This window comes from Callorhinchus milii, unplaced genomic scaffold, assembly GCF_018977255.1.
Source record: "Callorhinchus milii isolate IMCB2004 unplaced genomic scaffold, IMCB_Cmil_1.0 Scaffold2, whole genome shotgun sequence".
Lineage (NCBI taxonomy): Eukaryota > Metazoa > Chordata > Chondrichthyes > Chimaeriformes > Callorhinchidae > Callorhinchus > Callorhinchus milii.
This window is the reverse complement of record NW_024704743.1, coordinates 114,060,231-114,348,588: the sequence shown is the minus strand read 5'-3', so window position 1 is coordinate 114,348,588 and position 288,358 is coordinate 114,060,231. Positions and strand designations below refer to the sequence as shown.

General features: G+C 42.6%; 2 protein-coding genes across 5 annotated transcripts; one reads left to right on the top strand and one right to left on the bottom strand.

The window, feature by feature from the left end:
• Positions 1-62,638: 62,638 nt before the first annotated feature.
• On the top strand, positions 62,639-191,716 carry LOC103174504 (extracellular sulfatase Sulf-1). 4 transcript variants are annotated; one of them, XM_007886922.2, is made up of 21 exons: positions 62,639-62,699; positions 99,106-99,204; positions 137,177-137,412; positions 142,711-142,950; positions 147,472-147,623; positions 149,920-150,089; positions 158,770-158,920; positions 160,557-160,732; positions 163,138-163,266; positions 163,976-164,032; positions 166,233-166,362; positions 173,986-174,196; positions 175,634-175,874; positions 176,431-176,527; positions 177,559-177,653; positions 179,404-179,478; positions 180,124-180,296; positions 180,930-181,072; positions 182,117-182,240; positions 186,303-186,336; positions 190,456-190,622. In XM_007886922.2, exons 3-21 carry the CDS (start codon positions 137,250-137,252, stop codon positions 190,484-190,486), a joined length of 2,592 nt encoding a protein of 863 aa, XP_007885113.1. In that variant the 5' UTR covers positions 62,639-62,699; positions 99,106-99,204; positions 137,177-137,249; the 3' UTR covers positions 190,487-190,622. The 4 variants fall into 4 exon arrangements, with proteins under 4 accessions (XP_007885113.1, XP_007885099.1, XP_007885106.1 ...); XM_007886908.2 differs by lacking the exon at positions 186,303-186,336 and having other exon boundaries at positions 62,651-62,699; positions 190,456-191,716; XM_007886915.2 differs by lacking the exons at positions 62,639-62,699; positions 186,303-186,336 and adding an exon at positions 86,417-86,519 and having other exon boundaries at positions 190,456-191,716.
• A 3,685-nt stretch (positions 191,717-195,401) lies between these two features.
• Positions 195,402-267,054, bottom strand: LOC103174781 (solute carrier organic anion transporter family member 5A1). Its single transcript, XM_042332319.1, has 9 exons — positions 266,433-267,054; positions 216,061-216,193; positions 214,765-214,988; positions 209,395-209,559; positions 207,485-207,683; positions 205,903-206,062; positions 201,769-202,010; positions 200,804-200,868; positions 195,402-199,306 (listed from the first exon to the last, which is right to left on the bottom strand). Exons 1-9 carry the CDS (start codon positions 267,031-267,033, stop codon positions 198,864-198,866), a joined length of 2,232 nt encoding a protein of 743 aa, XP_042188253.1. The 5' UTR covers positions 267,034-267,054; the 3' UTR covers positions 195,402-198,863.
• Positions 267,055-288,358: the final 21,304 nt, after the last annotated feature.

The following is a 288,358-nucleotide window of genomic DNA, read 5'->3' as shown; positions in this document are numbered from 1 at the left end:
TTTCTTATTCTGATTCTGTTCGAGTTCAAGATTCTCGTCCTCACCTTTAAGGCCATCCATGGCCTTGCCCCCTCCTACCTCTCTGACTTGCTGACTTCCTACCAACCTGCCCACTCCCTCCGCTCATCAGGGCCTGATCCATGTCTCCCGCCTGACCCGCCCTACCATCGATGGCCAGGCTTTCAGCCTCTCTGCCCCCACACTCTGGAACTCCATCCCACCGTCCCTTCACCTCGCTTCCTCCCTTGCTTCCTTCAAGTCCGGTCTCAAGACCCTTCTCTTCGACCATGCCTTTGGTCTCCCTCCCACTTCTCTGCCTTCCCTCACCCCTACATCACCCCTCCCCCATGCTCGGGCCCCGACATTTGACTGTTCAGCGCTTTGGGACGTCCTCCCGACGTGAAAGGCGCTCTATAAATGTAATTTTGTTGTTGTTGTTATCTTATCTTAGGGGCTATCTTATAGTTACGGACGCACCAATTGCAAACACCTCCATCAGATCTCTCACTGGCTGTTTGTGGCATCTGACAAAAAATGTATAATTTATGAATGAAAAGTGGAGCTTTTCATAAGATTTAATAAGATAATCAACACATCAGATATGTTCATAAAATCTTCACCGTCAGATCTAGACGAAAAGTTTGTATTAGTCCAGTTCAGGTACATGAAATGAAAACAAAAGCTTGGCCCAGGTTTGACTTTTATATTGCATTTGGATGTGAGCAATATCCGTTTTAACAAAGAAACAGGCTTCTGTTCTGTAAATATCTATAATTTTAACAGGACAAACAGCTTCATGTGTGTCTCCAGCAATGAGATCATGATGATGGTGTTCTGAGACCACAGTTGCAAGGGGCGTTTGTATTTGCTCCCTGCTAATGTGAAGTGTCTACAGTGTGTCACCCCTGCCAAGCTAATGTGGGTGATGCAGAATTGTGCTAGTATTTTCCAGTCGATCCCTGACAGCCTGAAGTCTAGATAGGGTTGAGAATGTATCAGTCCCTTGAAGGATAAGAAAACGCTACAAGGACACCCAGGTCATACTGCAGGCTGCTTCTTTGGTATTAATATTCTTCAATACTCGTTGAGAATATCAGCGCCTTGGGACGTCCTCCTGACGTGAAAGGCGCTTTATAAATGGAATCTTGTTGTTGTTGTTGTTGTTGAGAGATGGATTAGTCTAAGATTATTTTTGTAATTCTTTCTGCCTTTTAGTGTTGGGTACAGCCAGATTGAATTGCAATGGTCTCCTGCAATCCTGCCCATTCCTATGTTCCTACAGACAAGATTTTCTGGTTGTGTAACAGACAAACAAGGTCATGTTACACTGCGAAAGGAAATAACAAACATGTTCCATTAAGGTGTGGCTTGTGGAAGGAAAAGGTTCGTATCTGACCTGATCCTTCATTTTGAATAATTTCTTCGAATTTCGAGGTTGTTTGGACTTGGAAGGGCAGATCAATCACTGGGGGCAGGGAATCATCCCACTCAGCTCCTGCAACCCTATAAGCCAAAGCCCTAATGGGTAGGGTGGTCCTATCTGTACAAGCAGCGGGAAAGCTCATCCAGTCTCCTGTGCGATGGGTACTGGCAAGCTATGCGGTTTTAGCTGATTAAACTCCAGCAGTAACCCAATGCACACTATGGGGTCCCCAAGCCTTGGCTCTTGCCAACCTGCACCAAAGTTTCCAGAATTAGATGAGCAGGATGCATCCCTCCAGGGAGTGCAAATTCAATTCCAACAAATATCTGTGGAATTTCCACATGTGGGTGGGATGCATGGAATTCGCAGCTTGGTTTGGATTCTCTTAAGCATGGTGATGGGTTTCAGACCAAAAGAAAGTTCTCTGATGGGTATTCTGAGGCTGTGGCTGTATATAAATCGCATGTGCAATAAGGAAGACTGGGATGCATTAAGGATATATGTGGCGTAGGTTGTGGTATTTGTTAACAGATGTCTTAATCTGAAATGTGCAATGATTGAATTTCTGAAACACAAAATGTGCTGAAGAAATAACCACAAATTAGCTAATCTTATCATCTGCTGAAAGGCAAGTTGCTGGTGAAGTTGACTTTCTGTGTTCATCCCTTTGAGATATCACTCTATGAAAATACACCCAGGAGAGCTCTCAAAGTCTTTGGCATCGGTACAATGAGAGGAGAGAGGGGATAAGTCCTGTAAAATGAATCTGCCATGAATCTTGTGACACAGAGCTTATATAAAGCTGTAATATGATGTTGGGAAGGGGAGCAGTGGGGTATAAACTGAGTCAGCGAAAGACCAACCCAAAACTTAGTCAGAAAAGCAGAGTGCTTCATGGCATGTAGCCAGTTATAATGCACACGTGTTTTCTATCATGAAACATGTGTGCAACTTATCTTCTAATGGTTTATTCGTTTTAGCAATTTAATTTGTATAACCTTTAAGTCAAATGGCGAGACCTGCAACAACTATCAATTGCTAATGGGAGAGTAGAAATTCCATGGGAGACACTATCCTCTTAAATGGGAAACATTTTAGCTGCGGAAATACTTAGTATTATATTTTGTTCCGTTAAAAAGTTACTGTTGGTCATTGGGTGTAGAAAAGATCTTAACACATTTTTTCAATCTGGAATTGATTATGAAATACCAATGTCATTCCAATTGTGCTCCAGACTGCACAATTGTTTGGCAATAACTTGACATTAATTAATTTCAGATTATATTTATTTTTAATATGTAAGATAAACCTAATGTAAATAACTGCAAAATTAATGTACAGTCCTTCGGGAAGTATACATCTTATCACAAAATGTTCTTTTGAATTCGAAATAGACGTTGATTAAATGTTTCCTTTTCATATGGTGAATTTGCTAAAATGTTGCTGGATTTGTTATATGTGCTTTGGAATATTTTAAAACCTAATTTGTTAATATCATTTCTACAGGTTGAGATAACAACAGCAAATGTCGAACACAAAGTTTTATAAATAAATTTGGGACATATTGAAAGAAAAGTATTTTAATGTTTTTTTTAAAAAAAGAAAAATAGGTGGAGAGTATGACAGGTGGCCAAATGTTATGAGATTCATTAAATCGAATCCAAAATAAAAGCCAGAAACAAGGGGTTATTATTTACTGTAAAGGAATAAAAGGCAAAGGGATTAACGATATCCTTTTGTGTGTGCTGGCACTGACGTAAAGCAGAGCTGCATGTGACATGTTTTGGAAGATTAATTCCAGTTGGTAGTGTAAATACGTATTAATTAATGGGTCTGCACACTGTCATTTTGATTATATAGGAGCTTTGTGGCTGCTGGCCCCAGCACAGGAAAATGTCTCAGCCGGTGGGGTGGGCTAGGGTGAAACTGCTGAATGCTGTCCCCAAATGTCCCCAAGTTAAATATAGGAAAGGAGAAGAGGATGTCATTTGTAGAATATTAAAGTCTTAGATGTTTTGTGTGTGTATCATGCTACAAGGCGTCAGTTGATTTAACTGATTTGTCTCAATAGCCACTTGTGGTTTCACATCCTTTGTTTAAAACTTTTATTCTAGTTTCCCCGTTCATTCTAAGCATAATGTAACCTGAAGCTCGTCCCAAAATTGTACCAGAATTGTTCCATAATGACAATTTATTTTGCCTTGTAATAACTCCAATGGTTTTACCTCCACTATTGCTCGTTAGAATGTCCAAAATATTTATACTTCTTTCAGCAAGGAAGGTTTTCCTGCATTGTGTTCCAAATATACTTATCACGAATCCCCAACTGTGTCCAACTTTCTCTGTTTAGCACTGAAATGGATTTAGATGGTTGTGACGAGTATTTTATAAGACAGATACTGGGAGGTATTTCTTTACACAGAGCTTAATGGACAGCCACAATGGATTGCCAGGTGGGGGAGTGGAGACCAAGACACTGGACTTATTTCAGAAACAGCTTAAAGGTGTAAAGGGAAGATGGTAGGATTGATAGTCTATAAGAATGAGACTGAATGGCTGGGGGGGTTTTCTTCATCTGAGCCTCTCTTATGTTGATGGAGTCAGAGAACCCTAGAGGCAAGCTGATTCCTTTTTAATGCTTATTTTCAATTGTTAAATTAGTTTTATATTCTCCATTCAACGGTCTCCCAATGTCACACTCCCTCCTGTCCAAAAGGTCAAGTTGCTTCGGCCGATGTTGGTCCTCAGATGGCCACAGGGAGGTGCATGTGAGCAATCCATTTTGCCGTCTATTTGGTAATATGACTGATTTCCAAACCCACTTTGAAGGATCCTCCGCACAAACTTATAATTGCGTAAATCATAAAACTGCACCATTTATCTCAATGGTTGCAATGATACACTCCAATTTCTTAGGAATTTGAGTGTAAATAATAAAATAAATAATAATCCTTGCATTTGACGTAGCGCCTTTCACATTGGGAAGATGTCTCAAAGCACTTCACAGGATTTACTTTGAAGTGCAGTGACTGTGTGTTTCTAGGTGAACAGTAAAGGAAGAACATGCATTTTTATAGCTTGTAACATCCAAATATCCCACCATAACTTCTCAAAGCACTTTATAGATAATTGCTGTCAAGTGTAGTGACTGTTTTTAATCACCAAACATAACAGCCAATCTGCGTCAGTAGGTTCTAACAAACCGGCATGAGGTGAATGACCAATTGATCTGGAGGAGTGTTGGCCAGAACATCAGGAGAATCTTCTTTCCCTTTCAAATAGTCTTTTCATTGAACACGAGCCTGACATTCCTGCTCAGATCCCTTCACTCCCTGGCACCTCCCTATCTCTCCGACCTCCTCACTCCCCAATCCACTACCTGGCACCTCCGCTTGACTGTTACTGGCCTCCTGCTTGTCCCTCACACCCTCCACCCCACCGTTGAAGGTCGCACTTTCAGCCACTATGCCCCGAAACTCTGGAACACTCTTCCTCAATCCATCCACTTTGCCCCCTCTCTCCCCTTTTCCAAGTCCCACCTGAAAAACTTCCTTTTTGACTGTGCTTATGATCACTTCCCCCCCACCCCCACGCTCGGAGTCAGGCTCCGCCACTGTTAAGTGCTCTGAGAAGCTACCCTGCGTGGAGGGTGCTATATAAGTGCAAGTTGTTGTTGTTGTCTAAGGACCTCAGTTTTACGGTGTCATCCGAAAGACAGCACCTCTAATAAAGAACTGGCCAGAGGAACAGGACTGGCTGGAGGAATTGGGACTAGACAGAAGCATTGTGACTGTCTGGATAGATGGATTGACATGAATAGCCTTTTCCGGTCCTGTGCATTCCTATAGGACTATTACATTTCAAGTGTGACCTTTCCTGAGCAGTGATGAAGAGTCACACCCGAAATGTTTACCTGTCTTACCCTTTTGGATGCAATTGACCAGCATTTTTTGGGTTTATATACAGTTCTTTCAGAGTAGGCTTTGTTCTGCCACACAATGAGGTGCTGTTCTGTCTCTTTTCACTCTGTTTGGAACTAACTCAACTGTTCAATGTGTTCTGGAGTGATCATCTTTGCCATTGAGTTTTTGAATGGTGTTGATGACAGCTCCCTGGATATCCCAGTTCTCAATGGTATTAGTCATAAGATAATGTGGTATAATAGTCAATGCTATTTGCAGCCACTGGGCCAGGCTGTGCAAACACTTTGGTTGGAAAAACACAGTGGCCTGAAAAATCTCAGCAAGCGTTACCCTGTATGACTACTTTGTCTTAAAGTGTACGATGGTGCAGAATTGTGGAAAATTTTTAACTTCAACCTTAATTTTGAAGCTGGTTCTTTTTGAGAACCAGCTTCCAATTTAATGACTGAAACTTAAAAGGTGCTGTTCATCAAAAATGTTCATCAATTCCCCATCTTAAATTTTAGTGCAATTTCCATTCTCAAGTGAAGACTGGATGGTATCTCAGAGTCCCTAGTGCTAGTTGAGGTAAGGAGTTCGGGCACATCTTTAGGGCAGTAAATGTGACCTGAGGCTGTCTCTGGGAACAGAGTGGAAACACTGACCTTTCATTCAGTCCTGTCACTCCTGCCTACTTCCACCCCGCTCTCCACCCCCAACACACATACCCTCCCCAGGAAGGAACCAATTACTCATTCATGGTCTGATGATTGCACTGTGTGCCGGTAAAATATACTATTCAGCATTTTAAATGAACAGCAGCTTCAATTTGAATTTATGTTTATCAAGAACTGTGCAATCCATGCATTTAAGTCAATTTTGGCAGTGTTTTTCAGACTTTAAATATGTTTTTTGCTTGATTCATTGTTGCTTAAGTCTCAAGAGTGTTACCAAGCCTCATTTAAAATACAGTTTATTCTGCCTTGCTTGGGAAACAATCCCAAGGTCTGAAATTCGGGTCAGTGTGACATGCAATGTCTCAGATGCAATTACAATGAGAAATCTTATCAGAACCCAACAACATCAATATTAGTGCATGCAAAGCGACCAGCATTTCAGCTGGCTCTGGTTTAACAGTGAAGGATAAAGCTTTCAGCAACAAAGTCTTCTTGTGTATTGCTGCTTCTGTCTGCTACACTGTGAAATGATGAGCCGTTGATTACACCCAAACTAAGTTCCCAATCACAAGTTTGTCATCATCAAAAGGCAGTACAAATAAGAACAATAACAACTTGCATTTATATGATCCCTTCACACAGGATAGTGTCTCAGAGTGCTTTGAAGAAACCCTGATGTACAATATTGCAATCCCTCCTAATCTTAGTCTGTGTTTTAACATTTGAGATTGTGCAAAATTCCAAAATTTAATCTTTACCTGGACATTGGTCCTTCACTACAATATTAAGAATATTCTTCACATTTGATATAATCTTTGCTCCCTTTCAAGTTGGGAGGATGTCTCAAAGCACTTCACAGTATTTAATAATAATACTTGTATTTGATATAGTGTCTTATCGGGTCAGAAGGACGTCTCAAAGTGCTTCACAGAAATTAGTGTGAAATGGAGTGACTGTATTTGTTGGCAAACACTGCAGAAAAATTGCACACAGCAACGTCCCACAGACAACCATAAAACGATGGACCAATTTTATTCGGGGGATTATTGAGCAGGACACTGGGAGAAATACCCTTCACTGTTTGAGCAGTGCCATGGGATCTTTAACGACCACCTGAACAGGCAGACAGGACCTCAATTTAACGTCTTATCCAAAGGACGGCACCTCCAACAATTCAACACACCCCAGCACCGTCAATTTAGTCTTTGTGAGTTCAGGTACTGAAGTGGGATATTATAAAGAGCAGTGAACAGTAGTTTAGGTGAACGTGCAGCTAATTTGTAAAAAGAAATGTCCCACAACAGTTATGAAGTGAATGACTAATTTTTTTTATTTGGCCTGCAAAGTTCGACATACCTCTCTATGACTCAATTTCACACTAACTGTGGCTTTGCCAACCATATTATTGAGTGCTTTGATGTATTCCTGTTGTGATAGCAATAACTAACTTACACCCACTATCTGGCAGATTGTTGGCCAGGTCACTGGGAGAAACTCCCTTTTTTTTATAACTAGTGCCATGAGATTTTTAATATCCACCCAAAGAGGCAGAAAGGACTTTGGTTTAATCTATTGTACAAATGTCAGCACCTCCATCAATGCAGCTTTCACTCATATTGTACTGACCTGTCAGCCTAGACTATGAGTTCAAAGTTCTGATGTGGGGCTTGAACCTCACAATCTTCTAACTCAGAGGTGAGAATGCTGCCTACCAAGTACTGTGTAATTTTGAAACTAAAATGCTCCAAACCATTCTCAAGCTCCAAAGGATAGGAGCATTAAGTTGAGGCAATAAAAACTTCCATTAAGCATTACAAAGCAAAGCTGTAAAGTGAATCACCAATAAAATATAAGGAGCAGATGTGTTGCACAATGGCTTGGGTCTTCATAAACAGAGAAAGAGAAGAGAGATAAAGTATAATTATTCTCTTCAGTTTTGGAGGAAAGCTTGCTATTTAGCAACAATTAAAACTGTTCTTGAGGTGGTGATCGAAGAAAAGCAGGAATGTGGTGAATCTACAACAACAACTTGCATTTGTACACCGCCCTTCACCCTGGACGGCATCTCGGAGCGCTTAAATTTAGGCATATGCCTTGACATAAGTATCTGTCCATCAGAGATCCTGAAAGGTAGCTGTGAATATCTGAGTGATCACAATAGATGCCATTATCACATGCAATATAAACTGCCCTTAGCTAATGTGAACTGGTTAATGGCTTCATAAGTTTTTTTGCTGTAATTTCTTTTATTCAAAACATCTGATTCCAATTTAATAAATATTTTTAAGAATGTTGAGATTGGCCTTTTAATGGTTTGAATAATAGTTGTCTTACTGGCGTTGAGTCCTTTCATTCCCTTGCTTTGCCCACTTCCTCATGTGGATGTGCTTGGATGCCCTCAGCAACACTTCACACTGGCAAGACTGCATTGCTAATTCACCATGAATAGAACTGTGTTAGTGAAGTTACCACCTTGGCACGTTAATAAATCCTTGCATTTGGTACAGCTCCTTCTACATCGGGAGGACATCTCAATGCGCTTCACAGCATCTTACTGTGAAGTGTTGTGACTTTACACTGCTCAGTGCACTGGAATAGAAGGAGAAAAGAGATGTTTCATAACAGGGTCCAGTCCTGTTGGAACCAAATCCCATCAATAGTCCATTGATTGTCTTCAGAAGATAAAGGGAGACAATTAGAGGTGAAAACTCTGATAGCATGGGGGTGGGGGGTAATTTATTGCACTTATAACAAGAGTCATAAATAATGACTCCAACTCCTGCCTGTAACCAGATGTGCACCACACTAAACCGTGGGAACTCCACTCCAGAAGGAGATGGCTTTGGAGTATGGTTCACACTGGAGTTCCCGTGCATTTGGGTGACACCACCTGTTTACAGGCAGGAGTCCTAGTCGCAAATCCTATTACGAATGCACGTTTTGAACCTAAAAGTATTTAAAGTCCCTTTTAAGACCTGATTGCTCCCTATTGCAGCAAAAACCTGAACATCCCGGCTTTGAGATTTCCTTGATCCTAAGAGCTGGTGAATAGTTCATGACGACCACAGCAATTCAGTGCATTTCAAGCAAAAGGTTTCTTTCTTAATCACACCATAGTCTGAAAATGGGTTCTCTGCATGAGAGCATTCACTCTGTGTAGTGAACGGGAGGCATGTTTCAAGACTGTTGCTCTCTGCAGTTCCTAGGCCATTTGCTAGGAAACTCAGAGAGTGTGTGGGAAGCAATATATTTCAGTTTTGAAACCCTTTCGGCAGATTACATCTGGTGTTTAAGATGTTAAAGATGCAGAACTTTATTCTTTTCAGAATCTTCAGTTGTTATTTAGGAATGTTCAGTTCAGTAGCACAATTAAGTTGCGTGTGTGAAGCAACTGAGTCAGTCGCTCGAACTACTCATCTTCTCTTTCATTCCAGTTTATCACACCACACCCAGGCCTCAAGTCCACAAAGGATGACCATCAGGTGCCGAACACAGTGTGAAATCATCACACTGCCCTTGATAGCTGCCAGATCCCTTGTTTCACTGCTTAAGGACTAGCACATTGTGAGAATGGCTGGTAATTAGCCTTTCAGTCAGGTCACTGGCTGGTTGTGTGAGGTTACCTACTCATGTGTAATGAACCTTCTGGCTATTGAGATTTTCCTCTTCGCCCCTTCTCTGTCTATCCTGTCCCATCAGTTTTAGAAACGTTAACCCATTTGCTCCTGAAATAAATTATCGAAACACACTGTCTTATTTTGCTGTCACTGAGGACAGTCCAGGTGATTACACTATTCCCATCTGCAAAGCTCCTGTTTTTTTCAGTTCCCTCTCATTTGTGAATAACCCCTTCACAACAACCTCCTTGGTCAGTATTGAAGTGGCTCAATCATATTTTGTAGATTAGCAGAATTCACTTCAGAAAAAAAATTGCTTTATAAAACCAAATAGGACAGCTGTAATGTAATGAGCAGTGGAAAGGAAAAACTGAGCTAAACTTTTGCTGACGCAGTTGTCTTTTGACATGATATCGATCAACTTCCCTTGTGTGAGTCGGAGACAGGCTTGCGAGAGTAGAAGGTTAATGGCCTAGGAGTAAAATATTTCCTTTCTGGCTTCTTAACGTTGATTGAAGTGGTGAAGAGTGAAATGCTGCTTTGATTCTGTTACCATAAACTCAATGCAGCAGTGTTTACATAGGGTGTCGTTTCAGTCTTGTCGTGCTTTATTTTTTCTCTTTAAAGAGGCTCAGAAATGGTTGATTGGCAGTCTAGCCCAGTGCATAAATAGCATCTGTCTTAAGTCGCTGCTGACTGCAAATCACTGTTTTTTTAAAAAAAACCTTGGCGAGAACCTCCAGCGATGAGCCGGAAGTTTATATTGCTGCGTTGATACTATTTGAGAAGACAGACCTGGGCTGTGTTCCTGCCAAGCATTTGTGCATAGACTTAAATGGAGAATAATGGGCACCTCTTGCTGAATTACAGAACAGTAATTTAATTGAGGAGGGGATTCAGAGACCAGAAACTTCATATGGTCTTAGCCTTCAAATCATTATCTCAAAGTGTAAGACTGTGTGACCTTTCAGGAAATGGTCTTAAATTCAGGACAAACTTAGAACTCATTTCTTTGCAGTTCTTTACAAACTTCATGTGATCTTTTGAGACTTGGACTGGAGCACAATAGACGAGCTGTACAAATACATAGAGGTTTATGAGAGTTCCCTTAAACGCTAAGATTGGATCACAGCCTTAACTTCACTGCAAGGTATCCCTGAGTCAGAAGCTTGTGGTTCAAGCCCTTAATTTGGACTTTGAGCTCATAAAGGAGACTGGCAAGCACTCTAGCGCAATTCTGGGGGAGCACTGCACAAATGGAGGTCCCGTGTTTCAGATGAGACTTAAACCGAGATGCCGTCTATGTGTTCAGGTGGACATTAAGGATTTCATGGCTCTATTCGAAAAGAGAAGGGAGTTTTCCCTTCTACAAATCTAAGGAAATGATTTCATTATTTGCTGTAGTGTTGCGTACATAAGACATGACTCAAGTATTAGCCTTTGTTTAGTTTTTCAGCAATAAGCTTAAGAGATGTCCTGGCCAACATTCCCCCAGATAAATTGATCATTCACTTCACAATTGTTTGTAGGACATTGCTACATGCAAATTGGCTGCCGTGTTCTCCTACAAAAGATATGTGATCATTGCCTTTTGGAAGTGCTTTGAGGCATCCTAACAATGTGAAATGAGTTACGTCTATTATTGTTACTTCTTTAGCTAGATATCAGGCTGTGAAATCTTCTTTACATTTCTTTTTGTTATGTCTGCAAAACTGCGTTTCACCGTAGGCTGTTAATTTAACATCTAAATATATCTTGACTTTGTGACATTAGTCCTGAAGGTTTATCAGATTGGTGACACAAGATCTGGGGCAGTATCAGGTCATATTTGTCTTGCAATAAATTACAGGAAAGTTCTCCATCTTGTGTATATTACACAGCTGTTGCCTCTCTTAGCAGGCTTCTGATATGAGACACTGCAATAAATCAACAGGTATTTTTAGAGCTATGATTATTGAGAGGGTGAGAGAAAAAATATGGTTAGTGATTTCTTTTACAATATAAACATTATTGCAAGAAAGCACTTTAAAAAGTCAATGTGAAGGTTGTGGAATTGCAGCCCTTTCCAATTTATAACAGTATTGAAATAGATATCTACTTTCAGTTCCCCATGCTAGAAAGCTAAGCTTCTTGCTGAAAAAATATACAAAGGCTAATACTTGAGTCATGTCTTATGTACGCAGCACTACAGCAAATAATTAAATCATTTCCTTGGATTTGGAAACTGTACTGTTTGAAGTATCTTTAATCTGTGAATATTTTGTGCATTTGTCCATTTCACCTACAAATACAGTATAAATTCCTGCAAAGCACTTTCAGACGTTTTGACTAATTGATAAGGCGCTATATTAATTGCATATTTAGTAAAAAATGCTACATCAAAGGAGATTTATTATCATTATTATTATTTTTGTACCTTGCAATTTGACTTTGATAAACCCATTTATTTGAAAATCTCTCTCTGATGTATTTCACTAGTAAGATACCATCCTGAGCTATGGAACCTATGGAATCATGTTAAAGTGACTGTTCGTTCCTCTTTTATATTAATTTCAATTCCCATAGCTCCAAAAATACCCAACAAAGGTTGTCGGGATATTTCCATTGGTCAGCCAGCAGACCTGCTCACATCTGTTCCACTCTGTAGCAGGTGAAATATTTCATCCACCATCTTGTGTGGCTCATAGCTGTCTCTTTAGTAACATTTTATGCTGAAGCTGTATTTTCACGCATGGTGCTTACTGCTCACAATGTGTGTGAGTGGCTGTGATTGTGTCCAGATTAAATGGTCATTGACCTCATGGCTGCTTCTGGAACTTTGCTGTGTGCTTGCCTACATAAAACAGTTACTACACTTCAAGGTAGTTACCTGTGAAGTTTTGGAGATATTCTGCTCTGCTCAAGCACTATAAAATGCAAGTTTGTTCTTTTTCTCTCTCTGTTTCTTGTTTTCTTTCTTTCCGTGTTGCGCTGATCCACCCAGTACATCACAGTACTGCTTTATTGCTTCTGTAAAGGACAGGAAACAAGTATAGAATAACTCGCAAACTCCAGCCTGAAGCCACAAACCACGCTTAGCCTGTACAATAGGCATGTGTCCACATCTCTCAATTCCACATTTATTACGAAAGTACATAGTGCTGAAGGCAAGACGAAAATTGTTGTTAATTTAGTCCAATTCTACATCACTCCAGCATGAAACAGCCTCAACTGTAATATAAATTTCTGCATTGAACTGAATGCTTGGTATTTCTGTATGCAATATGCTGTGATGAATAGGCAGTCTTTAATTGCCAAACCTAAGCACAATATGCACTGTGTTTTTCCAAAGGAAAATGCTTAATATGTTCAACAATGTATCTTTTTTTGGTGCTGGGTCCAGTTGTTACCTTCCAGCGTTTAGTGTAATCATGAGTCATTAGTCATAATGAAGAAAAGTATCTGAACTCTGAGGATAAGTCAGTAATTGTTTAAGATAGGTTGTTCTGCTCGACTGTGAGGCTAGAGCAGCACCACAGTAATGTTCTCCATTTGGCAGCAAGTCATGTTAGAGTCAGTGGTGAGGAACGTCAGGAGTTTTTCAAGCTCGTACAACTGCCTGCACTGCTACCTCTGAAAGAGGGAGTGGGAAGGGATCACAAGACCACAAGATTAGTTCAGACCAAGAAAGCCCTTCAGACTATTTTATCTCATCCTTCTAGAATGCCCACCCTCCCATCACAGCATCAAACTGCTTTTTAAATGAGTTCAGTGTCCTGGTCTCGCCCACCCTTCCTGGTAAGCTGTTCCAGTCGTTAGTTGTTATCTGGGTAAAGAACAACTTCCTGGTACCTCTCCTGAAATTGCCCTTTATGATTATAAACCTCTGTCCTCTTGCTTTGATGCATTCTAAAGTATTATTCTGGGTTTACTTTTTCATTCCCATTTAAAATTTGATATACCTCCATAAGTCCTGTAATAATAATAATAATAATCCTTGCATTTGATATAGCGCTTTTCACGTCAGAAGGACGTCCCAAAGCGCTTCACAGAACACACTGTAAAATGAATTGACTGTATATTTGTGGGCGAACGCAGCAGCCAATTGCGCACAGCAATGTCCCACCAACAGTCGTAGATTGAAAATGACCAATTTATTATTGTTTTGAGTTTTTGGAGGGATTATTATTAGGTGTGTGGAGTAAGGAAACTTGCCCAAGGTTTCGCCCTCTGCCTGGAATTGAACTCAGGTCTCTCGCTTGCAAAGCGAGTGCTCTAACCACTGAGCTACAGTGTACAGTGTAGCTCAGTGGTTAGAGCACTCGCCTCACAAATGAGAGACCTGGGTTTGATTCCCGGCAGGGCGAAATGTTGGGCAAGTTTCCTAACTCCACACGCCTCTGTTTACCTAGTAGTAAGTAGGAACCTGGTTGTTAGTCGATTGGCGGATCACTTTTCCAGGGGTAATAATTCCTTCAAAAATAATAATAATATTTTAGTCACTCAATCCACGACTGTGGGACACTGCTGTGCGCAATTGGCTGCCGCTTTTCGCCCACAAAATATACAGTCAATTCCTTTACAGTATATTCTGTGAAGCGCTTTGAGACGTTTCAAAGACGTAATAAGCTGCTATATCAAATGCAAGGATTATTATTATTATTATAAGGTCCACCCTGAGTTGTCTTCTCTTAAGACTAAAGAGCCCCATTGTATCTAATTGTTACTCTGGCTCATTCCTCTAACACTGTGGGTCATTCTCATTGCTCTCCTCTGTACTTTCTGCCTTCTTGCTGGCCTGATTTCTATTCTTCTTGTGCAGCTGAAGTTAGTGTGAAAAGACTTTCGAATCTCAGTAATGACTCTGCTTGTAATACCCGATGCCAGTGTTTGCCTTCTCGAATTGAACTTCATGAATTGTGATGCTTAATTATTTTACATATACCTGAATATATACATATATATATGGCAAAATCGATTTCAAAATTATTGTTTTTAACAGGAAAGTAAATCATTACCACCCATCTTTTCAACTGATTGCTGTGCATGCTGTATGTGTTCCTCCATTGCGTATGCCTACTACACAGCCAGTCACTATACAGAAAACAGTGTGAAGCATTTTGAGACGTCCTCCCAAAGTGACAGGTGCTATATCAAATGTAAGTATTATCATTATTATGTGTATAATTTCTCTTTCAATGTGTGTGGTAGAAGAGGCTTCCAAATTAAGTGTCAATCTTAAGATTTGTTTCCACAATTCTATGCCATCTTACGGTTTAAGACAAAAGAATGATAAGATGCTGAGACTGGGTGGAACATCAGGGCCTCAGCTCTTTCAAAAGAAAGCACGCATGAAAGAACTCGCATTTTATAGAAGTGCCATATCATGCTCATCTTAAAGTGCTTTGCGAGCAATTTCTGTCGAGTGTGATGCCTTTTCTGTAGTAAAGTGCATGCATGTGTTGTCTTTCCACTGCATTGTTTCCACTTTGGTGTCTCAATTCACCAGAACGGGCTGTTATTAGAGGAAGAGTTCAAAGGATTTGTTTTTTTATTTATTTCAAACATATTGCCGTCTACGTGAGGCTGTTCTCTGAAACCCCCTGTGGTGCCTGGGACTGTGATACTGCTCTCTCTCCCCCTCCCCCCAGCCCAGTGCTTGCTCTAAGTCTTAACCCATGTGGCCTGTGCACCCCATGCTTATTGTGAAAGCAACTCATCTGTGCCTCACTGTGCAACCAATAGCATCTGTGCCTCTCTGATAACATCGAATCTGTCCACATCTGTTCAGCAGCTCCTAGTCATAACTTCGGAGCAGTGGCTCCTTTTTTATTACTTAGACTTGAAGAGCCATTCACTGCAGAGCACTTCTGTTGTCTAATTGTATCAATCTCTAGCAATAAAGTTGTGGTGCATTGAAAGTGGAAAGCAGCGACCAGCTGTGAAATACAGCTTTTATTTCAACAAGTGAGGCTGACCGGCCAGCTCGCAAGTGAGTCCTTCTTTATCATTGCCGCATGGTTCATTTCATTTTCATTTCTCTGACAAATACTGTAACTTTTCTTGTTTTCGGGACTGAGAAGGTGCTGAGCTATTTCTTATGGTCATGATTATGATACCCAGTCAGCTCTCTGCAAAACCCATCTGTTTTCTTAAGGGCAATGTAATAGAGTTCACATCAGTCCCTGGTGTTGGAGAGGACTTATTGTTGCTTGCATAGGCCTTGTGAAAGACATTGGCATTAACAGCAACCACAACAACAAATTACATTTGTATAGCCTTGTTCACGTCAGGAGGACGTCCCAAGGCTCTGGACAGTCAGGGAGCAGCACCCGAGCTGGTGCAGTGGCAGTAAAGGGTAGCTGATGTGGTAAGGTACTGTAGTAATGCAGTGTTTTAGTTGCACATTTGCCAGTCCACACAGGCATGATTAAGTGCTTCGTAATGTACATCTCAAGATCACAAGTTGCAATCTCCTGAGCAGCAAACCTGTACAATGAAGCTGACCCAGAACATACCACCAACAGAAAATGGATACCAGAAACAGAACATAGCAGAAATGTGGCTCCCTGGTATAAAACAACTATACAGACCTAGTGAGGGCTTAGATCTGTGATTTATCAGATGTCTAATTAGCAACTGGTGACTGCGTTCTTGGAGGGAGGTAAGCCTCTTTGGGGTTTAGTTAAGTCTAAGGTGCAAGCCTGGCAATGGAATATCAGAATTGAATTGATCTTCTCTGGGGGTCTTGAGCCAGGCAGATATGCCGATCTCCAATGCATGGTTGATGACGCACCAGCCACACAAGCAGGCAATGGAGGTGACATCAGCACCAACCAGACTGGCTGCCAGATCCATTATCATGCAAGGTCTCATTGTGTGGATACTAAATAACACATTCTAATGGGGTTTAAACTTGGCTCCATAAAATTAGAAGCTCGCTACAACGAGTCTACAAAATGGCTGCCAGTGCCACTCCAGGCGATGTAATTTCCAGTGAAGTTGCCACTGTGTCACTCCCTGCATGGACTGGCTCGGTTGACAAGTTTGTCATCAACAGAATTTTGTAAAATATTGGGCTTAATTGTGTCAGTTTTCTGCAGTTCTTGAGAGCAGCCACTGAAGTGAGGTTCTGTAAGACAGCAATGACTGAAAATAAACACTCTAGAATAGGAGACGCGCAACAAACATCCCGTTAAGGTTAACAAAATGGACAAATTCCTGAGTCAACAGAAATCATTGGAAAGTAGACTCTTGACGCATGTACACTTTGGTTTTACTGAGATGACACCAGTACAGTACTGTACACAAATTCAGTGGTGAAAGGCAGAGCAATGTGCAGTTATTGTTAACAGAGCAGGCCTGACTAATTTGGACTCACCAACCCAGCATGGATTTCTATTTGGCTCTGTGAAGAACTTTGAGATGTCCTCCCAATGTGAAATCCCAATGTGGAGTCCAGTGGTTAGCGCACACGCCTCGCAAGCGAGAGAGACCTGGGTTCGATTTCCAGCAGGGCGAAATGTTGGGCAAGTTTCTTTACTCGACACACCTCTGTTTACCTAGCAGTAAATAGTAACCCAGTTGTTAAGTCGATCGGCGGATTGCTTTTCAGGGGATAATAATCCCTCAAAAAAAATAATAATTTGGATACTCAAACCACAAGTGTTTGTAGGACACTGCTGAGCGCAATTGGCTGCTTAATGTACATCTCAAGATTCGCCCACAAATATACAGTCAATTCACTTTACTGTATATTCTGTGAAGCGCTTTGAGGCATCTAGAAGACATGAAAAGCGCTATATCAAATGCAAGGATTATTATTATTTAAATGTGTTGTGCATTTGTTGCTGAATGGTCTGATCTGTCCAGCCTTTAACCAAGCAGAGTTTCTCTGTCAAAGAGTCTGTCTGAATAAATTCTCAACCTTGGCAGTTCCCTTGGGGCTGTGAATCAGATTCATATCAAACTCTTACAATTAGCTGATATGAATCTAATGATCTTCTCCGTAGGGTAACTAAACACAGGCAGCATTTTGTGTTGGAGTGAGGCACGGGGAAAACTGATACTACCACAGTTTGATTCAGTGAACCTATGCAGCCCTGGGAGGGAAAAGTAGGAAGAATTAAGACTTATTTGGACTTTGAAGCCTTCTGACACCGAGGGGTAGAAGTGGGGATAGAGAGAGTGTCTGCAATACTCTGTGGTGACCAGCCTAGTGGTACTGACGAAGCCTGGGAGCACATCACCTGCCTATTTTTCTTCCTAGTACTGTCTTACAATTTAGCATTGAGAGGAAATTTGGCAAACGTTACATTTAGTTTTAATTTAGAAAGCGATTTCCAACAGTTTTATCACACACTCTTGCTGTTGAGGAGTTCTCACTAACTGTGTTTTTTCTCCCTTGCTCTCTTTACTTCCTCTCTTTTTTTCTTCTCTTTCTCGTTCTGTCTTTTCTTTTGGTCGATCCTCTGTGTCCTCTCTCTGTGTCTTCTCTCTCTCTTCTGTAATATAGATCAGCAGGTGCTCCTCTCTCTGGCTGCTCTTTCAGCCAATCTCTCTGGCTGGCTCTGCCCCTTCTCATCCCAACAATCGCATTCCCGCTCAGCCTCCAGGCTCCTTTTCCAGGCTTCCCCTGTTTCCTAGGAGACCAGGAAAAAAAACACAATTAGCAACTTGCGCTCCACCGCCCAAACACCGCCCAAACCAACACACTTGTGACTAGTGGCCTCAGTGGCTGTAAACCAGCCAGGTGGTGAGGAGAGCGCTCCCAAGAGTAGGGGTCAAAGTTCTGCAATTGGTTCCTTGGCCAGGAAAGCTATGTCGTGAATAGAAACTTTGGGGAAAGGGGGAGAGGGAGGGACGAGAGAAGTTTAAAATTAAAAAACAAATTTAGCAAACAATACTTATATTTCGTTAAAGCAATCAAATCATGGATCATGCAATACAAGAGAATCTACAAAGCAGGTTGACTTTCATTAATAATAATAAAAATCCTTGCATTTGATATAGCAGCTATCACGTCATTGAGATGCTTCAAAGCGCTTCATAGAATATACTATAAAGTGAATTGACTGTATATTTGTGGGCGAAACGCAGCAGCCAATGGCGCACAGCAGTGTCCCACAAACAGGATTTGTTGACCAGGACACTGGGAAAAACCCCAATAATAATGCTCCATGAGTTGCTTTTGGTGGGAGAAAAAGAATAGATATTCCATTGACAAAGTTCCTAATGAATTTTGATGTGCAAGAAGGTGTATCACAGCCTTTGTTAGGCTGAATAGTTAGCGAAGGAAATGGAGCATTAGGTCCAGAGTGTTACATCCATCAAAATAGTGCCTTAAAAATAATAATAATCCTTGCATTTGATATAGTCCCTTTTACATCAGGCGGATGTTTCAAAGAACTTCACAGGATTTACTGTAAAGTGTAGTGACTGTGTATTGTGTAGAGGATTACAGTAGCTAATTTGCGCAAATAGCCATGAAGTATAATTACCACGTTTATCTGAGAGAACTGTTTGGCAGGATACTGGGAAAAACTCCTTTCTTTTTTTGAGTCGTGCCATGCAATTTTTAATGTCCACTTGAACAGACAGACGTGATCTTGGTTTAATGTCTCATGCAAAGGAAGACACCTCCAACAATACAGCGCAACTCTAGCCCTGCATTGTTATGTCAGCCTATACTATCAGCTCAAAGTGCTGACAAGGGAACCAGCAATCTTTCTCACCAGGAAACGAGAGTGCAACCAACTGAGCCAGACTGACACCCAATTGTGCTTCTCATATCTATGAGAAGAGAGTTTTTCCCAATGTCCTGGCCAACAAATCCCCCCAAATAAAATTGGTCTCTCACTCCATGGCTGTTCGTGGGACATTGCTGGGTGCAAATTGGCTGCCACATTTGCCCACAAAATACACAGTCAATCCACTTTACAGTATATTCTGTGGAGCGCTTTGAAATGTCTTCCCGACATGAAAGACACTACACCAAATATAAGGACTATTATTATTAAAATTTTAATGGCCTGTTCATTGATATGAGGAATCCTGAGAATATCTGTAGGATGTAGAAAAATGGACCTTCCACAAGTGATAAATCATTCAAAGGTTTGGAGGTTTTTGAGGTCTGGCCTGAGGCAAACCTGAGGATATGCTGAACATTTGTTTAAGGTTCTTTTACTTCCTGCCTCTCCAGAAAGGGCTGGTTCATGCCGTGGTACAGGTCGCAAGTGATGGCCATCTTATTATTTAAATGAATTGGGAAGAGGAGGAGGCCTGTATAATGGTTCCTTTCTGCCTTTTCAGAACTTCATTCTGGAGGGAGGGAGGGCACCCCAAAGAGCGGCGGTAATTCTTGGCATGTTTATACAGCTCCCTCACCCTCCCTCACCTTCTCTTGATCTTGCCAACATCCCATTGGGTTCATGCTCCATTTTCCGCAATTGTGAGATGCCATAATCCCTCCTTATGAATTCAACAGCCACAACAACAAATTACAATTGTTGGAGGATTCAGTGGAGGAATTATTGTCGTTGTGTTATTTCTTGCTTTGCTGAGTGGATCAATTAACTTTGTTCAAATTACCACATTTGGTGCTGTGATATAATTGTTATAATTTAATGGGAAAGTGTATGTATTTTACTAAATCCTAAATGTTGCAAAAGGATGTATTTGGTACAAACACCCAGGTGTCAGCCTAGTCCAGTTGGTAGCACTCTCGCCTCGGTCATGTCCCATGTCTAACTTTGAGCTCATAGACAAGGCTGTCACTCCAGGGCAGTGCTGGGAAAACACTGCATTGTCAGAAGAGCAATTGGACCTTGTTTGGAGGTGGCAAATGGAGAGTGCTGGGGGAGTGACAAGCGGACAGCATTGAGGGGTTGGCAAGCAGGCAGTATTGGCAAGTGAGTAGTGTTTGGGGAGAGGGGCAGGATAATAATAATAATAATCCTTGCATTTGATATAATGCTTTTCATGTCTTTTAGACGTCCCACAGAATATACTGTAAAGTGAATTGACTATATATTTATGGGCGAATGCGGCAGCCAATTGCGCACAGCAGTGTCCCACAACAGTCATGGATTGAAAATGGCCAATTTATTATTCTTTTGTTTTTTTGGAGGGATTATTATTAGGCGTGTCGAGTAAGGAAACTTGCCCAAGGTTTCACCCTGCCTGGAATTGAACTCAGGTCTCTCACTTGCAAAGCGAGTGCTCTAACCACTGAGCTACAGGACTCCTATACAGGATATCATAGTTTGAATAACTTGAGAGATTTTGGATGTCATCACATCTGATCTGATTTTCACAAGGGACCTATCACCTCAAACCAGGACTGAGATCATATTAATGATTGTTTTTTCACTCTATTGTTGGCCTTTAATTGAATCTTTAAACTATAATTGAAATGAGGAAAGGGAGATCCATTACTCCACTACGTCTGACTCAGACTGGGAAACAGTCAATATCTAAAGGATGGTTAAAACCTTTTAATAATATTAGACATCTTGTGGACCCACTTGTTTATAAAATGGTAAAATTTATGAAATATAGCTAAAATCCTGCTTCTCAGACTTTGCTGTAAGGAAGTTCAGAGGGAACAATGTTATTCCTCTCATTTGTAGGTTCTTACAATAATATCCTTGGTGGCCATTACCTATACCCATGTGGCTGTTTGAAGGGCATTCACTGTGTGCAATTTAGCTACCCAGTTCACCTACAACTTCCCTTTTTGTTTCTATTTAGCCTATTACCTGTTACCTCCACATCTCCTGTTTTTGGATGAAGAGCCTGCATAGTTACAGAAGCAACTGTTCTAAATTTTTTTGCCCACAAGATGTACAATCAATTCATTTTACAGGATATTCTGTACCGTGCTTTGAGATGTCCTGAAAACGTGATAAAGCTCCATATCAAATGCAAGCATTATTATATCAAATGCAAGGATTATTATGATTTATTATTAAAACTGGGGCACAATTTTATCTCCTTATCTCTCTATCAAAAGGACGTATTCAAAAGGAAGTATTCAATTGACCTTCCGTTGGTATGAGGTGCAAATTCACTAAAAGTAGCAATGCAGGTTAATAAGGCCATAAAAAGGCAAACCAGGCGTTGAGGTTCATTTCTAGAGGGATAGAAATGAAAAGCAGGGAAGTTATGGTAAACTTCTACAGAACCTTGGTTAGACCACACTTAGAATACTGTGTGCAGCTCTGGTCCCCACATTATAGAAGGGAAGTAGAGGCACTGGAGAGGGTGCAAAGGAGATTCACAAAGATGATCCCAGAACTGAAAGGTTATACCTATCAGGAAAGGCTGAACATTGGACTCTTTTCTCTTGCAAAGAGGAGGGTAAGAGGTGACTTTATAAGAGGTCTTTAAAATGATGAATGGTTTTGATAGGGTAGACATAGGGAAGATGTTTTCACTTGTGGGGGAGACGAAAACCAGGGGCTATCAACATAAAATAATCACAAATAGATGAAATTGGGAATTTAGAAGAAATTTCTTCACATAGAGAGTAGTGGGAATGTGGAACATGCTACCACAAGGAGTTGATGAGGAAAATAGCATAGATGTATTTAAGGGAAAGCTAGATGGATATATGAGGGAGAAAGGAATAGAAGGTTATGCTTGAAGGCTTAGTTGAGAAAGAGTAGGAGGAGGCTCATGTGGAGCATAAACACCGGCATAGACCAGTTGGGCCGAATGGCCTGTTTCTGTGTTGTATATTCTAATGTATTCTAAATGGAAGCTGGCTTTGCACAGTTGTTAGGTCAAATGTTTATTCCTTTGATTTAAAAAAATGACAAATGATTTCAGTATTTGATAAACATTCCCTTATTGGTAGGGCCAGGATTACATTACAGTAATATTAAAGGTGGCAGTGCCACAAGATGCACGTTTCTTTCCAATACTAACCTTTTCCCTAAAGCAAGATCACTTTGTTGGTGAGTCCAAAATGAGGGGGCATAAATATAGAATAGCGAGTAGCACATCTAAAAGAGAGTTTAGCAGGAAATTCTTTATACAGAGGGTGGTGAGAATGAGGAACTCCCCACCGGAAGCTGTGGTTGAAGCATCAAGGTGTTTAAGAGGAAGCATGATGAATGCATGAGGGAGAAAGGAATAAAGGGGTATGGGAGAGGGAATTATGAGGGGCAAATGTTCATGTGGGAGTGTAAACACCAGTATAGATGAACGGGCCAAATGGCCTGTTTCTGAGCTGTAGCATTCTATGCAATTGTTTGCAACTTCATCATTAATTTACCTTAGAGCAATACTGAGTTGACTGGATAGGGATCACCAAACAAACATTATATTGTGGGTTTCTTTGAAAAAAGTTTAGATATATCTAATTTATTTGGCTTCACATACTTATTAAGAACTGTTCATGCCCTAAGTTATTCTGGAGCATTGGATGGTTTGCGATAATTATTTGATGCTATGATAAGAAATGTAAAATGTCCGGTTTGCAAGCCAATTTTGATTATGTAATGAAGCAGCAACAATAAAAAAGGTGACATAATAATTACAGTATTATTATAAGAAACATGTTAAAATGGTGAAGTTAGAATGTCTCGCTCTGATCCCAAGGCTGTTGTGTATTATCCGAGCTATCATTGCTCCTCTATATACAGTTATTGTGGAGTACTGTAGGAGGAGGGTCATTTGTTAAAAGCGAATCCTGCAGGTACCCCAATGTGCAACACATATGGATGCTGATCTCCATCAATCTCCTGCCGAGCATTGGGAACTTCCCTTGGCTACAGCCTGGCTTCAGGGAAACAGACTCTAAGGTTGGTGTCTGAGCAGGATTCTGAAGGGCCGGCCTGTGACATATCTGAAGGATTTGCTATTTGTGAATTTCACACGTTACCTCCCTCTGTTACTTTCAGGCTCACTTCTGCTGTTTACAATTTGGATACTGTTTGCTGTATGTGGACCATATTCCTTACAGCACAAAAGCAATTTCTTTTCTATCAGCTGTTAAGAGTGGGTATGTCCCTGGGTCTAACAATTTATCCATTTCAGCTGGCAGACACTTCACCTATTATTTCAGCTTAAAATAGAACTCATAATTGAGGGGGACGTTAAAGATCCCACGGCACTATTTGAAAAGAGAAGAGAGTTTCTCTTAGCTTTATCCGCTTGCTTCTCTATCAAAAGCATCAAGGTGTTTAAAAGGAAGCATGATGAATATACGAGGATGAATGTCCTGGTCAGCAATCCCTAAGATAAAATCAGTCACTTCATGGCAGTTTGTGCGACATTGCTGGGTGCAAAATTCGCTGCCCCCTACAAAATACACAGTCACTACACTTTACAGTGAATCCAGTGAAGTGTTTTAAGATGTTCTCCTTACATGAAAGAAGCTACAGTATGCCAAATTCAAGAATTATTATTAAATTAGGATTTTCTCCATTGCTTATTCTTACAATAAAACACTACAAAAGGATAATAATAATAATTATTATTTTAAACTAAATGTCACAATTTGGTTGTTTGTTAAGACATTAACAATTTGGATTTCTTTCCAACTTCCTCAGTGCTAGGTGCACATTAGATATTGAAAGTTGGAAACAGACCCTACTTTGTTTCCAGATTTTATTCCTTTTATTTAAGGTCAGTTTGTCTTGGAAAGCTTCAGTAGAAGTGTGGGCAAAGGACCTCAACATATACTTAACTCGAAACAGATGGCTAAAAATGTGTGCGATGACTGTCGACTCTACACTAAATGTCAGGTTAAAATGTATTCATTTTAAAGTAAAGCCAAGACACATTATAATCCGAGTAAATTGCACGATGCAGGCATTATGAAAGTTGGGCTGTGGTGCGGATATGAAAAAGAAGGCAAATCATTACATATGATTTAGGCATTGTAAGACATTGCGTGATGTTTAGAACCAGATGTTTAATATTTAAAACCTTGGGGTGAAAAATACGATGTGTGCTGTGGCAATTATCACCAGTGATGTATTTATCACGTTGTCAAAAATTGCTGTCAGATTTGACAATAACGAAATACTGGCTACAAATATGAAACAAACACCTTCCTCCCCCTTCCTCTCCCCTGACCATCATAATTGGTTTTGACTAAAGCGATTCTGAAACCACTGGCGACTGTCATTGGATAGCTAGCTGTGGAGGTTGGCATTTCCTGCTTTGCCAATTTAACTCAATCAATCTGAGTTAAATTTTTTTAGCTATCAATTGTTTTGGCAACAAATTTTTTTGGTCAAGAAGATCATTGTCATCAGTGCTGATCTTCACATCAGAAGACTCATTTTTCACCCTTTCCGTTTCTATCCTCTTCAGTGGGCCGTTAGTTGTAGGGAATCCTTTTTGGGTCCTCCCTCCACCACTCTCAGATGCCAAACCTAACATCAAATAACTTTAGCTACAAAGAAATATTACAGACAGCTGAAATTCCCAGAACACAAGATTGTGTCGGCCGTTGGCCGTTTGATCTCATCTTCTGCCCTGCAGTTCTCCCCTCACATCATCAAGCTGTTTTGTTTAAATGAGTCCAGGATCTTGGCTTCAACCACTCAGGCAGGGGTAAAGAGGGTGCTGAACATTGGGATCCACAAGCCAGCAGTCAAATATGTGACTGGGATTCATGGATTTTGACGCTGAGAGTGGTATTGGCAGTGGATCCATCTCGCTGTGCCTGCGGATAAGGTCAGAACTGATATGTTACAAATGACAAAATTCAAACCGCATGTGAGACCCCATGGTTAGTTGGAATCAATCAGGGTATTCGCTCAGCAGGCCCAGCAAGGAAGTAACTTTTGGCATTTAATGTTTAAGTAGTTATTTGCGAAGTTTAGCACAATTTACCACGATGGGTGACCAAGCTTATTAAATTTATTCAAACTGAGCAGGAATCAGTCAAAGCAACACAACACATCATTCTATTTGCCCAGATCCTGACAGCACATTGAGGTAGATCTGCCTGGCACCAGAGAACAGGGATGCACCAACAAATAACTAATTTGTAAGAATTTTGTGCTGGTAGATGGGGCTGAGGGAATGTGTTTGAGTCACCCTGCCCTAAGGGGTGGTGCTTAGAGTGAAGGAAACGGGAATCGTGGTGGGGCAAACAAAGATGTAAATTTTTTCTAAGGTATATGCTGTCTTAGGCTTGATGCCATGGTGAGATGTGACATTAGTCTGTACAGCTGAGCTCCCAGCTTGTTTGAGCTGCGATTTTGCACTGCGAAACCGTTCAGTTCCACTTCAGACTTAACAATATGGATATGGGGCTCTAATTTCTGTCCTTGCTTTTAAAATTTTCCATTTTGTTACACTTTGTGTACACATCATTCACTGTACGGAGTCCTGTAGCTCAGTGGTTAGTGCACTCGTCTTGCAAGCGAGACACTAGGGTTCAATTCCAGGCAGGGCGAAACCTTGGGCAAGTTTCCTTACTCCACACGACTAATAATAATCCCTCCGAAACAATAATAATAAATTGGTCATTTTCAATCCACGACTGTTTGTGGGACACTGCTGTGCGCAATTGACTGCCGCGTTTCACCCACAAATATACGGTCAATTCACTTTACAGCATATTCTGTGAAGCGCTTTGAGATGCCTAGAAGACGTGAAAAGTGCTATATCAAATGCAAAGATTATTATTATTATTATTACAGCTGGTTGATGGGACATTGTGGTGTGCAAATTGGCTGCTGTGTTTGCTCAAAAAAAATGCACCATCACTCCATACTGCAATAAATTCTGTGAAGCACTTTGAGACATCTTGACATGATAAGGCACTGCATCAAATGCAAGGATCTGCTGAAATGCTGACACTGACACCACCTAACCTCTTACAGACTGCCTTCAACATACCACCAGAAGACCTTGCACTTGCTTGTGTTTCATTCTCTTCAACAAAACAATGGCAATTTCCCTAAACATAGAAAGCACTGATAAGTTTCATAGTACTTTTCCAGCCAGGGTCTGTCTACCCATTTGCTTTTGCAAATCTAGAACAAGGAGGTACAGGTTCAAACTCCAAAGAGGGAAGGTGAACAGACAGTTCAAATTTAATTATGTTCCACAGAGAATGATGAATATGAGCGATGGCATATTCCCAGGAGGGTTAGCTGCAGATTGCGTCAACAAATTCTGGAGGGGATTACATAATCATTTATAATAATAGTAATCCTTCCATCTATATAATGCTTTTCACATTGGGAGAATGGCTCAAAGCGCTTCACAAAATTTACTGTAAAGTGTAGAGACCATGTATTTTGTAAGCAAAATTTGTTGACAAATTTAATACAAGGGTATGAAAACTAGACTGCTGTAGGATTATTTCGTTTTTTTTAAATGTATCTTCGGAGTTGGCCAGATGAACTGCAGTTAGTGTTTCCCCCCCCCGCCCCCCCCCCCTCATCCTATGTCTGCACCTCAAAGTTTCATTGATGACCCAGACAGATTGGTCAACCATTAACAATTGCCTTGGATTACTGCCGAGCTGTCTTGCTTCTCCAAGCGTGTCTCCTCGGAGCCATTTCAAAGCCAGGGTCCTCTGCGTCCCCCAATCCACTGGAGCGTCGTATAGAAATTAGTGACATCAGGCCCAGGGTTTCCCAAGGTGAAGTACATCAGTGCTGGGAAAAGCAAACTACGGAAGAGTCTCCATGCCCACCCATATATATTCTGTATGTGTGAGACTATACACAAACACACATACACACAAGCACCACAAACATATATACTCACACAAACATGCAGACACATATATACACACGTAAGCACAGGTATTCGCACACACACATATATTAATAATAATAATAATCCTTGCATTTGATATAGTGCCTAATTACATCTTTGAGATGCCTCAAAGCAATTCACAAGATATACTGTAAAGTGAATTGACTATATATTATGTTTTTGAATTAGACACAAAACCGCATACTCACACTGAAACATTGTGAATTTTACATTTCCCCACATGATCTGATGGCTTCTTTGGCTCAGAATGCCAATTAGTAGAGGATTGTGAGCCAGTCTTTGCTGTGGGTCTGTGCCCAATAACAATTGGGATCTTGCCCAGATTCAAACTCTGGGCTGTATTCAAACTCAGGTCCCAGAGGTGTCAACCTACTGCGCTTTCCAGTCTCTCTCATACATTATCTTAAAAACATAGGTAATGGCTATTATAAGAAGATAATTCTTTTTGCGGGGCTTAGTTTTCCTAATACGCTAATCTTTTTGGTGTACTAGCAAGATTTTATTGCCTTCAGCACTATTGCAAAACTGAGTTAGGTGCATGATGCATAACAAAGTGCCCCTTTGCAATTACACTTCTCGCCTTCTCCCCTTCACACATCAAGTGAAGGACAGGTGCGTGGCTTCTGCACAGCGTGGAGAAGCTGGGGACAAGGTAATGTGGAGAAGAAAGTGACACCAATGTTTCAGGATCCATTTGCACAGGACTTTAAATGCTCAGTGAATAAATCTTAGTGGAAGCCCTGCAACATCGCTCTTGCATTTCACTGACGCCAGTGAAAGTGAACCTAGAACCCAAAGTTGCCAAAAGTCCTTGCCTAGCTTTACGTCAGCCCCTTCTCACAGCGCACTGCCTCCGTATTGAACAGATTCTGTGCCATTTACACAAGTGCAGAAATGTATGGTCTCATCCAATAAGTCATGCAATCATGTTAGATAACATAATCCTTACATTTGATACAGCTTTCATGTTTCATGCCAGGAAGGCGTCTCAAATTGCTTCACAGGATTTACTGCAAAGTGGATTGGCTTTTTGGGGGATGAATGTGGCAACCAATTTGCGCACATCCAAAGCCCACAAACAGCCATGAAGTCAATATCAATTTTATTTGGGGGATTGATGTCCAAGGCACCTGTATCTCACCCCCAAACAGTAATAATCCTTGCATTTGATACAGCACTTTTCACATTGGGAGCGCGTCTCAAGGTGCTTCACAGGAAAAGGACAGTTGATGCATAGAGTCCTGCTTTTTTAAAAAAAAAACTTTTGATGCTGAGCTGTGAGGTTGGTAGGGTGGGCGTTCTGGAAGGATGAGATCAGATGGGCCTAAGGGCTTTCATCATTCAAACCAATGCTGTGTCTTGGATCTTGTGATTTACTGTGAAGTGTGGTGACTCTGTGTGGTTTGCAGGGGAATAATACCCCTTTATGGTGACCTCACTTGATGTGGCTTTTTAAATGTAGAACATTGGGGAACTATCATCTACAGTAATGAAAGATTATCTGATATCTGACTACTGGCCCATGGTCTGCTGGAGAGGAACCAGGTGACACCCTCCTATTAACTCTGAGAGGTCTGATGGGCTAATTCTGCTCAAGGAGTATTGACCTTCCTTCGAGTTAAATGAACAAATTTATTTATTTTTGTCAAGCTCAGCCCGAAAAGAAACTGAGTGAAATAAAACACTGAGAATTAGGGCCACACAGTAGCGTAGAGGTCAATAAGGTTTGCAAGGTTTTGAAAAGAAGCTTTCCTTTCTCTCTTTATCTCTCCCTCCCCCTTTTGCTATTAAAGTATTAAAGTTGCGGTGATCGTGACCCAAGTGAGAAAATTAATAACCAGAAATGATTGAATTCTAATCACTTTTAGTCTAACTGCCAGCAAAGTGGCTTATAATTGTATTACAGACCCTAAGGATGCCAGAGCACATTCATATTCCCAGCAGACACTCATGTTGTAGCAAAGGGTCAATCAGGACGCCACTGTGCCTTTGGGGCATGTGGATATGTGAAGACTGTTAACTTGAACATTTACCAGCCATTGTATTTAGCTCCAGGGATTGCAAACATGTATTTAATTAGATACAATAAAAATTGCAGAGACATGTGAAGAATACATTTGTTTTGGACACAAAAGATAATTGTTCAATATAGTACAACCAAGTCTGCACTGCCACTCCAGTGCAGCACTGGGAAAGCGCTGCATTATGAAAGGGGCCATCCTTCAGATGAGATGCAAAACCAAGATCTCGCCTGTCTCTTCAGATGGACATTTAAAAGTCCCATGGCACTCGTCAAAAAGAAAAGGCAATTTTTCCTTGTGCCTGGGCAACACTCCTCACAATAAATTGGGCATTAAGTTCACAGCTATTCGTAGGTTAATCCTATGTGCAATTTGGTAGCCACATCTGACTATAAATAGATAAGTACACAGCCATTATACTTCATAATAAAATCCTGTGAAACGCTCTATGATATCTTGATGACATGATAAAGGTGCTATATCAAATGCAAGGATCACAGCACTTGACAATTACCTGTGAGACCCCTTGAAATAATTTGAAGTTATAGATGGTGTATTAAATTCAAGGATTATTATTATTATGGGAGATGCTTTGAACAAATCGCATAGTGATTTGGGTCACGATCGGCGCAACCTATGGACCAGACAAGAGTAGTATATAATTGAAGAGGAATGTATTGGATCAGGGAATTGAAAATAAAAGACACAAGTGTAGCTCAGATGTTTAACTGTGTTCCACAGTTAAGCTTTATTTACATTGCTCCTAAAATCATTCCTCAGTCCAACATCCATGTAACAAATTCTACTAAAACAACATGACATTTGCGTTTCCCTATATAAGCCATCCTGTGACCTTTCTGCAAGAGATTAAGAATTACATGTGAAATTAAGGATGGTTTTGTGAATATATTGGAGCCCAGTAGTCTGCAGTTAACCTGTTTCATATTAAACCCTTAGGTTATCAAACCAAAGTTGTGAGAGTTTTGTTCACCCTTTCGGTCTCGGCTGACCCAAGGGATGAAAATCCAAACTCCAACCCACTCCACTGCCCAGGCTCCTCATGTACATTTGCTTTTACAATGTAACTTTTATTTTTGACATTTGTCTTTCCTTTTGTTTTTTAAAAAAATTGGCAATTTTGTATTGGTGACGTGTACCTCTGAATCTCCCTAGATGGTCCAAGCCTCCGTATCCACTTTACTCTAACTATTGTTGGCACCATTTGGACAAATTTTAGTTAAACCTTTAAGGCATAAAACAATATCGAAATCAGTCAACCAGTTTCTGATTCTTTAATGCAGCCCCTTCAAATGCCCTGTGTTCTATTCTTACTAATTGTTTCTAGATTGGATTAAAGATTAGACAACCATCCAAGGAGAACATGGAACCCAGAGTAGTCACTGTTGTGCTATGACCATGATTAATGCGTTGAAATGAAGAGCCACTTATTTTGCTGTTAGTGCTGAAAGTAGATAAGTGGTACACAGGGATTAAAAGGTTGTAACCTTGGGCTCAGTAGCATTTTATGGCTTACAATAGCAATGGCAGATGGAGACAACGGGGTCTGCAGGAGCAGGTTATCCTGTGTAATCCAGCAGTTTCTGCCTGTAGTTTATGTTTGGCCTGGCTACTCTTAAACATCCTCTGTTGGGATGGATGATGGGGCAGTCTTTTAACTGAGGCGAATTAAATGAGGTACCAAAAATGGTGTGTGTTCCCGGCTTTCGATTCTGCTCAGGACGAAGAATGACTTAAAGAAACAATGGGTGTAATTTCCAATCTTTCTTAACAGATTCAGCATCGAAGCTGTTAACAAGCATTGGATTTCCCGATCAATAACTAAAGTCGGGTTGGGAATGTGAACCCCACCACCATCACCGTACCTTCAGCACAGTGGTCAGATCCAAAGATTTCAGCACTACCATTGTTGTTGTTGTTGCCAGTCGTGATGCAGAGCATTTCAGTGACACTTCACTACATTACCCGTAGCTTTGGTCCAGACCTTTGCCCCGAAGTCGGGAATAGGGCCACTCACGTCCGAACCAGTCAAAAATTAAAGACTAGTTCGGACCCTTTAAGAAGGGGTTTCAGCTCATTTGAAATGCCTGTCACATTCCACACTTTCAGATAATGCTTATCTGTCCCATGTAATTAGTTTTGTTTCTCAGTTGGAACATGACTCAGGTACCAGGCTCTCCTTGTCTCATCTGCATCTAATTATGTTGTGCTTGAGCAGTGTGCTGTACATGGCTTGTTTTAGCCAAAGCCTGGGGAGGTAAACTAACAGAGGAGATAAATAGACCTTCACATGTAGTCATTCCGATCTCACTGAGTGCTCTGTACTAACAAAGATATTTCCTTTCTCTACCCATCATACACGTGAACACACACAAATTTTGTGAATATGCATTTTTTGACCTTGTGTTTCAGAATAAAATCCTTGCATTTGATACAGCGTCATCAGAACATCTCAAAACACTTCACAGGATTCACCGTAAAGTGCAGTAACTATGTATTTGCAGATGAATCCACAGTTCCTAATGCAGCTCCATCAATAGTTGTTAATCACATCTCAAAGCACATCAGAAGTAAATATTGTCAAGTGAAGTGACTGACTCCCTTCTCTTTTTAAACAGTGCCATGGCATCTTTAGCTCTCAAGTCTCACTATGGGCTTGGACCCAAAACCTTAGACCCAGAGGCAAGAGTGCTACCAACTGTACCAAATGAACACTCAAATACACCCTAAATTGTATGAGCACAGTAAATCTGTACTGTATTACCAGGTATTCAGTATCTCTCTGATCTGCTTCTCTAGCAAACTCTGGTCTATCTACACATTTTGTTAGATTGCAGGTTCCCATTCACCATTTCTCAGTATTAAGTGGTGTACAGTAGTGGTGCAGGCTGTCTCTATCTCTGTTTCTCCCCGCCTTCAAAGAAACCCCTCACCTTCTCCCCGCCTTCAAAGAAACCCCTCACTTGCTCCATGCACTCATCCCTCAAGCTTCTTCTTACCCCCATCGCCCCCCTCCCCCCCATCTCGGAATCCCACTTGAGACTGGGAACATACAGTGTGGAGAATTGTGGGAATAACCTACATCCTAGCACCATGAAACCAGCTGTATTTACAGGCATGGATAATACCATTAATATGTGGAATGTGATAGCTGCCATACAACACATACGGAGCTAATAAATCCTCCTCACATGTGGCTTGGACACTTTATCCATTCTGCAGCAGCCAGCGCTCTGGTTACAGCACAATCTCCTCTCTTCAGATAGGTGTTTGCAGGTATTAATTACGTTGATATTTTTCAATGTTTATAGATGCTGCTCGAGCTAACATCAAAGGTGTAATGACTGGCTCATGTAGTGAAGCTCATAACGGACAAGGTTTTTAACCGAATATGCTCCTGAGTAGATCACACACAATAAATCTGCTTACCATAAGGTCTTAATGCCAGGAGTCAGTTTGGCTCAGCTGTTGGCACTCTCGCCTCTGAGTCAGAAGGCTGTAGGTTCAAGCCCCACGTTGGGACTTTGAACTCACAGACTGGTCTGACTTCAAAACAGTGCTGAATTGTTGGAAGTGCCGTGCTTCACACATTAAACCAAGTTTCTGTCTACCTGTTCAGGTAGACAACAACAACAACAACAAATTACATATGCATAATGCCTTTCACATTAAAGATCCTATAACATTATTCATTCTAGAAACATAGAAACAGGAGTAGGCTATTCAGCCTCTCAAGCCAGTTCCGCCATTTTACAAGATCATGACTGATCAGAAAGGAAATCATGAGAAACAAACTGCAGGATAGGTGAAACTTTATTTTATTCCTCCTCTTTTAAAGGTCTTCTCTTGAACTTTAAGCCAACCTGCAGTTTCAAATTGTATTTTATTATTAGGAAGTAACACTACGGCAATGCATTGCAGGGTGCAAACTAGTATGGAGAAACCAGCTGGTAGTTTTACCTGCTGCTGGGTCACCAAAGATGGAGCAGTGCAGAAAGTAGATTTGGACTACAAGTGAGAGAGGCCAGACCAGTCCTGCTCACCTTTAGGGAGCACATTTTAGTTGGAAATAGGAAGCTCTGCAATTGGCGAAGGGCATAAACAGGACATGAGCAGCTGAGCCACATGCTGCTGGGACTGCTGTTACCCACTGCACTGAGAGGGAATATAGGCCAGTGGGAAGAAGATTTTAGCACTTTTGAGTTAGACGGATGGCAAAGAGAAATCCAAAAAATGCTTCTGAAAAGGAGGGGGAAGTGGGAGGAAGCTTAAACCTTCTGCATATTTTGCTATAGCAAAGAGCTTTGTGATTTCAAACCTTTCTCCATCGTATGACTCATTTTTGTGGATAACAGAATGAGGGTCAAATCCCGTCACACATTTTCTCACAATCGTGGCACACAAAGGGCAAAGAGGCAGTGGCTGGAACCCCAGCCACGAAGGTACATGCTTTGTAAAGATAACAAGTCCTACATAATAATAATAAGAGGAAGAATCCTAGCATTTAATTTAGCACGTTATCACTAGGCGTCCTGTAGCTCAGTGGTTAGAGCACTCGCCTCGCAAGCGAGAGATCTGGGTTCGATACTTGGCAGGGCAAAACCTTGGGTAGGTTTCCTTACTCCACACTCCTGATAATAATCCCTCAAGGAAAAAAAACAATAATAAATTGGTCACTCAATCTACGACTGGTTGTGGGACACTGCTGTGCGCAATTGGCTGCTGCGTTTCGCCCACAAATATACAGTCAATTCACTTTACAGTATATTCTGTGAAGAGCTTTGAGATGTCTAGAAGATGTGAAAAATGCTATATCAAACGCAAAGATTCTTCTTATTATCACATATTTGCGATGTCTCAAAGCGCTTTACAGAATATACTGTAAAGTGAATTGACTGTATATTTTGTGGATGAAATACATGTACCATACTAGACCAGGGCTTTGTTTACAGCACACTCTGAGAAAATGGAACATCTGAATCTTCTTTCTTATTTTGGATGTGTTGTAAAAAACACTACCATGTTCCAGAAAGGATAAATTACCACTGTTTTCATAGTAATCTACCCGATCTGCCCCAGCTGTTTTGAAAGCCAGTGCTTTGCATTACTTTTTTGCAAATATTGATTGCACCCTGGTAAACTTTACACTCTCAGTGGTGTCTTTAAATCTGCTCAACTGTATTGCTACAAATGAGATGCTAAGACTGCCCTGTGAACCCATAGACAAAGTGAGGAGGAGCTTTAGGGGCACAGAATCTAAACCCGCCTGTGGAGCTGGGGTCAGCGTGTAGCATCATGCTTCACTGGGCACATATGGGACATGTAGGTTACCCATAGTTTCCTCTTGTGTGCCAGTGAGAACAAGCTGCTTTGTACAAATCACACTCTTAAAGTCGGGATTTCTCTGAAGCTGCAGGAAGCTTGAACTGATCACAAATTCCATTAAATGTTCATCACTCTCATAACTGGTGTTTCGGGAAGCTTTCAAACACATCCATCGGCCTGCAGCACACGTCACTGACTAGCAAAGCTGTTAGGTTCCTCATTACAAACACACTGTGTAAAAGTTACAAATCCTGGAAAAATGTGATGCCATTTACTAGCTCTGAAGTGTGGCATTCATCCACTTGAGCTTTGCGGTCATTAGGGGTGAAAAATGTGACATTTCGTAACCGGTACTCAATGTGATAATTAACACAATAATGCATTATAAAACATTGCATTTTTCAATCCACAGAATTTTGCCAGATTCAGTGCGTTACCTCAGGTTGAGTTAAATCAACATCTCATGTTATCTCATCTGATCTATTTGTTGCGTCAGCCTGGTTCAGTTGATGGCACTCTTGTTTCTGAATCAGAAGGTTGTGGGTTCAAATCTCACGTTGGGACATTGAATTCAATGACGCAATGATTTGTCTTGAAGTCGGCTGAATATTTAATGCTGGTACTGAAATACTGTGTCCAACTTTACCAATAGTATTGACGCCCGCTTAGTGCCTATGACAATAAGATAATAACACATTGAATCTCTTAAGAAACATCATGATCTCCCCCCACATCGCAAATTTGTGAAAACACAATCAAATCATCTTCAAATGTGATCCAAACTCTTGATACTTGTGGGATTATCTGCTTCAAACCGCATTGGGGCCGTCTGTTCTTTGTAACAACAGACTTGTGTTCAGATGTAGGCTTAATACAGAATACAATTGTGGTTTCACAATTGCATGTTCTTTGAACCCTCTGTGTTCTGTGTTCACTGTCTGACCTGAGGCTTTGCTTAAACCAAACTGTCCAATACGCCCTGCTAGACGCCAAACTCACTCAGACTGGAAAAAATGTGCCACGTCCCAAGATTTCAGATTACAATCCCATTCGCTGAATGGCTTAGATAATAAAGCTATTGCTTTGTATAGAACTAAGCCATAGACGGCAACTAGGTCTTAGCTTCAACCCCGGTCTGTATCTAGTAGACAAGCTGATCTCACTCAGGATCTTAGGGGTGCTACGTGTTGAGTCCCAATGTGTCAGGGAGGGAAAAGATGCTGTCTGGGTTTCTACGAATGTTCCTGCCTGTTCAGTGCCCTCCCACCCACCTCCAGCCCTCTGCTTACTGCAAAATATCTCTGTGAATATTAACTATTAGCCAATAGTGAATATTGGCAGTAATATTCCCCATGGTTCATACAGCATCAAAATTAAGATAAGGTCTTGGAATGCTTTTCTTTGAACCCTGTATGTTTTGCATATTTGAGTGTCTGAAATGACACGCAAATCTACTTCTCCTCCAACTGCGACTCCCAGTCTGCTGAAGTCTTGTCAGCTTGTTTGACGGACATCAAGGTCCAGGTGAGCACAAATTTCCTGCAGCTTAATGTCGGCAAAACAGAAGCCATACTCATTGGCTCCCATCAACGTCTTCACTACTGTGGGTCTGAACTCAACCTCCACAGCTTTTCCCTCAGACTCATTAAAACTGTGCGCAATTTAGGCGTCAGATTCAATCCCCAGCTTTCCTTTCTATCCCACATCCGTTCCCTAACCAGGACCGCTTTTTCCACCTATATCACGTTCCCTGCCTCCATCCATACCTCACAACAAAAGCAGCCAAAACCCTTGTCCATGCCTTCGTCACTTCCCGGCTGGACTATTCCAATACCCTGCTCACTGGTCTCCCCAGCTCCACAATACACAAAATACAACTAATTCAGAACTTCCCCCAGTCAGATTCTCACCCTCACAAAACTCTGTACCCCCATCACACCAGTGCTTGGCAGGTTTCACTGGCTCCCAATTTCTGAACGGATCGATTTCATGATCTCACTCTTTTTCAAACCACTTCATTCCCTCGCACCCTTCTTCCCTATCCGATTTGCTTACCCTACCACTCCCCCACCCGCTGCCTCTGCTCGACTGGCTCCAGCCTCCTGTTCGTCCCTCGTCATCTCCTCTCCACCATCGGTTGCTATGCCTTCAGCCGCTATGCCCCGAAACTCTGAAACTCTCTCCCTCAATGCCTCCACCTTTCCCCCCTCCTCCCCACTTTTAAATCCCGCCTAAAGACTTTCCTTTTTGATCGTGCTTACGGTCACTTCCCCCTCTCTCTCTCCCTCTTCCCATGGATCGGGGTCAGACTCTGCCACTGTCAAGCATTCCTGGACGCTACCCCAAGTGAAGAGTGCTATATAATAATAATAATAATCCTTGCATTTGATATAGTGCTTTTCACATCTTCTAGACGTCTCAAAGTGCTTTACAGAATATACTGTAAAGTGAAATTGACTATATATTTGTGGACAAAACGCGGGAGCCAATTGCGCACAGCAGCGTCCCACAAACAGTTGTGGATTGAAAATGACTAATTTATTATTATTTATTTTTTATATATATATGCAAGTTGTAGTTGTTGCTTTACAGTGAAGTGTTAGGGCATTGAGCAAGGGGAAGGGGGGAAAAGAGGCGAGTTACTGAACTCATTACTCTGCAATGGGAGTCAATGTCTTAAGGAAACGGAGGGGAGAAAATGGAGTAGGAGGAATACAAAGAGCAATTGTTTCGGGGAAAAAAGCATCAGTTGCAAAAGTGATATAGAAGGGAAGGAAGTCTGGTTGTTTTCCAGGAAGTTGAGGTGGACATTAATTTATGTGCAACATGTTCCATCTGATAGCTACTGCTGAAACATTAGGAGTGGAATTCATTACCCATTCTGCCCAGCAAGTTTGCCAAAATTCATAAAAGTTTGGTTTTGACACAAAAGAAGATCCAGGAATCTTGGAGAACTTAATTGTATGACCTGTGTAAACTAGACATTCATCTTCTGTGATACATTTTCCCCAACGCAGCTTGTTCAATCCAGAAGCCTGGTGGATTGTAACTTAACTTAATTTGATCTGGAGAAATGTACTTTTTAATTTCTCCCCATAGATTTTTCCTTCCAGATTTAATTGGATCCAGATATCCAGGACAAATGTTGTATAGTAGTTACTTTGATCAGAGTTCCGTCCTTTCAGACAATAGATCTTTTTCAGGATTATCCTGTTATGTGAACCTTGTGACTGACCCATCTCGCAGTTTACATGAGAACCAAAGGAGCATAATTGGTGGTTTTATCTCAGCAGATGCCCCATTTTGATCAGGATTCCGTTTGTGTTGTTAAGTCTGCAGTAGCTTCCTCACATATCATTTCTGAGCCAGTGTTTAAAAACAAGAACTTTGCATACTTGTGAGCTGGAGTATACACTTTGTGCCAACATTCAGAATTGGTCTATTTGTTTCCAAACAGAATCATAAGCAACTCCAATGAGAGCAGCTCTTACTCATGCTCCTTAGCATAGGCACAAGTATTTATCGTGGAATAGGCAAGACTAAGTAGTTTAGCACTTTTTTAAAGTCAGATTTACTTTGTAACCTGCCAGATGGACTGCAATGTCTTTTTCCAAGTCTTGTATAACCTTATGTTCCTCTGTTGCCAGGATTTGGTATGTTGTTCGGCCTTTGATCTCCTTATTCAGTCGTTTTGATCGCTGTCTTGCCATGTTTCTCATTTTCCTTGTAGGAATCTATTTTCTTTCCAGCCCCATTAAAATAGTATTTAATTTGTTATATTTCCCACTATTTTACTTTCTAGTTTTACGTCTCATTTAATTTTCTCTAGAGCTCTTTTAGCAGATTCATGATTTACATTCCTAAAGCTAATACATGTATGATGTATATTAAATTCAGGGATCGTTATGACTACAGAGGAATCCTTGTATTGCGTTCCTCTCCCAGCACAGTGCTGCCTGTACAGTTCTAGTGCAATGTAAAACATTAAATGTAAAATAGTATCTGTTCAGTGCTCCGATTTGCACATTGTGCCAAGAAGCAGTGACTGATTGCCCCTCTGATGTTTCTTATAATGTCATCTCTCCCTTCTTGTTTTGACCACTTCACTTCTGGGAAATTGAAATCCTCGAAGATTATCACATAAAGATTTCCTGTAGCTCACTTGCTTGCCTAAACACCTCTATCTGCTTGATCAGTTGGCGATGATAATTATTTTCCTCCTCAAAGAAAGTCTCAGGTTTTGAGAGTTTTTATCCTGTGGTATGTTTTATCAGCCTCATATTAAGCTCTTCCAAATGCTTATATGTAAAACATCCAATCTCTGGCACTGCTTTCATTGTGATTTGACCCCGCTCTTGTTTTTTGCTCGATTTGGACATAGAGCCATAGAAATGTAGAGGACCAAAAATGTCTTACATTACCCCAGCTTTCATAGATTCACAGAACTTCACAGCACAGAAAATCTCAGAGCACCACTTGAAAACGCATGGTCTTCTCATGGAGACCTGACGGCTCCCCCCACCCCCCGCCCAAATAAATAATATATCAGTCATTCACATCATGGCTGTTTCTGATGCATTGTTATGTTTACTGGTGGCCATGTTCACCTCCAAAATACACATCCACAACACTTTACAGTAAATCATGTGAAGAACTTTGATCAAATGCAAGCATTATTATTATTTTATCATTTAGAAGTACCATAGAAGTGTGCTCAATGGAGAATCATAGAATATGATTCAGAAGGAGGCCACTAAGTCCATCGTGACTGTGCCAGCTCTTTGAAAGAGCTACCCAATCAGTCCCACTCCCCTGCTCTTTCCCCATATCCTTGCTAGTTTTTCCTTTTCAAGTACCTATCCAATTTCCTTTTGAAAGTTGTTATTGAATCTGCTTCCACCACCCTTTCAGGCAGGACATTCCAGACCGTAACAACTCCCCCAAGAACTTCATAAAGTGGAAGATATAAATGGTCCATTAAGCCCCTGTTCTTTGGAACGCTTTCTCAAAATACCTCCACCTCACACCCTTCATCTATGCGTTCAAAACCATTCAAAATCTCATACCTTCCATCTCTACGTTTAAAACCCTTCTAAACTATCATGGCAGATCAGCCATGATCTAATCAGATCAGCCATGATCTAATTGAATGGCGTAATAGGCTTGAAGGGCTGCATGTCTTACTCCTGTTACTCTGTTCTGTTCCTACGTTCTGATGTTCCTATTTCTTTGATTGTACCTTTGGTCACCTCACTCCTACCTTTCTGATCTCTCACCTCTCTCTGGCTCCCACTCTGTCACTGTAAAGTGCTTTCAATCATTAGCATATTCAAAGGTACTATTTAAGTGAAAGCTATTGTTTTTTGGATAAAACACAGAAAGTAAACTATCTTGCTGTTTTGATGGATAATAAAATCTCACATTATTTTCCTCAATTGCAATTTACTCAAAGAGAAGGGAGTTTCACCGAGTGTCCTGGCCAGCAATCCCCCAAAATAAAAATTGGTCACTCACTACATAGCTGTTTGTGGGACATTGCTGTGTGCAAATTGGCTGTCTCATTTGTGTACAAGTAAAATCCTGTGATGGTCTCAACAATCTGATAAGGTACTACATTAATTGCAAGGATCATTATAATTACCTGTGAAGCATTTAACAAGATTCAATGTTATAGACACTAAATTGAAATCAAAGATTATTTGTTATTTTTTGACAAAATACCTGATGAACAAAATACCAACTTCCTGGAAAAAGTAGTTATGTTAGGAAGCTCAACCGTATTAAGAAAAGTAACATTCATATGTTATTATCAATTAGTGACAACAAGAAATATTGTAACAATAATACCAAAAATTGCATACAGTTGGAGTGGAATTGGATTATTAGTTAAAAAAGTGGAGTCCTGTAGCTCAGTGGTTGAGCACTCGCTTTGCAAGCTAGAGACCTGAGTTCAATTCCAGGCAGGGCGAAACCTTGGGCAAGTTTCCTTACTCCACACGCCTAATAATAATCCCTCCAAAACCAAAACAATAATAAATTGGTCATTTTCAATCCACGACTGTTTGTGGGACATTGCTGTGCGCAATTGGCTGCCGCATTCGCCCACAAATATACATTGGGACGTCCTCCCGACGTGAAAAGCGCTATATCAAATGCAAGGATTATTATTATTATTATAAAAAATATTATGAGTAATGATAATAAACAATGATCCTTTCACATCAGAATGATGTCTCAAAGAGCTTCCTAGGGTTTGTTGTAAAGTGTAGTGACTGTGTACTATGTAGGCTTTACTACTTTACCAAAGAAAGAATTGAAATGGACAAATTCCAAATCACATGAACATGGCAAGCCTGGCTTTCAATACAAATTGAGTCTCTGGCTATGTTGGAAAGTTTTTTTTTGAAGTTATCACTACACCTCTGAGCAATTTGCATTCGCAGCAGTTTACACAGCGAGAGATGAGAGATTGTGGGACCCACCAGTACATCTGACAGAATTGATTCCAGTTGCTGAAAGTGACATTGAGCTTCATATGGTTTAAAAGCAAACTGTGAAATGAGAGAAAGGATCCCTGGAGTCTGACTGTTTGGTGGAGGCTTTCAGTTGATATTAACTAGGGGAAACACGTGAGTCGTCATCTGTTTTTACAAGTGAACGATGGTTTCAAATAACTGGCTGCTTATTCACTGGGAACAGCTATTCATTGTGGGGGAAACAAAAAGTCACCAGAGAAATGTTGCTAAACGCTGGTGTATGGACCGGTTTAGTTTTTACTCGGTGCCCAATTTCTCCTGTCAAAATAGAACAACTGATTCAAACTGAATACTGTAGCCCCTTTAACTTGTTTGTTTCGCTGCCCAGACTGAGTACACAAGGGTAGAAACTGAGCTCCTTACGATTTAAGAACATGAATCACCTGAGATTTGGTTAATCCACATTCGGCAGGGCAGGTCGAATGATAGAATGCATTGCCTACAATTCCCTACAAAAGTGGAGTCCTGTAGCTCAGTGGTTAGAGCACTCGCCTTGCAAGTGAGACACCTGGGTTCAATTCCAGGCAGAGGGCGAAACCTTGGGCAAGTTTCCTTACTCCACACAGAGCCTAATAATAATCCTTCCAAACAAAAATAATAAATTGGTCATTTTCAATCCATGACTGTTTGTGGGACACTGCTGTGCGTAATTGGCTGCCGCGTTTCACCGACAAATATACGGTCAATTCACTTTATAGCATATTCTGTGAAGAGCTTTGAGACGTCTAGAAGACAGGAAAAGCACTATATCAAATGCAAGGATTATTATTATATTATTATTACAAAATAGCACACAGAAACCTTAGCATCAGCTGAAGTTATTTCTTCATTTTCTTCCTAAGGGGTTGTGATTTATTTTTTCCACGATATGATTCATTTATAGTCATACATTCTGTAATCTGTTGTTGGAATATCCAAAGAAAAGATAATTGCTCCAAGCCTATCCCCAGTCCATTGTCACTTGTTTGTTCAGAGCCTGGGTCATTGCTGTGTTTTATGGGCGGTTCAGAGGGAAGTATAAGAGACACTGGCCAGGACTGTTGCTGCGGCTGCTGATATGAAAGGATTTATAGGCAGATAAAATCCCAAACTGTTCAGTTTCTTCAAAATTGTTTTGTTTATTCGGGGAAATTCTAAAACGGTGCAACTAATCTGATCAAAACCATCTCCGTGGAACTGGCCAGCATCAATGGCTCAAGCAATACCCTTTATCTGAGTTTAGATGCCCTGTAACATTATACATTTATTTTTAGATTCAAAACATCCTAGCATTCAGCCAGATTTGTCATTTTTATAAGAATCCGAATTTTCTTCTGTTACCTATTTGAATGGCCATTAAGGAACACCAACGATTAGTTACAGTGCACATTTCACACCAGCAGGACATATTGAGGTGCTTCAACAGTTGATTGGGCCCTTAGCGTGGGGGGAGTTGTGGGGAAGGTGGCCAATAGAGATAGGTCTTAAGGTGGGCCCTAAAGATGGGGAGGGAGGGAGAAGGACTTTGGGATGGAGTTCCAAAGAGCGGGACAGAATGGTTGAAGGCTCACCCATCAATTGTAGGGAAACAGTGTTCTCGAAAAGAATCATAATAATTATAATCAGCTTCCGCATTAAATCTGAGTTGAAGATGTTTTTTCACAGTTTGAAACAGTCTCACATTTTCAGGCGGAATGAACTTACGGACACAGACTATGTGAAATTTGAGGGCTCTGTATTTGAATTTGGGCCAGCCCAGATTTGATGTTTGTGCAATGAGGCACGTTTCCTTCCAAGAATGAATTGATTGACGTATTTAGCTCACTGTTACTTTTCATCCAGTTTTCCTCGTCTCCAGATGTTGGATGGCCCAAGGATCGCCCACACAGCGGAGAATCTGAAACTTTCTATTTCCTGTCATTCATGAGGATTTATTCATTCTTCCTCTCAAGTTTTCCACTGGCAACTCTAACAAGCTATCGTGGCGGTTTATTGAATCCTTCAGACTAGCACAAATGTAGAGGTACCCCCACCAATCTCAGCCTCGGAGAATCTCACCACATTTTAGTGTGACAGCCTGGTGCAGTAGGTGTACTAATCTGTTGGTACACTTATCCTCCGAGTCAGGCAGTTTCGGGTTCAAAACCCACGTCAGGACTTTGAACTCATTCTAGGGCTGAAACTCCAATGCTGCAGTGGGACAACGCTGGATTGTCAGAGATGCTGTCCTTCAGATGAGACTTTAAACTGAGGTCCGGTTCAGGTGGACATTAAAGATTCCATGCACCATTTGAAGAGAGAAGGGTATACCATATCTTTTGCTATTCTGGCTAAAAATCCCCCAAGTAAAAAAAAGGAATTGGTAATTCACTTCATTGCTGTTTGGTGGGACATTGCTGTGTGCAAATTTCTGTTGGGTTAGCTCACAAAATGTACTGTCACTGCTCCTTACAGTAAATCCTGTGAAGCACTTTAAGACATCCTCCTAACATGATAGGCAATAAATAAAATGTAAGGATTATTATTTTAATCTGAGTCAGGAAGATCTCGGAATTTGTCTCTGGAAACTGGCACTGCCTCAAAAGCAACTGACTGCATAGCTCCGCACACTGGGCACAATTGGAGGAAAAGATTAAATTACCTCATCACAGACCTCCTGCCAGTTATGTTCACTTTTTTCCCTTTGGACTGGATCATTCTGATGTTAACCAATTCTTAAACAATTTTTCATTTGAATTCTCAGTCTTTATCTTCGCTGGGTGTCTCTTCCCCATTTCCCCGAGACCTCCAGACAAAATACGCTCATAGGCATCTCAAAGCAACTACAATGGCATCTCCTAGCATTCCCGAGGGAGAAGGGACTAATGGAAGCTAATGTGGAGTACAAAGAGCAGCCCAGACTAGTTGGGCCAAATGGCCTGTTTCAGTGCTTTACAGTTCATATAATTCTGTGAAGCAAGTGACCTGAAGCTTTAAATGCTTCTTTGCACCACTTTCTCTTTAGTCAACAGCTATATTCTAATTTTTCTTTGCTATACTTTTTAGATGCCTTCAAGGCATTTGTTCTATGTGAAAGGAGCTAGTTAACTGCGCATTGCTGCTTGAACTGTAAAATTTTAATGCTGAAAATATGGCTGTCACTTGCCTATCTTTATCATTGGTTCACTGAATGGGAACCATTTATTGCCTTGTAAATGCAGCAAATCTGTCATTTGTCACTTAAATAGCCTGCCTCAAGTGACACATTTCGCACCCATAAAAAGCAGCCCATCAGTTCACTGTGAGAACATTATCAGGATCCCTTCTTCGAAGAATGCGAAAAGCAAAGATGAAAAATGATCCCTTCGTGAAAAATGGAGATTATGCATCATTTGTCTGGGCATTCTGACTGTTAATATATTGGGGTTGGGATACAATGGCAGCCCCACTGTAAATGGTAACAACAACAACAAGATTACATTTGTATAGCGCCTTTCACGTCGGAAGGACGTAATCTTGCTATGACCGCTATGCAGTGGTGGGTTCAGGTCCAGTGGACTTCATGCCCACTACTCCATGGAGCTAAGCAGGCACCACAGTTAATAGTGAGAAGCATCCCATATGCCACCCGGTCATATCTCTGCTCTCGCCCATGGAGGTTTCACGCTGAATCCACTTAGAAGTAGGACTGTAAAAAACAAAGGAAGTAAGATGAGCAGCTCAGTAAAGATACATCTGAAGATCCAACACTCCTCTACCTCTACTAGTGAGGTGGATAGGAGTATTGAATTGTTAGATGTATTTTTACCTTTATTTTTCTTTTAACAATTTAGATTCACATAAAATACCTTTCAAGTGAAATGTCTGTGTCAGCCTGGCTCAGTTGGTAGCACTCTCGCCTCTGAGTCAGAAGGTTGTGGGTTCATGACTTTAAATTCCCACAGTCTAGTGCAGTGACATCATTAGGTACGCTATGTACACTTGTCTCGGGCATGTGTCTAAAAGAGCTCAGGCGGAACCGCCAACTCAGCAACACTTGGTGAAGAACAAGCCAAGCAGCGCCCATCGTCCACTCCTCCAGGTGTGCACCGCACACCGTGTCACCACAGGTTCTGCCAACATTAGTCTTTACTTTGCTGATGACTGTGGGAAAAATTAAATGAGCTGCTTCCGGATTTCTGTTATTCCCTGTAATTCACTCTGTAAAGCTGCTCGGGGGATCATGCAGTCAGTCCTGCAACCTGATCCCATTGACACAATAGTGCACAGTGTCTCCTCGTGGGGGGTTTGCATTCCAACCAGTGCTGTCACAAACCTGATCTGGTAGCTGGACCGCTTATCTTGCCGTTTTACGAATGTGATATTCTAGTTTGTCTGAACTTGAGCAAGGCTAAGACTACATACGTCAAAAGCCCTTTTACACTCCTACCATCAACTTGATGGGATTTTCTCACCAATTTGATGGCTTTTTCTCACCGATTTGACAATGAAAGTGCAATATAAAAGCAGTTTCCAACACTATTAAATCAATTCCTCAAGGGACCCGTTACTCATGTGAGCAGAAGTTCGAGAATTGTATCAGTATTTGAAGAGGAATAATTTAACAGGGTTCAGAGAAAGAGCAGACCATTGGGATTAGAGAAAATTTTGCTCTAGTGGAGGGGAGGAGATAGCAATCCAGCACAGACTCCGAGGGCTGAAAGGCATCCTCCAATGCCATCATTTCTGATGCTTAACTTAAAGTATGTTCAACACAACATGGTTTTGCACTGTTTGAAGTTTCCAGGCTGCTTGTCAAACCAGCTGCTTGGCATGTTCACAAATACAAGTTGTTGCCTACCATTTTTTCCTCCCATTTCATCAGTGCTGCTGTCAATCAACATGCGACATTGCTCATCTCTCATTGCTGTCATCACTAAGAATTTGACAATGATCAATAATGCTCCCCGAAGGTTCTGACAGACTTGCATAACGATGTGTGTGGAGGGTGGGGAGGGTGTTCATCATTCACCAATTGATTTCAAAATAAAGTGAAAAAATTACTGCTCATAGCAATGTCCCTATGATAGACCCCAATATCAGTGCCCTTGATCCATGCAAAAACCACTGAACTGATTCTGAATTGAGTGGGTGGGAATTGTCAGTGCAAATTCAGTCTGCACGCTCTGACTTTTCTGCTATTCACCAAGTCCCGTTGCTTCCAAGTCCAAGTCCCACTGTATAAAAGAGCTACAGGGTTAGATGGAATTCAAATAATAGTTGCAGAGATTAAAAGTTGATCTTTGAGACATCCTCCCAACATGAAGGCACTGTATAACTGTAAATTGTTGTTGAGTGAAATAGATGCAAAGGCACACAGCAGAAAGCTACAAGACAGAAATGATAGCTCCTATTATGTTGATATTTTCTAGTATTGAAAATACTTACAGTGAAATACCATTTACATGGGGGGTAATCTGATGTGATATTATCATATGCTGCATTTTACTTCCACAGTATTTATGGTGGGATATTAGTTGTGGTTTTATATTGAGAATTCAATCATTTGGCATATGGAGGAGAAATCATTGGTACCTACAGTAACAGACAGCAGAGAAGGGACATGGCATCTGCTTGTGTAGCTTTATATATATATATATAGATATGCCTCTCCGACGTTTTGTACTTACTTTGCTGATGTTCATGATTAAAATTGGTAAATTGTTCCAGAAATTGGAGGACTTAGTACTTTGGCATTCTGCAGTTCTGTAATCTGATCTCATTTTCATAAGACTCTTCAGTATTGTGCAAGAACAGACCCAATACCACAAAGCACTCCTAATAGAGGAAAGGGAGGTGCCATTTCATCAGTCTAGTCACTAGACCACAGTCCTGCCTACATTGGGAAATTGTCATTAATTTGAAATGAAGGACTCATAATAAAATATCCTATCTATCAATGCATCACCCATAAATACACATATTCTCATCGCTTTACAGTATATATTGTGGCTTTGAAACCTCAACAATGTAATTTGGCACTATATCAAATGCAAGGATTATTATTATCTCTCTCTCTCTCTTGATGTCAGGAAGTTCCAATGCTAAATAATGAATAAATCAATTATTTTAATTGTTTAATTGAAATAAATTCTGGAATAAACAAAATTAACCATCATATGTGTAGACAAGAATGAGTAGATTCCTATTGATTTCCTTTAAATAGCCTCATTTGTATGACCTCTACCTGGAAGGCCTCGTTAAATTTGATTTCATTCATATTATTGAACGTCCAGTATATTGTCAGATCTGCCCTGAGGTCCCTAGGTGGCAGTTTATATCCCAGTGAACATTTTATGGGTTCATAGAAATTACAACAGTTGTTCAGCCCATAAAAAACTGGCTCCTCCACTGTTGAAAATTGAGCTATACCTAAATGCAAACCACTCCTTAAAACCACTAATATTTAAGGAACCGTACAGTGATTGCACTTAAAACAGGTCATTAAAACCTGACTTTAATTACACATTTGGGACTAAACCACACCAGCTCTCAATTTCTGGATAATGGTTCCTCCTGCAGCTTTTACACATTTCACAAGATTGGTTCAGATGAAGAAGGTCTTTCAGATAATTTGATCTAATTCTTCCAGAACACCTACCCTACCATCCATCAAGCTGTTTTTTATGAGTCTAATTTCCCAGTCTCAACCATGTTTCCTGGAGACCCGTTTCAACAACAACAAAATTACATTTGTATAGCGCTTTTCACATCAGGAGGACATCCCAAGGTGCTGGACAGACAGCGTTTCAGTCATTAATTACTTTTCGGGAAAATACATGTGGAGTCCTGTGGCTCAGTGGTTAGAGCACTCGCTTTGCAAGCGAGAGACCTGGGTTCATTTCCAGGCAGGGCGAAACCTTGGGCAAGTTTCCTTACTCCACACGCCTAATAATAATCCCTCCAAAAACCAAAAACAATAATAAATTGGTCATTTTCAATCTACGACTGTTGGTGGGACATTGCTGTGCGCAATTGGCTGCCGCGTTCGCCCACAAATATACAGTCAATTCACTTTACAGTGTGTTCTGTGAAGCGCTTTGGGACGTCCTCCTGACGTGAAAAGCGCTATATCAAATGCAAGAATTATTATTATTATTATTATTATGTTCCCTGGTTTCTGTCCTGAAGTTTCCCCTTTGCATTGATAAACCTATGTCCACTTGTTCTATTGTCATCCTAAAGTATTGACCTGGGTTTACATTTTCAATCCCATTTAAAAATGTATACATCTCTATGAGGTCCCCTCTGAGCCTTCTTTCAAAACTGAAGAACCCTAGCTTGTCAAATCTCAGAGCTCTTTCCTCTAACAATTGTTGCTCTCCTTTCCACTGTCTCTGGGTTGATATCATGGTGACCAGTCAAACGGAAGCCTATTTGGTACAATGCTTTTCACATTTGGGAGACCTCTCAGAGCGCTTCACAAGGTTTTAAAGTGCAATGACAGTGCTTTTTTGTAGGCAATCACCCACAAATATTTGTCTTGTTCCTTTGTTATGTTATAACAGATGCTACCTCAGCCATTGTTTTTTAAAAAATATTCCTTGCATTTCATAAAGCCTTGATATGACTTTCAGCACCATAGTAACTAAAGATCTTCTGTGCTGAACATTTCTGTGGTTTTATAGCCATCAGTTATGCATTATTTTTATTTATTATTCTTATGTAGTTATTTTGTGCAATGCTATCAAATTCAAGGAACAAGGGAACTGCTGGGTAATGGTTGTGACATCATGATACAACAACAACATGGTACCTGATGTCAGAGGTGCAGCATGCGGAGAAGGAATATTTCAGAGCTGGGAATGTGGAAGTTACAGAGACTGTGATTTCAGAGCACACAGGGAGATTAGCGGTGTGTGTATTACAGTACAAGTACAACTTTTCCCTGGAGGTGGAGAAATGATTGTTTGATACTTCAGCAACCTCTGTTTGTGCAGTAAGTCTAGACTGTGCGTCACACTTTGGAATGCCCCTTTAATCTCACTTCCTTTCTTATGTTTTGCTGATATATTGGTTCTGATGTATGAGTGATATCTTAATCTCTTCACTTTATCCTTGAATATTGCACAGGCCTTGTCGGTTTTGCAGTGCAGGCATGGATAGTTGCCATCAGTGCCCAACCCTTCACTGTTTCCACATCGCTGAGATAATAAGTGTTTTTTAACACTGTCTGCCTGTGAAAAAGGAACTTTACCTTTTGAATGGCGGCTAATCACAAAGATCAAATCTAATTCCTCTGAATCAATTTCAAATGGTCCACTATTGAGGCTGTACTATAATAAATATTTAAAAAAGTAAAGAGCTATTGTGACGTATTAATTATATGGCTCAACCCTAATGCAGATTCCTGTTATTATATTTGATATAATATTCAGTCTGCAGATTCAGCCTTAAGGTACATTAGCTACCACTTACCCAACATAAAGTCTCTCATGTATCCGGTAATAATGTATTTATTCAATGTGCATTCAGATTTCCTGTAAGACACAAATACACTTTGGGTGCCCGGGAGCTAAAAATGTGGCTTTGTACATTTCTGGTTAATGCTGAGAAGTTTTTGGCCATTATTCTGGCTAGCAAAACAAAGTCAGGCTGTCTCCTTTGTCTGAGAAATGTTAGTCTGGATTCCAGAGTTAGTGCAGTGGGCAGTAAAGTAAACTAACATACACAACAATTAAATATCTGTCTAGATAGAAGGAGTTCTGTTCATGGAAACTCACTAGACTTAAATTGGGCCAACATATCATGACTTTTTTTGTAAACTTACACAATGTACATTCAATCATAACTCAGAGTAACTTAAAGAGATTTTTCAAAATGTTATCTATCATATTGAAATCACACAGAATGGAAGGGATTAGGAGGGCTGGAGGCTCATGTAGATTATAAACATTGGCACAGGCTAGTTGAGCCCAATAGCCTATTTCTGTGCTGTATCATTTCATGAAATTGTATCAGTCATTTCTGAAATGCCACAATTTTGACTCAGTGCAACAAAGTGAGCAGATGTGAAAATCACACATTGCAGCAAAGCTGGACAAAATATCACGATTGTCTTGTTCATGTAGTTAAGAATATGAAATACTCTCCACACAAAGCTCTGTGAGCCTATTACCCCTTTCCTCGCTCGGCTCCACTGGCTCCCCATCGCCCAGAGGATCGAGCTTAAGATTTTTGTCTTCACTTTTAAAGCCCTCCACGGTCACTGCTAAAACCATACTAACCTGCCCACTCCCTCCGTTCTGCGGGCACTGACCTGCTCCATGTCCCCTGCCCTGTCTGCCCCACCATTGGTGGTTGATCAATTTTATTTGGGGATTGTTGATCAAGACACTGGGAGAAACTCCCTTCTCTTTTTCAAAACGTGCCCTTGGATCTTTTAACACTCACCTGAACAGGCAATGGGACCTTGTTTTCTCATCTGAAGAGCAAAGGTAATTCATATAAAGCGCGCACTATATGAAAAATGTGTTTGTATAGATTGGATTCCTTGATAGAATACCTTCTGTAATAATCAACAGCCTGGTATTGCATGTTAAATTGGCGCTCTTGTTTGTCGTTTTCTCCCTATTCCCTTCCCCATTGTGAATCATTAGCCCAATCACCTACTCCACTTCAGCCAGAAAGGACCAGGAAGTTGGCTAGTTTGTGGCCACCTGCTAATGATTCTCTGTTAAGTAGCTGAGACGGCACCAGCTAGATTTTGCCACTCCACAGAATGAACATGTGATGTTCCATTGCCACCCAGCTCAACCCTGAGCCAATATATCCATCCAAATCTGACTGACAATCAGCCTGGGCCTATGCGCCTTCTCAACACATGACCAGGCTGATTGTCTGGACATGATTTTTGGGCAACAACAACAACAATATTTGCATTTTTATGGAGCCCCACACACAGGGTAGCATCCCACAGCACTTGACAGTAGTGGAGTAAGACACCAAGCTGGGGGGAGGGCGGAGGTGACCATTGGCATGGTCGAAGAGGAACGTCTTCAGGCCTGACCTGAAGATGGGGAAGGAGAAATCTTCTACATAGGATTCAACATCAACAACAGTTTACATTTATATAAAGTCTTTCACGTCGGCAGGATGTCTCAATGTGATTCAAGTGGTCCAACCAGGCATCCACCATCTTAAAATTGTATCTTTGAACTACAGTAACATTTTTGTGATGGGAGGGAAGGAGAGATGAAGGTTCGAAATTGCTATGTTTTTCTCGTTGCAGATCAAACTCTGCACATGTGCCGACGAGTGATCTAAAGAGAATGGCAAAGAAACTAACAATGGTTCACTATAGAATTGTAAACATTTCAGCACTGAAGGAAGTCATTCATCCATCGAGCTATTCTGTGCTAGTTCCCTACTGAAGCTATGCACTCTAATCTCATTTCCCTTCTCTTTTCCCATACCCTTTTATAGCTTTATTCTTTCAGTGCTTATCTTATCTCCCCTTAAATGACGTAAGTGACTCAGCTTCAATAATGACTTGTGGTAACCCAACCCACAACCTAATAACTCTTTTCTGTTAAACAAAAATGTCTTCCAACCATCTCTCTTTGTACTTACATAGATTGATATAGAATATTGCAGCATGGAAAACAGTCAACTAAATCCAACAAGTGTTTATACGCCATACAAACTCCCACTGCTCCATTTCTAGTAATAATAACATGATCTCACAATAATAATGTAATCATGATGTTTACTCTGATATAGCGCCTTTCACGTTGGGAGGATGTCTCAAGCACTTCACAGGATATACTGTAGTGTAGTGACTACTTTGCAGGTGAATAATCTTCAGTTTATGTCCTTTTGTTGCCAATTTACTAACCAATGAAAATAATCCCTCATTATTTACTTTTTAAAGCTTTTCATAATTTTCAACTCTTCTATTAAGTGATCCTCTATGGATTTCACTTCAATGTAGGAAAAATTCCATCTGGGATTAGAATTACTCTATATGTGCAGTATTTCAGAGTGTCCAGAATTTGGAAAACTCTTTGCAGCCTTAATTATGGAGCCAATCTTTCCATAAAAGAACTAAAGAAAACTATCATTAAAGTTAGATTTAATGCAACAATTTGCTAATTCTAATTTGCTAATCATTCTGAAATACTCTATAAACATCTAACCTCTATGAGCATGTCTGAGTGATAAGCAGCCTTGAGGTTGATGTTTCAAGGAATCAGCATCTTTACCCTCCTCCTTTCACAATACAATTTACATTTACATAGCGTCTTTCACATCAGGAGGACGTCTCAATGGACCACAAGCGCCGACTGTTCACAAGGTCACAAGATTAGTTCAGATGAAGAAAGCTCTTCACCCATCTTATCCTTCCAGCATACCCACCCTACTGTCTTCTATCAATTTGTATTTGAATGACTCCTGTGTCCTGGCCTCCCTTCTAACTATCCTCACTTGTAATCTGCTCCAGTTGTTAATTACCCCCTGGGTAAAGAAAAAACAGGAAGTATTTCTTTACACAGAAGGTAATTAATGACTGGAACAGGTTACCAGGAAGGGTGGTTGGGGCCAGGATCGTGGCCTGATTTACAATAAACAGCTTGATACTGTGATGGGTAGATGATAGGGTGGGGATTCTGCAAGAATGAGATTAGATGGGCCGAAAGGTCTTCTTCATGCAAATCAATATTGCGATCTTGTGAAGAGCAAATGGTCTTTGTGAGGGACTCAGCTTCTGCCATCCCATCTCCAACCTACCCTTCTTGACCGTGTCTTTGGTCTCTCTCTGCCTTCCCTCACCCCTACACCACCCCTCCCCCATGTTGACTGTTCAGTGATTTGGGACACCCTCCTGACGTGAAAGGCGCCCTATAAATGTAATTTTGTTGTTGTTTGCCAAAGTCCTGGAATGCATTGTTGCAGGTCAACTTTGGTCACACCTCTCCCTCCACTCCCTCCTCGAGCCCCTAGAGTCTGATTTTCGCCCTGCCCACAGCTCAGAGACAGCGCTTGTTAAAGTCACAAATGACATTCTCTCTGTCTGTAACCAGGGCTTCTTCTGCCTCCGCGTCCTCCTGGATCTCTGTGCACGTTCAACACAGTCAACCACACCATCCTCCTCCATCGGCTCATCTACCTAGTGGGACCGCACTTGTATGGTTCGAGTCCTACTTAACCAACCACTTCCATTTCATCTCAGCAAATGGATTCTCCTCCCGCCCCCCGCTCGGTCACCTGTGGGGTATCCCAGCACTCCACCTTGGCCCTCTTCGTTTCCTTATCTATATACTCCCTCTGGGTGATCTGCAGTTACTGGGTAAACTTTTACATGTATGTGGATAACACACAAATCTACTTTGCCTCCTCCAGTATCGACTCCAGGTCTGCCGATGTTCTTTCAGTTTGTCTGGCAGACATCAGGGCCTGGCTGAGTGAGAACTTCCTGAAGCTGAATATAGACCACTGTTAAGCATTCTGAGATGCTTCCCTGTGTAGAGGGTGCTATATAAATGCAACTTGTTATTGTAAGACTAGGTGGAATTTCAGGCCAGCTGTGTTGCACATATGTTATGTATAGCATAACTAGGAAGATTATTAGAAAGTATGTGTACAGATTTGTTCTATATGTATTTCAAGAAGACGAAAGAGAGAAATATGATGGCAGTAGAGATAAGATGTTCTCTGTGACCTTGCTTGCTGACTGAAGGCACTGGATTGAAGCTTTTCACTCCTTTTCACACCTAAAGCTCAGAAAATGTACCTTTGGCATTTTGATGTATCTCCCAACACATCATCAATGCTGTAACCAGATTCTTCCTAAACCTATATGAGGACTGATTTTTTGTATTAGCAAATTGAAGATATTTTGTGCACATTCGATTCCCGGCAGGGCGAAACGTTGGGAAGGTATCCTTACTCCACACACCTCTATTTACCTAGCATTAAATAGGAACTCGGTTGTTAGTCGATTGGCGGATAATAATCCCTTCAAAAAAATTTTTTTTTTAAATCTGGTCACTCAATCCACGACTGTTTATGGGACACTGCTGTGTGCAATTGGCTGCCATGTTTTGCCCACAAAATATACAGTCAATTCACTTTACAGTATAAGCACTCTGAGACGTTATCCTGCATGGAGGACACTATATAATAATAATACTTACATTTGACATAGTGTTTTTCACGTCTTCAAGATGTCTCAAAGCGCTTCACAGAATAGACTGTAAAGTGAATTGACTGTATATTTGTTGGGGAAACACGGCAGCCAATTGCGCACAACAGTATTCCACAAACAGTCGTGGATTGAAGTGATCAATTTATTATTGTTTTGTTTCATGAGGGATTATTATCAGGCGTGTAGAGTAAGGAAACTTGCCAAAGGTTATGCCCTGCCGGGAATCAAACCCAGGTCTCTTGCTTGCAAGGCGAGTGCTCTAACCACTGAGCTACAGGACTCCATTCCAACAATCTATCTCTGGAAATCTCAGCGTTGGATATAAGTGCAAGTTGTATATTCTGTGAAGCACTTTGAGAAGTCTCGAAAACGTGGTAAGGCTTTATATCAAATGAAAGGATTATTATTATTATTTTCATCGTTATTTTGTTTTTTTTGGTCAGCCGTGTGGTCTGACACATGCGGAAACCCATCACCATAATTATCCAAACTAAGCTGAGATTCCCAGAGATAGCTTGTTGGAATGGAATTCTTTTTATTGTTATTATTGAGGCAAGAGTTATGAGCAATGGTGAATGGAACAATTTCCAATTCCAGGCCTTCATTATCTGCAAAGCTCCTAACTCTGGATCAACAAAGAGGATTTTCTCCTCTTTACATTCTATATAGCAAATGTATCAATGTTGGCTAAGTTCAAGTCTCCTCCATTCAATACGTTTTGTGAATTTATCCTTTATGAATAGCCCCAATACAACTTTAAGTTTTAAGTGTTTTAAGTTTTAAGTATAAATCACATTAATGTGCTGCACAAAGTGTATACATGGAGCAGACTAGACTCTAAAGAGCCTTAACCTCAACTGAAAGATCCTCTCCTTCACCAGAACACATTTTTTCCATCTCCCACACCAGCCAACCTTGTGGCCTCAATGAGTGAGATTGCCAATTCAGTGTCAATGATTGTTGCATTAGGGGCAGTTCTATGATGTGAGACCGAGCCAACCAGGAATGGAGATTCAGACTGCCTCAATGTCTGAAGATTTCTCACAGCCAGCAAAGAAAGCAAACTTTCATCCCATCGATCTGGACTGCATTTAAACTGAGATCCCAGAGTGAGCTAACTCTTAGCACTACCCAGCTTCCATCCTGGTACATTTAATACTTATCCACTAAGTTTAAATGATTTGCCTTAGACTTCATTCCATCTTTGAGTGCTTGCTTGCCCATCCGTTTTTGGTCTCATGCTTGCACTCCCAGCCATCAGTAAGCAGAACAATAACCCCTTTTATGATACAGTGGCCTTTTAAAAACAAAATAAGTATTTAAGAACTTAATAACCGACAACTAAGAGGTACATCACACTGACATACGGGAGCTCCACTGTGACATGATCCACAACCAGTCGACAAGAATTTTTATCTCAATCTTCCAGATTACTCACCCTACCATCCTTCCATTACAGAATTAAGCTATTTCTTAAATGAATCCAGAATTAGGACTCAACCTCCTTCCTGGTAACCCATTCAAGTTGTTAGTTACATTCTATGTAAGGAAATACTTTCTTGTCTCTGCCGTAAAATTTCCTTTTGCATCCCTGAACCTGCGTTCTCTTTCTCTGGTTTCTTGGCACATCTGAACATATTGTTCTGTGTTTACTTTCTCAATCTCATTTAGAATCTTACGTACCTTTGTAAGATCCCTTTTGAGAAACCTCTTTTCATGTATAATCACTGCCAATAGCTCATTCCTCTAACATTCGGGATCATTCTCTTTGCTCCGCTCTGCACTTAACTCCTGAGTAAGGAGAACGAGTGTAGGCAATGTGAAGATAAAGGCATATTTCAGAGCTTTCTCTGTATTGCCTTTGGATATCTGGACGTAATATTTTTCCGCAGTGAGGCAGTAAGTCGGAGTGATGGAGCAGGCGGTAGGGGGGTCCATGATAAGGGAGCATTTGTCCAGGTATCGAAGGAGCCTTTTGTGCTTATGTTCTTAATGCTAGCTCACCAGCTGTGAATCTCCACCTGTCTGCTCACATTACAGTTCGAACATTTGCAGCCTATCTTATTTCAGTAAAAATCACATCATAATAATCATCCTTGCAGAATTGGCTGAGACCCACCCAATTCGCAAAGAGGTCCACTTGTCAACCTCTGGGCTACCTTATACCTCCCATCCTCAGCACAGAGCAGAAGGTATGAGGCAGTCCAGAAAGCGATGGGAAGAGAGTTGGAGTGCGAAATATAACAGTGGGATAGCTCGAAATGGAAATTTGTTCATTGTGTGTACACATAAGTTGGTGCCCACCCAAATTTCCATTTCTAGCTACGCCACTGCTTCACAGAGTTTTACTGAAAATGTAGCAACTGTGTATTTGCAGACGAACAAACTTCAGATACTTTTGGACATCATCCCAAAGTTACAAGCTAAATCCAGCTCAGTGTTTAGTTTCAAACCTAAAAATCTTGTTCGTCTAGTAAAGAAAGGTTACAACTATTAGTCCCACACAGCAGTGATTAAAATAGCCATCTGTATCTCATTCTTGGACAGATATAATCATGTTGGGGCAAGATTAATTTATTGGTACTTGGACCTAAAACAAATGCGTCAGAACTGCAGCACTCAACTCAAGATCGTAACACAAGGAATGTATTTGAGGATTGAGAAGTTAATACCCGGACTGTGGTGAAATCCTGAATGTGCGTCAGTGCAGCATTCGCAATATAATTATTTATCACTCACCAGTCTCTTGTGGAATCGTGTGTTCCTCGGAAAACCAGTTTAGGTCTTAAAGCAAGTTTTAAAAGTGGGGAGAGAGGAGCGAGATCCAGAGAGCAAGGGCAGAATGGCTGACAGCTCCAACCACTGATGATGGGGCAGATTGGATAGGGGACATGAAGCAGTTCATTGTTAACTGTCTGGAGGGAGCAGCCAGGGTAATACAGCTGTAGATGGTTTCAGGGGTAGAGTGTGAGGTGATGAGGTTTCACTGTAGAGTGCAATAACTGTATTGTTTTAGCCATGCATTTCCTGGATTGTGTTACAGTTGGTAGAAGTTACAATGTTAGCATTCTCTTGTGGGCAAAACTAGATGTTATTGAATACCTGCCCCAAAGGAAACAGATTGGAGTGAATTCTCACCCTGTCAATTCAGATGTAATGTGGCAAACTGAGCGTCAGGCTCCGCTCTTAACAATGGCGGAGCCTGATTCCAGGCTGGTGAGGCGGGAGTTGATCGTAAGCACAATCAAAAAGGAAGGTCTTAAGGCTGGACTTGAAAAAGGGGAGAGAGGGGGCAAGGCAGAGGGATAGAGGGAGAGTGTTCCAAAGTTTTGAGGCTTAGTGGTTGAAAGCACTACATCCAATGGTGGAACGAGGGTGTGGGGGACATACAGGAGGCTGTTGTCAATTGAGTGGAGGCGCCGGGTGGTGGATTGGGGAGTGGGGCGGTCTGAAAGGTAGGGAGGTGCCAGGAGGTGAAGCAATTTGAACACGAGTGTGAGGATCTTGAAGTCGATCCGTTCGGTGATGGGGACCCAGTGGAGTCTGGCCAGAACTGGTGATATGGGGGTAGGAGTTTGTTAAAACAAAATTAGACAAAGGATTATCCTGGACTTTGAGTTAGCTGAACTCAAGTTAGGTTGCTTACAGTTAACTTCAATGCTCCTGGACTAGGGAGGGGGAGATGTCAGCCAGCATTGTTCTTCTGGTCACTCCTCAGTGACTCTTGCTGGAAATTGTGCATTTGAAGGCAGGATCAGATTTGACTAAGAACTCTGTTAAATCCCCTAGTCAAATAATATAGCTACTGGCACTCGGTGTGTGCGATTACACATAAAGAACGGTCACTGAGGTGAGATAACTGATGTGGTTGCTGCTTTGGGATCTATACCGACATGAATCAGTAGCTTCAGGAGAGATGGGGAGGAAATTGGAGTGAAATAAAATGGGAAACATGTATGGATTGATAATGGGTTTCAGCAATTTATTACCAACTCCTGATGTAACAGGGAGAACAGCACTGAAACTTGAAACCTGAAAATTCATAACCATACAAAATTCAAAACATCATTGAGCAATGCCTTGTGCTGCAGTATAGTTATTACTAATAGTAATAATTATATTTGTATTTGATATAGTGCCTTTTGTGTCGGGAGGACACTCAAAGTGCTTCACAGGATTTATTGTAAAGTGTAGTGACTGTATTTATGTAGGCGAACGTGGCAGCTAATTTATGCACAGCAATGTCCAACAATAAGCCATGAAGTGAGTGATCAATTTTATCTGGAGTATGGTAGGCCTTCTCCTTTTGAATAGTGCCAATGAGATCCACACAGGCAGCCAGGACCTTGGTTTAATGCCTTGTCCAAAGGACAACCACAACAACAACTTGGATTTATATAGCGCCCTCCACACCGGACGGCGTCTCAGAGCACTTCACAGTAACGGATCCCAGGGCCGAGCCAGGGTGAGGGGGAGGAAGGTGGCCAAAGGTGCGGTCGAATTGAAAGGTCTTCAGCAGAGACCTATGGCTGACCAACTGAGATTAACTCATCACAGGCTAACCTCATATTGTTCTGAAGTTAATTATAAAGAATCAGTTTTGGTGGCTGTTGGATAAACTGTAAGTCAGGATCCATGCACTAACGTCACCCTGCCAGGATAAGTATTGAAATACACAACAGCCAGGAGTTGTTAAACTAAAACTAAATTGCAGATAAAACTGTAGGAAAATATTAAATACCGAAACATACAATGAACTCCATGGAATTATATGTACAGAAAGCTTCCTAAGGTTCATTATTTCTCTCAAGGTGGAAAAAGCCAAGTGCATTTCCTGGCCTACCTGCAGGAAATCTTGTCCTGAGAGTCAGCTTTATATATGATAGCAAACCTTTATTTTACTCAACTAAAGAAAGAATAACAATACCTGGCAGTGATTAGAAGCTCCATCATAACCACAGGAGCGAAGCCCTGAGATAGGATCACAGCCCTGACATCTCTGCAGGAGAGCTGTTATTTAATCATGTACACTCTGAACTCTGGGACACATTTTCTTTGGTGACTAGGGCTTTTGGTGCAGAGGTGACACTATTTTATAAACTAACATAGCATCTTACACTACTCTTTTGAAACAGTAAATTCCGACATTGCTCAGTGTGCAACTGAACCATTTAGAGAGGTCGCAAGTTCAGTCACTGGCCTCTGTTATATTATTGCATAAATGAGGGAGACGGGAATATAGTTGTATTGGAGGAGGCTAGGGAGCGGGGCATTAGGAGGGGTAGAGGCTCATGTGGAGTATAAACACCGGCATAAACCAGTTGGGACGAATAGCCTGTTTTGGTGTGGTACAGCCTATGTAATCTATGCAATGTCATCTCAGCTGGGTCAGCATTGGGGTCAGTGCCCCTGGGCTATGGAGGGTAAAATTGTCAGGATTGCACACAGCAGTGTCCCTCAAACAGTTGTGGATTGAGTAACCAAATTATTATTTTTTTAGAAGGATTTATTACCCCCAGAAAAGCGATCCGCCAATCAACTAACAACTGGGTTCCTATACACTCGGGGTCTCACCGTCTCGGACCTCACCATCATCGACAAATCGATCTCAGACCATCACTTCATCTCCCTTAACTCCTGAATCCCTCTCCCAACCGCCACCCAACCCACCTCTATCTCCTACCGTCCCTGGAAAAGAATCTTCCCCGCCTCCCTCTCGGCTGCTTTGGAGTCATCTGAACTCCTTTCCCACTGGGTGTTCTCCCGCAATGACCTATTCTTCTCGGTCACTCTTCTACACAACTCCCTCTCCTCCACTCTCGATTTTCTCACTCCCCTCTCTTCCCGAACCATTTCCTATTCATGTAAATCACCTTGGTACACCAGCCACCTCCGCTTCCTTAAAGCACAGGCGCATTCCGCTGAGCGCACCTGGCTTAAATCAAACCTAACTGTCCATCGGCAGATCTGGCTGGACCTTATCAAATCCTACCACTCCGCCCTTGCCTCCACTAAATCGTCGTTCTAATCCAAGACAATTTTGGAGGCTAAGGACAACCCCAGGTTCCTCTTCTCCATCACAAACCAGCTCCTCTGCACACCCTCTCATGCCTCATCCATCCTCACCTCAAATGCCAACTGTGAGGTGATGCTGGACTTCCTTGAATCCAAAGTCGAGAGAATCCGCTCAGCTGCCTCTGCCTCTGCATCTGCTACCCCTTCTCCGTCTCCTCCTCCCACCCTGGCCCCTACCCATCCTTCCCTCCACATCTTTGAACCTGTCTCCCCCTCATCTCATCACCATCATAACCCGTATGAAACCGACCACCTGCTCCCTCGACCTCATCCCTACCCCTCTCCTTACCTCCCAGCTTCACCTCCTTGCTCCTCTACTCACTGACATCGTTAACCTCTCCCTGTCCTCCTCTTCGACCGTGCTTTTGATCCCCTTGCTTCCCACCCTGCCCTCCACCCTCTCCGACCCCGAACCCCAGCTCGGGTCTGTAACTCTGACTGTCCAGAGCCTTGGCCCTCCTGACGTGAAAGGCGCTTTACAAATGTAATTTTGTTGTTGTTGTTATCACATCGTTGAGATATCTCAAAATGCTTCACAGAATATATTGTAAAAATAATTGGAAGGGTCAAAATGCTGTGAAAGACAGTATAGAGCAAACATGCCCTGCGATCGAATGGTTAAAATGGTTTGTATCAGTGATTTCTGGTTTGTTTATGTTCATTGTTAATGGTACTGATTTGTTTAACAGTCCCTTATATTTCACTTAGGGTTTCCTTTGACTTGTATTGATCTGTTATGGCCTCTGAAGGTCATCAGCGGATATTAAAATTTAATATGGGACATGACCACTCAGAGGCCTCGTGTGTATTCATGGCCAGAGGCAGTTCTGAACTCTTCCAGTGTGCTTACAGGAGGCAAGGCTCGTCTGTTATCTGATGGAGTTTCGGTCAATTGAGAGCAGTCAATAGGCAAGTCTACATAGCAAACAGTGAACCTTTTCACTGTCTGTCTCTCTCTCTCCCTCTCTTTCTGTGTTTCTGTGTAATTTATCAAATTAAGGTGAACAAAAGCTGTTCTCATTACCAGGTGATGAAAGGTGTTGAGCTGATAAGAGGTGCCTTTATTAATGACACACGAACCGAAAGGATGTGCTTCCTGTAAACTCGCTAATTGCCCTATGTGTTTGTTCAGACCTCTCAGGGTAACTTCATAACTGGGATTTCACGGGGTATCAGTGTGGTGTGATCAGATAATATGTAACACATTTTTTGAATTCCATCGCTCTGTATTGCTTTCCTGCGTTGCTTTTTTTTGGACGCGGCACCTGAACAAAAACACCTAGTGTTTGTGACTGCCTCTGAAGCTCTCGTGCTGTGGGAAAGGCACTGTGTTAGTGTTAGACTGTTGTTGTAAGTATTTATGAATAAATAAGGGTGGCTCTTCCCCCTGGAACGATGAAGCGGTGGACCTTGACAACTGTACCAGTCTGACAGTCTGTGTAACACTCTGCAAAGCGTGTCACCGCATGTACCCAGGTTTATAAGCTGCCTTGTTCCCTCACTATGGACTGAACTAGCTAACATCTGTGCAGGAGAGAGAGAGAAATGGGAATTTACGTTTCATCCACAAAATATACAGTCAATTCACTTTACAGTGTATTCTGTGAAGCGCTTTGAGACGTCTCAAAGACATAATAAGGCATTGCATCAAATGCAAGGATTATTATTATCATTTAATATTGAGAGAACTTCATGAGAAAAATGATCCTGAACATCTGTGTGTTTTTTTACCTTGTATTTTGTAACCAGGAGGCGATCAAACAGCATATTAGCATCCCTGCCTGACCCCCTCCACACTACTGGAGTTTGTTGATTGATTCAGTTGCAAAGTTAGATTGCTGAAGTCTTCTGTGCCTTGGACTGGCAGATTGAGAACAATTGGCGCTAATTAAAGGACTTCTGAAAGAAAACAGCTCAAATCCAGCCACGAGTGCAGCCTAGCAGTGGGATAAAAGATGAGGAAAAAGGATGGCTTGCTTGTACTCTGTGTTCATGCATATGCAAGCACATCCTGAGTGAAGGAGGGCTGGCTGGGAGTCAGGAGAGCACTACAAAAGAGGCTTGCAGAAACAGCTGTATTTCAAGGCAGTCCAATACCGTTCGTCACAGGGCAGGCAGGCACACTGTGAGGAGCAGAACAGCACAGCCATGTTTGGCAGCATCTGAAGTATTCTTTTCAACAGCTAAAGTTTGCACTAGATGTTGTCTGGGGGCAGCTGAAAAAGGTAGGAGAGTTTCTCTGTTGTGCGGACTGTGTGTGTCTATCTATGCCTGTGAGGCTGCAGCTGTGAATCAAAGTGGAGCATTTCACTATGTAGTTGTTGGCAATGGGGGGAATCCTGTCAGCCTAGCTCTGCACTGTGGAATCACCATGCAACTGCCAACCGATGTCATGAAATGCTCCATTTCTTTTCAGAAGCTGTTTGTTTTTGTCTGGCTCCATGAACGCTAGTTGCTATTACTTTAAGGAGATAAATTGCAGCTTAATTACTTCCTAATTCACGATTTTCTTGTCCTCTGACCAGCACCCTCCCATTCTTTAATACTCTTATTCACCCTCTGGGTGAATTGGGTAGAGACGCTCATTCAAGTGAATTGTAAATATTTTAATACAAAAAAGTTCTGTTTATATATTTAAAAAATTGCACCAAAAAATCCTTCTAAATCATTCTCGAAACAACAGTTTCCAATTCTTTTTAAATGAGCCCAAAGTAAAGGATGAATAAGGATCAAATACAAGGTTTATTATTAAGTAACGGGAGAACTATGAACCTGAAAGTGTCTGTATTAGAGGTGCATTTTGTTTTAAGATGAATCCCGTCTGGATTCTGAGCCTGGATTCAGTACAATATTTGGCCAGCTAAATGCAGCTGAGAAGAGGACTTGAAACAACCTGAAATGCATCCAATTCTTGTTTGTTCCGAAGAATAAAATGTTAGTCCAGCAGAGAACTCAGAACATATTGTTCCTTTTCTTACACTTTTTAAAAAAGGTATTTTTTCAACAATTGAGAAATGTTCGCTTGACTCTATCAACCTGGTACCCACTTGGGAGTGAGCTGCGGTTCAGATGGTAAACATTACCTTGAATGACATCCTTTATTTTTACAGCCAACGCACTGCGGATACTTGTCTGATTGTATAAGCCTGGCCTGGCTGTATCTCTCGGCTCAGAACTGAATTATATTTTTTTATTAATGAAACATTCTTCAGCGGTAAAGTCAGTGCCAGTGCCTGGTTCTTGTGAATCCGGAGGAAATCTCCCAAGGTTTTTTACAATGTTAATACTGTTAAGCTGATCAAAACCAGGAGAATAAAAAAAAATCCCTATCAGTAAAGCACTGTGTGGTCTCTGACACTGTTTAGTTTAATTTTAAATGTGTATTGAATGACTTGTCTTTATTAGTAGTTTGTGGGAATATAGTTCATGAATACAAGCATTTCTTATGTAAACTGTGGTAACATTTTATTTAACCATATCTATTTGTTCCACTACCTCCAGGCATATGTTGTATGCAGTAACTTGACTCGTACTTAATAGCTGCTAAGCTTTGCTGACATTCACATTGTGCGAATTAAATCGGGCTCTGACATTGTAGCGCTGTTAATTAATGCATCAAATTCACAATAGTTGTAAAAAGGAGCGAGTGCCAGAAGAAAAGAGCCAAGACAATTCCTACCACTGATTTGAAGTACAGTGCAATTGTTCTGTGCAGTGAAAGACAAACAGGATAATAAGTTTACATACAACAACTTGTATTTGTAGAATAATAATAATCCTTGCATTGATATATAGCCTTATTCCATTGTTGAGACCTCTCAAACACTTCACAGAATATATTGTAAAGTAGATTGACTGTATTTTGTGGGCAGCACGAGGCAGTGTCCGACAAACAGTCATGAAGTGAATGAACACTATTTTTTCCGGTGGTGGGAGGTGGCATGGGGGAGAGATTATTGCCCCCAGAAAGCGATCCGCCAAACAACTGGGATCCTACGTACTATGAGGTAATCAGCGGCATGTAGAGTAAGGAAACTTGCCTAAGGTTTCGCCCTACCTGAGAATTGAACCCGGGTGCTCTTGCTTGCAAAGCGAGCATGCTAACCACTACACTACAGGACTCCTGTAGTGCCCTTCACAGCGCCCTTCAGGCAGGTCAGTGACTCGGAGCGCTTGATACACCTGGAATGAGGGATGTATTTAAATTTTGAAGAGGGGGCATGTAAAATCACTAATAAGTGAAATCAGAGCAGAGGAATGTTTTGCCTTTAGCTGCCGCATTTACTGGCTGTGCTGATAAGGGTCACAGACAGAATGGGCCAGAGCTCACCTACAACTCATTAGGGATGGGAGAAATTCCTCAGATAGCCATCTTCCACATTCGTCTCACGGGATGCCTGTGGATTATTATTCCGGGGCAATCCCATTCACAAAGGACATTTATTTTCTTGCTGACGACCTGCCACCTTTAAATCCCTATTAACAAGAAAAGTTGCCGGCGACAATCCAAATGGCATTGATTTGCCGTCTAAGAACTTTGTTTCAGGCTACTAAGAAGAAACGTGTGTCAAATTCCACAGCCATGAAGGTCCATTGTTCTTAAGGTTAGTTCTGAGCTGCTGTTGCTGAGTTCTGTAGCTGGGGAACGGCCATAAAATAGTAGGAGCAGAGTTTCCCAGTTGTTTACCAGTTATCTGTAGCTCCTCATAGATTTACCTTTCCTGTGCATTCCTGACTGGATGGGGAGATTTAGCTTGAATAACAAATGCGCAGGCTACACTGGATCCTCCTCGGAATTATTATATCAATGGCTGAATGTGCGCGACTAATAAAAAGCCACAATGCTTGACGAGGATTGTTTTGAACATGGGCAGCTTAATCAGATTGTACTAATGGTTTAGAAAAAGTGGACGGCATGATTTATGAACACTCTTTTTGGATTTTTCTTATCTTTTCCTTCTGAACAACAATAATTAGATACCAGAGATTGCCATTTTCTAGAGAACATCAATTAACAGCTGAAAGTAAGTTCACCACTATAATGTGTCAGCCTGGTTCAGTTAGTAGTACTCTAGCCTCTTGAGTTAAAAGGTTGTGCAATCAAGCCCCAAGTTGGACTTTGACACTCCAATGCAGTGCTGGGGAAGCGCTGATTTGTCGAAGGTGCTATCCTTTGGATGAGTTGTTAAACTGTGGTTCTATCTGCCTGCTCAGGTGGATGTTAAAGATCCTGTGGCACTGTTAGAAAAGAGATGGGTTGTTTCTCCCGGTGTCCTGGTCAATAACCCCCAAATATAATGGGCATCACTTTATGGCTGTTTGTGGATTTTGCTGTGGCAAATTGACTGCTGTGCTTGTAAACAAAATACAGTCACTACATTTTTCAGTATATCCCGTAAAGTGCTTTGAGATGTCCTCCTGTTGTAAAAGGTTCTGTACCAAATGCAGAGATTATTATTGTTTATTAATATTTGCTTCAGGATTTAGGCAGCACAGAAATCATTCTGTCAATGGCTGAACATACGGCTTGATAGTGAATTGCTCAGAGATGTTTGATGCCCAACATCATGAGTACAGCAGGACTGGTGAGTACTGCAAATGGGAGAAATAATTGGCGACCATTTATTTTATGGCAAGTTGTGTAAGATCAGGAATGTTAACTTTCTCATAGCAATTCTCCCAGTTATATTATGTTTGAATGTTAACCCGTCAAGAGCGGCACGGTAATGCCCGTCAGCTGCATCCTCCATAACAACAGTGACAGCATCCACACTAACAATGACAGACACTAACAGCAATGATGAAGACCACAAACTGGGATTATTTTGCTTATGGTCATTGGGCAAGATGCAGACTGGTCTCTCAGCAGAATAAGGCAGTGAAATTAAGCACTAAGTAAACCAAGAAGAATTCCACTGCCATCTCCACCTGCCTCTATTCAAAGCTAACATTTCCTGCTGCATTGTGTTCTGATGGTTTGACAATTTGTACTGCTATTGATCAAAGCACTCAAACATATTGATTTTTACACCTCCAATCCATCCTGTTAATCCTTAATGTTATCAATTTCTCTTATCAACACCCTTCGCAGCTTCTTCAAAATGAAAACAATAATGCCAGGTTTGGGCTTTTGTTTTCACAGGTGTGTGGAGTCAGCGGTAGTGGCATACTACTCAAACAATGTGTTCAGTTGTTGCCTTGCACGGGAAAATCCACAGTCAGTGTACCTTACAGTAAATCCTGTGACGTTCTTTGAAATGTCCTCCAGATGTGAAAAGCGCCATATTAAATGCAAGGATTATTATTTATTATCTATGTGTCAGTTGGTAGCATTCTCGCCTCCAAAGGATGTGGGTTCAAGCTCCGTGTCGGAATTTTGAACTCACAGTCCAGGTTGATACTCCAATACGGTGCTGGGAACAGCACTGTATTGTCAAAGGAGTTATACTTCAGGTCAGACCTTCAACCTTGGCATCTCTGCCTGTTCACTGCCTTGGCTGTTTGTCTGTCTGTTTGGATGGATCCCGTGCACTATTCAAAAAGTGAAGGGAGTTTCTACTGGGTGTCCTGGCCAACAATCCTCCAGTTAAAATTGTCATTCGCCAGTGGCTGTTTATGAACATTACCGTTGCACTTTGGCTGCTGCATTCACCTACAGAAAATATTCTCTACACTTCACAGTATATCCTGTGAAGCACTTTGATATCTATTGACTACATAGTAAGCACTATCAAATACAAAGATTATTATTGATCCTATTTGCTTATTTTAAATGCCGGTTAAATGCAGAGACTGAGCTGCAGACGCTCTATCAGATGGTAGTCAGTATCCTTCCTCTCCCACAACTATACACACACACACACACACACACGATGACAAGTGGGTCAATGCATGAATTTAAAAAGATTAATAAAAAGTCGAGCACCAACCTTTGTTACTTCCACCCACCCCCCCCCCAGATACCAGTGACTGGGCATGATGGATGTGGATCCTTTGGCAGGTCACCAATCAGACAAACTGTAGACAAATTCCCGTTTCATGGGAACACTTTCCAATGACTGGGCAGGAATTCCTGTATTTAAAAGGGTTACACACCTGAGTTCTAGGGACTGTCGGAAGAGGGTGGTGGGGTGCAGCGGGTGGGGTGGGGGCTGTCAGCGATGGGGTGATCTTGTCAGAGAATCACATTGTCACACAAGGTGAGACGCACATTTTCGTTGGCCAGCACACAGGCAGAAACTCCCTTTTCTTTTCAAATAATGCCATTAGATTTTAAACATCCACCTGAACAAGGCAGATAGGACCTCAGCTAATGCCTCATCTGAAACAAGGCCCCTCCAACTATGCAGTGCTCCCCAGACACCGTATGTCAACTGGGCTGTGAGCATAAAGTTTCAACATGGGTTGAACTCACAACTGTACCACCAACTCAGCCAAGTGGATGCCCGGTTTAATGCTGTAAAATAGAGTACATTTTGGGAAAAGTACAAACGAAGCACAGTTAAACTCCCGGGTTACCAGTCTCCAGGTATCTGGAATTCATACCTAGCCGGACCGGGATCGAAACAGAATTTTTTAAAAAAAATTCCCGCAGGCCACCCTCCTAGCACATGCTCTGCCTCACTGTCCTTCCTTTGCCTGCCAGGGATATCAACTTTGAGAAAAACAGTGCCGTTACCTGCATTTACTGCCATTTTTCAGCAATGATGCTGGCTTTGTAATTACACTTAGCCAGAAATTCCAGCTCGTTGGACCAGATTTCCCCCATCAGTCTGGCTAGCTGGAGTGTTAGTGTACACTCTAATGGTAAAATTATACTGATGGGTATACAGTATAAATATTCATATGTTCTGAAGTAGCTCTGGTTTACATCACCACCAGTTTGATACAGGGGATTATTTTAACTATCTTGGTCTTCAGAAGTCGCATTGTGGCTGATTCTTGGTTCCTCCTCGACTCAATGAATAAATGCATTGGACAGTGTGCAATTGAGCTAACAGCCAGCATAGCTCCTTGTCTACCTACAGAGCCTTGGGATGTCCTCCTGACATGAAAGGCGTAATACAGATGTAATTTAGTATTGTTTCGAGGCTTTTCTTTTGGTCAGCTGGGTGTCTGACACATGCAGAAACCCATCACCATGCTTAAGTGTATCCAAACCAGACTGAGAGTTCCATGCAGAACATCTACATGTTTGAAATTTTCCTACATCTGGAATGGAGTGCACTCTCTCTCCCCAGAGGGATGCATCCTGTTTACCTAATTTTGGAGAGGATTATGCCAGGTTGGCAAGAGCTAAGGCTTGGGGATCCCAGAATATGTTTTGGAGTACTGCTGGAGTTTAAACCAGGTCGAAGCTTATAGCTTGTTTTTGAGAGCATTGTCTGGCAAGCTTCCTGTGCTTGTCCTGCTAGGACCACCCTATCTGTTGGGGCTCCAGCGTGCAGTGTTAACAAGAGCTGAGTAGGAACAATACCTACTCCTAGCTCCTAAAAATCCTGCCAATGTGCCAGGCAGGCCAGGTTGGACCTGCTCATGGCTGCTGGAATGTGTGTGAATGGACATCTGGGTGAGGTCATCAAGCTCAGCCATCATGAACCATATCTACACAGTCTGCCAATACCCATGGTCTGTCTCTCACCCTTAAAACATGGACAGTTCAATGGACAATAAAACATGGGCGGGTACCAGCAGGCTACCAGAGCCCATAGATTGTACCCCAGTAAGAGTCCTTCAGCAGAGGGTGAACTCAAAGACTCATGGGACACAAAAACTGCAGTGAAAAATCAGCCAGTTATTGATACTATTATCTGATAAGGTTGAAACACATATTAACATTCAGTACGGAGTTTGTCAGGGGGAGAAAACTGATTTCTAGTGTTCCCGTTAAAGCAGCAGTGTCTGAAATTACAAAAAGTGCATTCTATAAAAAGGCCCTAAATTATGGCTGATGGATGTTACAGAGCACATTTGCAGCCACTCTTACTTTTGCTTCTATAGTTACAAATGAACTACCTGCCACTGCAGGCCAGCAGCACATTATGGGACTGTTGCCATGGCTTCTCTTTGCTTTCGTACAGGACTGTTGCCATGGCTTCCCTCTGGCATAGTCACCAGTCACATTAGTGTAGGGTGCAATGAGGAAGTTGATGGAGGTTTCTCCCTTACCCAGGTTAAAGGTCAGGTTATAATTGACAACATCTAGTTTAGGTCAGAACATCAAAAGACAACCTGGGCTGAAAAAAAACCTTGTCTTTAATACACTCCATGACCCTCTGTTTTATTTCCTCCTTGAAAGAAATGTTCTGCATCAATTTTAAAAAAGAATATTTTCCGCTCATCCTTTTTTTCTAGTGGCAAACATTTAATAAGATGCTAACATACAAATTTAGAATTATATAACACCTTTCGCATCTGGAGGATGTCCCAAAGTGCTTAACAATGTTGGCTGGGTGCCCGAGCTGGAGGTGGGAGCTCAGGAGGGTGGGTAGAGAGAGATGACCGAAAGCGTGGTCAAAGAAATGCATCTTGAGAGGGACCTTGAACAAGGCGAGGGAGGGATCAAGTTGGAGGGACTTTAGAATTGAGTACCAGAGAATGGAGGTTGAATAGCTGAAAGATGGTGGGTTGAATAGGAGGTGGGACACGAAGCAGGGTGAACCAGTGCTTGCTGAGCGAAGGGAGAGATTAAATAAACATACAGGTTAATAATTAATTAACATAAACATACTATTAATTAACATACAATTAAATGGAGATTCAAACTTCCATCACCACTGGAAAATATTGCAAATTTTACTTTGCAATAAATAAAACCCATCAGCAGTTCAGAAGAAATCATGTCCTTAGTATAACAAGTGAACTGAGCCAGGAATCTCAGCGTCAATGTTATTCTATCCTGCTGGGCCCGGGATATTCATGGTAATCTGTGTGTGATTACCGCTTCTGACCTCACAGCTAATCCACCGCATTGCGTAAACGAGCAACTAACTTTACAATGAAAAGCTCCACAAGTGTTGAGTGAATCATAAAATCAGCCTTTAAACTACTTGGACACGACTAAGACAAAATATTGATTAAAATTACAATCACTCTTTGAAATTCTGCTTTCCCCGCTCCCCATATTCTCTCTCGTGTATGTTGTGGGTGAAACACAGCAGCCAATTGCATATGGCAGTGTCCCAGAAACGGTCTTGGAGTAATAATATAATATTTAAGGGAAATGGGGGGACCTGTCCCTTTAATTAGATTAGTTAAGAAAATATTTGCAAATGATTCAGTTGCAGAAGCTGTTTGAATTTGCAACAAAATCTGGGCGCGTGGTTGCTTGATTGACAGGCAGTTAATGAGCAGGCCGTAAAGTCACGTGGACGCTCACGCGGGAAAAAAGTCCTCGCATTCGCCTCATATGGTGGGCGGAACCCCACGCCTCGCGTCATATGGTGGGCGGAACCGCACGCCTCGCGTCATATGGTGGGTGGAACCACACACATTTGCGTCACATGGGGTCAACTTCCATACGTATGCGGATGACACCCAACTCTATCTTTCTGCCTCCACTAAATGCAAGTTGTTGTTGTTGTCAGAAGGTCCACAGGCCCAGGCTGATTGTCAGTCAGATTTGCTTCCCTCAGTAGGATGAATATATTGGCTCAGGGTTGAGCTGGGTGGCAGGATGTGACCTTACGTGTTCGCTCTGTGGAGAGGCAAAATCTACTGGTCCCATCTCAGTTACTTAACAGAGAATCATTATTAATAATAATAGTCCTTGCATTTGATATAGCATTTTTCACATCTTCGAGACATCTCAAAGCGCTTCACAGAATATACTGTAAAGTGAATTGATGGTATATTTGTAGGTGAAACGCGGCAGCCAGTTGCACACAGCAGTGCCCCACAAACAGTCATGAATTGAGGGACCAAATTATTCTTGTTTATTATTATACCCCAGGCTTCTCTTTTCCACTACAAACCGTCTCCTCCATCCACATTTCGATGCCTCGCCCATCCTCTCCTCAAACTCCAACTGTGAGGAGATACTGGAGTCCTGTAGCTCAGTGGTTAGAGCACTCGCTTTGCAAGTGAGAGACCTGAGTTCAATTCCAGGCACAGGGCGAAACCTTGGGCAAGTTTCCTTACTCCACACAGAGCCTAATAATAATCCCTCCAAAACAAAACAATAATAAATTGGTCATTTTCAATCTACGACTGTTTGTGGGACATTGCTGTGCGCAATTGGCTGCCGCGTTCGCCCACAAATATACAGTCAATTCACTTTACAGTCTATTCTGTGAAGTGCTTTGGGACGTCCTCCCAACGCTATATCAAATGCAAGGATTATTATTATTATTATACTGGACTTCCTCGAATCCCAAATCGAGGGGATACGTTCAGCCACCTCTGCCTGTCCACCGCCACCCCCACATCACCTCTCCCTCATGACCCATCCCCACCATACTCTTTCGACCCTATCTCTCCCTCCTCCCTCACCGCCATTGTTCGTAAACTCAAACCTACCATCTGCTCCCTCGATCCCATCCCCACCTCTCTCCTCATCCCCCAGCTCCACCTTCTGGCCCCTCTCCTGTCCAACATCATCAACCTCTCCTTGTCCACCGGTTCTGTTCCCACCCCCCTAAAAACAGACACCATCACCCCCATCCTGAAAAAACCTTCCCTGGACCCATCTCTCTTCTTCAGCTACCGCCCCATCTCTAACCTCCCATTCCTCTCCAAGGTCCTGGAATAAGTCATCGCGTCCCAGCTCTCACCATTCCCTCTTTGAAACCCTCCAATCTGGCTTCCGCGCTGCCTATAGCACAGAAACAGCCCTGGTCAAAGTCACTAATGACATTCTGAACATCTGTGATCAGGGCTCCCTCTGCCTCCTTGTCCTCCTCGCCCTCTCTGCCGCCTTCAACACTGTCGACCATTCCATCCTCTCCTCTTTCTTTAATCTTTGCAGACCTGCCCTTGCCTGGATCGAATCCTCTCACTCTCACCGCCTCCACTTTGTTGCTTCTAACGGTTTCTCCTCCAGCCCCGCACTGTCACGTCTGGCATCCCCCAGGGGTCTGTCCATGGCCATCTCCTCATTAATATCTTCATCCTCCCCCTTGGTGACATTATCCACAGACATGGGGTCAACTTCCATATGTATGCGGATGACACCCAACTCTATCTTTCTGCCTCCACCCTCAACTCCAGGACCACTGCTGTCCTGACAGACTGCCTGTCGGACATCAAGTCCTGGATGAGGGCAAATTTCCTACAGTTGAATGTGAACAAGACTGAGGCCCTCCTGATTGGCTCACGCCATCGCCTCAGCACCTCAGGCTCTGGCAGCATCAACCTCCATGGTTGCATACTACAACTCACCAAGCCAGTCAGGAACCTAGGTGTCCTGTTCGACCCTCAACTGTCTTTTCTTCCCCACATTCAAGCCATGACCCGCTCTGCCTTCCCTCACCTCCGTAACATCGCCCGACTCCGCCACTTCCTCACTCCTCAGGCCGCTGAAACTCTTGTTCGTGCCTTCATCACCTCCAGGCTCGACTATGCAAATGCTCTACTTGTCGGCCTTCCCAACTCCTCCCTCCACAGGCTGCAGATAACCCAGAACTCTGCAGCCCATGTCTTCTCCCGCACCAAACTCCGTGACCCCATCTCCTCCACTCTCACCAACTCCATTGGCTCCCTATCCTTCAGAAGATCCAGTTCAAGATCCTGGTCCTCACCTACAAAGCGTTCCATGGTCTCGCACCACCCTACCTCTGCGACCTCCTAAACCCCAACCAACCCGCCCGCTCCCTCCGCTCAGCCGGCTCTGGCCTGCTCCAAGGCCCCCGACCCACCCGCCCCACCATTGGCGGGAGAGCCTTCAGCCACTCTGCGCCCAACCGCTGGAATTCTATCCCCCAGTCACTCCGCCTCGCCCCCTCTTTAGCCTCCTTCAAGTCCCACCTCAAGCCCCTCCTCTTCGACCATGCTATCGGCCACCCCCCCTCCCCACCCTTCTCCCTCCATGACCCCAGCTCAGGTCTGAAATGCCTTACACTGTCCAGCACCTTGGGACGTCCTCCCAACATGAAAGGCGCTATACAAATGTAATCCTGTTGTTGGTGTTGTTTTCTTGAGGGTTTATTATCAGGCATGTGGAGTAAGGAAACTTGCCCAAGGTTTTGCCCTGCTGGGAATCAAACCCAGGTCGCTTGTTAGATAAGTGCTCTAACCACTGAGCTACAGGACTCCACATTGGCAGGTGGCCACAAACTAGCCGACTTCCCGGTCCATTCTGGCTGAAGTGGAGTGGGTGGTTGGGCTAATGATTCACAATCGGGAAGAGAACAGGGAGAAAATGGTAAACATGAACACCAATTTAACATGCAATGCCAGGCTGTTTATTTTTATGAAGGCATTCTATCAAGGAATCCGATCTATAAAAGTACATTTTTCATATAGCATGCTCTCTACATAATCTATACTTGTTCTTCGGATGAAATGTTAAACCAAGGTTTTGTCTATTTGTTCAGATGGATGTTAAAAGTTCCCAATTGAATAGAGAAGGGAGTTTCTCTCGGTTCCCCAATAATCCGATTGGTCATTCACTTCATGGCTGTTTGTGGGACATTACTGTGTGCAAATTAGCTGCTGCAAAATACGCAGTAATGCATGTGAAGTACTTTAAGGCGTTCTCCTAATAGGAAGGGTGCTTTATCAAATGCAAGCATGTTTACCATTATTATTACACAACCATGTGCTGAATCGCTTTGCTTCATTTCGATCCATCATGAGCTTTTAAACAGAAAGCATTAATTTCATTGAGTGGAAGAAAGTTCACAGCATAGAAATGGGCCATTTAGCCCTCTGTGTCTGTGCTATTGCTAACTCCCCAATGAGAGCTATCTGCGCTACCTCTAATCCCATTCCCTTGCTCTTAACCTATCCCCTTTAATATTATTTGGCTTTGAGTATTTATACAATTCGCTATTACATGTTGTCATGGATTTGGCTCAAGCAACCAATTATGATAAAGTGTTTCACTTTCTGACTGAACTCTGTTTATTTTTTTAAAAATACCCTTTTATTGTATCCCTTAACCTTCCCCCCTTATAGATCCCCATAACCTTCTCTACTGCTATGAAAAAACTGCCAGCTTTTTTTTCTCTCCATTTATTGTCTCCTCCCCAGTCAATCTTCGACTTTGTCTCTGTGATGTGTTTGCAGATGTTGCCCTATGAGAAAGGCACTGTGTTGTTCATGTTGTTGACCTATTTCTTCGGTCAATTTACAGTCAACAGTCAACTCCCCCACCCCCTTGCCCCTGCTCGGTGTCTAATCCTGCTGCTATGCAGAAGACCGAGGGGTATCCTGAGTGAAGGGTTTTATATAAATGCAAGTTGTTGCCAAATCTTCTCAGTGCTCTTTCTATTTTGAAGTGTTTTTTTTTATTATGGAGACCCGTTGACAACAGTGATGGAGGGACCGCTGTGTGCCAGACAGAGCCCACAAACTGATATGAATATGATGTTTCCTTTTTTTAAAAAACCAGACAATTCCGACCTTTTCTGAGTTTTTTTCATCTGCGCTTATCAATGCAGCAGGTTTTGCAGAAAATCTTTCAGAACATCATATCCCAGAATCTTTGAAGATAACATTTGTAAAGATTTGTTAAGACAACAGTTCCGGTTACAGACAATCATTTGTGTGGGGTGAAGGAAAGCTGAATGAAATCAATATGCATAACCTCCTCCTTCTCTTGCCTGATCACTATGATATTAGACCCCGGGATCAGCGAGGTGACATTCGGATAATCCTGTTGAAAGTGAATCGGTCCTGATGCCAAGTGTGTAGTTGCAAAGCCCACTCCAGGGCTAAATCGGGAGGAGGCCAATTCACAGAGATGTGAAAGCTCAAGGTCACCAGTTTAACCCTTGCTTTGTACTTGCCCTCACTGGAGAAAGCAGGACAAACAATGCAGTTTAGAATCAGTGTACTGTATCGCTGCTGAAAAGATTTAAGCCGCATTTACACATGTTTGTACAAAGACCAAGTCCGGTGGTCAGATGTGGCCCGGGATCTCTGCAGTGTTTGCACTGCTGCAAGCTGCAAGCCAGGCTCCTTGGAATGGAGAGGGACAGAGGACAGTCCAGTAACATTGTGACATCTCTGCTGGTTGACACAGCAAAACACACACTCGTGTACTGATGTTCCACACCAATCAAAAAGCAGTCTCTGTCTCTCCCACAAAACACACAGTCACTACACTTTATAACATATTGTCTCTCACAGTCTCTGTCTCTCTCACAGTCTGTGCCTCTCTGTCTAGCTCCCACGACAACCAGAAGGAAATGCCATACATATAGATGCGTATCTCAGAAAGGTGTGTGCTTTCTGTTGCTTCGTAGTTGCAGAATACCATGCACACCTCATATTTTGAGGCTTAATTAAAGCATGTTTTAATATAGCTCATTAACGATAGGACATTCCCCCCCCCCACCCAAAAAAATGCCCATGACACTGCCAGATCAAGGCCTTTCCGATGAGGTATAAATCATGTCTATGTCAATTGGTTATTGCGAGAGTGTCAGATGCACTTGATTGTCAGATACATTGGCAGACACTTCCTCTTTATTACTGTAGATTACTATTGAAGAAGTTGGAACAGTTTGGGTTTTCCAAATTTGTTTGTGGTGACTTGTTCAGACTCGAATTCCAAGAACTCTTATAAACACAAGGAGAGACAGACATTGCACGCTCACCTGATAGCAACTGCCTGTATGCCAGCCCACTGCCTGCCTGCCCGCCTGCCTGTCTGCCTGGTGGCGTAGCCCTGGGAGATAGTTTCGGACAGATTGGAGCTACACTGGACCTCACCTCCAAATCAGTTCCAACACAAATTTTCTCTCCCTGGTATTTCTCTGTTCCAATTCCATTGTCACGTGGAAAAGCAATTTCACCATCAACTTTATTGAGGTTTTTGTTTTTAAAAAAAACGAAAGGGGTTGACACAGCGAAACACACGTTTGTGTATTGGTGTACCACGTCAATCAAAAGCAGAGACTTAAAGAAATAGTGTGCTATCATTGCTGATATCTGTCGATCGCACTCTCGCCACTGAGTCAAAAGGTTGTGGGTTCAAGCCCCATTTGGGACTTTGAATTCATATAATCTAGGTCTAGGCTAACACTTCACTACTCAAAAAGTAAAGGATTTTTTCTCCCAGTGTTCTGGCCAACAATCCCCCAGATAAAATGCGTTGTTCAGTTTAAGGCTGTTTGTGGGATATTGCTGTGTGCAAATTAACTGCCGAGTTCGCTGGCAAAATACAGTCACTGCACTTTACTGTAAAATCCAATAAAGCGCTTTGAGATGTCCTGCTGATGTGAAAGCAATACGGTATATCAAATGCAAGGAATGGTATTATTTGCTGAAGCCGTTTATACAGCCCCAGTGTCAACCTGGCTGAGATCAGCTAACAGAGCAGACCATGGGTTAAACTTGGTACTTTCCTGTTATATCTGGCTCAGTTCCACAATGAGCGGCAAATTTATCAACTGAGCTATTTTGTTCATTCTGTTGATATATGGCAAAGGACAGTGTAGGGGGGTGGAGGGAGGAAGATTAAGTTTGCGATATGCTCACATAACACGTTTTTCCTTTATAGTAAGCATGTAAAATTCTGTTCTCGCCAGTAGAAACCAGACGCAAATGTTTCATCATGGAATAAAATCCTGTCTTCCCACACAAGAGGTTGTGTGTATTGATTGTCATCCCCAGTCGAGGCTGCTCCATCTGTTTTAGTACATTGGTCAGTGAAAAAATTCAGTAATTTCAGCAGCAATATTAAAATTCACAAGTAGCGCAGCCACTGCTAATTTACAAACGTACCATATTAGACTCCATTGCCCACAAAATACAGTCACTGCACTTTACAGTGTATCCTGTGAAGCACTTTGAGACGTCTTGAAGATGTGATTAGGTGCTATGTCAAACTGTTGCTTCTCCTTGTTTCATCGGGATTGCAAATTATATAAATGTTTGTATGATGCGGTTAACTGGTGAACAGGAGGCTCTGGAATCAAAGTGATGGGAGTCCTGTAGCTCAGTGGTTAGAGCACACGCCTCGCAAGCGAGAGGATCTGGATTCAATTTCCACATATGGCAAAATGTTAGGCAAGTTTCCTTACTCCATACGCCTCTGTTTACCTAGTCAATTGGCAGGTCGCTTTTCCAGGGGTAACAATTCCTTTTTATAAAAATTGGTCACTTCAGTCCACGACTGTTTGTGGGACACTGCTGTGTGCAATTGGTTGCTGAGTTTGGCCACAAAATATACAGTCAATTCACTTTACAGTATATTCTGTAGCGTTTTGAGGCGTCTCAAAGATGTGATAAGGCACTATTTCTAAATGAAAGGATTATTATTATTAAATTCAAGGATTATTATTATTATCGTCTCTTCTCAAGATCACAAGATTGGTTTGGATGAAGAAGGCCCTCTGGCCCATTTGATCTATTCTTTACAGAATACCTGCTCTACTGTCCTCCCATCATAGCATTCAAAGCGATTTTTTAAAGGCATTTCAGCTTCCTGCCTATCAACCACCCTTCCGTTTTACTCGTTAATTTCCCTGTGGGTAACGATTCAGTGGAATTGTATGCACCGTTGTGAGATTTATCACCTGAAATGGAGGCTGTAATATCTTTCTCTTGCCCTTGTGGGTACTTGCTCATGGTTAAAGAGAAGGTTGTTTGCTCAGACTGTGACTGCATTTCAAAACATCCTGGATGTTAAAGTTGAAATCCCAGCACTCTCTCGACCTGGGTTTGATCCCTGGGTGGGGCGAAAACTTGGGCAAGTTTCCTTGCTCCACACGCCTCGGTTTACCAAGCAGTAAGTATGACTCAGTTGTCAGTTGTCCTCCAAAGGTAATAATCCCTCAAAAAAATGTTCGGTCACTCAATCCACAACTCTTTGTGGGACACTGCTGTTCAATTGCCTGCCATGTTTCGCCCACAAATTCCACTTTATAATATATTCTGTGAAGCACTTTGAGACGCCTCAATGATGTGATAAGAGGTTATATCAGATGCAATAATTATCATATATAGCTGACTCTGGAACCCCATGCAAACGTGTAGCGGAACATGCAAAAATACCATCTGAGTTCATAAAGACATAAATATAGAAAGTCCCTGAAGAATTTCAATGTGGTCCAGGGTTGGGGGGGGGCGTGTATAAAAAAATAGTTATTGTAATTGGTTACCTCTTGGGGCTTTATGTTGCTGCCTTGTATTATTTTGTAGAAGTGGAAGCAGCAAGGGACACATAGACCTTGAAATCACTAGAAAATAAAATGTTTCCACCAGCCCTGGAAATTAATTTATCCCAAGGCCGCGGCTTGAGCAAAGACATTGTTCTTTTTTCCGGGAAGAGATTTAGAAAGGAGCTGGAGTGAAAATAGCGTTCGGGTGGCTGGAGTGGAAAATCTTCAGGGAACTTCAGTGGGGGTGGGTGGGGGCTGCGTTGTATGTATGAGGCTTCAGCAGTCCTTAATGGGGGGGAAAAAAAGACAAAAGAAAGAAAACAGGAAAATATGTGCAAGATTGCACACAGTCTAGCTGAAAGTTCTGTAGCAGTGATAACCAGGCTGATAATAGGTTTAAGTGAATGTATTTTTCACAGTAAGAAATTGGATTAAAGTTCAAGACAGCCCCCCTTCCCCCTCCCAAAGAAAGCAGTTGCTGTGGCACATATTTAGATGTGATGTGCTATGCGATGCGTCTCACTAACACAGTTAGTGAGATAATAGCTCATCGGGTAGCGAAACTGCACACTGCCGTTTTCTCTGCTACATTAGTTTTCTATGGGCAGTGTTTGGGCTTTGACAAAACAGGACAGCAGAGGTCAGGCACTTGGAGCAGTTGGAGAAGGGGAAAGGGAGGGCTTAGCACAGTGACTGGGAAATGCGGGCCACCGGCTTTGAATGCACGCGGATGACATGTGTGAAATTGACAAGTAACAGGATGATTGCAGTCCAATTGACCGGAAGCCAATTCTTTGCCTTGTGGGCTTGAGGCAGAGAGAGAGAGAGAGAGAGAGAGAGAATGTCCTTGTGCTGCCTTAGCCACTCACTAAAGTGATGCTTCAGTCAATATGTTTTTTTTGGTCAGTCGGGTATCTGACACATGCGGAAACCCATCACCATGGTTAAGAGTATCCCAAATCAAACCAGGAATTCCATGCATCCCATCTAAACGTGGAAATTAAAGTCAATGGAAAGACAGACACATGCAAGTGAAGTTCAATTCTGTCCACTAATAAATACTCACAGAGCTGGTGTGACAGCAAAAAAAATTGCAGAGGAGGGTTAAAAAAAGTCTGTGCCTTCTTACCACCTACGTCTCTTGTGAAGACAGTTGATTGATTCAAAGGCAAGAGGATCAGATCCAGGCAGATGGTTTGAAGTTTAATTTTCAAATGTTTGTGGGAAACTTTTTATTCAGTAGTCATGAGGCTTTTCATCATGCAGCACTTTCCCACTTGGGTTGTCCAGGCAGGGTCAGAGGCAGGTCAGCTATAATACAGGATCTCCTCTCTCGCACCCCCGCCCCCAGAGCAAATGTGATTTTAGCACAAACTTCAGGAGATTAGAGTTCTACTCCTGACTGTGCCCGGGTGACTGACTGTCTCCGCCCCTCACCAGTCATCTCTGAGTGAGATTCCCAATTAGTGATGAATTCTGGGCCATGGATTAGAGGGTTTCCCACAGCTCCCTCCGCCTGACCATCTTCCACCCATAACGTCCAGATCAACTGGATTTTTAAAAATAAAAGAAACCCTGAATCAAATTACCGCAATTTATACCTTCTTGCCCGGGATTCTGTTTCTTAAAAATGGGGTTTCAATTGTTGAGCAATGTGTTCCCTCTCCTCTCGCTCTCTCCTATTATGCCACCTTTTCTGTGACTCTAGACGAGGAAGAGGTGACTAGATGGGTGGGGGGAGCTGAATTGGGTGATTGGATGGGTAGCTCTAGATAGGAGGGTAACTTCATGAACTCTGGATGGGGGGTGACTGGATGGAGGTGACTGAATGATAGGGGGGAGATTCAAGATTGGGAGACAATGATCAGATGATCACATTACTAACTGAATCGCTCGGTCGACACTGGCCTGCTCCATGACCCCCATCTCGTTCTCCCCTCCCCATCATCGGCATTCAGGCCACCAGCATTTCTGCCCTTTAGAACTCCATCCAAGAATCCTTCCGGCTCACCCCCTCCCTTGCCTCTTTCAAGGCCCATCTCAAGACCTTCCTCTTTGACCACGTCTTCCATGAACTCTCCTCTTGACTGAATTTACCTACCGAGGAACTCTCAGTCGTAAAGTTTATCAATCTGTGGAGCCAGAGCTTTTCCAGCACAGCGAGGCACTGGCTGTAGCATTGGCATTGCTCACTTTCTCTCTCTCTTTGTCTCTGAGTGTCTTTCTGTCTCTGTCTTGCTATGACCTCACTCTCACTTGCTCTGCTTCTGCATAGTCCAGTATAGCTTTTCCATGCAAATGGATCTCGCCCGACTGGGATAAATTACTTCAAAGGAAAGGCAACCTTGGGAATCAAACAATCGGCCTTCCAGTTACAAGTCAAGCATTCAACTGCTTGAACTGCTGGGCTGCCCATTGACATGTTTATTTTGAGGACAGTAGGCGGAGAGGAGCACCACAGGCATTTTATAAAACAAAGTAAGACAAAAGGGACCATTCATGACTAGCGTCGCGTTTTGGGAATAAAATAATTTCAAGTTGTCATTTCTCCTTTTACCCACCCCCTAATGAAACAAACCATTCTTTGCGTTAATCACATACGCCAGGTGTCTGCTAGTTACTTTATACACCAGCTTTACCAAATGATCAGTTTAAAGCGAGGAGTAACCATTTAAACAGCACTTAAAGGAACGGCAAATCCTTAGGTGAAATAGCTAGCATTTTGCACTGACATAAGGCCACTGCAGTTTTTTTTTCTCGTCGTGCTTGGGTAAGACAACACGTTTGTGGTAATACAATAAATGCCGAAGCCTGATTCTAATCCGCATATTGGGTGTGTTGAATGTCGAGCTTCAAATAACCTGTGACTCGAGGAACTATTAATTTAAATAAGCAGACGGGTTTAAAGTGAAACCGACCAGTAATTTCCTATTTATATTAAAAAGGAGGAGCAGGATTCTTTCAAGCCACAACTTTTATGTACCGTGTTCGGTGGAACTTTCGACATTTGAAAGTTCTGATCCAGTTACATAGTTGAAGTGTCAGCTGGTGCTGCAGCTGCTGCCCATCTGCTGCTAAGAAAGAACATTTCTGCTTTTGATTGCTGATTGCTGCCACCGGCTTCTTGTGCCAGTGAGAACCACAGCACCAGGTTTAAGACAGGCGGCGTGTGGTTAGACGATAGCTCAGGCTCACTTGCATAGCTCCCTTTCATCTGAGGCTAAGCTAATCACTGCTTGGGATCTACAGCAATGACAAGTTGGACACCTGGCAGATTCCTGAGGACTTCAGATGATTTTGTGGACTTTCTATCCTCCTGGGGATGGGGAGGGTGGGGTGTAGGCTCCACTGAAATGGAATTCTCAGTTTGGTTTGGATATTCTTAAGCATGCTGATGGGTTTTCGCATGTGTCAAGACACCCAGCTGACACCCCCCAAAAAATTGAGGACTTTAAATTGGAGCGAAACCTTTTCACTTGTTGTAGAGCACAAGGTGTGCTGCTCCAGGCAACACGTTCTCCGGGCTCAAAATAATGTGGGGCTCCCAAATAACTGTATAATTGGTTCACTATTAATAAATATCGATAATAATAATAATAATCCTTGCATTTGATATAGCGCTTTTCACGTCTTCTAGACGTCCCAAAGCACTTCACAGAATAGACTGTAAAGTGAATTGACTGTATATTTGTGGGCGAACGCGGCAGCCAATTGCGCACAACAACGTCCCACAAACAGTCGTGGATTGAAAATGACCAATTTTATTGTTGTTTTTTTTTGGAGGGATTATTATTAGGCTCTGTGTGGAGTAAGGAAACTTGCCCAAGGTTTCGCCCTGCCTGGAATTGAACTCAGGTCTCTCACTTGCAAAGCGAGTGCTCTAACCACTGAGCTACAGGACTCCAAGTATTGCCTTGTCTCCCTCCATGTCCTCCATCAAAAGATTTCTCCACACATTTCTTATTGCAGTGGATTATTTTTCACACACTTAAACTCGCATCGTGAGGTATAATTGCCGTGTTTCTTAATGGGATTCCTTCAGAAGGAATCTTTTCAGTCCACAGGAATTCAGTACCTGAATCCTTCTGCTCTGGATCCCTGGTTGATTTCTGTTTCTCTTCCTTGGCCAGAGATATTGAGGCTACCTGTAAAATGTCACTTGGCCACAAGATTGTGGTCTTAAGCTGCACATCTAGTCCTGAGCTTGCAGTCCAGGCTGATTTTCCAGTTCAGCACTGGAGAACTCTGCACCTTTGGAAATGCTGTTTTTCGCATAAGTCTTTAAACCAAGATCTCATCTGCCTGTTCAGGTGGATGTTAAAGATGCCATTGCACTACTCAAAAAGAGAAAGGTTTTATTTCTCGGTGTCCTAGCCAACAATTCCTCAGTTAAAATTGATCATTCACTTCATGGCTGTTTGTGGGATATTCACTCTGTGCAAATTGATTGCTAGATTGGTTTCTCCCGATGTGAAAGGCGTTATACAAATGTAATTTGTTATTATTGCCAGGTTCACCTGCACAATACACACTTTAGAATAAATCCTGTGCTTTGAGATGTCCTTGAGACGTGAAATGTGTTGTATCTAATGTGAGGATTATTGTTGTGCCCAACTTCCTCGTCATCAAGTTGCTGCTGATATCGCTGTCTACAAGCTTCACATACCACCTCCCCTGCGCCCTCCTCCCCCATCAAGAGTCACCCTATGGGCAGCTGAACAGGATGGAGGGAGGGTTGTGTGTGAAGGAAGATTAGATTTGCGACTTTGTTACAGGTGGCTGACCAGTTCAGATATCAATGTTTTGGTGGTGGGTGGGGGGGAGCTTGTATCTGTGTGTGTGTGTGTATTTGTGTGTGAGTGTGTGAGAGGGAGAGAGAGAAAGAACAGGTGACGGGAGTGTGAGCTGGTCAGTGCCAGGGTCTCAGTCTTTACAAGTGATTCTTTGTATTTTTAAAGTGGCAGGTATTGCAGATGGGCGTAATGCAGCCAGTCTAATGAAATCCAAAGCCTAGATAGGGATCGTCTACATCTACGGAAAATGTAACTTAACCTGCAAGGATTTCAGTGAAATCTGCGTCTAGCTGTGCTACTTGATGTCAGCCTGGCTCAGTTGGCAGCACTTTTGGCTCTGAATCAGAAGGTTGTGGTTTCAAGCCCCACATTGGGACTTTGAAACTCAGCCTCCATTTAATTTCAATGCTGCGGCTCTGCTCCATTGTTACAGGTGCCATCCTTCATACGACGTTAAACCGAGGTCCCATCTGCTTGTTCGGTAAAATGTCTCAAAGCACTTAACAGGATTTACTTTAAAATATAGTGATTGCATAATTTTGTAGACGACACAGCAAGGCATAGCAATGTCCCACAAACAGCCATGAAGTGAATGACCAATTTTATTTTGGGAATCGTTGGCCAGGACACCCGGAGAAACATCCTTTTCTTTTCAGATAGTGCCATGGGATCTTTATCATCAACCTGAACAGGCAGGTGGGAACTTGGCTTTAATGTCTCTAGAACACTTTTTCCTATCCCTCCGCCTTGTCCCTTCCATCCCCATCTTCAGGTCACGCCTGAAGACCTTCCTCTTCGATGGTACCTATGGTCACCTCTCTCTCCCCCTGGCTTGCCGTTGTTCTCTGCCACTGACAAGCGTCTCAGCCGAAAGACTGCTTTGGAGTGCCAGCCTAGACTGTATTAGCTCCAAGTAATTAAAACAAAGCGTACAAAGAAAAGTCAGCATGGACTCAAAACATACATAAGGTGAACTAACAGAGGGGACCAGGTTTATTTAATGGGGTACATAAACAGCCATTCCTAACTCCAGGAGCATTGCTGGACTGGTAAAATGGCTTGCAACATACAAGATTCACTTATGGGAACAAATATTTATGTTTTCTTCCCTCGCCTGTAAAAAAAATACCTTTTGACTTCTACATCCATTCTGGCTCCAGTATAGCTGCAGTGGTTAATGCTGTAATGTGCCACTAACCCGGGAAACGTCAACCAATAACTGTGAATTAGCATAGCATTAAGAGCAACAGCAGCAATTTATATTTATATAGTGCTTTTCACATGGGAAGGATGTCTCAAAGCACTTCACACAAAAACTGATTGTTGAGCTGGAGATGAGTAGAAAGGGTGCTGAAGGAGAGGGAGGAAGATGACCGATAGCGTGGTCGAAAAGGTTTTGAAGGCGCGGAGTTCCAGAGAAAAGGGGCCAGAAAATGCAGAATCAAATCTGCATTAAAGATATGGGGGTGCATACATGAAATGTAATTTGTTGTTGTTGTATCAGCAACGTACAGAGTAGGGCTGAGGGTGGTCCCAAGATTAATAGGTGGCTGGGAAGGCACTGTGTTGCTGAGATGCCAAGAAATGTGGGGACTTGTACAGGAGCTGTATTCAGTGGGGGGGGGTTCATTAATGATTAAGTAGGGGTGCATCTGAGCGGGTGTGCAGCCTTGGACTCCAGAAGTGGGGCTTGACTTGTTATATAAGGTAATCTGGGAAAGCAAAAGTGCTGCAGGGTGTCTGGGGGTCCTGGGCTGGGGCAGCTCTGCACAGCCACCGCTCTGTTGGAAGAGTTTTATCAGCAGATCAGATCGGATCTGCCTTCACCTCTGGAGCTGCGAAGGGAAACTGTTCTCCACGAACGTCTTCTGAATGTTACAAGTGGGACTCTGATGTGCTTCTGTTCACCCGACATTGAGGATCCCGGAGCAGGACGAGGGGGATGGGGTTAACTCCTTCGGGGGAGTTGCAAGAAACAACATAAACGAACGATTGGGAAAATAACTTCTTCTTCTCCCCCCCCTCTCCCCTTCCCCCCCACCCACTCCCACCCACTCTCCAACCAGGACCCCTTCCCCAGGTTTGCACCAGTCTCCTCCTTCACGTTGCTCTCAGGTTACTGGTGCTCCCGAGAGGTTTTAGGGAACTGGTTTGTATGTCCTCTGTCCCGGACAACCTCCTGCTTTTAGGAGCCACCCTTCTCCAGTGATTGGACTGGGTGGAGAGGCAGGGAGGGCAGGGCAGGGCAGGCAGGGCAGGGCAGGGGAGGGAGGGCAGGGAGGGCACTCCACACCCCCTGAGCTGAGTGGCTGAGGACGTGTTCCAGCAGATGGTTGGGGTTTAAGTGCGTGTCATCACATCTGAGTGGGGGTGAGAGAGGGAGAGGGCTGGAACACTGGGAAACCTGGTGGTCCTGCAGTGTGCGAGTGTGTGTCTGTAGTGTGTCTGTCTGTGCATTGAACGTGGAGAGCAGAACCTTTTTCAAGAAGATCTTGTTTGAAAAGCCATCACCATCACCCCCACCACCACCCAAAAAAAAAAACACCACCACCACCTCAGCAGGTTTCAGGTACAGCAAAAACATTTAATCTGTCTGGTTTTTTTTTTAAATTGAGAGGTGGGGGTGGGTTGGGGGGTGTTGGGGGGGGGGTTGGGGGGAGGTTGGAGAATTGCTGCAGTGTTAGCAATGAAATGTTAGTGCTGCTCATTTTACTGTGTCCGAAGCTCTCATCTCCTGTCGGTGTTGCTCTTCTCTGACTGAAAGATAACGAGTACTGTATGTCCATGAGATACATGAGCATTAATGACAGGAAGGGTTTGGGTGCATTGGATTATTTCTCTCTCTCTCTCTCTCTCTCTCTCTGTCTCTCAGGTTTCGAGCTGTGAAGTGAGGGTCAGATTCTCTTTGCTGTTAAAACACTTCACTTTCAGTGAGGAACAGCCTGGATTCAGCTGAGGGGGAGTCTTAAGAGTTCAGGAGGAGGTGAGGAGTTTCAGTCAGTGGGTTTCACCACTCTCCCAGTGAGAAAGTCAGCAAACTTTAAAGTAACTCCAGGGCTGAAATAAACTTATTAAAACTGCAGGCAAGTGAGCAGAGGCAGAACTTTGCCCTCTCTCCTCTAACAGCTGCAGTTCCATATCTGCACTGTTAAACTATATTTTAACAAATAACATCCCTTTATCATCATTTGGCTGTGAGAGAGGTCTGCATGTGCACATTCAACGTTATTTTTTTTTGGGTTGGGGGGGGAAATCGTTTTAATATCAGCCAGAAAGTTACCACACGAGCATCTGTCTCTTTTTTTTTAAAAAAAGCATCTTAATCCATGAATGTTATCGCTTGTACAAGATCTCGTGCAATCTACTTCACCATAAGAGCCTAATACAAATGCAAGGTAATAGTTACAGCTTTATGTGTTTCCAATTACAGTCACACAGGAAATAGATCTGGTATGTGTGTGTGTCTGTGTGTTTTTAAAAAGAACTATTTAACTCTTTGAAGACTGAAGTTGAATCTTGTCTAAGTTATTGTTATCAAATCAAAGAGTTTGTTCTGAGGGTGATGAAAACGTAGGCTTGTTGCTTAAATCTGTACGTTTATTCGCAGTTGATAAATATTGATGTATAAGGAATTTTTTTTTAATCAATTGTCATGGAATATAGTGTCATACTATATCATGCATTGGACTGCACAGCAGGTTTCACTTTGACCATGGGTTTAGATGGAATGTGTGTAGGCTGGAGTTGTGCGTACAGATGTAATGAACCTATATTTCTCTTTTACCTCAGTGCTTGCTAAATGCTAGTTCGCAGCAGCAAATGTAAGCGCAAGAAAGCGGGTTACTTACTGCAAAGGACTGTTATATAGGCTACATGCACCGGTGCTTGACAGCATCACAGCAACACATATACCAAGTGAAACTGCGATGCTGTAGCTCGTTTTACTCTCTGGCCTCTTTTATTTCGGATTGCAGCAGTTTTCAAAACCCTGACCCCAAATTTGAGCAGGATAGTTTGAGGAGGCTTGAATCAGCGCTTCTTCCCCGTTTTACACAGACTGTAGAGTCCCCAGTGTCGGTGAATTGAACCGGTTTGTGGGAGGGAGTGCACAAGAGAAGGAAAAGGTGATCAATTCAAGTGATTCATACAGAGTAAAGGAGGAATGAGAAACGGAGTTAAAATGATGTTGAAGAAGACAAGCCAATCTCCTTCAATGAAACACTCAGAGGCTTTCCTGCCCTCATGTCCTGATCCTCTGAACCTAAATAAAGAAAGCATTGGTGTCCTGGATACCAGTTTACCCCACACCATGTCACTTCATGGGTTGGTCACTTTTTTGTATATTTTGTAAAGTTTAGAAGGCCCCCAAGGCTTTTGCACTTAATTCCTAAACCTGGATTTCAGTAGCTCTTGGTGTAACTCGAGCATGCAAAATGAAGTTATATTGAGAATGTTTTCTCTATCTCGCTTTGCTGCTTCATCCATAGCACACGCACGTGTTAAAAGCGTCTGTTAAATGCATTCAACAGACTCAGCTCTTGGAGTGCTTCCGAAAAACTTTGAATGAACAAAGGCTTTCCAAGAATTTGATCCAGTTTTTCAGGTTTCTTGAGAATGTGTGTCATTGTGTGCTTAGGCTCACATGTGTACGAAGCATGATAAATGAATTGTGTAGACAGAGCACCGAACAACACATTGTGGGTCACCAGTGGACTGCTCCACTCTGCTTATGACTTGTTACTTAGGACAAAATCTTCAAAGGATTATCTTGACTCCAGGCTGAAAGAGTCAATTAACAGTCCACATCAAATTCAAGATGAAGAGGATTCCACTGCAGTGTAAACACTGATCTGCAGACCTCCCCCTCTGTGGTAACTTACTGTACACTTGCACACCCAGGAGTCCAATGATGGATTTGACTACAGAAATGATGAATCCTCTCCCATCTTTGGTACAGTAAATCTCGGCACTGTGAGTAATGGGAATAAGCTGCAGCCATCTGAACAGTGCACATGCGTTATAACAATTGGAAAAGACAAATTGAACCACTGAGTACTGTGTATATTTTTTCAGATAAATCCCTATGTCTCTTAAACAAAATGGAAATGTTTGTAAATGGAACACTTTCCAACATCGTGCATCAGAGAGAAATTCTCTGATCTGAGCTGATCACGGGAAAGTTCCATGTGCACATTGTGAAATTTGCTTCATTTAATAGCAAGAGAGAATCTCACCCGATCCAGTTCCAGGTGTCAGCCTGGCTCAGTTAGTGAAGGTTGTGGATTCAAGCCCCACGCTGGGACTGTGAACACACACCGTAGGTCTGACACTCCAGTACAGTGCTGGGAAGTGCTGTACTTTGAGCGATGCGTGAAAACTGAGGTCCCATCTGTGTGAAGGGTGATATATAAATGCAAGTTGTTGCTGAATATTTTTTCTTCACCCAGTGGGTAACTAACAACTGGCACAGCTTGTTGGGAGGATAGTAGTAATAATCCTTGCATTGATGTAGCACCTTTCACGTCATTGTAGACGTCTCAAACCGCTTCACAGAATATACAGAATACAGTCAATTCACTGTAAAGTGAATTGACTGTATATTTTGTGCGCAAGGGAGTGTCCTGGAAGGATGAGATCAAATGAGTCGTAGGACCTTCTTCAACCAATCTTGTGATCTCGTGAAAGGATGGGGTACTAAACAATGAACCACCTGAAAATTTATATGAAACAGCAACGCTTTAGTTTACAGAGATTACCCACAACTATGGAGTTTTATTTAAAAAAAGCCTGAAGAGAGGCAAGTAGTTCATTCACAATATTTTGGCTCTAACCTGAGATCGCCTCAGAGTCGAAATCTAACAAAATGTACTTCACAACTTGGGTGCTTTTCCTGGCAGTTGCAGTGTTCAAGTACACAATCACTACACTTTATAGCAAATTTAGCAAAACATTTTGACATGACCTCCTGACATGAAAGGCAGGCACTATATTAAATGTAAGAATTTATTATTATACATAATATTATTATTTCTCTTAATGTTTTTTCTTTCCCTTGAATCTTTGAGTTCTGTCACTTCAATTCTGAGTGATGTACAATACACGTCAGATTCCTATATCACTTTTCATATTGTGAGGATGTCTCAAACAGCCCTTAAATGTATCTGGGTGCAGTTGTAAATGTTGCTAACCTGAAATATTGTTACAGCATCGATGGGTAAAATCATTCTTGTTTCTGAGAGTACCTGATATTACAGCTGGAAGAATTCTTCACACAGTGTTTAGTGGCACAAGAGATTGTGTATGAGCCGTGGAGAATTCTATGAAGGTATTTTGAGTGGGCTGTCTGGTACTGCTGGTGAGAACGTTGCTCTTTCACTGTCTGGGTTTTGAGCTTGACTCTCATCCACAACTGCAGGGATTCAAATGTTAACTCTGCCAACTGCTGAGAGGGTTCACACTATCAGCTAACTCAACACAGAGTTCTGCATAGCACTGAGGCACATACAAACCCCTGCGCCCTGGAATTCTTAAGCCTGACCTGGATACAGAAAATGAATTCACATTCAAAAACACTGTCATCCTTCACCTTAACACTCACAAATAATTCTCTGAACATGACATGAAATAAAACAGGAATAGCATGTTAAAGAACTATCTTTTTGACAGTGTCTTTGGTCACCTTGTCTCCTGCCTCCATATCCCTCCCAGCGCAGGCTTCTAATCCATCATTGTAAAGTGCTTTGACACTTTTTACGCTCGCGTGAAAGGTGCTGTATAAGTGCAAATTGCAAATTGCTGTTGGGTGCAAAGTAATTCAATGCACTTTCTTACTTTATTTGTACAATTCACAAAAGGATTTGTAAAGAGTGAATTTTGCCGATAACCCGGTGTATCATCATTTTGACCTCCGGAACTCCTCTCAGATTTTTGATCTCAGTGCGAACTTTCTGAAGATTTATGGCCAAAAGACGCACCTGGGCCCTGCAGGGTACCAGTGTCAGGACAACGTGCCAGTTTCAGTCTGTCATATCCACTACCTGGAGGATTCTCTAGCTTTTATGATTCTTGCCAATTAGCCGACATTGTCTGAAAATTGGCTGCCGCCTACAAAACACACAGTCACTACATTTTACAGTAAAAATCCTATGAAGCGCTGAGAGACATCCTCCCGATGTGAATATATCAAATACAAGAATATTTATTATATCGCACACACTTCGCACTCACGTGTAATGACTGTTTTTGTAGGTAAACGTTGGTAGCCATATTGCACACAGCAAAATCCTACAAGCAGCCTTCAGGTGAAAGGCCAGTTAATCTGGAGGATCATTGGCCAAGACATTGGGGACGACTCCCTTTTTGTTTCAAATGCTTTCATGCAATCTTTAACATCCGTATGATGAGGTCGCAGTTTTAACATGTCATCTTAAAGGATGGCACCTCTGATGTTGCAGAGCTCCTGAGTATTGCATTACAATGTCAGAAAAGACCATAAGCTTAATGTCCCAACACAGGGCTGAGAACTCGCAACCTTCTGACTCAGAGGTGAGCGTTTTACCAAGTGAACCAGGCCAACAGCTGTTTTAGAACTGAGCGTGACTGCCAGCAGGCCTTTTTATATTTCCCTTGTTTTTTAATACACAAAAGGATTTGTAAAGAGTGAATTTTGCCGATAACCCGGTGTATCATCATTTTGACCTCCGGAACTCCTCTCAGATTTTTGATCTCAGCGTGACTGCCAGCAGGCCTTTTTATATTTCCCTTGTTTTTTAATTCACAAAAGGATTTGTAAAGAGTGAATTTTGCCGATAACCCGGTGTATCATCATTTTGACCTCCGGAACTCCTCTCAGATTTTTGATCTCAGTGCGAACTTTCTGAAGATTTATGGCCAAAAGACGCACCTGGGCCCTGCAGGGTACCAGTGTCAGGACAACGTGCCAGTTTCAGTCTGTCATATCCACTACCTGGAGGATTCTCTAGCTTTTATGATTCTTGCCAATTAGCCGACATTGTCTGAAAATTGGCTGCCGCCTACAAAACACACAGTCACTACATTTTACAGTAAAAATCCTATGAAGCGCTGAGAGACATCCTCCCGATGTGAATATATCAAATACAAGAATATTTATTATATCGCACACACTTCGCACTCACGTGTAATGACTGTTTTTGTAGGTAAACGTTGGTAGCCATATTGCACACAGCAAAATCCTACAAGCAGCCTTCAGGTGAAAGGCCAGTTAATCTGGAGGATCATTGGCCAAGACATTGGGGACGACTCCCTTTTTGTTTCAAATGCTTTCATGCAATCTTTAACATCCGTATGATGAGGTCGCAGTTTTAACATGTCATCTTAAAGGATGGCACCTCTGATGTTGCAGAGCTCCTGAGTATTGCATTACAATGTCAGAAAAGACCATAAGCTTAATGTCCCAACACAGGGCTGAGAACTCGCAACCTTCTGACTCAGAGGTGAGCGTTTTACCAAGTGAACCAGGCCAACAGCTGTTTTAGAACTGAGCGTGACTGCCAGCAGGCCTTTTTATATTTCCCTTGTTTTTTAATACAAGGGATGGTGCTGATCCTCACTCTATAAAACGTCCCACCCTCAGTTTTTATTGCGTGATCTGAGTAAGATTTCCAGATTGTATTGTGTGTGAATCTGGATCTTTGAACACAGGAAAACACGGCTTTGGATCCATTCTGCACTAGGACAGCCCCACCCACTGGCAGTCGCGATCAGTCCTTTTTATGTAGAACTGCCAAAACACCACAGTAATAGAATTAAGTTGTGGGTGTGCTTTTGGATAGAAATAATACTAATACTGTAGTATTACTGTATTTCAAGGAGTCCTGTAGCTCAGTAGTTAGAGCACTCACTTCGCAAGCGAAAGACCTGGGTTCGATTTCTGGCAGGGTGAAACGTTTGGGCAAGTTTCGTTACTTCATACGCCCTGATAATAATCCCTCAAGAAAAAAAACACAATAATAATTTGGTCACTGAATCCATGACTGTTTGTGGGACACTGCTGTGCGCAACTTGGCTGCTGTGTTTCACCCACAAATATACAGTCAATTCACTTTACAGAATATTCTGTGAAGCGCTTTAGACGGTTAGAAGACATGAAAAGCGCTATATCAAAGGCAAGGATTATTATTTATTATTATTAATATTGTTAGATGTATTGATCATTCAGTAACCTCACAAGTTTACAAAGTTACTTTTTTTTAGGCTGCGTTTCATTTGATGAGCAAAACCCAAGAAGATGTTTGAAGCACAATCTTTTTGTGATCGGGAGCTGGGAGCTCTATCCCTCCTATGAATTCTGCTTAAAGTTAAGTTGCTCTCTGGTCAGCTAACAGTGAGGCCCAGTCTGCCAGGTCACGGCAGGTTCTGCCAGTTTTTTTTTCCTCTCTGCTTCTGTCCTCCCCTCCAGATGGAATGTCGTGTTACTGCCAAAGATCAACCTAAGAACTCACCAAACTGAGACTGGCAGATCTGAGCGAGGGAGCACCTCTGGTCTTTAATAACAACAACAACTTTCATTTATGTAGCGCCCCTCACGTAGGATAGTGACCCAGAGGGCTTGATAGTTAGTGGTGGAGCACGATGCCGAGCCAGAGGGAGGGGTGGGGGTGACCACAGGCATGGTTGAATAGGAAGGTCTTCAGCATGACCTGAAGATGGGGAAGGAAGGTGCAAGGTGGAGGGCTAGAGGAAGAGATTTTAACAAACTTAAACTGCTTAGTTGGTTGTTTGGGAGTCATGGTGTCCATTGCATGAGTAACTATGCCATAATTAGTCACTTGCAGTTCTTGTGACCAGCCCGTCTCCAATGAACATCAGGGAAAAGCTTTATCAGTGCTGCTGACCACAATTCATCCTGTCTCAACAGGGCTTCTTAAGAAATACAGGAGTGAAACAATGTGACGGTTCATAAGAGATCTAATCCAGTCAAATCTGTTATGAAATGCCACAATTTTTTCCCGCATATAAACATCCTGCCTTCAGCCACAGAAATAAGAGTGTGGATAAAAGTTCATTGTGAAAATGATCTGAGCGATGTTAACAGTTAACCCCCGGTGGGGTTTCATTTGGTGCAGGTATAAATCCCTTCCGCATGCTTTTTCTAAACGTACAAGTTGATGAGATTTCCATGGACATGTTCCACAAGAGAAAAGTACCAGCTCAGGGGACTGATCAAGCTCGCACTGTTGAGGCTAACAGAACCCCCTTGGGCTAGAAAAAGTTAATCAACTAGCAAGGACAGCCTAGCCTTCGACTTGCTGAGATGGGGAGGATTAACTGTTTTACAGCATGCGTGTGGTAGGTTTGGCTGGGAATTCGCCCCATACCTAGCATTTTTGATTTGTTTAGTTTTTTTCACTCCCTTTGTCGCACAGGTTTTAAGGCTCTATTGTCTCGGACAAATAGATTCCAAGGTGTGATCAGAGAGCAGAGCGAGCGAAAGAGTGCTGGCTGATCCTTAAGTTTCTTTCAAAATGTCTGTGTACCTCTACCACGGAAGCCATTATTCACTTTTGATTAGTGGGGGTCTTGTCTCCTACTTAAGGCCCCCTCACTTTTTGAAAGCAGATTTATTTTTCTAGAAGAATTTAATCTCTTTGATGCAAATCAAAATGAATCGACCCTAGGCTTCAATATGCGGGGGAGAAAAACCTTGACTGGAACAACCTTGAGGAAATAGGAATGAAGCCTCCACTGTAATGAGTTCGGCACTGCAGAGAAGAGGTGAAAGGGGATTAAAAACAAGACATCTGATAAGCAGCGAAAGCAAGAAGAGAAGGATATGTTATCTGGGATTATTTTTCAAGCTTTCTCAGTTCTGTGGAGTTTCAGGGAATTTTAAAATATTGCATGTGTTTTGGGGTGACTTGGATGCTCCATTTGATGAGGTGAGTGTGTTCAATGTTAAAGCTGCTTTTAACTTCACTTGCTTGTTATCGGCAGCACTCTGCAATTTTTTCTGTAATATTACAGCCACATTGGTCCTAACTGGTTATAAATGAGCAAAGAGTAAGGCCAGTCATTGCTCGAGCTATGACCTTGCTATGCCCTGGAGTTTAGATGAGCCAAGTTTATCTACACAATGTATATTCAACAGGATATTCAAAAAAAGGTCTTGATTCGAAGAAGACTGACTGTGGGGCTTGCTGTTAACACAGTAACCACAAACCCATGAACCAGAGACTATCGGTTTACTTTTGCCTGCGTTTCTGACAACTGTAGGCAATTACCAAAGGCCCTGCCTTGTCTCGGAGAAATATTATTGCACAGCACATTGAGAGCGGGGTTCAAAAGGTGAAAGAGCAGGTGTTTAGGCTGCAGTTTCCAGTTGGCCTGGTTGAATCAGAATGATGCATTTTAGCTAGAATGTCAGTTTAACAGTACCTCCCGAAACAAAGGCTAAAGTCCCACCATCTGGGTCACTCATTTATTACAGTAATGTCAAGTCACATGTGTAATCACATCAGGCCTCAGAAATAGACTGGATTGGGGGAATGAAAGAATGTGAATCACATTTAGTAGCATTTTTGAAAAGGAATCTCAGAATGAAACTCCGAAGATGATCTTGGCTTATTTTGTAAAAGTAAGACCGGGATCTTGAACTGGATCCTCTGAAGGATAGTGGAGTCGGGCGAGAGTGGGGGAGATGGGGTCACGGAGTTTGGTGCGGGAGAGGACACGGGCTGCAGAGTTCTGAACTATCTGCAGCCTGTGGAGGGAGGAGTTGGGAAGGCCGACAAGCAGGGCGTTTGCATAGTCGAGCCTGGAGGTGATGAAGGTTAGCATCAATCATAGGATCAGAAGGGTGAAAATTGCACCACTTGATGTGTCTTCAATGTCAATCTGGCTCAGTTGCTGGGACTCTCGCTTTTGAGTCAGAAAGCTGTGGGTTCAAATACCATGGTGGGACATTGAGCTCAGTCTATCTAGGCAGACCTTTCAGTGCAGTGAGTGTGATGCAATGTCAGAGCTGCCATCCTTCAAATTAAGCATTGAACCAGAATCTTGTCTGCCTCTTCCAGAGGACGTTAAAGATCTCATGGCAGTGCTCACAAAGAGAAGGGTTTCTCCCGGTGTTCTGGTCAATCATACTCCAAATAAAATTGGTCACTCACTCGATGGCTGTTTGTGGTACCTTCCTATATCCAAACTGGCTGCCACATTTAATCCACAAAATACAGTCAATCCACTTTACAGTATACTGTATATCCCATGAAGCACTTTGAGATGTTTCGACGACATCATAAGGCACTATATCAAATGTAAGGATTATTATTATATTTGTAGGTAAACTTTATCATAAAGAGTGTAAGAGGTGAATGTGAGATGTATTCTATTTGAATATTGCAATGAGGAACTTGGGAAGAAGGGTTGGGCTGGATGTTTGACCTGTGAGGCAAGGAGATCTGAGGAAGGCAATAATAATAATATAATCATAATAATCCTCGCGTTTTATATTGCGCTTTTCACGTCTTTGAGACGTCTCAAAGGGCTTCACAGAATATACTGTAAAGTGAATTGACTGTATACTTGTGGGCGAAACTCGGCAGCCATTTGCGCATAGCAGTGTACCACAAACAGTCGTGGATTGAGGGACACTGCTAACAGGGATGGCCAACCTGTGACCTGCAAGTTGAAGCTTGAACCTACAACCTTCTGACTCTGAGGCAAGAAATCTACCAAATAAGTCAGGCTGACACCTTACCAATGCTGCTGCTTGCAAAGTCAGACCTGTTGAGAACAGAGGTATAAGTAAAACAGTTGGAGGACAGAGTGATCTTTATATAATACTGATAGCGCAGCACTTCCTCGACATTGTACTGGAGTGTCAGGCTAGAACAGGGATGGCCAACCTGCAACCCGCAAGTTGAAGCTTGAACCTACAACCTTCCCACTCGGAGTCAAGAAATCTATCAAATGAGCCAGACTGACACATTACCATCTAAGTATTTTTCAGAAATTTCTGCAAATGAGGCTTTTCAGCTCATTATACCTATACTGTGTGAGCTTCCCTTTGGGACTATCAACTCTATTATCACATTTCACTGTTTTATACCAACCTGGTTTATATCTTTAATTCTTGACGTGTTTGCCGAATTCCTTTTCAATGTCATAATTGACATGATTTTAGTAACCACTTGGGGTGACTCATTCTACATCCTAAGAACTTACTGTGTAATGAATATGCAATTATTGCCTGAGCATAAACTCCCATTCAATAGCCGTATCATCCAAAGGAGAATAGTTTGTACGGTGGCCAGTGCTACAGCCTTAGATCAGAGCCTGCTGAATTGGTTAATTAACTGATGTTGGAATCTAGTAATTTACCTTTCCCACTTCAGTTTTAGAATAAATACTAATAATCCTTGCATTTGATGTGGCGCCTTTCACATTGGGAGGACATCTCAATAGGCTTCACATGATTTACTGTAAAGTGTAGAGACTGTAGTTAAGCATGACAGCGGAAATTGGCTGCCTTGTTCACCCAAAAAAGTGCAAAGTTATATATATTTTGTTTCTTCTGTCACCAGATGCACTTTATCCATGCCCCTGTACTCAAGTCAGTGCTTTCCCAAGATTGTGGCGGGGGAGAGGGAAGGAGGTAGAGAGAAAATCCTCAGTAAAACTAAGACAATGGCAAATGGTATCAGCATTTATGCCTTGCAATGGCGTGAGCTGCCATGGCAACCTCGGCAGGCTGTTTAACCGGGGTTCAAAGACAGCGCGCTGCAGCTGAGCAATATGAATTGTTGCACATCGTTAGATTCTACTCAAAGCACCAGCAGCGGAAAGTACCAGCTGACTCCCGCGATTTCGGAGCTCGCACGTGTGGCAGTGGAGCTGTTTAAATAGCCTGAATCTTATTACCTGCAGATGGGTGCTTTTCCACTTACAAGTAGCTGTGCTTATATTGCTGCTCATTTCCTGCCTCATTACTGGAGCTGCAAGGCTTGGTGACATCTGTTTCTGGCATTGTTAGCTGTTACAAAAAGTTTATGAAAACTTTGGCGAAGCTTTGCAAGTGTACCAGAGGAGGCCATTCAGAAATGTTCAGGAAATATGTTTTCTTGAAACAGTAGACAAAGCGCATGCTATTTGTGAAAACGATGAGCGATTTCTGGGAGCAATAAGCAAACTATTTCCCCGTGACGATGAGCAGTGAGTGATGTTCTTTTGTATGCCATCTGCAAGTGGGGATGCACCAATTTACACTGACGGTTGGGGTTGTAATCTAACCAAGGAGGTTAGGTGATATCGTAAACCGCTCGAGTGATTTCTGTAGATGTTAATAGAGTCCAAATTGAAAGACGCTCGCTTTGTTAAAGAGGCTTTGGCAATCTTTTCACTTTGAACATTTGCCAAGCACTTCACTACAATGACACAATTCACCTCAAATCGCTGCTAATAATAATACTTGCGTTTGATATAGTGCCTTATCTCGTCATTGTGACGTTTCAAAGTGCTTCATAAGATCCACTATAAAGTTGTGTGACTGTATTTAATGGGAGTTTAGAGTCTGTTGCAGTCAAATTGCGTAACCACTGAGGACAGAAATGACTTGCGATATAACCTGAGTTCTCTGCAGGGAATTCTCAGTCTTATCACTCTGACTCACAAAACCTTGGAGACCCCTCAATTCCAAGAAAGTGTAGTCGAGGGCATAGGGAAAAAGCAGGGAATTGGGGTTAGGATGGACAGCTTGTTGGAGGAGCAAGTACCAACACAAAAATTGGCTGAACGTCTCCTACTGTGTTGTGCATTTCTAAGGTTCTGTCATCGCAGGAGAGTTGCACTATCATACAATTCCCAGGATTGTATAACCAGGAAATTGTTTGGCAATTTGGCAGCACCTCATATAATAATATATTAATCCGTTTTTTTTCCTTTATAATAGTCCAGAAAACCTTAACGATGACTTTTTTTTTTGGTCATCTGACATACGCGGACATCCTCACCGTGTTCAATGGTATCCAAGCTAGACTGAAAGTTCCACATATGTATGCCATGTATGCATGGAATTTCCCTGTGTTTGGAATGGAATGTGCACCCTGTCCTTGGAGGGATGTATCCTAATTACTTGAATATTAGGTGCAGGTTGGTAAGAGCTGAGGGTTGAGGACCCCAGAGTGTGTCTTGGAGTACGATTGGAGTTTAACTAGCTAAAGCTGCATAGCTTGCCATTGAGAGCATTGTCTGGTAAGATTCCTGCTGCTTGTCTAACAGAGATTATTGTGTCCATTAGGGCAAGGCTTGCAAGGTTAACAGGAACTGAGTGGAAAGAATCCATGTTCCTCCATTTCCCGTGGCTAAGAGGGCTGCTTAGCTCCAAGGAGATCCAACTAACCTCCCCCCGCAAGGAGAATAGTCTTAACAACAATAATGATAACAAATGATAAACTAACAAACGCTGCATTTCTCCCAACAGGAGTTTTGTTTCGTTCTGCAAACTAGATCTAGCTGTAACATATGCCAATAAAAGCATTCTGACTGTGAAGATAAGCTTCTTGTGGGTTTCCTAATTGTTTCTGTCATTACAGATCACCACGTTTAATGGCAGCCCAGGCATTTCAACGCTGATCACTCGCTGACTGACGCATGAAAGCATTAACAGACAGCACAGTTCTACAAGAATACAGGTACCAAGTATTGGAGTCTGCAACACAGCACAACAGCACCAGTGCAAAAAGGTCACAGAGCAATTCGGAACAACTTACAGGTGTACATTTGATCTTAATTTGGAAGCAGGATCCCTTAAGAAATGCAGCATAATAGTTTCCAAATTACGACTGAATTTCACATATGCTATATGCTCCCTCTTGGGAATGTCATCTGCAGACACTGGGTACATTTCCACATGTATGCGGACGACACCCAACTCTATTTTTCCACCTCACTTTGTGATCCCCAGTCCCCTGATGTTCTGTCAGCCTGCCTGTCAGACCTCAGGAGCTGGATGAGCGCAAATTTCCTTCAGCTGAACGTTGACAAGCCGGAAGCCATACTCTTTGGCTCTCGTCAACGTCTAAAATCACATGGTTCTTACCTCCTCCACCTACCCGACCTTCCCCTAAAACTCTCCGACCCGTACGCAACCTAGGCATCAGGTTCGACCCCCAGTTATCCTTCCTTCGCCACATCCGGTCCCTCACCAGCACCGCTTTCTTCCACCTCCGACGCATCACCCATCTCCGCCAATACCTCAATCCAAAAGCCACTGAAACCCTGGTCCATACCGTTATCACCTCTCGGCTGGACTGTTCAAATGCTCTCCTCGCCGGCCTCCCCTCCACTACCATCCACACAATCCAGGTCATACAAACTCTACCACCCGCATTCTTAGCCGCACCAAACTCTGCTCCCCGATTACCCCAGTCCTTGCCAGACTGCACTGGCTACCTGTCCCAGAGAGGATAGACTTCAAGATTCTCACCCTTGTCTTCAATTCCCTCCAATCCTCTGCACCCCCCTACCTCTCTGACCTCTCTCCTCACAACGGTGCCCATTGCCTTCATTCCACCGGGTCTGGCTTCCTCCTTGTCCGCCGAGTCCTCCACTCCACCCTCGGTGGCCTTGCCTTCAGCCACTATGCCCCGAGGCTCTAGAACTTGCTTCCTCACTCCCTTTGCCTCGCCCCCTCTCTTCCTATTTTCAGGTCTCTGCTGGAGCCCTTTCTTTTCGACCGGGCCTTTGGTCACCTTCCTCCCCCTCCCCCTGGCTCGGCCCCGGGATCCGTTACTGTGAAGTGCCCTGAGATGCCGTCCTGCGTGGAGGGCGCTAAAGAAATTCAAGTTGTTGTTGTTCATAATTTTCAGCAGTTCTTAGATTGGAGAAGTGAAAGGTATTGCGGGCTAAAACTGAGTGGAGTTTGGTATAGGATTGGTATCCTGGGAGGATGAGATCAAATAGGTTGAGATGCCTATGTTATCAGAAGCTCCCTCATGGTAATTCTCGGCTGCTGTTCCACAAAGGTTCTGGCTCGCTGAGCAACTGCTGAGCTAATTGGCTGGAATGTTCTGGAGTGAGTTGCTCTGCTGATCTGTGGGGTAAAAAAAGCGCTATTTCAAATGCAAGGATTATTATTATTATGTAAGTGTGATGGTCTGAAGGGTCAGGAGGCAGCTTGTGCTCTGCTCTCTGGAGGTTTATACGCAGTTTGGATTTTGGATGTTCTTTGCTAATCTTGGCATTCAGTACAGTCATAAAGAAAAGAGCTCACCAGGCTGGCATTGTTTCGTTCTTCTTCAGGATATAATAATATACAACAGAACTCTTCATAATTTTACGAGCTTCACATACATGGATAGCATTGTTGTCACGTGGGGTAATTGGGAGGAATCGAATGCGCACAGGCAGCAACGCTCTAATTATGAAGTTCTTTATGCCAGAATGTTGCCCTTTTTTTCCTTATAAAATTGATTTAAAGATGTTTGTGAAAGCTAAGGACAGAAAGTGCAAATAGTTTTGCACAGGAGGTGGTGCTAACATTTCCTTCAGAGGAGCACCAACGGGGCCTGGAAATATTGAAGTGGATTGCAGGCTGACTTGGTTGAAAATGCTGTCCTTTGGATGAGAATTTAAAACTGAGATCCTATCTCGTCTGCCTTTTCGGTGGATGTTAAAGATACAATACAAATTTACATTTATACAACGCCTTTTGTAGAGGGAGGACATCTCAAGACACTTAACGATATTGGCTTGGCAACAGATCTGGGGGAAATGCAAGGGGAAAGATGACTGAAAGTGCGGTCAACGAGGTAGGTCTTGAGACAGACCTTGAATGAAGTGAGGAAGAGGGTGAATCGGAGAGACTCCAGGATGGAGTTCCAGAGAATGGTGGGGGGGGGGGCAGAATGTCTGAAAGCACGCCCGCTGATGGTGATCTGATGACGTGACTCAAAAAAAGAGAGTTTCTCCCAGTGTTCTGGACAACAATCTTCCAGATAAAATTTGGTCGATAACTTCATGTGTTGCTGTGTGCAAATTGGCTTGCTGTGTGCAAATTAGCTGCTGGGTTTGCCTGCAAAGTGCTTTGAGACATGCTCCCAACGTAAAATGTAAGGATTATTATTAATTCCCACAATGGGAACTAATTTGCATGTTCTCTTAACAGGATTCCTTATTCCTGTAAGAATATCCACTGACTCACAGGAACTCTGGCAGAATGGAGTGACTTACTGGAAGGTTACTGGAAGAAGTCCCCATTTGTGAGACTCTCATTATTAAAGAATATTTTACAAATGAGACCCTTGATTCCAAGGTGTTTACATCTTGCCTCTGGGGACACCGATGACAGGATCAGTGAAGTGAACAGTTGTTGACTCATGTATTTTTTTAGTGGTGTTGAGCTGTCAGCCAGTCATGCCAGTGATTCCACTGCTGACCTGCATAGGTCTTCCTCATAAAACAGAGAAACCCTCACGACTTCTATTTGAACTGGCTCTGGAGTTTACCTGCAAGACAAAACAGGGCTCCAGTGACCGCTTCTCACCACACGTTTTACATAGAGCGAGATGAAGGCATTGACCACTTTGTGAACTCTGCACAGAGGACTGTAAACTCTGATAATGAATCAGAAGAATGTGTTCTTTGTTTCTAGCAGGGCTTCTCAGTTGTTGGGGCTTAGAGGGGCTGAAGCACAATTAAATAGAGCTGTGCAGATAGTTTAATTTCTTTGCTGAGTTGACAGGAAGTTCTGTAGTAAAGTGTAAGCTGCAGTTGATTGAGAAGCTGAGCAATTTAACAGGATTATCAAGCCTCTCGGCCCAGCTTCAGGTGAATTGCTGCCTTCAATGGGGTTTACAGTATCTTGTCAGTCTCTTATGATCTACTTTTCATAATCTTCCTGTTCACAGCGACATACAATACAGCATATACGGTCCTGGACATTGTCAATTAGGTGCCAAGGCTTGCCCACAAAATACACTCAATTCCCTTTACAGTAAAGTCTGTGAAGTGCCTTGAGATATCTCAATGACGTGATAAGGCGCTATATCAAATGCAAGGATTCTTATTATTGTCATGTTTTGATTCTTTAATTGTGGTAGCTTGAATATTGATCTTAGGCCAAAGTTTGAAAATTCTTAACTGGAATGTAAAATTGCTGCTTAATCATTTTTGGGAAGTATTTGTTGAGCCTCATTTAAGTTTAAGGGTTCCCATTATCAAAGCGTATGAACAGTCATGAAAAGGGTATAACGATGGTTTACTAGTAATGCTAGGCAGGAACTGTTAGTTCTTTTGAGAGGTTGAAAAGTTGGGACACTTTTACAATAATAATAATAAACAAGTCTTGCATTTGATACAGCACCTTATCACCTTGAGATGACTGAGGGCGCAGTTGAAGTGGGAGGTCTTGAGACAGGCTTTGAAGGAGGTAAGAGAGGAGGTGAGGCAGAGGAGCTCCAGGATGGAGTTCCCAAGAATGGGGACAGGCAGACAGGACTTCTGTTTAACATCCCATTAAAAGGATGGCACCTCCAACAACACACCGCTCACCCAACATTGTACTGAATTGTCTGTGTGAGTTCAAAGTACTATCGTGGGGTTTGAAGCTACAACTCTCTGACTCAGAGGTGAGAGTGCTATCAACTGAGCCAAGCTGACACTGGAATACCAATTTTTCGGTGACTCAGAGGAGATTAAGGGGGAGGAGGGGCAGATCCTAATAGATTTTTTCAGTGTTCTGAATGCTTTTGATGGAGGTAAATAGAGATGGTCTATTTCCACTGATCAGCAATACATGGTACTGAAGATCACTGAACCCCAATACATGGTATTGAAGATTATCACAAGAAGAAAAGACAGATACTTGTTATGGAATATGGAATGGTCCAGTGGGCTTTTGAAACCTAATAGATAACAACAGTTATAAGGGAATCGAGTCACGACTAGAGGAAAATCGTATTTAAAAAGACGGGGAAAGAGCAGGCAAATGGGATTAAAGTAAATAGTTCCAGTCAGGGAGCTGGCACCAACACGGACACAATGAATGGGCCAAATAGCCCCTTGTACTGTAAACATTCTTTGAGACGATAAATTTAAGGCAGCCCAAAGCCATCAAGCTTAAGTGCCTGAGCTTGACATTTCCAAATCCTCAAACCATGAAGAAAAGCTCCTGATGTTGCACTTATATGTCAATGTGATGCATAGTTAAATCAAATCACTACAGTTCTACAACCCCAGAGGGTGCTGTGGGATCTGCCACGGTTTATCTGTTGAGGTGGAATCACAAGACACTAACTGTACACATGCATGATTTCACGCCTTTAGGTTGTTTCTGAAGCTGTAAATTACATCCTCATGTCCTAGCTGCAGGGTGGTCTAGTCATGTGGGCAAAGCCCATGCAGTGGGCAATGTCTGATTGGCAGTGCTGCCATTGTAAGGGGATGGGGGGGAATCAACCTGCCGTCATCCTGAACCAAACAACAGTAGACAAGGGGGTTGAATTTGCAATATTCGCAAAAGGATGTATAAATGGCGAATCCTGCAGATACCTGGATGTGTCTCTGGTATTCAGATCTCTCTTGACTTCCACATTGTGGTCAAAGGAGGCTGCTGGCGTCAAACCATAATCCAAGTTCTAGATTGACTGGGTACTGGTATCCTGGCCAACAATCCCCCAAAATACAAAACACACAGTCACTGCATTTTATTGTATATCCTAAATCTGGCGCCCTTCAAAATGTCTCAGTGATGTGATAAGGCTCTTCATCAAGTGCAGGATTATTCTTTAAAGCTTCAAAAGCACACAGCTTCCCATTTAATGGTTCTCAGTCAGGGTGAAGAGGTCTATTTTAGATCAATTACTAAGAATAACTATTTTTTCTATTGTTGCATTTCTATTTTTAGCAATGTGTAAAATAAACCTTGAAGTTTGTGGAGGTTTTGCTAGAGTACATTTAATAGTGCAGTTTCAGACTGTGATTCTATATCATTTGGTGCTCCCCAGTCATCAGTTGAATATGTAACACTGGGAATGAAATTGTTCTTGTTAAGAAAAAAGCTGAAAAGGCAAACCGACTGACCAAATGTAGAAACAAGAACGTTTACAAAAAGTTTTAAAAAAATCTATTCCATGTACTTGATATTTCATCATATTATACACCACAGAAAGAAGCCATTCGGCCCATTGTGTCTGTGCTGGCTCTTTGAAAAGAGCTATCCAAATCAATCCCACTCCCCTGCTCTCTCCTCATAGCCCTGCAAACTTGTCTTCCCCAAACAATTATCTAATAATTATCTTGTTTCAAATCACTCCTCAGCCTCGCCCCATCCTACCTCCATGGCCTTCTGCAATCTTACTGCCACTCCCTCCACTCGAAGAACACCGGCTAGCTTCATGTCACCTGCCTGATCCACCTCACTGTTAATGGACAAGCTTTCAGCTCCAATACAACACCCTCCAGCTCTAAATTGGAGTGTCAGCCTAGACGATGTGATTCCAAGTCCCGACCTGGGGCTTGAACCCCCATGCTACCACTGTGCCAGGCAGATGCACATGGAAGGATTATTAATATTACGGCCACGCCAAAAGGCGCATTTATCAGCTGATTATCAGGAGCACTGCATCTCTGCTTTGTTTTTAAACAAGCAGGAGAAAGGTGTTGGCAAACCCTTTCTTTTAATGTGGATGACAAATAAAGAGTGATTTGACTGAGAGAGTTTCTGATCTTTCCCCTTGCAAGTTCTACACCAGAAAGAGCTGAACTATTCACAGTGTGAACGCAGAAACTTTGTGCGGAATTTTTATTTTACTTCATAGACAATAGAAAACCTGTGTTACAACCCCCCCACACACACATACACACCAAAATGCTGGTTGCAGGAATATAAGAGCATGGAATGCATTGTATCCGTATTAGATATTAAAAGTCACTGAACAAATAAGGGATTGAAAACATTTGCTTCGTTTTCGCTCAAATGAACTTCAAAGTAGTGTTAAGGTCAAACTCGTTCTCAGTGGGGGGAAAATGCATAGGCAGCTTTAATTTACTCTTCCTCATTTGTCCTATGATTCCATTTTCTTTGTATTTACTGCATGCACGCTTGATTCTGGCGATTACAGCACATGATGTTTTAATGACACCCAGTGAGTGCTTTGCGTTCTCTCTCCGTGTTTTTTTTTCTGGCAATTTATTTTTGTTCAGACAGTGAGGTGAGAGTAGCAGCGGGCGATGTAATGATTATCACGAGCGATAATAGACCCAGGAATATTAAGTCGGATCATGTCTTCTGTTGGATTGATAAGTAATTCTTTATATGGATAAGGCCCTGCAGAGGGCTGTCTTAGAACATGCAGGCCCCACAAAGCTCCATGTGAATACTGTACTTCCCATTGTCTGCCTCCTACCCACCCCACTGTTCGGTAAAACATTGTTTCACACCTAATCTTGTTCTTGAGAAACTGGCATCAGGTGATGGTCTTTGTGAGCAGCTCCATATAATGATGATCCATCTGCTGGATGCCACATTACGCTAAGGTAAGGCGACAAGGCACAAGGATGTATGGAATCTCCTTAACTTCACGTATCCATTATATCCATTAAAATAATAATAAATTGGTCACTTCAATCAATGACTGTTTGTGGGACACTGCTGTGCGCAATTGGCTGCCGCGTTTCGCCCACAAATATACAGTCAATTCACTTTACAGTATATTCTGTGAAGCTCTTTGAGACGTCTAGAAGACATGAAAAGCGCTATATCAAATGCAAGGATTATTATCTTCGGATGAGACATTAAAACAAGGTCCTGTCTGACTGTTCAGGTGGATGTTAAAGAAAAGGAAAGGAAGGCTCTCCCAGTGTCCTGACCAACAATTCCCAAAGTAAAATTGGTAGTTCACTCCATGGTTGTTTGTGGGACATTACTGTGTGTATGCTGGCTGCGTGGTTGCCCACAAAATAGACGCAGTCACACCACTTTACAGTCCATCTTGTAGAGCGCTTTGAATCATCTCGAAGATGTGATAAGACGCTCTATCAAACACTAAGATTATTATTATTTAACAAGATGATCTCCAAGATGCTTGGTTTACAGAGAGCCCGGGTGACAGACTCTTCCTGTTCCTGGGGCTCAAGAGGTTGTTGAACTATATAATTATTGCTTGTTAGGCTTCTCTGAACTCACACACTGATTGTCAGTCTCTGAACTCACACACTGATTGCTATCAGAGCTGTTACTTTCTATGTGCTCCTTTCCATAATTCAAGTCCCACACAGGATCGGTGTTGCACAACATTTAGTGCAAGAAAATCATTGACACCATTGCTCTTATTGCTAGCATAAAAGTACTGTAAATTTGACTCCCTCTCTCCCCGCGAAAAAAAAGGTTACGCTTAATGTACAATAAACCCCAGTATCAGAAGTTTTGCCATCGATAGGGTCACTGATTGTGAAGTGAGTTTACAATTTAATTTTGAGAGTATTTGGTGCTTCTTAAGTGAGCCATGGGATAAAATGCACAGTACTACACTTCAGATTTCAAGTGGGTACTCGGGCAAATAATGATAAAGCAAGATGATGAAATAAAAAATAAAGGAGCAATAAATCAGGGAAAATTACCATGAAATAAATAGAAAATAAACAAACCTGGACGATGGGTTGCATTTCACTGAATAGTAAAGGAGCTTTAATATTGAAGACAATCTGGTTTATAACTCCCATTATTTACTTATGTCTGCCTTTGACTGCAAATATCTAATTCAATATCTAATTCAATTTAAAGAGAAGGTTAACAGCATCTCCACAAGGCAGGCTGAAGGGATCTTAGACCATGAGTCGAGTTGAGGGCAGCAAAAGTCAGCTGCCAACATTTTGGCACTGGTGGTAAGTCATCTGTTGTTTCAAAGGGAGTACAAGTCAGTGTTGATATCAGGCTGACAGATGGCAGGAGCTTCCTCCAAAGGAGTAGTGTGAAAAGACGGATCATGGAGATATTAAACCACTGGGGAAAATAATCATTGTGCCTACTTATGGGGTAGGTCAGTTTACTTCCAGACACCCGTGAAACTATTCTGGCACCAATTCTTGCTGCGTTGGGGGAAAATGTGACTGCTCTCACAAAACAATTTATCCACGTCCACAACCTTTGTTATTGGGTTGAAATAATAATAATAATAGTCCTTGCATTTTATATAGCGCCTTTCGCATGAAGATGATGATGTCTCAAAGCGCTTCACAGGATTTACTCTTAAATGTAGTGACTGTATTTTTGTAGTCAAACGAGGTAGCCATTTTACGCACAGTAATTCTCGACAAACCACCATGGAGTGAGTGATCAATTTTATTTGGGGGACTGTCATCCAGGACACTGGGAGAAAATACCTTCTTTTGTCGAATAGTGCCATGGGATCTTCAACATCCACCTGAACAGGCAGCCGAGGAGCTCAGTTTAACTTCTCATCCGAAGAATAATACCTCCGATGATGCAGCACACACCCCAGCACTGCAAGGGAGTGTCTACCTAGACTATGTGAGTTCAGAGTCCCTTTGTGCAGCTTGAACTAAAATCCTTCTGACTCAGCGAGGCTGCTGGCAACTGAGTTAGGGTGACACCTATGATGCCGATAGTTGCACATGTGTGTAAGAAATGCCAAGCTGACCTGTTCGTACTGAGAAACATTTATTATTCCTATTATGGGTGTGTGAGTCACAAATGGTTTCACACACTTTTTGGAGACATTTCAAGCAAAATGATGGTACGTTTTAAAGAAACAGTGAAGGGAAATTCAGATCCCATGGGAGAAGTAGCAATCGAAGTGGTCGGTGAGGGACGAGGAGTAGTCAAAATGGGAGCCATTTCCCCAAGTGAGCCTTAAAAAAGAGCAGGGCCTGAATAATGCTAAACCACTTGAGAAAAGGGGCTTGGGAACACTGGCCTGGTCCTGAATCTTACGTACTGTGCTGTAAAAACTGGAAGAAAAGACTGCATCGCTACAGGTGGTATGCTTAGGTACACACTGCGTTTTAAGTATGATAAGATATGTTTTGCACCTGCCTGGTCTTACAGAATTATTGTATATGTGTAAGAGCCAGAGTGCAGCTTAAGAGCCTCATGAGGCAACCAAGAGGCAAGTACTTGGCCACATCCCAAAGCAAGGAGGTGGATAGCACGTTGATTTGCCACCATAAACAAGACGTAAAGCAGAGTGCTAATGAAACTCTTAACTAGTCTGCGTTTCCTTTTTGTGCTGTCAGCCCTGAGAGCTTTGAAAAAGTCCAGAGGGAGCCAATAGTTTTACTGTACTGGTGTCTCACAGAAGTCCCAGCATGTGTCTTTGTTAAATCAGTCATCTGAATGTGATAGCCAAATCATGGTTAAGAGCTTGAGAACACCAGCTGAAGTTTTAGACCACAAGTAATGTTAAAAAGCTGAGGAGATAAGAAAGAATTTTGTGCAGAAACATTCTGTAGTCCAGTGTAAACATGCACTCATATTCATATTACTATTATTAATAGTAACAAATAGTACCGCATCAAACTCCACTCCCCGATTACCCCAGTCCTTACCAGACTGCACTGGCTGCCTGTCCCAGAGAGGATAGACTTCAAGATCCTCACCCTTGTCTTCAAATCCCTCCACTCCTCTGCACCCCCCTATCTCTCTGACCTCTCTCCTCACAACAGTGCCCATTGCCTTCGCTCCACCGGGACTGTCCTCTTCCTTGTCCACCAAGTCCTCCGCTCCACCATCGACAGCCATGCCTTCAGTCACTACACCCCGAGGCTCTGGAACTCCCTTCCTCATTCCATTTGCCTCGCCCCCTCCCTTCCCACTTTCAGGTCTCAGCTGAAGATCTTTCTTTTTGACTGTACCTTTGGCCATCTTCCTCCCCCTCCCCCTGGCTCGGGGTGGAGGGCGCTATATAAATCCAAGTTGTTGTTGTTGTATTAATAATAATAATCCTTGCATTTTGATATAACGCCTTATCACTTTTTCTAGATTTTTCAAAGCACTTCATAGAATATACTGTAAAGTGAATTGACTGTATATTTTGTGGCGAAACACGACAGCCAATTGCACACAGCAGTGCCCCACAAACAGTTGTGGATTGAGAGACCAAATTATTATTAATAGTATCTTTTTTTAAGGGATTAATATCCCCGGAAAAGCGATACGCCAATCAACTAACAACCAGGTTCCTACTTCCTGCTAGGTAAACAGAGGCGTGTGGAGTAAGGAATCTTGCCCAACGTTTTGCCCTGCCCGGGAATTGAACGTAAGTCCTCTCGCTTGCGAGGCATGTGCTCTAACCTCTAAGCTACAGGACTCCTATTATATCACAGAACACAAATATAGAAATCCTCTGAAATAATCCTACGTATCTTATATCGCTCATAACATCTAAATATCTCAAAGGGCCTTATGGTAATTACTGTGAAGTGTGCAGACTGTGTATTGGGTGGAAGGATAATTTGTATATTTGTTTATTGGCAGTCACTGCAGCCAATTTGCAAACAACAAAGTCCCACAGACAGAAAGCAGGTGAATAACCAATTTAATGGGAGGATTGTTAGCCAGGACACCAACTCTTTTTGAAATTCTCTTTTCATACAATGTCCTGAGATCTTTAAGGTCCACTTGAACAGGCAGATGGGACATCGCCACCAAAGGATAGCACCTCCCACATTACAGCGTTCCCCTAGCATTGTATTGAAGTGCCAGCCAAGAGATGAGGTAAAAGCACCAGAGGCAGGATGTCCATAAAGGATGGGTTGAAAGGATCCATGTGTATACATGAACCCGTGCTCCAGTGAGAAGCTTGATAAGAGGGTTGCCTTGTAACTGCTTTATCTGTTGGGTCCTACTTTCATTAATATAATCTGGGCACACGGTGACTTAGAGCTGATTGTTGTAAATTAAGAGTGTACCCATGTGTCCGATGAGAGCACCGTTAGATTGTGATATATAATAGGATTGTTAGAACAATCAGAAAGATTTCTAAAGCCCATTCATATCCTTTCATGATGGATCACCCTGCACTAAGGTATAACACTCATAATGTATAGAAATTTCTTCCTAATATGTTTTCTCATACTCCAAAAAGGCACCAACATTGACTGAAGATCAAAGCCTGGTTTGTTGTCTGATTTATAGTGCAGGTGGCAGAAAGGCTTAGCAATAACAGAATGGTACCTAGCTTCAGTTAATTGGATCCAGCCCTGATAATTGGCTGGCTTGATGTTTCTGGCAATAAGCATTTAGCAGTGTGTTAAATGCATGTTAGAAATGCGGTACAGCATTAAAGCAATAAAACAATAAAAACAAACATTAACACTAGGGGGTCTACTCTCCTCGGGTGAAAAAAAATCCAACCCGTACAAAGAGTTCTGCACTATTTGTTGCAGGGCTGAGGGACACCAGTTGAGGAAAGTCTTCTCCTGGAGGGAAGATGGCGGGGGGAAATCTCCTGAGGTGAGGCTGACATGTGCGGCCAAACAGGAGCCAGACAAATGTGTCAATTTAGCTATCTTAATAACGTCTAGAAAATGTGAAAAGCGCTATATCAAATCCAAGGATTATTATTATGATTAATAACTCAACTTAACAGTCTTAATGCCTAGCAGCTTTTAAATAAATAACGTAAAAATATTGCTTTCCTTTAATATAACGGCTTTAAAGTCAACTGTATGTCACGGGAGACAACAGGAGATGATTGAATAATAATAATAATTATTACGCCTTATCACAACTTCGAGACATCTCAAAGCAATTCACAGGATACACTGTAAAGTGAATTCACTGCATATTTTTTTGTGGGTGAAACACGGCAGCCAATTGCACACAGCAGTGTCCCACAAATAAACAGTTGTAGACTGAGTGACCAAATTTTTTTTAATTTTTAAGGGTTTCTTACCCCAGAAAACGATCCACCAATCGACTAACAATTGGGGTCCTACTTACTGCCAGGTAAACAGAGGTAAGTGGAGTAAGAAACTTGCTTAAAATTTTGTTCTGCCTGGGAATCAATCCCAGGTCCTCTCACTTGCAAGGTGACTGCTCTAACCACTACTCTACAGGACTCCACAGTAGGGAACATGAACATCATTGCAGTGTTCAGGGAGAAAAACAGAGATGGGGCAACAATATTGCGACTGGTTAGAATGAGACATTCACTACAACAGACTCCTTTCAGCAGAGCACCATCAAATGACACCTGATATGAGTGGAGAAAGGCATGGCAGATTGGCGGTGGGGTGGGGGGGGAGAGTACCTTTAATATAAATTGTCAGTTGTGTCACTGCAAATATTTAAAGTGCTGTTACTGTCAGACCTGCAGAGTGATAACGTGCCTCAAAAGACAGAATGGTGGGAGGCCATAAAGGACGTATGTGAGCTGCTGGTGTGGCTTCTTTCAGGTAACAGAGTACATCAAGGATGGGTCTTGGGTTGAAGGGATGTCCACTCTGACACTACCTTAGAAGGAAGCCATATCGAGGATACTTGCCTCTGTGGTGTATGTGGCAGGACTCCCTCAAGACTTCTTCCGTCCTCCCTCCTGTTTTCAAATAGTAGCATGGAATCTTTTAACTTCTCACATCTCAATTGTAGGATAGCAATTTGTACCGACTGGTAATGTGTGAGTTTTAATATTGTTCTGTTGTTTGTGTGAATCTATAACATCTGTCTTGTGCTTGACCTGGAGACAGCACAGAGCTCAGTGGAGCCAGCTGGGTTCAGGGTGCACGGTTCCCACTATTAGAAAAATATAATTGCTGTTATTTACTTTACAATACCCTCAGGAGGAATGAAGTTAATTACAGACAGAGGCACAGCGTTTCCTGCTCTTGTTCAGTTTAAATGCCGCTGTGTTTATTTAGTATTAGTCTAATCTCATCACTCCAAGGCTGTTTTGTGGAACAAAACTGTCTGCTGCATTTGGCCCACAAAATACACAGTTACTCCACTTTACAAGAAATCCTGTGAGGCCCTCTGAGATGTCCCAATGATGTGATGAGGCACTATATCAAATGCAAGGATTATTATTAGTACCATTAGCAAATAGAAACACAATTTTCAATCTTAAATGGCACAATTATTCCCCCCCCGCATTGAGGTACCAAATCTATTATTATAACTAACACAGTTTGTCCTCCCCCTCCCCATTTTTCGGGTTCCCCCAATGCAAGGCACCACACCCCCATACCAGTGACTGAGAGGATAGGTCTAGATAACTGACTCCTAGAATCTGCCAGAACCACTCCCTGCGGTGAAATTTGCAGTATATCATAAAATGTTCCTTGTGTTAATTAACACTAAGGTTGCATTAAACAACTTAAACTTCGCACTTCTAAATCTGATGTTTAGGTTTAAATAAAATCCATTTTAAAATGTGTAACAAACTGGCCCATCATATCTCATACAAATGACCTCCCCTCTGCAATTGGGTTGAAAAAAGCAACAATAACTTGCATTTGTATATTGCCTTTCATGCGTGGTAGCAAACCAGAGCGCTTGACAGTGGCTGAGTCTGACACCGAGAGGGAGGGTGGAGGTGACCTTAAGCACAATAAAAATGAAAGGTTTTTAGGTGGGATTTGAAGGTGGGAAGGGAAGGGAAGAGGCAGAGGGGGTAACGCATAGCGCTTGAAAAAGCACTTGAACAGGAAAAATTGCTCAATGAATGTAGCAAGTATTGGAAAACCTACCTCTAAGACAGGTGCAGTGCCTTGATGTAGTGACCCAACGTACATTACACTGGCTCGTGAGAACTCTGCTGTGAGGATGTCAGATCAGAATTTGTCTAGAGCTCTAGCAAATTAGTGCCACAAATATGGGATTTATCTACAAAGTACACAGTCACTACACTTTTCACAAGCACTTTGAGGCTCTCTTTCCAATCAAAATTATTGTACATATTTTCAACGATGGGAGTAATCCTTGCATTTGATATAATACCTGTCGTGTTGGGGGAGCTGCCAAAGTCCTTCACAGGATTTGACTGTAGTGACCGTATATTTTGTAGGCGAACCCAGCAGCTAATTTGCACATCACAAAGCCTTACAAACAGCCAAGAAGTAAATTTTATCTGAGGGTGTGTTAGCCAGGACACCCGGAAAAAAAATCTGTTCTCTTTTTGATAACAAAAGGGGATCTTTTAACATCCACCTGAACAGGCAGACAAGCTCTCTGTTGAACATCTCATCCGAAAGATAGATATTATGTGATGATGTTGGTCTTACAAGGAGAATGCAGAGAATGTACAGCATAAAAACAGGCCACTTGACCCAGCCAGACCATAACAGTTTTTATACACCACACAAATTTCCACCCACTGCTTTCCTTAGGCAAGTTTCCTTACTCCACACGCCTGTTTACCTAGCAGTAAGTTGGAACCTAGTAGCTATCTTATATTTGTGTCCTCTGGTTATGGACTGCCCAACCTGTGCAAACAGGCTTGTCCCCTTGTAATGCTCATTCCATGCCTCCTCAGGTCCCTGTGATGCCACTCACCAACTCCCTGGTTGATTAGGGCAAAGAGTTGTGCATCACACATGCCTTGTGTGCTGCCTGAAGTGTTGACTGGTTGTTTATTTCCTGAATGAGTTAGACCTTGCTTTAGAAAGTAACAATATAACACAAACACAATATTAAAGAGCGGAAATTGCGAGACAATGAACTCCGGCTTCATCTGTTTTCGGTGGGAAATTTACGGAAGATTATAGACTGTAACAAGCTTAATATGTTTATAAAAAATGTCATGAAAATATATCATAATTCATCAGTGTTCATTCAGAACAAAAAATTATCCATTGCCACTTCACTTCTCCCCGCCCCACCTCATCCATGCTGTTCAGCTTCCCCCCCCACCTCCACACAGTGTGGGCTCCCAAGTTTCCTTACTCCACATGCATCTGTTTACCAAGCAGTAAGTAAACACAGTAAGCTGGGAATTGAACCCAGGTCTCTCGCTTGGAAGGTGAGTGCTCTAACCACTGAGTTACATTCCATTAGGCCACCACAGGTGTTTTAAGTGAATTTGCGCTATAGTGATGCTTGTTATAACAGGGCTGCACTGTCGTTGCTTTGAAAGTAAACTATTTTAGCATAAAATAAACTCTTGTCATCCTTGCTGTGTTTTTTCACTCTTTGCACCTTGTGGTTACATTTGAAAAGGCATAAGATGGAAGGGGCAGCACACTGCCTGGCAGAAGAATTACCTCTGGGTTTACACCTCATTCCACACATATTGACATCCTCATGTTCATCCATACCAATAACTCCTAGTTCGCCAGCAGCAAGTTCAGAGAGTGGCTCAGTCAGGATGCTGTAGTGCACCTCTCTGTGATCACATAAGAACAGAATTGCTCTCCCCAATCAGGCTAATAACCCAGCCGTCCCCTCTGTAATGGAACGGTCCAAAACAATTTACCAAAAATAATGCAATTGTAGCTTCATGGGAGCAGGGTTTATTTTGATTAACATGAGCTGTTTTTAATCTTTCAGTTGGATGTGAATAGCTTATTACTAATGTAGCACAATTGCGTTTAAATAGAAGATCACACGCTTCTCTGCTGCTGTGTGAACATGCTAGGGTTTGCTGATCTGGGGCAAACCTCAAGCTTTTATCAGTAGTAATTGTGCTCCAGAGCCACGCAAAAGTCGGCCTTTTTAAGTGCTCCGAGAAGCTACCCTGTGTGAAGGATGCAAGTTGTTGTTGTTGTTCTAGCATTTGCAAGCTGATTTGAGAGCTTTGATGTTATAAGTGGTAAGAGTACCTCGTGGAGTCCTGTAGCTCAGTGGTTAGAGCACCCGCCTTGCAAGCGAGACACCTGGGTTCAATTCCAGGCAGAGCGAAACCTTGGGCAAGTTTCCTTACTCCACACACCTAGTAATAATCCCTCCAATTGGTCGTTTTCAATCCACGACTGTTTGTGGGACACTGCTGCCGCATTTTGCCCACAAATATACAGTCAATTCACTTTACAGCATATTCTGTGAAGCGCTTTGAGACGTCTAGAAGACGTGAAAAGCACTATATCAAATGCAAGGATTATTATTGTTATTATTATTAAGGGGTTGTGGGCAGTGAGGATTTTAAAAAAGGCCTGAATATCAGAAGTAGATTAATGTGGGAGTTTAACCAGCATAAGGCCCTTGCACTGCCATGGGGTGACATTTTGTTTTATCCTGAAAAGGGCAATCCTTTCTTTCAACCCATTTCTTTGTGACTGGAGACTACCAGATCTTGGCACACATTTTCATATAACTATACTTGGAATATTTGGTGCCCATTACCTAAAGCCATTCCGAATACGTTCACCATTATAATAATAATACTTGCATTTGGCATAATACCTTATCGTGCCATCTCAAAGCATTTTACAGGATTCTGTTGTGAAGTTGAATTTTGTAGGTGAATACAACAGCCAATTTGCACACAGCAATGTCACACAAACAGCAATAAAGTGAGTGACCAATTTTATCTGGGGAACTGTTGGCCATGATACAGGGAGAAACTCGCTTCTCTTTTCGAATAGTGCCATGGGATCTTTAACACTCACCTGAACAGGGAAACCGTTTAACGTCTCACCTGAAAGAAGAACAAACTTTGCAGCTGTGCTGTAGTAGGATTGAAAAAACACTCATGTTGAAAGCAGCAGCATGAATAGTATAACCATTACACCACCACTAAATTCTCAGGCTGTAAAGTCTGGTGCTTAGAGGGAACCTCACATACTTCACGTCAATTCATGAGCATTCTGTTCCAAGATGATCATGGGTTGGGATCAGAGTTTCCTGAAAGAGATATTCTTTACATACCGAGGGTTGTTTTTACGCTGAGGTTTTGCTATTTGAACACTTTGTCAACTCCAGTCAGTTGGTCTTCACAGGCGAGTGTTTGATGCAGTGCCCAATCCATCCCCTACCTCTGTGATCTCCTACAATCTTACCACCCCGTCCATTCCCTCCGCTCAATAAATACTGTCCTGCTTCATGTCCTGCACTGATCCACCCCACCATCAGTGGGTAAGCTGTCAGCCTTTATGTCCCCGTTATGCAACTCCATCCAGGAGTTCCTGCATCTCACCCCTTCCTTCCCATCTTTAAAGCAGGCCTTAATAATAATAAGACAATTAGGAATAGAATGAAAACTAAATAAAATATTTCAACAGAAACATAGACACCACTTCTGTGCTGGTTGTTTAAAGCCAGTGATGGGCCACCAGTTGCTGTAACATGAGCTCATAGAGTTGAGGTACCGACATGAGGTTTCCTGCAAGAAACATGTCCTGAGGCTTTATCTGGCATTGAGACGATTGATGCCATCCATTCTCTCCATCTCCCGAGGGAGCGTTTCCCACATACAGGTTCCCCCTGAACCCCAGGTTACTCCAGAATATTCATTCATCCATCTCCCCCCAGCACTCTTCAGTGCTTTTCTCCATAGGTAACATATTGTTCACCCCCCCCACCTACCCCCCCTCCATCCAACTCTTCCATAACTGCACAGAAACCGTTGTGTCCATATAAAACAAAGAAAACCGAGACGTTCAAACATGTAATACAGTACTGTGAACTAGACATGAGAGTTCATCTCTAAAATGATCAAATTTGGATCGCTTCAGGATTTTAAGTCTTAAATAAATGTTGCATGGGGTTGGGGGGTGTTGTGCGGGGTGGGGGGGAGGAATGGGAGGAGCAGTGCCTAATAATCTGTTGTTCAATCAAAACACAAGCTATCATGTTGCTGAAAGTTTTTTTTATTTGTTACAACAACTTTTGTTCAGTTCAGTATCATTCACTTTCTCGTTTGCTAATCTGACCCATCACCTCCTCAGCCCGGTGGCATGCGAGCCATTTCCATTTCCTTGTGTACAGGAAGGAAAAGGATACTTAAGGAACAAGCTGCTGTAGCAGATCAGATAAACAGCATCGGATTTCAGAAGCACTTGCAGATAGATAGTGTAGACTTAACTGGGCGCAGACACTGCAGAATAGGATTGTGTTCGGGAAGGGCAGGTGCTGGGAAGCTTGGAGATGGCCACATTTTGCATGATGGCATCTGGCTCAGGCAGGAAATAATTGCAGCAGGGGCAATGTGGTTAAACTGCTGCTTTGATAAAGCAATGAGCACTAAATGCCAGTCTGGAGGACAGCGATGACAGCTAGATAGGAAAGCACAACATTATTAATGACCTTGTGGGCCACTTGCGGTTTGTGGAATATGAGAGGCATTCGCATTATTGGAGCCTAAGGAGAAAGAGATGTATTAAATGTCTCCTTCCTGCTTCTGCCCTCCTGCTTGCTGTAAGTACCCTGCCTGATGTTAACTGCTGCTTCAACTTCATGCTGTGTCACGGTTCCAGCTAACAGTCAATACCGTGGGATACCAATGACAACCTGTTGTGCTAGCTTTTGTATTCCAAATAATAAGCAATGCCTCTGCGGTCAGCGTTCAGCTTGGTAAGTACACTGTATATATTTTTTCGCACGACTTACAACGTTAGTCAGGTCACGGATTAGAGAATTAAAAGTGCAGAGACATTAAAACGACCATTTAAGACAATGTATTTAAACTTTAAAAACACAGCCAATTTGCGCACAGTAGTGTTCCATAAACTGCCAGCCTGATTTTATCTGGGGGACTGTTGGCCAAGACACCGGGAAAAACTGTCATATCGAATAGAGCCAAGGGAGCTTTAATTTAACCCCCCCACCAGAGACCATAGATAACTATTAACTACTCTTGACCGTCCCTTTGATTAATGTTCTAATTATCACAGATGTTATCACTGTCCAGTCTAGTCCTGTTCCATTGTCACAATCCTGAATCCTGATTTTATTGTTGTTTCTTTTTAATTTTGAAACCTGGAATGTTAATCTGTAAAAATCCATTGCATTATAGTCCTTATAGAAATAAACTCTCGACTGCCCGCCACCTTTGGATGTCCTCCCGACTTGAAAGGCCCTGTATAAATGCAACGCGTTATTGTTGCAGTGGTTTCTTTCAAATCAGTTATTCCTAGTAATAATTATAATAATTACCCGTGCATTTGATATGGCACCTTTCACATAGAATCTATGTACTATGTGTCTTAAAGCTCTTCACAGGATATACTGTAAAGTGTAGTGACTGTTTTTATAGGCGAGCATGGCAGCCGATTTTGGGCACAGCAATGTCCCACAAACGGCCGTAAAGTGAGTGACCAATACCTTGGCTAACATAATTATCCCATACTTCACTGGCTTCATTTTTGTGGCCTTGATTCTTATGGAAGGATCTTTACTTAGAACTGTTGCAATTTGTGGTTGATAAATGATTCTGCCAACTGCACTGACACAAACTAATGTGTCACAAATCTTAAGGAGCATAGGGACTCTTATTCCTCCATGGAGAGAGCAATGCCCAGGAATGACTTTCCCTCTGTTTCTTCTTGTCTGAACAGAACAGGGGCAGTAGTGACAAACTTCTTGTTAGCAACCTCTTTTGTCTGGTGATTTTATGCAAGGGGTTGCAAGGTTCCTTCAAATAAAAGCAGCCTCTGTAGTGCTCCAAGGCTATTGGTGTTTTGAATTCTCCTTTTTACAATGTGAGACAGAATCCCAAACAACTGGTGACACTGTGGCAACATCTGCAAATATGCAAACTCACACATATCGGGATCAAAAATGCAATATGGTAAACTCCTGATAACCCCCCACTCCAAGGGAAAAGAGCTCAGTGGTGAGTTATCAGGAGTGGCGGGTTAGCCATATGTATAAATACATAAATAAATGTGTCCTGGATATTGCCAGCAGGATGACTTAAGTAGTAGTGACAAGTTAGGCCAGAGTTGAGTTATCAGGAGTTTACTGTACCTCAACCATTTTACTGGCTCCCTGGCAGACAAATGCCCTGAATGTCTGCCTTGCTGACATTCTGCCAAACAGCAGGACAGGCAGCAAAATAGTGGCAGATCTTCTTTACTATTTATTCTATTTATAGGGCAACTTCCAAGCACGCTTTAGTTTCTTAATCTACTTTTCGGGAAGCATCCAATTTTCTGAATGTGACCCTTTTTTACCAGTCGCTAATGTATTTAGGTGGCACGAGCCTGGATGTCCCATAGGACAATTTGGTCTTGTTTTCGTGTAACTAATCGGAGACACGAGGAACATTGACGAAAACGCTCATGTCAAAATAAAACAACATCTTTGAACCCGAAACCCAACAACAAGCTGATCCACAATTCACGTGGGTGCCTCAAAGCTTTCTCTTCAAGTGTGACAGATGGTTGTAAATACTAGCTCATTAGTAAATGTCCTAACTTTCACAAGTTGTAAAGAATGACTTTGCGGCTGTGATTGCTGTGTGGAGGAATAGTAATCTCGCTGTAAGGCTGAGCAGCCCATTTGCTCTGTGTTAATTTTATTCAGATTTCACTGCACTGTTTAATTAGCCCATGCCCTTTTCAGTACTTTTTCACACTTGGTTACTTTCACATTCCGTGTTCCTGAATTCAGAGGAAATGCCAGGAACAATGAGAGCACCTGCGATGTGGGACTCTCACTATCTCCCCCCCCCCCCCCCCCCCACCCGAGCTGCCCAATGAACTCAGAGGTGATTCTCCACTGGTCAGATGAGTTTGTATCCTTAACTGTTTAATAAACGGCAGAGGACAATTGGGAGTCTTTGCATTCCGTATGGTGCTTCAGCAAGTAGCTGAGATGTGTCAAAACGCTCCAAAGGAATTACTATCAACAATAATAATCCTTGCATTATTTACATCATTGAGACATCTCAAAGCGCTTCACAGGAAAGTGGATTGACTCTGTATTTTGTGGATGAAACACAGTAGCCAGTTGTGCACAGCAGTGTCCCACAAACAGCCATGGAGTCACAATATTTATTTGGGGGATTGTTGGTCAGGATACCAGGAGACATTCCCTTCTCTTTTCAAATAATACCATGGGATTCTTAACGTCAACCTGAAAAGGCAGACAGGACCTCAGTTTAACGTCTCATCCGAAGCACGGCACCTATGACAATGCAACACACCCGCAACACTGCATAGGAATGTCAGCTTAGACTATATGATTCCAAGTCTTGAAGTGGGGTTTGAACCCACAACGTTCTGACTCAGACGCAAGAGTGCTACCACTGAGCCAGGCTGATACACATAAATAACACCACATTCACCCACTTCACACTCTCACTCTCACTTGTTTTCGATCAATGAGATGCTGGACAGCTTTCACGAGAGGATGTGTGAGAGTCTTTTCAAGTGCCCCTTTGCTGCACCAATTCAAACCCATTTGAAACCACAAAAGTTGAGGTGAAATTTCTTGGATAAACACGTGAACTTTTGGGGTCATAAAAAAAAACCTCACATGTGTAGTGCGAGGGAATGTGCTGCATGGTGAGGGGTGCCCTGCTTTGGATGAGACATTAAACAAATGTCCTGTCTACCCATTCAGGTGGATGTTAAAGATCCCATGGCACTATTTGAAAAGATAAGGGAGTTTCTTCTGATATCCTGGCCAGTAATCCCCCAGATAATATTGGTCATTCACTTTGTGGCTTTTGTGGGACATCGCCGTGAGCAAATTGGCTACACAATACAGTAAATCCTGTGAAGCACTGTGAGAGGTCTTCCCAGCATGAAAGGCGCTGTGTCAAATGCTAGGATTATTTTCATATGTATTTATTTATATTTTTGGTTCGTAATCGTGTATAATAGGCTGACGTTGTAACAAAAGCAAGCTGTTGTATTATGTAGTTCTGAGTTACTGTATTTATATATGGTTTTGCAGGGATGAGTAATGTAGCCAGAGGGAACCCAGCAGCAGTCTAACCCTCCGCCAACTAAAGTCAACAGCTTCAGGAAGGGCTGGAGGAGAGAGAGGGAATTGACATTAAAATGCATTGAAATATTGTTGAATTGATTTTTTGAATTAAATATAGTGTGCTGATTTAGCAACTTCTTCTAAATTCCTTTCAACGCAATGGGCAGGCAAGATCCCCAGGAGCTTTGGCTGGTGCCATCTTGTAGGAACATGGTTTTGTTTATCCACAAATATCTCTCATTTGCTGGTATTTATCCAGATTCAATAGCTGTCACTTTACTGTATGATTTCCATCAATAAATTATTGGCCCAATGGGACTGTGCACACAGGCTTTTAATTATTGTAGCCCCAGGACAAAAAATACACATGTCAACATATTCGGTTTCGAAAGGATTTCTCCTGTGTAAAAGTACAAAGGACTAATTGTGTTTGGAACCAGCTCCTTTGTTTGGTGGAAGGGATACCTGTGGGGACCTGCTACGTCTTCAGTGCATTGGTTTGCAGTGAGTGTCTTGAAGAACGAATGCCTGAGGGAAGAGCTGAGGAATGGGTCAACACTTGCAGCCACTGCACGGCTACCGTTATGTGGAATGCACTTTGGAACTTTCAGGCCAGCGATGCTTTGAGCCAGAGGCCCTAATGCAGTTTTTTTGAAAATCTGTGTTACCAGCAACAGGAACTCTGCAGTTACCAAGAGGGCTGCCTCCCCCCCCCACCCCCACCACCCCCAACCAAGTCAGGAGGGAATTTTGCTCAGCACTTTTTGGTTGCTCACGTGCTGATACGGATCTGCGACGCGCAGAATCCCATCAACAACAATAATTTGGATTTATATAGCGCCCTCCACGTCGGACGGCATCTCAGAGAGCTTTACAGTTTAGGATCCCGGGACCGAGGCAGGGGGAGGGGGAGGAAGGTGACCAAAGGCGCGGTCGAAAAGAAAGGTCTTCAGCAGAGACCTGAAAATGGGAAGGGAGGGAGCGAGATGAAGGGAGTGAGGAAGGCAGTTCCAGAGCCTCGGGGCATAGTGGCTGAAGGCAAGGCCACCGAGGGTGGAGTGGAGGACTCGGGGGACGAGGAGGAAGGCCATGCTTAAGGGCCTCCAAAACAAATTTGAGAGTTTGGCATATTTCTAATTGGCAGGTTGCCGGCCAGGACATTGGGCGAAACTCTTATCAAATAGTGCCGTTGAAGCTCTGAGCACTCTGGGACGCTACTTCACGTGAACAGTGCTATATAAATGCAAGTTGTTGTTGTTGAACAAGCTGATGGGACCCCGCTTAAATGTCTCATTTGAAAAACTGCACCTCTGATAATCCAGCACTCTCCCAGCACTGCACTGGAGTGTCAACTTCAAAGTTCTGACATGGCGCTGGAACCACAACTTTCTGACCCAGAGGTGAGAGTGCTACCAGTTGATCCAAGTTGACACCTATTAATACTAAACACTGCTAATTGAAACGATAAGTAACTCAGAGTGAATGTAACACTACTAATTAAGAAACACCGTATGTTTTACCTCATAGCGTCTAAACAATATGCAGAACATATATTCAAAGCACTGACGAAAACTGTGTTAGATAGGACATTGGAGAAATAGTGGGGCGAAAAATTGTTCGGGTGTGTGGCGTGACATTTATCACAAGTAATAAATAGGACACCATGCATTGCATTTTTCACCCAAATGTATGAAACAAAGTCACAAAAGTTTAAACTGGTGTCAGATATGCTGTGTGTGAGCTTGTGGAAGCTGGAAGGTTGCTGAGTTTAAAAGCGACACAAAGCCTGTGGTTGAAGACGGGTCAATATTGCTGAGTTTGGTTGTACTGAGGCTTAGAGCTGGTTGGGATTCCTCTGCAAACTGATATGTGCTTTAAACTAGTTTTGCATGTGTGTGGAAAGATCGAACGGCATGCTTGCAGAGCCCAGGGCTGGTAGCTGTTTGTCTCACAGTCCTTGTGTGACCTCCGGTCTGGATCAGGCTAGCACCCGGCATTAATGACAGCGTCTCACAGGAGTTAACATGCTACGGAATTCCTGTCAGCTCTGTGCTCTCGCAGAGTGCAGCTCAGCCCTCAGGAAGGAAAAGAGGTTCCTTTCTCAGCGTAGCAGTAAGTGTTATAAATCCTTTGTGGTATTTTTTAATCCCGATACAGTAATGTTATGGCCCGAGAGGAGCTTTTTTTCCTTATCTCTGCTGAATGCATTCACTCATGTAATACCACAGCTGTGTTTTTATAAAAAGGACTTAAGGGTTGGAAGGGGGGCCTGACTGGGTTTCCAGTGAATACCTCAGCTCAGTGAATACCTTTCTGGTTATCTGTGATAGTCACCAGCAGCCATTGAGGTGTTTTTGAAACGTTTGTCATTTTAGGACAATGTGACCCCTCGTAGCGAATCTCCGATCAAATTATAATAATAATAAGCCTTACATTTGGTGTTGTTCCTTTCACGTCAGGGGGATGTCTCAAAACTCTTCACCGTGAAATGGAGTGACTGGGTTTTGTGGGAGAATGTATCAGCCAAGTTGCACGCAGCAAATAGTTATAAAGTGAATTACCTTTTTTTTATTTCGGGAGATGGTTGACCAGGACACAGGAGAAAGCACCTTCGAATTTTTGAATAAAGCCACAGGATCTTTCTACCCCACATTCAAACCCTGACCAGGATCCATTTCCTCCACATCTACCATATTGCCCGCCTCCGATAATACCTCACAGACATCCTGCTGAAACCCTCATCCATGCTTTCATCATCTCCCAACTCAATTTCTCCCAATTCCCTCCTCGCCAGTCTCCTAGCTCCACCATTCACAAAGTTCAGCTGATTCAAAACATCACTGCCTGCATCCTCACCGTACTAAACTCCACACCACATCATCATTAAACTCCACACCATCAGCGACCGAGCCTTCAGCCCTGAACCTCTGGAACGCTCTACCTCAAACTGTCCACCTTGCCTCCTCTTTGTCAGTCTTCAGATCGCACCTGGAAGCTTTCCTCTTCGCCTTTGATCACCTCCCCCTCTCCCTGGCTCAGCATCAACCTACACCATTGTTCAGTGTTCCCCGTGAAGGGCGCTGTATAAATTCAAGTTGTTGGCACAGAATGCAACAGAGACTAACATAGCATGCACACACATAAAAACAACACACTAATAATACTTAGCCAAATTGGAAAATACAGCCTCAGCAAGCTCAGTCAGATCCCCTCTGTTGTTTTATATTGTTTGCCTTCAGTTATTTTTTATCCAATATTTGCAGAACTCCTCCAACATCCTTCCTTTTAGTCACTAAATAGTCTCAGTGCAATGCTTCATAGTGAAGCCCCCCCCCACTCACCTCACCTCAGTTTGCTGTTGGTGGGAGCTCTCTCTAGTGGCCAATACTTGCTTCTTTCTGTTCAGGCTCCACTGAGCAGTAGGTGTTTTAGATGCATGTTGATTCCACTGGGTACTGAAGGACACCAAGCCAATGAAAGCCTCTGGGGGACTGGGGACCTGACTCTGGCAATTTGACTGTGATTTGCTCGCTGTAAAGCATGTGCACCCATGTATTACAGAAGGATCTCTGAACATTGAAGGTCTTATTAATAATAATGCTATTAATTCTTGCACTTGATACAGTGCCTGTCACATCAGAAGGCTGTCTCAAAGCGATTCACAAGATATACTGAAGTGCGGTGACTTTGTAATTCGTACGTGAACACGGCACCTCATCCGAAAGATGGCACCTCTGATAACGCAGCATATCCCCATCACAGTGTCAGAGTGTCAGCATAGACTCTTGAGACCCGACTTTTCTCCTTCAAGGCCGGTCTCAAGACCTTTCTCTTTGACCGTGCCTTCAGCTCCCCTCTCAACTCTCTACCCCCTCCTCGCTCCATCCATTCCTTCCCCTCACCCTGACCATTTCCCCCCTGCTCGGGTCCTGACCCAACTGTCCAGCGCCTTGGGACGTCCTCCCGACGTGAAAGGCTCTCTATAAATGAAATCTTGTTGTTGTTGTTGTTGATAAGTTCAAAGTGCCAATGTAAACCTTAAATTCAAAATCTTGTGACTCACTGGCCCTAGTGCTATCAACAGAGCCGGGCTAACTCACAAGTGGGACAGACTGAGGATTGTACTGGTTTCTGTTGTACCACCCCTTCATCCATCATACTTAGGAACCATGCTTTTTAGAACAAATACTAATGTGTTTCAAAATGTAATACATATTAATGATAATTTTTGCAAGCACAGAGAGTGTTTCATTATCCTGCGTTATGTCCTATTAATTGTATTACATGATTGATTTATTAACATCATAGCACTCTCAGAGCTAAATATCAGTAGATTCATTAGGTGATCCAAGGAATTCGGGAGTATTTAGCTTAGTGGCTCGATAGGACCTGCACTGAACCTAATGGCAAAGAGTGTTGTAGATGCATTGTCCAAAGTGCTGCCCTTCAGATAAGACAGTAAATCAAGGTCCCGTCTGCCTGTTCAGGTGGATGTTAAAGATCCCACATCAGTATTTGAAAAGAGAAGGGAGTTTCTCTTGGTGTCCTGGCCAACAATCCCCCAGGTAAAATTGATCATTCGTTTCATGGCTCTCATGTGGGACATTGCTGTGTGGAAATTGGTTGCTGCTGCTTTCGCCCGAAAAACACAGTCGCTCCACTTTACAGTAAATACTGTGAAGCACTTTGGGACTTCTTCCTGATGTGAAAGGCATCCAAAGGGATTATTCGATTATCATTTATTTATCTTTAACGTCCACCAGAACAGGCAGATGGGAGATCAGTTTAACATCTCATCCGAGGAATGGCACCTCCGACAGTGCAGCATTCCCCCAGCACTGCACTGGAGTGTCAGCCTAGGAATTATTTGTGAGCCCAACCAGAAATGATCTCCCATTGTTTTCAACCAAACAGTGAATCGGGTTCAAATGCAGCTATTTCTGATCATTACATTTGGCAATGAAACCCATAATTCATGAGTGAAACCCCAACAGGGATCTCCCCAGGAGCACAGTACAGCTATCTTCTAATAGCCTCACTGCCTGAGAGCCTTAAGCACACTCATTTGAATAGTGATTAGTCTATATTAACAAGTGTTCATTTCAATAGCTTTGGTTAAACGATATGTACATGTGCCATCTAATGAGAAGCAAATTGCCTTGAAAAGCCACACAGGGAGTTTGTTCATTTCCGTTGCCTGGAGAGTGCGCTTTTAAGAACATTGGCTTGTATTCCAGACAGCACAGTGAGCAGGTGGGGTAGCCCCTGGTGTACTCAGCCATGGGTGTAGACGTGTGGAGAAGGAGCAGAGATAAACAATGGAGAGTCTCACTCCTTCGCTGGCATAAGTTGAGGAAGGTGGTAGGAGGAGGAAGAGGTGACCAAAACTGTGTTTGAAAAGAAAGATTTTAAGATAGACTTTAAAGATGGGGAGTGAGAGGTCAAGACGGAGAGATTCCAGGATGGAGTTCCAGAGATCAGAGGCAGAATGACTGAAAACTCAGCAAACGAAGGTGGTGGGCGAGGTGACATAAGGGAAGGGAGAGGCTGGAGCGGTGGGATTGCAGGAGACCAGGTGGGGAAAGGCCATGGAGGGATTTAAATACGAGGACAGGGATCTTGAATTTGACGCGCTGGGGGATGGGGAATTAGTGGAGCCAAACGAGGATGGAGTTCATAGCTCACAGCTCACAGACACACCATCCAAGTGCCTGCATTTCATAAGTGAGGCTGGCCATAGGGGCAAATGTTGAGCTCAATCCTGTCTCTGCCTGAGGTGTACATCAATGACCTGTATAACAGTCAACAACAGTAACCCTGGCTGATCTTTGAGCCTAAGGTTGAAGTTCAGACGTGAAGTTGAGTTGTTTGACGGAGTGGGTATCAAGAGTATTGAAGGAATGTATCGAACACAGATTATTCAAACAACAGAGAATCTGCAACTGCTGAAGCTGAGACTATGGGCTTTGGGCAGCCGTTGACCACGGGTTCAGAGCAGTAGACAGCTATGAAATGATTGGAAACTCACAGTCTCTTGCCGAGAGAGGTGCTTGAAAACAGCTTGTGCACCTGAGAATCATGTGCAGCAGAGCTAAGCGAAAAGCATAATGACAATCCTTGCATTTTGCTTCACATGATTTACTGGAGGATGTAGTGACTTGTAGTGAAATTGCGCACATTTAATAATAATAATAATAATCCTTGCATTTGATATAGCGCTTTTCACGTCAGGAGGACATCCCAAAGCGCTTCACAGAACACACTGTAAAGTGAATTGACTGTATATTTGTGGGCGAATGCAGCAGCCAATTGCGCACAACAATGTCCCACAAACAGTCGTAGATTGAAAATGACCAATTTATTATTGTTTTTGGTTTTGGAGGGATTATTATTAGGCGTGTGGAGTAAGGAAACTTGCCCAAGGTTTCGCCCTGCCTGGAATTGAACTTGGGTCTCTCGCTTGCAAAGCGAGTGCTCTAACCACTGAGCTACAGGACTCCACAAACAGCGATCGTTGCGACTGCAGCAATATCCGCTGAAGCTATCTAACTATGTCATTGAAGGCAAATAACATCATGAAAAGGTTCTGGATGGCTCTCAGAGGTTATTGTATATTAAAGCAATGCGGTGGGTGACTTGGGAAGAATGTTCAATAACGCTGGGATTGAGTGACTTTCTTGTTCCCTGTGAGTGTCGGCTGAAAACTACTTGTAACATGAATTCATCAGAAAAGAGGGATTTCGAGCTATTTACAATACACATTGTTAAAGCAGTCTCTGATAGACTGTGCTGTGAATAGGGGGTTTATTTCATTCAGTTTAATTGTATTCCATCTCCTTAATATGACAAGTACATTTCTGGCCCTCTGAAACATAATGTCCTGAGACAAAGTAATTACATGGTGTGAAAATTTGAATAAATTGAGAATAGGAGAACATTATAGAGAGGAATCAAATGAGGAATTTTAAATATGTGATTAATCCTTTGAGGAAGGTTTGGTTCCCAACAGCCAGATATAGGTTTTTCTTCTCAAGTGTAACGTTGTGTTCTGGGAGGAGTAGTGCGGAACAGAAGACAACAAAGCAAAGGCATAACAGCTAATGCACGTATCTGTATTGACGACGCATCTTGAAAGAAGTAGAACATTAGAATCTAGCTTTTGTGCTGAAGTGGAAATATACTGCAAATGTGTAATCAGAGAATGCAGCAAACAGGAATTGTAATTCCATTCACCTGCCAAATTAGCTCATTGCTAAAGATACTATTTCACCTTGTTTCACTGCACTCCCTGGTTCTGAAAAGACAACAAGATGATATCATTTTCCCAGTAGGTTGGAATATGTTCAGTCTGTGTCCCTTTTCTAAGTCTGGGATCTCTCACCCGAGTTGTGTAAACTGTGTCTAAATGCATGTTCAAAAGAACATGAAGTAGAGGAATTGAAATACATAACTAATAATCCTTGGATCTGATATAGCACCTCTTACATCATGAGGAATTAACGAAGAAAATAATAAATTCCAATTCTCCAAAGAGACGTCATTAAAGAAAAAGGTTAATCTGGGCTCCATACAGCACAAGTTCTCATTTTTAGTTGCTGTTGGTATGCTATCTTCATCACGGCCATGTGAAATAACGCCCTTGTGCGCTCTCGAGACTGTCCCTAACGACAGGTAACTTCATCACTTGTGCATTATCTTGTCTGTTTCACTTACGAAGACATTGATCGTATTGTCTTGTGCCCATTGTTTATGTAACGTGAGGGTCTTTTATCCTTCATATGTGTGGAGGGTAATAGAAAGTTTTTCAGTTCAGTTTCATTTTACTCTTATTGTTTTTGCTAGCCACAAATGTCTTCAAAAGTCAGGATGCTTTATCCAGCTGGTACCCAGTGACCTCTATTTCTTCCCCCCCCCCCCCCCCCCCCCCCCCCCCCACCACCACCACTGTGAAACAGCTAATTGTGACTTCTAAACACTCAACACTCAGATTATGAAGTGGTGATCTGCAGTTAAATGCAAGTAATTTTGCAGTCAGTGTGTTTAGTAGAGTTTTGTTTAGGTGAGATGGATGACGTTCTCCCAGAGGTTCTCAAGTACCAATAGCCTTTACATTCAATATTGCGCCTTATTTGTGGAGTCCTGTAGCTCAGTGGTTAGAGCACTCGCCTTGCAAGCGAGACACCTGGGTTCAATTCCAGGCAGGGTGAAACTTTGGGCAAGTTTCCTTACTCCACATGCCTAATAATAATCCCTCCAAAAAACAAAACAATAATAAATTGGTCATTTTCAATCCACGACTATTTGTGGGACACTGCTGTGCACAATTGGCTGCCGTGTTTCGCCCACAAATATACGGTCAATTCACTTTACAATATATTCTGTGAAGCACTTTGAGATGTCGAGAAGACGTGAAAAAGCGCTCTATCAAATGCAAGGATTATTATTATTACATCACGGAGCAACATCTCAAAAAGTGTAGTGACTGTGTATCTGTCGGCACAACAGGCAGCTAATTTGCACACAGCAAGATCCCACACACAGCTATGAAGTGAGTGACCAATTTTACCTGGGGATTGTTGGTCACGGCATCTGGAGAAATTAAAAATCTTCTCTCTTTGAATAATGCCATGGGATCTTTAACACCCACATGAACAGGCAATTTAATATATCATCTATAGACAGCATCTCTGACAATGCAATGCTTCACCAACACTCCCTCAAGAGTGTCAACCTAGACTATGAGTTCAAAATTCCAACATGCGGCTTCAACTCACAAGCTTCTATCTCACAAGCAAGAGTGCCACCAACTGAGTCAGACTGCACCTGAAGTAGAAACCCAATATACATAACATTGACATGCAGAAACAGAGCTCTGGATCTCATTGGAGCTGAATTCCCAGGTCGGCTTGATCGTAAATTGGCATTCCTTGCGAGATTCCCAGTTTTGTGGAGTCGTGCAGCTCAGTAGTTAGAGCACTTGCCTCGCAAGGGAGAGGCCTGAGTTTGATTCCCGCTATGGCGAAACCTTGGGCAAGTTTCCTTGCTCCACATGCCTGATAATAATCCCTCAAGAAAAAAAACAATAATAATTTGGTCACTGAATCCACGACTGTTTGTGGGACACTGCTGTGCGCAATTGGCTGCCGTGTTTCGCCCACAAATATACAGTCAATTCATTTTACAAAGACATGAAAAGCGCTATATCAAATGCAAGGATTATTATCATCATATTATTATTTTCCCAGCATTAAGGCTTCATTCTCGTGCTTTTTCCCGTGTGTAATTTGCTACCCCCGATCTCACACTCGAAGGCCACATTGAGTAATAGTGAAATGCCTGCTTGGAGTTAGGTCTGTACCTGTAATGCGAGACAGATACTTACCCGCCAGAGCAAAAGAAGAACCTCAGGCACAGAAAGATCTGTTAAATGTACACACTTTACCCCTAAAGCCAAGCGGGTCTTCCATGATAAGTGCTTTCCCTAACACACTGCAAATTATTTTTACTTTAATCCCAGAACGGATTTTATGTCAAAGTAAAGTGGCACAAACATAGTTTTGTACCGTTCCAAATAGATGAAATGGGTCCAGTGCGCGTGGCTTCTATGTATCCTGGCTACAGCCCAGTTTGTGAAATGCAGCCAATGTGTCATTCTGATGAAGGCGCGATTAAGATCTAATATCAACTGCTGGAAGTGCTGCGCAAGAAGTGGCTCCCTTGTGCATTTGCACTGGCCTAGTCCCAAGATGCCTTCATTTCAGGAATACTTGTTTGGCTATCTAGAGAGAGCTTAGGAAACATTTGCACTTCCTTTTATCCGGTGTCGGAGCGATGCGGCAGGGAGAATGCTCCTGAAGTGAATGACCTATTTTTATCTGTAGGACTGTTGGCCAGGACACAGGGAGAAACTCCCATTTCTTTTTGAATAGTGCCATGGGATCTTCAAATGTCCACCTGTGATATATATGTGATATATATGTGATATATTTGATATATTTGATATACATTAAATAGGCAGACGGCATTGCGATTTGATAGTTTAATGACTCATCCAAAGAACAGCACCTCCAACAGTGCAGCGCTCCCCCAGCACTGTATTGGAGTGTGGGTCTTATCCGATGTATCCGATGTGATGCTTGAATCTCAAGAAGCGAGTGTGCTACTGACTCATTCAATTCATTTTTTTTTGTGGGACTTTGCACAAAATTGGCTGCTGCTTTCATCTGCAAAATACGGTCACTATACTCTACAGTGAATCCTGTGAAGCACTTTGAGACGTTCCAATAATGTGGTAAAGGGGTTACATCAGAAGTAAGAAATATTACGAAGGAATGAAACAGATTCACAAAAGAATCCTGACACCACAGATCTCTCCCACATTACAGTGCAATTCACAGGGTTGTAACCAAACAGCACAACTAATCTTCCAGTCACTGTGCTGCCATGAGGAGCTCACAGCTTGCCCTGTTGCTGTGAATCCCCTTAGCTCTTCATCATCCTCCAGTTAACAAGTTGGGATCATCATTCAGAGTGCTCAGAGTTGCTCAGCTCCCCTGTAAAATATTCAGCATATCTCCATAGAAGTGTGCAAACTGTCTTAAGTAAAGGAGAATTATTTCACAGCAATTTTATTACAAACTGCTGCTTCTTGAGAATCTGACAGGAGGGACTAGCACTGATAGCCCAGAATCAAGCCTGGCTGTGGTCACCCTCTCATTTATTTTCACAATTGTGACAGGCAAATTGAAACTGACAATCAAACTGACTACACACTACCATTCCTCTGCCCTCTGTAACAATCAGTTTAAGTTTAAATTCCACCCACAAAATATTACAATCAATTCCCTTTACAGTATATTCTGTGAAGTGCTATGTGATAAGGCGCTATGTCAAATGCAAGGATTATTATTATATTACATTATAAGTTCCGGTATTACCCGAACCAGTACTAAAATGTCAGAGTCCACTCGGCAGCTTCCTCAGTGGTAGCAGTAAAGCAGCTTCGGACTAGAACATTTCCAGGAGCAGAATGTCCCACAATGTGACAGTTATCACCAGTAATAATCATCACATCACATCCATGTAAATATTAGTATAAGAAGTTTGCACATTAGCAAGAACTTTTTTTAACCAATTAGTGGGGAGAAATTGAACCTTGGTCAAGATTTACACTTTTAACTTATTTCAGAGGGTCCAGCATTTGGCAACTTATTCAGTTCAGTCTTAATTTTTGAGTTGTTTTCCTGTAGTTATTAAAAAATCAAAACCCACTTCAAAATTGAGGCTGTATTTAAGAATTTGCTAAATTCTGGGTGCTCTGCTATGCTATGTTAATAAGAGTACAATAAAATATAAATTTACATTTATGAAGCACCTTTGACATTGGGAAGACGTCTCAAAGCACTTGACAATGCTGGCAGAGCAACCAAGCTGGAAATGGGAGCCAAGGGATTTGGTATAGTATTTTATCATGTTGGAAGGACGTCTCACAGTGCTTCACAGGACTTATTACAAAATGGAGTGACTGTGGATTTGTAGGCAAACACAGCAGCACTATTGCACGCAGCAATGTCCCATAAACAGCCATGAAATGAATGACCAATTTTATTTGGGAGATTTTTGGCCAGGACATCGGGAGAAACTCCCTTCACTTTTCGAATAATGCCATGGTATCTTTAACATCCACCTGAACACGCAGACAGGACCTGAGCTTAACGTCTCATCCGAAAGACGACACGTCCAACAATGCAATATACCCCAACATTGCATTAGGGTGTCATCTTAGACTATTGTGAGTTTTAAGTCCTGACATGGGGCTTGAACCCACAACCTTCTGACTCCCGAGGCGAGAGTTCTACCACTGAGTCGGGTGACGCTGAGCCAAGATGTGCCTTGAACAAGGGAGAGAAGGAGAATAAAAGTAAATCTAGATAGACCTAGGTGGAATTTTCCCCTCAAAGGACTTGGGGGGCGAGGAGGGTAGGTGAAATCTCCGAATATTCTTTTAAGAAGACAATGTACCTCTAACGTAACTTACAGAAGATGAGTTCTGAGCACACAGAACTATACATCCATATATGAGCAGACTCGGGTTTGGTGTCACTGTGAATTAAACTTTTCTCACGGAATCCAGTTTTTTTCCCCAAACAATGTCATGCATAGGTAAGCTTTCAAGCACTGTAACTATGCAAAGCAAGATTGAAGTCATTTATTTTAAAGCTCATTGAAAGAGTTCAGTCGTGAGAAGTAGGAGTACATTACCCTGTAATTCATTGTACGTAAAGTAAACCAGGGCTTTGTGCTTGTTGCTAAGTTTTTCTGAATTGATTGTGTAACTAGGTATATTGTTGGCGTGAGACAGCAGTAAATAATAATAGTTGTAGGGATGGCGGGATGACCTCAAATTGCTGATGTACAGTTATCTGCCTATTACAGGCTTGGGCTCAGAGTACATTTCCAGCCACAGGGCCTGTGTTTGATGTGCCGTCAATATTTCTGCTCTTATCCGAGGGAATGGGTTTCAGAATCTCCTGAGGTGCCAGAAGGCTGTCTCGTAGCTTCCTGCACAAAAAAAAACCTCTGACATCCTTGTCTCTCAAGACAAGCGCACACTTTGCCAGAATTAATGCAGCAGCCTTGTCTCCTGCTGCACCAGGAAGGCAGCATGCACAGGGATGTCAGGTTTGAAAAGGTCAACACTGAATGGAAGATTGTCCATGCTTGAAGATGAGTGATACGGATCTTTGTCTATCACAGCTGAACAACTTCATCCCAGGTATCCCTCTGGCTCTCCTCCAGCTCGGAGCGACGATTTAGGCTAAAGAATAGCACGACTGAATTGGAAAGTCTGAAGCCAGTTGCTCTGGCAATGCTGCACATTTCATTCACATTGTCACTGAGGTATGATTGTCTGGCATTTGCAAGTGCAGAGTGTAGGGTTTATTTAAAGTCAGCGCTGCCAATGTTTACTCAATGCAGTCTGAATGACTGCAGTAGTTGAGTCAACAATGTCTGCAAAGTTTGCTGTACATCACTAAATGCAGGCAGTGAGGCTGGCTCATCAGACCCTGGGCTGTTTCATTTCTACACGCTTCGTTCATTTTCTTGACAGCAAGCGTTATGGAAGACTTTCAGACTTAGTTTTCCGAGCATCTTGGTCATTTGTGAGTACCATCGTTTACTGATGTGTTTACCATTCCCCCCCACACCCCCTTTCCCTCCGTCGGACAGTTTACTAAAAATGCTTTTTTGATTTACTGTGTATTAGGTGAGAGATTTCCGATGGACTTTCACATTAGTGAACTGTTAATCTTGTGTTGGGTGAGGCAGGGCACAGTGCTCACAGTGAAATCCTGTGCAGCAATAGTGTGTGAGTTCTGTTAAATAACCTCAAAAGCAGACGGCTGTATTACCAGGCAGTTTGTTAGTGGAACTCAGACTTTACAGAGAGAAACAGAACAGTCCGTTATGAGATGCCATTCTGGTGTTATTGATTTTAATTCCTCCCAGTATGTTTTCCAAGACTTGTAACACAGTCAGCTGCCATTCGGTGTTCTTGCCTCAACTGCTTTGACCGTCACCAGAGTGCAGCCACATTACACAAAGGCTATCGACATCAATCACTTGTCCGTTAAGTGCAGGACCGACTACTTGATCACTGAAGCTTGCAGAATGTGATGGTGATCAGCACATTAAAAACCACTGAGTACAGTGCTGCTGACTAATACAGCTGTAATGGCTTGTTGCAGATTTCATGAGATTTAAAAAAATATTTTGGTCAGCCGGGTATCCGACAAATGCAGAAACTCATCACCATGCTTCAGATTATCCAAACCAAGCTGAGATATCCAAGCGTCCCACTTAAACATGGAAATCCCAGAGATAGATTGTTGGAATGGGATGCGCAGTCTCTCCATCCTGCTTAACTAATTCTGGAAAGTATTAAGTTGGCAAGAGCCAAGGCTCGGGGACCCCAGAGCGTGCATTGGGGTACTGCTGGAGTTTTAACCAGCTAAAACCGCATAGCTTGTCATTGATATTGCAAGCTTTCCTGCTGCTTGCCCACGCTACTCGTTCGGGCTTTGGCTTGCAGGGTTAACAGGAGCTGAGTGGGATGACTCCCTGCCCCCACTCAGTATTACCAAACTCCCGTGGAAAGCTTTCGTGGGCCTTAAGTTGCATTAAAGGGAAATAACAACAAAAACAAATGGTATTTATATAGCACCTTTCATGTCGGGAGGATGTCCCCTGTAGTGGAAGAAAGCAGGCTGGTGGACGGTTGGTTGTTTCGCTTCAGTAAGGCGAGATCACTTTGAGTAATAGACACTGCAACAACCCCAAGTGTACTGCCTTCAAGTTTAATAATAAAAATAAATAGTAATAGTACTTGCATTTGGTATAACGACTTTTCATGTCAGGAGGATGTCCCAAAGCACTTCACAGGACATGCTGCAAAGTGGAATAGCTGTATGTTTTTGTGCGCAATTTTTTTAATAATGTTCCTTTTTGCATTTCTGTTTGATTGAAACAGCTTTGATCTTACGCTAATGGCTACCCTGATAACAGTGGGTATTCATACCAGAGAGCACAGGGGCAAAAGCATCAGGTGTGAGCACCTCTTGCTATGGTGAATTTCCCGAAATGTTCATTCAGGTTTAATGTTTCTTCAGACCCCTCGGCACTGACCCTCAGTGTTCCGTCTGCTGATCAACAACAACAAATTGCCATCTTTACAAATGTTAAATTATAATGAGCTCCTGCCCTTTGAGCGTGAGTGGCACAAATGTTTCTGGTTGACTCAAATGCCTCAATTAAATGGTCTTTTAGTAAGTCAGTAAGTCAGAACTGTACATGCATTCACATTTTAATCCAAGCGTATTCTTAAACATGTAAAAAGATGCCTGTGTGACAGCTGAATGCAATAAATGTCAAAGTGGAGTAAGTTACCTTTAGTCTTCAGGCTCCATCAATCATCCCAATAGCAGGTTGAGATGGATTGGTAGCAAAATTAACCCTTCTCTCCACCCACCTGCCCATCCCTACCCACACGCGCATGAAACTGAGGCTTAATATCTTGTATATTATCTGCGTGTGCACAGAGTCTGCACACAGCTGAAAGGGACAGGAGTTAAGCAGAAGTTCCCTCTACCAGAAGATGGTGTTGACTGGGTCAGTTTGATTCGTAATCTGGGTATTGCAGTTACGCTGTGTGTTTCTCTAGAAGGAGATGGGAGTCTCAGAATGTTTTCTGTCAGTTCAACGCAGGAAGGGGTTGCTTGGACTCCCGTTAAGATCACAAGGCTTCTGTCAATGTCACACTCAATATTTCAATAGGCAAGATCATAGCAGGGCTGGAGTCCAAAAAAAAAGCTTCTTTCTGAATGATATGGGCAAAATGGGAATTTTTTATTGGACTGTTTCAACTGATTTGACAAATGCAATTGTAACCTGATTGCTGGTTCCACTTTGATTTTGAGAAATTGCAAAGCATTTGTCCACTGTAAGTGGCAGGATCTGCATTTAACAGAATGGTTCTCTCAGTCTCACTGCAGACCTGTTGCAGATTCTCTGCAAAAGACATGTTACAATGTGCAGTTTCTATGTTGTGTCTGTTTGCACTGGTTTGATTTGTGCATCATTTAACGGCTGAGATCTCCCAAGTCCCCTACTGAAAATAAACCTTCCACTTTCGAGGGAAAATTCTTTGTGGTTAAAAAAAATGCTTTGCGATCCAGAAAATAACGTCTTAATTTTAGTGTGCTGTAACCTCCCTGCATTGTTCCGAGCTTGCATTGTGTTCATACTGACTGTTCTAATTTGTTCTGCTTTAATTACAGATCACTTGGCAAGAGGCGGTGAAACTAAAGTCCCCGTTGTTCCATTATTGTGGCCCTGAGACAAGCTGACATAATGAAACTTGTCCTGCTTTTAGTCCTGCTGAGTATTGAATTGATAGGAGCCTTTGGCTTGGGCTTGAAACCACAGCGGTTTAAAGGACGCGTGCAGCGTGACCGAAGAAACATCAGACCCAACATCATTCTGATCATCACAGATGACCAGGATGTGGAGCTTGGTAAGAAAGAAGTTTAGGAGTTATTTTACACTGTTTCATTCCCAAGTTAAATATAAATTAATCGATATTAGCCTGGTGAAGATGGTAGCGCTCTCGCCTCTGAGTCACGTACTCCCTCAGCCCCACCACCACCACCAACACCCTCCATGTAGGGGTTTTAAACTCCAGGTTGGCATTCCAGTGCAGTGCTGGGCAGCACCCCAGTATCTGCCTTTGGATGAAATGTTAAACCATGTCCCTTCAGGTGGATGTCTTGGATCCCATGGAACTATTCGAAAAGACAAAGATTTTCTCTCTCCCAGTGTTGTCAATAATCCTCCAGATAAAATTGCTCATTTATTTCATGCCTGTTTTGGGGATATTATTATGCATAAATTGGTTGCTGAATTTGCCTGCAAAATAATGGCACTACACTTTCCAGTGAATCCCGTGAAGCACTTTGAGACATTCTCCTGACGTGAAAGGCGCTATGTCATATGCAAGAATTATCATTATGCCTCTATCCCTCCGTCTCGCCTTCTCTGGCTGTCTTTAAATCTCTCCTTAAAACTTACCTCTTGCACCCCACCTATGGTCACCACCCTCTTCGTCCTTGCTCAGTGTCCAACCCCACCACTGTGAGACGCTACCCTACGTGAAGGGTATTAGAAATTGTTGTTGAATTTTTATCAGCTAACGCAGGACTATTTGGTAAAAAAGGGAACAACAAACAGAGCGAGGCCGGGAATAGCTGAATGTGTCACAAATTGTACAGAGATAAAGATAGCTATTTGATAAAGATATCAATTAAGGGCCACAGGACATAGTGGTGTAGAATTTTTATCTATTTTTACTTTGGCACTGGGTTCGACGGAATAAAATGTTTTTTCCAGTCCTGTAAATTCCTGCGATCCTACATCTAACACAATAAATACAGTGAAAGATGAGAGTCATGTCCTGACACACTTATGTGTCTTCTGTTTTAGCTCATCATAAGGATACCTGACGCGTGAGCCCATCGAGCCTGACACTGATCCGTCCATTTGTGTCATTTACACTATTCAAATAAGACATTCTGTCACGGCTCTTGACATTTTGATACTATTATCCCTGTCAGCACTGGGAATTTGATGCTGCACTCCTGGCACTGAAACTTTGTCAGCGTCGATTTCAGCTCAGAGAGATTGAATGTTTTTTTCCATACGTTGATATATAAAGATGAATGCTTGCTGACGGTTTAACTCATATAACCAAATAGCCTCTTCATGCATAGTGTGCGGATTCTGCTGAAGAATAAACTGGTGAGTATTGGAAGACACTTGTGATTGGGTACAAAGTAGAATACTTTAGGATAATGTATGTTCCGCCAATTTACCACAAAGGCATAAGTGACCCTGAGTTACTTTAGGATTACTAAGTGAAGTGACGCCAAGTACATTGTGGTAATCCATTCCTTAGCTTTGTTATTTTTTATAATCTCTTTGTCTTGCCTATTCCTCTCATGTATTAGCAATACTTTTTTTTCATATGGATACATAGAAAAAGCATATAATCTCTCATTCCACTTTACCAGTCACTGTTGGCTTTCGGGAGCTTTATAATTCATTAACCAAAATGCAAAGTGTGTCAGATAGGGACAAAGTCTATCATTAGCCTGGCTCAGTTGGTAGCCCCCTCGCCTTTGAGTCTGAAGGTTGTGGGTTCAAGCCCCACGTCAGGACTTTGAACCCACAGTTGAGTCTGGCCTTCCAATGCTGGGGGATGGAAGCGCTGCATTGTTGGAGGTTCCGTACTTTGGATATGTTAAACTGAGGTTTAGATGGACATTAAAGATCTCATGGCACTATTGGAAAACTGAGTGAAGTTTCTCTCAGTGTCCTGGCCAACAATCCCCCAGATAAATTTAGCCATTCTTTACTTCTTGGCTGTTGCTAACAAAGTCAGTTGGATCAGCTGTAATAAGAGGATTGTCCACTTAGATTGGTACCAGATGGTGATCAGCACTTGTGAGACTGCACCCAAGTGTGAGTCTGTGTATTTGGTAGAGACAGGAGAAAATTAAAGAGGGGGAAAAAAGGGAGTGAGCTTTGTTCACAACTGGTAATGTTTTAGCTATCTCAGTACATTATTATTATTATTATTATTTCTGGTAGCCAAAAACATTTAGTCGATTTTGCTGGCGTTAAGTTACCACAGGCAGGTTGGATTCTACTGTAACAGCTTTGAGGGTGGGACTGTAACAACAACAACAACAACTTGGACTTATATAGCGCCCTCCATGCCGGACGGCGTCTCAGAGCACTTTACAATAACGGATCCCGGGGCCAAGCCAGGGGGAGGGGGAGGAAGGTGACCAAAGGCGCAGTCGAAGAGAAAGGTCTTCAGCAGAGACCTGAAAATAGGAAGAGAAGGGAGCGAGACGAAGGGAGTGAGGAAGGAAATTTCAGAGCCTCGGGGCATAGTGCCTTCAGCCACAGCCGCTGAGGGTGGAGCGGAGGACTCAGGGGACGAGGAGGAGCCCAGACCCGGAGGAACAAAGGCAACGAGTACTGTTTTGAGGAGAGAGAAGGTCAGAGGGGTAGGGGGGTGCAGAGGAATGGAGGGATTTGAATACAAGGGTGAGGATCTTGAAGTCGATCCTCTCTGGGACAGGCAACCAGTGCAGTCTGGCAAGGACTGGGGTGATCGGGGAGCAGAGTTTGGTGCTAGTGAGAATGCGGGCGGCAGAGTTTTGAATGATTCTGACTGTACTGACTGTGTGAGAGAGAGAGAGAGAGAGAGAGAAGGGGTTGGGGGGCTGAGAGAGGCTGCTTCTCCCTAGTTGTCCCAAGTCTTTTCACTGGGGTAAAAGAGTCTGAATCACATGCGGTGTAACTCCATTGTCAGATGTCTTTGAGTTCCACTGATTATGCCAAAGGAAGGCATTAGGGATCTGATTAAAAATAGCTGTAATAGATGAGAAATCACTCAACACAGCAGGAGCCTCAGTAGGAACAGTAGTGAGGTGGCTGAGCTCTCAGCAGTTCCCATTTATCATTGCTATTTTTATCCCAGTCCCTGACGAAGTTCTTCACTGATCTAAAAGGAAGAGACATCAGAAAGTCTGGTTACCGCAAGGTAAATGATTCAGAAACGTGCTAAACACTTAGAGCAGACTTTCCCCTTCACCAGAGCCTGGGGGGACGGGAGCGGAGATGATTCTAAGATGGCCAGTAAGTGAACTGAGTGAAAGCATAGCACTTGCGCCCAGGTTATAAACTCGCATAGCCGAGTCCTGTAAATGTTACAAACCAGTAAGAGGCCCGAAACTTCATCTGGTCTTACCCTGCAAGACCATTTCATCTAAAACTTAAGATTGCACAGATATGAGGAACGATCATAAATCCAGTCTTACTGGGAAGCTGCTTTTCCACAGGTCTTAACAGGAACTGATTTCTAAGTTAAGACTGATTTTAAGAAGCTTCCACAATTGTGTGCCTTAAAGTTTAAGATAAAGGGATCTTGTGAAGAGGAGGGTGGGTGGAGGTGGGGGGGGATTGGTAAGGTCTTCAGGGGATTGTGTTAGAAGAAGACCAACCAGATCAGCCAAAAGTTAACATTTCCCATTTATGAGGACTGTTGGCCACAACATCAGTTAAAGGTTCCCTTCTCTATTTGGAGTAGTGTTGTCAAGTACAGTCTCAAAGCCTCCCTCTTCGACTGTACCTATGGTCTCATCTCCTTTCTCTCCTCCCATCATCGGTACCAACTCTGAAAATACAACACTCCCCCAGCATTGGAATGTCAGCCTTAACTATGAGCTTGAAGTAGGGCTTGAACCCACAGCCTTGTGACTCAGGTGAGAGTGCTACCAACTGAGTCTCGTTGACCCCTTATTATGGACAGTCATCCATCTCATGTTTTTTTACTGCATGGCGTAGTGTAAGGATGTGCTGATCCTAAGAATTGTATTGAGACTAGATTTACGGGGTTGGTAATACAGACTCATTGTGAGGAGCTCTTTGCAATGCCTTGATGCCACCTTCTGACCACTCTGAGCACGTATGTTTCTTATAGGCTTTCAGCCTGACATTGGGAGTTCAATGGCATTTACACAAGGAGCAGTCTGCAGTGTAGCATTAATAGAGCTTTCATGCTGGTAAACTCTGCCCAGTGTAAATGCAGCTATAGTCGCTAATAAAGCTCTGTAAACAGCTTGAATGGACCAAGAGAGAAAAAACAGAATAAATTGCATTTGAGATTAGTTTGTACTGTCTGCCTCTGCAGATGGTAAAACAGTCTGAAGTCGTTGCTGAGGTCTGAATGTCTTTTAAGAATTACACAGAACCAAAGGCGACTCTGAAAGGATTTGGTTTACTTTTCACATCATTCTTTCTCATTATCTAAAAGGAAGGATTGCCAGAGCGACTGCTTGTTATTCATAAAGAGGTGCCACACACGCTGCGAAGGCCAAGATTACAGGCTCATGTTTTACAATGAGTGCAGTGGCGGCCAGTAAATTTTAAACTGGTGTGAACAACACCAAGTTACTGAGCAAAAGAAAATAATGGTTCGCAGATGGCCTGGTTTACGCTAAATATTTATTGATTTAATATAATGAGAAAACCCCAGATTGACTGCGATGCGAAAGAATTGACTTCCTGCTCATCTGGAATACACTGTCCCTCCTGCTCTTACCACCACCTTTTTTATTCCGAAATGTGAGGTGGTGTACCTTCTGGGGTGCAGTTGTACGTTTTGCTCATCTGATACGGTACATTTCAGTGTCTGAAAAAGCCCTCGATAGGTATCACCGCTTTGCGTAGAAAGTGGAAGAGCACTTTTGACAAAGGCAGTGTATCTTCAGACAGTCCACTATCCTGCGCACTCAACAGTGCCTGTGTCGTAGACTGCGTTTCTACTAACAATACTCTGTACAGCACACAATCAACGGTGCCTGGGACATAGACAGTGTATCTCCAGACAATCCTCTGTAGAGCACAGAGTCACAAGGCTCCTGCTTTGACAAGAGTTCTGATCGGAGGCAGTCTCACAACTGTCGATGATGAACGGGATTCTTTGGAGAAAACACTGCTTACCTCCTTGTCTTGATGCCAGACAGCATCAACCAGCTCTGTGTGCCGGTGCAGCTTGGGTTAGGTGATCATTTTGTGGGCTGCCTAAACTGCAAGGTGTGCTTCCGCCTTCTCCTTGTTCCACTCTGCCATAATCCCCAGTAGGGCTGTGCTGTGATGCTTCATTCCAGAGATGCACAGTTGAGTGCGATACTAATGTTTGGTGCTGTCCATTGATGCTGCCCTAACCATATACACTTCTCAGGTTCACTGCAGGTGATGAACAAAACCAGGAACCTCATGGAGCAAGGGGGAGCTCACTTCACCAATGCCTTTGTAACAACTCCAATGTGCTGTCCTTCACGGTCTTCTATGCTCACTGGGAAATATGTCCACAATCACAACACGTACACCAACAATGAGAACTGCTCCTCGCCCTCCTGGCAGGCCACACACGAGCCCCGCACCTTCGCTGTCTATCTGAACAACACCGGCTACAGAACAGGTTAGTAATATTAGTCGATGCTCTTCCAGTGCCGGGCAGCTCTCGCTCTTAATGACTTAATCACAACTGGTGCTGAAAAGTACTGATGGACAGTGGGCATATTGGGTATGTCAATCTTGTTTTCGTGGAAATGAAATGGAATACACAGTGTTGTGCTTTACCTGCCATGTTGGGCAAGTGAAATTTCAGACTCAGCCAAACTGACAACAGATATTTCCTCTCAAGGAGGCAATTTTGTGTTTCGATGTTTCCCCTTGAATCTCCTGAAAGTGTGTATTTCTGCAGCGGGCAATGCCACAGGTACCGGTCGCCTTTTTCCACCTCAGTCCAACAGCCATTCTTTAAGGGGAGAAGCAAATTGCTGTGTGAAAATTTGCTGCTGCGTTTGCGTACAAAGATACACCCTCACTACACTTTACAGTGAATCCTGTGAAGTGCTTTGACATGTCCTGATGTGAAAGGCGCTGTATCAAATATAAAGATTATAGATGGTGAAAGCGAGTTTCTTGCTCTTCAGGGCCCTCTCCCACTCCCCTCTCATGAGCAGCTATATATGTAGTGTTGCATTGGAGCCTGGGAGGAGATCGCCTAACTACCTTTTCAGCAAAAGAACAATGTAAATGGGGATCTATAGAGTTACTGTACGTTCCATACTTCCTTATACAGAAGTAAAGGAGGAAATATAAGAATGTGTCTGATCAGAACTTTAGAGGCAGTTCACAAGAGGTCTGACTCACACAGACAAGTGTCAGAAAGGATTGTGATTCAGAGGCTGGAAATGTGAAGCCAGGAACCATTTGGTAGCATTATTTCCCATTGACTTAGAATTGGTGGGGGGTGGGGGGCTGAAGAATTACCCCCATTGACTTCCAATAGGGAACCGCTTTCCCTACAGAAGAATAGGAACTTTGTCTCTCGCAGACTATCGGTGGACAGAAGTGCTATGTGAACACCATGCTCATAATAAATCTGGTTTCTAAAGATTCATTCTTACACCTAAATACTTTTTCCTCATTCCTTTATTAAATTAATTATTCTTCCTTTTCGAATCACATCCTTGATGCTGTTTCGAGTGCTGCAAGATATGTTTTGAATTCTCTCAGTTCATTTTTTCCTCCTTTGTAATTATTTGATTCAAACACATTGCCTTCATATTAAAGGAGTAAGATACTCTACTGAATTGTGCTGCAAAGCTGAATATTAGACCATTTGTCACTTACGTATGTTGCTTGTCACAATGCCTTTGTTGGAGAGATTGAAATGGTGGAAGAAATGTGTATGTTCAAAATAATACATCTGACAGTTTTGCTAAAAGAATACCATTGCCCGTTCTATTTGAGCATTGAGTGACACATTTTAATGCAGGAGAGAACCACAAGAGTGCAAACCATAAAAGAACTAAAGGCATTTCTGCATGAATATTCAATAAAGAGCAGTAACATGGAGGCCATTAACTACTGTCCGGATTTAGGTGTTGAAGCAACGCACGGGTTGTCATAGAAAATTAATATTAGTGACATTGGACGTGAAGTTAATGGGGCTTTGGGATTTACACAAAGAAACATTTACCAGGCATCAACTGAAGTGAAGCAATTAGCATACTGCACACTGGTTAGAGCTCATTTAGAGTGCGCCAGCACAGACTGGGATCCGTGAAGGGCAGCACAAATATATTAACTTGACAATGTACAAAGGAGATTCATTGCAAGGGATTATTCGGGTTACAGTAGTGTCAGTGAAGCCTGATGGGAACCACTATGGGAAAAAAAAGTTAGCACTATATTCCAATTCTAAAGTACACTCAAACCAGTCAAGAACCATAGATCCCACAAAGTCCATATTAGAATTGGTGCATTCAGTGTAGGTTTTTTTTCCCAAGATTAGGGCCCAAGTGCAATACATTATCATGGGATGTGGTTTCAGGCAAATTCTTTTGAAGATTTCTAGTTAAAATCTCAGTGATTGTACAGTGAGCATTGAATGGTTCTGGCAGCTCAGTCTTGCCTGGCTCCTGTATTCATTCCCTTATGCTTGCTGTGAATGGCTTTGAGCCCCAGGAGCGAAGATGTCAGCAAAGGGTTGCTGTGATCACTTGTAGAATTGAGAGATGCAGAGACAAAATAAAGTCGCCACATGCATTAATCTGCTAGCAATACTTTACTTCAGTCAAAGATCTCACAGCATTTTCGCAGACACTAGTATGACATTATAATAACCGGATAACAGTGGAAAGTAACAACCTTCAAATTGGAGTCCTGTAGTTTAGTGATTAGAGAAATCGCCTCGCTAGCAAGAGGACCTGGGTTCGATTCGCGACAGGGCAAAACGTTGGGCAAGTTTCCTTACTCCACACGCCTCTGTTCACCTAGCAGTAAGTAGGAGCACAGGTGTTAGTCGATTGGCTGATCGCTTTTCCGGGGGTAATAATCCTTTCAATAAATAAATAATAATTTGGTCACTCAATCCGCAACTAATTGTGAGACACTGCTGTGCGCAATTGGCTGCTTTGTTTCGCCCACAAAATATGCAGTCAATTCACTTTACACTATATTCTGTGAAGCACTTAGAGATGTCTTGAAAATGTGATAAGGGGCTATATCAAATGCAAGAATTATTATTATTGATTCAAAGGGGTGAAACTTCCAACATTTTGTAATCATTCCTTGTGATAATTATCATAAGGCGTACATAATAAAACGTGTCAAATTTCAACCAAATAACAAACAAATAATAATAATTCCTTTGTTCCCTGTGACCCCCAATTTTATACCTGCCCTTTTCTCCTGAAGCAATCCTAAATGTTGGGGGTAAGCTTCCACCAGGAGTCCTTCACTACCTCTCAAGTCATCATTCTTCATGTAAGTTTTGACAGTGGATAACAGTAGGCGAATTGACCACACATACACATTCTCTGGGGGGAGCACTGGCTAGCAACCAGATCAGGAGCATTGGCTTATTTGTCTCTGTAGCCCATGGATATTGGGGGCAATTGTAGCACCCTCACTGAGGTCAGTTTTACGTGGATTTACATAGACAAGCAAACAGCTACTCAGCCCAACCAGTCCATGCCAGTGTTTGTACGCCAAATGAGTCTCCACCAATTCCTTACTCTCTCCTATTCCGTTCTATTCCCCTTTCCTTTATTTGAAGGACTAACTTCCTCTTGAATGCATCTATTCTTTCTGATTCAATCACAGCTTTGGGCAGTGAGTTGCACTCTCACTACCCTCTACGCGAAGTAATGACTGAACCTGGGACCCTCATGCTCTGTATAATCAGTACTACATCAGAGCTTCCATAAGTCAAGGAGCGAGTAACTTTTATTTCATTGATGTGTTGCTTTTAATAAGTATTTTGAGTTATTGCGTTTGTGTTTACTTGCTTCTCTATCATATATTGTAACATTTTAATTATATCCTCACTTAGATATTTGTTTGTTTTGTTTTAACATTGCTTTCTTGGTCAGTACTGCTGCCAGCCATTAGAGAGTGCAAAGGGGCAACCTCTGGATTGGTCTGTAGTATTTCTCCCTCCTTAGCTGCAAGGAAATGGCGAGCTTGGGGCCAGTGCCTGGCACTGAGAGTATCACTGTTTAAAACAAGAGGACAAAGGTTTAGAGATACAAAGGGAAATTTCAGGGGAATTAACAACTGGAACAGGTTGCCAGGAAGGGTGGCTGAGGCACTAAAAAATAGCTTAATGTGTGATTGGGAGACATTAGGGTGGGTTTGAAGGTTGAGATCTGATGGCCTTCTTCATCGAAACCAATCTTGTGATCCTGTGATGCTAGGAACTCCCATGGTGGGCAATTGCAGCACTCATCCATTACGTGAGATAGGGCTGTGGATTACTAATGCCAATCAATCCATCCGGTCTTTTAACACTTACAAAGAATTGCTCTGCAAAGTCTTAAAAAGTACTCCATCGCAATGAAGCATTGGATTCACAGCAAGAAGAATGATCTTTAAATCCCGGTCTTTAGCCTCTGGAATTCTATTCCCCAATCACTCCGCCTTGCCCCCTCCTTAGCCTCCTTCAAGTCCCGCCTCAAAACCCTCCTTATCGACCATACCATCGGTCACCCCTCTTCCCCTCCCCTCCCTTCTCCCTCCCTGACCCCAGCTCGGGTCTGAAATGCTGTACACTGTCCAGAGCCTTGGGACGTCCTCCCGCCTTGTTCTTGTTGTTGTTTACCATCCTCTAATTCGACCCACCTCCTTAAATGGATAAATTAAGCTGTTCTTGACTCAGCCGCTAGATGGAGTCTGTGACCTCTCAGGAGACCCATTTATTAGGTTCCTGCGAAACCCACCTTGTCTATGCTTTCGGTCACCTCAGCTCAGACTCCCATTCAGCTGTGGGAAGTGCGTTGAGATGTCCTTCGGACGTGAAAGTCGCTCCGTAAATGTAGATTGTTGTTCTTATTTTTCTGTGTATTCCCTGTGTTCTAGTTGTTGTAGGAGTGAATTTCACTTTAAACTGGTGCATTTGACATGACCTCTATTTTGCTTCCCTTCCCAGCGTTCTTTGGGAAGTACCTCAATGAATATAATGGCAGTTACATCCCCCCTGGATGGCGAGAGTGGGTCGGACTTATAAAAAATTCCCGGTTCTATAACTACACCCTCAGTAGGAATGGCTTGAAGGAGAAGCACGGGTTTGACTATTCCAAGGTATTGGTTTCATTTCTCTGATAAATGTTGCCTTTGTTAACATGTCAATGTTATTTGGACTAAATACAATGTGAAACCTTCCCTCTCACCACAAGCCAGCCATAAATTCCCATTGGAAATACCGTACATGGAAATCGTTGAATTTTCCAGGTTGGACAAAGGTTAAATTGAGGATCATCTAAACAGCCTATGAATAATGCAAGTGTGTGAGGGCTTCTTAACCATTATTAGAAAATGTTTTCGAAATGACAACCATTTTTGGAAAGCAATTAAGATTTAATTGAAACCATTTGTTTTGCTCCCGGTGGCTCTCTGCATTTGCCTTTGCTGTCAACGAGAGAAAGAGCTTCAATGTCTTTCAATGTGAGTCTCTAGTTTATAAGTGCTCCCAGAACAGCACTTCCACAAACAGGGGCTCTCTCTTCGTAGCGATTTCCATTTAGTTGTTGGGGAATTATTTTTTTTTGTTAGTTGTTGACTGCGGAGAGTCAGTTGCAATAGCCGTGTCGGACATATGGGACTGATACAGAGCTCACTTGGTTGCTTCCACAGGGCAAGGGTTCCTATCCGCAAAGGTGACCTCTTCCCTACAGAGAGCTGCTGTCCTCTGCAGAACAGCTAATACTAGCAATTCAAGGTCTCATCCATATTCAGCACACGTCCTCCAAACGTAATATTTGGGAAAGTTTAGGGTTTCATTTAAAATATTTTTCTTACATTGCAAGTAGCGTTTCCTGATGGCAATCAGGCGTACCAGACACCATCACCTCCTCTAGGATTGCCAGGGCCACGCATTAGACTGCTGTTTAGTGGCAAACTGGCTTAACATTGACTTTCTGCCTCTTCCCCAACAACAACAATTTACATTTATACAGCACCTTTCACATCAGGAGGCTGTCTCAAAGCGCTTCACACAACTGACTGGAAGCCTCATTTGGTGATGGGGGGAGCTGATAAAGGTGCAGGGATAAGGGGTCTGAAGGTGCAGTCAAAATGAAAGAGCTTCAGCTGGATTTTAAAGGGAGTGAGGTCGAGATAGAGCGACTCTGGGATGGAGTTCCAGAGAGCGGAGGTAGAATGGCTGGAAGACCGGCCACCGAAATAAAGGTGTAACTTTCCAACATTTATGAATTACATAATTAAAGGCACCTGCAATACCCTCTGCACACGTCTGATACCCATATGTTTAAACATAGCTTGCATATAGTGCACAATACACACTACTGTTTAAAGTGGACCCTCAAAAGATTCTAGAGTGCAGGAATAGTTGGAACACGCCATGTACTTGCACTTATATAAATCACTGGCTCAGTTGGTAGCACACTTGCCTTTGAGTTAGAAGGTTGTGGGTTCAAGCCCTACTTTGGAACTTTGAACTCATAGTCTTACCTGATATTCCAATTTATTATTGGAGGTGCCGTCCTTCAAATAAGATATTAAACCAGGGTCAGATCTGTCTGTTCAGGTGGATGTTAAAGATCCCAACTCACTATTCAAAAAGAGAAGGGAATTTCTCTAGGTGTCCTAACAAACATTCCACCAAATAAAATCAGTCACTCACTTCATGGCCGTTTGTGAGATATTGCTGTGTGCAAATACTAATTGCTGTATTTGCCTATAAAATCACTACACTACCACAGTCACTTCACTTTACTTTAAATCCTGTGAACCTCTTTGAGATGCTGCGACATGATAAGACACTATATCAAATGCATAGATTATTACCCCAGTGAGCTTGAACCATGCTTTGGAAGCAGCTGACATGTTTAAACCAAGATGCTATTCCAATACTTGCGTAGCTAAATGAAGCTCAAAGCCCCGAGGAAGAAAGCCCCTTTGGTTCTTGTCCTTAATGTTCCTCCAAACAATGGGCTTACATTGCTCTCTATTCAGGGTATAATTGCAGTATTAATTGCCAGATGCCCAGCGCCTGCTGAGATCTTGTGGAGGGAGAAAGGACACAGCTGGTTGGCTTGTACTAACATTGACGTGTGACCTGGAGCCCAGCCCTCTGGCAGTGCCTCTGTCGCTGTGGATGTAGAACGTGTGATTGGATATGCCCATGGTTGTCTTCCACTTGCACACATATGGGCAGTCACTACAGGAGAAGCTTTTTGAGACGTCCTCCCGATGCGAAAGTTGCTATATGTAATGTAAATTGGATCATATTCCTTCTATTCTGGGTATGATTCCCTGGTGCTTTAGCCCAGTGAAGCTGCTTTATTTGCTTAAAGCTGACAACGTGTTTCTCTGCCGGAATAGATGATTCAACACCTGTGTGATTTTCTTTTTTCAGGATTACTTCACAGACGTCATCACCAACGATAGTATCAGTTACTTCCGTATGTCCAAGAAGATCTATCCTCACAGGCCGGTACTCATGGTTATTTCCCACGCTGCGCCCCATGGACCCGAGGACTCTGCCCCCCAGTTTTCCGAACTCTTCCCCAATGCCTCACAGCACATGTGAGTAAAGCGCATTCCCTCTGGCGCTGCATTCTGAGGCATTAACTGCTGTAATTTTTGTGTTTCGCTCACAAAATCCACAGTTAATCCACTTGACAGTATATCCTGTGAAGCGCTTTGAGACGTCTCAACGATGTGATAAAGCGCTGTATCAAATGTAAGGATTATTCTTCTGATTTGCATGTGGTCACTCGTGATGTGACATTCATCCTGCAAGCAGTTAAATGTTAAAAATGTGCATACAAAACAGTCGCTACACTTTACAGTATATCCTGTGAAGGGCTTTGACATGAAAGCTGCTATACCAAATATAAGGATTATTATTATTATGTATCCTGTGCCAGTTTGTCAGTAAAGCCTTTTGGTCAAGTCAAGCCCCTGAGCCATTCAATAAAAGTTAATTTTTTCAGTCAAGGAGAGCACAGGGTGCCACCTGATGTTGTTCCTCAAATTATTTGTTAAATAAGTTAAGAAGCAGTTAAAGGAATACCGCATTTTTTACCCAAATTTACCCAATTGTTCCAATGTATTGTACCACCCAGTCCTCTTTATTTTGTGTTCTGAAACCCTACAGTTCAAACCAGCCAGCAAAAGTCTGTTTCTTCATGTGTGTGGGGGAGAGGAAAGGGTAATATTAGACTGAGATCCTTCAATCTTTCAATTATGTTTTGTCTAAATGCACATAGCTTGCAACGTCCGTTTACTTTCTAATTGAATAATAGAAAGAGAGCTAAACATTTGGCATTCTGCAACCCTTTCCGTAAGCAAGTATTTGCAATCGCTTCACTTTGAATCGAACAATATTGTCTCATCTTAGCTGAGTGTCTGCTGATGAACATGTGTGTGTGCTGACTTCTGAGGATGACAAAGGAATCTGAGGAGAGTCAGAGCATAGCTTCAAAATTCCACACATATCTGAGTCTTAATCCCGCCTTCATTCCCTAACACATCTCAATAGCTAACGATAGCTGGTATCTTTCATTTTAAATGAAAATAAAGCCAGCTGCAATTGTGCTGTCAAGTGTAGTGACTGTATTTCATAGGTGAATATGGCAGGCAAATTGCGTGTAGCAACGTCCCACAAACAGTTACGAAGCGGCTGTTAAACTGACATGTGGACGTCGAACTTCACCAGAATGCTACATAGAGACGTTATCGTTCACATCCTCGAAGCCCTTCTGGTTATACAATACACTACAATTCACATTTATATAGTGGCTTTTGCAAGACAGCTGGGAGTTGTGTTTCACCACATTGCCCTGTGAGCGGGAAGGATTCAGAGCCACAGTAGCAAAATAGAGAGGTCCACAGACAATGCTGGCTTGTGGTTTCCTATGCATTGTACAATGGTTAAACAATGCTGTGGCAGCCTCATGTGAATAAGGTACCTGAGGTTGGCCCTGGCCTTGAAGAGCAAAAGTGTAACAGGATTATCGGCAAATTCAATTTGAATCCTTCCGGAGTCATCTAACGATTCAAATTGCATTTGTGCTCCAGAGCTACGAGTCCAACATGGTAGACGTTGTGTGCATTTTATTATCTCTAGGGGACAAGTTAAATTGAGCACAGAAAGAGACAGCTGGGATACAATAGGGCAGAATACATCTGATAAGAATGGAAAGCTAATGGGAGTGCCTACAATCTGAAAATAATTTCTCCCTTCCCCCATGTATCCCATCAGACCTACTTTTTTTTCCTGTTTCCCGGAAAGCGGAGTCGAGACCTGTATCCCGCTTTCTTCCCACACGTTCTCTGTTACAGACTCTATTCACCGCGCTGACCCCAGAGTTTTTCCAACCTCAAAAGTCTCCTGCTTCTTCATAGAGCTGAGGTTTATTAAGTGTGGAATTTTAATGCAAGAATATGTAATTGATAGTGTTACCCCGAGTTTCCGAAAGGATCCAAAGTGCCTCCCTCAATATTCCTCTGAAACATGAACACTCCCCCGCCAAAATTCCATGGTTACCAGCCTTGCATCGCACAAATATTACCAATAATATATTGGCACTTTGTTTAAGCCTGTCAGATGTTTTATTAATGAGAAACCAGGGGTTACAGCTCAGGAGAGACTTCATGTCATGTCACCCAGGCGCACAATGCTACAACCCAAACCGCACAAAGAGTGACTGCAGGATCTAAAGAGCCCGCAGCACATCCCCCCTCGGTCCTCCCTGAGCTGAGTTGGAAGTCAAAAGCCTTTTCTATGGATCTGACAGGTCGGCATACACTGTTACACCAGGCGGACTGGTGCTGCTAAGCTCCTTTTACTCAAAGGGTATGAGGAGGTGTCAGGTAGGGCTCCTTTCTGGCCGATGTAGGTGACCCCAAAAATTCCGAGCATCTTTGTATCAAAATGTGCCTCGGTTTCACAATCGGGTTTGATGGGCTCTTTTGTGCCTAGTATTATACGAGGGGACTGCTTGGGTCAGGAGTTCAGTCCACTGACAAAGATGAAGATGGAACGAGGGCAAAAAGGAGTTTTGCTTCAATCAACTGTTGAATAGTTGGTTTCTATAGTAAAAAAAACATTACTGGTCTGTTAGGATTAGAGGAGTGCACTGCCTTAGCAAAATATTGGAAACAGCCTGTAAAAACATTGGCATCTCCGCTTTCTTGAGGTACAGTGACTTTAGCTTGGTTACCAAGGAGACCTCAGCTTTCCTTGGATAGTAGACTCTGAATGTGATTGTTAAACTGGGCAATGATTGTTGCACTGCGCCCACAAAGTAATACCAATCTGCAATTGTCAGCTTGGTTATAAACCGAGATCCTGTCTGCCTATTCAGGTGGATGTCAAAGGTCTATTGCCTATTTGAAAACACAGATGGTGAGTTTCTCCCAGTGCCCTGCCCAGGAATCCTCCAGGTTCATTGATTATTTGTGGCACATTTTGCAAGTCAAATAAATGGGTGCTGGGTTTGCCAACACTGACCGTTAGTAAATGAAAGAAAAACCAGAACAATGAATGAAACTTGCGGCAGGCAACAAGTGGGGTAGAATTTCATCCAGGTCTAGATTTACTCTTATTAACATAGTGTTAGGTCTAGATTTATTCTATTTCAGAGTGTGCAGAATTTGGCAAATTGCTGAATTCAGTTTTGACTTTGAAGCCCATTTTCCGGAGTTCTTAAAAGAAATTTACAGACAACCGGGTTCAAAATTCAAAGTATTTACGAATTTGACCAATTCTGGATGCTCTGAAATGCTACATTAATAGAGTCAATCTAGACCCCAAGGTAATTTCCACCCAAAGATCAGATCAATCAATACATATGATTTCCTAAAGTAGAAGAGAGTTTGACTGTACTGCTATAATTATAATCCTTTCATTTGATATTGTGCCCTTGATGTCAGTATGAGGTCTCAAAAGCAGCTCCGATAATTTACTGCAGTGAGTGTATTGTGTAGTGCAGTGTCTATATATTTTGTAGATAAACATGGCAGTCAATTTGCACTCAATGTCTCGCAAGTATTCATGAAGTGAAAGATCATTTTTTTTCCTCTGGGGGATTGAAGGACACAAGCAAAAACTTTCTCTTTTCAAATAGTGCCATTGTTTTTTTAACATCCACCTGAACAGACAGACAGGAACTTGGCTTAATGTCTCATCTAAAGGACGTCATCTCCAACAAATTCTACCCCACCCCCGCACTGAAATTGGAGTGTCAATCTTTGCAATGAGCTGAAAGTTCTAATGTGGGTCTTGAACCCACACAACCTTTTGACTCGGAGGTGAGAGTGCTATCTACTGAGCCAGGCTGACACCTGCTGTTTGTATAGTGCAACTCCTGCAAGTGAACTGTGTTGCCAGAGTGGAGGTACTGACAGTCAGGCTGCTTTCCCCATTTCTTCCACTTCCACTTTCGCAGAGCAATGCTCTGCAATTCCGACACACGCTCCACTTGAGTATAAGAAAGGATTGGATGAGCTGGGACTGTTTTCCCTAAAACAGAGTTAAGAGGTCACCAAATAGAAGCTTTTAAAAAGAATGAGAGATTTTGATATATTAAACAGGAAGAAATTATTGCCACTGGGCAGTGAGGCAGTAACTAAAGCACGTATTGCGGCTACAGTAATTTTACATTTATGCCCTGCCTTTCACGTCCGGCTAAACATAATAATAATAATAAATAATAATCCTTGCATTTGATATAGCACTTTTCACGTCTTCGAGACGTCTCAAAGTGCTTCACAGAATATACTGTAAAGTTAATTGACTGTATATTTGTGGGCGAAACGAGGCAGCCACTTGTGCAAAGCAGTGAATGTCCCACAAACAGTCGTGGATTGAGTGACCAAATTATTATTATATTTTAAGGATTATTATCCCCTTTGACATCTTTGACATCTCAAAGTGCTTCACAGAATCAGATGAGAGCCCGAGCTGGGGTGGGAGGAGGGGAGGGGTTGTTATTTACCAAAAGAACAAAGAGAGAGGCCAGAATGCTGTTGCAAAGAGAATTGTTGGAATGTCATATCCCGATCTGGAACCATAGTTGAGATAGAATCTTTATTCACTTTAAAGAGGGACCGAGGTAAATATTTGAAAACAAGAAATATAAAAAGAGTACATAGAGAAGACAGATGACTGGGATCAGCACAGTCACAAATTGCTGAATGGCCTCCTTCCGTGTGCTGTAGCTTTCTCTTATCCCTATGTGCATCTTGGGCACATAAGGCATAACATAAGTGGGTCACAAACGCACATGACCTTTAGAATTTCATTTATAATGGACCAATATCATTACTGCAACCCTGTAGGTATGAAAGCACTGCTTTATGTTTGACATTAAGAAATTGCTCTCCTTGAGTGTATCAAGTGCCAATCATTAACTTCCAACGAAATGTTTCTTTCCGTTATAAATGTCAAATCCCATTTATATTCCAGTTTTGGTGATTGGCATGAGAAAGAGAGAGCCCTCTGTGTGGAGTCACTGAAGTAGTTGAGGTAGATCATTGTCTCACTCCACATCGCATTATATAAAGTACCCGATCGTCAGAATACAAATCACAGATATGCATGGAGTGTCTTGTCACCTTTGGGCTTGTATGTGACCTTGTGGCTGTGTCTCTCAGGCTGACACTGGATTGTATAGACATCTAACCCTTCTTTTTAAGACCGTGCTCATGACAAAATGCTTATGTATGTCACAGAATGAAGGGAGCCTGGTGTTGGAAGGATTAATGGATTAGACAACTTTTCATGTGTTAAAGGCTGCAAGTAAAAATTGGTCAAATTAGGTTGCTAATGGGATTAAAATTCCTTTGCCTTTTATCAGGAAATATACTTTGGCTTCATGGATCCCCATTACAGTAGTCAGTAGTTACCAAAGCAGAGGCTTATACTTGTTGTGTAAAGTGGAAACAGTAAACATTCCACCCTGCATTTCTCCACTCCTCCTAACCACTTGAGGCGTACCAAATTATTCTACTGTGTGATCTTAAAGGCACCATGAAAGTAAGTAATTCTTTAAAGTGCTATTTAATTAACTTCACCAGGCTTAAATAACCAATGGGTGAAAACTCTGAGAAAGTGCTTTGAGATGTTTTGATGTGGTAAGGCGTTATAGCAAATGCAAGGACTATTATTATTATTATATCAAGGATTAATATAATAAGTACTCCCAAGATGTCCTCCCGATGTGAAAGCCACTATTTTAATATAAATTGTATTGTTGTATCAATTGCAAAGATTATTGTTATATGAAGGATGAAAGATCATATCAAACACAAGGATTATTGGGTGCCATAGTTTATGATTATATTCCTCCTTCAAAACTCAAAAAATCATGATGTCAATTCAATTCTTGTAGCTCAGTGGTTAGAGCACTTGCCTCGCAAATGAGAGAACCTGGGTTTGATTCCCGGTCAGGTTGAAACGTTGGCCAAGTTTCCCTACTGCACACACCTCTGTTTACCTAGCAGTAAGTAGGAACCCAGTTGTTAGTCAATTGGCGAATTGCTTTTCCGGGCGTAATAATTCCTTCCAAAAAAATAAATAATAATAAATTGGTCGCTAAAAAGTCACAAAAGTCACAAGTCGACGACTGTTTGTGAGATACAGCTGTGTCCAATTGGCTGCTGCATTTCGCTCACAAAGTATACAGTCAATTCACTTTACAGTATAATCTGTGAGGCGCTTTGAAACGCCTCGAAGATGAGATGTATCAAATGCAAGGATTATTATTATTATAATTCGAAAGGAGTCTATTTCCTGGAAGTGGGTGTGCTGCCACCCAGTGGTCATTATAACCAGTTTCAATTACATAGAATTACATAGAACATTACAACACACAAACAGGCCATTCATCCCAACTAGTCTGTACTGATGTTTATACTCTACACGAGCCTCCACCCCTCCTAATATTCCCTTTTCACTCGTTTGATTTAATCCCTCCTGAATACCTATACTACCGTCCTCCCATCACTGCATCAAGCTATTTTTAAGTGAATCCTGTGTCCTGGCTTCAACCACTCTTACCGGCAACCTGTTCCAATAGCTAAATACCTTCCAGGTAAAGGAAAAGTTTCCTTATGCCTGTCCTGAAATTGCTCTTTACATACTCATGTCTTCTTATTCTACTGTTTTACTGACTTAAAAATAAGCAAACTTTATCCCTGCATTGTAAGCCGTGTTGAGAAAATACTGAAATCATTTTGAACAAAATTTGGAAACAAGAAACATTTTGTAAAAAAAAACTGTAGAGAGATGCTCTTACCATTTCCATTAGTAAAACTGGCAGCCAGCAAAGAGCAGAACAAAATGTCCGCTGTGACCAGGTGCAGACCATCACGTTTTGTTGCTCTATTTATTTTGTGTTGTGTCTGATCCATTGGTTGCATTCTAAAACTCAGTTAAATGCATTGAGCCGAATCTCAGTGCTTGGTATAGAGTGTAAAAGGTGCCAACTCTGTCTTTCTGCCTCCACCCTCAACTGAAGGACCACTACTGTCCTGACAGACTGCCTGTTGGACATCAAGTCCTGGATGAGGGCAAATTTCCTACATTTGAATGTGAACAAGACTGAGGCCCTCCTGATTGGCTCACGCCATCGCCTCAGCACCTCAGGCTCTGGCAACATCAACCTCCATGGTTACACACTACAACTCACCAGCCAGTCAGGAACCTAGGTGTCTTGTCCGACTCTCAACTGTCTTTTCTCCCCCACATCCAAGCCATGACCCGCTCTGCCTTCCCTCACCTCTGTAACATCGCCCAACTCCCCCACTACCTCACCCCTCAGGCCGCTGAAACTCTTGTTCATCTTCAGGCTCGACTATGCAAACGCCCTGCTTGTCGGCCTTCCCAACTCCTCCCTCCACAGGCTGCAGATAATCTAGAACTCTGCAGTCCGTGTCCTCTCCCGCACCAAACTCCGTGACCCCATCTCCCCCACTCTTGCCTGACTCCACTGGCTCCCTATCCTTCAGAGGATCCAGTTCAAGATCCTGGTCCTCACCTACAAAGCCCTCCATGGCCTCGCCCCACCCTACCTTTGCGACCTCCTAACCCCCTACCAACCCGCCCGTTCCCTCTGCTCAGCCGGCTCTGGCCTGCTCCATGTCCCCCGACCCACCCGCCCCACCATTGGCAGGAGAGCCTTCAGCCACTCTGCTCCCAACCTCTGGAATTCCATCCCCCACTCACTCCGCCTCGACCCCTCCTTAGCCTCCTTCAAGTCCTGCCTCAAGACTCTCCTCTTCAACCATGCCATCAGCCACCCCCCTTCTCCTCCCCTCCCTTCTCCGCCCCTGAGCCCATCTCAGGTCTGAAATGCTGTTCTCTGTCCAGCGCCTTGGGACGTCCTCCCAACGTGAAAGACGCTATACAAATGTAATCTTGTTGTTGTTGTTATACTGCATGTCTTCCAAGCGCCCCAAGATGTTACTCCGCGTGAAGGGTGCTATATACATGCAAGTTGTTGTCGTTGTCTGAGTATATCATTAATCATACAATACAGTAAGTTAAGCAGTCGTTTGTGCAGTCAGTGGTTGCTGTGCAAATTACCAACACTGCTGTGTTTAAATATTTAAAAGGGTACTACTTTTTGAAAGTGGTTGGCAAACCATTCTTTTTTTAAATTGAGGAGAAGAGAGCTATGGGTCATTTTTATCGCCAGGAGCAGGGATTCTTCCCACTCAGCTCCTGTTGTGCCTGGAAACCAAAGCCCTAACAGATCCTTGCTGGACAAGCAATGGGAAAACTTACCATACAGTGCTCTCAATGGCAAACTGTGCAGTTTTTAACCTAATTAGACACCATCAGTACCTGAATGAACACTCTGAGGTCCCCAAGCCTTGACTGTTGCCAACCTGCCGACTGCTCTCAGGAATTACCTAAGCAGGGTGCATCCCTCCGGAGAGAGAGTGGACACACCATCCAAGACACAAGGACATTTCTAAAATAGGAGATGGCACAGGATATTACAGTGACATGTAGTAATTGTGTATTTGCAATGGACCACAAACAACCACCAAGTGAATGTCCAATTTTATCAGGTTTGTTGGCTGGGACACGGGTATGAATACATAGGTTCTGTACCTGTGTGAAGTGCCTTGTGACATCCTCTCAAGGTGAAAAGTGCTATGTAATTGTGAAGTGTAAATTGTACAAGCAGCAAATAACTAAAGAGGACCATGGTGCCAAATAAGTGACTCTTGTTTTTGTTATTCCTTACAGCACGCCCAGCTACAACTACGCTCCAAACATGGACAAACACTGGATCATGCAGTTCACAGGGGCAATGAGGCCTATCCATATGGAGTTCACCAATATTCTCCAGAGAAAGAGGTTGCAGACTCTGATGTCAGTGGATGACTCTGTAGCGAGAGTAAGCAGACCACACCATTGAGATTATTTATTGGATTTCTCCTTTATTTACACATTTAGCTGATAGGGTTTTTAAATATGGCCAGGCAAAGTGCTAAATACTGTGACTCCACTCCGTTAGTTGGTTCACTTGTGTGTAAGCTTCGCAAATCAGGAGGGTCCCAGGTATGGTCCCTGATATCTGCTAAGCCAGTTAATCTCTGTCACGACAGCCAGAGGTGCTGCTGTTGGCCTCAGTGCCGTTGGCTAGGGATTGGGGGAGAATTCAGCCACAGTTCCTGCTATCCAGAGACCCCTGCTGGAACTTGCGTCAATGGGTGACCTGGTGACCTACTGTGACCAAATTGCCTCTGAACCTTTACTGTTGAGGTTTCACACATGAATGATTACCATGTGGATCACATGCCTCCCAGTCCGTGTTGAACTGTACCCTTCAAGGAGAAGGAAAAATGAGTCACTCGCCTTCGGGAAGGAGGAGAAGCAAAACAAGTGAAGGAGAAAATTGTTGAGACGACAAAGAAAAAAAATGACAGTCTACGTAAGCCTCTGTTTTGTAAAGAATAATGAAAGTACTGAGCAGGAATTTTAATGAAAATATTTTGGTTGTTATTTTACAAACTATAAAGGGCTGAGCTGGTTCCAAGGTAGATGCGCTACTATGAATAAAATTAACCCTCTGGGATAGCTTTGGTAACCCGGTTCTTGAGCCAGGTGGGTCCACAATTCTCCAAGCCAGCCCTACCAGCCTGGCTCATCATTCCAACCCTTTTTTTTATTGATTCGAATAACTATGAACAAGATGAAATGGTCTTGGAAAGCTCTAACTCTCCTTTTATAGATTAAGCTGCTTTAATGACAAATCGCTATCAGTAATCCTTTCATGTCTAAGTCCTGGTTTTACACAACAGTCTGTGTAAATGTAACTTCTTTATTCAGATGCCTTCCCTTGTGACTAATATGGTTGGCTAAATTCAAGACTCTTAACTTGATTTATAATCTCTATTAAAATCAAATAATAAAAACTCCAGCAGAACAGAAAATATGTTGCGTTATTTTGGAGATCATTGTCTCACTCCACAACGCATTATGTAACATACCCGTTCGTTAGAATACAAATCACAGATATGCATGGAGTGTCTTGTCATCTCTCAGGCTGACACTGGGTTGTACAGACATCTAACCCTGTTATTCATATCTTCTTCCCATTTGGTTCCTGTTAACCAGTGCAAAGCTGAGGTTTTAGCTGATTAAACTCCAGCAATGCCCCAACGCACACTCAGGGGTCCCCAAGCCATGGCTCTTGCCTGCGCATAATAATCTCCGGGATTAGGTAAGCAGGATAAATTCACATTAAATTTCCATGCATAGGTGGCATTTCGCCCACAAAGTATACAGTCAGTTGGCTTTACAGTATATTCTGTGAAGTGCTTTCAGAAGTCTCGAAGCCGTGATAAGGTGTTATATCAAATGCAAAGATTATTATTATTATAATACATATGTAGAAGGCTCAGTCTGATACCAATACCCTTAACTAGGGTTTAAATAATAGGTTTCCGCATGTGTTACTTTTGCCTCTAGTTCAAAAGGTTTGGTTTCAAGCCTGCTTTATAAACAAAACAATCCCTATTGTGCTTCAGATCTTTCAGATGCTGACAGAGTCTGGGGAGCTGGACAACACCTATGTCATCTACACAGCAGACCACGGTTACCATATTGGGCAATTTGGACTGGTAAAGGGAAAATCGATGCCATATGACTTTGATATCCGGGTTCCTTTCTTTGTCCGTGGACCAAATGTGCAACCGGGGTCAATGTAAGGCATTCATTCTGGAACTAGCGAGTTTAATGAAATCAGTTGATGTACCACAATACGCTGTATATACTACACTCTAAACTGCTGCTTTCCACTTGCCACAAGCAGCTGTTTGATGTTTACTTTTCTCCTGATACACTGATCTCAGGGAGTAATGCATTTGGCTGTGAAATGTGTCCCCAAATAAAAACATGTTACTGGCATCTGTTTGTGAGTACGCCAGGGTGAAGCTGGCCTGTGTGCCAGCCCTAGCAATGGAGGTACCGCTCTGACAGACCGAGACCGACAAGACCTCTGGAGAGAAACTCCCACCCAGGCCTTTCATAAGATTTCAGCGTCCAAAATTTGCTGAATTGTTAAATTCAATCTTACCCTAAAGCTGGTTCTCTGTGGTTTCTTAAATGAAACTTACAGGAAAATGGCTCCCAAACTAAGGCTGTGTTTAAGAGTTTGTCAAGCTCTGGATGCTCTGAAATGCTACATATGTCGGTGGAGTTTCTCCCCAAGGGATTGTAACACTTCCCGCTATTCGAGACACTCTGCAAGAGGCTTCTCTCCAAGAGGCACACAAAAGTAACATTGACAAGATAAGACGCACCACAATTAACCAAGGACAATATAGTCAACATACCAAATACCATCCAGTTTTGGCAGCACTGGCGTACACCAAGCCAGTGAATGTAGAGCGAGTACAAAAGGAGGGAGTCAAATCAGTTTCCCCCATTCTGTGCTCTGCAACCTCACCCTCCAAACTTTGGTCTCATACAAACTGCAAACCGTTTCACCCACAAAATATACAGTCAATTCACTTTATAATATATTCTGTGAAGCGCTTTGAGATGTCTCAAACAACAACAACAACAAGATTCCATTTATAGAGCGCGTTTCACGTTGGGAGAACGTCCCAAAGCCCTGGACAGTTGGCTGTAAGTTTCTTATCAAAGACGTGATAAGAAGCTGTATTAAATATTACTATACCCCATACAAAACCATGTCTCCTGATCTCACCCTCCCTGTCACGGAGCACCTCAACAGTAAGTGTACTGGCAATCAGTGATAAACTAAGAATTACCTTCAAACACTTTCTGTGGCATCTAACTCAATCTGATGCTTCTTTATTAGATGGCTGTCAAGATCCATGTTGGGATTTTGAGCTCACTGACTGGTTCATGGGGAAACATTGCATTGTTGGCGATGTCGACCTTCAGATGAGATGTTAAACCAAGTTTCCATCTGCCTGTTCATTAAAGTTTCCATGGCACTATTTCAAAAAAGAAGGTAGTTTCTCCCCAATATCCTTGCCAAAAATTCTACTGATAAGTTAGTTGGTCATTCACCTGATGGTTCTTTGTGGGACGGTGCTGGTGCTAATGGCTGCTGCATTTGCCTTTTTAAAAAAAATTACTACACTTGAGAGTGATTACTCTTGAAGAGCTTTCAAATGTTTTGATTTGATCCAGTGCTATAAGAATGTGAGTTTCTTTAACTTACACTGATGGCTGAAAGTAGAGATGGTAAAGATTGCTACATTTAGTGATCAGTGTGTGGTTGGCCCCTATATGTGGAGCTATTATATAAGTGGAGTTCATGTTAGAGGCACAAACTTTAAAGAAAATAAACCTCTTGTGTAAAGCCACAAAAGCCTCATCCACCTGCAGTGTTCCTGAGCTTCTCAGTGCTTTGTTTTTTTGCTCTTTGACATGTGGCCATTTATGTTCTCCAAGCAACGTTAATGTTAAATGTGTGAGAGCAGGAGGAAGCAATTCATCCCAGGAACATGGAGGTAGAAATTCCACCTTGCTCTGGATTTACTCTGTTTAATTAGTCTTTCACAGCGTGCAGAATATGGCAAACTTTTAAGACTAGCAGAGAACCGTTCTTGAGAGTAAATCTAAACCCAGGTGGAATTTCTCCCTCATGGCTGTTTATGCTGCGGTGTATCTGATTTTCACATTTTTAGCCTTCAACTCGACTACTTTAACCCTTTTGTCCCTCGCTCCCTCCCTCCCTCCCTCCCTCCCTTGGCTGTTGCCAACCTGCACCCAATAGAGTCCAGTATGAGGTAAGCAGGGTGTACATTCCCTAGGAGAGAGTGTGTATTCCAATCCAGACACAGGGAATATTTCATGTGTGGGTGGCATACATATGTGTGACTCTCAGTCTAGTTTGGATACTCTGAAGCATGGCGATGGGTATCCACATATCCAGGCACTTGGCTGACCAAAGAAAAAATAACAGCCTGCAACTCGAGTTTCATTTTACCAGATCTAGCTGGGCATTTTGTTGAGGTAACTAATTGTATTCTATTGTTTTCATCAGTGTGGTGCTGAGGTACACTCTGGTTAGGACAGAGGCAATGTTGAATTTGCTGTCTCCCTGTAATGGTGCTTTGCTTGTTTCCACAGCATCCCTCAGCTTGTTCTGAATATCGACCTTGCTCCCACTATCTTGGATATTGCAGGCCTCGACATCCCGCCTGATATGGATGGCAAGTCCATCCTGAAACTGCTAGAAGCTGAGAAACCAGGAAACAGGTCGGTCTAAGCCTCTTGAGTCCTAACACTTACACCCACACTGCAAAATGTGGGAAAGCCTTTCTTTAAAGGAATTTGGTGAAATGTGAAAGTTTAGAAACTCCTATTTCATTCTATCCCTCCTTTTTCTTGGTCAATCGGGTGACTGACATGTGGGGACCCCATCATCACATTTAGGAGTATCCAAACAAGACGCAATTGACTGCTGTGTTTTGCCCACAAAACATACAGTCAATTCACTTTACAGTATATTCTGTGAAGTACTTTGAGGCGTCTAGAAGATGTGATAAGGCACTGTATCAAATGCAAGGATTATTATTGTTAAACAGACTGACAATTACGCAAATGCATGCCACCTACACTTGGAAATTTGACATACGTATGTGGAACTCTCAGTCTAGTTTGGATACCCCTAAGGTTGGTGACGCATGTCCGCATGTCAGACACCCGTCTGATCAAAACAAAAAGGAAGAGAAGAAGAATCTCTTCCATCAGTCCCACTTTTTACAAACTAATAAGACCCAGTGTCAGTATTGGTGATCCACTAATACTTGACATCTTCTCATCTGCTCTTTCCAACCACCATGGTATCCTCCAGTATAGACCGCCCTTTCATTTCCACCTCTTAGTAGTAAAGTTCTGTAAGATATCTTATCCACATTGTGTCCCAGAGTCCAGTCATTATCTATATAAAAAAAATTTCTTTCAGATTCCGCTCAAATAAAAGGCCCAAACTTTGGCGTGATACGTTCCTGGTGGAGAGAGGGTAAGTTACGATGGATTAGCAACTCGTACTTTACATTCATCCTCCCTTCCCCAAATAATACAAACTCAGAAGCAAATGTTCAGTACTTCTGAATCCCAAATGTAACATCAGTAGCTTAAACATCTACACAAAGTATAACTCTCCCAACAGTAGCAAACCTTATATACTTCCATACGCATTTACAATAGAATACATAATTACATTATATAGTACGCTTTTCATGTCAGGAGGAAGTCTCAAAGAGTTAACAGTACTGGTTGGGTACCCGAGCTGGATGTTATAATATTTTGTGGTAAAATACAAGGCGGCCCCAATGAATTTTGAACTCTCCCTAAATACAATTTTCCCTATTGTCTTTTAAGGAAATGTCACTGTCCAAGTGTAACAGGTGTCGGCTTTAGCACTGTCACCTCTGAGTCAGAAGGTTGTGGGTTCAGGCCCCCCCATTGGGAGTTTGAGCTCACATAGTCTAGGCTGACACTGCAGTGCAATGCTGGAATGCTGATGTGCTGGAATATTGGGGGTGTCGCACTTTGGATGAGATGTAAAACCGAGGTCCTGTCTGCCTGTTCAGGTGGATGTTAAAGATCCCAGTGCACTATTCGAAAAGTGGAGGGAGTTTCTCCTGGTGTCCAAATAAAATTGGTCATTTTTTTAATGGCTGCTGTGCTGCTATGTTCATCTACTTGTTTACAGTAAATTCATTGAAGTGCTTTAGATGGGGGAGGTCTTATAACAAATGCAAGGATTATTATTATAATTATGGATTTATTTCAGATTTCCACCACCACAGTTCCTTTCATCACTGCTGTGGTGAAACATGATCTGCGAGGAGACTCTAGAATGGTTATGATAATAATATTTCTTACATTTGATGAGGCGCTTTATCACATCAAAACGTGTCAAAGCACTTCAGAGTGGATTATCATTAAGTGTAGTAACTACTTAGTTTAATGACTTCAGTGCAGCAATATTTTTATATGACTACTGCTCTGTGTTTCTTCGTGACAATTCAGAATTTGCTTTAATTTACGTAAAGGCCATTTGGTGGTAAGAGACAAAAGTTGTTAGCTGGCAGGAAGCCCCTGTGCTTTGCCTGTAGTGAACCTGAAAGCGTCGACACTGTTACAACTTTTAAATTCCTTCCGCAGAGACGAGCATCTTAGTGATCTCACAAATCAAAGTCTACACCTGAAGGCCTGGGGCTTGATATTAATCAGCATTCAGCTTTCTTAACTTGAGACTGAGTGAGATATGCCATCTTAAAAGACATCTGAACACTGATTAGAATCAAGCCCCAGGAAATAGCACTAAGCCCCAGTCTCCCCCTGTAATAGATATGGATTTCTCTCTCTATCTCATGCACTCTCTGATTTAGCACACTGCTCCTACATGAGCCCTACTCCTATTTGAAAAAACAAGGGAATTTCTCCCGGTGTCCTGCCAACAAAGCCCCAGATAAAATTGGTCATTCACTTCATGGCTGTTTGTGCCACGTTGCTGTAAGCAAATTGGCTGCTGCGTTCGCCTACAAAATACATAGTCACTGCATTTAATAATACACAAGAGTTCTTGCATTTGATATAACACCTCCCGGCATCAAACTAACACCACACATTGAGAGCAGTGGCAATCTGCCAGAGCTTGTCCAGCTAGAATCACCACACCTGTTAGGGCTTTGCCTTACAGGGTTAACACATGTTGAGTAGGACTTTTGATCAAGCCTCCGAAACCATTATCAGTTATTACCTGAAAGCAAGCTGCATTTCAATGTCTTCTTAGAGTAAGTAGAAAGAAAACAACTTTCAGCTCCTAATCTAGGCTAGAGGGGCACTTACATTGTCAAACTTAAGGTCATTAGATGAGACGTTAAAACTGAGTTGCTTGTTCAGGCAGATAAAAGATGCCTTGGCACTATTCAAAACAAGGGAGATTCTCCCGGAGCCCTGGTCAACAATCCCCTCAGATGAAATTGATCAATCAACTCACAGCTGATTGTGGTACATTGCTCGTGCGAAATTGGTTGCCACGTTTACCCACAGACTAACTGTTGTCCCTGCACTTCACAGTACATCCTCTGAAATCCTGTAAGACCTTTTGACACGCTATAAGACATAATATCAAACGGAAGGATTCTTGTTCTTATAAAACTCAGGTCCTGGCTCAGTTTACCCAAACACTTAATTGTGTTTCTTTCCAGCAAATTACTTCGTAAGAAAGAAGATGGAAATGGTGATGCCCAACAAACCAACTACCTACCAAAATATGAAAGGGTGAAGGAAGTGTGTCAACAGGCAAAGTACCAGACTGCCTGCGAACAGCCCGGACAGGTGAGTGTGCACATTTAGGTAGATTCATTATTTGGTCACGCGAACAGGATGGTAAGTGTACTGCTCAGTGCTGCTGAACCGTAATGCTATCCCTAACATTGACTCAAGAAAGTTTGGAAAGCACAGGCGATACAAAATCTAGTGCCTAAAACACATTACAAGCTGCAAGGCATGAGGTGACCTCTCGTCTCCATCAACAGAACCGTCTCCTTCAGGTTGATTAGCCTCCTTTGAAGTGGGGGCATCTCACATTATTTTTCTGTCATCGTATTCAAAGAGTTCCAGTCATGGTTGCTCATTTGGCTTTGGGTAAGTTGGTGCTATTACAGAACTGGTTGTAATCCACCGCTAACAACTTGTACTTTGATGTTGGCTGCCCAAATGTTTTTTTTTGGTCAGCCAGGTGTCTTGACACATGCGGTAACTCATCACTATGCTTAAGAGTATCCAAACCAAATGAGAATTCTATGCATCCCACCTACACATGGAAATCCCAGAGATAGATTGTTGGAATGGAATGCACACTCTCCCTGGAGGAACGCATCCTGCTTACCTAATTACAAAAAGTATTAGGCGCAAATTGGCAAGAGCCAAGGCTTGGGGACCCCAGAGTGTGCATTGGAATACTGCTGGAGTCTAACCAGCTAAAACTGCATAGCTTGCCATTGATATTGTTGTCTGGCAAGCTTTCCCGCTGTTTGTCCAGCTAGGACCATCCTTCCCAATAGGTTTTTGGCTTGCAGGGTTAACAGGAGCTGAGTGGGATGACTCCCTGCCCCCAGTAACTGGTCTGCCCTTCCAGTTTCTGCCAATGAGCCTGGCTAGCTGTGCCCTAAAGTACTGCGGACCCACCTGGCTCTGGAACCTGAATACTGAGACCGCCACAGAGGTCTGGCTTGATTCTGACATTCCATTGCCAGGCATATGACCTTGGAGCCAAGTTAGCTCCAAGGAGACCCCACTTACCTCCCCCCACAAGGAGGATAGTCACTAGTCACTAGTCGTTCAACATCCGACAACAGCAGGTTTCAGCCCTGACTAGGTGGATGGTAGGTACAAGGAGCTTCCTGGTGGGCAACACATCTCAGCATACAAAAACAGAGAGAGCTGGGAAAACTCAACAGGTCAGGCAGCATCTATGGAGAAAGGAAAATGAATCAACATTTTGGATCTACGACCCTTCATCAGAATTGGGGCATGTTGAGAGGGAGAGGTTTTTAAGGACAAGTTGAGGAGGGGAGGCAGGACAAGGACAACAAAGAAGGCAGAAAAGAAGACAAAGGAGAGAATGTGTTAGTTGATGGGTTAAGGAGGTGATAGTGGCGTAAAACAAAAGTGGGGTTGTACAACAAAAGGGGGTATTGGGTTGAAACAAAACTGGGGAGAAGAAGGGTTATGGGGAGAAAGCTGGTGATTGGGGTTAGTGAAGGTGACTTGCTCTGTCAAAGAGCCGGCACAGACTCGATGGGCCGAATGGCCTCCTTCTGTGCCGTAACATTCTGTGAATCTATGAATCTATGAAAAGAAGTGGTAATAGTGCAAAAAATCTCAGCATGTTCAATGATGATTATGCACTTTCGCAGTCATTGTGCTTTATTTCCAATTTATCACAGTTTGATACAAAGGGAACTGGAAGAGGAACTGATTGTTTAATATTAGCATTGCTACCGGCTCATGAAAGGAAACTCAGTTGTCTTACCAACCCCATAGAGTGGTTGTTTTGAGAAGGTGACATCCTGATTTGACTGTGGAAAGCTATATGATGCAGCACATCTAGACTTCCAAAAGGGAATTGACAAACTACTGCATGAAAGATTCCTTCACAAACTGATGTCAATGGGTGTCAAGAACAACAGATGGACATGGATTCAGAATTGTCTCAAGGGGAGGAAGTGGAGGGTCTTTATTAGAGGATCTAGATCAAAACGGGAGAGGTTTTAAGCGAGGAGCCTCAAGGATCTGTACTGGGGCCTCTTCTGTTCCTTTGTTACATTAATGGTCTCGATTCACAGCGAGAGTGTAAGGTATAATAAGGTATCCACACGGGCTGACAACTGGCAAATCAAGTTCATTACAGATAAATGCAAGGTACTACATATAGAAAGTAATAGGAGGCATTACATCAGTGGGTTAGAACTTGTCAAGGAGGAAGCTGAAAGAGATATAGGGGTCTTCATTGACTCATCACTCACTACGTTAAAACGGTGCAAGGCAGCAGAAAAAATACAAAGAGGACGCTGGGCTATATTACAAAATCAGTTGAGATTTCAGATCCCAACAAATCAAACTGAAGCTGTATAATGCTGTGGTCAGCTCTCATCTAAAGAACTGCATACAGTTCTGGTCATCTCAACATCATGGGTCTGTCCAGGGCCTAGAAGCAGTGCAGGGGAGAGCAATGTGGATAATTCCCAGTGTTACAGGAATGAGCTATGAGCAACAATGAGACAAACTAGGGCTTTGAAAGGAAATGTATCAGTGGAGACCTTGGAGAGGTATGTCAAATTTTAAATGAGATTCAAATAGTAAACTCGGAACAGTACTTTAACGTACACCATGACAATAAAATAAGAGGACATAGGTTTAGGAATGTAAAGCCCAATTTCAGGACAGATACACGATTTTTTACTTACCCAGAAGGCAAATAATAACGAACAGGAAATCAGGAAGAATGGTTTAATAATAATAATAATAAATTGGTCACTCAATCCACGACTGTTTGTGCGACACTGCTATGCGCAACTGGCTGCTGCATTTCGCCCACAAAATATATAGTCAATTCACTTCTGTGAAGCGCTTTGAGACGTCTCGAAGATGTGCTAAGGCGCTATATCAAATGCAAGGATTATTATTATTAATAGTGACCAATTTATTATTGAACGTATTTAAAAAATGGATGGTAGATTGGGCATTTTGGAAAGATAAGCTAATGGGCTGAATGTCATTCTTCATCTGAACCAATCTTGTAATCTTGTGAATGTTGCACGCATGCACGAGTCGGAAATTAGCCAACCCAGGGAGGATGAAGTTCTCCGGAGTCTTAGTTCAGGAATCAAGGTTAATTAACACATTTCAACCCATTTTTTATTGATTCAAATAACTATGAACAAGATGGATTGGTCTCGGAAAGCTCTAACTCCACTTTTGTAGATTAAGCTACTTTAATGACAAATTGCTATCAGTGAACCTTTCATGTCTAAGTCTTGGTTTTACACAACAGTTTGTGTAAATGTAACTTCTTTATTCAGATGCCTTCCCTTGTGACTAATACGGTTGGTTAAGTTCAAGACTCTTAACTTGATTTATAATCTCTGCTAAAATCCAATTCAGCCAGAACAAAAATTAACGTAAAATATGTTGCATTATCTTGTTGATTATTCTCACTCCACAATGCTTTATGTAAAGTAATAAGAATAATAATCCTTGCATTTGATATAACGTCTTATCACATCTTGTACTTGATCATCAGAACAGAAAATATGTTGCATTATCTTGTTCTAATTTGTTGACATTTCATTCACTGCAATAAGATTAGTGTTGCCATTATTAATTTCACAACACATTTTTTCATCACCCATCCCCGTCCCCGCCCTCTAATTTGCCTGTTTGTACGAAACTGGTTTAAAGACATGTTTTCACAACGGTTTTTCGTTCTCCATTTGCTACACTGTAATGAATTTTCTTACTGGAACGTTTCATTCTTCTTCACAGAGTGGGGTGGGAAACGGCTGGTAATAAATCAATCCTGTGACACAGGGATTTGAAAGGGAATTAAATAGAAAATTACTAAGCGCTACAGAGAACCACAGGACTGCAATACTTTGGGGATAATCCTTTTATAATGGAAGTATTCAGGCAGTTTTTGTAGTTAAAGGTACTGATGCTTGTAGGTCACAGAATGGAATGTAATAAAGTAGGGCTATTGTGGGATTACAAAGAGACACTGGTCCTAGTCAGGTATTTGAATGCATGAAGAAATAGCCTTCCATTAGATGAGACGTTAAACCGAAGTCCCGTTCAGAAGCTGGACATTAAAGATCCCATGGCACTAATTCCCCAAATAAGATTGTTCATTCATTTCATGGCTGTTTGTGGGACATTGCTGTGCGCGAAATTGACTACCCTCACGTTCACCTGCTAATCGACAGTCACTACACTTTGCAGTAAATCCTATTTACGCTTTGAGACGTGCTTCAGACATGGAATGCACTATAATAAATACAAGTATTATTATGATTATCTCTAGTTTTGCAGCAATACAGTAGATCCTGACTAGTTTTGTGAGTGACCTCTCGTGATCTCAGGAAACCGGTGATCTCTTAATATAGGTTACAATTGTTTATTTTGTGTGGAGGAAATAGCCCCATCTCATGGTCAGACTGTAATTGTTATGGGGCGTTTTGCACTACATATACCATCCAACTCTGATTTATTCAGTGCTTTTTTTAATATACATCGTAGGTTTAATAATAATAATAAGCCTTGTATTTGATGTATCACGTCAGCAAAACACCCCAGAGCGCTTTGCAGGATTTCAATGTAAAGAGTAGTGACTGTGTGTTTGTCGGCAAAAGTGGATGAACGCTGATGTGCACTGAATGATTGAAATGATATAGATTGTCCCAGTTTCAGTCCACGTCAGGTTAAGTCTCTTTAAAAGAAAGAAATGAAGGAGCAAGCAGGTGAAAGGTTAAAATGCCCATCTGTGCATGTGCAATAGAACAGAGAGAATCAGTTGTGCATGTATCCCCAGTGACTGATGTTGAGATATCAAATTCTAAGACATGGTCTCATCCGATGGACCTTCAACAAGGTTGCACTGGAGTGTCAGTCTGGACTGAGCTACAAGGCACCATTCCCCCAACACTGCACTGGAGTGTCAGTCCAGACTAAGCTACAAGGCACCATTCCCCCAACACTGCACTGGAGTGTCAGTCCAGACTGAGCTACAAGGCACCATTCCCCCAACACTGCACTGGAGTGTCAGTCCAGACAAAGCTCCATTCCCAACACTCACCAACACTGGCACTGGAGTGACAGCACAGCACCATTCCCCCACACCTGGAGTGTCAGTCCAGACTGAACTACAAGGCAGCATTCCCCCAACACTGCACTGGAGTGTCAGTCCAGACTGAGGCACCATTCCCCCAACACTGCACTGGAGTGTCAGTCTGGACTGAGCTACAAGGCACCATTAACACCTGGAGTCATACTAAAAAAAAAACTGCACTGGAGTGTCAGTCCAGACTGAGCTACAAGGCACCATTCCCCCAACACTGCACTGGAGTGTCAGTCCAGACTGAGCTACGAGCCACCATTCCCCCAACACTGCACTGGAGTGTCAGTCCAGACTGAGCTACGAGGCAGCATTCCCCCAACACTGCACTGGAGTGTCAGTCTGGACTGAGCTACAAGGCACCATTCCCCCAACACTGCACTGGAGTGTCAGTCTAGAATGTGAGCTACACGACCCCGATTTGAACCTACATCTGCCTGACCAGAGGCCAGAGTGCTACTTACTGAGCCAGACTGACACACAATGCTGTGCTTTCTTGTGTTCTCCAGTCAGTCTTCGAAAAATAGCTCGGATACAAAGATTTTTTTGTGGAGAGGAATGCACCAGACGGCATCAGAAGGGGTTTGTGGCGCAGATGATTGTGATCAGATACTCATCCTGGCAGCAATGCTGAATGCAGACATGCTCCCACACTTACAATTAGAATTTTATACATTATTCCTGGCAGACAATTTGTATTGTCAGAGAGCAAAGGGCAAGTGTAATATCCACTCCTTCCTGTTGAGACCAAGAGAGGGGGAGACAAACCACAGAGAAGGAACTGAGTAAGGAGTAAAACCCACAGCTTGGAAAGAACGTTTTATGAAAGGAATAAAACACATTAAACATCAGTGTGGCTGGCTGGTTCTGCTATTTGTGTTTGCCATTGCCTTTGGTTAATTTTCAGCGGCGTGGGGTTCGTGCTAAGAGACGATGCTAGGTTTGGAAGGTACTCGATGCAGACAAGAGTAAAAAATAAGTCTGATAAGTCACTCAAGCCAATTGCAGAGATAGAATAACGGCTGCACCTGTGTTTATGTTGGTCAGCGCCAAAGATAACAGATTTGGGTCTAAAAAATCTGTAATTGGAATCCGTGCAATGCGTGGCTTGACCCTGTGAGGACACTGATCCATTTGCTTTCCAGTGTAGCTACACTTAGAGACTGCATCGTTCACGACTGAGCAGGACATTGGGCGTTGGGGGGGGGGTACTGTGGGTTAAGAGTTGCAGGTCATTAATGTTAATCCAAAGTGATACTTCTGTTAGATACTGAGCAGTTGTTGGGCTGCATTGTTCGAGGTGACGTCGTTTCAGGTGAGACGTTAAACCGAGGTCCCGTCTGCCTGGTCAGGTAAATCTGTAGCACTATTTGAAAAGCGAAGGGAGTTTCTCTCGGTGTCCAGGCCAACAATCCCCCAGATAAAATTGGTCATTCACTTTATGGCTGTGTGTGGGGCATTGCTGTGCGCAAATTGACTTCTGCGTTCGCCTACAAAATATACAGTCACTACCACAGTCGCTAACATTTTACAGTAAATGCTATGAAGCACTTTAAGGTGTCCGTTGTCGGCCAGTCTTCGAGCTGAACAGCTGGGCTTGCCTCTGTGAAGAATTTTGCTGCCACCATCCTGCACTGGGCAGTACTGCAGCTTGAAGTCATAAATTTCGCCTGGTCTTAGCCTGTACATCATTTCATTCTTTAAAACCCGGGTGTCGCAGAAATGCGGGAAGTCCTTAAATCCAGGTTTAGTTTGGAAGCAGGTGTCTGTGAAAAAAATGAAGAATAAATTAAGACTAAACCACAACTTCTTAAAAATCCTGTATAAGATTGTGCAGTATTTTGGAAAATTCTTGCATTCTGCCAATGGCAAACCCACTCCTAATTTAAGACTGAATTTAAGAATTTTCCAAAATGCCTTATGGTCATTAATTTTAAAAGAATGATCTTTAGACTGAAATCATGAGGATGTCAGATCTCAGGTTGGCTACTTTCACATCACCTCTACTTTTTTTCCTCAGAGTGGATTTGAGGCCTTTTTCCCCATTCTTTTATTTCTGTGTCAGTCAAGTTCAGTTGCTAGCACATTGGCCTCTGAGTCAGAAGATTGTGGGTTCGAGCATCCACGTCAAGACTTTGAATTCATCACCTAGGCTGACATTCCAATGCAAAGTTAGGGGACCTCTGATTGCTGGAGGTGCTGTGCTTTCAATAAGATGTTAAATCAATGGCTGCTTGTGCAGGTGGATGTTACAGATCCCACTGCACTGTTTGAAAAGGAAAGGGAGTTTCTCCCGGTGTCCTGCCTAACAATCCCCTCCCCAGATTCAATTGGCCATTTACTTCATAGCCGTTTGTGGGACGTTGTTGTGCGCAAATTGTTCGCTGTTTTCACTAACACTACACACAAAAAGTTTGTGAATGACTTTCAGACGTTATAGGTGCTATATGAAATAAAAGAAGCACCTCTAACACAGGAAAAATCTAATATGTTTTATATTACTTTTATTTACACGTTGCCTAACATTGGTCCTGTGCTACTTGTAACCAGATCGTGTCTCTTGACAGAAATGGCAATGTGTTGAAGATGCTTCAGGAAAACTCCGACTCCACAAATGCAAAGGGACAATCAAGCTACTGACCGGCAGTAAGAAAAGTAGGAGCCTGGGCTCTCACATCTACAGCAGCAACCGTTGTGACTGCCCCGAGGATGACTACCGCATGAGTCAGGCTGAGAGACGCAATCAGAGGCGATTTCTAAGGATGCACACGACCCAGAGTGAGTGCCAAAGCAACCCCAGATCTTGACAGGGGAACGTGTAGCTCAACAACAACAACAAGATTCCATTTATAAAGAGCCTTTCACGTCAGGAGGACGTCCCAAGGCGCTGCACAGTTGGGTCATGACCCGAGCAGGGGGGAAATGGTCAGGGTGAGGGGAGGGAAGGGAGGGAGCGAGGAGGGGGGAAATGGTCAGGGTGAGGGGAGGGAAGGGAGGGAGCGAGGAGGGGGAAGAGAGTCGAGAGGGGAGCTGAAGGCACGGTCAAAGAGCTCAGTGGTTAGAGCACTCTCCTTGCAAGCAAGAGACCTGGGTTTGATTTCTAGCAGGGTAAAATGTTGGGCAAATTTCTTTACTACAAATGCCTCTGTTTAACTAGCAGTAAGTAGGAACTTGGTTGTTAATCGATTGGTGGATCGCTTTTCCGGGGGTAATAATTCCTTCNAAAAAAAATTGGTCACTTCAATCCACGACTGTTTGTGGGACACTGCTGTGCACAATTGGCTGCCGCGTTTCACCCACAAAATATACAGGCAATTTTCTTTATAGTATATTTTGTAAAGTACTTAGAGACATCTCAAAGACGTGATAAATCACTATATGAAATGCAAGGATTGTTATTGGATTATCATATATAGACGGTGTGTGGGAAATGGTGTTCTGATACCTGCCAACCAGCACTACCACTGGTACTGCAAAGGGAACTTTCCATTTAAAGAAAACCACTGGGGCAAACCTTGCAGTGGTTTTAAAGATTCCCTTGTGATAAATAAGGTGGGTTTGAAACTGCCAGCAAAGGGAGCAAGCCTCTCCAGAGAAGGGAATAGTTCTCTTGCAACTTGTCTGTTGCCACTCTATTTTTTGAATCTGAAGACTTTTTGAAATTTTTTGTAATTTTTTAGCTCTGGGAGACTCTTAACTGATTTGGGATTTTCTTGTTTATTTTTTGAGCTTGATCAGCCAAAGAGGGAAGGAATCTTTCCCCCCGGCTCGGAATAAATTCTGATACTCTTCAAAATCAGAGCTTTTGAGACACTTTTCAGAGATGTGTCAGTGAGTGACATTAATATTATTATTTGGTCGGTGAGGTGTCTGAAGCAACTGGAAACCCACTAGCTTTAGAGTACCCCAAACCAGGCTGATGGTTCCACATACACATTTCCCTTCAGCTGGAGTGGAATGCGCACTCTCTCCCTGGAGGAACACATCCTTCTTACCTAATTCTGGAGAGTATTACACAAAGGTTGGCAAGAGCCAAGGCTTGGGAACCTCAGAGTGTGGGTTGGGATACTGTTGGAGATAACCAGCTAAAAACACATAGTTTGCCCTTGAGAGCACTGCCTGGCAAGCTTTCTGCTGCTTGATGAGTTTAGCATCATTAGGGATTTGTCTTGCAGGGTTAATGTTAATGTGTAATGCTGCCTCTCTCACAAACAGAATTTAAGCCTCGTTTCATTCGCACTCGTCCAATCCGTTCCATTGCAGTCGAGTTTGAAGGGGAAATTTACGATATTGACCTGGATGATGAAGGGCTTGATGATCTGTTACCAAAAAATAGCAGCAGCCAATCCCAGGGCAGGGAGGAGGAGAAGGAGGAGGAAGATGACAACACGATGATTGCAGAGGATGTGGGCAATGCTGTTGGAGCATCACTGGCCTCAGTCAAAGTAACGCACAAGTGAGTTGTTTCCCCCACCCTCACCCGCTGCTTCGCCAACTCCTGAGTTTAAACGTGGTGGGAACTTCGACATGTGATGATTATCAGATTGTAGAACATTCCGCCCTTCGATGTATGGGTATGAAACCCTTTAAAATCAATGCTTTCCCAGGTGATGGGTACAATGTAAATGCAAGTTGATGCTTTTGTTGATGTTGTTGAGTCTCTTCCTCCCTCCCTCCCCACCCCTGAAAGGGGGAAAGGATTACCTGGTTCTCTAAGCGTTTGATTTTATATTACAATATTAATCTTTGCATTTGATACAGTGTCGTTCACATCTGGAGAATGTCTCAAAGTGCTTCACAGGATTTACTGTAATGTGTAGTGACTGTGGGGTTATTTTCAGTGAACGCCTAGATTTTCACATCGATGGCTCATTTACTTCAAACGTTTTATAAAACGCCGTTCATTTCACCCTCAAATTTAGCCATGAAAGGCCCTGGGTTGTTTTGTGCTGAAGTGTTTTAAGAAATATTTATGGATTAAGTGATGTGCAATTTTTCCTTCTTTTTTGTAGGTGTTACATTCTCGCCAATGACACAGTGCACTGTGAGAAAGAGGTGTATGAATCAGCTAGAGCATGGAAAGACCACAAGAACTATATAGACAAAGAGGTTAGTGAACATTATTATTACTGGAGAAATTTTTGAGTCAGCGAATGGTAGGGATGATATCGACGGCGGTAAATCATTTTGGCCCAGGACATTGCCACTGTCACTAGATCCCACAGTGGAAGAGCAATTTCTTTTCGTGGAACCTTTCCACTGGTGGGATTGTGGATGGGATTGAAACTGTACTGCCAGGAAAGTGGTAATGGTACCAGCAAGCTCCCAGCTGCTGGGAAAAGTGCCTCAGGAAGTTAGCGCAAGGGAATCCCCCGTACAGCACCCGATTTGCGGAACTTCGTCACCAGCCCGTGATCGCCTCTGAGCTGAGGTCTCGCCTGGGACATAGTACAAGGAGCTTGTGTCGTGAAGTGTTTTTTAGGCTGACCTGGCGCTGGTATTATGGCTTTTCTGGGAGCCCTTTAATTCCTCCCCCTTCCAATGTCCGACGTAAAGCACCCGAAATACTACCAAAACAAAGTGAACACAGAACAAGACATTAGACCAAGTGGTGAAGCACCACAAGAAGCCTTTCGTCTATAACATCAGTCGGAGGTGGCCTGCTCTCCATTGCTGCGACTGAATAGTAAAAGTCGAGGAACAGTAAAGGATGCATTGGGTGGAGTGTTGTGTTTGCCCTTAACACCGCTCCTTCCCTGTGAATAATGGGGTCTGTATATTGGATAGCAAATGGGTCACCTTGGATGGGCAAGCCACGCATTGTACAAATTCCAATTAGGGATATTTAGACCAAAATCTATTATTCTTCGGCTGTGACCAACATAAACTTCAGAAGATTGGGCGCTCAAAACTTGTACTGACTATGGGATCCGCATTGACATAAAACTCCCAACATTCCTGTTCCAGACATCCAAGCAAGTGTGTGTTGGCAACACCTAAATCTACTTATGGACCTGAAATTGACTGCCTCCCTTTACAACCCCGTCCCCCCGTCCCCCATTATAATTTATGGCCATCTGATTATTTCAGTGGGTTTCGAGGTTAGGCCAAAAACAATTGCATTTAACTCTCAATTGCAGATCGAAGCTCTTCAAGACAAAATAAAGAATCTGAGAGAAGTGAGGGGACACCTCAAAAGGAAAAAGCCTGAAGAATGCGACTGCAACAGGAAAAGGTCCTTCCCTCAATTGTGTTACGTTGTACGAGCACTGTATTTTAGCGAGTACTCTTTTTGCCCAAGGTTTTTGCTCGGTGCATGAGGAACTCTGCAGTTCTTTCACACGTGTAAAGCTGCATTTTACCTTATGTTACACTGTACAGTGAGAGGGTAGATTTACACATGTTTGTTGTGTGTTACCTGGTATTACACTATACAGTGAAATGGCAGATTTGCAGATGTTCGGTGTGTCTCAACAAATGTTACGCTGTACAGTGAGAGGGTAGGTTTACAGATGTTACACTTAACACCGAGATGCTGAGCTAACCTCCACCTCCGTGGTGTTTTCTAAGTGATTGTTTTTACGAGAGTCTTGCCTGAAGCAGAGGTTCACACACAGGCCCTGGGCATGACTCAGTTTCTCCCCCCAGTGGTTTTCCATGATTCTCAACAGATTCGTGGGCATGTCCCTGTGATTGACAGGTTTATCTACCTGTATCTGTCTAATTGCCTTCTGGCTTCTGGTGCACAAGTCAAGGACTGGCCACATCTTCTCAGGCACAAAAGTGGAAGTCGTGATAAAGGCCATATTTTGCTTTCGGGCTGTTCCTCAGACAGGAAAAGTCCCCAAAAGCCCATTACTACAGCCTCCATCCAGCACCTCACGGCTCGATGTGGCTCAGGTTAGGAATTGAGTGTAGCAGGACTTCAGTTCCACAGAATGAAGTGACCAGCCCCTCCGCACACTGCCAGGGCAGCAATCTCACTTGTCACCCCAGTGAGAGACTTGCCCCCAACTCACTGTCAATTCCCTGGGGAAAACAGACACCAGATGTTCTGAGAGGATGGGCTGACATGTTCCTGACCCTCCTTTCTGGGGCAAACCTGCTTTGCTCAAGGCTACAGCAGATTGAGATCTCACAAAGGCCGTTCTCATCACAGCACACAGGTTGGTGCAGTACAGCAACTTGCATTTATATAGCGCCCTTCACGCGGTAGTGTCCTGGAGAGCTTGACGCCAAGCTAGGGGAAGAGGGAGGGTCGAGATGACCGTAACCACGATCAAAAGGAAGGTCTCTAGGCAAGATTTGAAAGTCAGGAGGGAAGGAGCAAGGCGAAGGGATTGAGGGAGAGGGTTCCAGAGCTTTGGGGCATAGTGGCTGAAGGCATAGCGACCAATGGTGGAGCAGAGGTGACGAGGGCCGAACAGGAGGCCGGATCCAGCCGATCGGAGGCAGCGGATGGTGGAGTAAGCAAGTCAGATAGGTAGGGAGGTACGAGGGCATGAAGGGATTTGAAAACGAATGAGAGGATCTTGAAATCGATCCATTTGGTAAATGGGAGTCAGAGGAGTCTGGCAAGAACTGGTGTGATGAGGTCTATGCGGATGAGTATCCATGCGGCAGAGTTCTGAATTAGTTGAGTTATTTTGTGTATGGTGGAGCTGGGGAGACCAGCGAGGAGAGCATTGGGTGAGGATTTCGGCTGCTTTGGTTTGCTTACAGTACAAGTGTTGGTGCAGTACATATGTTGGTGTGGTACAGGACGGGTAACGCATAACAGGGCCTCAAGTTGGACAGCGGAATGCTTGGAAACGTATTAAAATGGTACTGGTTTCTCCTCCTGCCTTTATCATGTAAAGCAGAGGTGTGGCCAAACGGATGCAGCCTGATGGTCTTCTCAGAGTGGAAGGTAACATTTCTGTTGTCAGGAGGTGGAGCACTGAGCCACAGTGAATGACGGTGTTCTTTCTCTCAATCCAATCTAGTTATTACAGCAGAGATAAGGGCATGAGAAACCGAGGGAAACTGAAAAACGAGAACAGCCACCTGCATCCCTTCAGGTACGTCCGATCCACCCTGGGTCAAAACACACAATTTTATGACATTATTACTTGCAAACCATGTATTGTAGGTGCCTATAATTGTGTAATTAACCAATGAAAAGGATCAGTTGCTAAATAGCTGACTAAGGACACCTGCAATTCCTGTGAATGCATGATTTGCACCCGGCTGCATAATAACGTCAGTCCCAAGGTGCTTTCATCAGCTCTTGCACCCTGGGACGTCCTGGCGTGAAAGACGCTATACAAGTGTAATGTGTTGTTGTTGTGCCAGCAGCTAAGGACTTGACTTTGCTTGGGAAAGATGTAGAGTACACAGTGCAAAGTCAAGCTCTTAATATACCATCGCAAACCCCAGACTCGGAGGGGCATCACAGTCTACACGTTTCCAAAACCTTTCATGTAAGATCACCCGCTTTCGTTTTGGTGATAATCCCCCAATCAATGCCATCATGTTACTGGCTCACCGGCCAATAATAATAATAATAACAATAATAATCCTTGCATTTGATATAGGGCCTTATACATTGTTAAGATGTCTCAAAGCGCTTCACAGGATATACTATAAAGTGGATTGCCTGTGTAATTTGTGGGTGAAATAGGCCAGAAACTGTTGCCAGTAACCCCAGCCTTTGATCTCTTCAGGGAGGTGGCACAGGAGGTAGACAGCAAGCTGCAGCTGTTCAAAGAGAACCGGAGAAAGAAGAAAGATCGTAAATTGAAGAAACGCCTGAGGAAGGGGGATGACTGCAGCCTGCCCGGCCTCACCTGCTTCACACACAACAACGATCACTGGCAGACCCCACCTTATTGGAACTGTAAGCCAGCGCTGCTTCATGTGCAACGTGGAATTTAACAATCTTTGCATTTAATATATAGCGCCTTATCATGTCGTTGAGACGTCTCAATTCGCTTCACAGGATGTACTGGAAAGTGATGTGATTGTGTGTGAACTTGGTGCTTAATGGAGAAGGAGAGGAGGAGCTTGTGAGAGCATCCGCACTGGAATGTGCCCGACCTCAGCACTCTGGGCAAAGCTGCGATATAGCCCTACATGGCACGGCCTGTCAGAACCAAGGTTAACATGACATGAGGCAATTGATCGACCCCCAGCTTGGGTCCATAACTCAGTCTGTCCAGTGCCTTGGGACCACCTCCCGACGTGAAAGGCGCTTTACAAATGTAATTTTGTTGTTGTTGATCTATTTGGTTTATAATCTGCACAAGGTATTTGCTCTTGAACCAAAGGCTACTTTATCTATATGCCTTCAGGTGTATCCTTTGGTTTGGGTGCTGTTATTGTGAATTATTCGCCTACACATACACAGTACTACACGCTGCATGCCACAGCTGTGTGGCAATCTGCCAAAAAAGTTTTGGCAACTGTAGAAATGTTGCTTTTCTCCCCCGTAAAAACTCGCTTGACACATCTTTTCCTTTCTCCGTTCCAGTGGGATCCTTTTGTGCCTGCACAAGTTCTAACAATAATACTTACTGGTGTTTACGGACTATTAATGAGACGCACAACACTCTCTTCTGTGAGTTCGCCACTGGCTTCCTCGAATATTTTGACATGAACAGTGATCCTTATCAGGTAAGGATATTACTGGCATGTGACTGAACAAGTCGGTTCTTGGACACATGCTCAATCACCATCAGCATCAATCACTGGATGTTCACTTTCTGTGCTTTGACAATATTTTAATTCACACAAAACAGATCTTTAAAAGTGCGAGGGCATATTTGCAAAGCTTTATATAAAATATATATCAGCTATAAAATAATAGCAATGTAGGTATCATAAATAGGGACATAGAGTATGTAAGCAGGAAGTGAATGATAAACCTGGAGAAATCGCTGGTTACTTGACGTTGATTGATAACACCGTACACGCAGTCAAAAGAATTCTTCCCAGCTCTGCATTTCTTTTAAGTTTTTTTTGTTGTAAAGTACGTAAAGGCAAAGCACCAGGACATTAAAGGAAAAAGCATTTTACCAATGATTACCTAATATCCTCCACAAAGCTCAATGTTCACCAATAAAAGTCCACCAATGTTTCAGGTTCATCATTCGAACTCCCCTTATGCTCCACACAGCTCCTCCCAGGACCCCTTGCTGTCCAGACCATTCTTAGCGATAGAGCCTAACTTATCCTGACTGCTAAAAACAGGGATTTTTTTTTCCCCCTAAATCTTTATAATCAGTTTAAAGCAGGCTATTAACATTATATAACTCATTAACAAGGTCGCATTTGGAGAGGGCGGGTTGCATTGGAGAGAGTTCAGAGAGGTGAGTTAAGTTTGGGAGTTAGGAGGAGTCCTGTAGCTCCGTGGTTAGAGCACTCGCCTTGCAAGTGAGACACCTGGGTTTGATCCCCGGCAGGGAGAAATATTGGGCAAGTTTCTTTACTCCACACGCACGCCTCTGTTTACCTAGCGATAAGAAGGAACCCGGTTGTCAATCGATTGGCAGATCACTTTTCCAGGGATAATAATTCCTTTAAAAAGAAGTAATGATAATAAATTGGTAACTTCAATCCACGGTGGTTTGTGGGAACACTGCTGTGCGCAATTGGCTGCTGCGTTTCTTAAATTTGTCAACCAAACACACACATCTCTTTCTGCTCTTGTGGTTTCAGCTGACTAATGCAGTGCACATGCTGGAGCGGGAAATTCTTAACCAGTTGCACGCACAACTCATGGAACTGCGAAGTTGCAAGGGACACAAACAGTGCACACCAAGACCAAAGGGTCTGGAAGCAGGTAATGACTGATTTTTGGTTGAAGAAACCAAAAGGTTCTCCCTTATTTCTGTCTCTTCAAAGGAAACCTTCGACTTTTAGCAGTGAAAAGGCATCACATTTCTCCTGGTGCTAATAGCTTCTACGTTTGTGAGCAAAGGATTTGGTTTCTGCAGTTTTCTTGGTAGATTCAAATAGAATGATAAACCTTTTAACAGACAGATCCATGTAGTTTTACCTTCTACCCCCACAATGGTGGTTCTGGTGACTCATTTCTTGTATCATGTCGTAATTGTTTGGTGACATTTCTGTGAAGCGTGTTTGGACAGCTAAAAGATGCTTAAAATGGAATTTTAAAAATCCACCTAGAATAACAAAATCCATAGACATGTGACTTTGTGACTTTAGGTGGATTTGACGCTCAGTCCAGTACAGAGATCGCGGTGCTTCAGTGGATAGTGGATGGCTCCAGGCACAGCATTGAAGATTGTTGGTTCATGAACCCTGTTTGGCTCAGACCTTTCGCTTTTGCTGCAGAAATGAAAATAAATATTTTCTGCCTTTTTCAAAAGCATTCACGAGTAAGCGTTCCCGGCTTTCACTTGCTCACACATTGGGGATCAGGTAACTACTTACAGGAAGTTCAATAGGAAGAGTATTGATGATACCTGTTCCTTAGAAATATCCATAGCAGGAAAGTCCATTCTCATTTATTGAAGGTCTCTCAAAGCCTGACTGTTCATTCACCTCATGCTTATGCTCCACTAACACTTAGCAAGCATTGAATACTATTCAGAGTTTAAAAGGATGGTCGCACACAAGCTGTAGTTATTACTGTAACCAGAGATACAAGATCAGATTTTGTGGATGCTCTTGAATGAAATGGTTGGGATGTTATGTTATCCTGTTTGTAGCTATCTAATGCTTGCTTAAAGCTATGTGGTTACTGCTAGTTACCCTCTGGTTATGTTTCATCAATAGCCTAAGGTCTGAAGGCTGAAGAGCTAGTGCTTTAGCACCAGCAAAGCCTGCCTTATACTGTGAGCTGCACTGCTATGAGGGCATCCTTGATGCTGGAAGGCATTTTCATAATCACTGGCTCAGGGTTTGATGTGAGACCACTAATTCTCGTGCTCTCAGAGGCTCCCATCACTAATGGCACCGACAAGCTTTTCCAACAGTAATAATCCCAGTTTGTTAGTTGATTGGCGGATTATTTTCTGGAGGTAATAATCTCTTCAAAAAAAACATTTTTTAAATGATAATTTTGTCACTCAATCCACGACTGTTTGTGGGACACTGCTGTGCGCAATTGGTTGCCGTGTTTCACCCACAAAATATACAGTCAATTCACTTTACAGTATATTCTGTGAAGCACTTTGAGACGTCTAGAAGACGAAATGAGGCGCAATAATAAATGCAAGGATTATTATTATGATGGTAGCCTGTGTTGAAGCTCCTATCTCTTCGCTCTTTAGATTTCAGGACAGACTGGTTCATGTCTCTACATTACCTTTTCTGCGGATTCAATCCTAGACTGGATTGAATCTTGAGTGTGTGGCAAGACCATTTGTACATTGCCTTGCAGTACTATAGATGGAAGATACTATAGCCCATTCTATAGCCCAAAGTTTTATTTCTGTTGCTGTTCTTAGCCAATGACTAAATGCCAGCTTTCAACATAAGAGAATTTTTCCATGGAGATAACAGAAACTCAATCAACTGCTACCCCCTCCCCATCGCCCCCTCACATTCTGGCTCCTACCCATCCCTCCCTCCACCTTCAAACATGTCTCCCCCTCTCTCTCACCACCATTACAGCCCACATGAAATCCACCACCTGCTCCCTCAACCCTATCCCTATCCCTCTCCTTACCTCCCAACTCCACCTCCTTACCCCTCTACTCACAGACCTCATTAACCTCTCCTTGTCCAATGACACCATTCCCACATCCTTAACAACAGCGATCATCACCCCTATCCTCAAAAAATCTTCCCTGGATCTATCTCTGCTCTCAAATTACTGCCCCATCTCCAACCTCCCTTTCCTTTCCAAGGTCCTTGAATGAGCCATTGCTTCCCAGCTTCACTCCTTGCTCTCCTGTCACTCCCTATACGAACCCCTCCAATCGGGTTTCCGTGCTGTCCTCTGACATTGTTCCCATCCCCTTAAAAACAGCATCATTGCCCTTCCACTGCCTGGCACGTCTCAAGACCCTCCTCTTCGACCATGCCTTCAGCCACTCTCCCCTCCACCTTGGGGAGTCCTCCCGATGTGAAAGGTGCTTTATCTTTGTATTTTCAATTCAAGGATCACTGCAATAGCTGCTCAAAAAGTCAATTTTACTCAGATTCCTTATTAAAGAATAAAAGATTCCTTATTAAGGAATTCCTTATTAAGGAATCTTGTTAGAATTCCCCTCTGGCTTGCAAGATCTCCACTCTGAACTCAAGTCACGTCAGAGTGAAGGAAGGAACTGGAAGGAACCCCCGTTTGTCCGATTTGGAAATACCGCAATTTAGATCTTTTATTCTCTACCTCAACGGGCATATTGGCATCTCATAGAAATGTTACACTCGCTAGTCAGTCTTTAACTGCATGTGTTGTTTTCTATTCATTTATAACCCCCGGGCATTTAACTGGCTTCTTCAAGTGGGGCTAAATCATGTACTGTACGACATGGAACCCCACAAAAGTGCAGAATGTAGCTAGACAAAGCGATGATGCTAACTCTCAGTCTGTGGCCGTTTGTGTTGGTTTTAACCACACAGAGTGCCCTGCGGCTGGTGATAGATTCTGGGATGGATAGCAGCTGAGTATTATGAGGGTTTTAGTTTGTATGTAGTCAGGTAGAACAGTAGAACACAGAATTGAAGTTTGAAGGAAGAAGGTTGGCTCATTGGAAGTCGATTAGTGTGAAAGGAGATACATTCAGCAGCAGTGACCACAGGGTGATTGGTTTGTACATGTACTTTATACTTTGTCATTCGGGTATCCTGAGACAGAATCAGCCGTATGTATTTGGTAATTTGGCAGCGACAGGGGTTGCTGTATCCTCTATTAGTACATTCATGTGAAGAGATAGTTGCTATAGATAAGTTTCCACCAATTGTTAACTTGTGCAGCCAAGGCTTTAGCTCACTTGTTCGAGCTCCATACTTCCATATCATTGATGAACCAGGTGGGCTGGTCAAGAATCTATCTGGATTCCCAGGTCATTTTAAAATAGTTCAGTGGCTAGTTACGAATAAGAGCTACTGGGAGAGAATAGGGAAATGACTTGAGTTGTGACTAGTGATTCCTCTCAGGGCTGAGGATACATATGGCAGTGATTACAGAATTTGGACCAAAGTTGAGCCATATGAGAAGACATTGTGGAGTCCTGTAGCTCAGTGGTTAGAGCACTCGCTTTGCAAGTGAGAGACCTCAGTTCAATTCCAGGCAGGGCGAAACCTTGGGCAAGTTTCCTTGCTCCACACGCCTAATAATAATCCCTCCAAAACCAAAAACAATAATAAATTGGTCATTTTCAATCTACGACTGTTTGTGGGACACTGCTGTGCGCAATTGGCTGCCGCATTCGCCCACAAATATACAGTCAATTCACTTTACAGTGTGTTTTGTGAAGCGCTTTGGGACGTCCTCCCGACGTGAAAAGCGCTATATCAAATACAAGGATTATTATTATTATTATTATTGAACCAAAGGGCCGTCACAAGTCCAGGAATGGCAGGAATTATCCAAACATTGTCCGATCATTCACTTCTGGAGTCTCGCTCATTCTGAGGTTAACTGAATATTACGGTTAAATAAAAGTGTGTTAAACTTAACTTCCTAACTAGACTAGTTTGTATTAATATGTCTTTTAGTTACATGAGAATATGTGCACTTTCTATTGCTCTCGAGTTTCCCCAAGTCATTGCCTCTGGATTAATTCTTGTGCTGAAGAGTTACTTATTTTTTTCTATTTCTACTTTAACCGTATTACATTTCTCTTTAGGTAATGCATGGACAGATACATTGTGAATAATTTTACAGTTCTAAAAAAATTAACAAGAATTACTCTTCTATTTTCCTAATCAGGAAATAAAGATGGAGGAAGCTTTGATCAACACAGGTATCCACCCTTTATTATTCTCTTCAACACCTTTTTTTCAAACCAATTGCATGAGCTGGGCCATTGAAGCTAATTTTCCTTTTTTGTTTTGTTTGTGTGTTTATACTCAACACTCTTTTGATGCATGCCCATTCATTCTGTTAACAAATAGCAGTTTAACCTTTGTTTTCAGACCATCTGCCATTCTTATCGCTGCTCTTTGTGACACGCAGGAGTCCTAACTTTGTTGTGGTTCCAGTTCAGTTTGCGCGTTGCTCTTTGAAGGTGCAAGTCACTTTGAGTGCAAGTCAAAATGCTTGATTGCTTACTGCTGAGTCTGTGTGCACTCCCATTCTCCCTACCACATACTTCCTTCACATGTGCACACGCTTAACACGCACTCACTAATTCAAGACCAAAATAAGTATAGAAATTTTTTTATAAGGATTCTGCGCTGCGATAAAATCTAAACCCTGGTTTAAATGTAGTGTTTTGATTATGAATTTTATGGATTAATTGGTTGCAGGAAAGGTGAACTTTCCCTTCTCCCCTCTCCCCTCCCCCCTCCCATATACTCCCACCAACACACACACACACACACACACTGAAAGCTGGGATCACTGAAAGCTGGGATCACTCCTGGGTGATCAGTGTTGACCACATTGTGGGGTATTGAGGTAGCGGCTTTACTGTTGCGTTTTTTGTTTAGTCATGTGCTGACCAGCAGTCAAATCTACTCTAGTCTATCGAAATCCTCAAGAGCTTTGAAGAAATTTGAAAACTCTTCACATGTTCTAGGGTCCGTGTGGATTATTTTGCTATGCTTTTGCCACCTGCTTATCATTGGAAACTTGAGAGTAAATAATACAGGTAAGCTGAGTGTGCAGAAAGTGTATTGTCTTCAGGGGTCCAATATGAATTCACTGAACAGCGTGGACAGACAGCTCTTGAATGCACACACGTCCAGAGGTGCCAGAGTCCTGAGATGGGACTTCATATTTCCACTTGCCTACACATTAATTCCCTGCTTTGACAATGCTGTTGTCAAGCAAAGCATCACCCCAAGCCCTCCTGCACTTCCTAGTGGGCAATTAGATGAATTCAGCAGTAAAGCTTTCTGATCAGACAGCAAACTGAATGCAGTGCAAGGAAGACTATAAGAACAAATGTGAAAACAGATACATTTAAAAAATGCTAAGAAAACAACCAGTGACTTAAAAAACTTAATATGAATTGCTTGGCGAATAATTAAACATTTGTTTTGAACAGTGGCACGTAACTTTCTTTCTATAGATGTCCAGAAATAGGTTTGTGTACCTATTTTCCTGTTATTCTTAACATCTTACTATTTGATCTTTGCCTCTTTTTACTCCTGCTACCTGACTGTCAGGCTGCAGCAGCATCGGAAGTGGCCAAAGTTGAGGAGGCCCAGTTTCAAGTCCTTGTGAGTGACGAAAAGCTGTATCTTAAAAATTTTCAATTTGTCACATGGCTGCTTCTTTAGTCTTGAGTGTAAATTGCATCACTCTCGTTTTTGGGCTGAAATGTATCAGCTACAAAAATGTTGCCATCCGAAATGTGTGTTATTTCAGGTCATGATAAAGGAGTCATCAAACAGCATCAACAGCAACAACAACATGCATTTTATATAGCGCCCTTCACGCTGGCCTGAGCACTGAACAGTGGCGGAGTCAGCAACGATATTAGCTGCAATTGCAAGTTTGGGACAGCAAGGAAATGATCACTTGTCACGTTCTGCTGCATGTACAATCACGTCTTTGCTAAAGTGCGCCATATAGGGTGCTTTTAGATGGTAGAGAGCAACGGGGATGAAAGGAAGGTTCTGCTTTGATTTTTCTCTAGGGACAGTGTTATCCTCTGTATTAATGTTTATATTTATTTCTTGTCAAATTCTGTGTACTCAGAAGCTATAAGATTCTTACTAAAACCCCACTTTGTGGTGTTTCCTTAAGGCTTGTCTTTTTTGGAGGTGGGGTGGGTTGATGGGGTGGGGTTGAGGGAGAAGTTGGTCCATGTAGGTCAGAGCCAAGGGGCGGGGCAGAAAGATGGCCAAAAGAACCAAGAAAACAGGAGTACCTATGAAGAGTTACTGAAAGAAAAATATATTTGGTTCCCATTTGTGTCACTTACTAGGAGTGAAAAAAATCTTGTTATTTACGGTAGCAATTGTACTGATCCGATAATCTGTCACTATTTACCTCTCGTTTAACTGTTTGTTCCTGACCATGGTTAATAAACAGTTAAAAGAAGGAGCTAATTCCGGTATCCGGCCCCCAAATAAAAAATTGGTCTTTCACTGTATGATTGTTTGTGGCACCAGCTGTGCACAAATTGGCTTCCACATTCGCCCACAAAATACATCGTCACACCACTTTACAGTACATCCCGTAAAGTACTTTGAGACGTCCTCCCGACGTGAAAGGCACTGTATAAAATGTAAGCATTATTATTGTATTTTTAATCCTACTTTGTGAAGCCTGCACAGTGCATGCGTTTAGCCTGATGTGGTTTTAGTGCTGAGTTTATATCAACCAATGCCACTGACCGACTGACTTCATTTCTTCTTGTCCATTATGTCAATAACATGTATTTAGTATGTGCGTCCATACCATTGCTCGCTACTACATCCTTTTCTGTTGACCCTATATTTTTAACCACAATGTCTTTCATAGTAATTTCCTGAGGAGACATCTTATATCAGTCATCTATCTGAATTATCCAAACCAAGGCATGAAGCTCAATTCTCCTGGCTATTTTCTGTTGGTTTCATTTTTGGATTTCAGCTTCCACCACTTCCTAACTCTGGCAGGCCCCACACTCACCGCATGGGGCCCTTGCTTTTACACGTTTGGTCTGACAGTGTATGGTCTAGACCACTCGCACTGCATTACAAAGTGTTTGTTTGGAATAATTAAGTTTTTTTTACTTATTTTTTATAGCGTCTTCTGTTTCTAGTTATAAAACATCACTTTTAGGAATTTCATGAGGAGCCAAGGACCGGGGAAGTTGGGGAAGCATATGACAACGGATAAAGAAAGTATCTAAATGACTTGCAAATTCTTGATGTAGTTTAAGCAGCAAGCAGGACAGAGACAGTGTCTTGGCCTAATAATGCAATGAGGTCAATGTATTTTTCATCCAAATGGGTTATTCAATATTTTTCACTTGGAAGTAAAAGTCCAGACTTCAGCAGTTTATATTTGAGACATGATCCAAGCCTTTCAAATCATGCCATAGAATTTCATTCGAAAGAACCCACAGCTGGATGTGGCTTAAGAAGTAACCAGTTGATCTTTCATTTTCTGGTCGATCTGAATCTGATGTAATAATAATAATAAGTAGAATTGGCCCATGGCAATATATTTAAATTGTGTTGCTTACAAAATGCTATTTGATGGTAATGTCATGAGATTGGGTGTAAAGTGCATTACAGCAGAAGCTCTGTAGGGGAGAAATTCCGCCTGAGTCTGGATTTACTCTTATTTATGCAGTATTTCAGAGCATCCAGAATTTGGAAAATTGTTGAATTCAGTCTTAACTTTCAAGAACTTAAAATTAAAGCAGCATTTAAGAATTTGCAAATTTCTGGATAAACCAGAATGCTATATGAATAATAATAAATAATCTTTGCATTTGATATAGCGCCTTTCGTGTCAAGAGCATGTGCCTAAGTGCCTCACAGGATTTACTGTAACGTGTAGTAGAGGTGTATTTTGTAAGCAAAATAGAGTAAATCTAGACCCAGGTTGAATGTCTCCCTAGGCTTGTGAAATTGGACAGTCAGTTTATAATGAATGTATTGACACATAAGAATACGGTGAGGTTTGGCATTGATAATGGTTCTGTATCTGTGCTCAGGTAGTTATTTCTCTTAATAAGGATTCTTTTTTATTTGTTGTCTCCTGTTTTACATTGTGCATTGCAGTCATACTTTTACACCTTTTCCTGCTGGGTGGCTTTGCTTGAAGGTCTCGGCATGGTGGACGGGCTGTTTCTAATATTACTTTGAATAACCATTTGGTGTTAGATGCATGTTTGCATGCAAACACAGTGCGTCAGCAGCAGTGGATGTGCATTATGTTTGTGTAATCTATTCAAAGTGTCTGTTTCTGCCGGCAGAGGACAATTATGGGACGGATGGGAAGGTTAGTCTGCAGAAACTGCCAAACTTCACAGAAAATATCAACTGGGAAGGACTTGAAAATTTGTACAGTGTGGATGAAAGCTTGTTTGACAACAGGAATAATTATAGCCTTAGCCTTGGAGACTGGACTAATTACTGGAAGGATGTAGATAGGATGTTTGCACTGCTGAAATCTTCTCCTGGACACACTTCTGAGACCATTGCGCTAAACAAGGATCTGTTGACCATTGACACTGCCCCCCTGGACATGGCATCATCTCCGCTTTCCATCTCGGGAAATGGGTCCCCAACTGAGCCAGAGGATGAATCCAGTGGGATGATTGATTGGGAGATAAAAGAGACACAACCTGCTATATCTACAGACTCAAGTGTGACTGACACAGGGGGTGACAGCCCAAAGGTGGAAATGATGAATCACAATCACATACCTGAGAACCATGTTTCCAGTTCTGAATGGTGGAGACAAGAGTTGATAAAAGAATGGGAGGATATTGAAAATGGTTCAGGCTTCAGCGGCAACGGCCTGAGGGAAATCGAAGCCAGAAACAGCTTCTTTCTGCAGCAGAGCGGCATGCTTCCTCTGACAGGTCAGCAAAATCAAGTGCGGGGGGAGGAGGAGGACATTCTTGAAGATCAAGCCTATCTTCCTGCTCATTCTGTCAGTCCTTTTTATCGTGAGGCCTTAGCAATTCCTTCAGAAGGCAAGGTCAGCGGGAACGAAGAGCTTCAGGAAGAGCCACAGAACAGCGGTGAGGAAATACCAGAGAACTTCAATCCAGAGGGGTAGCAGTTTGTCCCCTTCCCTCTTTTGATCAACTCAAAGCCCTTCATTCATTCATTCACCTGGATGTCTACTGTCACCTGCAATAATAACAGCTCATGTTGTAAGATCAAAGGGCAAAGGACGTTGTATTTCATCACGGACAGCCTTGGGGCAGTCTCACAATTTTATTTTGTTACCATTGTCTGGAATGAGGGAACAGGAAGCTTATTTCTTGTATAACTGTTAAGTTCTACAGTTCTAAATAAATATATTTAAATGTTATGTTACTGGAATAGGCATATCCCAGAGGGCTGGGAGAAATTCCCTAAACTTTGCATTGGCTGTTTTCCAGAGCCTTGGGGTGTCCTCCCAATGTGAAAGGCACTATACAAATGTAATTTTGTTGTTCTTGTTTCAGTATGCCTCGGAATAGTTTCTCCTTGTTACCTAATAAAGTGAAACGTTTTAGCTACTGTCGGTCTGTCACATGGAGAGTGTCACGGACTATCACGTAGAGTCTGTCACATGAAGAGTATCACTGACTGTTACGTGGAGTGTGTCACGTGATGTTACAGTCTTGTCATGTGTAAAATGTCATCGACTATCACGTGGAGTGGCAATCTGCCATCTTTCCACTACAAAAGCTCGCAAAGTGCATTCATTTACATTAATCATGGTTGGGGGGAAGGGGCAGGGGTTTGTCCCAAAATGTTGCACTTTCAGAATTGTTCACAATATATTTGCAGAGTGAGTTTTGCTGTCAATTTGGAATCTATTAGCAGTGCAGAGCATTGGTCTAGTAAGTATTTCCAGCTGGCTATGTTTGCTTTTCAAGGAAATCCCTGCTCTCTGTTCACCCCATCATGTTCAGCGACTTAATAGTTGCTCGGGTATTTTTCCCCCCAGTTTGTTTTTAAGGAGTTATTTTTCTGCCTTCGCTCCACCCCACCGCCACCACCCTCCCCGCCCATGGCCTGTTTCGAAACTCTTCATCAATGAAGGAACAAGTGAGGCCATTTCTAAATATATATTTGAGATTTACATAGAATCATAGAAATTTATTGCAGAGAAGCTCATCAAGTCTACAACAGCTCTCAGAGCAAAGTGTTCATTCAATCTCACTGCCCTATCTTAACCTTATACCCTTTCAGATCTTATCTACATTATTATACCATTTGTTTCTGAAAATATTTCTGCAAAAGCTTTTTCATCAAGCCTACATACAGTCACTCAATGTGCTATTCTTTTAATAAATGTCTCTATAGCCCAAAAGCTCTTTTACTAGAATCTCTGGATTCATGTGCTAAAAGGGTTTACAGAGGTTACCAATAATTTTTAACCTCACTGAACTTTTTCCTGTTAGGAACACACGTTTCCAGCTGGAAGGCTTAATGTAAATAGCTTGAAGACTTCACAATGGTGGGACTTGTGAGATTCACTTCAAATTGGACAACACTTCACCATCATATTCATCTATGCCTGCTTGTGTGCACTCCTGGAAAGTATGGGATTTGGCTTCCAGCAGTACAGCAATTTGGAGAGGCAAAGATTTATATTTTCCCCTCAAAACTACTCAAGAACCTTTAAGGGACCATTTTTGATCTGCAGGGCAAACTTCTATTTGCAGATAATGCAGCAGGACAAAATCACCACCACAAAATTCAGCATGAAATCCACAGTATAAACCAGACATTGGTTCTGTCAAATGAAAAACCCATGGGACTATTTGCTAATATTTAACTGGCGATTATTTTGAGTCGCAATTGTTGAGTCTCTGTATGGATGTCACGGTTTGTAATGACACCTCGTCCATGCTGAGTGTCAGCTACAGTGGGTAAAACTTGCTTGAATGTTAATAAGATCCTGAAGGTATTTAATGTGGAGAAAAGGTCCTGTTGGTGGGCTTTAATATTCTGTGGTGCGTGGGGTTGAAGAGGTGGGCTAATTGTTATGGGTGATAACTATCATTTAAGCACTGCAATTTTCCCCTCTATGATTCCAGACAGCAGTCACATCTCTTAACAGCTCGCTGTAGCCTATTTTAAGCGTGATCATTCCATCAGATGACTGTTCCACTTGCTCCAAATCACCCATTTCTCTCCTTTATGAAACTGGTGGGGCTGATGTATCCTTTAACTGCTGACATTAACTTGTGCAGCACCTGCAGAATGAAATTGAATCAGACCGAGGCCCAGAATAGTTCACTTGCAATTGTGTGTGTGTGTTGTGTGTGTGTGTACCCGGAGGAGTCCTCTGATTTTAAGTTAGCTGGCAATGTTCAATTAAGGTGTTGATTCTTGTTTCCACCCTCAATGCTGAGAGTCAAATCATAAGCATTGTCTTCTTACATTGAATTGTGTTAGTAACTTCATCGGTAGGGGGTGGAGGGGAGGGGAATAATTATCCAGAAAAAAAATCTGTTAATCACTTTGAAATAGAAATAAGTTTTCACTTGTAGTCTGGGTTTTATTATTCCTCCTGTAAATGTAACCCTGTTAGCCATAGCTATTGTGTTCCTGCTTCTGATAATGTAACATAGCAAAGTATTTATGTACTGAACAATGCTGACTGTAAATAGTGCTGAATTGAGTAAAGCATGAGCACAGTGTTTACCAAATTTGTATGTTCCAGTCGCAAAACTCATGTGAATTTATTATTTTTTTGGGGGGGCGGGTGGGGGGGGTTTAATTCTGCAACTATTCTGGCTTCAGGAAAGTCGAGAAGCAGCATTTATGGAAATAAAGTTTGTTTAACTGAAATCAAATGTTTTATTTCAATATGCACGAGTTTCAGGCACTGAGATAAAAGGGAGTTTTGAGGCTGTAAATGGCTCAGTGTGTTGGAGCATCAAGCATGTGGCAATGGAGCAGTGGGAGGTGGAGGCTGTTGCTCATGCCTTTGATACCTCTGCCAGGCCATTTGGGAGGAACTAGTTGAAAAGAAATGAGAACCTTCACCAATGGACGGAGGGCAAGATAGACTTTCCACAGGAACACACAGGACTGGAAAAGAATATTGTGGCCCATCTGTCCAGTCCCAAAGTATTAAAAACAAATTCTACTCTTATCTCTCATATCCCTCACGTGAATTTTTTGCTGCACAACTATCCCATTCTCTTGAAGTTGTGAACACAATCTGCCTCTACCACTTCACAAGAGAATTTATTTCACATATTCACATGACGTAAGTGAAACTGAACTGTATTTAGCTTCCCTAGTCAGCCTGAGCCGGTGTTACTTGGGTCACATTGAACAGGTAATTAATAACTCCCACATTGAAACTTTGAACTCAGGGTCTAGGCTTACACTATTGTTGGAGGTGCAGTCTTTTGAAACCAAGGTCCTGTCAACCTTTTCTGGGGGATGTTAACGATCCCATGACACTATTTCAGTTTAATTCCCATCACTGGGATTAACTACAGGACAATATGGAACAAATTGAATGACTTTTATTGACAACATATCAAGTATTCAAAGTATTGTAAACTGGTCTTTAACAAACGTGATGTTCACTGATGTTCCTGATAAAGTGGTTAAAGGCTTTTACAATACTGTCATTCTTACTATCTGGGAAATAAATTACCATATCAACAGACAGATATTAATTAGAAAATGAAAGTGTTGACAACACTATTCCAAAGATTCCAAACATTTGATCAATTCCTGTTTCTTTGCTTATCACAAGCAACACCACGTTTACATACAGTACGACTGATATGATTGCTTAATACACTGCTCTGAATAGAACAATTTGCCTCCTGTTTCCCCATTCAATTGCCCCGTCTTTTGAAGGAGAACTTGATAGCTGCTGAGCAGAGGTATTCGGTTGTTTAAAAATGCCCTTCTGAAACTCGAGGAAAAATTTCATTTGTATTTCCTCTCAACTCGGCTATCTTCGATTCGTAATGTTTTGTCAATGCTTCATGTCCGATGTGTTACCACAACATGTTATGGAATTGCTGGTCAAATTAACACAGGCAAGGAACTATTCCAGCAGCCTCCTCGATCCAGCTTTGTACCCCCTTCCTTCTCATTTCCCCCTCTGCCTCTCAGTCCCCACTCCACCCCACAACTGAAAATCACAACCACACTGGTATCACCACAAAACATAGTCAATTCACTTTACAGTATATTCTGTGAAGCTCTTTGAGACGTCTCAACGATGTGATAAAGCGCCACGTCAAATGCAAGGATTATTATTATCATCACCAAGCTAGAGGGAACCATTTAAAATTATAGTGAAACCCTGAAATAAAGAATTCCCCTGAAGAAAACACTCCACTTTTCCAGCCTCCAACCACCCAAACCTTTTTTCTTCTAAGTTCACAATGCAACCTCAGAAATAGTTTCACTGTATCCAGGACCTTATTGCACAGTAAACCATTGCTGAACACTTGCTCACTGGTCTCTATGTCAGATACCTGTCACTGCCCAATGAGATTCTCTTTGAATACAACAGCATCATGATTTGCTGTTACACAAGGTTGCACCACTGTCTGATTTATTTATTGCGGACTACGATGTGATCTGAATGAGAAACCTGTATTTTATGCTCAGAACAAAAGTTAGATCCCACAATGGATGTTGTAGGGTTCTGAGAGGCATCCAGCGCATCAGATTGCTTTGGGTCCACAGCTGCATTTGACTGGACCTTTCATTTAGTTCTTGGTAAGTGATGGAGCTCTAAGCTCCACAGTAAAAGGCTAAGACATTGAAGGAAAGGGGAGGGTATAGGGGGACGGTAAGTGACTGAGACTCTGGGGAGATGCAGCAAAACATAGCCATGGTAAACCGTATGTTTTAAAAACAAATATCTAATAAAAGGTATATAAATAATACAAGGGTAGCTGAGAATAAAAGAGACAATTGCAGAGATTATTGGCAACGGGAAGCAAGACAGCATACTAACTACTTGTTTTAAAAATAAAATATAACATATAAGATGCTCTTTGAGCTCACCAGCTGCCTGACATTATAATTTAAACTGCTGGCTGTGTGCCCTTCCTAAACTTGTTCCGACTAGCATCTACAATGCCAACCAAGAAATAAAATCTTTCCAGTGATTTTGACACCACTGGAGTGTGACAACGTGCAATTTAACTACCATTTTACAAAGTAGCAGAGAATTTGACGAAATTTGTGTAATAATTCTATTTTTTTTTGCTTGATTGAAAGTGAGGTACACAGTCTGCAATACTGCATTAACCCACACACTGCTAACCAGGAAAACAATAGAAAATGCATGCAGGAGATACAGTGGGGAACATGCATGCAATATTGCGTTTCTGTGATCAAGTATGTCGATGCTTTTCTTTACATCAGTTGTGTTGTTTCTGTATCAAAAGAGAACAGGTGAAATTCTGTAAAATACCTTCCATAATTCCAATTCAATTGTTTTCTTGCTAGGTAGTGCGATGAAGTTCTCATTAAACTCTACTCCACATGCTCTGTGTTCAAGTTAAAAATCGTTGTGATATCTTTGATATATGACAAAAACACAGGAAATGCAAGCAACTGAATACTGTATGTTGAGTGGTTATGCAGCAGGTTAAGGGTGACTTTAATATCTTAGCAAAGAGAGACCAAAGGCAATTTACACACCAGGTCCTTAACGCCTCTGAAATTGCTTTGATGCTTAAACCTATGAGAATGCAGAGATTTCGATATATTGCCTGCCTTTACAGAGGCTGAGATACATAATGCCACGTACATGTTTATTTGATATGTAGATTGAATATGCAGTACATGGGAAGGGACCAGAAATTACCCCTGATTCTAGACCTAACACTATCTGCTTTAGCATCTTAAGAGTGTTGCAAATCTTGGCAAATTCTTCAATTCAGCCTCAACTAGAAAAACTTTTTTTTGAGCCCCTTATAAGAACCTCCAGAAAACTGGCGTCAAAATTCAGACTAATTCCATAGGTTTCCAAACTTCGCACTCTCTGAATTTTCCAGTCTAAGTCTTGAACCAGGATCTGAAGGCTGGCCCTAGATCAAGTGAATATTATGTGCTCCTTTACTCTTTCTTGTACTCCATTGCATGTTCCTGCATTTAAGGCAATTAGGTTTGTCGTGGAAACGTTTTCGGCAAACCAAATCCTTTCCTGCTTGCTTTTCAACACACACCGCTACAACTTGCATTGTGTTAAAAACGTGCTGCAGTGGAGCAACCCCTGCAAGAAATTGTGATAAAAGTGAGGCACACGTAGGATTTTCCCCCTCACTTCAGGAGAGAGCCACAAAAGATATTTACCTGATCGAGATAAACCTTGACTTAATGCACCTGAAGTGGATTTGAAATCCAGTGAAGAAATAGCAACAGTACCACTTGCACATGTGGGCAAAATAACAGGAAATGCAAGCAGCTGGATACTGTCAATTGCAGCATCACAGTTATGTATCAATGTATTCTGCTCAGAGATCACTGCCCTTCCTTTACTTTCAATATTTCAAATGGCACAAGTATGCAGTGTGTCTGCTTGTCCTTCTTTCTAGGAATTCTGCCCAGGTTTAGATTTACTCGACTTGTGTATCTAGTACAAGTAAAGAAATTAAAGAGAAAAAAATTAAGGCTGCTTTTCAGAATTTGCCAAATTCAGGACGCACTGAAATGCTATGTGGAGAGAGTAAATTTAGACCTGGGTGGAATGTCTCCCAATTGATGCACTGCTAAATCTGCTAAGAGACATTACAATTTTCAGATGTGTGGGTGCATAATGGGGTGACCACTCAGCTCGTGCCATGCTGACTCCCCAGTGAAGCTGTTTAATCCCATTCGATCCACTGAGCTCAGTGCAGTTTCTGAGCTGAGGCCTGAGATACTTGTTCGGGAATATCGCCCAGTTTATGCTCGTCCAACTTTTACCAGGCTACCAAACGTGGTCACTGGTAAAGGTCATGTGGATGCCAACTGTGGTATTGGAGCTTTGGGCAGGGCCAGGGTTACTTACGGCAACTTAACGTACTGTCTTGTAAACACGATTTTCAAGTCACTCTGATGGGGTGAGCAGTGATTATAAAAACACGTTATTCGTCACTAAAACCAAGTCAAATATATTAAATCTTCAACAGCCTGCAACTGGCATCTAGCAGGTATTCTTAACACTGTGTGACCTAGGGCTGATGAGAACAGCATTTTTTTTTAAAAAAATGCCCAAAACAATTGTCGAAACAATTGCACACTGACGCTTGGCGCTGGGCATGTTGCCTGATTCACTGACTGACTGACTGACTAACCCACTGCTTGACTGACTGCCTGCCCCTGTATTTCATGATTCCCCAAACACTAATTGTTAGTCATCGTAGAGCACGAGTGCAAATGGTCGCACCATTAAGATTAAAAATAAAAAGCAGCCTAGAATTCGCTTTGAGGTATCCAGCCCTCTGGAGTGCCACTGTCGGTGCATTAACTTTTAATTTTGTCGCTCATTGTTTGCCACTTCTTTAAATTAAAAAGGCACAGTTTTTGTTTGTAAAATTCTGTGTGGAAACATTTCCCCCTTTTTTTTCGAAACGAAGAACAAAATCCTGCTTCAACAGCCCAGCCGGCGTTTTGCAGTGTTGGGACGACTCAATCCTCGGGATGGTCACGTGTGGGGGGGGGGGGACATTGCGTTGACCTAGATGTCAGCCGTCACATCCTCCAGTGTGTCCTCCGCCGTGTGCTGTTCTGGCTCTCGGAATGATCCGGGTAATGTCTGTCCCGCGCGCCGCGATAGGTCGTCGCCGTGTTCAGCCCGTGTGCGAAAGCTGGGACAGGAACGAGTCCGTGTGGAGCTGTACTGGCCGCCCGCGTGGCCGATGAGCTCGCTGACAGTGCTCACGGGACAAGCTGTCCTCCTGCGCCTCTCCAAGCGATCTTCCTTATACTTGATGGAGTACCAGGCCAGGAAGATGAAAATAAAGCCCACGAACTTCAGGCCGGCTGCTAACCCGAAGTAGACAAATCGGAATGATGTGACGTCATACTCCCAGCAGGAACCAATCACACCACATTCCTGTTGCCACAGCATGCAGGTCGTGTCAATCACAGCCCCAAAGTAGATTGGAGTCGGAATATAAGCTGCAAAAGAGAAAAGGAACGAGATTTAAAAACCAAGGAACTTGCACGCCAGCTCCACTGAAATCACACTTGTGCTCCTCGTGTGTTTACCTGGCAAGAGTAAAATAGAAGACCCAAATGAAGGGTCTGCAAAGCTGATCTGAAATATTATAATATAATAATATATAGTAATACTTGCATTCATCACATTGAGACATCTCAAAGTGCTTCACAGAGTCTAATAATAATTGCATTTGATACAGCGCCTTATCATGTCTTCTAGACGTCTCCAAGAGCTTCACAGAATATACTGTAAAGTGAATTGACTGTATATTTTTACAGGTGAAACACGGCAGCCAATTGCGCACAGCAGCATCTCACAAACAGTCGTGGATTGAGTGATCAAATTATTATTTTTTCAAAAATTATTTTTGAAGGAATTATTACCCCAGAAAGCAATCTCCCAATCAACTAACAACTGGGTTCCTACTTTCTGCTAGGTAAACAGAAGCATGTGGTGTTAGAAAACTCGCCTAAGGTTTCGCTCTGACCGGGAATCGAACCCGGGTCCTCTCGCTTGTGAGGCGAGAGCTCTAACCAATATGCTACAGGACTCCACATATTCTGGATAAAACCCAATGCAAAAACAAAGTATAATGGAGAACGGTGGGTCTGATCTGAAGATGGGATATCCGCTTGACTCAGACAGTTTACCGGGGAAACTTTAGAAACTTTAGAGGCTGCCTCTAAGCTGACAGAAATGTACCCATGTCCTGCTAATTAGAGCAATATCTCACTGATGTACTACTGTATATTGTCACTAACAAATTACAGTTAGCATTGAAATACACAGCTCAGCTGCTGCATCTCGCTTAACCCAGCACTTCATATGCCAAAAGAAAATCCAAAGTCGTTCACTGGGGCTGAGCTTAAAGCAGAGCATTGTCATATTTAGATTATAAATACTGTCAACCACAACTCCATTTTTTTAAGAAAACATTCTCAGCAAATAGAATCTTAATCACAAAAGTGGTATTTACTCTGTAGCATTTTAAATTGCACCACAGCAGTCCTTGCTATTTGGTGCAATACCGTAGATTGACAGACAGTGGCAGTATTGTAATGCACTAGTGCCTATACATCAGGTTAGCCGATCAAAACACAGCACATTGTGAAACAAAAGGGCAATAATTCATTTGATTCATAAATCCATGAATCAAACTGGCAAGAGCATATGTCCATATACTGTGACTGCATTCTGCAAATGGGAGGAATTATTGCATTCTGCTAATGGGAGGAATCACTGTGTATATAAGAGAATGTGGGACAATATCAAGGTGGTACTTTTTAATGTGGCTCTTTTTATCAAGGATACAAAGATATTCCCAATCCGTCAATACCACAGCTCAGATGAGCTTTGATATAAGGTATTACACTCTATCTGTTGGAATCTTAACACATTTATCTGTGAATGCCACCCCATTGAATATCAGCTGCAATCTGAACACTGTAACTTACCGAGAGTTCGTAAGAGAACAAATTGCATTCCCAGGGCAAAAGGTCTCTCCTGATCTTCTACAGACCTACAAGAAACCAAAGCACATATAGTGTCGGACTTACTGGGGATTTATTGCATTATGTAGTAAAAAATAAATCCCGTCAGTATTGAAGGAAGGAAGCTGTTTTTGTATACATACCTATATAATATACACACAAACACACACTTTATACAAACACTATATTATACACACACGAGTCATACACACACACACAAAGATAAGTACACATCTTATAATCTGACATGATCATATATGCTACAGCATCACACAGCCTTGGATCCCGAGGGGGTTGAAATTCCACCTGGGTGTAGACTTACACTATTTCCCGTCAGGCCTTTGAGCTCATAGTCTATGCTGACACTTCCAAGCAATTCTGGGGATATGCTGCATTACCCGAGGTGCTGTCCTTTGGATGAAACATTAAAACAAGAGGTCCCATTTGCCTGTTCAGTTGGATATTAAAGATCCCTTCACACTATTCGAAGAGAGTCACTCTCAGGGTCCTGACCAATAATCCCCCAAATAAAATTCCCCATTCACTTCAAGACTGTCTGTGAGACACTGTGTTTGTGATTTGCCTGCTATGTTTTTCTACAAATACACATTCACTGGACAGCATAGTAAAATCCTGCTGGGATTTATTTCAACGGTGTGAAAAGGCAGGCACAAAATTGGTGAATGTATTTAAATTTAGTCCTAATTTTGAAGCTGTTTTTTAAACAGATTGCAACAAACTGTCAAAAATTAAGACTGCGAATTTCCCAAGTTTTGCCCCCTCACAAATGCTAAGAAATCGTTTGCAAGTTTAGTAACCCAGGTGTAATTTCTCCCCTAAAATGTTTCTGAATCTCATCCCTCCATCCTCCTCCTGGAAACTAATGTAATGGCCTCCAGCCCCCCACCCCCCAACCCGCCCTCTCTTACCTGAGAGTTACTATGATAGCTGATGGCTGAGCACACGCTGTGATCAGTGTGACGATGAAAAGGAAAATGAGGAACGGGATGAGGGTGCTGCACGTCCGATCACACTTGCCCGACACAGCGTAGCCATTCTCATTCAGGTACGTCTTCACAATAACCAAATGGAGCTGGCTTCTCTGTCCGACCGTAGGGGGAGTGATGACCTGGCGACTCAGAACACAGGCGCAGTCCGTGTAGTTCCTCATCTGTAATTACATAATTTATACAAAAGGTAACAGCTTCAACAAAAGCACGGCTTCAATTCTGCATTCACTAACTCCCGCCTCTGCTGCCACACAAGACACCAGCAATGCTACTAGCGACAGCCTGACTCAGTCAGTACAGGCGCTCTCACGACTGGGTCAGAAGATTGGGTCAAGGCTTGAGATTATAGTCCAGGCTGACATTCTAGTGCAGTGCTGAGGAAAGAGACGGGTGGGATGGGGGAGCACTGCATTGCCAGAGGTGCCATCACTTGGATTAGTTGTTAAAGCGAGGTCCCACCTGGTCGGGTGAATGTTGAAGATCCCATCACACACTTCACGTAGAGAAGGGAGTGGGTCCTAGCCAACAATTTTCAAGACTATATACTAATATTAATCCTTCCCTTTGATATAGCGCCTTATCATGTCATTGAGACGTCTCAAAGCGCTTCACAGAATATACTGTAGAGTGGATTGACTGTGCATTTTGTGGGCGAAACTCGGCAGCCAATTACGCACAGCAGTATTCGGTGATTTATTTCATAGCTGTGGGACCTTATTGTGTGCAAAAGGGTTGTCGTTTTTGCCTGCAAAAGACATGCACTACACTTCGAAGCAAGTATCCAGGTAAGAGCTTTGATATGTTTCAATGTTAAATGTCATATAAAAATGCAAGTTTGTATTCCTTCTTCCAACTCATCTGGTCAAAAATTCCATTCAGAGTTCTTTTGATGATGTGGCATAAAAGTTTTTATGGGTATATTAAGAGAAAGAGAGTGGTAAAGGGGAATGCGGGCCCATTAAAAACAAATGTAGGTGAGACTATAATGGACAATAAGGAAATGGCAGGCTTGTTGAATGAATACTTTGCTTCCATTTTCACGGTAGAGGAAGAGGACAAAATACTAGAGGTACAAGGGAACCTAAAAATAAGCCAAAGTATTGAATGATTTTAATAAAAATAAAAAAAAGGTAATGGAGGAAATAATGGGACTAAAGATAGACAAATCTCCAGGACCTGATAGATTCCACCCCAGGGTATTAAGAGAAGTAAGAGAGGAAATCACAGATGCATTAGTCATAATTTTCCAAAGCTCTCTATATTTGGAATTGTGCCTTTCGATTGGAGAATTTCAGATGTTACTCCATTACTTAAGAAAGGAGGGAGAATCCAGGTAACTGCAGGCCTATCAGCTTAACTTCAGTTGTGGGGAAGTTACTGGAATCTCTAATCAGGGACAGAGTGACTGAGCACTTGGATAAAAGTGTGAGCTAATCAAAGAGAGTCAGCGTGGATTTGTGAAGGGTAGGTCATGACTGACGCACCTCGTTTAATTTTTTGAGGAGGTCACTAACATGGTGGATGAGAGAGTGTCTATGGATGTCGTCTACATGGACTTCCAAAAGGCATTTGATAAGGTTCTGCATAAGATCTTATCAGCAAAAATAAAAGGACGTGGAATCGGAGGTAACCTTGCAACGTGGCTTGGTAATTGGTTAGGAGGCTGGAAACAGAAAGTAGGGATAAAATTAATTTTCTCTGATTGGCAGGACGTGACAAGTGGTGTTCCCCAGGGTTCTGTACTGGGGCCTCAGCTTTTCACCATATATATAAATGACTTGGATGAAGGAATAGAGAGTTCAGCGCCTTAGGACGTCCTCCTGATGTGAAAGGCGCTATACAAATGGAATTTTTTGTTGTTGTTTTATATCAAAATTTGAAGATGACACAAAGTTAGGAGGCACAGTAAATTGTGTAGATGGGAGCAGGAAGTTACAAAGGGGCTTAGAATAGATTAAGTGAGTGGGCAAAACTGTGGCAGATGGAAATCAATGTGGGGAAGTATAATGTATTTCTTATGTTCTTATTTTCTTATGTTCTTATGTTCTTATGTTCTTCCGCCAGGAAGACGGAAGGCAAACTTGATGGACCTTGGTCTTTTTTCGTCTAGCATTATGTTCTTATGCATTTTTGGATCCACTATGAATCCAAAAATAGCAAAACAGAATTAGGGTTGGGAAACTAAGAACTGTGGAAGAGCAAAGGGATTTGGGTGTCCACATACACAAATCACTAAAAACAAGCTCACAGCTACAAAAAGTTATCAAAAAGCCTAATGGGATGTTGGCATTTATCTCAAGGGGGCTGGAATATAATGGAAAGGAAATGATAGTGCTTGATAGAAATGACAGAACTGTATAGAGCTTTGGTTAGACCCATCTGGAGTACTGAGTTCAGTTTGGGGCACCGCACCCCAGGAAGGATATATTAGCTCCTGAGGGGGTGCAGCACAGATTCATCAGATTGATACCAGGGTTTAAAGGGTTAAATTATGAGGACAGGTTGCATAAACTTGTTGTCTGTTCCCTTGAGTTTAGAGGGTCGAGGGGTGATCTGATTGAGGTTTTTAAAATAATAAAGAGTTTCGATAGACTAGATACAGATAAACTATTTCCTCTGGTAGGGGAATCCAGAACAAGGTGGCATAATCTTAAAATTAGATCTAGCCATTTAGTAGTGAAATCAGGAGGCAGTTTTTTACCCAAAGGGTTGTGGAAATTTGGAACTCTCTCCCCCAAAAGGCTGTGGATGCTGGATCCATTCACATTTTCAAGACTGAGGTGGATAGATATTTGTTAGGTCAGGGTAATAAGGGATACTGGGCAAGAGCGGGTAATTGGAATTGAGGTGCAGATCAGCCATGATCTTATAGAATTGAAGAACAGGCTTGAGGGACTGAATGACCTTCTCCTGATTCTACGTTTCTATGAATGTCATAATAATCGGAAATCATGTCTATGGCTTTCACCAAAGGCGAAGCATGTAAGGCTAAACGGAAATTTTACCCCATTGTAGCTTAATCCTGACAGACTGAGTCCACACGGCTACCTGATGCCTAAAGGGAAGTTCCGTTTGTATAGAAAGGTTGAATCCACTTCCCAACCCCCACCACCCCTCCCCCCTCCCACTGATGTTATAAAAATGACTCCATCCAAAAGCCGTCTGCTTCTGCAGCTGTTAAGCTGACAGTATCATTTTCAATCCTGTCGCTGCACAGATCCCAGTGTTTCAGTGCCATTTAGAGCCAGCTCAGCCCCTTTGGCTCAATAGCTGCAATACAATACAATATTACATTTGTATAGCGCCTTTCATGTCGGGAGAACGTCCCAAGGTGCTGCAGCAACTAGAGCGCAAACAAAACAAAGCAAAGTCCCCTGCAGCAGGGAAGGGGATTGGGGAGATAATCACTTGGGATAATTATCACATCACATACTGCATTTTCCATTTCATCATTACCAGCAAGTGCTCCCCTCTCCTCTCATGGTGTAACCTGTGATATTGGCTGACTGCTGAGGTCAGCGAGGCAGCTGATCGGTTTTGAATTCTAAGAACTAGTGAGAGGATGTTACCAGGTTGGGATTGGGGAGTGGCGGTGGGGGGAGGAGAAATAACTTTTAAAACGCTGCAGCTGCCAGCAAATCTTCTCACTTTTAGTCACCTTTATCCCCTTCCTTCCTCAACCTCCCCCCACCGCGCCCCATCCCAGTCTCCCCCCCAACCCAGCTTGGGCTCCCAGTCGACTCTGTGAAGTGCATTGAGATGTCCTCGCAACATGAAAGCATGAAAGACTGCATAAATGTGACATTGTTCTTGCTGTTGCTATTATAAAAATTACAAGGTGTCTTTTTTGAGTGGCTTGGATCCTATTTATAGCATCTAATCGCATGGCTGGAATACAGTCAAACTGACAATACTGTTATAAACACCATATCAAGCCTTTCAGCCAGTTGCTGCTAACTGTTAAAACACACCGGCTATTGTCCAGTAGAGGGATAATGCCAGTGATTTGGGAGTGTCAGTCTGGTGTTCAATGCTCCTTCTTTCTCTACTCACCCCTGTGCTTTCATTGACCACACTTGAGCACCCAGCCAGGCATGGGCTGAAGTACGTGATCCCGTCTGATCCACAGACAGGCTCGTACTCATGGATTCTACAGCCACAGTTCACGTTGCAGCTGCCTGTGAGGTTCCTGTGAGCCATTGTGAGGGACGGGCTGAAAGGAAAGACAAGAGGAGCCATCGATACAATTAATCCTCTCTGTAAAGAAGCACCAAGCCTGCACTCCCACAACCCGCTCAAACTATATGCAAAGACACGGCACGGAAACAGGCCATTCGGCCCAACTAGTCTGTGCAAGATTATTTAAAAAAATGCTAGCAGAGTTATTTCTGAGCATGAAAGCTCCACTGCTCACAAACGCTGCGTATCTTTCTCATGACTGAAGAAGCACCTGTTACACGGCATTGCTGTCAGCTCCAATTTAATCCTCACTTGTCCGCACTCGGTGGATTTAGATCTCATCCTAAACACAGGGCAAGCTGGCATGAACTGTTAAGACAAAGCTACGAGCTGAAGCACACATTCTGGGTTTTGACAGTGGATGAGTCCCCTTGTTAAAGACTAATGATACAACAGCCTGATTCTACATCTCGTAGACCATGCTCAGTGTCTCAGTAAGTTTAACTCACTTTGAAGATGTGTGACTATGTCAGTAAATCCCATTGCTCAAACACGCACATTGTCAATGTGCATTAAACTTACCGACCCAAGGAGCTTTACTTGCTCAAGTGATACTCTCACCAAGTGTGCCACTTCCTTGTGAAATCAACCACTCTCCTACACAATGTTGAGATGACCCACTGCCCCACACAATGAATTACTCTCCCACATAACGCTTGGATAATGGATTGCGTTCTGTTCTCCGGGATTTTTTCAAAGTTTGCCAGTTTTCCAGATTTTTGCAATTTACCATTTTGTGAATTTCGCGATTCGATATTCATGAATCCAGAGATTGACAATCAACATGTCAAACCCGCTTTGCTAAATGGCGCAGAGCGTGACTGAGATGAAAGATAAAATTTCATCAGTAGTGACCTTGGCTCACAATTAGCTGTTTGTGCACAGGTTCTTTGAGGCATTTAGCTTGGATTTACTTAGCAAAGGAATTGACCTGCTACCACATAACAAAGCAGTATAAATAACAATAATCCTGGACCATTAATTAATAGAGTACAGTGTGGGCAAATTCAGTCAATTCTCCAAAAAACAGCCTCACGAAATACTGTGTGTAATTATTGACTCTATATCTGCCACGGAAAAGGCTGTATCTTGTGGCTCGGTTTACTATTTTAACAGACAGTTTGATGTTATAAACAAGAGTGAGGTAAAGTTCCTCCTGGGTCTGAATTTATTCGATTCACACAGCATTTCAGAACGACCAGAATTGTCAAATTAACTTTGAAGTAAGCTTAGGTCTCAAAAGAAACTTACAGAAAAACGGATTCAAAATCAAGGCTGAATTTAACTATCCGCCAAATATGTCCTGAAATACTGGATTAGTAGACTAAATCTAGACCCAGGTGGAATTTCTAACCCGAGGTGAATTTTTCCAAAATAAGAAATGAATAATCCTCACCCCGCAGTGTAAGGTATGTTAATGCCCCCTAGATTAATGGTTTCACAGCCGACAATGAAGAGAGTGGAGAAGCACAACAGTGAGACTCCGCTGCAGATCATGGCAAGCTTTGCCGATTCGCGAGCTCCCAGCTTAAGCTTCTTAATAATGTAGCCGCCGAGGACGATTCCAACACCAGCACTGGGAACAATGATCACACCTGCAATTACAGTAAAACCACTGACTTACAAAGTTGCAGCTTTATGGAGATCGTTTGCTGAAACGTTAAATACAATATTAAATATAATACAAATGTATAGGATCCCAGACATCCCAAAGTGTATTAAAACACAGGCCATGAAGTATCATTTAATGCATTGCTTAAATGATGAGACAAAATGTAGCTGCAATAAAGATACATTATGATTAATGTAAGTCAACAGATGCACTGCATGTAAACATACTCCATAAATTAGACAGATTTCAAACTCTCTTGGGATTGCATTTAAATGGGTTGAGACGTGAATGATGGAAGACACCGTTCAGTGATAACTGAAGGTTCACTGAGTGAATTCCTGATTATCAGTGTGCAACACGCAAAGTGACAGATGATGCCAAGATAAGAAATCCTTCATTTTAAGGATATTCTCCATTTTTACAAATGAAGAAACCATTATCAATCTGCCTGTACCTGACAGCGCATCCAACAATAGTACCAAAAATATCAGTATAAACTATAAGTAATATACAGTACAGGGATAGAATTCTCATCCAATTACCCCACAGTGTCTTTTGTGTGCCGACTATGTTTTTGCCATACCTCACACTCTGCTGGACATTTCTTGGGAGAAATTGGAAGTGGCTCCATTTGTAGAGGATTTTGAAGAGTCCAGAATTTGGCAAATTCTTAAATACAGCTTTAATTTAGAAGCCAGTTTTCTGTCAATTTCTTTTAAGGACTACCAAAATTATTTCAAAGTTGGGACTGAGTTCAACAATTAGAGAGGTGGGATTTCTCTCTATATCTTTACAATACCTCTGATAAAATAATCATTGCATTTGATATATATCAAATGCATGCAGGTGGGACACATGGAATTCTCAGTTTGGTTTAGATACTCTTAAGTATGATGATGGGTTTCTGTATATGTCAGTCACTCAGCTGACCCAAAAAAATTAATTAATGTGTGTCATAAGCAGTTTAGAGGCATCGGATTTTTCAAACAAATATTGGATATTATCAAAGAAATCTATTCAGAAAGGTGACCTTCACTGAGGAAGTCTATGAATTTACAGTTGTTTCATTTATCCTTGCCTTATTCACTGTTCATGCATCACTTGCTGAAATCCATCAGAGAAAGGTGATCAATGGAATCTTATGAAAAATGAATAGCATAAAGCCCTGGAAAAGCAAACATCTTTTTGTCCCCTGTGATCTAGAGCGTAACTTTATCTAGCTTCTCTACACAATAGAAAGTTGCACTGGCCTCTAGCTGAGTGCAGTGAAATAAAAAAAATTAACAATAAGCACTTCCCTGGTAACCTGAAGCCAACTCGCCATTGATAAACATCGATTCAAACGATGCCTTCACTGGTTTAAAATGAATAGGAAACCGCTTCAGCAAAGTTGACACATATGTCACTAAAAATTAATTTTACTCAATAAGGGCAGTAGTTAAAGTCAATTTTTCTAATAATAAAGGGATTTGCATGACTTCTGAAACCATTGCATGGACATTTGGTTCTGAGTGTGGGGAAGGAGCAGAAGAGGAAGAGTGGGTTCATTTTTTGGTTATTTCCAGGAGAGGGCAGAGGTTACAACTGATCCATCTGCAGACATACAATCCTATCAACACTTATTGTGTGACGTGACATGGCATTCTGTTCCTAGAAATAACTTGGAATCCAAAAGGTTAATGTGCACACCTTACCTGTGTAAATGCTTGCGTTAGATGCTGGGATGCCAAACTGAGATTCAATGAACTTTGGGATGAAGGTAATAAAAGCGGTGACGATGGCACTCTCTGCTGTGTACGACAAGCTTACAAACAGGAATGTCATGTTGCTCAAGATCCTGATAGCTGCTTTAGGAAGATCTATAAAAATGACAAGAGAAACACCATGAATGACACAATAGTGGAGAGGAGCAACTTTAGAGATATAAAGAAACCCCGTGGCTAACGTGTGTACATTGTAATAATAATAATCCTTACATTTGATATAGCGCCTTATCACATCTTCAAGGTGTCTCAAAGCGCTTCACAGAATATACTGTAAAGTGAATTGAATGTATGTTTTGTGGGTGAAATGCAGCAGCCAATTGCGCACAGCAGTTTCCCACAAACAGTTGTGACTTTTTAGCGACCAATTTATTATTATTTATTTTTTTGGAAGGAATTATTACGCCCGGAAAAGCAATTCGCCAATCGACTAACAACTGGGTTCCTACTTACTGCTAGGTAAACAGAGGCGTATGGAGTAAGGAAACTTGCCCAACATTTCGCCCTGCCCAGGAATCGAACCCAGGTCTCTCGCTTGCGAGGCGAGTGCTCTAACCACCCAACGTTTCGCCCTGCCAGGAATTGTAGTGGGCAATGTCAGCATGGCTTGCTTAAAAGAGCTTGTGGAACATTCACAATATTATCTATTTCACAAAGCTAAGGAATTCCTTTTCAAAGGTCACATCATTGAGCAAACTGAATCAAGGATACCCAACAGGACTGCTTGGATATTGAATGTCCAACACAAACACAAGAACTATAATGTCAGTTCCGCAAATAAGAGTAAGCACCAGAGTTCCTGGAATGGGTAAGAACCACTGTCTTATTGCTTAAAACAGCACGACTTACAGTGAAGCAGATTTACAAAGCATTGAGATGATGGAGTGGCAGCTTCTGAGAGCAGAAGAGAAAATCCTTTTGTACTGCAATTGTTCCCAAGTGCAGGAACTGTTTTAACTGGTTATTTCCCCCCCATCCCATCCCCCACTTCAATGTTCAGTGGTGGAAGTGTGGTATTTAAGGGAGGGTTTGTTATTTAACACAGGAGTTTTTACATAGTGTGGATGAAATGACAACAATCATTGGACATTCAGCTCCCGCATCAGGAATGGAAACAGTTTCTGTAGTAGAATCCCTGGCATTGACTCCTGAGCTCGATATCACATGAAATTAATGCCTTTTTTTACAGCCAGAAACACCACCTTAATCTTAGTCTTAAGCAATTCCCAAAATGAACTGCAAACCAAATTAAGAAAAAATGTAAGTATTTTCCATAGTTTGACAAAATGTTACATTTTACAACAAAATAGTCTAAACAGGCTAAGACTCGGTGGAATTTCAGGCCTCCAGTGAACTATTAATTTCAGGCCTCCGGTGAACTCCAGTGTAATATTATTGGTTTCCTTTACATCAGGAAATGTTGGACAGCAAAATAAAAAGTAGAACAACTCACCTGGAACACATAATAGCCATCCTTCGTTACTAGTTACATTCCATGGATGGTGTTGGCAATTTAACACCACAAAACCCAAAGGGATTTGTCCCTATATCCCTGCACCACAGGATTTCCATTTAGGCCTTTGTAAGACAAGGAGCAATAAAAGTACCTTTGGGCAATCACATTGAGAAATCGGGTAGACTGAGGTTATACTCTTTAGAACTGTGGGTAATTAAGGGAGGGGATTGGATTGAAGTGTTTAAAATAATGAGAGGAATCCACAAGGTACGTAAGGGCAACATTCCCTCCCCTCTGAAAGATAGATCCGGAATTGTTTCAGATCCCAGATGGTTAACTCCATGCTTTTCTTCTCCCCCACAGCGTTGCCCCAGTTCTCATGAGACTGTCACCCCCATCCTTGCCCATCTCCATTGGCTCCCCATCCAAGCAGATCAAGGTCAAGATCCTCTTTCTCAGCAAATCCATGGTCTTGCCCCACCATGTCTCTATCAACTCCTTCAACCCTACTGACCCAGCCACTTCCTTCACTCAGTAGCAGCCTGCTTCTGGTAAGGCGAGCATTCAGCCATTCTGCCCCTGCTCTCTGGATCTTCATTCTGGAATCCTTCAACTTTTTCCCTCCATCATCATCTTTCCCCTCTCCACACCTCTCGGCTCCCTCCACCTCACCCACCCCCAGCTCGTGTGCCCAGCCTGTAGACTTGTCAGGCGCTTTGAGTCATCCTGTAGGACTTTGCTGTGCACAAGTTGGTTTCTGCATTCACCTACAATACAAGGTCACTGTACTTTACGGTATATCCTCTGAAGCTTTTTGTGATATCCTCTTCATGTGAATGGTGATGAATGAAATGCAGGATTATTAGTGCTCTTTATTATTATATTATTGTTATGAATGTAATCGGCAACCGAGGAATTAGTAAGAGCGTCACACAGTGGCACTGTGTAAATTATATAAAAGCAACAGCCACTGATGGAGAACAAAAGGCTGTTAAATAGCCCATCTGCTGAGGCTCTCAGGTGAAGTGGGTTGATCTACTCCTGAAATTTCAACGGTAATAATAATAATATTCCTTGCGTTAGATATAACGCCTTATCATGTCTTCGAGGCGTTTCAAAGCACTTCACAGAATATACTGTAAAGTGAATAATCAACAATTGGAGCTAGAATGGTAGTAAATGATATTTTGTGGGTGAAATGTGGCAGCCAATTTTGCAGCAGTGTCCCACAAACACTGGTGGATTGAGTGACCATATTATTAATCGTAGTATTTTCCTGCAAAGGTATCAAATGTAGCAGAAAGATTTTATTTTGCTCTTTAACTTTAAATGTGAAAAAAAAACAGTTCAGAGATCCACGGCTTTCTGGCAAACATGGGCAACTGTTTGTGGGACATCTCTGTGTGCACATTGGCATATGTCATGTTTCTGCATTTTAAAATCCTATGAAGTCCTTTGAGATGTAATGTGGCACTATATCAAACAATGACTGTTACAATGATACATTTCTTATTAAATCTCATGAATGAGACCTCACTGGTGTCAAATTGAAACACAGTTCTTTTTAGCCCAGGCAGCTATGAAGTATTAATTATCAAACATGCTCTGAAGATGCTCTGAAATGCAGAGAGGAATTATCTGATTATATCATATAATTACATCGCTGTACAGAATTGGCTGCCGCGTTTCGCCCGCATGATATGCAGTCAATTCACTTTAGAGTATATTCTGTGAAGTTTGTTGAGAGGTCTTGCAGACGAGATAAGGCCCTGTATCAAAAGCAAGGATCATTATTATTATTGTTCTGTCAACAATGAAGCCCATGTTTGTCAGTCAAATCATCAGGTTTTTGAGATAATGAATTTTAATGCATCTTATTAATACAAAAATGGATTACACCAGTAAAAAGTTTAATTTACATAGATCTTTTAAGTACGATAACATCTTGGAGTGCTTAAAGTGACGGGGTTGGGTGCCAAGCAAGAAAGAAGGCTGATCTGGGACTTGTGGAGGGTGGAGATGGAGAGTATGGCGAGCAAGGTGGTGGAGAAGTTGAGTCTAGAGGTGACATGGTGTGGACGAGCGTTTGGGCTATGTTGAGGGTGAGGCAGTGGCAGAGTCAGATAATATTGCAGAGATAGAGGAAAGTGGACTTGGTCAGAGCCTGGACAAAAAGCTTGAAGGAGGGCAGAGATCAAACAAATACCAAGGTTCTGCACAGGTTCCGTGTGTTGGAGTGAGCAACTGGTTGAGACAGCCTACGTTTGAGATGACGAGGTGCTGACTTAAGCCAAACAGGAGAGCCTCAATTTAGTTCACGTTTACTTGTAGAAAGTTACGACTAATCCAGGATTTGATGTCTGACAGACAGTCTGTGGTCCCGGGTCCAGTCAAGGGTGGAGTCAGAAAGGTAGTCTATGATGACATCTGAGAACATTTGGAATTGGACCCCATTCCTACAAACAATATAACTCCTTTCAACTGCTTCGAATGGAAATCCCGCAAATATTTAGATGCCAGTGAATTACTTGTACATTGGTGAATATTCCTAGGCTGATCCCTTCTAAACCTTGTATTTTGTGAGTTATTTTCTCCGCCTCCTCAGGTTTGCTTGCATCATACTCTGTGTCTCTTGCCTCTGGCTCTGCCACTCCTACGCACCACGAACACTGAATATTTAGCATCCGTTTGACAGGAAAATTAATGGTACTCTTTTCACAGGGCTTCATGTTGGACAGGCATATAAACATAGACACACACCCACAGGCACGTAAACACGTAGGCAAGCAGACACAGAGGAGCACACACAGACACAGATACACACACACAGGCCCATTATAAACAAGAAATGAAAAGATAACTATTTTTAGTGATCGACATATGATAGAACCCTAGGAAAACAAGACTAAGCAACTCAGGTAAAGGAGGTTTCAAGCCGGACTTGTTTTGTACATGTCATGAGATTCAATCTTTTCAATTTCAATTTCAAATTGAAAAGGCTGAATCCAAGGACATGTACAAAACACGGATGATCTTATACATCCAAAAGATACTTGTGAAGCAAACCCAGCTATGTCACATGACTGTTTACTTACAGAATGGTTTCTGAGTTTCCCTTTCTTTTGAAACCAGATGGCACGAGCAAAGAGCTGACTTTAAATACACATCTCACGCAAAGAATTAATTGCTGATCAGAAGCCAACTCTCAATACCCACATAATTCTCCATTTTGAGAATGTTCACATGACGTATCATTTTGGTTATAAGACTAGTCAATTGTTTCCCTGACTGCTGCCTCAGTAAAACCACAACCCACCTGTTTGAAAGGACAGGCACTGTTTGTGTTTCAGTGTTCTGAGACGCTATCCTGCATGACGGCTGCTATATAAATAAAGTTGTTGTTGTGATGTTGTGTGGGTGACCTAATTATGATAATAATCCTTGCATTTGATATAGCACCTTATCAGTCTTTGAGACGTCTCAAAGTGTTTCACAGAATATACTGTAAAGGGAATTGACTGTATATTTTGTGGGCAAAACGCGGCAGCTAATTGCACACAGCAGTGTCCCACAAACACAAAATATATTGTGTAATATATTATTATCCCCAGAAAAGTGATCCGCCAATTGACTAACAATCGGGTTCTTACTTACTGCTAGGTAAACAGAGGCTGTAGAGTAAGGAAACTTGCCCAACATTTCGCCCTGCCGGGAATTGAACCCAGGTCTCTCACTTGCGAGGTGAATGCTCTAACCACTAAGCTACAGGACTCCACAGAACTAATACTACACTTGATGTTAGCCAAAAGGCCGAGAAGCAAAATGAGACAGCACAGGAAACGTACCCTTAATGTCTTTACTGAACCCCATAGAGGAGGAGACCGGTCTCTTTCCATGTCCTTTGCTGTTGGATTTCTCTTTCATCACATCGTCGTCGCTGCTGGAATCCTCCGAGACCATTTTCTTTTTCTTTTTCTTCCTCTGCCGAGGTGGGAGCTTTTTAGGGAACATGAACATGGGGACTATGACCAGGAACATGGAGATTGAACAAAGTAAGAATCCGCTCCACCTGCAACAATTTCAACGGGTGGGTGGGGTGTGGTGGGGTGGGGGAGAAGGAGGGAGGGATGGAGGTGAGGGGGGACGGCAGGTGGGAAGAACAAAAGGTAACATCATGGTGAGAATCTGCTAGAGCTTGCTGAGGCACAATTATAAACAATACCAGAACGAACACTCGTTTTGCTTCTCATTGCAATACAAGTTTTTTGCAGTTAGAAAAACAAGTTGTGCTGCGATTTGCAACACACCTGAACATTATGTTTCACAAACTTTATGAAACAGTGATAACTGTTTCACTGCAGGTCAACTGAACTAGTCCTGAAATAGGGAAACATCTCCTGTACCGAGAAGACAAGACAGGTTAGTGAATTACAGTGGAGACTTTGATATCCACACTTATTGGGAACAGCCTTATTGTGGATATGACAGCAGTTCAGATACAATAATCCTTGCATTTGATATAGCACCTTTCATGTCAGGAGGACACCCAAAGCACTTCACAAGATACACTGTAAAGTGGAGTGACTGTTTTTGTGTGGGCAAACACAACAGCCAATTTTGCACACAGCAACGTCCCATAAACAGCCTTGGACTGCATGACCAATTTTGTTTATTTGGAGTTGGCCAGGACACTGAGAGAAACTCTCTTCTCTTTTAGAATAGTACCATCTTTAACGTCCACCTGAACAGGCAGACGGGCACATCAAGTCTCTATGTATTTCTGTGTGTGTGTGTCTCTCTCTGTCTCTTCTCTCACTCCGCATTTTAAGCACTGCAGAAAACCAGTTTGCAAATTAAGAATTTCCCAAATCCTGCCCCATCTTAAATTTTATGACAATTATCTCCAGGTTAAGACAATGAGCAATTTCAGGTCTTCGAAAACATCTTTTGGTTGGTAATTAAAATTACCCTGCCCTGTTTAGTTAGGAAGGAAACTTGAAGTGTAAAATGATTCATTTTACCTGCATAATAAACAATACTGTAGATATAATTCTTGATGGAATATACATCACTGGGTTACATACAGTACAAGGAAAAGTAACATTTACCAAGTCAGATGAGAATCAAAATGATTCATTTACCAGTTTCCGATAAAGCGTGGATCGTGCTGGTCAATGTGAACTATAGTGCTTGGGTTTACGTAGTAGCCGATTAATACTCCCCCTAGAAGATATCCAGCTGCAGGTCCCAGGGCTCCCATCACATACATAATTGCTGGAAAATAAAGATAACACACTCAGTAAAATACTGACGATAATGTGTTCAAAAACAGACAGACAGAGAGATAGAGAGATGAAGCTATCATATTAATGTCTACCATGGTAAGCCCAAATGAACTCACACATTCTTGTTTTCCTTTCCTTTGCATGTTTCAGAACAAGCAAACACACAAAAGACTCACAGCCCGATAATACTTGCCCAACAATGTGTTGTGAACTGACACATGTGAAATGATCATTGCTAATAATAATGCTTATATTTGATATAGCAATGTCGTCAAAACACCTCACAGGCTTCACTACAGAGTGTAGTAACAGTGTATTTTGTAGGCAAATGCAGGAGTCAATGAGCATAGAGCAATAGGCCACAAATAGCCTGAAGATAATTGTCATAAAATTTAGGATGGGACAGGATTTGGGAAATTTTAATTTGGAAGCTGGTTTTCTGCAGTGCTTAAAATGCGGAGAGAGAGAAGAGACAGAGAGAGACACACACTAAAGTGAATGACCAATTTTACCTGGGGGATTGCTGACCAAGACGCAGTGTAAAACTCCCTTCTCTTTTTGAAAAATGCCATAAGATCTTTAACAAGATCACAAGATTAGTTTGGATGAAGAAGGCCATTCGGCCCATTTAATTGGATTCCTCCAGTATACTCATCTTCCTACCTTCTCATCACAGCAGCAAGCTGTTTTTTTAAAAAATGTTACAGATTTAACATTCGTCTTCGCTAAAAAAGAGCCTCGACATTCAGCGCCCTGGGATGTCCTCCTGATGTGAAAGGCGCAATACAAATTAAATGTATTATTGTTGTTGTTGTTCTGCGTCTCTAGCTCCCTGGCCACCAGGGAGCCACAGCCACTTTACATCAGCAACACTGAAGATACGGGGAATGCATGAACCCACAACAGGAGGAAGATGGTGTTGGACAATCTATTAAGAGCAACGGAGGAACAACACAGGAGAGTTTAGAGGAATACAACAACAACATTATATTTGTATAGTGAACATAGCAGTGTGTTATTGATAACTCAGGGGCAAAAATGTGCCGATGCAGAGAGTGGGAGACAGAGGCTATGAAACGTCAATGATTTCGCTAACAAGACCGAAACATGAGTCTATCGTATATCAATACAATTTACAACAGTAACAAAAAGTTGCGTTTGACGCAGGATAGTTTCTCGGAACACTTCACATTTATAGAGTTCCTTTCATATGATGAGAACATTTCAAAGATCTTGACACTGCTGGCTGGGCACCTGAGTTGGGGGTAGGAGCCGAAGGGGAGTGGGAGACGAAAGGGGATTGGAGTCTTCTGTGGCTTCAGGGTAACTGACAACAGTTGACGTTAGTTAACAACGTCACTGTATTTATCACCCTTGGAGTTGAGGCAGACATTTAAGACAGTCACTTCTAAAGCAGCTGTGGTGCACAAACACTATTAAATCACACTGTAGCGAGGACAGACATGTGCACAATACAATATTTAGACTAAAGACTAGCTTTCTGTGTTCTCCCCTCAAATCCAACTAAGTTACGAAGAGTTTGACAATTGAAAAAAGGGAAGCCATCATACCTTTTAAACTGTATAGGCAGATATTAAATGGAAAACAATTTCACAGATGAAATGCTCTGACATTAAAGACAGACTGGCCTCAACAACAACAGCAAATTACGTTTGTGGAGTCCTGTAGCTCAGTGGTTAGAGGACTCGCCTCGCAAGCGAGAGACCTGGGTTTGATTCCCGGCAGGGCAAAACCTTGGGCAAGTTTCCTTACTCCACACGCCTGATAATAATCCCTCAAGAAAAAAATAATAATAAATTGGTCACTTCAATCCACAACTGTTTGTGGGATATGGCTGGCAGCCGTGTTTCACCCACAAATATACAGTTAATTCACTTTACAGTATATTCTCTGAAGTGCTTTGAGAAGTCTAGAAGACATGAAAAAGCACTATTTCAAAAATGCAAGGATTATCAAATGCAAGGATTGTATAGCACCTTTCATGTCGGGAGGATGTCCCAAGGCGCTGGACAGTCAGGGATTTGGACCCGAGCAGGCGATTGGCATCAGTAGGGGTGGAGGGCAGGGATGATAGGGTAGGAAGGTGGCTAAAGGTATGATCGAAGAGGAAGGCCTTGAGATCAACCTGTCCAGGATTTTAAACTTAATTTTAAGCTGTCAATGCACAGTATTTGATTGTCGTACATGTGATTAATTCAAACAATGGCAACAGATGATTCGACTGGTGCAAAATGCTTGAAAATTCATCGTACTACGTACAGTATATTACAACAACAACAACACCTTGCATTTATATAGTGCCATTCACGTCAGACGTCATCTCGGAGCGCTTAACCCTTTCAGCTTTCACACCATAAAGCACTGTACCTCATGTATTGAACTGCAAATCTCTGAAGACAAATGTTGCAGATTTACGTGGGGGNAAAAAATAAACGTTTGTACTCTTGAAACCAAATACTTTTGAAAAATCTTGCTGGGTTTTGTACTTTGGTCCCAACGCGTCCCTCGAAGAGTTAAACCTGACCGGGAAAAGCAACATTGGCTTTGTCATCACAGGGTTTAAAAATCACAGCCAGACAGAGGACGGCCCAGAGAGTTTGAGGCAGCTGCAACTTAAGGCAAGTTAATATTTTAGTCACAGTATGTTAGGAATGAATAATTTACACACGGCTTTCAACTATTACTTGTCCTCCATTATGTCATCCTCTGAAAGTAAATCGAGAAGCTATGACTCACACAGAGACAGTGATCTCCCTTCAGATATGTGAGCATCAAACACCAGTCTAATCCCACCACCCCTGGAGCCAGCACTGGTATGGCTAAGAACAGGAGTCAAATGAGCTGAAAGATAGATCCAGGTGCCTTCTGGAAGTTAAAAATATTCACAACATTCACCGACCTCACGGTGATTTCCAATTTTCTTTTGCTGAATAAAAATTAAAGTAAATAATGCTGAAAGTCATCGTGGTTTTACTGCTGGGATAATGTGCACCATCACCCCAGCCAACGCTGGCTTCATCCATTTGCTGAAGGAAATGAAAGCCAGTCCCAGTGGGGAGTTGATACAATGCAACGTTTAATTACAGTATCGGTAGACACCCGGAAAGAAGATTTAGATTCTTTTAATGCATTTCTGATAAATAATTAGCTCCTGGAGGTCAGCTGGAAGGTAAACGGCTTTTTTTTATGGTCCAATGGTTTAGTTACTGCTCATTTCTCCATTTCAATTCTGAATGCTAATTGTCTGCTGGATTGGTTTAAAGCAAAATAATACCAGTTGCAGAATAAATTGCACAGATATTTACTTTCCAAATAATACATATTTCACAAATCTTAGTTACACAAAGGATAAAAGTAGGAGCTCCCCAAGTGCCACATTAACCCAAATAAAATGACCCAAATAAGTAGCAATTAAGCAATGATTTGGAGTCTGCAACTACTGGATAAATATTGTATCCAATGTGTTTCTAATTTGTTTGCTCTTTATAACCCTGAGTAAAAAATGAAATTATGAATATAGTCATAACATCAAAGTGTTTGTTCGGTCTGGGTATCTGCCTTCAGTGTTTTTATTAGTTGTTTGACAGCTTCTTTATAATAAATAATAATAATGATAGTCTTTGCATTTCATGTAGCCCGTTTTACATCGAGAGGATGCTTCAAAGCACTTCAAAGAATTCACTATAAAGTGTAGTGACTGTATTTTTGTTGACAGATGTGGCAGTGAATTTGCACACATTAATGTCCCACATAAAGATGACCAATTTTATTTGGGGGATTTTTGGCCAAGATACCGGGAAAATGTTTCTTCTCTTTTTGAATAGTGCCAGGACTCCTATAATAATAATCCTTGCATTTGATATAGCGCCTTATCACGTCTTCGAGATGTCTCAAAGCGCTTTACATAATACACTGTAAAGTGAATTGACTATATTTTGGTGGGCAAAAAGCAGTTAATGTCCACCAAATGCGGAATCAACCCTCAAGGCTGAAACCAAATTGATTTACAGGGACATGTGTCAGTGTAACTACTTGCCCACTATTTCATTTAATCAGTAAAGAAATTTGTAGCAACGGCCAGCTCTTCCCCATTGCACCGTGACAGTGGTAACATAGAGTAATGACCACTCTACGTGGATAAAATGCCAATAAATCAGGATGTAGAAGTTGATGCAGTGATAGGAGTGTGAGGAGTACCATAGCTCACCATCAGCTGTTCCTTTGTGTAAGTTATCAAGCATGTTCCTTCCTTCAGAGAAACACAGCAGTTTTCCTCAACCCAACGGCTCCCAACGTTAACCAACTCTAATGGTTTCCACATTTGCAAAGTGCTCGAACCAATCTTGTGATCTTCCAGAAATTCCATCTGGGTCTAGATTGACTCTTTTTATTCAGTATTTCAGAGCTTCCAGATGGTGGCACAGGTAGAGGCAAATTTGTTGAATTCAGACTTAACGTGGAAGTCAGTTCTGACTTCGGGAGGGGGGCGTTGGCTAGGATCACACAGGTCACTGATGCTCTCTGGGATCAGGTACCTAGCATACCCCCTGGGTGCCCAGCACCTGTAGAACTGTATGCCAGTAGAGGGAAAAATAATTCACGCCTTTATATCTGTTATGAGGACAGGAAAGGAAGGTCAAACTTCCCCTGAAACGAGGTACCTATCAGATTTCCTCAGTTGGGTAAAATGTTTTTTTTAATAAAATAATGATAATTTTGTTGCTCAATCCACAACTCTTTGGGAGACACTGCTGTTTGCAATTGGCTGCAGCGTTTTGCCCACAAAATATAGTCGATTTACTTTACTGTATATTCTGGGAAGCCCTTTGAGACGTCTCAGCGGCGTGAGAAGGCGCTATTTCAAACACAAAGGATTATTATTATATTATAAGAGTAACAAATGTGGAAAAGTGATAGTAATTCAGGCCAAACAAAATATGCTGCACAAAAGCCTACAAATAGCTCAGGTTGGGAGCAGTGCAGCTTTAACACCATACACTGCACCCAAGCATAAATGAACTTTTCAACCCTAACCTTCGCTGCTTCTGACTGATGATCCCCTATCGTATTGTTCTGACACAGCGGTAGCTGTATGAGAAATGCTGACTGCTTGTTTTTAGGTGCATTTGTACAGCTCTGCTTAACTCTGAACAAAGCTAAATATTCAGAGGTGCGATAAGTGCAAGCATGGTCAATGAATAGCATCTCATCAAAGTAACTCTTCAACTATCTTTCTCCTCCTCGTGTGTTTCTTTTAAGAGTTGGATTTGTTCATGTCCAAAGACACAATGAAGCCATACAACTTGGGCTTTTTTTCTTGGTCAGTTGGGTACCTGACACATCTGAAACCCCTGTCACCATGCATAAGAAAATGCAATCCAGATCAAGAGTTCCACATATGTATAACAATAATGAATAATAATCCTTGCATTTCATATAGAGCCTTATCACATCTTCGAGACATCTCAAAGCGTTTCACAGAATATACTGTAAAGTGAATTGACTGTATAGTTTTTGGGCAAAACACAGCAGTCAATTGCACACAACAGTGTCCCACAAAGTGAATTGAGTGACAGAATTATTACTTTTTAAATTATTTTTATTTTGAAGTGAATATTACCCCCAGAAAAGCAATCCGGCAATCGACTAACAACCGAGTTCGTATTTACTCTTAGGTAAACAGAGGCGTGGAGAGTAAGGAAACTTGTGTAATGTTTCGCCCGGCCCGGGAATCGGGTACTGCTGGAGTTTAATTAACTAAAATTGCATTAGCCATGGTGATTGGAAGGTTGAATTTCAAACCAGGCTTTGAGGCTGTCAAAAAAGAATAATTAAAAGCTTGGTTCTGACGAAGGGTTGTGGACCCAAAACGTTGACTCACTTTCCTTTCTCTGTAGATGCTGCCTGACCTGTTGAGTTTTCCTGGCTCTCTCTGTTTTTGTCTCAGATTCCAGCCTCTGCAGCATTTTGTGTTTTGTTCATAATTAAAAGCTTGTCTAAAAAAGTCACTGAATGTCACATGGTTTATGTATATATCTCACAGGATACATTTCTTGGTACAATGGTGCACAACAAGCAGTATACAAGCCATTATTGACTCTGCTTTAAGATCCCAAAGGGGCTTGACAACATAGACCATGACAGGCTGTTTCAACTTTTCCAGAATAGTAAAGCCAAAAGACACGGCCTGCCATTGAAGGGGGGTAAATACAGAACGAATCTACGCAAACACTATTTCAGTGAGTGAATAGTGAACCTGTGGAACAGGCTCCCTAGCGAGACGGTTGAAGCAGAAAGTGTTGATTCTTTCAAACACAAATTAGATAGTTTCCTTTTAGGAAATAACATTATGTGATGTAGTACATAGGTCATTTGGGATGTATGTGCATGCGACCGCCAGGAAGGTGGAAGGTGAACTAGATGTACCTTGGTCTTTTTTCGTCTAGCATTTCTTATGTTCTTATGAGACACTGTATTGTCCTGTCCAAGTGCTCACTCACATATAGGAGAGTCACTGGTGCACCTCTTAGCCATGGCTTTAGTCAAACTTGTTTCTCCTAAGCATTCTTCAATAGCATTGTTATATCATGGCTTCCACCACAGGGTGGGTACTACTGGAATGACACAATCTGCCATCCTCTTGGGCAAAATACAGCATACGTTCTTCACTTTGGTGTACAAGATCAGAAGAACTTGGCACTGATAGTAGTCTTGCTCAATGTGCATTTTTAAAGAACACATTTCGTTATAGTGTCAGCTGGCTCAGTTGGTAGTTCTCTTGACTCTGAGTCAAGAGAGTCACTTAGGATTAGGGTTAGTTTTAGGGTTTGAGCTCACTCCAATACAGTGCTGAGGCGTCCTGCAATGATGGAGGTGCCATCGTTTGGATGAGATACTAAACTGAGTGAGGTCCCACTGCCTGTTCAGGTGTACGTTAAAGATCCCATGGCACTATTCAAAAAGAGAATAGAATTCCTCCTGGTGTCCTGGCTAACAAACCCCTAGATAAAATTGGCCATTTGCTTCATATCTCTTTGTGAGACATTTTTGTGCGCAAATTGGCTGCGATGTTTGCTTATAAAATACACAGTCACTGCACTTTACAGTAAAATCCTGTGAAGTACTTTGAGACACCCCCTGATGTGAAAGGAGCTACATCAAATGAAAGTATTATTGTTTATTTCATTACCTGTAAACCCTTTCACAGAAACAGGTTAACTGCATAAAAATAAGTATGTGGTTTTACATTTAGTGTTTGTCAATTTCTGCCCGGGACTACTTTGATTTAGAGGAGACAATTGAAATCTGTGGCCAAATTGGCTTGGAAGAGATCCAGAGCCTGAGAGTTACAAGGCAACTAAATTAGCGCTGGGAATAACCGAACTGATCAAATAAATCCAGCTCTGCTGATAATTCATTCACCGTGGTGCTCTCCGCCAAATAATATCATCCGTGATTTTAATCCGAAAAAAATTAGCTTTTATAAAAAATCAACCGAGGCAGGTGGAAGCAAAGAGATAAAAATAACATACATCTGTGTAATCGTCTGTTTTGGCTTCCTACAACTTGGGTTCAAGCCTCATGTTGGAACTTGGAATCACACAGTTTAAACTGGCACTCCAGTACAGTGCTGGAGGGATGTTGTATCGTCAGAAGTGCCATCCTTCGGATGAGACATTAAACAGGTCTCATCTGCCTGTTCAGGTGGATGTTAAAGATCCCATGCACTATTCATATAAAAAGGAAGGTTCTCCCACTGTCCTGTCCTACAATCCCGCAAATAAAATCAGTCACTCATTCCATGGCTGTTTGTGGGTTCCCCTGCTGTGTGCAACTGGCAGCCGTGTTTCGCCCACAAAATACAGTCAATACACTTTACCGTGTATCATGTGTAAGATTATACTTGTGATGCTTAATGTTTTTTAAGGCTTTTAATTAATCTTTATATATGTTTAGAATGCAACTTACCCATAATCCTTTCATAAGGTTTGTTTGATTTAATGACTAGCTTAGCAGGGGTTAAAAGTAGCTTCGCTGGACCGGTTGAGGTCAGTTTCTGATCAAATGGCTACAGCCTCAACACCGCCTATCTCAAGGCTGAAAAACAAGCAGGCTGTGGAAGCCTGCCGACAAGTTGTCCAGAGTTGTCTCTCTCTGCAAAGCAGCCTACGAAGAATGGGATTATCTCTGTTACAAGAGGAGGGGGAATATTGATTCTACTGTATCTATGGTCTCAGTTTTAAGAAGAGTAGTGAGGGTCATAAGGAGGGTTTTCTCCAGTTGGAGTGTGGTGTTATTGTGGGTAATATACATTTTGATTGTTATGCTGAATAAAACTATGCTGATGTAATAATATAATATCAACGTTAACGCAGAAACTGTTGCTGCTTGTGTGTGAATAAAGACCTTTTCTTTGAATCTTTGTATCAACTCGTATTGAGTAAACTGGGGCTCCGGCAAACCCTACAAATTGGCGAGCCAGCCAGGAGGAGACTCTGTAATTTAAGAATAAGTTAAGGTATTTGTATTACTTATTAAAACCTGGATTATTACACCATTGGTCGTCTCCATCCGAATCTCTTACACCTGTGAAACGCTTTGAGATGTCTCAACAACATGATAAGGCACTATATCAAATGCAAGTTTATTATTATTAATAAATAATACTTATTTTGGTCACAAACAATCTCCTCTCTATCTGACCAGTAGTCTATGTCTCCCACTCCCATTTTTGCCCCGGCTTTATCAATAACACGCTGTTTTATTCACTATTCCTCTGAATGTTCCTCTGTTGTTCCTCCATTGCTTGATAGATTATCCAGCACAATCTTCTCCCTCTGCAAAATGTTGCAACAGCGACCCTAGAGCAAAGTCCATGTTGTGGGTTCATGCATTCCCCGTATTTTCATGTGTTGCTAATGTAAAGTGGCTTTGGCCCCCTGGTGGCCAGGGAGCTAGAGACACAGAACATTGAGGCTTTTTTTATTTCAAAGACCAATGTCGAACCTGAGTCTGCCTCTTGAACAGTTTGTTTTGAAAAGCCCGTTCCATATAGACTGGTAAAAATATCCTGACTCCAACTCTCATCACCGATTGCCACCAGTTCCCATTGTTTGTTTGTATTATATTATATGGTGACCTTCCTCTTAGACCATGCCTATGGTCACCTCTCCCCTTCCCTCCGGCTTGGCATTGTACTCCGCCACTGTCAAGCACTCTGGGACTCTACCCTGCATGAGGGGCGCTATATAAGTGCATGTTGTTGTTGTTTTGATGATTTTTGAAACTTTTATGTGCAATATTTAGCAGGGTTTGGCTCTGCGTCACTGTGAATGGGCTGCTGGTACAAGCAGCGGCATACTTTGAGATGGTGTTGCTTGCACCATCCAATTGGAGGCGCCTTGAGTTGCGTCAAAGTGGAACTCTTCTTCCCTCCCCCATCACACACCTGCAAAAATATCATTGGATAAACTCCGCACAATGTGAAACCAAATCGTCGATCTCTGGTCTGCAACCAGGTGGCTGTACGTAGCCAAGGTAGAAGAGAAGCTGCTGCAAGGCTAAGGAGACCCAAGGCTAAGGAGAAAATTCACCATGGTTTTGCTGCTGATCACTGTGCAGCCTAAAGCTACAGACCAACGCGTAGATATCAGATACCCCAGACTTGTCACAGTCTTTCCATAGAATGATACAGCACGGAAACATGCCTTTTAGCGCAACCAGACTATGCCAGTGTTTATACCCCACACAAGCCTCAAACCTTTCTGCTTCCTTTTCCTTTACCTCTGTATACCCTTCTCCCTCATGTATACATCAAATTGGCTGTCAGGCTAAAGCTGGTTCAGTTGGTTGCATTCTTGCCTTTGAGTCCTGAAGATCAGTGGCATAACTACAATGATGCAAGTGGTGTATTCATGTCAGGGCCTGCAAGGTTATGGGGGTTTTATTTGTGACCACCCCAGCAGATGAGCAGCCCTTCTCCTGGTGTTTTGACCAACGATGCCCCAAAATAAAAATGGTTATTCACTTCACTACTGTTTGTGGACGCATTCACCCACACAGAAAAAAACAGTCACTCCAGTAAAACCTGTGACACGCTTTGAGATATCCTCCTGACATGAGTGACGCTATAACCAAAAGCAAGGATTATTAATGTTATTTATTATTATTGAAAGTTACCATCTGATGAATTTTACCCAAGCAGTACACTTTTTACGAGAGGAAACTACAGGGGAAAACCATCCCAGAACTGTTAATACTACAAAAAAACAGACTACAAGATACAGTTTACAAATTGAGGAACAGAGAGATATTGCAATTATATCAGTCTATTAAGACGCTTCTGTTATAATCTTTCCATGTGAGAACACAATGAAATCAGCTGCAGAAATGTCAAAACAATAAAACATACATCACATGCCTCCCATACACATGACCTGGGAAATTAAAAATATGTACTGTACTCCAAGGCAGATGGTACTAATTAAATGGGAACATTCAAAGCTACCCTGAGAAATATATGAGTGCATTCAAATGAGCTAGATTGGTTAAACCCAGGAAGGTCTCAGCTAACCTTACAACTCTGGCATTATAAAAACTAACATTAAAAGTCAAAGCCAGACGCTGCCTCAATTTGCCACCAGGGGGTGAAATTAAATTCAGTTTTGATCTGGATGTTAGTTTTCCACAGTTTTTAATAAAGTCCAGCTTCCAAATTAAGACCAAATTTTGTTTTTTTCCACAATTCTGTGCAATCATAATTTTTTTTAGGTAAAATGGATTTGTAAAGACTAAGTGGAATTTCGGTTCTCAGTTATGCATCGTTTTTGTACAATACTGTGCAGTGATGTAAATAGTACATTACGGGCATCTTGGTTAGGAAGCACGCACTGCTAAAACCAATCGTTACTTTATTCACAAAACTAATCCAGTATCAAAATTCCATGTGGACATGAACCCTCTTGGTACATGAAGGAGAATTCCTTGGTAGAGTGTAATTGCTGAGATGGTTGTACAAACCATCACGATTCTTGCAGTCTTTTGTAATGTGTAAATGATATGTATATATAACTATATAATATTATTTAAAGGAAATGGGGAAGCCTGCCCCTTTAAGTGGGTTTTATAAAATTCCATGTTGCGGAAGCTGCTTGCAGCACGCAGTTAGCAAGCAGCCTGCAGAGTAAAATAACATGTGGGCGCTGGCCTATATAAAGTAATGCTCGGTGCTCCTCATGGTCGCTAACTAATGGTTGTCATTTGGTACATACTGATATGTACAGGACTACTGTACAGTCACAGTTGGTTTCATGTTCCTTTACTAATGAAGTATTGTGCTGCCAGTTGTTATAGTTATGTGCGATAGTTATGTTTGATCCTATTGTTGTATATCTTCCACTGTTGTGTTCCTTATATGCAACGTAGCCTAGGGTTGCTAGGTTTTAATAAAGAGCTGTTGTTTCCACCGAATGTATCCTCGAGTCTCTGTAGTATTCTAGGCAAGAAAAGGAGTAAGCACTTCAGAGGGTAGTCGTCAACATCAGAAGTTTACTAATGCGAGCAGACTCCGATTAAACATTCCATTTACCGGACATTGGGGTTAACTGGGAATACCTGTCTGTGTGTGACTGACTTGGTTGAGTCACCTTTGAAATACAGACTCACACCGACAGGGTTAGGAGAGAAGCAGAGGCCACTTATAGTACAAAAGCATGAATAAAATTTGCACATACATCAACGGGTGAGAACCATCGCAAAGTACTGGGGACAAAAAGGGTCAAAATGATTTGCTTATGGCCGCTGAGATGGGGGGGAGGGAGAGAGAGGTCTTGCTAGCATGGTCTAACAGTCATTGGCCTTTGCGAGCAGGCTATACCTTTTATTAAATTGCCTGGATTAAATGGAGACTTTGATACATTTCCAGGAACACTAAGCATGTCAAACTATTCCCATGTTACTTTCATTATTGACCACCACACCAGGAGAAACTCCATTCCTTTTTTAAATAGTGCCACAGAATCTTTAATGTGCATCTGAACAGGAAGACTGGTCCTCGGGTTTGTGTTTCAAATGATAATGTAGCACTCCCCAGCGCTGCACTGAAGTGTCAACCTGGACTGCGAGTTCATAGTCCCAACAGAGTCCCATTCAATTACAGTGTAGAGAATTTCTGATCTGACCGTATTCCCAGATTATTCCTGTTTCAACGTTCTACAGATTGACAAAACATAGACTACCAACATTTAGCCTTACTGCTGGCTCTTGTAAAGTAAGATGTTGTTTTAATTTAAATATGGTGGCTAATAGAGTGATTAAGTTGACAATATGTGTACAATATTCACATATTGATTTCTCATTTAATAAAACATCTACAGAAACCCAGAGTCAGGAATCACTTGTCTGGACTGACCATAAGGACTCAGCTTCAACATCAACAAGAACAACAAAATTACATTTGTATAGCACCTTTCACGTCGGGAGGACGTCCCAATACCATAGAAGATTCAACAACAACAACTCGCATTTATATAGTGCCCCTCATGCAGGGTAGTGTCCCAGAGCGCTTGGGATAACTGTGGAAAACTACCTTCCAGATCCAAACTGAATTTAATGTCACCTGCTAGTGCCATTCCTTGTAACTGATGCACTGTAACTATATTAATTGATAAACTGAAGCTGCCAACAAAAGCAAAACATTCAACCAAAAATATTCACTCACACACCACACACAAACACAGCTGTGTCTGTGGTAAGGTACGGTCAAAGGTGGGCAACGTGGCGGAGGTGGATAAAGGCGGTCCTGGTCAGGGACCGGACGTGGACAAGGAAGGACAACTATGGGTCAAACTTGATGCCTAGGTTGCACACTGGTTCGTTAAGTCTGAGTGATAGGCCGGGAAGGTTGAGGAGGTCAGAGCCGCAGACACTACATGAAACAAAACACTGCACCATACATAAATTCAGCACTACTATAATTACCCATCTGCCTGAGAGAGGTGCAAGCACAGCTCGTGTGAGGCATGGAAATGCCACACTGATGCATTAGAAGGCATCGTTCATCTGAAGTTTGGCTGAGTCACACCACTTTGGCCTCTGCAAGCGGTAACTACACCTGATTTGAGAGTGTTTGACATTGATCCTGGGTAGCTTCCCATTCTCCAGTGCTAATTCCCTCACCTCACTGAGCACAAAATTAGTCAGAGCAAATTTAAAAAATGCAAACAAAATACATTTGCATTATTTGTTGATTTGCCAAATAAGAACAGAACTCAACTGTAACAGGATTTGTAATTACAATATGTTCAAGCAATAATCCTGCAGAATATGGCTGAATATTGGGCGTTCCACAGTGTCTATAGTGTGCAGTGTCAGGTCAATAACTAAATTAGTCTCACATCAGCTGTGGGATGAGCACAATGAATAACATTTCAAGCTCTGAGTCCTTTTATAGCACTGAATGACCGCGCATGTAACGTAATTAAGTACCAGTTGTCTGAAAAGACCCAATATTAGAGGTCTCTTCAAGTTTGTCAGACTGTTCACAAGCCAAGCACAGACATGCTGTTGTTAAACCAACTGTGTGAACCTTTTTGATTTTTTCAATTGTTTACTTGCAGAAGCTTGCAGAAGCTTTAACCCAACTGAATCTTTCAGATAATGTCACCAGTTAAATGAAAGGAAGATCTGCTTGTCTTGAGTTCTGAAATGGTGTTAAAAGCTTCAACTAAACTTTAAGTAGCTGTTATTTTTCCTTAATTCTTTAGCTCTTCCATCCCACGAGGAGGGGTGGTTTGAAACCTCAGACGGACTGTTTCAGGACTCTTCACATTCTCTGTAAGTGAATGCTGGGATGTGTAGGAAACCAGCCTAAGCTAACTCACCCTCCAATTTGCCTTTGCTTTCTATGGTGGAAACCAATCTCTGAACTGCCTTTGAAGGTGCAGCTAGATCAGCAGTGAAAACGCGCATCCTACCAGTCTGCAGTTCTGTAGAACGGTATTGATCTGATCCACCAAAGGAGCACAGTCCCCACAAATTGCCGAGATGCACCAGACATAATTCCAGTTATCAGAAGGGGATGCTGGAAATCACTACAAGAGAGCTTTCTCTGAATTAGGTAGACCAGAATGGTCTTTTCTGCTTCTGTATATTTTTACATTGCAAACAGATGTGCATAAGCTGATGCGAATGTGTCTGAGTGAGAGCTTAGCAATTACACACGCACGTTCACACATACACAGACTCACACTGCTGGAAACAGCAGGAGACCTCAGCAGAGGTTTGGAGAGGATCAATATAACCCCACAGGAGTAAAAAATAACTGGTTAAGAATCGGAATAGGATCTGTCGTGCGAACAAAACATTAAAGAAGCGATGTTGGCAATAAGTATAGAATAATAATTATTATAATCATTGCATTTGATATACCACTCTCGCTGAAACGTCTCAAAGTGCTCGACAGGGTTTACTGTGGAGTGTGGCGACTGTGTACTTTGTACTTTGACCGGGGTCATTTGCTTTAAGTATGAATCATATACTCGAATGCAAAGATATCTGACGCTAACTTAACAGCTAATCAAAAATTCACTTCTCCGTGTCATTTCAATTTGCACGTCAGCAAAATCTAACCTGCTTGCCCAGCACAGTATGGCCATCTTTCCCGCTGCTTGTTCAGCTAAGACCACCCTACCTGACATGGCTTGCAGGGCTCTAGCTTGCAGGGTTAACAGAAGCTGAATGTGAAAACTCCCTGCCCCAGTGACTGGTCTGCCCTTCCAGGACTCTCAATGAACCTTACAATGAACTTGAAAAGTGCATGCACAGTATCATTGCTGTGTTCTCTGTTCTCTGCTGTGTATGTTCAAATAAAATCAGTTCTCAGCATTTCCGCGGCATCATCTTTTCAAACGAAAAGCCCAGAAGTGCCGCTGAATCGTAAAGGGTTGTAAAAACTGCTCGACATACAGAATGCAGCCTCTCACCAGGGATCCCAACTGAATTTACAGTATGTACGTGTGTGTGTATATGTATGCACGTATGTACTTATTTATTTATTTATTTATTAATTTATTTATTTGGTCAACCAGGTGTCTTTGACCGTGCCTTCAGCTCCCCTCTCGACTCTCTACCCCCTCCTCGCTCCCTCCCTTCCCTCCCCTCACCCTGACCATTTCCCCCCTGCTCGGGTCCTGACCCAACTGTACAGCGCCTTGGAACGTCCTCCCGATGTGAAAGGCGCTCAATAAATGGAATCTTGTTGTTGTTGTTGTTGTTGTCTGACCTATGTGGAAACCCATCACCACCGTTAGAGTATACAAACCAAACTGAGATTTCCATGCATCCCACCTAGACATGGAAACATGGAAATCCCAGAGATAGATTGTTGTCATGGAATGCGCTCTCTCCCTGGAGGGACACATCCTGTTTAGCTAATTCCGTAAATTATTAGGCGCAGGTTGGCAAGAGCCAAGGCTTAGGGACCCCAGAGTGTGTGTTGGGGTACTGCTGGAGTCTAACCAGCTAAAACCGCATATCTTGCCATTGATGTTGCTGTCTGGCAAGCTTTTCTGCTGCTTGTTCAGCTAGGACTACCCTACCTTTTATGGTTTGCAGGGCTATGGCTTGCAGGGTTAACAGGAGCTGAGTGGGATGACTCCCTGCCCCCAGTGACTGGTCTGTCCTTCCAGGTCCTGCCGATGAGCCAGGCTGGCTGTGCTGACATCAGCAGTGAACTAGAATACTGCGGACTCGCCTGGCTCAGGAACTGGACTACCAAGACCGCCACAGAGAGCTGGCTCAATTCTGACATTCCATTGCCAGGCATTTCACCTTGGAGCTAGTTCAGCACCATGGAGACCCCATTTACCTCCTCCCAAGGAGGATATCTTACAGTGGAAGAATGAAATGCTTCAGGTAGCTTCCCCATGACATGCTCAACGGTGCAATGGAATGGACCAAGAATTATATCTCAATGAGTTCTATGGTCAGCCATATAATGCTGGACTCTGTTTCATTGGGATATGATAAAATGATCCAAATCTTTGTCTATTTTATATTATATGCATATTTTATATTCAAAGTGAAGCACTTTGAGACATTTCAATGACATGATAAGGCAATATATCAAATACAAGGATCATTATTATTATTTCCCATAACTGTCCAGTACTTGCTCTACAGAACGAAAAAGTGCAAGGTGTTGAGTGGTATTATATCTCCAAAAGGTCAAACTCTCCCTGTAATGACTTTAGAAATGTAATCCTTCACTGAGAACATCATCATCCTAAAAGGAGCATGCAGGATGTTCATCGCGACACACGATCAGATGAAGCGGGCCCTTGAACCCGCTTTAATGCTGCTTCACTGGATGTCGACCAAGTTAAGTCAGTATTAATGTTTTAACTGCACTCAAACATTTGTCTCTGCGATTGGAGAACAGCACAGGGGAAGAGAAATACTTAGGTGGAACCATTGGCTGTAGGAGTTAGTGAAGGGAGAGTGGAGAATGATCCTTTCCAAAAAGTGAATGAAAGGAAACACAAGGTCAATACTATTTCGCAATGTGTGTCAAATGTAGGACATCAAAAATCACGTGGCAAATGCCAGATCAGACACCACACAGCGGCGTACATACACCCATGCTGCTGGGCTTATAGCAACACAAACAGTTGTTTCATTCAATCGTCAAAAAAGGGAGCCAAAAGTGGTCAATTGGATTCAAAGAGAACAAAGGTAACATCTGGAGATATTCGCACAGCTGCCTGAGCCGAGGCTAACAGTTGTTAGTCTCACAAGTGCGCTCCTCTGAAGGCCACAGCTGCAAGTTTCTCTGCAGCACCAGCCTCGAAGGGTCAAGATGGACACAATCAAAGTATTCAGAGCGAAGGCCAGCTGAGAGGTATACTAGCAGTTCAGCCTGGATTTCCTAAGAGGTCCGCTCTTTCAAAACACTGCATGCTTCTTGCCAGAATCTTGCTCTGTGGTCACATACAGAACTTCAGAACCCCTTGGGACTGTTACAGAATAGAATAGAAATTTACAGCACAGAAGGAGGCCATTCAGTCCATCAGGTTTGCACCAGCTCTCAAAGTAAGATTTTTTATTTGATTTATATATAAAAATATACTTTTAAAAATCTGTTCACACTGCACACAAGTTAAGCAGAAGAAATAGGAAAGCCCAAACGAGGCTTTCACCTGTGCAAACGTAGAGAAAGCACTGTCACTGCCTCCGGTTGAGGTGAAAGGCTGAAACCATTTAATTTCCACTCAACATGAGTCATTGGTTGGGGGGAATAGGAAAGATGTGAAATGTCTGGTGGTGTTCAGGTGGAGAGAAACAATTAGCAGCTGCAGATCTAAGCTATAATGCTGGAGTTTAACCAGCTAGAACAGTAAAGTTTTCCATTGCAACGACTGTCCGACAAGCTTCGGAACCACCTTACCGATGAGAGCTTTGGTTTGCACAGGTTAACAAGAGTTGAGTGGGAATAATCTCTGTCCCAAATTATAGGTCTACTCTTTCAAACCCTGCTAAGGAATGAGTATTAGCAAATACCCTTGTGGGAAAGCAAATATAGCAAATATCCTCCTGGGAGGGGGAGGTTACCAGATGGAGGCTGAGATGGCTCCAAAGTGATGTGCCTGGCGATGGAAATCAAGTAAATTCTTTGTGATGGTCTCAGTGGTTTGGTACCTGAGCCAGGCATATCCACACCATTCCTAGGGTACCTGAGTCAAGCATATCTACTGCTGAAGGTAGACCATCCAGCCTAGCTCGTCAGCAGGACTTGCACTAAGAGCAAGGATGTTTTCCCTGCTCCTTGCTATGCGTAATTGGCTGCTGTGTTTCACCCACAAAATGTACAGTCAATTCACTTTACAGTATATTCTGTGAATCGCTGTGAGATGTCTCGGAGACATGATAAGGTACTATATCAAATGCAAAGATTATTATTATAATTTTCCAGTTCCTGCTAATCTGCAAGCCAAATTGCAAGCCACGTAGAGGCTGTGAGCTCACACAGTGAAGGCTGAACCTCTAATACAAAGTTGGGAGGCATGCTGTAATGTTGGAAGTGTTTTCCTTCAAATGAGATGAGAATAATACAATGTACATTTATATAGCACCTATCAGGTCAAAAGATGTCTCAAAGTGCAAAACACAACTAACTGGCCACCTGAACGGTTGGGGTGGGTGGGGGGGGGGAGAGAATTGAGGTGGATGTGATGGGGAAAGATGACTGAAAACAACATCAAAGAATTTGGTCTTAGCTTTAAAAGTGGGGAGGGAGGGTCGAGGCAGAGGGACTCCGAGATGGAGTTCCAGGGAGTGAGGACAGAATGGATGCAACACTACCGATCCAACTGCTCCCTCATCACAGTGACCACCAGCCTGCTTCATGTCCCCCATACATTCTGCCCCCTCCGAGGTTGGGGCAGAATGTATGGGGGACATGAAGCAGGCTGGTGGTCACTGTGATGAGGGAGCAGTTGGATCGGTAGTGTTGCAGAAACTCACAGAGATAGAATGGAGCAAGGGCATGGAGGGATTTGGGCGTGAACATGAGCATCTTGAATCTGATTGAGTAGTCAATGAAGCCGAGAGAGGATCAGAGTGATAGTGGTAATCCAGTGGTTAGAGCACTCGCCTCACAAGCAAAAGACCTGGATTCGCCTCCCGCCAGGGCAAAACATTCGACAAGTTTCCTTACTCATAAGAACATAAGAAACATACTCCACACGCCTCCGTTTACCTAGCAGTAAGTAGTAATCCAGTTGTTAGTCGAATGGTGGATCACTTTTCCAGAGGTAATTCCTTAAATACATTTAAACAAAAATTTTTTTGACTCAATCCATGACTGTTTGTGGGACACTGCTGTGCACAATTGGCTGCCGCGTTTCACCCACAAAACACACGATCAGTTCACTTTACAGTGTATTCTGTGAAGTGCTTTGAGATGTCTCGAAGAAGTGATAAGGCGTTATGTCATCAGAAAGGTTTCTGATGATATAACGGGTCGTGGACCCGAAACGTTGACTTACTTTCCTTTCTCCATAGATGCTGCCTGACCTGCTGATGTTCCCAGCGACTTCCGTTTTTGTTTCAGATTTCCAGCAGTATTTTACGTTTTGAAAGGATTATTATTATTTATTTATTATGATAAGCTTGCAGAGCCTGGTGTGGGAGAGGAATGCAGAGTGATGGGTGAAAGAGATCACAAGCTTCTCATTGTCTCGCTACACCTGAAAAATGATCCGGATTTTAGATGAAACAGAAGCTATTCTGGGAGAGAATGTACATGGCATGCTTGCTGCACAGATTAAAATAGCTTTCAGGGGCCACTTTGTGGACTTGTTAGAGTCATCAGAATCATCATTGCAAATCAATCCAGAGTCCTGATTTACAAGCTCAACATCCAAGAATGAAGAACCATCCACACCAATAGAACAGTATTCTGCCTCCACTCTCTGGAAATCCATCCCGGAACTTCCTCTGATACCTTCTTTCCCCTCATTCAAGGCACGTTTCAAAATGTACCTTATTTACATGTCTTTCAAGACTTCGACTTCAAGATCCTCACCCTTGTCTTCAAATCCCTCCACTCCTCTGCACCCCCCTACCTCTCTGACCACTCTCCTCACAACAGTGCCCGTTGCCTTCGTTCCACCAGGTCTGGCCTCCTCCTTGACCCCCGAGTCCTCCACTCCACCCTCGGTGGCCGTGCCTTCAGCTACTATGTCCCGAGGCTCTGGAACTCCCTTCCTCACTCCCTTCACCTCACCCCCTCTCTTCCTATTTTCAGGTCTCGGCTGAAGATTCTTCTTTTCGACCGCACCTTTGGTCACCTTCCTCCCCCTCTCCTACCTCGGCCCCGGGTTCCGTTACTGTGAAGCGCTCTGAGACGCCGTCCGGCATGGAGGGTGCTATATAAATCCAAGTTGTTGTTGTTTCAATCATCTTTCCCTGGCTCCCACCTCCAGGTTGGGTGCCCACCCAGCACTGGGAAGGTACTTTGGGACATCCTTGCGACGTGAAAGTTGCTGTATAAATTGCATTGTATTTTGCTGTTTTAGTACCTTATCCCTTCAGCCTAAAAATACTTTGAACCTCAGACGTGAGAAAACAGCTACAAAGTGGGGAGTAAAGAGCTTGTGTCAATGCATAAGTCAATTCATGGACTCCTGCAGCTCAGAGGTTAGAGCACTCGCCTCGTAAGCGAGAGACCTGGGTTTGATTCCCAGCAGGGCAAAACGTTGGGCAAGTTTCCTTCCTCCACACGTCTCTGTTTACCTAGAGTAAGTAGGAATCCAGTTGTTAGTTGATTGGCGGATGCTTTCCTGGAGGTAATAATCCCTTCAAAAAAAATAATAATAGTAATTTGGTCACTCAATCCACGACTGTTTGTGGGACACTGCGGTGCGTAATTGGCTGCCGAGTTTCCCCACAAAATATACAATCAAATGCAAGGATTATTATTATTATAAACACGCTGTATAAGACAGAGACATTATGTCAAATCCAAGTTACATGACTATTATCCGGCTTGAAGCTGCTTTAACATGCATGTGTATACTTATCTCATAGGTGCCTATCACAACATTTCTACAACATTTTCCATTGTGCACCTGGCATATACACCAGGTTACACATCTGCTGCTGCATTAAATTCAGAAAGCATGCTTACTGTTTCATGACCTCACAGAGCTTCCTCCAGAACTCAACAGAAAGTCTTTGCCTTTAACGTACCTGCGCAGCACAGTTAACCAACCTTTCAAAGAGTATTAATAATAGTCCTTGCATTTGATCATTTGATTTAGCTCCTTATACCTCAGGAGCTAAATCGAATAATCAAATGCAAGAACTATTATTAATACTCTCAAAGTACTTGACAGGAGTGTCTGTAAATGTTAGTGGCTGTATAATTTGAAGATGAATGTAGCAATCAATTTACCCACTTTACCCAAATTGAATGTAGCAATCAATTTACCCAATTTACCCAATTTCCCATAATCAGTCCTGGAGTAAATTACAAATTTTATTTGGTTGTTGGCCAGGACAACGGGAGAAACTTCTTTCTCTTTTTGAATAGTGTCATGGGATCTTTAATGTCCACCTGGGACCTCGGTTTAACATCTCATCTGAAGGACGACACCTCCAATAACGGAGCATCCCCCAGCACCTCATTGGAGTGTCAGCCTAGACTGCATGAATTCAAAGTCCCAAAGTGGGACTTGAACCCACAACCTTCTAACTCAGAGGTGACAGTGCTATCAACTGAGCTAGGCTGACGCCTGGGCAAATATTTATCTAAATAGGTATTTCAGATATTTTTATCGTTTGGCCTCTTGGGTTCCTGTCTAGTATTTTTTCAGCAGTGATTCACCAGCAATGCTATTACTTTCCTAAGGAGGTCTATTTCTACCCCTCAAATGTCAAATGGAAAGAAGTCCTAGATATCTTCTCTCCAAGACAGACAACAACCCCTGGCTGCCTCTTCTTCCTCCACACGACTCCCCCATTGCCTTCTACATCACACACTCCTCCGGCCACTGCTCCTTTTACTGGCCCCACCCTACACTACTTTGCCCCCATTTCTCCCTCCTGCCTCTGAACCATCAACACATTTAGGAAGTCCTTCCAACCCAGCTGCTGGTTTCTCAACTACTCCCCTCTGCTCCCTGCTGGCAGACAGTCAACTAGCTCTCCTCAGGCTCCGTCCCACTCCCCCTCAAAATTGTTGTCATTTCTCCCCTCCTCAAAAAACCCACCCTTGACCCTTCCAACTTTGTTAACTCCCAGCCCACTTCAACTATGCCTTTCATTTCTAAAGTCCATGGAATGTGCTGTTGCCAACCAACATCTCACAATACAATACAATATTACATTTGTATAACGCCTTTCACGTTGGGAGGACGTCCCAAGACGTTGGACAGTCAGGGATTTGGACCCGAGCTGGGGGTCAGGATCGGGGAGGGTGGAAGGCAGTGGGGTAGGAGGGTGGCCGAAGGCTCAGTCAAAGAGGAGGCTTTGCCCTCTCCCTCCAGTCCCTACTTGAGCCCCACCTGCCCACAGCACAGAAGTGGCGCTTGTCAGAGTCACAAATGACAGCCTCTCTCTAGTGATCAGGGCTCCCTCTGCTCCTTGTCCTCCTGGACCTCCCCACTGCCTTCGACACAGTTGATCATGCCATCCTCCTCAACCTCCTTTTTTTCCTCATCCACCTTAGAGGGACTGCACTTTACTGATTTGAGTCCTACTTGACCCACTGCCATCATTATGTCTCTGCAAACGTTTTTCTTCCAGGTGGGAGCAAGATGAAAAATGTGTCTCTTCCCACCTCGATTATTTCAATGTCCCCCTTGCCAATCTCCCCAGCTCCACCATTTATAAAATCCAATTGATTCAGAATACCACATTCACCTACAATCAGTACACTTTACAAGATATCCTAGGAAGAGCTTTGAAATGCCCTCCTGACTTGAAAGGCACTATGTCAAATGTAAGAATTATTATTATCTCTGGTCAGGAAGTGTGTTCCTGTTATCTAGTCCTCTTAGTCCAATTCTGTCACCTGTCTCCTAGGTTCTAATGTAGATTTAATTGCTGGAACATTTGCTAATAAACTTAAAAAAGTGATCAATGAAGCAGGATGAAGTGTAAATGATTATTATTTATTGTTCACCAGATTACTATCCCCATTCAATTGAGTGATTAGCATACATCCCATCTGCCTTGTGAATCAGGTGGAACAACAACAGCAACTTGCACTTATATAGTCCTCCATGCAGGGTAGCGTCTCAGAGCACTTAAGGTGGAACTTAGGAAGTCTCCTCTCTCCCTTTCCACCTTCCAGAAAACACATGCTGTACAGTGAGCTCGCTTTGAACACACACAGAGAATAGCTTCTCCTCATTCTGTCTGGTTCAACAAAGTCTAGATTACCCGTGACCTTGGTCAAAACTCTGCACGAGGCTCCGCGACCCCATCACTCCCACCCTCGCCCGAATCCACTGGCTCCCTATCCCCCAGAGGATCGAGTTCAAGATTCTCGTCCTCACCTTTAAGGTCATCCATGGCCTTGCCCCCTCCTACCTCGCTGACCTGCTGACTCCCTACCAACCTGCCCGCTCCCTCCGTTCAGTGGGCTCCGGTCTGCTCCATGTCTCCCGCCCGACCCGCCCTACCATCGGTGGCCGGGCTTTCAGCCTCTCTGGCCCCACACTCTGGAACTCCATCCACGGTCCATTCGCCTCGCTTCCTCCCTTGCATCCTTCAAGGCCGGTCTCAAGACCCTTCTCTTCGACCGTACCTTTGGTCTCCCTCCCACCTCTCTGCCTTCCCTCACCACTACACCACCCCTGGCCCATACTCGGGCCCCCACATCTGACTGTTCAGCGCTTTGGGGTGTCCTCCAGACGTGAAAGTCCCTCTATAAATGTAATTTTGTTGTTGTTGTTGTTGAAGCATAAAATAATACAAGCTTTAACCCTAGACTGTTGCAGACGCCACACCCAAGAACAGGAGCTTGAATGTAGTTCATCACGAACCCAATGCTTTCAACCTACAAAGGAGAGGGATTGGCAACAACTGTGTCTAATGGAGCCGGGAACTGTTCCTTCCTTATAGATTACTATTGCGAGCGGCCTGAACCCAATAAAATGCACTGCACAGAATGAGAAACATTTAAAGGGGATGTGCGCTGTGTGTCTAATGCACGCTTCTTTCGCCCAATGAAGAGGAAAGCTCTGCCATTTCCCGACAGGAACTGTTTGCTCTCGGGCAGATGAATGAATGCCACTCCTAGCAGATGGTCTCAGAGAAGCAGTTCTGCCACTAATTGTATTTTAATGTTTTTGTAATAATAGCGCAGCTGGCATTAATCTTGAAGCATTGCCTTTATGTGACTGTGGCCCTTCCGTGGCAATTTGAAAAGCAATTCCTAATTAAATGCTCACTGCCATACAAAAATAAATTGCCTCAGAATTCGCTTCCCTTCCAGGCCACCCGGGCAGATCCTCTTGAACAAAGATTTAACGGTAGCTTATTAAATATATATCTTGCGAATGCACAAACCCAAGTAGGCAATTGAAAATAAAATATTTATTCAAAGTTTCTGCCTAAAGAGGAATTTGGGATTCATTAACACCTGTAAGCCAAAGCCCAAATCAGTGATCCCAGCTGCACAAGCAGCGGGAAGCTTACCAGATATTACCCTCAATGACAAGCTATGCAGTTTTTGCTGGTTAAGCTCCAGCAGTTACCCCCAAAGCATACTATAGGGTCCGCAAAATATTTCATGACTGTGTGTAGACAGACTGTTTTGTGCAAATTGGCTGCTACATTTGCCTACAATTCCACAGTCATTAAACTTCGCAGTCGTTCGTGTGAAGTGCTTTGTGATGTCCTCCCAACAAGGATTATTATTACTTGCACACAGGGCAAGAGTGCTGCACTCTTCATGGTATCGCTCAGCAAGGGATGATGAGCATTCAGATAACATTCAGCCTTTAGGTTTAGAGGGGCCCAAAGACTGGGCCATGCCACTACTGTAGTATGTACAACAACAACAACTTGCACTTATGTGGTGCCCTCCACTCAGGTTAGCATCTCAGAGCACTTAACAGTGGCGAAGCCTGACTCCGAGCCGGGGCGGGGAGTGGGGGGGGAAGGTGACCGTAAGCACAGTCGAAAAGGAAGGCTTTCGAGGGGACTTGAAAAAGGGGAGGGAGGGGACAAGGTGGGGGGAAAGAGAGAGAATGTTGCAGAGCTTTGGGGCGTAGTGGCTGATTGCGCAACCTCCAATGGTGGAGCAGAGGGCGCGAGGGACAAGCAGGAGGCATGTGAAGGGAGGCGCCGGATGGTGGATTGGGGAGTGAGTAGGTCGGAGAGGTAGTGAAGTGCCAGGGAGTGAAAGGATTTGAACACGTTCGGTGAACGGGAGTGGAACCTGGCTAGAACTGGTCAGATGGGGTACGGAGTTTGGGAGTTTGGTCCGGATAAGTATGCGGGCAGCAGAGTTCTGTATGAGCTGGATTTCTCGAATAGAGAAGCTTGACATACTTTGAACTAGAGACAGGTTAGTCTGTTCATAAGGGAATGGAACTGGCAGATAGAAGACACTGATATTGTGGAGTTAGATGCTCATAGGCGTTAAATGTTCAATTTCCAAATCCTCTAAAGCCTCATTGAACCTCTTGGGTATAGTTGCCAATTTGCTCCCCCCATCAATTCTTACCCATGCAAAGCAATTTATCAGAGTGACACCTGTGCCATAGCCAGGTTCAACCAGCAGTAATGCATCACATAATATTTTCAAAACTTGAAATTATGTGTTTTCAGTAGCAATCAGGGTGTCATCCACAAAAGAGAGAACGAAGAGTTCTAAATGTTAGATTTTGAAAGGATCCTTAATCCTCTAAACAAAATATGACAAAAGAAATTCATGGATAATTGCGATATATATATATATTTTAAAAAATTATGTACTTAATCCATATAAACAATTGGATAGGGTTGTTGTCGTACCATCTTGAAAATGAATCAACAACAACAACCTGCATTTATATAGGTCTCCTCACGCAGGGAAGCATCCCAGAACGCTTGATCACTAACTCTACCTCTTCTACCTCTATTTGGTCCAAGAACACTCTGTTGTGTTTTTATAGCTTGAATAGCTGCTTCCATTACTTCTTGCTTAATCTTTATACAGTACTCTGAAAAGCCCTGATGGCAGATGTTACTATATTTTCTAATGGGTTGCTAACTGTAATAATCATGTCTATTTTGCGTTTAATTGGAGCGTTTAGAATGCTGAAAAATAACCTCGGGTATTTTGGACCCGGTTGCAATATTTGGACCTTGTACATTGTCTTTTGGGGTTTCTCCAGCCTTAGCTAGTTCTAAAGCCTTATCCTGCAATTATTTTTCTAACTTACTGTTCCAAGCTTGCAATTGGCTGTCTGCAATTCTTGCTTGCAATGAGGTTATCTTGCCTGGCACTAACCTTCGCCTACAAAATGAACAATCAATTCACTTTACAGTATATTCGTGAAGCACTTTGAGACGTATCAATGATGGAATAAGTTCTTTGACTTGTTTAATACCTTCTCTGATTAACTCATGTATCATATCCGTCAACTCACAAACAGATGTATAGAGATTATCCTCCAAAAACTAAGCCATGTTTCACCCACAAAATACACAGTCACTACACTTTACAATATATTTAGTCAAGTGCTTTGAGATGTCTCAATGATGTGATATCAGATGCAAGGATTATTATTATTATTATTATTAAAAACTCATTTGTCATTTTCGGCAGCAAAACTAGCCAACCAATTTTCTTCTGTTTTAGCAACTTTTCTCTTTGTTTTACTTCTCTTTTCCTTCTGTTTTAGCCGTAACGGTAAAACAGAAGATCCCACTGTTAAAACCAGCTAACCCTGTTCGCCTTAATTTAAATATTAGGACTGTGAACTGAGGAAATAAAGTCACTTGTAATTTATATTCAAAGGTTATTAATGCAATAAGACAAGAAAGTTACATAGTTCAATAAACATAGTTACAATAGGTAAGTTACTACCAACAACATTGACTGTTATGCTCACAATGTTATTGTAATGACAATATCAAAGTTATACCAACCATAAGGATTATTACTAGGAATTTTTAAAAATTATTATTATTAATATCTCTGCAAGCCATAGCTGCACCACCAGAAGAACAGCATAGTTCAAGGATCATGAACACACTCCACAAGAGCTGTTCTGTTTATGGCATCCGGCTGCTACTGTCTCAGTTTAAATGCTGCTCTTTTCTGCACAAATTAATCATTCGTTACATGTAGAAATACTTACGCTCCTCCAAGCAGTACATAAAGGAGGATTCATTTCAATTCCCATCGCAAGTACTGTTGTTGCATGACTGAGACTGTTATTTTCAAGGGAGGAGAAAACTACATTTGTATATTCCCATCTACATTTAGCCTGACTATCTCTCTCTCTCTGTGGATCAGTGACAGATGGAACAAGCTGACCTCCCAACCCATTTCCAGTTGATCTGGAGCTTATAGTCCAGATAGACTGACATTTCAGTGCAGTGCTGGGAGAGCATTCCATTGTGCCTGATACCATCTCATCCTCCACATAACAACAACAACAACAAATTACATTTGTAAAGCGCCTTTCAAGTCAGGAGGATGTCCCAAGGTGCTGGACAGTCAGGGATTTGGACCCGAGCAGGGAGTGGCGGGCAGGGAGGGTAGGGGTAGGAGGGTGGCTGAATGTGCGGTCGAAGAGGATGGCCTTGAAGCATGCTTTGAAGGAGGCAAGGGAGGGAGCAAGGTGAAGGGACTGTAGGATGGAGTTTCAAAGGGTGAGGGCAGAGAGGCTGAAGGCCTGACCGCCGATCGTGGAGCAGGCCAGACTGAAGACTTGGAGCAGGCTGGAGCTTGCTGAGCGGAAGGAGCGGACAGGTCGATATGGGATATGATCCACTAAACTGAGGTCCTGTCTGTCCGTTCAGGTGACTTTAAAGATCCCATGACACTATTTGAAAGAAAAAGGAGTTTCGACCCCTGTCGTGGCCAACAATCCTCCAAAAACATTCATTCATTTTATGGGTGTTTGTGGGACTTTGCAGTGTAAAAATTGGCTGCCAGATTTGTCAAGAAATACACTTTTATATGTGAAAAGCTTTGATGCAATTTGACATTACATCAAATGCAAGGATTATTATTTTTATAAGTATAATCTAGAACCTGAGCTGGAATAGAATGAATAAATAGGCGAATGTCCATCACATCCTAATTCTCTATTCACCTCTGATACTTTCTCTTGTGAACATCTAACTGCATAACAGTAAGTCCTGATAAAGCAAAATCTCATGAAAGCATGTATTGTGCCCTTTATACTGAATAACTGAAATACAGTTGAGATTAAATTAGTTCTGCTGTGTTACTGCTAACACAGGGCTACATTCACTAATATCTACATCAAGGAAATAGCAACGAAAGAGATGGTCACTCATCTCAATCCACCACTGTTTGTGGGACACTGATGTGCGCATGATTCGCCCACAAAATAAACAGTCAATTCACTTCACAGTATATTCTGAGAAGTGCTTTGCGAACGTCTCAAAGACGTGATAAGGCGCTAAATCAAATGCAAGGATTATTATTATTTTATTTTATGACAGGCCACGTGAAGCAGGCTGAGTGGAGGGAGCGGCCAGGTCAGTAAGTTTCTAGGACATCGCAGAGATCAGGTGGGCAAGGGCACGGAGAGAGATGAAGGTGAGGTCAAGAATGTTAAACTTGGGAGATGGTAAGTCAGAGCAAGCGAGGATGGGTTCACAGATGCTGGTGCAGGATGTATATTTCCACCAAACAACCACGGAGAGAGTGACTAATTTTATTTTACTTCTTATGTTGTGCATAGAATTTCTATCCCTTAGTGTCCATTGCAAACCTCATAGCTGTGTTACTGCACATTGTACTCCATTCAAGAAGTATTCTCTATGGGTGTGATAGTTTGGAATAATATGACTTGTTGGAACAGATCATAAAGCATTCATTTAGTAAACTGGGAAAGATTAAGACAAGATGGTATTTTGCAGTTTTCTCTTTTTTTGTTGCATGTACCGTGCTCTCTATACTGAATAACTGAAATATAGTTGAGATTAAATGTTGTATTTTGCCAACAAGTGCCAAAGATTCTGCCTGTAGACTTTCAGGGCAAATCATACGAACAAAACACAAGCCTTGCATCCAGATAAAAAAAAACATGCTTCCAAAGGCAAGCTTTTGTCATTGAATGAGCGCTTTTCTAATATCAAAGAGCAGGTCAAAGAGCTAATAGAAAAATGACTCAGTTGAAGAAGAGAGCTCAGCGATATCACCAAGAGAATCTATTACCTGTGGCCAATATGGACATGATATTAGAGAAACAGAAATCCAGAAATAGAAGGACGTCTCGATTTTCATTGTTGTCCAAACTCAATTCAAGGTTGTTGATGAGCTGTTCCTGCCACGTGGGACTGCTGTTGTGGAATGTCTGCTCAGCCAGTAGATAAGGTAAAAATAGAAGTCAGAAAAGGCTTGAGAGCGGACTCCTGAATGCTTTACTGCGTGTCTCATTCAACCAGACCACAGAGATGTGTTACAGCCCCAAACTCTCCAATGACAACCTCACAAGGACATTGTCAAACTGCTCAGGTCACGGAAGAAGTTTAAAACACAGCTAGCAGTAAGCTGTTTTTCTCTCTGTTTCTCTCTGCATTCGCCTGCAGATATACAGGCACGACTCTTCACAGTAAAATCCTGTGAAGTACTTTGAGACGTTTTGACGACGTAACAAGGCGCTATATCAAATGCAAGGATTATTATATATTATTTCATAACAGTCCCATGCAATGTAATGGCCCTGAGTCCTGACCCAGACTCTGTTGTGTCTCTACTATGTTGCACCTTTAAAACCATGTCCTTCAGCACATTCCAGCCCTGATTTTGAATCCTCAGCTACAATTTTATGGCTTATATGTATCAGGGCAATAATAGGGCTATTATAAAGGAAAATACACCAGGCATTCCCACTTCTCTATATCCTGCATGACAGTTCATATAGCCTCTTTTGGAAAATGAACACAGGCACAGGCGTGATAATAAAAATAATCCTTAAATTTGCACAGTCACTACACATTACAGTAAGTTTTGTGAATTGCTGTGAGACTCTTCCTGGCACGAAAGGCATTTTATAAATTGCATAATTATTATTATTGTAACAATACAACTCAACTTGCACTTATATAGCGCCCTCCGCGCAAAGTAGCGTCTCAGAGCGCTAAACAGTGGCGGAGCATGACTCCGAGGCGAGCAGTGGGAGGGAGGTAGCCATAGGCACAGTCGAAGAGGAAGGTCTTCAGACAGGACAAGAACAACAACAAGATTCAATTTATAGAGCGCCTTTCATGTCGGGAGGACGTCCCAAGGCGCTGTACAGTTGGGTCAGGACCCGAGCAAGGGGGAAATGGTCAGGGTGAGGGGAGGGAAGGGAGAGAGCGAGGAGGGGGTAGAAAGTCGAGAGGGGAGCTGAAGGCACAGTCAAAGAGAAAGGTCTTGAGACCGGCCTTGAAGGAGGAAAGGGAGGAGGCGGCGAAGGCTCTGGGGGATAGAGTTCCAGAGCGTAGGGGCTGAGAGGCTGAAGGCCCGGCCACCGATGGTAGGGCGGTTGGGGCGGGGGATGTGGAGCAGACCGGAGCCAGAGGAACGGAGGGTACGGGCAGGTAGGTAGGGGGATAGTAGGTCAGAGAGGTAGGAGGGAGCAAGGCCGTGAATGGCCTTGTAGGTGAGGATGAGGATCTTGAATTCGGTTCTCTGGGGATGGGGAGCCAATGGAGGCGAGCGAGGGTGGGAGTGATGTGGTCCCGAAGCCTGGTGCGGGACAGTACACGAGCTACAGAGTTCTGAATGACCTGCAGCTTGTGGAGGGAGGTGCCGGGAAGGCCGGCGAGGAGAGAGTTCCCATAGTCCAGCCTTGAGGTGATAAAGGACTTGAAAAAAGGGAGAGTGGGGGCAAGGCGGAGGGTTTTAGGAAGAGTGTTCCAGAGTTGAGAATAGGAGTTGAAGATAATGATAATAATAATCTGTGCATTTGACATAGTGCCTTATCACGTCTTCGAAACATCTCAAAGTGCTTCACAGAATATACTGTAATGTGAATTGACTGTATATTTTGTGGTAAAATGCAGCAGAGTGCTCTAACCACTAAGCTACAGGACAGGATATGGGCGAGGTGCAGACAGAGATTAATAAAAATTCATTGGATATGAATGGGTTTCAAATGTAATACCTATCCTGTAGCTTAGTGGTTAGAGCACTTGCCTCGCAAGCGAGAGGTTCCTGGGTTCGATTCCCAGGCAGAGTGAAACTGTGGGCAAGTTTCCTCACTCCACACGATCTCTGTTTACCTAGCAGTAAATAGGAACGCAGTTGTTAGTCGATTAGTGGATCGCTTTTCCGGGGGTAATAATTTCTTCAAAATAATTTTTTTAAAATAATTTGGTCACTCAATCCACAATTGTTTGTGGGACACTGCTGTGCACAATTGGCTGCCACGTTTCACCACAAAATATAGTCAATTCACTTTACAGTATATTCTGTGAAGCGCTTTGAAACGTTTCGAAGACGTGATAAGGCGCTATATCAAATGAAATGATTATTATTATTATTATCCTCGGCTCCTGTACTCAAGCAAATATCTGGCTCTTTTTTAAAGGATTTAAATTGATGCAACATTGGTTTTCTCCCTGTTCCGCAGTATTGAAAACATAAACCTCTGGTGACCAGAGAAATGCTGGTCCATGCACTTTTCTTTCTTTTCTCTAACATTCAGTAAACTGCAATAATTCCTCATCATAAACATTCTGTTTGGAAGCCGTACAAAAACAGCAGGAGCATGGAAGCTGCTTAATGGCAAAGTGCTGGAATTTCCGCTCAACCATAATTCATCCGTGAGGTGAAAAATATCAGCTGAAGTAGAAAATATCTCTTAAGACTATAAACTGGAATCTGGAGTTATAGATTATAACTCATTATCCCAAGCTTTAAATGAAAGGTTAATGACCAACAAACTGCCACAATATAGATATGTAAGTGCATTGACATGGATTTCAAGCCTGCCAGCACCAATGGGTTGGTTTATTCTCCTTTTATGCAAAATAAATAGCTGGGAGCAAGCAAACCCAGTGTTGTTCACAAGTGCTGTCCAAAACGAACAGGTCTCAGCCTGGCTCAGTTGGTTATGGGTTCAAGCCAGATGGGTATGTGGAGTTTCACAAGGATGCGGGCAGCAGAATTCTGCATCAGATGGATCTTGTAAATGGTGGAGTGAGGGAGAAAGTTAGGAGTGTTAGTTTACGTGCTGGGGTGACATTTTATTTAGCTGTTTTCCCGACAAGCACTTCCAGCCCGACTGCATGTCCCTGATTATGGTTATTAGTGTTCTGGTTCAGTGTTCATCGGTCACGATGCTTGTGGCTGGTGAGTGCACCAGCCTTGAGTATCAGATTACAGCATTCGAGAACGAGCACTATTACCAATAATCACTGAAGCCTATTAAATGGTGGCTTGAGTATCAAATCAAACTCAGAAACCCGGTTCCCTGATGTGAATCATTTCAGGTTTATGCCTGAGCTCTGTGCAGTTTGGTGTGATGGTCAGTTTGTCTCTCTCTGAATTGGGGTTGTTTAAACCCAAGAGAGAAAAAAAAATCTAACGACACACTCCTGCCTTCATGTTTCTGCCACAGCAAGAGGTCATGGAATCTTTAACGTCCACTTGAACAGAGAGACAGGACCTCAGTTTAAATGTCTTATCCGAAGGACAGCACCTCCTGCAATGCAGCACACCCCCAGCAATGCATTGGAAAGTCAGCGTAGACTGCGTGTTCAAAGTCCTGACATGGGGTTTGAACCTACAACCCTCTGACACAACAAGCAAGAGTACAACCAACTGATCACCACCTTTATGGCAGCATCAGCATTCCTCATATCAACATGCTCCAGCCAATAGTTATTTATTGCAATCACACAAGCTAGGAATGCCAGGGATGCTTGACAGTTACTTACAAGATATCCAATGCAGCAACAGCAGTTAGCAGTTGTTCGGGCTCTTGGACGAAAAATGTCAGGAAAGTAAATGCACAGCACACAAAACTGTCAAAAGCTGAAACCACTTCCACACAAAAGACAATGCATATGATATGTGCTACATCAGCGTAGATTGTGCTCCATCTCTCCGCACTCAACCGTTCTATCTTGACATTTCCTGTGTGTACACTAAAACTAATAAAATCATTTTGGAAAGCTTTTATGACCCAATTTTCTGATACGGTAATGGTCTCTGCTAGCTCATAAATGATTCCTGAAAATATACAGTATTTTCAAACTATTCCCAGCCTTTGCCCACGGTTGCTATGTTATCATGTTAATCCAGTGAAAATGTACTCATACTCTGTCGCCTACACACATGCCTCGGCCCTTCCAATCCGCTTCCCTCTGGGGAGAAAGTGGGCTCTCTATTCCAGAGAAGAGGAAATTTCATAGGGAAACTCTCAGTAAAAGGCAACCCTGTTATAATGCGTCTTATACAACAACAACTTGCATTCACATCACATCTTTTTCAATCTACGACTGTTTGTGGGACATTGCTGTGTGCAATTGGCTGCCACGTTCGCCCACAAATATACAGTCAATTCACTTTACAGTGTGTTCTGTGAAGCGCTTTGGGACGTTCTCCCGACGTGAAAAGCGCTATATCAAATGCAAGGATTATTATTATTATTGTTATTATTATCTTTCACACAGGGAGGTATCTCACCAAGCGACACAAATGGCCCCTTCCAGGATGGAATGTTGCTGCTGATCCTTCCTGTATTGCATGCATATTTTGTGCAGGAAGCATCACAGAGAGTACGTGCAATGTGTGCGCAGGAAATGCTGTGATATCACATCTCAAAGGAACTGACATCAGCAGTTCCTGCGCAGACTTGCGGGCATTAGGAGCGTGCAGGAAGTGACATCAGTACATTTCATTACAACATCAAGTTTATGGAGCCAAATCACCATGTTATAATAGGGCCACCTGTAATTTGGTTCGGATACACTTATGCATAGCGATGGGTATGAGATACACTGGCTGACCATAAAAACCTAAAAATGTATTTTAGGTGTCAGTTACTCTGATTCTAATTTGAAGTGCTTGGGTGCAAGTCCACAATGAAATGTACATTTAAACTTTCTAATGTAGTCGATAGCTCGTGTGTAGTGTGTATTTCCTGCTATCTGTTCTAAAAATGGGTTTCACAACCATTCACTCATTGCTCTTGTTCTATTGCCTTGAGATAACCAAAACTATTTTCCTGGGTTTACTTTTTCTATCCCATTTAGCATTTTATCTACCTATATAAGGTCCTTTCTGACATGTCTCTTTTCAAGGTTGAAGTACCGTAGTTTATCCATTCATTGCTTATATCTCAGCCCTCTAACTCTGGGGATAGAATGAGTTTTAGTCCAAAGGTAAAATACCCAAACCAATTATGTGATTATCGCTGTTGCTTTCTTCTGCATTGCCACTAGAGCCGTATTTGGGATTCACAATATAGATATAGCTGTTGGTCTCTGAGATGGACTTAAGCTTTTGGAAAGCATTGTTTCATTTACATTGTGCATGCAGCAATTTAGACTGGATCAGGTCAGCACAGAATGCCAGTGACTTATGTCAATCACCAAAGTGGCACCAGAAGCTTGAAGCCTCTCGCAGAGACTTTACTGCTCATTGCTGCAAGAGGAAAGTAAGTCCATGGTTTAGCTCACAGTAGCACTAAATATGGGTTTAGGGACAAGGTGGGACTCATTGGAAAAACAGCTTGATGCTGTCATGGAAAAGAGAGATTAAATGGGCCAAAGGGTGTTCTTTATCATACCTCTCTTGTGATTTATCTCAAATATTGACATCTGTGATTCAACCTCAACCTTCCTGCGTGACGATGGGAGATTGTTTCCATGTCTAAAAGTCACACTATCCTCTCTGCTGCTACGAACATATATAAGACATAAGAATTACTTAGTATTTAAAGTATATCTCTGTGAAAACGTATCCTTCATCAACTGTCTCAGTACATAAAACCCACCAATAATTTCTGCTAAAATACGAGCATGAGATGCTCATACGAAATATGTGGCAACCAATTCCCATAATCTATCAAATGATATTGTTTACTGCACGTGACTGCACACAATCAGTATCCAGCTCATCAGTCTCCGGAAAGCATCCTACTGTAAAAGAGCAGTGACATTATAAAGATTCGCAGTAATTTGAATTCAAATGGGAAACAAAAGATCACTGGAAAGCATTCATGAGAATAACAATAGGCTTGTGTCAAAAGCTCTGTCCTCAAAGGCACGGTGGATAAATCAATTGCATGATGCGGCACTTACAGTGGGCTTTAGGCTTTACCACCCAATGCGCAAAAGCCAGATGTCTGACATGCAGCCGCTGCTTTTATTTTTAACCATCCCGGGATCAATAGTGTGCAAGCTCAGGATGTGGGGTGTTGACTTATCGGGCACTCAGTGATGTCAAGTGAAGGCGTGGATCCTCGGGGGAATCTCTACCCGGTCGGCCCCGACCTAAACCGACGGTACTAGAGGGAGCAGCTTGTTCCTCAACATCACGTGACAATATAACTCTCAGCATTCTGTAAGACATCTGCTCCTGTTATTTAGGGAAAACGCTCTTTGGGTAAAAGGTGATCTGTGCACATGAGGGCATGTGACATTGAGCACTGCACTCACACACAACAATGGCAATAATAATAATAATAATAATCCTTGCATTTGATACAGCGCCTTATCACGTCTCAAAGCTACCAATTCTCACTGTCTAGACTGACACCCAAAGCTATCAATTGGAAATAATACCAATAATTCCATGGCTGTTTGTGGAACACTGCTGTGCACAAAATTGGCTTCTTCACTTTGCCCACAAAATACACAGTCACTCCACTTTACAGTATATCCTGTGAAGCTCTTTGAGACATGCCGACGACGTGATAATGCGCTAAATCAAATGCAAGGATTATTATTATTAAATACTACAGTTTATATATCTGTTCTCAGAATAGATAGCTGCTTTTAGTAGAATAAAAGTAATCGTTGCACTTGATAGTATGTCAGGAGGATGTCTTAAAGTGCTTCAAAGGATTTACTGTAAAGTGCAATGACTGGTATTTTGTGGAAAATATATTTATCTCTAGACTCCAATACCTTGTCCACCACAGACATTAAGATAACTGGTCTGCAGATTCCGGGATTATCTTCAGAGAACCATTAAAACTGGCTCAGACTTCTTTGGGATAGGGAAGGAAAACTCAGCTCGTGTTCGTGTTCCTTGCTGTTCAGTGAGCTCCGCTAGAAAGTGCATATCTGGGGACAAAGAACTGAATTCCCAATTAAGATTGAATTTAAGAACTATTTTTCAAAATTCTGCACAGCCTTAAATTTTAAGACAATGGTTTTCAATCTTAAGGGGGGGGTTTCAAGCCCAATCATTGCCACTAATTCAAATGGTAGTGGGGGGGGGAGGGATTCTTTTTTACCAAACTTTCAATTATCTTTCCCTTCCCCACCCCCACACGCCTCCCCCCACCCCCCTTGAATCCCTCCCAGCCCGGGTACCAAGACAGGATTGTTAAGTGCCTTGAGACATCCTTCCAATGTGAAAGCCACTCTATAATTGTAAAATGGTGTAAATTTGGTGCATTTGTATGTCAACTGGTTTGAACACAATTTCAGTCAATGTGCTATATATAGTCAATCATTGATGCGATTTATCGCACCTCATTTGCACCTTGACAAGTGTTAACAAGATAAGGGAGCTTTATATAAAGCGCCAGGTAAGAGCACTTCATGTTTTAAAGCTGTGTTAACATTACACAGTGGAATGGTGGAATGGTGCTGGATAACTGTAAACCCACTTACACACATTGGGGTTGAGATGCGGAAGTGAAATTGGGAACCAATTATGCAAACAATGCAACCCAGATTACACTAGTTGGGGAGACCTGATACAGGTTGAGTACTTCAAGAGAGACACACATACAAATACACAGACAAAACAAATTTACAATGCCAGTTTACAATTATATAGTGCCTTTCACATTAGAAGGATATCTCAAGGCACGCAACAATCCTGACTTGGCACCCAAACTGGGGCTGGGAGGGAGTGAAGGGGAAAGATGATCGAAAGTTTGGTCAAAGAGGACCCGGAACGTGGTGAGGGAGGGAGCGAAGTTAAATGTGCAGAATGACATAGCCTGGGAGAGAGAGGAGCAGCATCAAAAAGAGCCACGTTACAGATAGACAGCAACAGTTAGGCAGTCAACCATAATTAACAACCGTGTCAGAAAGAGGAATCAGACAGAAAGAAGGGGGAGAGAGTCAGGAGAAGGTAATCAGAGTGTCAGAATGTGGTAAGAGAGTAATGAGAGATAGTCAGACACATCAGAAAGAGAGAGAGAGAGAGTCACAGTGAGGGCAGAGAAAGGCCTGCTACTGAGGTGGAAGAGCTGTGAGGGAACGTTAGAGAGAAGAGGAAAGAGAGAAGGGCTGACGCTGTGTGTACCTCACAACTGTGACAGTATAACTCCTGATAGAATAAAAATTTTGGTTAATAACCTACGTTGTATGCCACATGATGACCTCATATCTACACTTTTTGTGCCCATAATGGGGACGGTCCCATTAATGCGGATATTGGGCTCTCTACTGTAAAAGGACACCTACTGAAGCTACGTTTGTCTCCATGGATGACATCCAGCATAGCCAAGGGACGTGTACAACTTCCACTGATATTAGAATGGGCAATGTACAATATAGGTTTATGTTTATATAATATCTTACACGGTGGGAGGATGTCCTAAGACACTTAATATGGCACTCACATGATTCTTCCCTCATCTTCCCGACAGCAGTAGTGAGTGACTAACAAACATTTAAATCGTCAAACAGCATCAAATATAAGTAGCCTCCCTGAGCGATAACACTTGCAGCTGGTTTGTTCCACTCGTGTAACCAATGAGATCAAAACCCACGCAAATATTTTTGCAATTCGATTCCCACAGCCCCACCGCCCTCCGCAATTTGATCAGAAACAAAACTCACATTCACTCAAGATTTACTAAAGTGCGGGCAACAGGCCAGTGACATAACTAAGAGAAAAGGACATGCAGTTTCTTGCAAATTAGTGTACAAGTAACAGAGCTCATCACATTGTAGAGAAAATAGCTGTAAACAACTCCTGGATGTTCAAAATGTTCCAGAAATGTATTTTTCTCTCAATTCTCTCAATCCTACTGGACTCCCCCGCTTGGTAAAGACAAATGGCTCGCTTGGTAAAGACATCCAACACAATATAAATTTACATTTAAATAGTGCCTTTCACATTGGGAGGATGTCTCAAGGCACTTAACAATGCTCGCTTGACACCCGAGCTGGGGTTGCAGCTGAGGCAGGTGTGGAGAGGAAAAATAACCAAAAGGGCGGTCAAAGACGTACATCTGGAGACAACGAGGTAAGGAAGGGAGTAAAGGCCAAAACGTTTTCAGGTTTGAAAGGCAATCTTCTCTATGGTTGTTAGTTTCAGGGCAAGTCACTATGAGTTCAATTCCAGGCAGGGCAAAACCTTGGGCAAGTTTCCTTACTCCACACGCCTAATAATAATCCCTCCAAAACAAAACAATAATAAATTGGTCATTTTCAATCTACGACTGTTTGTGGGACATTGCTGTGTGCAATTGGCTGCCGCATTCGCCCACAAATATACAGTCAATTCACTTTACAATGTGTTCTGTGAAGCGCTTTGGGACGTCCTCCTGACGTGAAAAGCGCTATACCAAATGCAAGGATTATTATTATTATTATTGGCTTCAGTCAGTTGTGGGCAGAATCAGACTGGACTTTCATATGCCCGGTTTCCTCGCTACCCTCACTGCCCTGGCTTACAACAACAATAAATTGCATTTATACAGTGCCTTTCTTATCGAGAGGATGTCACAAGGCGCTGGACAGACAAGAGTTTGCACCCGCCAAGCAGAGGAAGCAGGCTTACACATGAAGAATGCCCAGCTATGGAGAGGGAGGAAGAAATGAGTAGGAAACACTCCAGTCAACGAGGCTTCTTAACTAAGCAGTAGTTGGAGCACTAATGTGTGGTGGAATGACAGCAGCTCACACACTGGCTCACACTCTTAGTAGTCCACTACAACAGCTAGCATACCAATGCCCAGGTATTACAGTACCTAAATAGGCTTTCTTGAATAACATTCAACTTTTAAATCTTTTATTTGCTCCAAAGTTTTTAAACTTTGCTGCAAATGTATTTGCAAATGTAAATGTATACAATGGGACAGTTAGATTGTGCGCAAAAGTCTCACAGCCTTGAGCTGATAGTTTACGATGACATTCCAGTGCGGGGAACACTGCATTGCCAAAGGTGCCATCCTTTGGATGAAGTGTTCAAACTGAGGTCGAATCTGCATATTTTCTGGTGGGTGTTAAAGATTCCGTGGTACCATTTGAAAAGTGCCTGACTGACAATTATCCAGATAAATTGCTCATTCAACTCAGGGTTTGCTGGGAGGCCATTCTGGCACAAATGGCTGCCATATGTGCCTACAAATATAATAATAATAATAATGCATTTGATACAGCTCTTTCGAGATTGGAAGGACGTCTCAAAGAGCTTCACAGGATTCACTGGAAACTGGCTGTGTATTTTGTAGGTCGCTCCCAACAGTCTGTAATAACCCGTAAAGTACATTGAGGTGCTTTGATGTGATTAGGCACTATAAAATGCAAGTTTGTTCTTTCCACCACTAAACCTAATAGTGTTGAATCCTAACTGATAAGAGTTTATTTAATTCCTTTCTGAAATCCTTTAATGGACTCTCCATCAGTGGGCAATTTTATTTGAGCAATTACATATATGGATTCCACAAATTGAACTGCAATAAAATTACAAGTCCTATGAACTCATTCACATCCATTTATTGATCTTCCTTGGTGAATTCAAAACATATTTTAATTTCACTTTAGCATATTAATTGGCTGCTGTATTCACTTGCAAATATATTATCACTACTTTACAGATATATTTGAAAGGTGCTTTGAAACCTTCTTGACATATTATTTTCGATGCTTGAACTGAAAACTTACACAAGAAATAGGTCCAGAGACCAGACTTCTTGCAGAACTATGGGTTCACTAAAGAATATTATTTAAGAATATATTTTCAGATGAAATCCTGAAGTCAGCTGACAATCACACACGACTTCTGCACTCACTCAATTTGAAGCATATTTAGAATATTACAAGGATATGTAAATAAATCCTGCAAACTCTGACCCCATTACCTTTCAGCCCACTGTACTTAAAATTTACTTATTTTTACAACAATTTAATTACATTCAAAGCTCAATTGTGTTTTTTCACATTTGAAACTAAATAGTTACATTTACACATTTAAAATAGAAACAGAGGGGAGTTGAGAAGAAATGTTTTCACACAGTGAGTTGTTCGGATCTGGAAGGCATTGCCTGAAAGCGTGGTGGAAGCTGATTCAATATCAATTTTTAAGAGAGAAGTAGATAATTATTTGGAGAGACAAGTTTATAGGGCTATGGGGAGAGAGCGGGGGAGTGGGATTGATTTAGATAGCTCTTTTCAAAGAGCTGGCACAGACACGATGAGCCGAATGGTTTCCTTCTGTGCTGTATAATTCTATGAGTCTATGATTCTATGATAAACTTATTCCTAAACTCCTTATCCCTGTGGGGTCATGTAGCTTAGTGGTTAGATAACTTGCCTCACAAGCGAAAGGAACTGGGTTTGATTCCAGGGCAGGGCGAAATGTTGGGCAAGTTTCCTTACTCCACATGCCTCTGTTTACCTAGCAGTAAGTAGGAACCTGGTTATTAGTCAATTGGCAGATCGCAATTCCAGGGGTAAGAATCCTTTTAAAAAAATTGGTCACTCAATCTATGATTGTTTGTGCGACACTACTGTTGCCAATTGGCTGCTGCGTTTCGCCCACAGAATATACAGTTAATTCACATTACAGTATATTCTGTGAAGCGCTTTGAGACGTCCCGAAGACGTGATAAGGCGCTATATCAAATGCAATTATTATTATATTATATTCAGCTACATTTATCCCTGAGTTAGCAAGCAAGGCAGTAAATTATCCCACTCAGCTCCTGTTAAGCCTGCAACCCAAAGTCCTAACGGTCAGGGTGGTCCTAACTGAACAATGCAGTGATTAAACCTAGTAATTTTCTTTTATGAGATTAGATGGAACTTTGGAACCTCGGTGAGATGAAGACAGTATTACACTAACTTTGGAAATCTAACATTTCCTCTGTGGTTTAATTAATTTTATTATTGTAGACCACATACCTTGTGGCCCTGTTTTGTCAGTTTTTCCAGTGCCAAATAACCACTACTTTAGAGTTTTATTTCCTCTGGTTAATTTTTAGCTAAAAAGGACAAACGTAGAATCAGGAGAAGGCATTCAGCCCCTTGAACCTGTTCCACCATTCTATAAGATCATGGCTGATCTGCACCTCAATTCCAATTACTCGCTCTTGCCCAGTATCCCTTATTACCCTGACCTAACAAATAACTATCCACCTCAGTCTTGATAATGTGAATGGATCCAGCATCCACAGCCTTTTGGGGGAGAGAGTTCCAGATTTCCACTACCTTTTGGGTGAAAAACTGCCTCCTAATTTCACTACTAAATGGGCTAGCTCTAATTTTAAGATTATGCCCCCTTGTTCTGGTTTACCCTACCATAGGAAATAGTTTCTCTGTATCAACTTTATCAAATCCCTTTATTATTTTAAAAATCTCGCTCAGATCACCCCTCAACCTTCTAAACTCAAGGGAATAGAGACCAAGTTTATGCAACATACCCTCATAGTTTAACCCTTTTAGCCCTGGTATCATTCTGTTGAATCTGCACTGCACCCCCTCACCCCCCGCCCCAGAGCCAATGTATCATTCCTGAGGTGCAGTGGTCCAAAATTGAGGTCCAAAATTGAACTCCCGTACTTCAGATGGGGACTGATCAAGGCTCTATATAGTTGAACCATAATTTCCTCTCCTTTATTTTCCAGCCCCTTTGAAATAAAGGCCAACATCCAATTAGCCTTTTTGATAATTTTTTGTGCCTGTGAGCTTATTTTGAATAATTTGTGTATGTGGACACCCAAATCTCTTTGTTCTTAGTTTCTCACCATTTAGAAAATATCCTGTTTTGCTGTTTTTGGATGCATAGTGGATAGCCTCACACTTCCCCACATTGAATTCCACCTGCCACAGTTTTGCCCACTCACTTAAATCTCTGTCCCTTTGTAACTTCCTGCTCCCATCTACACAATTTACTGTGCCTCCTATCTGCAAATTTTGATATAAAGCTCTCTAATCCTAAATCCAAATCATTTAAATATATGGTGTAAAACTGAGGCCCCTTTACAGAACACTGGGGAGCACCACTTGTCATGTTCCATCAATCAGAGAATGTTCCTTTTATCCCTACTCTCTGTTTCTGCTTCCCAAACAATTATGAAGCCAGGTTGCAAGGTTACCTCCGATTTCATGCGCTGTTATTTTTGCTAACAACCTCTTATGTGGAATCTTATCAAATGCCTTCTGGAAGTCCATGCAGATGACATCCATATGACACTCTCTTATCCACCATGTTAGTGATCTCAAAAAATGCAATGAGATTTGTCAGACTTGATCTACACTTCAAACATCCATGCAGACTTTCTTTGACTAGCTCATACTTGTCCAATTGCTCAGTCACTCTAGTGTGAAACACAGGACTCATCACATAGTGTGAAAAATCAGAAATCCAACAACAAAAAAACTGCCTTAAAAATCACACTACCTGACCCCCCGTCCCTCCACCCCTACCCAGCCCTATTCATCACTGAATCCTACTTTCACCACTTCTCAATTTGGGGTTGAGAGTGACGAGAGCTGTGTCTGAAAATGAATAGTAATGACAAGCACCTCGTACAACAATAATAATAATAATAACAACAACAGTAATAATCCTTGCATTTGGTACAGCACCTTTCATGTCAGGAGGACATTCCAAAGTGCTTAGATCATTTACTGTGAACCGGAGGAGTAACTGTGTATTTGAAAGCAAACACAGCCGCCCAATTTGCACAAAGCAACATCCCACAAACAGCTATGAAATGAATGACCAATTTTTTTTATTGCCACTTTAATTCTGTCTTTAATTCATTACTATTTACATTCTCCATATCTTTCATTCCTCAAGTTACAGCATCTCTTACTGATCTATTGAAAGAGCTTTTTCTTCCTTGATAAAGTATGAGCAAATTGTATCACTGAGCAGTAGAATGTCATGTGCACAGCATTCCTGTCAATCACATTTCATGAGAATCAGCTTCACAGGTCCACAGAGATGTGACCTACTGTCATTTTCAACCTGCAAAAAAATCATGGTACCCAAGTGGCCCTAGTGAAGACAGAGCACTCAGATTAGGAAATAAAACACAGTAAATCAATAATGATACTTGTATTTCCACAGCACTTGTATTCTAGATGTCAGCCTTGGTCTTTTTGTACTGTAGGATGCTTGCGTCTCAGTCAAGAGATTGTGAGTTCAAGCCCCACATTGGATCTTTGAACTGATATAGTATAGTTCGGCTGACTCCAATATAGCACTGTGGAATGTATAGCTGTAATAGCACAGCATTGTTCGGGCTTTAATCCTTTGGATTAATCCAAGGTCCCGACTGGCAGTTCAAATGAGTGTTAAAGTTCCCAAGGCACTATTCTTGGGACGTCTATTGGGACGTCCTCCTGACGTGAAAGGCGCTTTATAAATGGAATCTTGTTGTTGTTGTTGTTGTTGTATTCTAAAAGAGAAGCGAGTTTCTTCCTGATTAACAATCAAAATTGGTTATTCCCTTCTTGGCTGTTCGTGGGAAATTGCTACCGTCAATACAGACACAGCTGTGTTTTATTTCAAAATTATAAACTTTAAGATCTTTAAAACAAAAAAAAATGTTTTCCGTACCTCATTATTTGAGGTAAAATACAAACTGATATGGATGCAGTCACATAATATACTGACCAGCTCCACTTCGAGACTTTGCAATCACAGAGTCTAGCTGATGTTCCCGTGCACTGCTGCTTTGTCGGTAGTGCCTTCCACCGATGAGATGTTAAACCGAGGTCTCATCTGTCTGTTCAGGTGGACGTTTAAAGTTCTCATGGCACTACTCGACCATGCTTTCAGCCACTATGCCCTGAAACTTTGGAACTCTCTCCCTCAATCCCTCCACCTTGCCCCTCCTTCGCCATTTTCAGATCAAGCCTGAAGACCTTCCTATTCGACCATGCCTACAGTCACTTCTCCCCAACCCCCGGCGTAGCATCAGCCTCCACCACTGTTAAGCACTCCGAGATGCTACCCTGCATGAAGGGTACCATATAAATGTTATTGTTGTTTAAGGCTAAAACAAGATAGAATTTGCGGCCTCAGGAATTGTTTACAAAATACCTACTACAATCCCCACTTTTATTACATTTTTTAATTAAACATCAGTTTAAGTTCTATTTTCACCCTTTATCGAAGAATCTTTCTATTTTTTTGTATAATGATAGAATCATAATAGATGTTGCGAACGGGTTAACTTTTAAGTTAAGTGTGTTGTGGGCAGCTGGACTGAAACTCCCTGCACGTACACGAGATAACGGACTGTCTCAAGGACAGTGTGTTTGTGTGTGTGAGGTACGTACAACCCATGAGGTGTTCACGTGAACCCAGCATGATTTCGACCTGGTGATCTAATGTCCGCACCATGATTGGATGAATATTGGTATAGGAGTTCCGGTAACTTTGTGTACGGGGCCGTCCCGGGTCGCGGAGACAAGGATACGGGAGATGGAGCCATCCCGGGTCACGGAGACAAGGACATGGGAGATGGAGCCGTCCTGGGTCGCAGAGACAAGGATAAGAGAGACGGAGCCATCCCAGGCTGCGGAGACAAGGGTACGGAGATGGAAGATTGAAAGCTGTAAGCAAGAAGACTGAAAGCATGAAGAATCAAGCTTGTGTGCTGGAAAGACACAGTGTTGAACTCTTGAACTTGAGATATCTATAGTGGTGTTATTCTGTTATAAGATCTTTTGATTGTACCGGGCTTTGGTCTGACCCATCGGGATATTGGGGAGTAACGAACGAATTATAATAAAACAGTCTGATATCTGGTTAGAGGAATTAGCGTTATTTCCTTGCAGATTTGGCTGATTTTATTTTCTAACAATAGTGACCCAAATCAGCTGGATCATTGGCTGTGAAAGGTTATTTATAAACTTAATTCTGTAGAGAACCATGAACTTTTCAGTACTAAACAATGAGCCCTGGATACCACACACAGTACACTGGATCAGATTTATTGTAATTAAACAGTTGTTTCAGGGTGTGGGAAAAAGTAGGAATTTGGGATTAAAGTAATTGTCCTTCAGATGAGACGTTAAAACCGAGGTCCTGTCTGCTTGTTCAGGTGGACTTTAAATAATAATAATAAGCCTTGCATTTGATATAGCACCTTATCACATCTTCAAGACATCACAAAGCGCTTCACAGAATATATTGTAAAGTGAATTGACTGTATATTTTGTGGGTGAGATGCGGCAGCCAATTGTGCACAGCAGTATCCCACAAACAGTCATGGATTGAAGTGACCAATTTTTTTTAAGGAATTATTACTCCCAGAAAAGCAATCCGCCAATCATCTAACAACCAGGCTCCTACTTATTGCTAGATAAACAGAGGCGTGTGGAGTAAGAAAACTTGCCAAACATGTCGCCCTGCCGGGAATCGAACCCAGATCTCTTGCTTGCAAGGTGAGTGCTTTAACCATTGAGCTACAGGACTCCCATGGCACTATTTGAAAAGGGAAGGGATTTTCTCCAGGCCAACAAATCTCCCAAATAAAATTGACTACTCACTCCATGGCTGTTTGTGGGACATTGTTGTGTACAAATTGACTGCCACATTCATCCTCAAAATCAGTCCACTTCACAGTATATTTTGTGAAGGGCCTTGAGAAGTCACAACAACGTGCTAAGGCTCTATATCAATGCAAGGATTATTATTACTATTGTTATAAATTTGGGTGATCTTCAATCTTCAGACAAAATCATCTAATGGGCAAAGAGATGCTAGATTTTGGGCCACAGCAATTCTCCCTGTCCTGAAGAAGCTGTGAAACAACCCCTGTACTCTACCTCTACCAAAACAAAGAGCGAGGACCCTATAAGTTCCATCATTATAAGGCAAGCTCATGTTCTCCTATAAATCTAACCTACTTTCATTAATGTCTGTTCTCATTGATTACATTTTAAGATGCCTTGCCTAAACACTCTGGTAATGCTCAATGCCATTTTCTTGACCCAGTTTACAATCAGCGGTGTGAATCCTTTCTCAGCATATATTACCCTCTGCATTAACTAGCAGCCTGGGACTCCCTTACTGTGTTTATGAATTTACAAGGATTTGCTCATTGAGGCCTGAGAGGTACTCAGCTGCCAGGCATGTTTATTTTTCACACAGACATAAACCTGCAGCTTTTCAAGACTCCCACAGAGCAAAAACAACATTGCTTCTCACAGCTGCTGAATATTGAAAAGGAAGAAACACATCTCTGTGGGCAATTCTAAGCAAAATTGTGAAAAATTATGAAGCGGATTCTGTTGAAACACATCAAATAACTTTTGATTCTGCAAAGGGAAGGGTCACGCTATTATTCTCTACAACAATCGTGAAAATGGGTGAACATAAACAGCTTCAGAGCTAGAATATAAATCTTGCAAGTTCACATAAAACTCACATAAGTCTGATGTGTATCAATCATATAATCTCTTAGTTAGTACATTCTGCCCCAGTTCCATTGAATTTCATTTAACTTATACAAATTTCACATAATTCATACTTTCATAAGTCGTATTAAATGTATGAACGCTAAAAAAATGAGTGACTGATTTGACCATGCAAGCTTGTTACACAAAGTACAGATGCAGCAAGATCCCAGAACAAATAAAAACAGAAGTCGCTGGGAACACGCAGCAGGTGATCCAGAATAATCCATCAGTAAATATTTCAGACATGTAATTTAGCAGAGCTGGGGTTACAACTGTAGCTTTGTTTATGTATCTGCTATGACAGATGGCCACAAATGTACACTGTCCTCACCTAACCTCGCAAATCATTCGAAGTGATTGAAAAATTAGATCTTCAAAATTATGAGCCAACAGGGGTTTCTGTTCACAGTCTGTGTGTTAGAATAACCAATTAATTTAATCTCCATCTTATTTTTCCTTTTTTTAAAATACTGTACCTCCTAACACTACAAAAGATTTCCCCCATTAAAAAGTACCAGCAGGAAACCAGGCATTTGTCAAAGCACTTTCCCATTTGGAGGTGCGCTAGACCCCCTAATTAAAGGTCCATCCTCCACAGGGGCATGGCTCAGGTCAGGAACTCATTGTGTGGGAACAGTCGCCAACATGGAATATCACAACTCTTAAATCATAGTCCAGCGGATTATTGAAAAAGTTGAATCATCTAGTTTTCCATTGATTAAAAAATGTGGAGTCCTTTAGCGTATTGGTTAGAGCACTCGCTTCGCAAGCAAGAGGACCAAGGTTTGATTCCCGGGCAGGGTGAAACGTTAGGCAAGTTTCCTTATTCCACACTCCTCTGTTTACCCAGCTATAAGTAGGAACCCGGGTGTTAGTCGAATGGCGGATCGCTTTTCCAGGGAAATAATCCCTTAAGAAAATACAATCTTTCTTTTAAAATTGGTCACTCAATCCACGACTGCTTGTGGGTCATTGCTGTTCGCAACTGGCTGCCTCATTTCGCCCCCAAAAGTACCGTCAATTCACTTTACAATATATTCTGTGAAGCACTTTGGGACGTCTCGAAGACATGATAAGTGACGTCTTTAAAGTACTTATTTGATGTAACATATTGGTAACAATTACAGGCTAAATACTTCTGACCAAGAAGGTGTTATATTGTGTGAAGCTAAAGGATACCAAAGGCACTTTAGTAACATTCTGGGCAATTTTTAACCTCTTATAACTACAATGTTGCAGTCAATAATTACGCCTTTTGACTTCGAAATTACGAGAGTGGTACTCAACTACACTCATAAAAAACCTCACACAAAGACAGTATTCAGTGAAACCGCTAACATGTTTCCTACTAAACAAAATGGATAATGTTTGTTTCATCTAATTGTTTCACCGCACATTCCTGTTGAATTTTTTTTTAAAAAACACGTCTTGTTCAAAAACAGAGAAAAAAAGTACTATTCAAAAATGATCATCCCTCAGGTTTTACTGCGTTCATCATCATATGAAACAGACGTACTGTAGGGATTGCCTTTGCATCAGAACCTGTTAATCTGAAAATTGTTCTCTTTTATTTCTGGTTTATTAATTAAAAAGACAACCACCTCACCCCCCACTCCCCCTCCCCCCCACCCCCCGCCCCCCACTGTTGCCAAATGTGCTTATTTTATTCATGTGACAAATTACATCAGGACTTGGAACTCATATAGTCTAAGGTGCATTTCAATACAGGGCTGTGTGTGCGTGTTGCATTTTTGGAGGTTCTGTTATTCGGATGAAACATTAAACCAATGCCCTGTCATTAAAGATCCTACGGCACTGTTCGAAAAGAGAAGCAAGTTTCTCCTTGTGTCCTTGCCAATAAAACTTCCAAATAAATTTGCTCATTCACTTCATGGTTGCTTGTGGAACATTGCTGTGCTGCAAATTAGCTGCTACATTCATCTACAAAACACACAGTCACTGCACTTTACATCCTGTGGAGCGTTTTGGGACATCCTCCTGACATGAAAGGAGCTACACCAAATATAAGGATTAGTGTTATTAATTACTATGTCAGGTGAGTTTGTAACATTTTCACTTCTGAGTGGGAGCTTGTGGGTTCAAGCACCATGTCAGAACTTGTGCTCATAGTCTTGGTTGGCAATCCAGTGATGAGGGAACAATGAGGAAGTCCTTTCCATGAGACTTTAAACAGAACTCATATCAGCCTGTACAGTTAAACATAAAAGATCCCCTGACATAATTTAATATAATAATAAACATAATTCCCAGACACAATTTGAAAAGAGGGGAGTTTCTCCCACTGCCCTGCGTAACAATCCTCCGATTAAATTAGTACTTAACTTTATGACTAGTTTGTGCAATCTTGTTGTGAGCAAATTGACCTCTGTGTTTGCTTACAAATGCCTCACACTTGGCAGTAATTACCTTTGAAGCACAATGATGTATTTTGATATTAGAAATGCTATACCAAATGCAAAGGACCATTATTTACTGTATCCATTCATTGACGATAATGCATTGGGTATAATGCCTTATCATGTGGAGTCCAGTAGCTTAGGGCTTAGTTGCCTCACAAGCAAGAGAACCTGGGTTCGATTCCTGAGCAAGGTCAAGCATTGGGCAAGTTTGCTTACTCCACACGCCGCTGTTTATCTCGCAGTAAGTAGGAAGCTGGCTGTTAGTCGAATGGCGGATAGCTTTTCCGGAGGTAATATATCCTTCNAAAAAAAATTTCACTCAATAAATGACTGTTTGTAGGACACTGCTGTGCGCAATTTCACCCACAAATATATAGTCAATTCACTTGGCAGTATGTTCTGTGAAGCGCATTGAGACTTCTCTAAGACGTGGTAAGGCGTTATATCAAATACAAGGATTATTATTCTTATGTCATTGAAACATCTCAAAGCGCATCATGAAAAATACTGCAAAGTGTAGCGGCTGAGTATTCCGTAGGCAAACTCAGCAGCCAATTTGCACATAGCAACGTCTCGCAAACAGCCATGAAGTGAACAGCCAATTTTATCCGGGGGATTGTTAGCCGGGACAGGACACCTGGAGAAACTCTGTTCTCTTTTTAAGTAGTGCCAAGTGTTCTTTAACGCCCACCTGCACTGGCCGGCGGGAACTTGGGTTGAACAGCTCATCTGAAGGACTGCGCCTCCGACAATACAAACGCTCTCGCCTCAGGACCGTACTGGGGCGTCAGCCTGGACCGTGAGCTTAAATTCCCCACGGGAGGGTTCGCAGCGGCAACCTCCTGAACCTGCTGACCCAGAGGCAACGGGTGCTTAACCACTCCTCGCGCGCAAAATACTTGCGCCGTCAAATCCACCGGAGCGACGTACTCCGGGAAGCGCTTTGAGACGTCTACAACGAATTATTATTATTCCTAATAGTAGTAGTAGTAGTAGTATTATGGCGAATATATCAAACGCAAGGATTATTACCATCATCATTGTTAACCCACCGAGACCCCCCCCCACGGGTGGGGATACCAACCAGCACCTTGAGGGAGGGCATGACCCCCCACCCCCCCCAAAAAAAAAAACCCGGGTGTCCTCCCGTGCGGTGGGTGTGAGGTGAGGGTTGGGGCTGTGGAGATGGTGAAGGGGTCGGGGGTTGGGGGTCGGGGGAGAGGGTCTGGGGTGGGGGGGGGGGGTCGGGGGGTCACTTACCCAGGTACAGAGAGGCGTTCTCCGGCTTAACGTTGTCGTCCAGGTAGGTGGGGCCGAGGATGTAGATGGGTGTGGAGCCCACCCCGACGATGAATTGGGCGCAGATGAACAGAGCCACGTACAGCGAGTGGCCCTGAGCGGCGGAGTCCTGGTCCCCACAGGCGGAGCCCGACTCCCCGACCCCCGGGAGGGACCCGGTGCTGCCGTTGTGGCTCTCGCCCTGGAGGGGTGGGGAGGGGGAGGTGGAGGAGGAGGAGGGGTGATGATGGTGGTGGTGGGGGGTCGTCCCGCACAGCCCCTCGTTGTTGACGGACGACTTGAGCTCCTGCAGCTGGTGGGGCGGTGAGATGAAGTGGGGCAGCGCGAAGAGCGCGGCGCCCGAGGCCACCAGGAAGCCCCCGGCGGCCAACCAGCGGGGCCTGTGGCCGCGACCCCCGAAGTAGCTGATGAAGACCACCACCAGCAGACTGCCGATGTCGAAGCAGCTGACCAGCAGCCCGGACTCCGAGCTCTTCAGGCTGTAGCGTCTCTCGATGGTGGTGATGACGCTGCTCAGGTAGCCCGACACCATGAGGGACTGGATGAAGGTCAGGCCGCACATGCACAGCAGGAAGCAGCGGGAGTCGGCCGGCAGCCAGGCCGGGGGGCGCCGGGGGGGGGCCCGGGGCCGGGAGGGGGCGGGGGGGCGAGGAGCCCGGCAGCCCGGTGCCTGGCTCTGCTGGCAGCCCGGTGCCTGGCTCTGGTGACAGCCCGGTGCCTGGCACTGCTGGCAGCCCGGTGCCTGGCACTGCTGGCAGCCCGGTGCCTGGCACTGCTGGCAGCCCGGTGCCTGGCTCTGGTGACAGCCCGGTGCCTGGCAGTGCTGGCAGGCCGGTGCCTGGCACTGCTGGCAGCCCGGTGCCTGGCACTGCTGGCAGCCCGGTGCCTGGCAGTGCTGGCAGCCCGGTGCCTGGCAGTGCTGGCAGCCCGGTGCCAGGCAGTGCTGGCAGCCCCCCCCCCGGCCCGGGGAGGGCAGGTACCCCCGGGATCCCGGCCACGCGCCGCACGATCCGTTCAGGGTGGGCAGACTCCGGGCTTTGAAGTCGCCGCCGTCTCCGGGAGCGGTGGGGATCCGGTCACTGAGCTGTGGGGCAGCGGCACCGGGTTCAGACTCAGATGCCATAGTCCGTCTCTCTCTCTCTCTCTGTCTGTGTCTGTCTGTGTGTGTGTGTCTGTCTGTGTGTGTCTGTCTGTGTGTGTCTGTGTGGCTGTCAGTGTCTGTGTGTGTCTGTCTGTCTGTGTGTGTGTCTGTGTGTGTCTGTGTGGCTGTCAGTGTCTGTGTGTGTGTGTCTGTCTGTGTGTGTGTCTGTGTGTGTCTGTGTGGCTGTCAGTGTCTGTGTGTGTCTGTCTGTCTGTGTGTGTGTCTGTGTGGCTGTCAGTGTCTGTGTGTGTCTGTGGGTCTGTGTGTGTCTGTCTGTCTGTGGGTCTGCCAGTGTCTGTGGGTCTGTGTGTGTCGGTCTGTCTGTGTGTCTGTCAGTGTCTGTGGGTCTGTGTGTGTCGGTCTGTCTGTCTGTGTGTCTGTGTTGAGGGCTTTCTCTGAGATCAAATATATATATATATATATAGAGAGAGAGAGAGAGAGAGACACACACACACACACAGAAGGGAAAATCACTGTTGAAAGAATCTCTCTCTCTCTCCGCTTTCAAATAAAAAAAATCTCCTCCTTCCCCCTCCCAAAAAATGGGTATATATATATATATATTGTGTATGAAATCTAACGTTGTCCCGAAGAGGTTGAGAAGAATCTCTCTCTCTCTCTCTCTCTCTTCTCTCGCTCTCCTCTCTCTCTTTCCAAATAAAATAAACCACCTCTCTCCCTCCTACCCCCCAAAAAAACAATTGGTATATTAAATATATATATATATATTGTATATGAAATTAACGTTGACCCGTAGAGGTTGGGAAGAGTCTCTCTCCTCTCTCTTTCCAAAAAAAAATACTTCCACTCTCCCACCCACCAAAAAAAAAGTAGATGATATATATATATATACAAATAACGTTGATCGTTGATCCGAAGAACCAGCGGAGATGCAGATTGAGGTGGATGTCCAGGAGTATCAGCAGGACAGGGAGGCAGGTCTGCCCGATGTTAAGTGACTGTCATCATGTCCAGCGACAATAACAATAAAATCCAGGTCAGGACTATCACCAGATCCTGAGAGCTCCTTCACTGATCCCAAACAGCCACATCAACGCTTAACACGGCAGCTTTAACATTGGCATCGTCTCTGTCATTGCACACACATCCACATATATATGTTGTGTGTATATATATCTATATATATAACTGTATATATGCCTTATGCACACAATGTGGCTCTCACCCTGTCTTGAGCTCAGAGAGTCACCAGCTACCACCGCTTTGTGCCTCAGCCTGTAACAGACAGAGCCACAACACAAAAGTGTTTCACAGGAGCTCATCTCCCGAGGGAGGGAGAGAGGGAGGGAGGGAGGAATGCAATCTGGGGGTTGTAGTTTTCCTATTATTTTGCAAGGCAACAAGCCCGGAGTCATAAAACTGATGGTCCATTTAAAGCGTTGAAAGGCGCTATGCAAATGTAATCTTGTTGTTGTGCACTGAGCCCTGGGGGCGTGTGGGCAGATGGCGCTCTGTGTTTTGTGAGCTGGTTTACCTGGTGAGAGCCGGATCCTAACAGCAGACAGTGAACTTCACATCCCACAACCACAAGGTCCTTGAAGAACCTTACAATCTCTGCGTCCCGTCATCAGCAGCAAAAACAATAAGCGTTTTAAATCACACGCATAATACGAATAATCCTTGCATTTAATATAATAATAATCACACACATACACACAGAGCAGCATTACTCTTCCCTCTGCTGTCTCAGTTTGTCAAAGTGTAAGTTGTAAGTGCTTATCATCCCAGAGAAACGTGACTATTTGCCTTATTGATGTTTATTAGGTGTAAATAAAGTGCCAACGGTTCAATGAAATTGGATTAGCTATCCCGAAAGAAGCAGGACATTCATTTCATTCATTTCATGGGCTAAGTCATTTCTCGGACAGACAAGGAGACAAACACCGACATACATTCTTTCCTACCAACTCATGAATTACGTAAGCAGAGGTGCTCAACCTCTCCAGAAACTCAGCATCCAAGTGTCATCCTGACACAATACAATACAACATTACATTTGTATAGCGCGTTTCACGTCGGGAGGACGTCCCAAGGCGCTGGACAGTCACTTAGTTAATCCTCACATAAGTCGTATCAGTTGGGACCATAGATTTAATATGACTGTTGCAAAGTGTGAGTTTTGTCAAAATCGTGTAGAATATAAACAGGACTTGGGCAGATGTACGGCTTAGGCGATTATACGGTTTACATTTATGTAACACCATCAGAATTCACTGAACAGTCAATAAAAAAAGGGCTTTTAAAACTCATCACACTTCAAGATTGAGCTCCTTCCCATTCCCTTATACTGGAAGAGGCTCCACTGACACCTGGTGGTGAGTGAGGGGACACCTTTGCCACATTCAAACCACACGGAGGTCACACAACCCACATAATTGTGCCTATAACTATGGAAAGGTCTCGATCTCTGGCATTTGCATGTAGGTGGGATGCATGGAATCCTCAGTTTGGTTTGGATACTCTTAAGCATGGTTTCCACATGTGTCAATAGAGCTTATCTTTGTGGAACTGAAAATAGATGTTGATGCAGAGAGTGTTGCAGAATTTGTGCACTTTCTGGATATCATATCACATACTGAGTTGACAAAACTCCATGAGAAATGCTGAAGTATAGGAAACACAATCACTTGGAGGAATCAACATTTCCAATTGTTATAAACTAATATGCTCCTAACACTACCAGTTATGGTCTGTGAAGGTGAACTTTCTAGAAATTCTTCTAGAAAAGTGCAAGTGCCAATCTTGCACTATAAGACCATAGTTTTAAGACTAACGACCATGTGAATATCGAATTGCACTTTGCTCCTTGTTGCTAGTCACTTGGCTGGTTAGTCACTGGGATATGACAGTGGTTACTTTTAAAGAGAGAAGGTGAGAAACCAAAGTGCTTTAAAAATAATTGATGGTACCTGTTATTGTTTCTGGAGCATATCATCCATTATGGTTAATGAGGTCTGCTTTATTTGTGGAACAAACTCTTTCCTCTTTATACGCAGTGGTCTCCCCGGATGGAAGAAGCTCAGCAGCTGAAAGTAAAGTACTGTGTAGTAATTCTGACCACCTTTTTTACAGGTGTTTTAGGGAAGCCAAAACATTTATCCCTTTACCTTGCTATTATCCAGTACATAAGGAACATGGGCAGGAGCCGGCTTGAACTCTGCATCCAGAGCAACATCAGACTTACCACGTTCTGGTATGTTCTGACTATTACCAATAATGATCTGTTAAGGTGAACCCTTGATCTCAAGGATGAGTCTCATCAAAAACTGACTCAGATCTACAATGATTGATTGATTGCACTCACAATCGTTTCTATCAAGCAAGATTTGACACATACACTAAGTTTTGATCATTTATCCATGATGTGAATAATCAGTTTTATCTGTTTGAGGGAACCCGAGAGAAACTTCCTTCACTATTTCAAATTGCGCCACAGGAACTTTAACATCCAACTGAAACAACAACAACAAAATTACATTTGTAAAGCGCCTTTCACATTGGGAGGACATCCCAAGGCACTGGACAGACAGAGTTTCGAATCCGAGCAGCGGGTCGGGATCAGGGAGGGTGGAGGGCAGGGAGGGAAGCAGGGAGATCGAAAGCACGATCGAGGAGGAGCGTCTTGAGATGGGTCTCGAAGGAGGCAAACGAGGGAGCGAGGTTGAGAGACTGCAGGATGGAGTTCTAGAGGGTGGGGGCAGAGTGGGAGAAGGCCCGCCCGGCAATAGTGGGCTGAGCGAGACGGGGGATGTGAAGCAGGCTGGAGTCCGTTGAGTGGAGGGAACGAGCAGGATAGTAGGGGATTAGGAGGTCGCAGAGCAAGAGGGGAGCAAGACCATGGAGGGCTTTGAAAGTGAGGACCAGGATCTTGAACTGTATCCTCTGTGTGATGGGAAGCCAGTGGAGTCAGGTGAGGATGGGGCTGATAGTGTCACGGAGCCTAGTGTGGGAGAGGACACTGGCTGCAGAGTTCTGGATGATCTGCAGCCTGTGGAGGGAGGAGTTGGGGAGGCCGACAAGCAGTGAGTTTGCATAGTTGAGCCTCGATATAATGAAAGCAGGTATGAGAGTTTCGGCGGCCTGCGGTGTGAGACAGTGGCAGAGCCGGCCGATGTTGCGGAGGTGTGGGAAGGCAGAGAGGTGCAGATGTGTGGCAGAAAGGATAGTTGTGGATCAAACAAGACCCTAAAGTTCCGGACTGTCTTACTAAGGTGGAGTGTGCAACCATGGATGGTGATGCTGTCAGCGCCTGAGGTGCGGAGGCGCTGACGGGAGCCAATCAGGAGAGCCTCAGTCTTGTTGACGTTCAACTGAAGAAAGTTAGCTCTCATCCAGGACTTGATGTCTGACAGACATTCAGTCAGGACAGCAGTGGTCCTGGAGTCAAGGGTGGAGGCAGAGAGGTAGAGTTGGTTGTCATCCGCATACATATGTAAGTTGACCCCATGTCTGCGGATGATGTCACCAAGAGGGTGTATGTAGATATTGAAAAAGGGGACCAAGGACAGAGCCCTGAGGAACGCCACACGAGACGATCTGGGTGCTGGAGGAGAAGCCATTTGTGGAAATGAAGTGGAGGCGGTGTAAGAGTCAGCCGTGAAGGTTGAGGTGAGAGGAGAGCCGGTGGATGAGGATAGAGTGGTCGACCGGTGTCAAGGGTAGCAGAGAGGTCAAGGAAGATGAGGAGGCAGAGGGAGCCATTTGTCACTGACCAGGGCTGTTTCTGTGCTGTGGGCATCACGGAAACCCGATTGGAGTGGTTTCCGTGAAAAGGCAGATGTTTAACATTTCATCCCAAGGATGGCACGTCCCAACAATGTAGCACTCTGCCAGCGCTGCAATGGAGTATCAGCCTAGGGGACACCTAGTTGCAATTTCAAAATCCTGATGTTGGGTTTGAAGCTGCATCCGCAGTACTAACCACTAAGTCAGACTGACACTTCAAGAAGGAAAGGAGAAATTTAGCAAAACACAAATTAAAAACCTCAAGCAATTTTCAAGATTCAAAGGAACATCCAATAAAAGCATTTGCTGCTGTGTTGATTAACTTCTGTGAAAATAAAGTAACTGCGTGGGAATCTGGTTGCAAAATATATTGCACGATATAGAAAGAGATAGGGCAGACTGAGATAAACAAATGCTACTGTGGAGTAGGAGAGAAGTGTTGTGCTGGAGGGTAAAATAGCAAAGATGTGGGAATGGGCGAACACTTCAGAAACATAGGACCAGGAGAAGACCAATCGGCCCATTAAGTGTGCACTGTCAGTTTTGTAGATCTATAACTCAAAGCCATAGTGTGGCTAGCATAATTTACACAATGGAAGTGCATAATGGGCCAAGCACTATTTTCTCATTCTGTGCATTATTATATTCTGAGCTAATGTTCTGTTTCCCAGTTCCCTGCGGTAGTAAACTCTTCTGTATGAACAAGGTGACTATCCAGGCAGCATAGCACTCACGAGGTGTGGGAACGTACAGTATTTTCTGCATCCAAAAATAACCCACTACATTTTAAAATCTCCTCTGCTCGGATACTGATTTCTGGATGTGAACTAGGTTTGTCCGGCTACTGCCTTTGGTTGCCGTTGTCCATCAGCAGAAATATAACTGGTTGGATTACAAAGGTCAGGGGGCTTCTTTCCAGGCTGCTAAACCAATGAACTATCTTGATATCAGCTTCAATTTGAGCAGACAGCTAAAGTAGCTCCATAGCGACTGTGTAAAGTTATAGGTTATCAGGCTGGCATTTAACTATGTGGCTTTCCAGTTTGATTTATGCTAAAAAATACCTCCAGCCATCATGAGAAACATTTAGGTGATAATCTCTAAGTAATTACTTGCTTTTGCATTCAGCTAACTGCTAGCTTATCCATGTTATGTTGTAATTTTAAACTTCTTATTGTACACTGACTGATTCTGTTCCTCTTATTTTCATAAGTATTCACTGTGGCAGCTGTAGGCACACGCAAGAACCCAATCCTTTTTGCAAGTACGGTAAACACCTGATAACTCGACCCTAACTTAACTTGTCACTTAAGTCATTATACTGTCAATATCCCGGCCACATTTATTAATTTATACATATGGCTAACTCACCACTTCTGATAACTCGTCAGTGAGCCCTTTACCCCTGGAGTGACAATGTATCAGGAGTTTACTGTAATACATTTAGTTTCGCAGACTGAAGAAAGTACAGCACCTGAATTGGTCTAAAGAGTTTCAAAATCAGTCTTACTGAGAATAAGCTCTAATTTGCTGCTAATGTCAGCCCAGTTTAGTTGGTAGCACTCTTGAAAAGGATGGGAATTTTCCCAGTGTCCTGTCCAACAATTTTCCAAATAAAATTGGTTACTTACTTCATGGCTGTTTGTGGGAATTGATGTGTACAAATTGGCGAACACATTCACCTACAGTCAGTTCACTGAACAGAAAAATCAAAGTAAAATTGCACTATCAAGCACTTTGGGATATCCTCCCAGCGTGAAAGATGCTATATCAATGTAAATTTGCATTGTATTGTAGTTCCTGTGAAGTGCTTTGAGGCGTCTCGATGATGTGTTAAGGCGCTATATCAAATGCAAGGATTATTATTATAAAGAGTTTCTGAATTAATCTTTTAATTCTTACAGGGAATACATTTGAACTTGCTACAAATGAGAGTACATCTGTTTACTTAACTTTTTTTTCTCTGGCTTTATGCTGCTGGTACCCAGTAAAAGTCCATGCCTTAAATTCAGTCTTCAAAGAAAAACTACAAAATCAGCATACAAATGAAAACTGAATTCCTAGGACTTTTCCAAAAGTCTACATGATTGTATATTTTAAGATAATTGGTTCTAAAATTGGGATATTTCATTGTTTCATATAATAATAATAATAATAATCCTTGCATTTGATGTAGCGCTTTTCACGTCGGGAGGATGTCCCAAAGCGCTTCACAGAACACACTGTAAAGTGAATTGACTGTATATTTGTGGGCGAACGCAGCAGCCAATTGCGCACAGCAATGTCCCACAAACAGTCGTAGATTGAAAAAGACCAATTTTTATTATTGGTTTTGGTTTTGGAGGGATTATTATTAGGCGTGTGGAGTAAGGAAACTTGCCCAAGGTTTCGCCCTGCCTGGAATTGAACCAGGTGTCTCACTTGCAAAGCGAGTGCTCTAACCACTGAGCTACAGGACTCCACATATCACAAGAACATTCCTTGAACATGCATATTAGTAGCCGGGAAACATTCTCCTGAGATGACATGCTGTATAAATGTAAATTGCTGCCGTTGTTCATAGTTCTTATTTGGGGAACTTATCCATCTGTCTGTTACTCAATTTCTATTTCAATGATTTCTATTGTATGTGACGTGGTAAAGGGTTTTTCTCTAAGTTGTATTGATGCCAAGGATTCGGGCTTTCATTTTCCCAATCCTGCCACCATCAGTAAAGCTACAGTAACAACTTACACTCTTCACGTAGGAGAATGACTCAGAACACTTAGCCTTTAATTACTGAGCATGTATAAGAACTACAATGTTCAATGTTGTCAAGAACACTGGTATGAATTAGTTTGAGAACACCAGTGCACTGACATTTTGTACAACACATAATACAATAAATTTACATTTATATAGCGCCTTTCACATCAGGAGGATGTCTTTATAACGCTGGATGGGCCCCTGAACTGGGTGTGGGAGCTGAGGGGTAGGGAGGCAAGAGGCAACATGACCGAAAACATGGTCAAAGAGGTACAAACCATGCCTTAAACTAGGGGAGGGAATTTATACTTAATATTTAAAACAATCACTCATATAAGAGTGAATGCAACGTGGCTCCAACAAACAGTACTGTATAATGAAGGGCATCACACCATTGCTCGCTCCTACCCTCTAGTGGGGAGACATCCAATTTTAAACAAGAAGTTATCTCTCTGACCTACTTGTACCCGCTTCACTGTTTGCTCCCTTCGTTCAGCAGACGCAGCCCTGCTGATGTCTCCTGGTCCCTCTGAGCTACCATCTGTGGCCGTGCCTTTCGCCACTAACCCCTCGAACTCCCTTCCTCAATCCCTGCAGCTCATCCTCTCTTTATCGTTACATCCTACAGTAATACTTACCGACCCGTAGGACCTTTTTTCCGACATTCCTGGGAGAATAGTGGATCAGAATGGAATTCCCGCGTGTCAACATTATTCATGTCTCAATATCTTACTGTCAGGATTCAATATTTAACAATATTTTGCCATTCCTTTTTGTGAGTATTGAATTTGTGGCTGTATTGCATGTTTCTTTTCTTAGGTAAATACTAGTCAATTAATCAAACAAGATACAGATTCAGGCAAAGTGACAAGAGAAGGCAACTTGGCAATTTCGTTTCACTGTGCCGAGAACGAATTGGAGGAAAATTGAATTATTTGGAATTTTGTTAATCTTTATATTTAAAAAAAACTATGATTCAGCATGCTAGAGATGTTCTAGAAATGTCAGAACCTGTCTTCCTGGAGCACCTGGAGCTAACAGACCAGAGAACAAATGTATAAAGTGCCTTACATTTGATAGAGTGCAAACTTACCAGAATATTCTGTAAAGTGCAGTGCCTCTGTGTTTTGTGGGTGACCAATGTCTCAGAAACAGCCATGAAATGAACGACCAATTTTATCTGGGGAATTGTTGGCCAGGACGTTGGAAGAAACTCTGTTCTCTTCTCCAATTGAAGTGGCTTTATTTCATTTTTAATATAATAATGTGGTCTAATTTGCAATATTTGCAAAGAGATGCGAAGTGCTAATAGTGAACTTCCGTTTGTTTCATGATTTTTATCTAATGACCTGTTGCAATTTTCCCAAAGCCATTGAAAGGTGGCAGAAATGCCCTCACTGACTTCCTACCACTCTCACACATCCAGTTCTCTCCTAGTCAGACTCCAGCGCAGTTCTTGACTTGTCATCGTTTGGATGAGACAATAAGCTTTCTGCCTGTTAAAGATCCAGTGACACTATTGGAAAAGAGAAGGGAGTTTCTCCGGTTTCCTGGCCAATAATCCCCCAAGCAAAATTGATCATACACTCTCACGGCTATCGGTTGGTGGGAGTCAGCTGTGTACAAAATGGACCTGTCGCAAACTGCCTACAAAAAACAGTGGCTACACTTAACAATAATTACCGTGGCTTGTTTTGAATGCAACAATGTGATGAATGCAAGTTCCTTCCTTACGAGAAGAGATTATTTGGAATGCCAGCCTTCAAAACTCATGTCGCCAAACAGCTGATAAGTACTTCAACGGACCTCCACTAAACAACCAAGCTTTTTAGGCACAGTTAATGAGCAAGGTCTTTATCCGGGTCTTGAAGGAGGCAAGAGAGGGGTGACGTGGAGAGATTGCGGGGTAGAGTTCCAGAGTGTGGGGGCACAGATGCTGAATGCCCAACCACCAATGGTAGGGTGGGAAGTGCGGGGGATCTGAAGCAGGTTGGTATCTGCCAAGCGGAGGGAGCAAACAGGCTGATATGGGGTTAGGGGGTCGGGGAGAGCAAGACCATGGAAAGTTTTGTACTTGATTCTTTGAGGGATGGGGAGCCGGGCAAGAATAGGGATGATTGATTCGTGGAGCATGGTGCAGGAGAGGACACGAGCTGCATAGTTTTGAATAATGTGCAGCTTGTGGAGGAAGAGTTGAACAGTGAACAGGCAGTTGGCGTAGTCAAGTTGGGATGTGATGAAAGCATGGATCAGGGTTTCGGTGACCTGTGGCAGAGGGGGGGCAAGGTTGCGGAGATGGGATAAGACGGAATGGGTCATGGCACAAATGTGGGTTTTGAAGAATAGCTGGGGGTCGAAAAGGACACCATGGTTTTGTATTGACTCGATGAGGTGAAGAGTGCAGCCAGGAATAATGTCAACGGCTGAGGTGAGGAGCCGCAGCCAGGGGCGAAGCAGGCGGGCCTCCATCTTGCCAACACTGAGCTGAAGGAAGTTGGCTCTCATCCAGGACTTGATGTCAGACAATTTGGTAGGACATCAACGGTCCTGGATTCTCAAGGGAGGAGGCGGCGAGATAGAGTTGGGTTTCATATGCATACATGTGGAAATTGACCCCATGCCTACGGATGACATCGCTGAGGGGGAGCATGTACAGATTGAAGAGGAGGGGACCGAGGGCAGAGCCCTGAGGGACGCCACACGTGACAGTTCAGGGGCTAGAGGAGGAGCCATTGGTGGACACGGAATGCAGACTGTGGGAAGGGTAGGATTGTAACCAGCAGTCAGTGCACCAGAGCAGCCAGTGCCAGAGCACCAGATCAATCAGGACAACCAGTGCCAGAGCAGCCGGTGTAGACAGTCCAGCCAGTGTGTCAGAGCAGCCAGTGTGTCAGAGCAGCCAGAGCACCAGAGCAACCAGAGTAGTCATTGCACCAGAGCAGCCAGTACGCCAGAGCACCAGAACAGCCAGTGCACTAGAGCTGCCAGTGCACCAGTGCAGCCAATGATTCAGAGCCAGAGCATCACTGGCTGCTTTGGCAGCACTGGCTGCTCTGGCGCACTGGTTACTCTGTTGCACTGGCTGCTCTGGTGCATTGGCTGCACTAGTGCACTGGCAGTGCTGGCTGCTCTGGCGTACTGGTTGCTCTGAAGCACTTGCTGCTCTGACTGCTCTGGTGCACCTGCTGTTCTGATGCACTGACATTCTGGCTGCTCTGGTGCACTGACGTGCTGGCTGGTCTCTTGCACTGGCTGCTCTGATTTCTCTGGTGTACTAGTTGCTCTGGCACACTGGCTGATCTGGCACACTGGCATCTCTGGCTGCATCCATACGGACCTTCACCTCAGTTTCTCAGGAGAAGATGGTTCAGAAATTGCCTGTATTGTGATTGGTTGTGGGAATCAATGGCTGAACCAAACCGCACAACTAGAAAATGATTAACATGATCGGGGGTGTTAGAGACATGTCCCCAAAAGTTGCTTTATAAATGTAAATTGTAGTATATTTTAATAATAATCCTTGCATTTGATATAGCACCTTATCACATCGTTGAGGCGTCTCAAAGCACTTCACAAGTTTGCTGTAAAGTGAGTTGACTGTTTATTTTGTTGCTGAAACGCTACTGCCAAATTGCGCACAGCAGTGTCCTACAATCAGTCATGGATGGAGGAGCAATTTAAAAAAAGAAGATATTTATGACCCCGGAAAGTGACCCGGTAATCGACTAACAACCGGGTTCTTACTGATTACTGGGTAAACAGAAGCGTGCTAGGTAAACAGGCATTTTAGGATCAAAATTAAATTGGTCACTTCAATCCACAACTGTTTGTGGGACACTGCTGTGTGCAATTGGCTGCCGTGTTTTGCCCACAAACTAAACAGTCGATTCACTTTACAGTATATTCTGTGAAGTGGTTTGAGACGTCTCAAAGGCATCTCTATAAATCGTAAGGTTGCGGGTTCAAGACCCACATCGGATCTTGGAGCTCACAGTGTAGGCTGACACTCCAAGCAATAGCTGCAACGGAAAAAACCTTTTTAAAAAAAACACCCCAATGCCTTGGGACGTCCTCCTAACATGAATGGAGCCATACAAATGTAATTTAGTATTGTAAATACCATTATAATATGCACAGTTGAAATGCAGTACGTACAGGCTGTGAGCAATTGTGTAGCTCGTTCACCGTTTGTGTACATATCGGTCTGGTTTGCTTTGACTTTTTTTTGATTACTCCACGGTCGACTTAGTTTGATTTTGTTTTTCTTTAAATTGAAGGGAAAAGTTACACGAGCTATCCATGGGTTTTATTGTGCCTGTTGCCTTCGCTCCACCGAGTCTGGCCTCCTCCTTGTCCCCCGAATACTCCGCTCCACCATCGACAGCCGTGCCTTCAGGTCTCGGCTGAAGACCTTTCTTTTCGACCGTGCCTTTGGTCACCTACCTCCCCCACCCCCTGGCTCGGCCCCAGGACCCGTTACTGAGAAGCGCTCTGAGATGCCGTCCGGCGTGGAGGGCGCTATATAATTCCAAGTTGTTGTTGTTTATTCTCTGTTTAATTTTCTCAGCAATGGAAGCTCACTGTGCTTGCCTGGCCCAGCAATGGTGGTTTCAGGGCTTGCTTTGTTGGGTCTGAGCTGAGCTGGCTCTGAGGTGACTTGGGTTGGCAACAGAAAGCTGGAATCGGGTCGACCCTCTGTGATGGTCTCGGTAGTTTGGTTCCTGAGCCAAGTGAGTCTCCAGTACTCCAGGGCACTGCTGAAATACAGGGGCAAAGAATCTTTTCACTCAGTTTCTGATAATTGTGGAAGCTGAAGGTAGGGTGATCTGTGCCTACAGTCACCTTCTGTCTCTCCCTGGCCTATCAGCAAACTCCACCACTGTTAATCACTCCGAGACACGACCCACATGAAGATTGCTGTATAAATGCAAGTTGATGTTGAAAACTTTTGGTTCTGTTTCGGTCTCACACTGGGCAATACCTTTACTACTACTAACAATAATGATAATAATGATCTTTTCATTTTAGTATTGCGTCTTTCACATTTGGAGGACATTCCACAGGTCTTTACAAGATTTCACTGTGAAGTGACTGTGTATTTGTCGGCGAATACACACAGCAGCCCAATTGTACACAGCAACGTCCCACAAACAGCTATGAAACGTATGACTAATATTATTTGAAGGATTGTTGGCCAGGACTCCCTTCTCTTTTTGAATGGTGCCATGGGATCTTTAACGTCCACCTGAGACAGCTAGATGGGCTCTTGGTTTAACGTCTCATCCAAAGGACGGCACCTCTGACAATGCAGCCGATCTCCAGCACTGCATTGGTGTGTCAGCCTAGACAATGTGAGCTGCTATTGAAGGAGTCAGTCATTCATTGTAAGTCAACAGACTCAACAGTTCCTAATTTCCAAGAGGCTACTTAGTTTTGCCAATTTGTGCTTTTCTCTGTTGCGACAATGTGACAGGAAGAGAGACTATTACAAGAGAAAGTTCTCTTTTCTGCATTCACACTGACAAAAAGGAACAATGATTGGTGGGTCCATTTGGTAGCGCAGTATGTGTATATTCATTGTCTTATACAGCACATCATATGAATAAATAAAATGGTATCTAAGACATTATCGTTTCAAAAGAATATTGAGGGTTACTGATTACAGCAATTAACTTTATGAATAGAGTCGGCAGTGTCATTGTTTACAGAGGAACACATTAACTACAACCTCACAGAGCTGCCTTGTCTCATTTCGTTCTTTAAAACCATCAGTGTGTTTCATTGTGTTTTAAACAGTGCATTTTGCCTGTTGCAATAGGACTCATTTGAAATAAAGCAAGCCTTTATCTTGGGGAGTCTTACTTTTATGAAGTGTAACTTTCTATTACAATTCAAGATTAAGTCCCATCTCTTCTATACCATCTGAGTGCAATTGGCTGCCACGTTTCGCCTACAAATATACAGTCAATTCACTTTACAGTATATTCTGTGAAGCACTTTGGGACGTCTAGAAGCCTTAAAAAGAGCTATATCAAATGCAAGGATTATTATTATTTTGTCCTTCCGCCACTCTGCCCCCACCCTCTGGAACTCCATCCCGCAGTCCCTCCACCTCGCCATTTCCCCTGCCTCTTTTGAGACCCGTCTCAAGACAAACAACAACAAAATGACATTTGTAAAGAGCCTTTCACGTCAGGAGGACGTCCCAAGACGCTGGACAGAGTTATGAACCTGAGCTGGGGGTCGGGGAGGGTGGAGGGCAGGGGGAGGGGAAGCAGGGAGATCGAAAGCACGGTTGAAGAGGAGGGTCTTGAGATGAGATGTAACCAACTCACACTGGGTACAGTTTAAAAATTTTGCCAAAAGAAGCAGGGCTATCAGCAGCAACAAATTATGCAAGATATTATGGCATTCAAATTCACTATCTCACTCTGTGGCAGTCAGCAAGCAGCAGGCACACTACCTAAGGTAAACTGGTGTCACCAATGGCCAAGGAGAATATAAACACGGATGTTAAAAGCCTCATTTCACTGATAAGTTGCAATGGCCCACACTCACTGATGGGCTGACAATGACTCCCATGAAGATCACGTTAAAATCAGGTACTAGAGTACTGCCGGTAGCAGTAGAACTATACCCAGGATGAACCTGTACCTCAGGAAACAGCAAGGTCAAAAAACTCATAAGGGCGAAGTAAAGAATAAAGTATAGAGGAAAATTTGAATAAAATCATCACTGAGTGAATATAGCTTCTGACCTTCAGATATATCAGTATTACAGGCTTGTATCTGAGCTCTTCTCCGAAATGGCTCGCAATACCGAAAAACAATCAATGGCCCCCACCTCTTCAACCATGCCTTCGGTCACCCTCCTTCCCCCCCTGCCCTCCACCCTCCCAATCCCGATCCCCAGCTCGAGTCTGAAACGTTGATTGTCCAGGACCTTGGGACGTCCTCCCGATGTGAAAAGCACTATAGAAATGTAATTTTGTTGTTGTTAAAAAGAAATCTGGACAAATTGAATGCAGTTACAAGAGATTTTGACCAAATCAGTAATTCAGCTCCTTGACCCTGGTATTAAGAAAGTGTATTGTACAAATGAACTGCTACTATAATAAATTTTGGAAACAAGGCCATGAGTTATAGTGCAGAGCACCACCAATGTAAGATAGAAAATGAGAAAGAACAACTTGCAGTACTTTATCACACTGAAATATTTCAAAGCATAAATCTGTTGCCTGATGTTCAGGCACATCTCCCTGGTTCTGCTACACTTATTTGGGTAGTGGACATTGTGAAAATACATTTACAATGATGTTTTGTGGATATAAATAATAATCAGCCTTGCATTTGATATAGCACTATATCCTGTCGTAGAAATGTCACAAAGTGCTGCACGGGGTTTTACTGTAATATGTGGTGACTATGTATTTGCAGGAGAACAATTTGTAGGATGGGCAACAATCTAACATTCTAATAATAATATCAATCATTGCAGTTGACACAACACCTTATCAGGTCTTTGAGACGTTTCAAAGCGCTTCACAGAATATAATGTAGAGTGAATTGACTATATATTTTGTGGGCAAAACACGGCAGCCAATTATCCCATAAACAGTCGTGGATTGAGTGACCAATTTAGTTTTATTTTTTAAAGGAATTATTACCTCTGGAAAAGCGATCCGCCAATCAACTAACAACTGGGTTCCTACTTACTGCTAGGTAAACAGAGGCGTGTGGAGTAAGGAAGCTTGCCCAATGTTTTGCCCTGCCGGGAATCAAACCCAGGTCTTCACTTGCAAGGTGAGTGCTCTAACCACTGAGTGGAAGAGGCTCAAAAATGCAGCAGTGACTTCAGTTGACACTTGCTGCATTTCATGTCTCAGGCAGCACAATATCCACCAGGCACAGAGGTCCATTTCATAATTAGCTGGTACGCTACTCTCATCCGTCTAATGTAATGATTGTTTTTAACCTCCCACCTGCTGGCTTCTGTTCTTTCCTACAATTTCTCCGGCAACTTCCATGCATCAAATTTGCCAAAAGAAGCCCCTTCATTCCCTTTAATTAGGCTGCAATTGTTTGTTTTTAGAATAATCCTTCAACATGGTTTGCTTGAGCAATAGGTCTTACTATGTTGCTCAACTGAAAGGAATTGAACATCTACCTGCAAAATAAAATTACAGCTTTAATTTCACTGAGCTGAGGAATATGCAGAGGACAAGAGAAAAAACAGGATCCCAGAAAAACTCAATGTATATTTAACATACTTAATATATAATATTTTACTGAGTGAAATTTGATGCTACAAACTAATCACTTAAGCATTATATCAAGTACAGGGTTCATTATTATAAGTATTTTGCTTTATATAAGCCACACTCTCAATGTTTCCTTTGTAGGTTTTATTTCAAAAATACATTTCTTAAGAGAGAGAAACAATAATAAGAATCCTTGCATTTGTCACATTGTCGAAATGTCTCAATGAGCTTCACAGGACATATTATACATTGTAGTGATTGTATATTTTCAGCAAATCAAGACAGTGAATAATGATATATTTGTCCTTGCAATATTTTGGTCAGCCGGGTGTCTGACACATGCGGAAACCCATCCTCATGCTTAGGAGTACCCAAACCAAACTGAGATTTCCTTGCATCCAACCTTCACATGGAAATTCCAGAAATAAATTGTTGGAATGGAATGCACACTCTCTCCCTGGAGGGATGCATCCTGCTTACCTAATTCCAGAAAGTATTAGGCACAGGTTGTCGAGCCAAGACTTGGGTACCCCAGTGTGTGCGTTGAGGTACTGCTGGAGTCTAACCAGCTAAAACCACATAGCTTACCATCTCTGGTGACAGAAGAGCGAGGCTGCCTCTTCCAGGATTTGGAAGGGCAGACCAGTCACCAAGGGCAGGGACTCTTCCCACTCAGCTCCTGTTAACCCTGGTAGCCAAAGCTTTAATGGGTAGGGTGGACATAGTAATCAATACTTCCAATGTCACTGCATTTCTAGTTGTAAAGTACACTAGTGATTTGGCTTTGGGCCCAGTGACTGAACCTGAACAAAAGTCAGTGGAACACCAGATCATTAGCATACATCATCCCACCCAACGTTACTCAAAAAGTTGTTTTTTTGCATTAGATTTTCAGGCTGGAATGTCCCACCTGATTAAGAGCATTTTAAAGATGCCGCCTTAATGTGTTGAGGAAATGTTCCCATTGTCCCACAGCTTTCCATTTTGTCACACTGGAGTGTAAACTGCAGGTAAGGGGTAGGAAGCATTACTTTGAAACCCACCACCCCAACCCCTTCCTGCTTGACCTGAGCGGTAGGATTGGATTCACTGATTTCTGAAAACAGCCCAAGTATGCAAAAAGGCTTTAGAATGAAATGGGGGAGGTACTGGAAAGATTCTGTGGCCTTTTTCAAAACATTAGCAGTTTTCAGAATTGCAATTAGCACTTCCCACTCTGAATCTTACAATTAGACCCCAATCCTTGAATCTTAAACAGCCACTGGTCGCAGTTTGTTCCTTGTTTTTGGAATGCGGTGTCTCTCACCTTATGATCTGTTCAGGTTTTATGCCACAGTATCAAGTCAATTAATTTTTTTAACACATTCATGCAAAAATAAACATGTACATTGGATTCTCTGACAATGAACGGATTAGTATATATCATCTCATTCAATTTTACTCCAAAATTTGTTTTGAACGGTTTGTTAAATAAATTTATCAACTTTGATGGCATGTATACATGTCACGTGTTAGTAAATTTACTGATATTTGGCAGTGTGTTAATAATAATGAGATTTCCCATTATAAACACACCCAAAAGTTAGTCCACGTGGAGAATGATCCCTGTAAATCTATTAAGACTTCCCATATATTCCCAAATGTTTCATCTATTGATGGATTTTAGGATCTGGAAATAGAGCCATACGATCTTTAATGCCCACCTGAACAACAGACAGAACCTCGGTTTAATATGTCATCTGAAGGACGGCACCTCTGGCAATTCAGAGATCCCCTAGCACTGGATTGGAGTGTCAGCACACACTTGTTGCTCTGATAGATTTGTTATTTTTCCTGCATCCATCTCAGACATGCTTTTCTTGTAAAATGATGGATACCGTGAAAATATCGGGGCATTTGTTTGATGCCCCAATTAGGAATATTAGGTATTTAAAAATTTACAACACGGAAGAATACCATTCGGCCCTTCATGTCATTTATATTGAATAACAGTTTGGTTACATGTGCAAGATTGAAGAGAGGAAATGTGTGAAGTGGAATATTATACGCTGCCCACAACAGGTTAAAAAAAAACTGTGTCTGTTAACAAACACAAAAAAAGAATAAAGGTCTGGCCTTGGAGAGTCAGCAGAATTTGTTTGAGATGGTGCACTGGGGAGTAGAGTTGAAACATTAGTGGAAAACTGTATTTCTGTCTAATTCACTGATTCTTGGATCTCAGTGTATAAATCAATAAAACTAGCTTCACTGCATTGTCTAACTTTAGTTTCTTCATAGTGTATTGTCAGCGAGTGGATAGATTTTGTCTTTCTGAAGGTTGCTCTTTTTTCGTTGGTTATGGCAGCCTTAGTCAGACCTGATTAAGAGAGAGCTGACAGTGAAGTTAGATCAGGAATGCTTGTGAAGGTGGAAAGCATAATGACCCAGCAGGACAAATGCGTTATACAATAGCTGCTGTGCTTTGTGTTAAAGCTGTGCTAAGGGCTTACTGAGGCTATTTGTTAAAATAAAGCTCCCTCTTCCCCTCTAATACTACACTAGTCTAAGCTCAAGTAAATGCTGGTCGTTCTGTGTAATCATGGCTATTAATTTATGTGTGCTTCCAAATTGCACACAGGCAAAAGGAAGAATCCATATTGACTACAATTCATAAAATGTTGTTTCTGAGACAAATTCCTTTCTTCTGAAACTGTTTTTGTAAAACCTTTGGACATTATTTTCCATTTCCTTCAGCCGCTATTCAAGCCACTCTCTGGAATTCTCTCCCACAATCCCTTCACTTTGCACCTTTTCTTCCTGCATTCGAAATCCTCTTAAAAATGTATCTCTTTGGCCACGTCTTTGGTGAACGCTAAAACCTCTCCAGCAGCATCCCTGTACCCCCCAAACTGCATTGGGGTGTCAGCCTAGATTGTAGTTTCAAAGTGGGGCTTGAATCCACCTTCTAACTCAGAGGCTAGAGTGCTATCAACTGAGTCAGGCTGACACTTCTGTATATGTACAGTACATAGGTACAGCATATATAAAAGTTACACGTGCAGCAAGAAAGCCATTCCTACCCCATGATTTCACAAACTCCAATTATTTTCCATGTGAATACACAGGCCCACTCGGGCCACCTTCCAGAGAGAAAGTTTAAAGCATTGAATGTGTTCCTGATACTTGTGGAACCTCGTTAGTTAGAGGAACAGCCGGGTATTGTCACGGGGTCTCCCACTGCTTGAGCAAGAAGGGTCTCAGACCACTGCAAACTTGCGATGTTCCACAGCGCTTGGGAAGTCACTGGCCCTAAGCAATTGAAACATTTTGTCACAAAAGAAAAAAATGCTGCTTGTGCTATTGTTGGAGAACGCCCTCCAGGTAAAGTGATTAAGATTGTGTTAATACTCTCAAGCCCCATTCAGCATGGCTTGAAGACCACAGTGTTTGGTATGTGTGCTGTTTGTTTACACATGACATTGTATGGTATTTGCACCAAGATCACCAGCATCACTGTGAAAGGGCTGAATGGCATCTGGTTGCAGCTGGGAGTCCCCACATTCGATCAGACAGCTTTTTCTGAATCCTGGGATTTCAGGATATTAATACCTCAAATCCCGGAATCCCAAAATGCTAAATCTTGACTCATTATGCAATGTTCCTCAAAGTCAGAACAGCTGATGATGTATTGTGTTACCTGGTTTGACTCGTCCTACTATCCACCTAGGTCAGGGTTCAAACCTGCACTTTTCGGATGTTGAATGACCAACTAGTGTATATCTTCTTTGGGGAGGAGGTAAGCGGGGTCTCCTTGATGAGCTGAACTGGCTCCAAGGGGACATGCCTGGCAACGGAATGTCGGAATCGAGCCAGGCTTCTGTGGTGGTCTCGGTAGTCTGGTTCCCGAGCCAGGTGGATCCGCAGTATTCCAGGGCACTGCTGATGACAACACAGCCAGCCTGGCTCATTGGCAGGCTCTGCAAGGGTAAACAAGTCACTGGGGGCAGGGAGTCATCCCACTCAGCTCCTGGTAACCCTAGGGTGGTCCTCGCAGGACAAGCAGCGGGAAAGCTTGCCAACCTCCGCGTAATACTTTCTGGAATTAGGTAAGCAGGATCCAATGTTTTGTATTAATATTTCCATCCTGGGACAAATATTTTAGTCTGCTCCATAACCATGTAAAAAGTTACTATTGTGATACGGAAATATTATTGCTACTTTCATTATACTGCACTATCAAATGTAATAACTAGTTTTGTAATATTCATGGTTTGTCTCTTGATGACATCATCCGCAGACATGGGGTCAACATCCACCTGTATGCGGATGACACCCAACTCTACCTCTCTGCCTCCATCCTTGACTCCAGGGCCACTGCTGTCCTGACTGAATGTCTGTCAGACATCAAGTCCTGGATGAGAGCTAACTTTCTTCAGTTGAATGTCAACAAGACCGAGGCTCTCCTAATTGGTTCCTGTCAGCGCCTTCTCATCTCAGGCGCTGATAGCATCACCATCCATGGTTGCACACTCCAACTTGCTAAGGCAGTCTGGAACCTTGGCGTCTTGTTTGAGCCTCAACTATCGTTTGTACCCCATATCTGCGCAATGACCCGCTCTGCCTTCCCCAGCCCTGCAATGTTGTCCGGCTCTGACACTGTCTCACACTGCAGGCCGCCGAAACTCTCATACACACCTTCATTACATCGACGCTTGACTATGCAAATTCACTGCTTGTCGCCTCCCCAATTCCTCCCTCCACAGGCTGCAGATTATCCAAAACTCTGCAGCCCGTGTCCTCCCGCACTAGGCTCCGTGACACTATCATCCCCATCCTCACCTGACTCCACTGGCTTCCCATCACACAGATGATACAGTTCAAGATCATGGTCCTCACCTTTAAAGCCCTCTACGTTCTTGCTCTCCCTACATCTCCGACCTCCTAACCTCCTATCACCCTGTCCGCTCCCTTCGCTCAGCGGACTCCGGCCTGCTTCACATCCCCCGCTTTGCTCGC

Coding starts and splice junctions, on each gene's coding strand:
- LOC103174504 (XM_007886908.2), top strand. CDS start 137,250: ATGAAACTTGTCCTGCTTTTAGTCCTGCTGAGTATTGAATTGATAGGA. Junction 160,733..163,137: donor AATGTGCAACCGGGGTCAAT/GTAAGGCATTCA, acceptor TTGTTTCCACAG/CATCCCTCAGCTTGTTCTGA. Junction 182,241..190,455: donor ACCAAAGGGTCTGGAAGCAG/GTAATGACTGAT, acceptor TTCTGCCGGCAG/AGGACAATTATGGGACGGAT.
- LOC103174781 (XM_042332319.1), bottom strand. CDS start 267,033: ATGTGCGGCCTGACCTTCATCCAGTCCCTCATGGTGTCGGGCTACCTG. Junction 216,194..266,432: donor GAACGCCTCTCTGTACCTGG/GTAAGTGACCCC, acceptor TTTATTTTCCAG/CAATTATGTATGTGATGGGA. Junction 214,989..216,060: donor CCACGCTTTATCGGAAACTG/GTAAATGAATCA, acceptor AAATTGTTGCAG/GTGGAGCGGATTCTTACTTT.